The sequence below is a fragment of the Syngnathus typhle genome, linkage group LG8 (assembly GCF_033458585.1).
Source record: "Syngnathus typhle isolate RoL2023-S1 ecotype Sweden linkage group LG8, RoL_Styp_1.0, whole genome shotgun sequence".
Taxonomy (NCBI): Eukaryota; Metazoa; Chordata; class Actinopteri; order Syngnathiformes; family Syngnathidae; genus Syngnathus; species Syngnathus typhle.
This window is the reverse complement of record NC_083745.1, coordinates 14,205,008-14,454,889: the sequence shown is the minus strand read 5'-3', so window position 1 is coordinate 14,454,889 and position 249,882 is coordinate 14,205,008. Positions and strand designations below refer to the sequence as shown.

The 249,882-nt window shown below is 45.6% G+C and overlaps 6 protein-coding genes and 2 long non-coding RNA genes across 26 annotated transcripts; 3 read left to right on the top strand and 5 right to left on the bottom strand.

The window, feature by feature from the left end:
- Window positions 1-7,248: 7,248 nt before the first annotated feature.
- Window positions 7,249-10,547, bottom strand: LOC133158590 (acylphosphatase-2-like). Of its 3 annotated transcripts, XR_009715246.1 has the most exons (5): window positions 10,122-10,203; window positions 9,921-10,030; window positions 8,515-8,719; window positions 8,320-8,416; window positions 7,249-8,250 (listed from the first exon to the last, which is right to left on the bottom strand). XR_009715246.1 is itself a non-coding variant. In XM_061285880.1 (4 exons), exons 2-4 carry the CDS (start codon window positions 10,122-10,124, stop codon window positions 8,605-8,607), a joined length of 228 nt encoding a protein of 75 aa, XP_061141864.1. In that variant the 5' UTR covers window positions 10,125-10,138; window positions 10,415-10,547; the 3' UTR covers window positions 8,447-8,604. The 3 variants fall into 3 exon arrangements, 2 of the variants coding, with proteins under 2 accessions (XP_061141864.1, XP_061141863.1); XM_061285880.1 differs by lacking the exons at window positions 7,249-8,250; window positions 8,320-8,416 and adding an exon at window positions 10,415-10,547 and having other exon boundaries at window positions 8,447-8,719; window positions 10,122-10,138; XM_061285879.1 differs by lacking the exons at window positions 7,249-8,250; window positions 8,320-8,416 and having other exon boundaries at window positions 8,447-8,719.
- Window positions 10,548-23,084: 12,537 nt separating this feature from the next.
- Window positions 23,085-25,340, top strand: LOC133158329 (forkhead box protein G1-like). Its single transcript, XM_061285474.1, has one exon. The coding sequence runs from the start codon at window positions 23,513-23,515 to the stop codon at window positions 24,695-24,697; it is 1,185 nt and encodes a 394-aa protein (XP_061141458.1). The 5' UTR covers window positions 23,085-23,512; the 3' UTR covers window positions 24,698-25,340.
- A 23,376-nt stretch (window positions 25,341-48,716) lies between these two features.
- Window positions 48,717-63,230, bottom strand: slc30a6 (solute carrier family 30 member 6; the record flags this gene model as incomplete). Its single annotated transcript, XM_061285655.1, has 15 exons — window positions 48,717-50,068; window positions 51,689-51,757; window positions 51,836-51,883; window positions 52,091-52,193; window positions 52,287-52,406; window positions 53,902-53,950; window positions 55,071-55,165; window positions 56,204-56,239; window positions 57,814-57,894; window positions 57,991-58,056; window positions 58,292-58,334; window positions 60,926-61,010; window positions 61,454-61,540; window positions 62,690-62,733; window positions 62,984-63,230. Coding segments are annotated over 15 exons (1,671 nt in total), but the record flags the coding sequence as incomplete, so codon positions are not given.
- Window positions 63,231-63,411: 181 nt separating this feature from the next.
- LOC133158448 (multimerin-2-like) lies at window positions 63,412-74,051 on the bottom strand. 4 transcript variants are annotated; one of them, XM_061285665.1, is made up of 11 exons: window positions 73,578-74,051; window positions 73,190-73,355; window positions 71,101-71,223; window positions 70,893-70,999; window positions 70,014-70,082; window positions 68,522-69,058; window positions 67,816-68,171; window positions 67,506-67,706; window positions 66,733-67,173; window positions 65,063-65,420; window positions 63,412-64,301 (listed from the first exon to the last, which is right to left on the bottom strand). In XM_061285665.1, the coding sequence occupies exons 2-11, from the start codon at window positions 73,204-73,206 to the stop codon at window positions 64,024-64,026; spliced, it is 2,487 nt and encodes an 828-aa protein (XP_061141649.1). In that variant the 5' UTR covers window positions 73,207-73,355; window positions 73,578-74,051; the 3' UTR covers window positions 63,412-64,023. The 4 variants fall into 4 exon arrangements, with proteins under 4 accessions (XP_061141649.1, XP_061141648.1, XP_061141647.1 ...); XM_061285664.1 differs by lacking the exons at window positions 73,190-73,355; window positions 73,578-74,051 and adding an exon at window positions 72,519-73,113 and having other exon boundaries at window positions 67,527-67,706; XM_061285663.1 differs by lacking the exons at window positions 73,190-73,355; window positions 73,578-74,051 and adding an exon at window positions 72,519-73,109.
- Window positions 74,052-74,767: 716 nt separating this feature from the next.
- cbr1 (carbonyl reductase 1) lies at window positions 74,768-78,584 on the top strand. Of its 5 annotated transcripts, none has more exons than XM_061285682.1 (7): window positions 74,768-75,099; window positions 76,297-76,409; window positions 76,483-76,652; window positions 77,035-77,142; window positions 77,223-77,431; window positions 78,157-78,210; window positions 78,270-78,584. In XM_061285682.1, the coding sequence occupies exons 2-7, from the start codon at window positions 76,297-76,299 to the stop codon at window positions 78,441-78,443; spliced, it is 828 nt and encodes a 275-aa protein (XP_061141666.1). In that variant the 5' UTR covers window positions 74,768-75,099; the 3' UTR covers window positions 78,444-78,584. The 5 variants fall into 5 exon arrangements, with proteins under 5 accessions (XP_061141666.1, XP_061141663.1, XP_061141664.1 ...); XM_061285679.1 differs by lacking the exon at window positions 74,768-75,099 and adding an exon at window positions 75,174-75,305; XM_061285680.1 differs by lacking the exon at window positions 74,768-75,099 and adding an exon at window positions 75,174-75,305 and having other exon boundaries at window positions 76,294-76,409.
- On the bottom strand, window positions 75,647-229,109 carry LOC133158450 (pro-neuregulin-3, membrane-bound isoform). 10 transcript variants are annotated; one of them, XM_061285673.1, is made up of 12 exons: window positions 227,560-229,109; window positions 227,397-227,472; window positions 227,030-227,089; window positions 131,567-131,696; window positions 92,246-92,319; window positions 87,790-87,813; window positions 87,240-87,342; window positions 86,978-87,104; window positions 85,261-85,346; window positions 84,955-85,107; window positions 78,094-82,221; window positions 77,764-78,022 (listed from the first exon to the last, which is right to left on the bottom strand). In XM_061285673.1, the coding sequence occupies exons 1-11, from the start codon at window positions 228,103-228,105 to the stop codon at window positions 81,780-81,782; spliced, it is 1,821 nt and encodes a 606-aa protein (XP_061141657.1). In that variant the 5' UTR covers window positions 228,106-229,109; the 3' UTR covers window positions 77,764-78,022; window positions 78,094-81,779. The 10 variants fall into 10 exon arrangements, with proteins under 10 accessions (XP_061141654.1, XP_061141657.1, XP_061141651.1 ...); XM_061285670.1 differs by lacking the exon at window positions 77,764-78,022 and adding an exon at window positions 75,647-77,484 and having other exon boundaries at window positions 227,397-229,109; XM_061285667.1 differs by having other exon boundaries at window positions 227,397-229,109.
- LOC133158452 (uncharacterized) lies at window positions 156,694-189,487 on the bottom strand. The gene is made up of 2 exons (XR_009715217.1): window positions 189,241-189,487; window positions 156,694-157,042 (listed from the first exon to the last, which is right to left on the bottom strand). It is a non-coding gene; the product is annotated as an uncharacterized LOC133158452 (long non-coding RNA).
- On the top strand, window positions 217,190-220,785 carry LOC133158453 (uncharacterized). The gene is made up of 3 exons (XR_009715218.1): window positions 217,190-217,330; window positions 220,041-220,285; window positions 220,377-220,785. It is a non-coding gene; the product is annotated as an uncharacterized LOC133158453 (long non-coding RNA).
- Window positions 229,110-249,882: the final 20,773 nt, after the last annotated feature.

Sequence of the window (249,882 nt, the reverse complement as noted above, 5' to 3'; positions counted from 1 at the left end):
ATTGGACCAGACGTACTTGCAGCGACGTATGTGGTGACGAACTGAAGTGACGGAGATCTCCTTCTCGTCGGCTGGAAACAGCGGCGGTTGATAACCCAGTGAAATCTCCAACGGGGAGAGAACTGTGGCAGCGGAGACGGGAGAATTGCGGGCATAGTCCACCCAGGGAAGAAACTTGTTCCACTCGGACGGGTTATCGGAGCTGAGACATCGGAGCGCGTCCTCAAGCTCCTGGTTCAAGCGCTTGGTCTGCCCGTTCGTCTGGGGATGGTAGCCCGACGTCAGGGAGACCTTCGCATCGAGGGCTGAACAGAACTGTTTCCACACTTGGGAAATGAACCGGGGACCTCGGTCGGACAAGATTCCCTGCGGGATGCCATGGAGACGGAAAACGTGTTTGACGAGAAGTTGAGCCGTCTGGAACGCAGAGGGGAGCTTTCTGAGCGGTACAAGGTGACACAACTTGGAGCAGCGGTCGACGATTGTGGTCATTCCCTGTGATGGGGGTAGGCCTATTATAAAGTCCAACGCAATATGGGAACAAGGACGTTTGGGTATGGCGAGAGGCTGTAGAAGTCCAGCGGGGGTCTGTGGGAGGACTTGTTGCGGACGCAGATTGGACAGGCGAGAATGTATTCCCTGACGTCCTTGTGGACGGATGGCCACCAGAAGCGTCTGGTGATCAACGCGATAGTGCGGCTGGTCCCGGGATGGGCTGAGAACTTGGCCGAATGAAACCAGTGAATTAGGCGAGAGCGTACTGAGGGACGTAGGTCTTTCCCCGTGGCCCCGTGCCTGGATCGGGTTCCCGTAGCTGAGCCTGAGCAACGAGGCCCTCGACATCCCAGGAGAGGGAGCCTATGATGCAACTGGGGGGAAGTTTGGGACCTGGTTCCTCCACTGACTCATCGGGAGCGAATTGTCGGGACAAGGCATCTGGTTTCGTGTTCTGGAAGCCTGGGCGATAAGAGATGGACAAATTAAAACGGGAGAAAAATAAGGACCAGCGAGACTGTCGGGAATTCAAGTGTCTTGCGGACTGTAGATAGGATAGATTCTTATGGTCTGTCCAGATCAACACGGGCTATTTGGTGCCCTCTAGCCAATGGCGCCACTCCTCGAGCGCAAGCTTGATGGCCAGAAGTTCTCGGTCCCCTTTGTCGTAGTTCCTCTCTGCTGGCGATAAACGTCGGGAGAAGAATGCACAGGGGTGAAGCTTTCCGTCAGTGTCCGATTGTTGGGACAGAATGGCCCCTGTTCCAGTACTGGACGCGTCCACCTCTAGGGTGAATTGTTTCTTGGGATCCGGATGTACGAGTATAGGCGCCTGAGAGAACTTCTCTTGAAGAGGAATGAACGCGGCTTGGGCTTCAGGGCTCCAGGTAAACGCTGTCTTGGGAGATGTCAGGGCTGTGAGAGGAGCAGCTGTCTGGGTGTAATTGCGAATGAAGCAGCGATAGAAGTTGGCAAACCCAAGAAAGCGTTGGGCTTGGTTTCGGGTCTCTGGAACAGGCCAGTCTAGGACGGCTTTGATCTTTTCGGGGTCTCGTTGAACCTGTCCACTCTGACCATTTGTGAAATTCGCACTTCTCAGATTTGACGAATAAGCGATTCTCCAGGAGACGCTGCAGCACCAGGGGGACATGACAGCGATGTTCGGAGGGGTTCCGTGAATAAATGAAGATGTCATCAAGGTAGACAAAGACAAAGATGTTGAGGAAGTCTCGAAGGACATCGTTTACTAGTGCTTGGAAGACTGCCCGAGCGTTACAAAGTCCAAAGGGCATGGCGAGGTATTCAAAATGGCCAAGCGGGGTCTTGAAAGCGGTCTTCCACTCATCCCCCTGGCATATCCTGACCAGGTGATATGTGATCTGGAGATCAAGCTTGGTGAAGATGGTGGACTCCTGGACGGGTTCAAATGCTGAAGAAATAAGGGGAAGGGGATACCTGTTCTTTACGGCGATGAGGTTGAGGCCACGGTAGTCGATGCAAGGGCGGAGAGTCTTATCCTTCTTGCCCATGAAGAAGAATCCTGCCCCCAGGGGTGAAGAGGAAGGGTGAATGATGCCAGCGGCCAGTGATTCGTTGATGTATGTTTCCATAGCGTGTCTTTCGGTGCGTGAGATGTTGTAGCGCCTGCTGGACGGTAGCGGGGCTCCGAGAAGAAGCTCTACGGCACAGTCGTAGGCGCGATGAAGTAGTAAGGACGAAGCCTTGCTTTTGTTGAAAATCTGTCTTAGGTCATGGTATTCTCCGGGAACATGTGAAAGATCAATCAAATCCGGTTCCTCAGGTGTCACTAGGGGCGGTTGAGACGGCACGGCAGACTGAAGACAAGATGATAAGCACTTCGTGGACCAGGACTCGATATGGCACTCTGACCAGTTGATCTGATTAAAAGCCTTCCCCTGACAAGCCTGATCAGCGACACCTGTGGGTCCTCCGCCACTGCTCACGGCTGCCCCCTGTGGATAAAAGAAAACCCTCCCAGACCCTGACAAAAAACAAAGGTGACAAAATAAAAACAAGAGAAAAGCTCCCAAACACCTCCCAAAAAAGGGAAAGGAATTGAACAAAAAAGAGACAAATAAAAAGATAGAAAAAGAATGTTGATTACGACAAACAAGTGTGAGCATATTTCTTATGGAAACATTTCCTACTTTTTGGTGATGTTAAGAATGTTATCAACATACAAGATGTGAAATCTTCCGTGTAATAAGACTTGTCATGATGACATTTGGGAAAACTTGAGTGTGTAGTTGCTTGAATGTCAACTTGTTGCTGAGCAACCACTGTCAGCACCCACACACACTCAGGTAGGGCGTGCGTGTGTGTGTATGCGCAAGGGTGTGCGTGGGCAGCAAGCGGACATGGAGAAGGCCGCACGGAGGAGTTTCGGTGCCATACATTTGTGATAGAGGCAGGCTGGTTTCCATGGCGATGGTGCCGAGATGCCAAAGTTGTTGCCGGGAGAGGAAGAACAAGAAAAAGAAGAGGTCAAAGCGTGTGGGTTTTTGGCGCGGGGGCGGGAAGCGCTCCCCACTGCGCTGCTGAAAGAGGAGCTTCTTATTGGGTTGGGGGATATATTTGGAGGTGTTGATACCACATGCAGATCTCCGGATCTGAATAAGACTCGAGGACGTGCAAGCCTCACTCTAACATTACGTCACGTGAGTCATACAATGGCAACATTTGCAGCGTACAGGCTGCAAGAAATGTAGAAAGGGGTAAGCAAAATTACAGCGAGGTAAAAGATCTTTTGCCTCGCTGTAATTTTGCTCTTTTGAAACACCACAAACAAGAGACAAAATAGATCCCCTCCCCTAAATAAAAACTATTAAAGAAAAATTCACAAAGTGATGAAAAAAGAAAATAACAGTTAAATTAAAGCAAAAAAACATCAATTAAATGAAACAAAAAGTAATGAGGGCGGAAAAGGAAAAAAGGAACCCCCAAAAGCCTGATATTGTTGTCATGTCAATGTTTTTGAGGAAAAACGGCTTCGACTTGACAAAATGACATCCATCCATCCATTACGTAAATACAATTTGTCAATTTAGCTGCCTTAACCACGAGCAGACATCTCAACTGTGGCACAAACAGAGGATCAAGACGACGTGACTGTGAGCATCCCCATTGTCGGTCTACATGTGTTGCTGTGCTGTTCGTGGTCAACCTGCCGCTGAAGCACCAACGGAGATGCTATGATAACAAAGGCACACTGCTGTTCATCATGCAGCCGCGCACATCTCTCACGTGATCGGATGAAGCTTTCACAGAGGGTTGCCATGCCGATAACGCCCCCCCCCCCCCCCTTTCCCAACTAATAGGAAGCCTTCCCACAACGCGCACGCACACACACAGAGTGCTGCGTCAGGCTTTCTGTTGCCATGGCAGCGACTCTGCTGTGATTTTACAGACAGCGGTCGCAAGTCACGCGAGGTGTTCAGCGAGGACGTGAGAAGCGGTGATGCCATTCCAGGTCACATGACACGCTCGCCGCGTACACTGTACATCAGGGGTCTCAAACTCCAGTCCTCGAGGGCCGCATTCCTAAATGTTTTCCAAGTTTCCCTCGTTAAACACACCTAATTCAAATGATCAGTTCATCCTCACGTTCTGCAGGAGGCTGATAATTGAATCAGGTGTGTTTAACGAGGGAAACTTAGAAAACATGTAGGAATGCGGCCCCCGAGGACTGGAGTTTGAGACCCCTGCTGTACATCAAGGTCCTCGATAAGCAACATTTTGCAATAGAATGACGTGGTAAGAATTTATTTGTGCACGTCTTGGCCACTAGGGGGGCTTATTACACATCCATCCATCAATTTTCTATACTGCTTGTCCCCACAGGGGTCACGGGCGTGCTGTAGCCTATCCCAGCAGTCATTGGGCAGTAGGCAGGGGACACACTGAACTGGCTGCCAGCCACGAACAACCATTCGGACTCACACCTAGGGACAATTTGGAGTGCTCAATCGGCCTAACAGGAATGTTTTTGGTATGTGGGAGGAAACCCGAATGCCCGGAGAAAACACACGCGGGCACAGGGAGAACATGCAAACTCCACACTGGGAGGGCCACAGGTGTCAAACTCAAGGCCCGGGGGCCAGATACGGCCCGCCATATCATTTTATGTGGCCCGCAAAGACAAATTGTGCATCAAATTCGTGTGTCATTAGTAGAATTGCAAATTGTCTTCACTTTTAATAGTATCTTTTTTTTTTAAATATTTGACCAGTTTTTACTCGTCTGATTTGAAAATGAGTTATTTGTCAGTTTGTTTTGTCGCTTTTACTGTATATAATATGAGGTGCTCACACATTTATTTGGGTTGACAGTCATAATGGCCCTCCGAAAGAAGCTATGACTACAATGCGGCCCGCCAAAAAAATTAGTTTGACACCCCTGTAGGGCCTACACCTTCAGCGACTCCCTACACTTAGACATACCGTATTGGCCCGAATATAAGACAATGTTTTTTGCATTGAAATGAGACTGAAAAAGTGGGGGTCGTCTTACATTCGGAGTCTAAACATTATAACCATTCACAACACTAGATGACGCCAGATATCTTTAAAGCGAAGTTACGTCACCGCGCTTTAAGTCTCGCGTGAGTCACCTCAGCTTTTTGGATTGTTGGAGCTTGTGCGCAGCGGTAAGTTAAAGGTTGCAGGTATCGACTGAGTATGTTGATGTGATCGTGTGCGTCCTTGACACAAAGTGAGTATATACATTTCATTGTTACTACTGTCCGCTGTTGTGCCGTTTGTCCGATTGCGGTTTGCTTCGTGTGCGAGCCGTTTGATTGACAGTTTCGGCGCGCTCCTTTAAATTTGCCTCGCATCGTATACGCAGCGGCACGGCGACTAACGGTCGCCAGGAAATGTATTTTGATGTCTCGATTGATAACTTATGTTTGGTGTGTTGCAGAGAGTATTTTATTTATAGTTATTTAGTACAGTCAAACCTCGGTTTTCGACCACAATCCGTTCCAGAAGGCGGTTCGAGAAGTGAATCGGTCGAATTCCGTATCTATTTTTCCCATTACAAATAATGGAAAGAAATTTAATCCGTTCCAAGACTAAAAAGAAAACGCCTTAATTTAGCATTTTTTCCGGTGCGCATTTTTGTCCGATCGCGCAACTGCAGCGCACCGCCAAACGCGCAACCGTAGCGCGCCGCCGACCGCGCAACTGCACCGCGCTGGTCGCATTATTGTGACAGAGCCGACGCTGAAATTTAGAAAATATCTTCAAAGGCCTGATGTACTTTTCAAAAATTAAGTGGACCTCAGTGCGCAGAGAGCTTAATTTGGTCCGATTGCACAACCGCAGCTCACCGGGCGCTCTGTCGCATTGCACTGCAGAGCGTCTTTGTGTTTTAGGACGGCTTTACTGCTCCCACTTGCTTTCTTTGGAGGCATGATTAGGGGTTAATACAATCCTCAAAATAACGAAAATACAATAACGAACGGAATCAGTCGGCTCCCGGGCCGCACAGTCGGCTCATCTCGCGAGGTTCAACCTCCGAATTTTTTTCGACAACCGAAGCAAAACAATCTCAAAATTTTCGTTCGGATTCCGATTTGTTCGAGAACCAGGACGTTTGGAAGCCGGGGTTTGACTGTAGAGCGGAACCGTTACGCGCAGTTGTGTGCCGTCTACGAGTGTTGTGTGACGTCAGAAGTTGAGCGTTGACGTCCGGTATTTCTGTCTGTTGCAGAACCACACACACACACACACAGACCACAAACCACACACACCCTTCACACAATACCCTTTTGCCAGTTTGCCTGTATGCCCCTATGAGCCACAGTGCCTGTTACTTTTTTGCCAATAATTCAGTAAAGCAATCAAAACTGAACCACGTCTCCCCTCCTGTGTTCTGACCGACACCCAGGGGCAAAAAGAGCATATGTCAGGGTCTGGGGTGGCATACTTCTTTTGTCCACAGGGAACAACCGTGAGCAGAGTGGCAGAGTGCAGAGGGCCCAGGTGCAGCTCATCAGGCTCGTTAAAGGAGGGCTCTTAAGGAGCATGCTGTCAACTGCTCGTCGCCTCAGTGTCCCTTCAGTGTGATCACCTCCACGGTTGGGCCTATACCGCCTTGATCTCGCTCATAGCGCTCTTCCAGCTCATTAACGCCATGTTCTTCAGTTCCTCCGGTTCCCTCCACCAATCTCCGCGGAGATCCACCCCGTTCTGGCTGAACTCCTTGTGCTCCGCCACTGCTGCCCACGCTCCGTGCGCCTGGCTCCGATCATCCTGCTCTACCTCCACCGCTCTACCTCCTCCAATAAACACTCACTCATTCCAGACGTCTGAATTGGTTTTTCTGCATGTGGGTCAAATCAATCGCTAAAACGATAACAGCATAACCATCCGAGCCAACCCCCGACATTCCTCAGCCTCCCCAATAATAGCGGTAGCAGTTTGCATTATTTTATTGCAATGTTTTTCCATATTCAGATTTGTTTCAAGGCTACAGATATAGTTAGACTTCACTTTGATGGTTAATGCAGTTATTGCAATTTTGTTGTCTTATCACAGTAGATTGGTTTATGTAATTTCAAAAACCAGAAGCCATTCATTTACAAATGTGATTGCACTCAGTTTACATATTTAAATGTTCAGATATTAGGATGTGATAGACAGTTTTTGCATGATTTGAATGAGGCAAAATAACATGCTTTTTCTCTCGAATATATTATTGTCACGGATCGGATGGAGCAGGGCGACCAAGTGCAGCTTGGACCAGGGTTTATTGAAGCAAACTCAAAAGGCAAACTGACATGACTTAAACAATAACTTGACTGACTGACCGGGACGTGAAACAAGAAAACAGCAAGACAGTACAACAACAATGATCCGACGGGTGGTAAGGGGCAGACAGGACTTAAATACAAAACACGAAACACGAGGCAGGTGACCGGGATTACATTGATTGAGGTGACACAAGAGGGGAGGGGCGACGCAAACAGAAACTATAGCAACCTAGACACATAGCAAAACTGGGGACGAGACGTGACAGTTATAATCATTTGTTTCAGATGTACCGTAATTATTTTCTGTATAAAAAATAAATTTGGTGTCAAAAAGTATTTTTTCAAACTTGAGTTTTGAAAAAGAGGGTGTCAGGGTTTTCCAAACTATCTTGATCTATGATTATGTTGGAATGTATATAACCGGTAATAAATAACTTAGGTGGATTAGTTTTATGCTTACGTTGGTATGTAACCGGTAATAAACCACCTAACTCTGTCCCATCCTAAACAATGTCGTAAAACATCCCCTGCTCTGTTTACCTAGAGGTCAAGAGCTTTAACTTGTTTATTCAGTCTACTGTCACCCCCACCCTTTTCCTCTTAATAAAGATGCTCTTGTGGGAAGGGAGAGTCAGACTTCATTCGACCATCGCTGTAACCACAGCGACGAGTGAACTCTCCACCTGCAGGTGCCCAAAACGACTAACTTGTCTCCGTGTGGTTCTTGCAAAATAAGTTAGAGTGAGCACCACCCTAACAGAGGGGGTCGTCTTACAATCAGGGTCGTCTTATATTCGGGCCAATATGGTATATCAAATAGATTTGACCATGAAACTCCACTGCCATTGTTGTCGAGTCATCTTATCTTCAAATTTAAGTTGTGTCAAGGTTTCGATGTACTGCAGTAGGTTAGCCAGTCTGTCCTTGAGGGGGCGGCGTGTCATCAGGAAGCGACGAACGCCACAGACCCTTCGTTGACCCTTTAAACCAACAATGGTTCAGCTCAATCGTTGCAAGCTCATCTGCACTCACATTGCGGATCTGCTTACCTTTCGACCTTCATCCGGCCTGGCTGTCAAGTCAGTTGAGCTGGTGACGGGGTTCTGTAAATGATCGTGACATCATAGTAGGAAAGAAGGCCATTCGCTGAGACGTTTTCAGAAAGAAGCAAAGAGCCAAAAGCCGGTTATTTTAATGGTTGTCAAGAAGCGTGGAGATCCAGTCCAAACGCGGGAAAGACAAACTTGCGTGATGGAGAAGACAAACGGAGAAACGTGGGCAAACGGGAAGTCAAGCAGTCCATGGCGACCCGTCGGCGGGGTGGCGACTGCCCATTAGTAGCGAGTGCTGAAGCTGCTCATCTCCAAGGCCGACAGCGTCCGCTCATTATTGAACGACGTCCTCGTGATGTGACTGCTCGGGCTGCCCTTCTTGCTCAGCCACTCCTTCCTGAACAAACTCGCGCGCACACACACACACACACACACACGCACGCAGACACGCGCACACGCACACACACACACACACACACACGACTCAAATGCATCATGAACATCAACATAAACGTGCACATTTCAACACACGTGCAAAATTACAATCCCAAACACACAGGCAGGCGCACACACACACAGGACATTAGCACCATGTGGACAACAAAGAATGGTGGGAAATAATCTTCTTCCATGGTAGGAGGTGCCATTTTGTGATGCGTGTGTACATGTACGCTGTGTATGTGATTATAGGAGATTGCAGAGGATCAGGGTCACTTCTGAATAACGGCGTAGCTTCAAGTGCTTTCAGGCCGGCTAGTGGTGGTGGCGCCGGCCTACTTTCTCTTGACCTGCAAGACTGCCCACGCATGCATGCGCGTGTGCGCGTACGCACACACACGAACACGCACGTACGCACGCACGCACGCACGCAAGCACACGCAATCACACACACACGCACAGCTGGCATTAATGCTTTCATCTCATGTGGTTTAGCTCGTCGACGTCTGCAACACCAAAAGCGGGAATCCAAACAGCAGTGTAGTACTCATAACCATTTCATTCAAGTGATGTATGTTAACACTGGAAAGTTGAACTTTGAACTTATCCAGGGGGAAAAATGTAGAAGGGGGAAAAAAAAGTTTTCTTTCCAGCAAGACCACCCCCCTTTCCCCTGCTGTCTCCTGGGCCTGGCAGGAAGTGAGGTCGTCAAAAAGGCTTTTAGACGGACAGGACAGACTTCTTCAACCCTATTTGGAGCGCAAAGTGCAGTTGCCGGTATTGATGTGTGGTATCGGAGCATTTTTCTAGTGCGAGTTCTGACTTCCAGCTTTCGACTGCATCTCCTCTCTGTTGTCCTTTGACATTGTGCCCGCTAGTGTTCAGACTGAGAGGCCACATGAGTGAATGCTTCCTACGTGGTTAAATATCTTGAAGAAATTCACAGCAGTATTCATTCAAAGAAATTAGGAAACCGCGGATGGGCACATCACTGAGAAACATGCAGAAAGGCAGCTGGATGGGTAAGATCGATAGACTGTGATAGACTGATGAGTGTATCTGCTTTCTGGGCATTTTGCCTTGGCCAACACACGAGCGGACAGCTTGGTGGTGGTGGTGAGGTGCGCCACCTGGCGGCGTGTGCGTGGCGTATCGCTCACATGTGCTCGACAGCGTCGGCGGGGCCCTGCAGCTGTCCGACCACGGTCCCGCCACGAGTGTTCTTCACCCAGCCCACCACGCCCGCTTGCGCCGCCTCCTTCTCCGTGTACTGTCAATCGAGCGATGACGTCACCTATGCACGCCGGCTTCTTATCGTGTACAAAGTTGTGCAAGAAGAGCACTAGTAGGACTCAACTCACCATTCTGAAGCAAACGCCTGCAAGCAAAAAGCAGCAGCACGTCAAAATCTCTGCTGAGCGACAAGTCGCAAAACACATGATGCTAAATTAAGAAGCAGATCGTGTTACTCGCGAGCACACACACACACACACACACACGCACGCACAAACGCACGCACACACACACACACACACACACACACACACGCGCGCACACACACACGCGCACACACACACGCACACACACACACACACACCGAATGAAAGCCAGACCGCACAGACAGAATAAGACTTGCGACTAAACGTGGTCGAACCTTGCACATGTCCAAAGACTTCAAAGTCGACAGAGAGCAGCTGACTTCCTATTGACACCTGCACAGCGAAGGGCAAACAGATGAACAAGAAGAGCAAGTCGCGGTCTTACTTGGTGCGCGGGTGGCTTGTGACAGTGCTGGTGGTCTTTGTAGTCCTTTGATACTACAAATATGTCTCTGACACTCAACTGTTTCTTGAAACAATGACATAGACCAGAGGATATCTGATATTTTAATGAATGAATCCTTCATGTACTGCAACATGAATGGTTTTCCGCGTTTTATTATTTCCCGGGCTGCAACAAAACTTGCAGCAGTAGTAGAGTTTGGAGATGCAATCCACTTCTTGAAACTGTTTTTTCGGTCCTCAAATTTCTCCACCAGCACTGCAATTGCACCTTTCCTCTCAGTTGCAACTGGGTGATCAGCAACAAATGTAGCATGCAAATCAAACATGCAGGCAATGCTTCAGCATTGGCAATGAAAGCAAAGAGTTCAGTTCATTCTTTCTTAAAGCCTCTGCTCTCGTCAGCAATCTTTCTCTTTTTGCCTTTTGAATCCATGGCCCATCACTCACACACCTGTTTGTTTACAACTCACCTGTGCTGTGTCGCAGGCTATGACGCAATTTTGCTATTTCGCGTCATTCTTAAATTTGGTATTTTTAATATATTTACAACTTAATACATTTTTACAACATAAGGATGGTTGAGTCATGATTACCATCTTAAAACCGTATTTAAAAAAACACCACCACCAACAACAAAAAACATTTTCACGCATTTTTGCAAAAACTCCAGGGAGCCGCTAGGGGCGTGCTAAAGATCCGAATGCGGCTCTGGAGCCGCGGGTGGCCGACCCCTGACATAGACAGTTCAACTCTGATGCCACGGATATGGAACTTGGCCGTATATATCTACAAACTGGATTCGGTTGAAGTTGGGAAATTGTGTAAAATGTAAATAAAAACAAAATACAATGATTTGAAAATCCTTTTCAACCTATATTCAATTGAATACAACAAAGACAACATATTTAATGCTCAAACTCATAAACTTTATTTTATTTTTCAAATAATAATTAACTTAGAATTTCATGGCTGCAACACGTGCAGTAGGAATTGGGAAAGGGCATGTTTACCACTTCGTTACATCACCTTTCCTTTTAATAACACTCAATAAACGTTTTGGAAAAGAGGAGACTAATTCTCTTAGCTTCTCATGTGGAATCCTTTCCTATTCTTGCTTGATGAACCACTTCAGTTGTTCATCAGTCCAGAGTCTTCCCTGTCATATTTTATGCTTCATAATGCGCCACACATTTTCAGTGGGGGACAGGTCTGGACTGCAAGCGGGCCAGGGGAGAACCTGGACTCTTTTACTTCGAAGCCACGCTGTTGTAGCACGTGCAGAATGTGGCTTGGCATTATCTTACTGAAATAAGCAGCGGCGTCCATGAAAAAGACGTCACTTGGATGGCAGCATATGTTGCTCCAAAATCTGTATGTACTTTTCATCATTGTCATTTGGTCCGGAGGACACGACGTCCAGTGTTTCCAAAAAACAACTTGAAAAGTGGACTCACTAGACCACAAAACACTTTTCCATTGTGTATCAGTCCATTTTACATGAGCTCGGGCCCAGAGAACCCAGCGGTGTTACTGGATGTTCAGAAACGGCTTTTGTTTTGCATAGTAGAGTTTTAACCCGCACTGACTGATGTAGTGAAAAACTGTATTTACTGGTTTTCTGAAGTTTTCCTGAGCCCATTTGGTGATATACACTCATGTCGGTTTTTAAGACAGTGCCGTCTGAGGGATTGAAGGTCACGGTCATTCAGTCTTGGTTTCCGGTCGTGGCACTTACGTGCAGTGACTTCACCAAATTCTCTGAACCTTTTGATGATATTATGGACCGTAGATGTTGAAATCCCTAAATTCCTTGCAATTTTGCTTTGAGAAATGTTGTTCTTAAACTGTTCAACTAGTTTCTCACGCAGTTGTGGACAAAGTGGTGAACCTCACTCCATCCTTGCTTGTGAATAACTGAGCATGATTGGGGAGGCTCCTTTTATACCCAATCATGGTACCCACCTGTTCCCAATTAGGCTGATCACATGTGGGATGTTCCAAATAGGTGTTTAATGAGCTTCTCTCAGCTTTCTCAGTATTTTTTGCCGCCTTTCCCAACTTCTACTGGACGTGTTGCAGCCATGAAATTCTAAGTTAATTATTATTTGGCAAAAAACAATTCAGTTTATCAATTTGAACATTACCCCTCCGTGAGTCGTCACCTTATCGTGGTGGAGGGGTTTGCGTGCCCCTATGATCCTAGGAGCCATGTTGTCTGGGGTTTCATGCCCCTGGTAGGGTCACCCATGGCAAACGGGTCCTAGGTGAGGGGCCAGACAAAGCACGGCTCAAAAAGCCCCTTATGATGAAAAAGATATATGGACACAGATTTCCCTCGCCCGGACGCGGGTCACCGGGGCCCCCTCTGGAGCCAGGCTTGGAGGCGGGGCTCGAAGGCGAGCGTCTGGTGGCCGGGCCTTCGCCCATGGGGCCCGGCCGGGCACAGCCCGAAAAGGAAATGTGGATCCCCCTTCCCATGGGCTCACCACCTGTGGGAGGGGCCAAAGGGGTCGGGTGCAGTGCAAGCTGGGCGGCGGCCAAAGGCAGGGACCTGGCTGCAGAAGCTGGCTCTTGGGACATGGAATGTCACCTCTCTGGCTGGAAAGGAGCCCGTGTGCGAGGCAGAAAAGTTCCGACTAGATATAGTCGGACTTGCCTCCACGCACAGTTTGGGTTCCGGTACAAGCCCTCTCGAGAGGGGCTTAGATACTCTTCCACTCTGGAGTTGCTCACGGTGAGAGGCGTCGAGCAAGTGTGGGTATACTTATTGCCCCCTCCGGCTGGGCGCCTGCAGATTGGGGTTCACCCTGGTGAACGAGAGGGTAGCCTCCCTCCGCCTTCGGGTGGGGGGACGGGTCCTGAATGTTGTTTGTGTCTATGCACCAAACGGCAGCTCAGAGTACCCACCCTTCTTGGAGTCCCTGGAGGAAGTGCTGGAGAGCGCTCCTTCTGGGGACTCCATCGTTCTACTGGGTGACTTCAATACTCACGTGGGCAATGACAGTGAGACCTGGAAGGGCGTGATTGGGAGGAACGGCCTCCCCAATCTGAACCCGAGCGATGTTCTATAATTGGACTTCTGTGCTTGACACGGATTTTCTGTAATGAACACCATGTTCAAACATAAGGGTGTCCATGTGTGCACTTGGCACCAGGACACCCTAGGCCGCAGTTTGATGATCGACTTAGTAGTCGTGTCATTGGATTTGCGGCCGCATGTTTTGGACACTCGGGCGAAGAGAGGGGCGGAGCTGTCAACTGATCACCACCTGGTGGTGGGCTGGCTCCGATGGTGGGGGAAGATGCCGGTCCGACCTGGCAGACCCAAACGCTCTGTGAGGGTCTGCTGGGAACATCTGGCGGAATCCCCTATCAGGAAGAGCTTCAACTCCCACCTCCGGCAGAGCTTTTCCCACGTCCCGGGGGAGGCGGGGGACATTGAGTCCGAGTGGACCTTGTTCCGCGCCTCCATTGTTGAGGCGGCCGACCGGAGCTGTGGCCATAAGGTCATTGGTGCCTGTCGTGGCGCCAATCCCCGAACCCGCTGGTGGACACCGGCGGTAAGGGATGCCGTCAAACTGAAGAAGGAGTCCTATCGGGCCGTTTTGGCCTGCGGGACTCCGGAGGCAGCTTACAGGTACCGGATGGCCAAGCGGAACGCGGCTTCGGCGGTTGCTGAGGCAAAAACCCGGGTGTGGGAGGAGTTTGGCGAGGACATGGAGAATGACTTCCAGACGGCTTCGAGGAAATTCTGGTCCACCATCCGGCGTCTCAGGAGGGGGAAGCAGTTCCATGTCAACACTGTTTACAGTGGAGATGGCGTGCTGCTGACCTCGACTCGGGACGTCATGTGTCGGTGGGGAGAATACTTCGAAGACCTCCTCAATTCCACCGACACGCCTTCCATTGTCGAAGCAGGGCCTGGGGACTCTGAGGCGGACTCTCCAATCTCTGGGGTTGAAGTCACTGAGGTAGTTAAAAAAACTCCTCGGTAGCAAGGCCCCGGGGGTGGATGAGATCCGCCCGGATTTCTTAAGGGCTCTGGATGTTGTGGGGCTGTCATGGCTGACACGTCTCTACAGCATCTCATGGACATCAGGGACAGTGCCTTTGGATTGGCAGACTGGGGTGGTGGTTCCCCCCTTTAAGAAGGGGGACCGGAGGGTATGTTCCAATTACAGGGGAATTACACTCCTCAGCCTCCCTGGTAAGGTCTATTCAGGGGTGCTGGAGAGGAGGGTCCATCGGGAGGTCAGGAGGAACAGTGTGGCTTTCGTCTTGGCCGTGGAACAGTGGACCAGCTCTTCACCCTCAGCAGGATCCTCGAGGGTGCATGGGAGTTTGCCCAACCAGTCCACGTGTTTTGTGGACTTGGAGAAGGCGTTCGACCGTGTCCCTCGGGAGGTTCTGTGGGGGGTGCTTCGGGAGTACGGGGTACCGAGCCAACTGATAAGGGCGGTTCGGTCCCTGTATCACCGATGCCAGAGTTTGGTCCGCATTTCCGGCAGTAAGTCGGATTTGTTCCCAGTGAGGGTTGGACTCCGCCAAGGCTGCCCTTTGTCACCGATTCTGTTAATAATTTTTATGGACAGAATTTCTAGGCGCAGCCGAGGTGTTGAGGGTGTCCGGTTTGGGGACCTCAGCATCGGGTCTCTGCGCTTTTTGCAGACGACGTGGTGCTGTTGGCTTCTTCAGGCCGTGATCTCCAGCTCTCACTGGAGCGGTTCGCAGCCGAGTGTGAACCGGTCGGGATGAGGGTCAGCACCTCCAAATCCGAATCCATGGTCCTCGATCGGAAAAGGGTGGAATGCCCTCTCCGGATCGGGGATGAAATCCTGCCCCAAGTGGAGGAGTTTAAGTATCTTGGGGTCTTGTTCACGAGTAAGGGGAGGATGGAGCGCAAGATCGACAGGCGGATCGGTGCAGCGTCGGCAGTAATGTGGATTCTGTACCGGTCCATCGTGGTAAAGAGAGAGCTGAGCCAAAAGGCAAAGCTCTCAATTTACTGGTCGATTTACGTTCCTACCCTCACCTATGGTCACGAGCTATGAATCGTGACCGAAAGAACGAGATCCTGGATACAAGCAGCCGAAATGAGTTTTTTCCGCAGGATGTCCGGGTTCTCCCTTAGAGATAGGGTGAGAAGTTTGGTCATCCGGGAGAGACTCGGTGTAGAGTCGCTACTCCTCCACGTTGAGAGGAGCCAGATGAGGTGGCTCGGGCATCTCATCAGGATGCCTCTTGGACGCCTCCCTGGGGAGGTGTTCCGGGCATGTCCCACCGGTAGGAGACCCCGGGGACGACCCAGGACGCGCTGGAGAGACTATGTCTCTCAGCTGGTCTGGGAACGCCTTGGGATCCCCCGGGATGAGCTAGATGAAGTGGCTGGGGAGAGGGAAGTCTGGGAGTCCCTCCTGAAGCTGCTGCTCCCGCGACCCGGCCCCGGATAAGCGGAAGAAGATGGATGGATGGATGGATGGATGGATGGATGGATGGATGGATGGATGGATGGATGGATGGATGGATGGATGGATGGATGGATGGATGGATGGATGGAATTTGAACATTAAATATGTTGTCGTTGTAGTGTATTCAATTGAATATGAGTTGAGAACGATTTTCAAATCGTTGTATTTTGTTTTTATTTACGTTTTACACAATTTACCAACTTCAACCGAATCATTTGTACCATCCATCCATCCATCCATCCATCCATCCATCCATCCATCCATCCATCCATCCATCCATCCATCCATCCATCCATCCATCCATCCATCCATTTTCTGTACCACTTTGTCCCCACGGTGGTCGCAGGCTTGCTGGAGCCTATCCCAGCCGTTATCGGGCAGTAGGCGGGGGACACCCTGAACTGGTTGCCAGCCAATCGCAGGGCACACAGAGACAAACAACCATCCGCACTCGCACTCACGCCTAGGGACAATTTGGAGTGCTCAATCGGCCCACCATGGGATGTGGAAGGAAACCGGAGTGCCCGGAGAAAACCCACGCGGACACGGGGAGAACAAGCAAACTCCACACAGGGAGGGCCGGAGGTGGAATCCAACCCGCACCCTCCTAGCTGTGAGGCGGACGTGCTAACCAGTGCCCCACTGAGCCACCCCATGTACCTACCAACTCTATCAAAACAATTAAGCAACAAACAAACAAAAAGATCTGCGGAAATTAGATATCAACTTTCAGGTTTTCTTGCTTTTTTGTTTGTAACTCTACAAACCTGTTACAACGTTGCACGACTCCTCGTCCACATGATGCAGATGATGATGTCATGTACAGTACAACAGTTTTGTCAGATTTGGAAATGTTATTCCGCAAAACTTCAAACTAACGAACGGCCTTACATGCAAGTCAAAATGTTTACTACGCTAAAACAGTCTTCTTCCGTGTATGCTTTTCACCCTCGATTGATTTTAAGTGATCAATTGATAATATGGCGTTATCGAAAGTTTCCTTGTGATTTTAGTCAATCTCGTCAAGAGCGCAAATGCTGTCATATTCTTATCTTGCCTCTAGATAGCAGCACGTCCTTACTCAAACCAGGTCAGCTTCCTGCCGGTCGTCATGGCAACCCATCATCAGTGTGTGTGCGCGCCTGCTTGTTTCTGGATTTTGCGGCCGGCGTAACTAATAGTAAAATAATAATAACTGATAATACATGATCAGATAGATTTTTGTCATCCACAAATGAAATTCACATGAAATTCACACATGGAAAACAGCAAGATTATTATTTAAAAAATATTATTATTTAATGGCATGCAATAAAATAAACATGACAGGAAAGGTCAGCCTAAGTCCAAAGTTTCCTTTTGGGCTTTTTTTTCTTCAACAACGTTTGCAATGTTCATCTTCACATGATGCCTGTGTGCGTACGCGTGTGTGTGTGTGTGTGTGTGCGTGCGCGTATGCGCGTGTTTGTGTGCGTGTACAGCGCGTGCACATGTGTTTGTTGGGGTGACATTACTAAAAGTACTCGACATGTTACGCAGCAGTGGAAGCTTTGAGCCCTGCGGCAACACACAAGCGCGCACACACGCGTGCACACACACACGCACACACACACACACTGCCTCTCAGCTTTGCTTTGCGTCCACATGCATGACTACTTCAACACACGTGCAGAGCAACCCCCACCCCATCCATGCAGCCAAAGTGCCCGCTAGCTGCACACTGCTGCATCTTGGTTCCCCTCACGTTGCTGCGTAAGCGTGCGTGTGTGCGTGCGTGCGCAGCAGAAAGAACACTGCGACCTAAAAACGCAGCTCACTGAGAGCGACTGCGCGCTGACCAAAAGGCTCAACCAAGTGTAAATGTGTGGACACACACACGCACATATGCACACGCACGCACGTGCACAATCACACACGCTGTCTCATTTTGGGTTGTGCTGGCGTGGAAATGAAACTTTTCCGTGTGTGTTATTTTTGTTGAAGCCGGTTGCTCCTGTTGCGTGTTGTTTGAGATGTCCGTCGTTGAGCAAGGAAAACAAAGATGTAGAGTAACAGTTGGTTCTTTATTGGTAACATCTTGGGTTGTTTAATGGCGGCCAGTACACGAGGCACGGCAGCAGATGAAACAACAACCCCCATTCTCCAGGTCAGAAGGTTTTATACAGTCCGGAAAAGCCGGGAAAGGCAGGAAAGCGTCACCTGACCATTTGGTGTCTATGTGTATTGGAGAGTCACCGCCCTGTGTGTGTGTTGTGTCCGCCGTTTGTGCCTATGTGTATTGGAAGGTTACACAGTTCTGTGTGCTATATCCGTGCTCTTGATTGAGCAGTCATGTTTATATAAAATAATAAGATGATTTGCACATATATGAACATGAAAAAGTATACGAGTTTGACTGACTTAACAAAATATGTACACATTGCTGTTTCTCCTACTTCACTCCCACAGATAATTTTTTGTGTTGTCAGGCAGCAGACAAACCCCCGCCAAAGAGCCCGTCCAAGAAATGATGTGTCATGCGGACAATTTTTTTGATGGTTAAGTTGGCGCCGATGTCAGGGGTGGGGGCTGTGGGGTTTTCCTTACGACCTCGACAAGATCAACTAAGCGGCGGGCTCAGCTTCCGCTTCAGAGTCGGGCGGACAAAAACCTCATGGCCCAAAAAAACAAAACAGTCCGACCTCAAAGCGCATGGCTATTTTAACCCTCATGTTCTGTTCCTTTCTCAGGAGTAGCAATTACGCTATGGGGTCAGTTTGAGACGCAAATGTGTCGGAAATGATAATAGAAAATGTGCACTGTAAAAATCGATGTCTTAAATACAAATCTTTTTTCTTTTTATTCAGTGATGAAAATCAACACTTCATCTACTTCAGGTCAAACTGACCCGCTGACTCAGAATCAAGATGAATATGAAGGAGTCGTATTGAAACACTACTTGAATTCAATTACAAAAACTTTTTTATTAACTTTAAGTTTGGGTCAATTTGACCCACCACATAACAGAAGGGTCAAGCGGAAACAGACCGGCCAACAGTCCATTGGCACGCTCAAATGTTCTTCTTGATCAATCAAGTGACTTTTCTTGGGCTCTTTCCACTGTTTGCTTCCATTTGCGCTTCATCATGAGGGAAATTTTGTCGGGTAGTGCCGAAGCTATCGTGCCGCAATCTGTCCTGGGTCAAGAGCAAGACTTTGATACGTGGGCAGGAGACGAGCTCCGGGTCTGGCGTCTCTGCAAAACGTTCAAATCCAAATGTTGATGGCAACAAATTGCCTTTGCACGCTTCCAATTTTGTCTTGCTTAGCCCGCTTTGAATGCCGCGCCTGCTTGTTGGCGCGGGTGTTCCCTTTTCACGTTTTCGGCCCAGTGATTCCGCCTCGCCAGCGTGCTCCATCTGTGTGTGTGTGTGTGTGTGTGTGTGTGTGTGTGTGTGAGAACTGAACTCTGCATGAACCCTCACTTGAACCCTGCGTGAACCTGACTAAACTGACCCATTAATCTACTTTGGATTAGAGCTGGACAGTGGCCCGCGAGGAGCGCGCAGTGTCGCTTCTGCTTCTTGTTCGGCTTCTCTCTCGGCTTCGTGGGCGCGCACATGAGAGACGTGGCGATGTGCGCAAGCGTGGTGTTTGGTGGCGGTCTTGATGGCGATCGAAATTTCCTCCGGCTGACTCAACCTAATTGTGTTGACGTATCGGATTGGGTTGATTGAGCTCAATCTGCCTCAATGAAGCCAATTGATACAAAGAGTGTGGCCAGTGACGACGTGCGACGGCAACCCGGAACCAAAGCATCAGCCGCTGTTGCTGTGGGTTACGGGCAGGGCTGGTCAATGAAGAGCAGTGTCATCGATGACATTGTATGAACGCAACGATTTCTGTGATTTCATCGCGGCGAATGATCAGATTTTGCTTCACGCCAATGGCGACGTTCAGCAACTCGTCCGCCGCCGTTCATCCGATAACATGCAAAGCAAACAAAGAGCAGCTTGATGACAGGCTGCACACAATACGGCTTTCCATCAATCTGCTGCTGTGCAGCAGACATAGAACATGTCATGTGATTTTAGGGGCGCTTCCAGTCAACCTTGAAGTTCGTCTGAGGTCCAATTGAGAGCAAAAACAAATCCTTCAAACAGCACCACGGCCGAGAGCAGAAGAAGTGGAGCAAGTCGACCACACACGCTTGGCCGCTTGGCGTCATCACCAAACATGGCAGGCACATTTCCCACAAAAATCTTTGGAGGCTCAGCTAGTCAAAAGGTTGCTTGCTAAGTCTAGCTCGCCCACTCCATCTTGCCCGGCCGAGCGTCTTTCGCACTCATTCACAAGCAGTACAAGTTGGCGTCAATGTAGGTCAGTGTGTGAGCTGCCCCAACACACGGCTGACGTGTGTGTGTGCGTGCGTGTGTGCGTGTGTGTGTGTGTGTGTGTGTGCGTGTGTGTGGGTGAGTGCGCTAAACATCCCAGAATGAATCAAGCCAATGTTTTGATTTGCAACGGACGCTTACACGCCGGCGGGGCTCGTGGCGACTCAACCTAACGCCCCCCTTCCCCACGGTCAAACACACACACACACACACACGCTGCACAGACACACTGTCGAGGACGCCTCCGTGCAGTGTGTGTGCATGCTGGAAAAGCCTGGCATTTGCATGTTGCACGTGTGTGGCGTGCTATGGGCGGAGCCAAACATGGCACAGGCGCTTGGTCCCAAAACATGCGGTTCTATTATTAGCCCTAAACTCACCATGACCTAAAAGCGGGCGACGAGTCAGTCTGACCTTTATTCATGCAACCGGCGCTGTAATCACAACGTCATCATAGCCCGCCGCCACTTGATGAGACCAGACAGACTTGGGAGGAAAGCCTAGAGTCCGTGAATCATGGGGACAGACCGGGGCACTCAAAGCCTACGATTATGCCCGGTCATCAAAATCTGAAATACACTTTGTAATTTGTAACGAGTGCTCCTACTTCCGATTTGCCAGCAATCAGACAAGATCTTCCCAACGTGTTTGTCTTGAGTATGCAGAGAAATGGCCAAAATATTTGCTTTGAGGGCCGGAATTCATCAAAACTTGCCGCAGAAAATGGTTGACTTGTCTGCAAGCGACTTTTCTGTGGGTCTGCTCATGATACAGGTTTACTGCGAGCGTATTGACGAGAATAAGCGCGCTTGCAAAATAGGTTTGCAGTTTTTTGGGAGTTTGGCAAACCCCCCAAAACATAGTTTTATTTGCACCAGTGAGTTCTTCAACTGGCTTTGACAGATGGCGCCCTCCACGTCCCGCCCTTCCTAGAAGGTACGAGGTAGGGCGTCACATGACCTTCATGCTTGTAACGATGCTGTCATATTTGATAAGAGTTGCTTGCAAACGCAGCACACCACATCACACCACGTCTGCTTCTTACCTGGAGCCCGCCGGTCCTTGTCTGCTTGTGCGTCCGTCGGCCGAGACGACGGTCGGCCGGCGCACGACCTCGGAAGCGAAGAGAGGTCATTCAAGGAAGTGAAAGACAACGCGAGTGGCGGCGTACGCTTGAGAAGACGTGTCACGTGCGCTCATGCAAAGTTCTCCAAAAATTCTTTGAGCTCGGTGTAGAAGATGAAGGCGTGACCTTGCCGACCCGGCAGAGGACACGTTGCTCCTAATCAGTGTCATGGGGCAAAAAATTGCGACCGACCGCATGTCCAAACCTCAAACTCGCTCACAAAGGCTGCAAACAGATGAGACGCTTCCACAAAATTAAGCTGGCGCTTTCGGGGACGCGTCCGACGTGGGTATGGACGCAAAGTAAGACCAGAGCTTGGCTTCCGTCAAAAGTGAAGGCTCTCCTCGGCCGTATGCGACCGTCCACTTTGCTGACTTTTTGTCTCTGCGCTCCAATTTGGAGGACAGAGAACCAACAATGCAGAATGCAAAAGACAAGCGAGATGGATGCTTGTTTTGGCCTTGCCACGAGAGGTGATTCATTGTGCGCGTGTGTTGTCATGCTTGTGAATGGGCTCCAAACGACGCTTTAGTTGGCGGCTCATATCCACTTCAACAGAAACACCATCTGGCACACACACACAGCAAAGATTTAATACAGCACACGGTGACCTGTGTGCATGTGCGTGCGTGATCTGGATTTGAGCACTGTTGTCATACACAATGTGCAGCGAGTGCAAACACACAGCCACGATGACCAAATTGCACAGCTGATGAAGGTGTTAAATGATTTGGCCGCCAATCTTTTGAAAGCTCATTTTGGGTAACCGTGTGAAGATTTGCCGAGCAGTGGAGCGCAAGAATGGACGCTCATCAGAACTGCCGAAACGTGTCTTGTGCTTTTCATTTGGGCTTTTTTCAAACATCTTTTGACTCATGTCTTGCAGGGCAAACTCAATGATGACAAAATACGCCATTTTCTTCACAAATATTCTATTTGCGATGATTTTCTTGTGAAAAAAAAATCATATCAAAGCAGGATTGTGAGAAATACTTTAAATAACAAAGAAAATAACTCCTCCCCCAAAATTTTATAAGTCTGTAAATCCCTAAACGCCAGCCTACGCTCATGCAACGGTCCCGCCATGCACCTGGGAACAAAAACACGTCGTTTGAGTTTAATAAAAATCACTTATTTACATTTCATACTGTATTTACACGTGTGTAACAACACCCAAATGCCATTTCAAAGTCAGTGATTATTATTGATTGTTGTTTATATGCTTTCGGCATTCTCTACTGTACTTGCCAAACGTCTAAATAAAATATAAATCCTCGTCATTTGGTTGACGGTCCAAACTTGCAGAGGAAGATGAGCTGCAGTGACAGCTGCTGCCGAAGGGAGGCGCCAACCTGCCAGGATGGACCTACGTCCGAGTGTGAGCGTGTGAGACGTTGTGCGTCAGCGTCTGTTGCCCCCACCGCAGCCAATCACACGCATGAGCGCACAGGCGTCGTGCACGCGCAGTGTTTGCCCACATGATGATTGTGCTTTAGAAAACAAAGCAGACCGACGCGCACGAGCTTCAGGCGGGAGCGCGGCTCTGTCGACGTCACGCATGATGGACTTTTGGGGGGAGGGGTCACGAGAGGACGGAAAAACTAAGAAAAAGCAAAGAACAAGCGAAGCTCCTCCTTAATTACTCCTTTCTCTCGCTCTCGTGCGCTCTCGTGCGCGCTCTCTCTGTCTCTGTCTCTCTCTCTCTGTCTCTCTCTGTCTCTCTCTCTCTGTCTCTCTCTCTCTGTCTCTCTCTCTCTGTCTCTCTCTCTCTGTCTCTCTCTCTCTGTCTCTCCCCCTCGTTCTCTCTCATCCCGTGGCGCGCCTTTCTCCCGTGGCTGTCACTCAGTCGTTTCCCGCCAGGCCAGCAAAGGAAAGCAAGGGAACGGACGGGACGCCACTTTTGTTGTGGTGGTGCGTAAAAGGGGGCTCGCGCAGCTCGCCACGCCGCTGCAAACTTTTTGTTTGTTTTTGTTTTCTTGTTTTGCTTCGCTCTCGGGCGGCATGGAGGAGGCGAAGGAGCCGGTGCGATGTTCGTCGTCGTTCAGCATCAAAAGCCTCTTGCTGCCGTCCACTAAGTGCGAGGCCCGCGGCGATTCTTGCGGCCCCAGCACGCCGCTGCACGAGCCCCTTTCCCCGGTCTCGGACGCGGACAGGTCCCCGGAGGGGGCGGCGGGCTCTGAGCCAGACAAGACGCTGCAGGAGGGCGGCGAAACGGCCGCGGAGGAGGGCGACGGCGGTGCGGGCGGCACGTCGCCCGCGCCCAAGAACGGCAAGTACGACAAGCCGCCGTTCTCGTACAACGCGCTCATCATGATGGCCATCCGCCAGAGCCCCGAGAAGCGGCTGACGCTCAACGGCATCTACGAGTTCATCATGAAAAACTTCCCCTTCTATCGCGAGCACAAGCAGGGCTGGCAGAACTCCATCCGCCACAACCTGTCGCTCAACAAGTGCTTCGTCAAGGTGCCGCGCCACTACGACGACCCGGGCAAAGGCAACTACTGGATGCTGGACCCCAGCAGCGACGACGTCTTCATCGGCGGCACCACCGGCAAACTGCGTCGGCGCTCGGCCACGTCGCGCGGAAAGTTGGCCATCAAACGTGGCCTGCGCTTTGCCCCCCTTGGCTTGGGCGGCCTGGGTGGAGGCCTGGGCGAGCGGTCGTCCAACCCGCTCTACTGGCAGATATCCCCCTTCCTCTCCCTGCAACCGCATCCACACTCGCACCCGCACTCGCACTACAACGGGGCTTCGTCCGCTGCCGGCTTCCTCGGCCAGGCGGCCGGCTATGGCTCGCTCCTGCCGGGCGTCGAGCAGCTGGCCAACGGGGACCTGGGCCGCTCCGTGCTGCAGGGCAGCCTCACCAACTCTTACGGCGTCGGCCTGCTGTCGGCGCAGGGTCCCGCGGCGGCGGCTGCCGGCTACTTTGTCTCGCCCGGAAGCCAACAAGGCCCACAGGGAGCGTCGCCGCACTTGCAGCAGGGCGCGTCCGGCTTCGGCGCGCTGGCGAGCGGCGGCAGCAGCAGCCCTCCGCCCCCACACTCGCACCCGCACTCGTTGCTGTCGGACCCGCTGAGGAGCAGCAGCTCGGCGGCGGCCTTCTCCCAGTCCGGCGTGGCGGCAGCGGCTTTTCCGAGCGTGCTGGGCCAGCAGAAGAGGCTGGCCTCCAACGCTTTCCTAAACTGAAACGCAAAGCTAAGCCCTCTTTTCCTTTTCCTTCGTTGCCATACGGCGGAGGCAGCGCTACAAAAAAGAAGACGACAAAAAAAAAAATCTATATTTCAAAGTATCTAAGACACGGAACTCGGCTCTGCCCCACAACACGAAAGTATATTTATATCCACGTCTTTCTTATTTATGAGGACTTTTTGTATTTATTTTATTTAAAATGTCTCAATGTGCGTGTGTGTGATGATGCTGATGTGATGTTGCACCCTGAAAGCGCACAAACATTTATTATTTATTCATAAGATTGGCAGCAGACAATCAACGTTTAGGCAGGAATTATTTTTTATCCCCAACATTATTAATAAGAACTATCAGAAACAAGCCTTACATTAGCGAAGACAATCAGGGGTTGAAAGAGCTGAACCATTTTCTTTTGATTTTTCATTCTCAGGTGAACGTGCTTTAAATAATATAATAATAATAACAATAATAATTATACATTTTATTTTACAGAACTCATAAGTTCAAAACAAAACTGATCAAGGATGGGAAATTATGCAAAAGGTTTGAATACGCATTGCGTGCAGTGTGATGTGAGTGTGTGTTTGTCTGTGTGTGTGTGTCCATGCGTACGTGCGCATTTTCATTGAGGGCAGCTGAACTAAAAAAAAAAAAAAATCATATATATATATATATATATATATATATATATATATACACATATAATATATATATATATATATATATATATATATATATATACACATATAATATATATTTATATTTATGTTTTTATGTTGTGTGTATATATCTATATATACATAGATGTTTTTTATGTTATGTTATGTGTTTATAGATACATTCATGTGTATGTATACATATATATATATATATATGTATATATATATATATATACATATATATATACAAACACGTGTGTATATATATGTATATAGATATAGCCATATCATATATAGATATAGATCTATAGATATTATAGACATCACATATATTATATATATATATATATATATATATATATATATATATATATATATATATATATATATATATATATATATATATATATATATATATACACACACATGCACACAAACCCAAACTCGACTTGTGACCCGACGTGGCCCCGTTGCCATGGAAACACTCCTGGTTCGGCACTAGGTTGTGCAGGTTTGAGGAGTTTCATGTTTTGGAAATTATTTGGATTCAATTTGTTAGTTTTCAAATGCGCATTGACAGGAACTTAATTGTTTGCTTTGGTTCTTTTTACACTTGAACTCCTGCTAATGTTTCATTGACTTTGATTTTTGTTTACCCCCCAACTACACTGGAAAAAATGTGTTGAATCTCCTCGATTACTTTTGTCATGTGCTTGCACTCAACCAAATCATGTGGCTTTCGATCCATTTTTGAAGGCGATCCATCTGGATCTAGAGGATTTGGTTTTCTTGTGCCAGCTCCTTGACAAAAGAAAATGGATCGAATTCAACACACCATTTTGCAAAACGATGAGCTGTGGCTTAGTTCTGTCAAATAAAATAATAGGCTGAATTTCTGAAGTGACTTTGTTTGCACAGACTTGTTTGCCAAGCAAAATGTGAAGAAAAAGAAAATCTAAATGTTGAATGCACATGAAATCATTGAGCGACCTTTTTAGTTGAATTTTGTTTTGTGGGGGGGCGGAGGTCACGGGACTAAAATTCCAAATTGGTGAACTGAAGTCAAAAGCACATAGTGATGAGAAATATGTGCGATCTGACAGAAAATCTTTTTATTTTATTTCCTGGGACTTTTGTGGTTGGTTCACTTTTGTATGTGATGCTCCCCCTATCCCCCCCCCAAAGTTTGTTTATAGTTTGGTCCCCCCACTGACAGACTCTTGATTAAAAAGTCACAAGTCCATTTTTTTGTCTGAATTGATAATAATTTTTTTGGGCGTCAAGTTTAGGGATGGTAAATTTGGATTTTTACAATATTTATGAATTGTGAGAAGATAAAATAGCAATGCAAATGATATTTCAAGGAAAACCGTTTTAATCATTTTCGCCAATATTGTTTTGGAAAACAAAACATTATGCCTACTTAAAAACCTTCACGATATTACTTACAATGTGAAAAAAAAAATCAACACTTTCTTTCAAATGAAGATGAATCGAATCGCATTGCTCTCTTGGCTAAGCCAATGCAGAACTGCACACGTGATGACCATGCCACCTTTTTTCCAGTATTTTTTTTGGACTGGTTATAGACCAGCATTTGAGCGGAATCCTACTGTCCTGAAATCCCAATCGCACAATTCTAAAGTCGTACGCAGTGAATTTTTGACAATGTCATCGCTCGCTACATGCCAACTTTTGTATTTAGGAGTCAAACGTGAGTTGCCATGGAAATAACCTCCTATGTATCAATTGCCTCAACCTGCACATGTAGCATAGCCACGTTTTGGACGAGTCCATAAGAAATGATTGGCGCTCTTAAACGAGCAAGCCGAGAGAGAGCCGCGTAAATGAGCCGGCTTCCATAGCGCATATTTGCTATTTTTCGGTCCGATGACACTTTGTGCGTTTTCCACGCGCTGCTGGAGGTCCGTGGGACTTCCGGGAGGCCGTGCACACACGCAAGGTGGCCGAGGAGAGCTCCAGGAGTTCGGCTTGACTCTTTTTAGGCGCCCCGGTGGTTATAATGGAGCTTTTTCCGGACTTCCAGCGGCCCTCGCACGCACGCAGAGTGGTTATCATGGAGCTTTATTAGAAGGAAACGTTGTTGTTGTTGAGTCGTATCCCAAAGAAGAACATTCCACTCCTAAAGTGGTACCTCTACCGACCTCGAACGCCTATACTTATGAACCTTTTGAGATACGAACTGGAGCCTTGCGATTTTCTTGCATTTAACTCTAAATCATAAAGAAGCATGGCGAATGTATGCGTATCGTCGATCTCGGGATGGAGTATGGACGGTGTTGTGCCAAACTAGGTATCCCCTGCTGCAAGAGCGCACACGTTTTGAGTGAAAGGCAAAAGCCGTTGTCGTGCGGCAGACAGTACCAGCTCGTTTCCAATAAAAACACGAAGAACACCAAAAAGTAATGATGAGGACGTGAGTTCGTGGAAGCATACAATAATTTATTAGTCTGACTTTTTGTGTGTCTTCTCTGTGGTATTTTTGAGCAAGTGTAGAAAATTATAACAGGTTCCCCCACTCCCGCTTAAGCAAAGTCAAGAGGTCAAGCATAAATTGACATTTATTTTTTTGTTATAAAGTATTGAAAAAGCACAAAAAAAACTTGTTTTGGTTGTCTGTGTTCTACACATAGCAATAGGTGTGACTTATGGGGTATCCAGCACACATTTATTTGCTTTTACATTGATTCCTATGGAAAACGTTGCTTCTACTTACAAACGTTTCTTCTTAAAAACCCGATCACGGGACTAATTAGGTTCGTAAGTAGAGGTACCACTGTATTTTCAATTTCATTTCCTTGTATGATTGTTACTCAGGCTGCACCGTGTTGGAGAAACATGCCATGTGCCATATGGCTGGTCAATATCGCAATATTGATATTATTGCAATATTATTTTTTTTATGCTGGAAAATAAGCAAGCTGAACGTGTTCCAAGCTAGGTAATTGAAATCTACCTTGATCGTGTTCAACTATTGGATGGTGATGCCCAAATGCAAATTTGCGTCTAACTAGTAAAGTTCCGAAGAAAGCGTACAATTCCATACAAATTATTGCGTGTTTTTCCAATGTGCATATTGCATAGGACATTAGCGCCATATCGATTTGTTTTCCATATGTTGTGCAGCCCTGATTATTACAATAAGTACCAATACATCACGATAACAAGTGGAGGCCGCATGCACACGCACGCACAACCCTAAGCCAAGTGTGTTGGCTGCTCGGGAAGCAGTTTGTGGCACTTGATTGAGAAGATGACAATTGCATATTTCTTATTGACAAAAGAAATGCAATCTTTCCATTGATAAATGTAATGTAATTACTATAATACATTTAATTTCTAATGCACTTTACATTTGAATGAAATCTCAATGCGCTAGGGTAGGTTCAAACAGACAAGAACAAAACAGTCAGTCACCTTTGCAAGAGTCGGGATCAAAGAAAATTGAGAGAAAATTGCTATAAAAGAGTTGAAAAGTAGTCTTTGTGATAGTGGCTCGGAAAGAGGCCTTTGGAAGCTAGATAGCTTTTTAGATAGAATGTCTTGAGGCCTTTTTGAGGACGGCAGTCAGGATCAGGAAGTCGACTTGTGCCATCGTTTATGGCGTTCAACTTTGCTTTCAAGCTGCGCTGCATTTTGAAGGGACACTTGCTAAATTTGGGGCTGGTGCACCGGCCGCTGGTACGAGACCGGGCCGCCTTTTTGTGTCATTTCTTTGTGTGACGGCGACGCAAGTTGGGTTTGGGGAGGGGAGAGAGTTCAGAGTTGAGACGCACCCTGACCTTCTTACAAATTGAGCAGGAAGTTTAAAGGTCATGTGAGCCACACTTGAAAGACTTTTGAGCCCCAAAGGAATCTCACCATCCTCAGCAACACAACTGCAAGCGACGCAACAAAAGCTCAATTTTGGCTTACGTTCCTTCGTCCGGCCAACTGAAATGTGACGCTGATAAAATTTGCGTCCTCGAATAAGATACAATGATGAATGTGGTCTATGAATGCTCCTGCCTTCAGAGAACAGCAGGAAAAAAATATTTTTGCAAATCTTGTGTGTGCATGCGCTTGAGCAACCAGCATTATTTTGGAAAAGGACGCTTTGCGCAACAAAAGGGACGGACGGACAGACGCATCTTTGTGTGGCCAATGACTCCAGCTACAATGACTCCAGCTACAACGACTCACTGGACAAATATTAGATGCAAGAGTGCGTATGTTTCAAAATTCAAGACTGAAGAAACATTTTCCACTTGTGGACTGAGAAAGACGCAGCAAGAACAGACTCAAAAAGCCGTCTAACCAATGAAGACGTCAAGCAACCATGAAAATGCTGGTATACAAAGTAAGCGTTGATGCAAACTATTATGGGACAGCAAAAAGCAGAAAGCCGGCGAAACGGCCAAACAACCACAAAGCAGAAGCTCCCATGAAGGCTCGTGTGCACACTCGGAGGAGGACAACTTTTGCACGTCTTGGTTAAAGAAAATGAGACCGAATGGCACAACATAAAAATTAAGCCTCGCCATATTTAGCATGTCAAAATCCATTCAACAAGACAAAACTGAATTCTAGTATTTTTTTCAAAAAGCACGTGGACATTAGCAAACTGTTTTTTCTTTTGTTCATTTAGCTGAATGCATATTTAATCCACAAAAGATTTTTCATCCTTTATCTGCTGTTTTCTATTTTTCAGTCGATTGCAATTCTCTATCAATTGTAAAAATAAAAAATGCCATTGTGTGTCTGTTCTTGCAACAATTTAATAATACAGCTTTATATAGAAATGATACAGTTAACAAAAAAATCATGAAAATCTTGCATATTTTAATCTAATGATGTGAAAATAAATCGAAATACATTACAAAAATTTGGGTACGAGCAATTAATGAGAAAACACTGGATAAACAACAAAATTCTTATTATGTATTAACATTTACGAATGGGAAATATTTACTCAAGAGGATTATTTAACACATGACTTAAAATTTTACCATTTGCTAAAAATCATCTATATATTTACTTAATTAGAAAAAAATAGATGCGTGCAATAAATGTTTTGAAATGAAATATTTTCGGATTAATATAGCCATAAAACATTGCTTTCAGTCATTTGCAAAAAATGACTGAATCACAGTCGACTTTCACATCAAGTCTTCTCGTTTGGAAAGAAAATTACATTTTAAGATAGATGATAAACGTTATGGGATGGACTCAAAAAGACATGGAACGCGGGTCGAACAAAAAAATGGCAGGGTGAGCGGCACCACTTTGTCGTGTTCCTGTTTGCGCTTTGGACTTTGCGAGTTGATGAGTTTTGTCATGGCCGTCGACCCACAATGCTGGCCGGCGCTAATCAGCGCTTGGCTATTTGCAAACAAACAAGACAGCACGAGAAAAAAAAGACAACGACGACCACGACGACGACAACCCCAATGCAAAGTCTTCCCTCGGTGGGCCGGCTGGCTTGTCGATTGGCCGATCGACGGCATCGGCAGCTCGTAAGATTGCGTGTCTCCCCCCCGCCCGCCACCGAAGATCGCGTGCGAGATCCAGGCAACATGGAGCGTGCGAGCTGGGCGGGAAGACAGGACGCCAGCACGCATGCGTCCCGCCCGCCTGGCCCAGCCCGGCCGGCCGGCCTTCCGTGACAACGCTAATCGTCGTGCACGGATCGCTGCGTCTGCTTCAATTACCCTGAGCGCCGCCATCTTGTTTTTTTTCCACTTTGATTGAGCGCTCACGTCTCATTGGCTCGTCCGCATGGCTCCCCCCGCCGAACGGGAAGTCGTCAGTACACTTGCCTGGCGTTTTTTTCCATCAGCGGTACACAGGAAGTCCTTAAAGGCGTGATTGGCAGCCTCTTGTCTCTCTTCAAAGGAGCCCTCTAAGGTGACCCCCCCCACCCACAGGGAACTGTTTTGCCTTTACGGTCCACAATGTCAAAGGGCAGCATTGCAAAAGGAAACGCTTCACCCCCACAAAAAAAAGCAAAACCCCAAAAACAAACTTTCACTTTGGATGGCAAGGAAAAGGAGGAGAAAAGAGGAAAGACAAACAGGGCTTGCTTGCCCACCCAAGTTCACAAAAACTCATGAATTGACAAAAACATTTTCCCAAAAATACATGAACACTCACTGGCACCTCATGTTAGGTGAACGATACAAGCTCAAAGACAGCAGAAAATGTCCTTCTTTTTCATCATTGTCACCGAATATCATATCAAAGTCAGAAGTCAAGGCGTGTGGTGTGCGAGGAGGCCGCGCCGCACCACAGACACACACGACGTCAAAGACAAAATGAGAAGATGAAGCAACGACAAGAAGACAAAGGGATCGATAAGAAAATGGACAAGGCCAATGAAAGTAGAAGAAGTCAAGAAGAAGGAGCAGCTACAAAAAGGAGGAAACATAAAACGCGCAAGAAAGACAGACAAGAAGACAAATCAGACAGCAGAAGCAAATGAAGACAAGAGAAAAATGAGATGGAAAAGATCAGTTGAAGGAAGACATGAAAAAGACAGACAGACAAGAAGACAGGAGGGAGGTGATACAAGCAGACAAGAAGAAAGACAGGCAGAAGAGAGAGCTTAGGAGAGAACAAGAATTAATTGGAAAAAAATGTGTAGACGAGACGAGACAAGACGAGGCTAGGCTCGGCTAGACGAGGCTAGGCTTGGCTAGAATGCCTTTATTGTCATTTCTACATGTATACAACTAAATTTGGAGCGCCGCTGCGTTGGAGGGAAGGAATAAAAGGGGACAGATGGAAGAAGATGTTCAAAAGAACAGAAAAAAGTGATACACCGAAATACAAGGAGCAAAAGACAAAAGCGGACAGACAGACAGACAGACAAGCAGAAGGACAGATGAGCTGATTACTGATTGTCACAGGACAATCAAACTCAAAAGGAAAATGTGGCCGATGCATACGGCCGCGTGAGCTGTTCCGCCTGGCCCCACCTCCAAGGGGACACAGCCGCCAATCAAAACAAACCGTCCCACAATCAGCCAATCGGCAACCAATCGGCGCCGTCAAGCAGGAAGTGCTTTGCTGGTAGCGTGACTGCTAAGCGCTGATCAGGAAGGTCAAAGGTCAGAGCCTGAATGTGCTTATTAAAAAACAAACAAAAAAAAACTTAATGTGGGGGGGCGCTGACTACATCCTGTTGAAACATTGGGCAACATGACAACGGCGACGGTGCCAGAGTCACAAACGCTCAAATCATTTCCTTTGGTTGACATTTGCGTCGTCGATCTTTGAAATGTGATTTTTGTTTTCTTGACATTGACAACAACGATAAGACTTTCTTCAAAAATCCATCAAAAACGATAGCTTCAAAATTTGATTTGTGATTTTTGTGTGCATTTGATTCCTGTTTTATTTCAAACTGTCTGTGGCTTTGGCCACGCCCCCACGGTTGTGTGCAGCAACTCGACAGTTGCGGTCTCAAAGTGGCCCTTTCTGGAGGAGAATGCACACGTCGGGATTACGTGCGATGGGGGGGTGCGACGTACATCTGGCGCAACAGAAGCGGGCCGGCCCAGATAAATCCCTGGCGTGCTTGATGACGTGTGATGTAATCGAGGTAACGACGCGGCGTGGGAAGCCAGCGCGGGACAAGGGGAGGAGGAAGAGGAGCAAGAGGAAGGAGACGAGGACGCGGCCGTGACCTCTCCTCGGGGGGCGGGTGACGAGGTTAAGCAAACAGGTCGCGCCTTCCGCAAGCACTTGACAATCATCCCGACGCCGACACCCAATGTTGTTCTAACAACACTGGGAGTGGAGCCTCACGCTTGTCCCCTCCACCAGCAGCTATCCCCGAAGCCCCGTAATCCCCCACGTTAGGTATTACACATTTTGTACATTTTGGATTCGTTCATAAACACCACGAATGAGCATTTTCAATGCAATTTGTTTTGATTTGCGACAGAGCCCGAACATTAACAGAAAACAATCCGGATGCCAACACTTTTGGTCAGTTGGGCTGTTCCGACAAATCTCAACGGAGACGTTGATTGGAATGGCCACAGCGCCACCGGTGAGCCGGACTTTGCCTTTCAGGTGCGTGATTTGACCACAAGGCTTTTATGCTGAAGGCAAGCGGATACATTCTTTGCGGACTTTGGCCTTTTGAGCCAAGCGTCTTCAGCTGGCATCATCACCAACCATTCCCATCTTGCAAATAAGCAACTGACGCACACGGGAGCGACTTTGACGTTTCTCATCAGCTACACTAGCGAACAAGCTAACAACCTCCTAAATTGCATTTGATGCGTCGCTTTAGGTCAGCTCAAGCACAAGTAAACGAGATGCGATCAAATAAATCCTGCGAGTTTAGCATTCAAACAAACGCCAGCAAACATGCGGAGAACAACGACTGCCATTTGACGGATGGCGTTAGTGACGCTGGGGCCCGTGCTAAGATGAAATCTATTGGTGGTCAAGTTGTGACAAAGGGAGGAAAAGCGGGAAGAGCATCAGTGTCTCATTGGGCTTTTGTGCCAATGTTTCCATTGGAGCGCAGACCCTCACGTTTTCATGATGGGGGCGGAATGCACTAGGAAGGCCACGTTACGCTACGCTATGCTACACTAACAGGGCCAGCATGACTAATGGCCTTTCTGGCTGCTAGCCAAGGGGCGTCCCATCCATGGGGATGCTCGTTTATTCTAAGGCAGGGGTGTCCAAACTACAGCCCGCGGGCCGCCCAGTTTTTATTGGCCCGCAGCAAAGAAGAAGTTCTGGGCAGGCTAACGAGTTAGCGAAAATATGCTAATTCGCGATCGTGCTAACACGCGCAAACGGCCCTCTAAAGGAAAGTAAACGAACATTTGGAGCAATACTACATTGTCCTAAAGGTTAGACACATGTGATCATTCATTTCTCTTGTTAGGAGACACACTTACATCGCCAATGACTCCTGTACCACTGTAACCGACATATGTACAAGAACGTAAAAAAGGAAGTGGTATCGCCTGAAAACGGCCTTCAAAATAAATCACCCTACCTCAAATCAAAGCATGGCTGAATAACATAAATAACATGGAGAATTCTTAACACAAACTGTAAATGTGTTTTTAGAACAACTTTTATTATTATAATTTTTTTTATAACAAGGTAGAAGTGTACATACTGTAAATATGTTCTTAGAACTCTTATTATTATAACAATTTTCTATAACAAGGTACAACACTGTAAATACGTTTTTAGATCTCTTATTATAATAACTTTTTTTTTTTTAAAGGTACAAGTGTACGCACTGCAATTGTGTGGGCACTCCTTGCCTTCTGCTGGCGTGTGGGCAAGTTTTGTGCCCTAATTCCTCAATTTAGAAGTTTTATTTTGACTTTTAATTCTTTTTTTCAATTTGGGAAAAAAATTCACGATGTAGTGAAACCGCGATAAACAAACCGTAATGTAGCGAGGGATTACTGTACATCCCTGAAAATCAAGGCAATTGTGTTTGTCTAATTTGTAAAGAGACGGTTGCCTTGTTTAAGGATTTCAACGTAAAGAGACACTATCAGACTAAACATGGGAACACAAACGACCAGCTAACAGGGAGTGACCGCGCTGATAAAGTGAAGCAGCTCCAAGCTGAACTGGCATCACAACAGCGATTCTTCACACGGGACTGTGAGTCAAAAATAAATATTACTAAAGCAAGCTACGAAGTGGCCATGTTAAGACTGTTGATGTTATGGACCGCTAGACCTGACACAAACTATTATTTTCTGAAAGATAATGTAAATGACAAGAGCAAAATTCAAAATTTTAAGTTTTAATAATAACAGACAACTTTGCATTACTTATAACTCCCGTTTAAAATGTTCATGAGGCAAAAGTAATTTTAAACTCATGTAAATCTAAGGTATTTCATACAGTTTGTTCAATGTCATCTGACTCTTCAGATATGAATGAAAGGCAGAAATTGTGTTTTTAGAGTTGTTCACATCTGCCTGAGTGACTCATATTTGTTATTTTGTCATTTGAAAAATAAAGACAATTGTGACAATGAAATTTATTTTATAGCAGTGTGTATTTGCATGACATTTTTTAACTCCAAAAATGTCATGCAAATACACACTGTTATAAAACAAATTTCATTGTCACAATTGTCTTTATTTTTCAAATGACAAAAAAACTATTGGCCCCCGGGCCCATTCACTTTATCAAATCTGGCCCTCCTTGCAAAAAGTTTGGACACCCCTATTCTAAGGCATCTGGAATCCCTTTTTTGGTGGTCTAGTTCAACATTTGTTGTAGAAAAGGAAACTTTATTCTTATATGATGACTCATATAAAACAAGATTTGGAGGAGGAGCAAATCAAACCTATTGTAACGCGACGGCAAGTTTTTTTTAATGCAGTACTAAAAATATTGCTTTTTTTTCCCACTTACAAGAATGTTTTTGTTAACAAATGATATCGTTCATTGGTCCGCAGAAGGGATGATCAATGGCAGATATTATGTTTTTATGACGTGACGCCATTTTCTTGAAAAAAGGCTGCCCATGATCTTGCACTGAGGTTTTGCTGTGACTTTCCTGTTGCACGCCAACAACCGCAGATCGCCTGGCGAGACAGTGTTGCGTGGGCCCACTTGCAGCTGTGCTAATCGCCCCCGACGGCCCAACACAATGGTCACACACACACAGAGGTGGTTTAATGAAACAAGATGGCGGCCACTGGAGCATAGACGTCGAGGTCAGTGTGTGTGTGTGTGTGCGTGTGTGTGTGTGTGTGTGAAAGCTATAAAAAAAAACAAGACAAGAACAAAAGACAGCACACACACACACACACACACACACACACAGCAGTCACGTATGCAGCGAGAGGCAAAAAGTGTTTGGTGGAATGAGTGATCGGTCGCAAAGCCCAAAAGGTATTTTGAGCAGACAAAATGGTGGCTGGGAAATGTCATGACGATGGCAGGTGACTTCGCCCCCGCTTTGTTGTCGATGTGTTGAGAAGGTGGTTCTGGTTCTGCTTGTGATTCAGATGCGGATACTGGCTTCTTGTTCAAGGCAAGTCTTTCTTTGCTAATTTTGATGCCGCTTTGGCTTTAGCCTTAGTGTTATCTTAGCTTCAGCCTTAACAGTAGTGTTAGTCTTCAATCCAGCTTCCTGCTATTGGTTTGTTTTAAACGCGTTCGATCAAAATGACAATGTTTACATGATGAAGAATTTAGAAATAAAGAGCAAAAATGAAAAATGAGTTAGCAAGAAAGAATTTTTCTTCCAAAACACTACACAGTCAACTACTTGATCAAACATTTTCAAGCTATTTCATTTTAAAAAAGTGCACTACTACTCGATGTGTATTATTTCATAAGTGAAGTCACACATGAGCCAATTTTTGTTTTTATTTGCGGGATGAATCATAAAATAGTTGACTAGTTTACGGTACAGCAGGATGTGTGAATGGAAAACCAGATGGGCCACCCCGATGCATTATTATTATTGTTACTGCCATTATTATTATTATTATTATTATTATTATTATTATTATTATTACTATTATTATTATTATTACTACTAATATCATCATCACCACCGCGATATTATTATTATTGCTATATTATTATTATTATTATTATTATTATTATTATTATTATTATTATTATTATTATTATTATTATTATTATTATTTTTATCATCATTATCATCGCTGCTATTATTATTATCATCACTATCAGTCATTACTATTATTATTATTATTGTTATCATTATTATTATTATCATCATTATTATCATCATTATTCTTTTTCTTATTATTATCACTACTATTATTATACTGTTAACATTATTAATATTATTAATATGATCAAAATTATCGTTATTATTAGTATAATTGTCGTCAGCAGCATCAATCGTGTGACTCATGATGACAATGAATTTTTGAATCATTTTTCAATTGTTGTGTTCTCAGGGCCACTTAAGGACAGCAAAAAAAAAAAATTGTTGAATGATACAAATTGTACACTTTCTGTATTTATACAAATAATTTTTCTGAGGCTGAATGCGTAAATTTAATTGCAGTTAAAATTAGGCCAAGTCGTAAGAAAGGCTGTAAAATTGCCACACGAGTGTGTGTGTGTGTATGTGTTTTGATTGGCACCATCTGATCCCCGAAAAATAGCAATGGGGCATTGAAATTGAGACATAGAAAGCGTTGTGTGGCCAAATGTTTTCCAACGCGTGCACGTTTCCATTTGGAGCAGTGGGGCGACAAGCGAGAAGCAACCTCTCGCCACTCACGCCACTATGACAAGAACATATGGCATGGCCTCTCCTTTCCCTTTCTTTGGGTACCGTTTTTCCCATGTATAATGCGCAAAATTTAACTAATTCAGTGCTTCTCAAATAGTGGGGCGCATCTACTACAGCAGGGGGCAGTGGCGCTCTCATTGTTACTTCTGTCACGTTTGCGACAGTGCAACATTTTACGACTTACAAGACAAGTTAGGATAGTCACGGTGGGGAGTGGGGGGGGCGCGAATAGTTTTCTTCTTGCTAGGGGGGGGCGTAACAGAAAATAATTGAGAAGCACTGAACTAATTTATTGTCCTAAAATCTGGGGTGCGCATTATACATGAGTACAATTTTCTATTTTATTTTATTTTTTTAAGAAAATTTCCTTCGAACTAAAACTTTAAATCAACTTTCTTCTTGTTTGTTGTCAACCGCGCATCGCATTCAGCCATCCTGCCCAACACACTTAGTCAGTAAAATTCATAATTGCCGACACATCGTTTGATGCGATGATGCAATCCTTGATGGTGTGTTATTGTCAAATAGTGTTTGTTTTTTAATCTCCATCGCAGACCGGATATCTTACGGAGGCCGCCATGACGGTATGCGCAGAACGGATGCGCAAGACACGTCAATCGCGCATCGCATTCAGCCATCCTGCCCAACACACTTAGTCAGTAAAATTCATAATTGATGACTAGGGGTGTAACGATACATCGATACACATCGATTAATCGATATTATGCTCTACGATTTATTGGCATCGATGCTAAAGGTAAACATCGATTTATATCGCCGTGTTTGACCTCGGACATTAGACGCGACTTTATTTTGAAATCCAGTTCATTGTTGCTTGCTTCCTCTTCCGGGAGCAGGGAGCAGTGCGCGGCGTTGTTGTGTTGTGAGCAGAGCAGGCACGTGAAAGGGGAGTCGACAACTAGTACGCGGCTCCTGGGCTGGTGCTATGGCTAGTGTCCAAAAAGACGAGGAAATTTGCTCCCCTTTAGGCTTCAAGTCATTCGTTTGGAAGCACTTTGGATTCCAAAGAAAAGATGGCTCAACGGACAAGACACGTGCAGTTTGTAAATCCTGCCATGCGGTGATCAAATATTCAGGGAGCACACATCTCGCCGCACATTTAAAGAAAAAACACGACATCAAAGTTAAGTGTTAAAGTAAGCAATTTGTATACTACAATACTCTTGTAATTTCCTAAATAAAGAGTTTGCAATACCTTGTGGATTTTGCGTATGAATTGTTATAAATCAGGATATTGTTCTATATCTTTTATTAAAAAAAAAAAAAAATCGATCGTAGAGCACTATATCGCGATATATCGTGATTAAATCGCAGCAGGCTTTAAGATATCGGCAAATATCGTATCGAAGTTCTTTATATCGATATTATATCGTATCGTGACAAAACCCGCGATTTACACCCCTATTGATGACACATCATTTGATGCGATGGTGCAATCCTTGATGGTGTGTTATTGTCAGATATTGTCTGTTTTTTAATCTCCATCGCAAACCGGATATCATATGGAGGCCGCCATTACAGATGCGCAGAACGGATGCGCAAGACACGCCAGCTATATAAAGAGCGAGAGTTCAGTTCTCTACCTAAATGCGTATTACAGGTAGTATTTTATTTCACAACACTTTGCCTTGTTCCTTTCTTCTCTGCTGTTCACTTCAAACACGCTCCATACGAACACAATGTATCAGACGCTTGCTTGATCACCTGCTCGTTTGCTGTCACAATCCGAAACATTTCTTCGCTATCGAGTTTGCTAGCGCATGCGTATTGATACTGACCGGCAGAATAACATCCGGTTGTTCCCAAAGATGATCTTTTTTCTGAAATAATTTTACGTTTACGGACTTAAGTAGGAGTCAAGATTTGGGTGCGTATTATACATGGGTACAGGCTTTTTTCCAGCATCGACATGCCATTTCTAGAGTGCGTATTACACATGGGGGCGCATTATACATGGAAAAAAACGGTAATCGTAGGAGACGGTTTGAATTTGGAGCAACGAGCGAAGATGACGTCAGATCGGCCGTCAAGATGATTTTCAAACGGTACATTCCTCTCGTACAAACGTCACATGTCATAGGCCGTTGTATTAGCACATTGTGCAACATTAGAATCTGAAACATGTTTCAGAAGGTTGGCCAACATTCACACGGTGATACTACGCAACACAACGACATGGCTAGGTTGGTGATGGTTGATTAAGGGGCGCGGGCCTTTCTGGCCTCTTCATCCCAGACAGGGATTGCGAGAGTACTTGGCATGATACGGCTGGACCCTTTAGGGACGGGTCAAGTAGCCGAGGTGCTCAAGTTCCCTGTTGCAAAGAAGCAGAGCTAAAAAGGTGGAAATTTGTCTCAATGTGCACCTTACTTGGCTTGCATAGCGTTCCCTCCATCCCTGAGATTTCATACAAGTAACTTTGTTATTTGGATTTTGGGTCTGTATTTGTTACAATATTGATTAAAAATAGGACCAACGTCTGTGTTCTGGAGATGTTTGTTTTTTTCCCCTTGATTTCCCCAAAATATTGAACAATGACTTTGGCAATGACGCTAGTATGTGGCCGGCGATATGCGAACGTGTGTACAAAAACATACCGTATTAGCCCGAATATAAGACGATGTTTTTTGCATTGAAATAAGACTGAAAAAGTGGGGGTTGTCTTACATTCGGGGTCTAGAGTTTAGACACACACAACGCTAGACGCGCCAGATATCTTTAAAACGAATGCTGAACTTAACTTCCCAGGCCAATGTGAACAGCTGTCACAAAGAAGAAGAAGAAAAATAGCTGTCAGAAAGGTTCCTATATTGATGTTAAAATGTTGGATGGTAAAGTCACCGCGCCTTAAGTCTCGCGTGAGTTACCTCAGCTTATTGCGATTGTTGGAGCTTGTGCGCAGCGGTAAGTTAAAGGTTCCTGGTATTGACTGAGTATGTTGCTGTGAGCTTTTACTCACAAACACCTGGTGACAGAGGTGAGGAAACGGGAAACACTTCCTTAAAGTCGGCCTTAAAACCTTTAAAAGTTAAAATTAGTCGCAAACAAGTGGTGCATCAATGTCCTTGACTATCCTGCATTGTTTGAAAATGAGAATGGTTGCTAGTTTCAATCCCTGCTATTTGTACAAATTATTTTCAAAATGCTTTTTTTTTACAACAAACTAGAGAAACTCCCCTTCATTTTCAGTGGGGACAGTGTTGTTGGTCTCCCTTTTTTTGCTGATGCATCATCGTTTGGAGTAAAATTTGTTGTGGCAATTCTTAGGATAGTGCCGAGGTCTCGGTCCGTTAACCTAGATCTGTGACGGGGCTTTGTTGATGTTCACGTGGCTGAACGTCTGCTCACACGCGTCGGTAGAGCCAAATTGTCCACTCTTTTTTAAACACTCGGCAGTCAGTGTCCGCCTTTCTTTTCCTTGGGCCATTCATTTAAATGGAAGGATTCCAGGGGAAGGTTTGTGGGTGACTTTTGCGTAAAACTGTATCTGAAAGCTCAGCGCGCGAATTACGAGAATGCTGACGTCAGCCCCACACTCGAAATTCGCCGGGTCCATACAACTGAGTACGTACACGCACTTGTGAGTGTGCATAGATCTTTCTGACACGGTTTCTGGGAGTAAATGCGCGGGCGGGTGTTTTCCCCATCTATTGGGGAAACACAGTCATTGCAGGGAAAATGACAATAGAAATGTTTCATAATACAATTTATTCAGGTTTGGCGGGCCGGATTAAACGACCCCGTGGGCCATATGTAGCCCGCGGGCCGTCGTTTGTCCATGCCTGCCTTATACAGTCCTCAGGTTCCCCAACAATAGCGGTAGCAGTTTTCATTATTTTATTGCAATGTTTTTCGTTATTCAGATTTGTTTCAAGACTACAGTTAGTTAGACTTCACTTTGATGGTTAATGCAGTTATTGCAATTTTGTTGTTTTATCACAATAGATTGTTTTATTTACATTTGAAAAACCAGAAGCCATTCATTTACAAATGTGATTGCACTTTAGTTTACATATTTAAATGTTCAGATATTAAGATGCGATATAGACAGTTTTTGCATGATTTGGATGAGGCAAAATAACATGCTTTTTCTCTCGAATATAGTGTTATCATTTGTTTCAGATGTAGTGTAATTATTTTCTGTATAAAAATTAAATTTTGTGTTCAAAAAGTCTTTTTTCAAACGAGTCTTGAAAAAGAGGGGGTCGTCTTATAATCAGGGTCGTCTTATATTCGGGCCAATACGGTATTTGCGTGTAGGCCTACCTTGGGTGTACCGCTGGAATACTGCAACGTTGATCACAATCAACAAACAAACATCATGTTGAGAGACGCGGAGTTGTTTGGAAGCCCCCCGCCCAACTAGCAAGAAATCGGTACAAAGAAAAAGGAAAAGACAGCAGCGAGTAAGAAGGAACAATTTGTGCGTGGACATTTTGCTGCTGTTTCAAGCACACAATTGACAAGAAAACCCTTTGCAGTGTTCTTCCTCCCAGGCAGCGGCCATCTTTGTGTCGTGAGACCTGTGGCTGCACACACATGACCCCACCCCCCAAGCCTTTATGCATGTGTGGAAACATGCATCACCTCTAACGCCCTTTTACTATTCAACAGGACATAAAATATTTGTGTTTCCTATGATGAAACGCCATCAACGAGACTCGTTAATGCCGACGTGACTTGCGGCACACACGCTAAGACAATCACACACGCACTGACGTGCTAAAAAAAACCCACGCACGCACACAAACACACGCACACACACACACGCAGGCACACAAATCACACTCACACAGAAAGAAAGACACACTCGCGCACGCGCATGCACTCTTAGCTGGCTGCTAAGCGAAGAGGCGTGGAGGTGTCAAACAATGTCAATGTCAAGGAGAAGTTCTAACTGAACTCAATGGCGCCATCCTGGTGCAGTGGCATGCATACTGCGCCTGTTCTGACAGCAAACATGAAATATGGAAAACATGCTTCGAGACCGTTGACAAAAAATGGTCAAAGTGAAAATAGAATAGATTTTGATGATTGCTCTTGCAATGAGCCAAAATGCTCATGTTTGTGAGTTTTCACAGTATGAGCTGTGAATGATGAGCACGATTGTAAGCGGATGCACACGCCTGCACGTAGTTGAAATGGACACACAACATGCACACGCATGTGCCCTTTAAATCAGGGGTCAGCAATGTTGTGCCTGTGGCAACAGGTAAACCACAAAGCCCGCTCAAAAAATAGCTCAGCCGTCAAGTTATTGTATGTCAACATTTCCAAAGATTTCTATAAGTGTTGCATGTTGATCTTTATCAGTTCCCTACTAAGTTAAATAAATCCATCCATCCACCCATTTTCTGTACCGCTTAGTCCCCACTGGGGTCGCGGGCGTGCTGGAGCCTATCCCAGCCGTCATCGGGCAGTAGGCGGGGGACACCCTGAACCGGTTGCCAGCCAATCGCAGGGCACACAGAGACAAACAACCATTTGCACTCGCACCCACACACCTAGGGACAATTTGGAGTGTTCAATCGGCCTACCAAGCATGTTTTTGGGATGTGGGAGGAAACCGGAGTGCCCGGAGAAAACCCTCGTTGCTGATAATTGTTGTCAGATGTTATCGTCTTTATGTAAATCAATCTACAAATGAACGTGTCAAAGTCACACAATTAAGCAGCCATACAGTACGAGTGCCATTAATAAAATGCTATTAACAAAGGAAGGAAAAAATATATATTTTTACATCTTTACCATAAAACTATAATACAATCACCAACTGCTTACAGAGAATATTAGAGATTTTATGTCTTTTTAATAGTCATTAAAAAATGCTACCTGATAAATTTATATGTATTGTGCAAAACAAGGAGAAATTTAATTTAGGGCTATAAAATGGTTGTAAGGGAGTGGAGAGTACAGCCAAGTGCGTGACGATAAAGAGGTTTATTGCGGGCGGGGGTGGGGGGTAAGGTCGGCGAAGCTGGACCCGGAGCTGGATCGGCGATCTGCTTCGACGAACAAGCGTTTCTTCTGGTTCCTCGAATTTTTCCCTGTCGTCAGATCGTCGTGGACCGGAGAGCGACACAACATCTCGGGACAGACGGACAATCGGGTCTGCGCTGGCGGCGTTTATATAGCGCTGTCCATGCGGCTGTCGCAGGTGGCGCCAGTACGTGACAATGGTTGCGTGCGTATGGATTTTAAATGCACACGTTCGATACAAGAAAACCATAATGTTTAGGTTCAAAGTCTCGTTTTTGATTCGACATTTGAATTACACGTCTTGTGGACCCATCACATTCAAGATAAAACTTAAAAAGGTTTGATCAATTGTCTTGACTTTTTGTAGTTGAAGTCTGTTCGGTTCGGGAGTTTTGGATTCAATGGCGATTGATGAGCTCAGCAATTAGCCCAACAAGGTCCAATTAAAGGCAAGGTGTCTGCGTCGAAAAAGTACGGCAATCAACGTCAACCTATGTGCTCTAGTCTGCCCACTTCGGCGTGCCAAGCCTCACTCGCAGCCCAATATGCGTTCTCGCACAAGGAAGCAATATCCGTCCAACATTGCCTGCAATTTGCATTTTCTGTAGCACTTCTCCTCCTGACGTGCTGGAGCCTCTCCCGCCTGACTGAGTGAGAGACGGACGCCCTGATAGGGTCGCCCGCGAATCACAGGGTTGACAGACTGCAGTAAAGCAAACATCCCAGCTAACATTCACACCTAAGGGCGAGTTCTCATTTTTGCGACCAAGTCTTGAAAGTAAAGGGAACCCATAGTAGACAGAGAGAGCCCACGCAGGCACAGGGAGCCCAGAGAGAGAGAGCCTGGCTTTGAACCCACTACCCGCGGACATCTGCACTGTGAGGCGGATGTCTTCAGCGGCATGCACCCACAGCAACACAAGAAAAATGACGATGATGGAGGAAGCAAAGGGAATGTGAAAAAACCGCACATTTATACCATTAAATAATGTCAAACTGCAGAATAACGGGCAGTTGTAACGCCACACACACATACACACACGCGATATATATTCAGGGCTGTGGACTCGGTTCGGACTCGGGGACTCGGACTCGGTCGGACTCGGTCATTTTTTGCCGGACTCGGACTCAGTGCTGATTTCGACCGAGTCCACCGAGTCCGACAATAAAAAAAAGAGGCAAGACGCAGCCAGAAAGTGTCAGGTTACTGTCAGCGCGGTAGGAGTTGGAAGATGCAGTAAAAACTCCACCAAACTCGTCGTAATTACCCGTGATATATGTTATATCCTTACTATTTTCCAGGTTCTTAGATGGCAAGAATAGGTCGGACAACAACGTGAATGATAACTGCTTTATTCCTTACTCACAGTGCGTTCACAGGGCGTACCACAACAAGACAGAATGCCCGTCCCACTTCCGGGTTTTTTCTACTACGGAATTTGAGTTAGCCCAGAATACACAACATCTCTTCCCCTCTTACAATGAACGTGCTATATGCATGAATGCGACCAACATAGTCTTATGCACCTATAACTTGACATCTTCAAGATCTATCAATAACTACCATTAAACAATTATCATATATGGTCCAGACAATTATGACAATAATATTCCCATAAAACCTTAACTTTGGGTAAGGGTGGACTATTTCGAATTATACCGAATTATAGCGAAAAACCGATGTCGTACGGCGTCGTACGGCGTCAGCACTATGTTGTTTTCAATAAAACATGAAGAACTCACGTTTGCGTCAGTCAATTTTAATTTTTATAAAGGATTATTCTCAGTTGATGTCTTTAAATTCATCCGCGTTCTGCCATTGAAGCGGGGTGCATTCAAAGACCAGTCGTACAGACGGAAACGTTTTGTGATCAAATCTTTCATAACGAGAATGATTTGAGTGAATTGATTTGAATGAATAACCGAGAAGAAATTTCAGTTCTGAAGGCTCCTTTTGTCCCAAGCAAAGTGACAGATGGGGGGGATAAAAATTTCCCCTCTCACCCTCCGCGAGTGGTCTCCCACTCCAAGCTCGGGTCCTCTACCAGAGGCCTGGGAGCTTGAGGGTTTTGCACAGTATTTTGGCTGTTCCTAGCACTGCACTCTTCTGGACTGAGATGTCTGATGCTGTTCCTGGAATCTGCTGTAGCCACTCCTCCAGTTTTGGGGTCACTGCCCCGAGTGCCCCAATGACCACGGGCACCACCGAGGCCTTCACTTTCCAGGCCTTCTCAAGCTCTTCTTTGAGGCCCTGGTATTTCTCTAGCTTCTCAAGTTCTTTTTTCCTGATGTTGCCATCGCTTGGAATTGCTATATCCACTACAACGGCCTTCTTCTGCTGTTTGTCCACCACCACAATGTCCGGTTGGTTCGCCATCACCATCTTGTCAGTCTGGATATATATATATATATATATATATATATATATATATATATATATATATATATATATATATATATATATATATATATATATATATATATATATATATATATATATATATATATATATATACATATGCATATATATCTGCAGATATATATTATATATACAGGACTGTCTCAGAAAATTTGAATATTGTGATAAAGTTCTGTATTTTCTGTCATCCAATTAAAAAAACAAAAATGCCATACATTCTGGATTCATTACAACCCAACTGAAATATTGCAAGCCTTTTATCATTTTAATATTGCTCATTGCCTTGTCGTTATTCCACAGATCTAGTATATAACTATATTGTAGCGTTGACAAAGTACAAGGAAACACGTGGGTTCGGTAAACGGCTCTTTATTTAACAAAACAAACTCCCAGGCGTGTGGCGGCGTGGCCTTCCAGCCACGGAGGTGGAAGAGAGATCCATAGAATAGGACCGAGCGTGCGTAAAAGCCATGACCGAGCCCCATCCACCGTCCCCGGACAGCCACCCGGCCGAGCGCCGGTCCCCGACTTCTATCCACGGAGGTGAAAGAGAGCTCCGTAGAGTAGGACCGGGCGTGCGCAAAAGCCATTATAGTTTTTCAAACCTTCTGTGTCACTCCAAATCCTTAAATCCTTCAAACTCTTCGTCCTCCGTGTCACTTAGAAACAAAGCTGCTAATGATGCCGGTAGTACGCGGGGCCCTTCGTCATCTTCGTCATCCTGTGATCAATCTTGGTCCTTTTTGTAAACAACTGCCGCGCCACGCCGCGCTGCTGACGTCACTTGAAATTCAAATTACAGTAATCCCTTGCTACATCGCGGTTCCACCTTTTTTATTATTATTTTTTTTAATTTTTGAAAAAATTCACATATAAGTCGCTCCTTGTTATAAGTCGCCCCACCCGAACTAAGAATAAAAACGCAATTATAGCGAAAATATTTATACTATAAGATATAATATAATATATATATATATACATATAATATATAATATATACGAACAATGGATAATGGACAAAGTTTAAAATGGTCCGGGTGCGCGTTAAAGTCAGGAAAATACGGTATATATATATATTTTTTTCCCACGTCTTACTATATACATATATATATATATATATATATATATATATATATATATATATATATTGTAATTAGAATAATGTGATAAAGGTCTTTATTTTCTGTAATGCAATTAAAAAACCAAAAATGTCATACATTCTGGATTCATTACAGATCAACTGAAATATTGCAAGCCTTTTATTATTTTAATATTGCTCATTATGGCATACAGCTTGAGAAAACTCAAATATCCTATCTCAAAATATTGGAATATTATGAATAAGTATCCTTGGAGGGTATTCAACTAATCGCCTGAATCGTCTAATTAACTCGAAACACCTGCAAGGGCTTCCTGAGCCTTGAAAAACACTCAGCTTGAGTAAACTAAATCACAAGTATGGGGAAGACTGCTGATCTGACTGCTGTCCAGAGGAACATCATTGACACCCTCCAACAGGAGGGCCAGACACAAAAAGAAATTTCTCAAAGAGCAAGCTGTTCACAGAGTGCAGTTTCAAAGCACATCCACAAAAGTCCTGTTGGAAGGGGGAAATGTGGCAGGAAACGCTGCCCAACCAAGAGAGATGACCGCAGCCTTAACAGCATTGTGAAGAAGAGTCGCTTCCAGAATTTGGGGGAGCTTCAAAGACAATGGACGGAAGCTGGTGTCCAGGTATCAAAAGCCACTGTTCACAGACGTGTCCGGAAAATGGGCTAAAATAGCCGTATTCCCATGGTCAAGCCACTTCTGAACTCAAGACAACGGAAGAAGCGTCTCACTTGGGCTATGGAAAAGAAGCACTGGACAGTTGCAGAGTGGTCCAAAGTCCTCTTTTCAGACGAAAGCAAGTTTTGTATTTCATTTGGAAGTCAAGGCGCCAGAGTCTGGAGAAAGGCCTGAGAGAAGCAAAATCCAAGTTGCTTGAAATCCAGTGTGAAGTTCCCACAGTCAGCGATGGTTTGGGGAGCCTTGTCAGCTGCTGGTGTTGGTCCACTGTGTTTCATCAAGTCCAGAGTAAATGCAGCTGTGTACCAAGAGATTGTAGAGCACTACAAGCTCTATGGAGATGATGATTTCATTTTCCAGCATCATCTGGCACCTGCCCACAGTTCCAAAGCCACCTGTAAACGGTGTACTGACCATGGCATTACTGTCCTCGATTGGCCTGCCAATTCCCCTGACCTGAACCCCATAGAGAATTTGTGGGGTATTGTGAAGAAGAAGCTGAAAGACACCAGACCCAACTAAGCAAATGAGCATAGCATAGCTGCTATTGAAGCATCCTGGGCATCAATAACACCTCAGCAATGCCACAGGCTGATTGCCTCCATGCTACGCCGCATTGATGCAGTAATCCGTGCAAAAGGATTCCCAACCAAGTACTGAGTGCATTAATGGACATTTTCAAACGTTTGATTTTGTTTAGCTGTTTTAAATTTTTTAAGTTTTTTTACTTGGTCTGGGGAAATATTCACATTTTTTGAGATAGGATTTTTGTATTTTTTTAAGCTGTAAATCCTAGTCTGCAATATTAAAATAATAAAAGGCTTGCAATATATCAGTTGATTTGTAATGAATCCAGAATGTATGACATTTTTGTTTTTTTAATTGCATTACAGAAAATAAAGAACTTCATCACAATATTCTAATTTTCTGAAACATATATGTATACATATGTCAGTCAACTCTTTTGAGTGGACGGACGACTGAAGTGGGTCTTGGCGCCCCCTCCTGACAGAGCGACACATGACCACCGGGGAGAAGCAGGATGAGCAAACGCAACCACTTGAAGATAAAGTGACAAGCACGGCGACACAAAAGCGGATGTCACATGAAAATAGATGGAAACATTGTATTTCATTCCTTGATTAATGGCGAGAAACAACGACAAATAATTCAATTATTAAAATAATTGTGGTACATTGTAAAACACAAATCGAACACAAGTATTTCTGGGATATATTTCTGGCAGCAAAACCACAAACAAGAAGTTTTTGTAACGGTAGTGACTGAAAGTTTCAGTCAGCCCGGCAGTACACCGGCCCTATTTACAAATATAAAACAATCTGTAGGGCACTACACAAGAAAACACAATCATGTCGAAATACAACAACAAAAATACAGTACCACACGGAAATACGAAACCACGCGATGCCATCACAAAAAGCATATCAAGCCGTGTGATGATCAGGCAGCGCGCACCTGAGTATGATGAACCTTACTCAGTTACGATGAACCGCACTCACTGAGGCCGGGCGACGAAGCCTTAAATTATGTTTATTCCTACTTGCGATGAAGGCTTTGTACACAAAATCAAGGGCAGTTTATCGACCGCATTATTTTATAAATGTAAAATAAAAAGGTTTTACAACAAACTCCTGCGCAACATCAGAGTTCCTCAGAGTTCTGATTGGTCCATGGGGACGCATGTCCTCAGCCCAATCATTTGGGGGTGTAATGTCTGTACGGGTGGGCGAAGCTCCCCAGAATTTTGTAGTCCGCCTCCTCGAGTCCATATCCACCGCCCAGTCCTGGCATACGGAGGCCCAGGGTCGGCCCGCCATAGGCCAGGCCCCGGTAGGGCCCGTGAGCACGCTGATGCTGGTGCCGGTGAGCGCTCGCCGGGAGCAGCACGGGCTGAGCGTTCCGGCCTGGCGTGTCAAAGGCAAACTCAGGCGGCGGGCCGCTGGGCTTGGAGGGCGTCGACGTCAGCGGGTCAGAATCCAGTGGCGCCGGCGGCAGAGAGGTAAGGGCGGCATAAGCTTCGGAGGCGGCGCCCGCAGGCGGGCCGCTCAGGGACGCGAGAAGGGGCCGTGTCCAATCGTCTTTGAAGATCTGCACCGTCAGCGTGGGCACGAGTGGCAGCAGACGATTGGTCACGTGCGCCAGGACCAGCTGCTCATTGGCGTCTCGGCGGATGCGCACGTGGGCGGAGCCCGCCTGAAAACACAGCGGCCGGGCAGTGTGAGCACCTCGGACTAACCAACCCACTCGTTCACATTTTGCAACGCTTGTGCTACGTCATGGTGTTACATATTGTTACACGAGGTCATGTGACACGTCACAGGTTACATGTGGTCTAGGGGTGTAACGATACATCGATACACATCGATTAACCGATATAATGCTCTACGATTTATTGGCATCGATGCTAAACGTAAACATCGATTTATATCGCCGTGTTTGACCTCGGACATTAGACGCGACTTTATTTTGAAATCCAGTTCATTGTCGCTTGCTTCCTCTTTCCGGGAGCAGTGCGCGCCGCGGCGTTGTGTTGTGAGCAGAGCAGGCACGTGAAAGGGGAGTCGACAACTAGTACCCTGCTCCTGGGCTGCTGCTATGGCTAGTGTCCAAAAAGACAAGGAAATTTGCTCCCCTTTAGGCTTCAAGTCATTCCTTTGGAAGCACTTTGGATTCCAAAGAAAAGATGGCTCAACCGACAAGACACGTGGAGTTTGTAAATCCTGCCATGCGGTGATCAAATATTCAGGGAGCACAAATCTCGCCGCACATTTAAAGAAAAAACACGCCATCAAAGTTCAGTGTTAAAATAAGCACTTTGTATACTGCAATACTCTTGTAATTTCCTAAATAAAGAGTTTGCAGTACCTTGTTGATTTTGCGTATGAATTGTTATAAATCAGGATATGGTTCTATATTTTTTATTAAAAAAAAAAAAAATCGAGCACTATATCGCGATATATCGTGAATGAATCGCAGCAGGCTTTAAGATATCGGCAAATATCGTATTGTGGATCTTTGTATCGATATTATATCGTATCGTGACAAAACCCGCGATTTACACCCCTAATGTGGTCTTATGCTGAATGAATCGCTCTAGTTTCACTTTTTTTATTTTCAATTTTCTTTGAAGAAAAATATGAATGTCCGTTTTCAAATCAACTGTAAATATCAAGCGTTTGTCTTGCACGCACGCACACACACACACACACACACACACACACACACACACACACACAACAAACACAACTACATACACGATCCCTGGGGGGCATCGGGCACTCAAGGATCAAATGAGTTTGGACAAATGCTCTGTTAGCAGTCGACCAACTAGTTTGTGTACACACACTGAGCGACATCTCACGCACGGACATGCACACACACACCAAGCAGCACAAGCCCTTGCACCAACCACACACAGAAGAGTGCGCCACCTGCAGACCCCACGCGCACACACACACAAAGCAGGACAAGCCCCTTCACCAACCACACACACAAAGAGTGCGTCACCTGTAGGCCCATGGAGGTACTGAGGACTAAGTGATTGTCGAAATATTTGAAATACACAAAGATGTACACACGTGGTGTTGACAAAATGTTTTTCACCCATAAGCAGCTGTTGCCATGAAAACCAGCGACAAGAATGTACACAACTTTACGCTCTTGAAAAATATCACCCCAGAAACTGAAGCGTTAAAGGGAGCGCAACAATTTTTTGGGGGGTCAGAAAAAAAAAAAAGGGGGGGGGGGGGAAGACGGACAAAAAGACTTTGAGACAAAACGACAATCAAAGTCAAGTGAAGAAGCAGAAAGTACCAGAGATCCAAATCCCAGTGTCCAGAAATGTTCGTTGCGAACTTCCAGCACGCCGTCAAGCGTCGATACCTGATTGGACGCAGAGACGAACAGTGAGCCAATTGCATCTTACTGCCGAGTACGCACGGTTGCGCACGTGGGACTGACCTCTCGAAGCAGCTTGTCTAACTGGCCGATGACGTGAGAGGGCGTGGTCTGCGGGGAGACAGTCACATGATCAAGAACTACGCCAAGGAGGACAAATGTCGAACAGAGCCAAAAAGAAAAGGCTCAGCAAGAACGAGAGTCGTAAATGAAAAGAAAAAAAGCTTTTAAAAGCCAGTCAATCTAGTCATCCTGCGTATTAGCATAAATTGTCAAGTAACTTGCAGGCAGAAAGCAAGCCATGCCTGACAGAGTTACCTGAAGCAGCACTTTGCCGCTGTAAACACTCATGGGGTACATGGTGCCAAAGGTCATGAGGGCAATGGCCACCGCCGACGCTGTGTCCACCCCCTTGTAGTCACTGCGAGCACACACGCACATGCACACAGCAGGCGTCGTCAAGGCCCGGAGCGAGCAGTGCGGCAAAGGCTTGCGCTGCCGGTAAAGCTCCTACTTGATCTCGATGAGCATGTAGGTCACACAGAGGGAGAGCGCCCCCGCCAGGTTGATAAGGACGAAGGGGTTCATGCGAGGCAGCAACACGTTGCTCAGGCCTGGAATTACGCCGCACAAACTACACACAAAAGGACAGAGTCAAGTTCAAACCACATAAGAGGGAACAGAGTCTTTAATTTGGGAATGTATCCTTTGGAGACCAAAAAAGTCAAGGAGGCTAATTTAAAGACTTGAAAGAGAAGGAGCGGCCGAGCATCAGCGAGTTTTCCCCGACATCCTCCCTGCAGGACAACTCAGTCATGTGCCAAAGGGGTGCAAAGGTTTGGCGAAATATTGAAGCAAAAGACTGAACCTCGCATTCACCGGGAGCGGGGGGGCTATTGCTGTAGGTCATTCGGCTCGTTTGGACACATTGGTGCATTGTCAAAGCACTGCTGGTGATTGCAAGCTTCACCTCAGCCCAGTCTTGCGCTTCAATATCTTGCCAGACCTTTGCAAGCCCTGCGGCACATAACCCAGTTGCCCCGCAGCCCTGTGGCACGTGACCAATATCGCACTCGCGCTGCAGAAAGTAAGATGGCACATCCTGCTCGCTTGGCCTCACTCAGACAATCGCAGCTCACTTGTGCGTGTGTGTGTGTGAGTGGGGGGGTTGCCTACCGTGTTTTTTCATGCATAATGCGCAAAATATAACTAATTTATTGTCCTAAAATCTGGGGTGCGCATTATGCATGGGTACAACAATTTTTGAAGAAAATCTCCCTCGAAATAAAACTTGAAATCACACCTTTCTTCGCATTCAGCCATCCTGCCCAACACACTTAGTCAGTAAAATTCATAATTGACGACACATCGTTTCATGCGATGGTGCAATCCTTGGTGTGTTATTGTCAAATATTGTTTGTTTTTTTAATCTCCATCGCAAACCGGATATCATACGGAGGCCGCCATTACAGATGCGCAGAATGGATGCGCAAGACACGTCAGCTATATAAAGAGCGAGAGTTCAGTTCTCTACCTAAATGCGTATTACAGGTAATATTTTATTTCACAACACTTTGCCTTGTTCCTTTCTTCTCTGCTGTTCACTTCAAACACGCTCCATACGAACACAATGCTCTCGTATCAGACGCTTGCTCGATCACCTGCTCGTTTGCTGTCACAATGTACCCTACACAAATCCGAAACATTTCTTCGCTATCGAGTGTGCTAGCGCATGCGCAGTGATACTGACCGGCAGAATAACATCCGGTTGTTATTGTCAAAATTTGGGTGCGTATCATACATGGGTACAGTTTTTTTTCCAGCATCGACATGCCATTTTTAGGGTGCCTATTATGCACGGGGGCGCATTATGCATGGAAAAACACGGTAATCCTGTTAGCGACAACAGTGTGATGACGTGGGGAAAAAACACTAGAAGTTGGAGACGACGAACAAGACAAAAGCAATTTGCCTTCGCAATGAAAGAGAGAGACACAGAAAGATCGATAAAGAGAAAGCGATGAGGCCATAGAAAAAGCTTGCCATCAAAAGCAGAGTGATGGAGAGAGAGCTACAGGGCGAGATGTCGAGAGAGAGAGAGCGCGAGTGGGCCTGAGAGGCGTCGTCACCTTCTGCTCAGATCTGCCACGTGCTCCTGAAGCCAACTGCTGCTGGCCGCTGCAAAAAAACACAAGGACCCTTACAATCTTCACCTTTTTACAAAAGATTTGGCCTGGGCTGCTTTCAAGGCATATTGCAATTTTAACACGCCATCAGTGCAAGCTGAGAAGCGAAACATTGGCCACTTTTCATCTTTGGCCATAGGAGCGTTCCCTTCCTGTCCCGTCCTGCTCTGTGCGTGCGTAATACACAATGTTAGTGTGAGGTTGGTGGGGGTGAAAGGGCAAGTGGATGGCTGTTTGTTTTGCCAGGGTGAGTAAGTCTAAACAAACATTTGAATGTAGTGACTTATTTATGATGTGCATGAAGGAGAGGGCTCGCTCGCCCAGCGTGGGTTGGCGCAAGTCCCGCCCGTCAGTTCGTCCGCCCTCGCCCACTCAACCCCACCCCCTACCCATGCGGCTGCCGACGCCCCCCCCCCCGGGCACAAAACAACATCCCTACTGTCTGGAACATGGTTGCATAACACACTTTTAGTCTTGCTCTATCTGAGACGGGGGAGGGGGGGGGGGGGCAGAGAGAGACAGACAGACAGACAAAGAAAGTAAGGTTTTACCATCCCATCCCAAAATGTCAGATGTTAAGTGATGTTGAGACTGCTCGTAACGAAAGAGTAGGCAGCTGAGAGACGCGCGCTGACCTCATTCATAAGTACATGTTCATCCACAGAGAAGGAAGAAGATGGAAAAGGGGCTGAGGGACAGGGAACTAAGAAAGTCTCATGCAGTGAAAATGAAACAGCGCAGAGCAGAACGTTAACATGTATGCCACATTGAACCATTAAAAAAAAATTGCCAAGTGAGCAATTGAGGCACTTTGCGCTCAAGCAGTATCTGCCGAGTGAGCCAAATTTGTTTTAAAAAATGGGCTAATTTTAAGGAAAAAAAACACAATTTGTCAGAAGCTCAGGAACACAGCTCTACTGGGGGGGGCGTCAGTCATTATGGAGGGCACCGTATCTCCCCAATTTAGTACAGTGTAATCATCAGTTGTGGCGCATTTTCAGCCAGGACCTTCAAACATCTCACAATTGACTTTACAGGGTCTGTCAAGAACAAAAGTTAAATTATTGCGCTTCACTTGTGAGGCAGAGGATACACCATGAGTGTGGACGTACCTTGGGACACACAGGCGAAGGGTTTGTTGCGCACAGACATGAATGTCAGCAGGTTGAAGAAGAGCCCCACAAAGGTGCCCACCAGCAGGCGCCCACTACAAACGCATGCGCACGCACGCGCACACACGCGCGCACACACACACAAAACTTTGAGCGCGACAAGCAAAGAACGTGCTGGCGTCGGGGCGGGATGACAAATGGTTTCCTCACAGCCATCAATTTGGCTCGACCGCTTTCCAAGTGCTGGTGCGCTCGTGAGTGCATTTTCACTCACACAAACGGGGAGAGAGGTAGGCTGGCCGTGCAAACTCGAGTGACTCTTGCGCAAAGGCTAGCATTGTCTGCCAAGCGGGCGCTTGCAAGGCTCCTTTCAGGTTTTTACGGATTGCATAATTTGGAGCCAAATATAAAAAGATCTTTTCACACTCTTAGTAAAAGAAGAAAAGATGATTGCGCTCGTTCCCTTGAGTGCCCAATGACTGCGAGGGCTTCACGCCACACAGCATTTTCAGCTTCAGCTCTCGTTCGGCCCAACAACAGCACTGTCTTTTCTCGCCGGTGTTCCGTTTTCTGACACACAAAAACCAGGGACTCACGCCTTTGTGGCTAAACTAAGGCAGGCGCCAACGGTCAAATGGCAAACTTTGTCTTCTGTTCCAAGTTGCCGCCAACACGGCCGCCTCTTCTAACGGTTGTCGTTGCTCGCTGCGCTAGAAAAGATTAGCGACGGCTTTGAGAAGCTAAAACTCGGCGAACCTTAAACCATCTCCTGTGACCAGATTACAAGAGCCAAACACCAAACACGAGGCGCGCACCGCTGTTCTTCCCTCTCTCGCCGAGCCGATGCTATAGGACGGTGCGATTGACGGACAGGTGCTGACGTGGGGCGGAAAACCTTCTCCCTGTTTGTTTGCCCTCTAATCTCGCACGAGCGATTGTTCGGAGCTGAGGTTTTAGGCTCCTAACTGGATTGTGCCGAGTGATTAGTGGAGCCAAGTGGGCCCTTTTATCAGCGTGCGGGCACGGGCGTACAAGACTAATCCTTTCAAGTCACTTTGCAAGCCGCATACAGTATCGAGGCGGTGGATGTCACCCACAGTGCCTGTCCATGAAAAGGAGGAGGAACTACTCACGTGTGGACTTCGGGCTGCTCCATGAAGCGCTCGACACTGACAAAAGACAAAAGAAAAGCTGCATCACAATATAGCCACTCGCATGCCCCTTGAGATGCGTGCTTTCGCTACCTTCCTGACGCCGGTGCCGATTGCGGCACGTCAAATTCTGACCAAATGTTTGCAACGAATGCTTGTCGCCATCGGAGAGCGACGGAAGACATGCTGCCGGCGTTTCGGCCTGGCATCTTGACTCTGAGTTCCTTCCTATTTACTGCGGCACATTGGTGTTTGCATTGTCAGCCCGCAGAGCGGGGAGGCTACCGCTTGACTTTGCTTGATTTTGCGCCTCGATTTTGTCAAATCATTGAAATTTGGGAGGGTTCATACTTCTCTCTGGTGGATCAAAATCCAGGACATTTCACTTTATGGGCATATTAAAGTAAAACAATCTGCTTTTATTCTGAGGCCATCTCACCCTGTGTGACTTTTTGTGTGAGAGAGAGAACGGGAGAGAGGGAGGGTCAATTGGAGCCATTGAAACACAACATAAATCAAAGCAGACAAGGTGAGAACTAACGGGGAGAACATTGACACAAATGCGCATCGACACCACATGGGTGCACTTGTTGACAACACGAACCACGCGCCTATCTCATCTTCACCGGCCATATCAGGGTTGGTTGTAGACATCTGCTCCCTACCAGCAGGAGGCAGCGTATTGAGTACTTGAACATCTTTGGCCCCTGATTGGGAGGGATGGACACACGCGCACATTTCTCTCATCTTTCTCCACTCCGTTAAGCAAACATTTTGCTTTTGACAAAATCCCCACCCCCACCCATGGCAGCCGGACAAAGATCACAACTTTAAAAGAGTCCCAGTGGGGAACAGTACACTGTGTCTGCAGTTAAGATTAGGGAAGGGGGGGGTCACATGAAGGTCAGTTCAACTATTTCACGCCGGGTTCTCACAATGGGAACCAGCAACTCAACCCTGCGTGCTGGAAAGTAGGGAATGTTCGAGTTGATGGACCAACTCATACTCGACGTTATCTTCGTCGGGGTCCTGGGCCACCACGCGTGCACGACAGGACATCCAGGACCGGCCGAAGCCGGTGTGACCAAGTCCTGAGAGGTTGTGACTTGCACATGCACGCATGTGGCCACTCCTTTCCTGGAGCGTGTGCAAACACTGCCCACCCAAAATATCCAATTGCCAGATGGGCCTTGATCCATTTCTCGAACTCGTGGGCCGACTGCGTTCTCATGTTACTAGTGAAGCTGACACCCGCAGAGCAACGTCATTGGTGGTACCTCAGGTGAAAAATTGGAGAACCACTCAAGCCAACCATTACACGGAACAACAGTTGAAGGCCAAAGCAGTGAGGAAAGGGTCCAATTGTTAGACTGACAAAGTGGGATGGGGGGCACCCTGCCCCGTGTGAGGGCAATAATAGAAGACAGTTGGACAAATGTTTGGTGTTGCTTTGGAAATAAAAAATAATTGAAATTTTAATGAAGGAAGACAGAGTGGGGGCAACATGAACAAAGACATGTGAGCGACTTTGAATCATCACAAACGCTTCATCACTCCGTCCGTCTGTGTGCTTGTGAGTGCGGCATACACACCTCTCCTTGAGGATGAACAAGGCTCCCAGCTGGATCAGCACAGTGGAGGCAAAAACGGCCAAAACCTCCAGACGGTCAAACCTGAACACAAGCGTGTGGTGTATTGACATGGTCAATAATGGCAACAAGCCCCGCCCACTGAATGATGCCAAACACACGTATGCTTTTTTGACTCACCCAAAGGAGAAAACCTGGCTGGGCTTCTTCATGCTCACCCAAGAGCTGATCAGACACGTGATCAAACTACAAAACAAAGCAAAACAATGAGATTGGCTATGAAACGGAGGCGAGAAGGGGAAACACAAAGTTGGACATTGAAGCGGAAAAAGGCTGTGGGAAGACGGTCATGAGCCGTGTACCCCTCCTTCCGAAGTTTGTAATTTCTCAAAGACATCAGGGTTAGTGGTGCTTATAATGTCATGGTGCAGATGCTGTCACCATGGCGTCATGGTGCTGATAATGTCACGGTCGGGCTCACCTGAAGAGTTCAAAGATATTCAGGTAGGTGTAGGCTGTCAGAGCTGAAACACAAAACATGTTTGTTGTTGTTACAATAATCTTCTACTAGTCATAGAAAGAAAACTGCAGTGGCGCCTTGAGATGCAAGCGAGTTGACGCACAACTTGTTTCGAGTCCCCGGCAGCTGCTTTCCCTGGCGAGCACTGCATGGTGGCAGGGAGCTCAACTGGCTTGCCAATAAAGATGGGACACTTTGCCAATCTTTCCACAATTGTTCCAACAGGCCTTTCAGTGCGTTTTGAATAATAAAACCCCCAAAACAAAGTACAGAAAGGCTCCACGAAATCAGCCGCAAATTTTAAAGTCAACCTCTTTATTGACCCCTTCATGCTAATCTACTCGCACGACCAGTGAAGCTCAACCTTTGCGAGGCTCTTGGGACTACATACGGGGGATCCTGGCCTAAAATACGCACCAACCTAAAGTGGCTGCGTCAAAATTCTATTGAATGAGGCCAGTGATGTCCAACGTTAGCGCGTGTTAATTTTCCTCATTAAACCACAAGCACGAGCAGACACCTTGTCCTCATCCAGTATACTACTTTTGTCCAGGGATGAGAGGCTCCTTGATTCTTCTTTTTTTTCGTTTTGTTGGTTTTTCAAACAGACCTAACAAGCTCTATGGTGCGTGTGGTCCAATTGTGCCCCTCCCCTAGTAGCACAAAAAAACAACAACAACATAGAAGCCCTTCCTTGATTTAGTTATTCGGAATCCCCCTCCCTGCCTGACTGTCTGTCTGTCTGCGTGTTCTGCCTGACTGTCTGAGCTCACGGGCAGCTTGCAGTAATCGGACGCAGCGTCGTGGGATGAGGAGAGCAGATTAGAGCGGCTTTGTGCCGAGAGGAACATTTTGTTTCCCCAGCGCCGGTGTCCGTGTTGGCCAACCTGACGGTGCGTAATCCTGACAGAACGAGACCCGCCGAGACCCGCTCACGGACAGACGGCTGGACGAGACAGCGCGACAGAGCAACGCGAACAGGAGAGGTAGACAGATGGAGGGAGGCGGCACTGTGACAGAGGCCAGACAGACAGCTAGATCGACAGACAGATAGGCCTGCAGTGACACCGAGAGGTCAGGACAACACCCACGCCCTCCCAAACCCCCCACACACACAAAGAGTGAGGAGATGGATGTGCTAGACTCAGCCAATAAGTGCTTAGTGTGACTAGTTCCGGAAAATGGTAAACTGAGAGCGCACGTGCGCGCACACACACACACGCACACACACACAGGGTGGGGTACTTTGCAGACGTTGAAGCTTTGAGCCAACATCTGATCAAGTGCGCGGCACACCCCAACAACCTGGCCGCCATGAGGGTTTTTCGCACCAATGCTCGTCCAGCTTTTTCATCAAACTACAAACATTCAATCGACGCACATCATCATGCGTGCGCGCACACACACACGCTTGGGCGCTGCACTGCTCGCTCGCGTTGTGATGAGAAGAAAAACAAGAGGTCGCGAGTGCGTCGTCGGCATCAATAAGAAAGCGTCTCATATCTCCGCTGCGGGATTTGAGAGGCAGCCGGTGGAGACACGTTAAACCCGCAATGGTATCAAATCAATGAAACTTGATCACGGCTACAAAAGTGCACACAATCGTTTGTCGGGGGTGGAGCTTATCTGGCACACAGGGATTCATCACCCAAATGCGTTCCTTCAACTATCGAGCAAATACTTATTATTATTCTACGGATGACTTGTGTGTATTTGGCATTAAAGTCGACTGGGCTTTTTTTATTTTATTTTAATGAGCAGCTATTGGGGGCAGTTTTTCTTGTTAGATTTTGTGTCCTTCCTTACATGAAACACAAAGCCACGTCCTGGCAGTGTGGCACAAGAGACGCTCATACGAATATGATGCGGAGACGGAAGACCGCTGCCGCTCTCTCGGACTTGCCTGTTTCTGCTCAGGACAAAAACTTTGTCAAGACTGAGCACCCAATTTCCATTTGATAACAAACCGTCTCCTGAAAAGAGCTTTTCTCTTGACGCAAGTGGGAGTGAGTCCGCACGCTTGTTGAGGGAGACGGCAGTGTCAGGGAAGCTTTGGAGGACAGACAGAGGCGGGAGGGAGACAGCACAATCAGACACCCCTTACACACAACTCAAGTGTGTGTGGCTAACCCACCCGCACGCACACACAAAGTGTAAGTGACACAAAGAGGCGACTGTCGCTGTTTGTCAGCGTGGACTGGACAGACACAAATGTGCCTAAACTGCAAACTTGCTTTGTGTGTGTGTGTGTGTGTGTGTGTGTGCGCAGACAAAAATCTGCTGTCTTCTAAAGGACTCAAAGATGTTGTTGTGACTGCAAAATTTGATACGGGATCTCTGCCCAATACACACATATGCGCACGTGCACACGCACGCACACGTGGCCATGCAGTTTTGTAGGATCATCATCAGCTTGCATTTCAGCAACAATGCAACGACAACAACTTTGCTTGAGCAGCAGTTTAACAAACACACAGCCACACACACGCACAAGCAAACAGGAAATTAGATGAGAGATAGTGAATAGCAGTCGGAGAACGTTCCAACATGTCAATCCACGATGACCCCCGTGTGTGTATGTGTGCGTGTCCGTACCCATGCTGTTGGTGGAACTGCACCAGACGAGCAGGCAGGCGCTGCAGAGCAGGTTGAGGAACCCAAAGAGCATGATCCTCCATGACTGCAAAATACAAAAAAACAAACACGTCACATTGACGTTTTATCACTTCACACGCGACACATGCACATGCACTTAGACTTTTTTTGACTTTTGAGATGCAGGTCAGTGGCCAGGCTACTCAGCACTCTTCCCCGAATATTAGAATTAACCGTAGTTTTGTCGATTAAACACCGATATAGTCTTCGTTTGTAATGCAACAGTAAATGCCGTTCAGTGTGTGAGTCAGCCAAAAGGATGCCCTTGGCCTGTTGCTCCCCAACTTAAACAGTTAACATAAAGCAATAGAACTTGCACCAGGGTACAAGGCAACATGCATTGAAATGAGCTATCAGTCACACTGGTCATGTGACTTTGCCACCGACATCTGACCACACTTACCAGACAAACGCAACATGATTCACTCTTCAGCGTGATCTCATTTTTGCAAGCACGTGCACACATACCCGTCTGTCAGACGTGACCAATCGGAATTCTTGTAACAGTTTTCCAGGAAACGACCTGTGTGTCTTCCTGAAGGGATGAATTGTGCCCTGCGGGAGGAAAACTTTATTAATTCTAACTTTATTATAATATAATATTATATATATATAAAATATAATAACTTTATTACAATATACTAATATTATAACATTATTACACGCATTAGGATGTATTCAGACAAGAAATGTGCTTTAGTCCGCTTGTTTGGTTCGGGCCAAAAGTGGACTAAGGGTGTATTCAGACCGAAAAAGTCCTTTAGTCCGCTTGTTTGTGCCGGGCCAAAAGCAGACTTAATTTTTTTCGTTTGGTGCGGTTCTTATTTAGACTGTACATTTTGCAAGTGAAGTATATTTTTTAAACACATCCACGCTTGCGATGCTCTGTGCTCCCACTGGACAGCAATGACCAGGGCGGCATACAGAGCACAGACCCAGAAATGGAGGAAAACATGCGAGTCCTATGCGCTGCATACCTGCTCTGCATATTTGTGCTGTTGGTTTGGATCTACGCTGTTTGTAATCACACCTGAAGCAAACCGCACTAGAGTTCGTTTGGAAGCGAACCGAGACCGCTTTAAAAAGTGGGTCTTGGTCCAGTTCCTTAATCCACACCGGGATTCTTTTGCGTGTATTCACACCTGCACTAGCATTAGAATCGAACCCTGGTCCTTTTAAAGTGGACCAAACAGTCAGGTCTGAATACACCCTTACATTTGAAATGCCGCAATCTTAAGAGGTGGACGAGCTGAGCAGGGAGCGCGACTTGTCCTACGTCGCCACCCAGAGGTGTGTTTGGAACAGCAGGAAATGATTTGGACTCATCAGACTTGGAAGATTATCTCAAACATCAGCTTCAAGTCATAGACTGAGAGATGCAAGCTGGGTGGAAATGATAAGAGAACGCCAAAGAGGAGCTGACGCTGAAAACAAGTGCCGCAGAATTCATTCGATTCTGAAAAGCTGTCTGAAATTGTGGCAAAAATCTAAGCAATCTTTTTATTTGGTAATTTCGATTTTGCACGAATTCATAAGATTGGCCGATTGGTCCCCAGGTGGGTCTGTTCTTTTGACTAATGTGAATGTTGAAAATGGCTGAAAATATGTGCTAAAGGCGGAACAAAAAATGCATTTTATTGAGGGGGGGGGGGGGGTTCAAAGAAGCCAGGATGGCGAAATGTGAGAAATATGACAAACACTCACCAGGACGTAAGTGTCGTGCTTTTTCTTGTGCATCGGGGGCATTTCTGAAGAGACACACGCAAAAATCAAGATCCATCCTGGGAAATTACCTCTAAAAATAGTCATTTGATCAGCTCGTGAAGTTGATAAAGTAATACATTAAAACAGTGCTAACTTTTAAAGAGTTAGGCCACATAATGCAATGTTAAACATTGCCATTCAGTCCAACGTAACATTAAAAAAAAGTTAAACAACAGAAACAGGCAGCCAGCTGGTGTAGACGCAGTTAGCATATAGCCTGTTAGCATAACAAACCGTGATCGCCGACGTTGATGACATCCACCGCCACCATGTCCGGTTTGTCCAGCGGTCCCACCTTTCGCTCGGTCACGCCGGACGGAACCACATCGGGCTTGGGCCCCAACTTTCTGGGGTAAAAGTCGGCCACATTGTGGTAGGACGGCGCCGCCGCGGACGACGTAGACATTTGCAGCGAGTGCATGGTTGAGCGCTTCCGCTTCTTCTGCTTCGTCAAGTCTCGTGAACACGAGGCGCCGGATTGTTATGCTGCCTCCTGCAGGTCAATAAAGAAAGTACTTCTGCAAACCGGTCCTAAAACCTCAAAGGCTCTCGCAACACAAAAAGAGGTCAGCACGTTCACCCCAAAGGGTTGAACTTTTTTTAGTTCAGTCAAAATTGTCATGTTTGTAAAATCGCTCATGTTGACGATCAATTGAAGACAATTTCAAACATCTGATTTTATTTTAGAACACAATCATTAATTTCTTTGCTAATTTTTTGACATGTGGACCAAACCAGGACCGGAATCGTAATACCGGTCAACACTTTCACTAATTTCACATCTGCCCTTGTTTTGTTCTCTAGCATGGGTTTTAAGTTAAATTTTAATATCTTACCCCCTTCCCCGCATGCGTGTGTGTGTGTATATGTTACGTGTACTGCTGCTAACATAGGAGTTTCCCCATTGAGGGAATAATAAAGGATTATCTTATCTTATCTTATCTTAATAATAATAATAGGCAACACGGTGGTCGACTAGTTAGCATGTCCGCCTCAGAGTTCAGAGGTTGTGGGTTTGATTCAGGGTACTCCGCTTTCCTCTCATATTCCAAAGACATGCACAGTAGGCCAATTGAGCGCTCCAATTTGTCCGTAGGTGCGAATTGTTGTACATTGATGTATGCTCTGCGATTGGCTGGCAACACCTTCAAGGTGTCCCCCACCTAAAGACTGCTGGGATACGCTCCAGTATGCCCTTGAGAGGATGAAGCAATCCAAAAAATGAATGAATGATAATACTAATAATTTATCTACAATTTAATATGTAATAAAGTTCAGTTCTGGTAGGTCCCAAGGTGTTTGTGCGGGCCCCGCTTGAGCCGCGCCACCTCCTTGCCATGGACGCCATCCGGGCAGAAGGGCGCCGCCTCTATTTGGAGAAGCTTTGTCTTCAGCTTCTCCACACTCCTTTCCAGCTTCTGCAGGTTGCCGCTGTCTCCGCCGGACTGCTGCAGATGCTCCCGAGACGTTCTTCGTCTTGCTCTGCTCTTCGCAGCGCCGCGCAGCCACCGGGACGGAGGCTCAACCGCTGAGGCCGCCTCCTCCGCATCTCCTGCAATGACCGGCTCAAAGTCAAGGGCCATGCATGCTTATGGCGCTTACACTTAAATCCACTTCGGCAGCATGGCAAAAGCCAGAGTCAACCGCGAAAAGAGAAAGTCAGTGAAAAGTGAAAATAGTCAAAAAGTAAAAGTTGGAAAGCACGTATTTCCCTTTGAGACCACCCCAATCGCAAGCAAGTGTTGACGCTACTGTTTCATTTTCAAGTTTCAACCACCCTGGTGAGGATCAGCAGCTTGCTCAATGGCCAGAGAGACGCACTTCATATACTAGCACTCTCTGCCTAAACCACCAGTCATGGGTGACAATAGTTTTGGGTTACAACCTTGAAACTATTGGCAGCGGAAAAAAAGGAAAAAATCAGCTCTCCACTGAAGCCGCAACAAGCAACCGCACTTTAGCGATGGGCGCAAGAATACAAGAATTTCCCCTCTAGCGGCGCAATACGAATGCCCCCGGCCGTCCCTCTCAATCATGGCCCCAGTTCAGGAGGGAAAACCTACAAAATAGAACTGGGGTCCTATTCCATCATTCCTAGCTGCGGTATGCAAGGTGGGCATGGCCTGCTTTGAACACTAATTCTTTCAAAACAAACGCTTCGGGCCCCGGGCGGGACACCCACTTAAGGCCATCCCGGGGGCGGACCGAGCGGCAGGGGGAGGGACAGACGGATGCAACCGCACATACTCTTACTACGTTGCATTTTTTGAAGACGTCAAATCACGTCCGAGACTTGTCAGAAGCCAAGCATACCCCGCTCATTGCCTGTGTGGGCGGCCAGGTTGCGACTACCCAGCTTCTGCTCGAGCACCCTCAGGTGCTCTTTGAGTGCCGGGATGGAGTGCGCCTCCTGGTCCAGAACGGGCCACTCCAGGAACTCCAGGACCTCCTCGCCCAGCAGGGTCTCCAGGACCTCGCTGTGGCGGGTGGCGTCCTTCACCAGCGAGTTGAACGACGCTGACAGACGCTTCATCTCGGCCGACGCGCGTTTCATTTCCCCCCACAGCTTCCCGTCGGACGCCTCTGGGGCGCCGTCCCGGGCCTCCGGCGGCCGCGCGCTCGACTCCAGAGCCGTTGTCCGCCTCTGCTCTGACGTCATCCAGTCCTTCACCTGACAATTAGACAATTAGAGTACGTAAACCACAAAGGCCCCCTTGAATGAATGTAGTGTGGTTAAGCCATTGTGAAAGAACTTCCTTTAAGAGGAATCATCAAAAATATACTCAAGTGGAAAGGCAAACAGTAGAAGTCCTCTCATCCCACCAAGTAAAATGTAACACGCTAATCAGTGCAACAAGCAGTCCGGCCCTGATGCGGCCTGAAAACGTTTCACAGCGGCCACAAGATAACAGCAAAGCAAGACAAATGCTCCACACCAGCGGTGGCCAACCCGCGGCTCGCGAGCCGCATGGGGCTCTTTTACGTTCATATCAACATTTGTGTTTATTTTTCGTGCGTATTTGCTTCGCTTGAGTTCAATATGGTATTTTGGTCAAACGCGCATGCGCGTGAAGTAAAATCCCGCATAGGAGGAGGGACAAACAGAGCGATTGGTTTTGCTGGCTTTTTAATGAATGGCGACTGTGACTACGGGGGCCCATTAGGTCCAGAAAAGCTGACAAGACGCTTGCCAAAAAGGCAAGGAAAAAAATGCACAGCTAAACGAATATATGACGATGAACACAGGACGTTTTTAACAGAGTTAAAGTTGTTTTTTGTTGAACGCTATGGCAAGCCATTCTGCCTGATATGTCGGACGTCATTGGCGCACTTAAAAGCTTCAAATAGTCAGCGCCACTTCAGCTCACTTCATGCCAATATCAATAAGGACTTTGCAAAAGGGACTGAATTTCGCAAGAAAAGTTTTGGAGACTTTGAAAAGTCAGGCAGAAAAATAGGTACAGTTTTTCAAAAAAATTACGAAGCACTCAGAGACGGTCACACTTGCATTGTTTCAACTGGCTTGGAACATTGCATGGGCTAAAAAGCCATACAATGAAGTGGAGTTCGTTAAAATATGCCTCAGAGACGTGAAATCTTGTCTCCTGAAAACGACAAACTAAAACGAATGGTCTGTCCCGCCACACATATATAGTCAGTGAAAAAACTTATGTTTTTGTTTGTGGAATTTGTTGAACTGAGAGTTTGTCTGTGTGAGATAATGTGGTCTTTGGTCTGTGGTTTTAGTACTGTAGGAGTCAATTTGTCATTATCATGTTGGTGCGTGACATAATAATGTCACACAATAAATTTGGCTGAGCAGAGGGGTGTGTGTGTGTGTGTGCATGTTTGTGTGTGTGTGTGTGTGTGTGTGTGGGGGGGGGGGGGGTCATGTGTATGATGTGGCTCTTAGTCTCTGACTGGTTGGCCACCCCTGCTCCACACGCACTGGCCACAGCGGAGGTCCGCTGCTTATGCCATACCTGCTGCAAGCTTCTCTGGAGCGCCTCCATGGCTGCCTCCCGGTCCTGCTCCTCCAGAGTCAGACGGTTCTCATTGGCCAGCTCTGTGGCATTGGTCACGCCCACCTCCAGCCGGGCCACCACCTCGTCGAGATGCCCACAGTCACACTGGGACGGCGAAGGTGACACCGTGTTGTTCTTGTAGAGGAAGCTGTAGAGGTAGTCCACGTCCACGTCCATCTCGTGCAGCCGCCGGCCCTGCTGGCTCAGGTTGCCCGCCAGCTGCTCCACGCGCTCCAGCACCGCCACCTTGGCCGCCTCCACTTCCAGGCCTGTCTCCATGAACAGCACCTGGCCGGCGCGCGCCGTGCCCTCCAGGCGCTCGCCCAGCGCCCCGGCGTCACGACGCACCTGCTCGACGCCGCCCCGAGTCGCCGCCAGGTCCTCCGCCAGCTCGTCCACCTGAACGGGCAACACAAACGCCGTACTGCCTTGCGAATAGCAAAGACGAGAAGCCACGCCACGTTTGGAAAACAAATCAGCAAGTCAAACTATGAAAGGAATAGTCAAAGGTCAGCAGCAGAAACAGCCAAAAAGTACATGACAGAGTGAAGAAAAAAGAAGGCATAATGGTAAAAGAAAAGTGACAAAAAAGCAAGAATGGAGTAAAAAAAAAAAAATCGAAAGACTCAACATTAACCACGTTTACAAATTCTAAAAGTCAAAAAGTAGATGAAAAGTGACTAGCTCGGGCTGTAGGTAGCGCCAAACACAGAAAGGAATGGGCGGCTAACCCTGACGGTGGTATTGAGCACCATGTTGTCCAGACGCCCGATGGCCTCCCACACAGCTGACGTCTGCGATATTGCCAGCCGCACTTCCCCCAGGGGTGCCTCCACTTCGGCTTCTTGTTGCTCTCCCTGCTCCTGCTCATGCCCCACCGCCTGGTCCAGCTTGAGCTCTGCCAAGGTGGTGTTCATGGCCTGCAGGCTGACCTGACGGCAACAAGTCCAAAAGTCATCGGTGTGAAAAGTCACAAATTAGGTTTGCAAAAGTTCATGGCTCAAAGAAAGACTCCCAAAAGTTGGAGAAAAGAAACGATACCATGAGGTAGCTCTTGACGTTGCTGATGTTGTGGTGCAGCATCGCCTGCTGGGAGCGCAAGGCGCTCTCCAGCCGCCTGTGCAGCGTCGCCACCTGCTGGACGCTCTGCTCTACCCTGGCGTTCAGTCGTTGCTCGTAGTCGGCACGCTCAGCCCATTCCCGGCGCCGGGCGGCCTCCAGCTGGGCCGCGTCTCGGGTCAGGTCGTCCAGCCGCCGGCCGAGCTGCTCCAGCGAGCGGTTGAAGAGCTGCAGGGAGGGCTGCAACTGCAATGTCAGCAGCGCCACCATGTGGGGGAGAGCCACCTCTGCTGCGGGGACTGTGGAACCAGACCCTGGCTCCGCCTCCTTGTATGCACCTGAAGAGCACACAAAAAGGCCTTGATTTATAATATTTATTATCATTATGATCTTGGGAAACGTTTTCCTCTTTTGGGATTTTTCTTCTTTAAAAAAAAAAAAAAGACAATTTAAACCCCTAGTTAAAAATCTGACAGACGGTGAGTAGTGATGAGAATCGGAAAGCGGTTCTGTTAGAGAGCCGCTTCGCAATAATTTGATTGTCCGCTTCCCTGACGAGCCACTCATTGATCCCTCTCATATTCCCGTGAAGTGCGTAAAAAAGCAACGCGCGCACCGGCACCTGGATTCGTCTATTTGTCAAATGAGAAGAGTACGTCAAGCAAACATTTGGTACATTCGCACTTACCGGGACGAAGGTGCTCTGGCTGCTTGGGTTCTCTAGCAGGTTGTGGCATGTGTTCCTGAGTCCAGACATGAACGGGACGCTGTGTGAGGTTGCCCTCCTCGACACGGACATGGGCAGAATTCTGAGCAGGGTCCCTATCCTGGACCTGGACGGGATACTGTACATGGGAAGGCTGCTGTGTGGGGTCCTGATCTTGAACTTGGACAGGGTGCAAAACTTGGTTTGGATGCTGAGCGTGGTCCTGATGCGCAACATGTGCCTGATGGTCTCCATTTAGTCCGTGGGTGGGATCTTGAGCGCGGTCCTGCCTTGGTCTGTAGGCGAGATCTTGAGCACGGTCCTGGTTTGGTCCGTAGACGGGATCTTGAGCGCTGTCTTGCTTTGCTCCATAGGCAGGATCTTGAGCGCTGTCGTGGTGTTGAGAGTGGACCCGATTGTTTGCACGGACAGGAAGCTGACCGTGACTGATGTTGACCGAGCCCTGGTGGTCGTTCTGCTGTCTGTTTGGGTCGCTGTGCTGTTGCTGGGGAAGTACGCCTGAAAGACAGATCCAGTTTATACGTGTGTAGATTTTCTGTGTACCTATGGTTTACATTCTTCACATGCTATACGTATACTGAGGACATAATATGCTGCAGGCAGGAGTTGACCATAGTTTCGGAAACAGTCCGAGGTTTCATCCTACCCCAGGGTTAGGGTTCAGATTGTAGTACACTTTGTTAGCGGTTGTTCGAATCCCGCTTGTGACATTAGCTTAAGGGAACGTTGATATTGTCGGGCAGTGGCACAGCAAGGGGAGGCTTTGAAGTGGACCTCAAACTGCAAAAGTGTGGACTTGCGGTTTAAGGCTCAAGTCGACTCTTGAAAGCCACTTCCGGCAGCGAATTCTTTGAGCATGGGAGTACGGACAAGCATGTAATCACAAGTTTGAGATGCGAGTAGCCTGGCCTTGAGCAAGGTAAGATATCACCAGATATCTGTTTAGGTCAGAACCAAATGTTCAAGGCTGACTTTTTTTGGGAATGGCGGCGTTCACATTGAGAAAGCACCCGCCTGTAATCGGGGTCTGAAAATAGTGCAGGATCAGACTGGCCTTAATAGTGAGAAGAAGAAAAAAAAAAAGCTAAAGAATTTGCTCATGGAGTCACGCTGGCTGGATTTCATGACTTGGAGTTCCTCTGATTGTCCAGCGTCTCTGCAAAGGTGGATAACTTTGGGTCAGGAAGTGCTTTGAATTAGAGGTGTGGTGGGAGCGAGCGGGTCGCTTCGGGTTACTTCTGCCTTTCCAGCCATTTTCATTATTTCCCAAGCACAAAGCATCTAGCGAGAAGCCTGAACGCGAGAGAATAGCTCGTTTGTCCAAATGTAACGCGACCGCAATGGGCTACCGCCATGGGCAACCGCGATGAACGCCCGCGATGGGCAACCGAAACGAAGGACCGAGATGAACGACCGCGACGGGCGATCGTGATTGGCGACCGCTCATCCATACCAGCAGCATGGGGAAAGGCGGCCGCTCTCCGGACTTCGGAGCTCGTTGAGTCGTTCTGTGCATCAGCCACTGTCAAAGACAAGTCGACATATTCCCATTTAGTTTGTTTCGAAATCTGGTCAACGTGTAAAAGCACAAACGAGACGTCACAATCACATGAGCTAGCGAGCGCCCAAAATAAGTCCTGACAGGAAGTCACATTTTTTGACATCCGGCTCCTTTTCGGGATATCCTTCTCCGGACTCCAAGCAAACATTACTCTTTCCCACAAAAGAAGGCTGTACGAAATTAAACTGCTACCAGATACGGATAGACTCAAGACTCAAGTCGGGGACAAAGAGAAAAGCAATAGAATTTAAAATAGAACCCAATGGATACAAACGCCCTGTTCAGAAAGACTTTTTTTAGCCCCATGTTTTGACTGACCCATGCGTGTGTGCGTGTTTCGTGTCAACGTCACAGGCAGAAAATACATTTCCTTAAAAAATCCATTCTAATCGCCGAAAAAAGTGTACACGAGACGTTTTAGGTGAATACAGTATGGCGGCAAAATAGTATTGGACCAATACTATTGGTCCTCAAAGAGAACCTTGAGGAACCCCAAAGTTCATTTTCAACAATTTGACCGTTCGATTTTAAAACGTAAACGGTTCTCAAATGATGGAAATGGACCCCAATCACCTCTAAAGGACATGAGTCGTACCCGTAATCGTGTTTTCAAACGGGCTCGTGTGATTTGTCTCAGCCAATCAACAGAGCATAAATCACAATAACAGCAGGTAATCGACATTGGACTCGGACAACCGCGACACATTGAAAAGATGTAACGCTTGACAGCTTGTTGCTATGACGATGATGCTACGGAAGACAAGAAGTCACCCGTGTCGTCGCAGTTGTCTCCTCCGTGACCCGGACAACATCTCCACAACAGAGCCGTGGTCACCTTCCGCTCCTGCTTGTAGAGCGGCCGAGTGGACAGCTTGTACCTGCGCACACGCACGCAGAGCGAGAGCGTGGTGGAGCGCGAGTCTCTGCTGCCGAGGTTCGGGGAGCCGAGCCGCGGGCGCCTTGTGGTTGCGAGGCTTACATGACCAGATGACAGTCCGGTGTTCCGCTGGGACACGGACTTTGGGACTTGATAGTGTATTTCTCCGTCCCGCACGCCGCCGCCACTGTGACCATACGCTTCTGCACAAATGCACACCAGTTCCTGCAGAAGGCACACGTGAAAAACAGTTGCGGGGGTTCATTGTGATTACGGCGGCAACACTCGGATCCAAACGCTGCATATAGTTTGAACAGCTTGGCTAAACGTGTCAAAACACGTGACTTCGGACTTTTATTCCTCCATTGTTTCTTGCACTTCCTTTTGGAGGGGCATCACGGGGAGGAACAATCCCACACTCAAACCACTCGACAAAAGTTTTGATGGGTTCGGCAGAGTAGAAGCTGCCGCTTCAGTATTTGAAACGTTGCCATCATTCAAAGTCCGATGACTGAGAAAGCAGAGGAATGTCATTATTGACAATGTTGCTTTCCTGCAGAGATCAAGCGGGAGACAATTTCCTGTCATCTTCTAGTGGCAGAGTGGGTGTCAACCCTTTGGAAGCCAGCAAAAGCCACATGAAGAGTCCTTTGGCGTTTCCGTCTATTCCTCAAGGTTGGCGTGTCCTCCGCGAGGCACCGCCAAAACACGTCAGTCGCGGTGACATCTACTCTTGTTTTTTAGTCCAAACACCTGACGCAGAGTGACGCACACGTCAACACACGAGTGAGCGCCTCCCCTCCCTCCAATGACTGCAAACATCATCAGTGTTTTGAGAAGAATGCGGGGGGCTTGTAGGTTCCATTCTCAATCGCACTTCTGTTGGGGCTGAGCTGGAGACCAATCGAACCTGGACTGCTTCCACTCACATTCACCCCTCCGGATATATTTTGTTTTCAAGAACGCAAACATTCAATTTGCGCAAGGTGGGACGAGGAAAAATGAAAGGCTCTGCAACAGAATCGAACAGGGACTTGATAACTGTGAGGCAGACGTGCTCATCACTAGAGTGTCCAAGTTCAGGATCAAGTTGAGCCGAGGGTGGCGCTGGAGCACGATTTCGACCTGATGAACCCCCACGGCAAGAGCAGCTGCATCAAGTGCTGTGACGGGCGGGCCTGTCTAATACCCGGAGGGAGGCTCGTAAAGCCTCTCTGTGGGTGGCAATCGTGAGCGAGACGCTAGCAGTCAAAACACGCAAGGACTTCCTGCTTCCTCACAGTCGTGGCGCCACACGCTTGGAATGTCAGCAAACAACAACGCTCGAGTTCCAAGTTGCAAATTGGGCATGAAGGATTCATCACTAACAGCATCGTCTCCTGGACAGTGCGAACAAAGGAACATCCTGATCGGATGCTGACAGACATCCCAAAGTCTATTGCGCAATCAACGGGCAGCAGTTCCCGGGGTCTGAAACGCACAAGACCCTGAGGATGCTGTTGTCGACTCGATGGACTCACCCGCTTCGGGCTGGGTAGTTCCCTCCTATTGGGGGGGCCTCCTTGGTGGCACCTATGACGTTTACCGTGCCCCCCCGATCCCCTTGCTCATCCTCCTCCCGCTCCACCTCGGGGTCTCGGGCCCTCACGTCGCCACGAGTGTTCAGCACAAAGGCCAGAAGCACAAGCAGAACCTTCACGGCTCTCATGACTGCTGCTTGAATGAGTGGGGGCTCGTGCGCCTGCCACCTTCTTTTAAAACCAAGGAGGAGGGGCAGCGGGATAGGCAGGAGAGGAGGGGGAGGTCACGCCCCCACAGGAAGTGACATTATAAGAAATCTTATCATGAGCTAACGTTCAAGACGTTCAAGTTTTAGCTTTGGAAGTTGAAGGTGACGAGACAAGATGCTGCTCTTAGCCAGTTGCGTTTGTGCCATCGTTGCAACTCCAGTTCCCATTAACACTTGTTTCATGTTTACAATGTTGAGATGGTGTCAAACTGGGGTCATTACTTTGGTTCATTTGTGACTTGCTGCTCTACTAAAGATGATGCAAAAAATGAAAATGCTGGTCCAAGTCAAGCGAGAACTTCTCCTGGTCTATTATGACCAAGGCAAATGACTCACGTTCTGGTGACGGCGCTCTCTAGAGGTGGGAAAGTTCTCAGAGGTCTTTGTATTCAAAGCTGTCACCTGATATCTGGAGGCATTTCCTCCTCCTGCTGCTCCTCAACCTAACTCCCTTTTCCTTCCTCCTTGGAAACAAATCCATGGTCCTTTTTCTCTCCCTCCATCTTCATCCTCTTCCTGTCTTCCGATAAGGACGCAGGAAATCCAGGAGGCCGCTTCCTGTCACGCTCTTGATCGAGAGAAGACATTGAAAGACAAGTTCAACATCCTTCATGCGATTGAGGAAGAAAAGTAAAACAACAAATTTGCTCACATTTCAACACAAAACATACGAGACAGTTCAAACCGTTTTAATTCTCTGGCCAACATAAGAAAGATAAAGGATTGTTGGCAGCAATTGGAGTCCACAGTTAACGCATTGCTACCATGGCAACCAAAAAGGGTACTGCACCTTTTAAAATAGATCCCGATGTTGCGTTTTCAAACTCTGGCCAGGAGACGGCAGCATGTTCCCATACATTACGTCACACAACGCGCCTGCGACAAAGATTGAAGAACGGCGTAAAAGCAGCCTCGTGTATATTATGCAACAGCGGTATTTATTAATCAGAGCTAAGTCCACATATGAATCCATTCGTCGGGACTTCCCACAGGATCATTCCCTGGTAGTGTAAAAGCTGGGGGAGGGAGTCCTGATGGTGTAGGGGTACACTTGCTTGTCTTGAGTGCAGATGTTGTGCTCGATTTGGTTTCCCCGTGAGATTTCGTTCACCCTGCCGCGGGAGCGCGCACGCCTTGTTTGGAAAGCGAAAAACCCATGCCGTACGGTCGTACGGCGTCAGCACTATTTTGTTTTCAATAAAAACATAAAGAATTCACGTTTGCGTCAGTCAATTTTAATTTTTAGAAAGGATTATTCTCATTTGATGTCTTTAAATTCATCCGCGTTCTGCCATTGAAGGGGGGTGCATTCAAAGACCAGTCGTGCAAACGGAACACTCATTCACTTCACCAAAAAGCAACAATATAATGACGTGAGTTCTTTGCATAAACGTCGATGCAAAGAAACTCCTCTTTTTGGGTACCGTTACATGCTACAAGGAGTATATATTACAAAGGAGACTTTATACTTAATTGTGATCATCATTCATCCATTCATTTTATTACTCAGGTATTTTCAATTTATTCATAAAAAAATATTAATTTGCTTTAAAATGACAGCGCCATATAATTAAAAGCTGACACTATAGCAATGTCAAACGTGTTCATTTAAGAAAAAGCCCCACACGTTTTGTGATCAAATCTTTCATAACGAGAATGATTTGAGTGAATTGATTTGAATGAATAATTGAGAATAAATTTCAGTTCTGAAGGCTCCTTTTGTCCCAAGCGAATTAATAAATGCAACAATATTAATTTGCTTTGAAAATACCTGAGTAATAAAATGTATGGATGAATGGTGATCACAATTAAGTAGAAAGTCTCCCTTGTAATAAACACTCCTTGTAGCCTGTACCCAAAAAGAGGAGTTTCTGTGCATCGAGGTTTATGCAAAGAGCTTACGTAATTATATTGTTGCTTTTTGGTGAAGTGAATGAGTGTTCCGTCTGTACGACTGGTCTTTGAATGCACCCCGCTTCAATGGCAGAACGCGGATGGCATCAAATGAGAATAATCCTTTAGAAAAATTAGAATTGACTGACGTATCTGAGTATCTTAGAAATATTCTTCGCTTCAATGGCAGAACGCGGATGAACTTAAAGAAAACTGATGAGAATAATCCTTATAATTAAAATTGACTGACGCAAACGTGAGTTCTTCATGTTTTTATTGAAAACAACATTAGTGCTGACGCTGTACGACGCCGTACGGCATCGGTTTTTTGCTTTCCAAACAAGGCGTGCGCGCTCCCGCGGCAGGGGGAACAAAATCTCACGGGTGAACCAAATCGAGCACAACACCACACCTACACCGTGAGTTCAATTCCCACATATGAATGTGAATGGTTTGTGTGTGAGTGACGGTGTGAATGTGTGTGTGAATGAAGAAAGAAAAAAAAAAAGCTGGTTGACCGTGTCTGCGCTCTGAGACTGCGCAGAAGTGCATTCAACTTCTGGTCTGCTTCCGCGGTTGGAATCCAGCAGTCTTTCTTCGGTGCACATCATAACAACAATTACAAGTAAGAAAGCAATGCCTAATGATCAATTCTGCAAGTGCACAAAATATGATAGACTAAATGTTTCTATATGCACGTTTTAAAATACCGTCGAATAAGTGAAAGCATAGTTGTGACAAACATGCCGATGACGTTATTTTAGAGGAGGGTAGGGTCCTTTTGGGTAAGCGAAGGTAAGATCAAACGTGCTCGTTGATCGGATGGTGTCATGCGAACAAATTCAAAATGTAAACTGTTTCGTGGCCTCGGTTCTTTTCCTGTTTATTTTGCTGCTTGGCAGGCGTCCAAATGCAAAGAATGCGTTGGGCTCAAAGTTTTCTTAAGTGAACTGGCGATACGCGCACTTAAACACTTTAATTTTATTTCTATATCATTCTGGGGTCAACTACTATTGCATTTATATGCACATTGTTTAGATAAAAAAAGTTCAGATAAAAAAAGACATTAAAAAAATAGATTAAAAAAAAATTGTCAAAACATTTTCGACCTGCAAACAAATAAATTGTGCCATTGTTACAAACAGTTTGTCACTTATTTGACGTTCTAATGCATAATCTGTTAAATTGATCGACAGTCGTCTTTTTCTTATACAAAGAATAGCAGTCACCATGACTCAGCAAATCTGGGCGTTGCTGGAATGGTTCTCTTTGAATGTAACATTTTAATTGTAATCAAGTGCACCTTTCAATATTTTTTCGGAGTTAAGTATATTTCTACAGCCCCATCTATTGTCAAAGTAGTTTTCAATTAATTTGATAAACAATTAGTTTTCAATCAAACCATTCAAACATTTTGCGAGTAGCAAGTTTTGTTGCGCCCACCCAATTAAAGGACAATAAAATGCTGTGCCGCCCATTTTAAACGTGATTGGTTAAAGAGTCACACGAGTGCCGCAATATCTGGGGATTACTTTGGATTTCACCGCAGCCGAACTAAAGAACAGGTGAATTGTTTTCATTCATTTGTCTTTCCTCATATCGACTTGACCAAGAAGATGTCCAGCAAGGTCGCCGTGGTAACGGGGGCCAACAAAGGCATCGGCAAGGCCATCGTGCAGGCGCTGTGCAAGGAATTCCAGGGAGACGTATACCTCACCGCCAGGGACGGGTACGTCTTTTCACACGCCGCACATGTGGCCACCTCAACTTCAAAAATTATTTTGACCACCCCTTCTGGGCAGGGGGCGTGGGGAGGAGGCCACAGCATCCTTGAGAGCAGAGGGTTTGAAAGTCAACTTCCACCAGTTGGACATCAATGAAATCAGCAGCATCGCGAAGGCTGCCGACTTCTTCAAACAAACGTACGGCGGCGTAGATGTGCTCGTCAACAACGCCGGCATCGCTTTTAAAGGTAACTCGTTGCAAAGAAACCTTGAAATTAATTTACTAAATTTGATGGTGACCCAAACCCGTGTGTACACACTTGCAAATATTTGCTGCTTGGTGAGATTCGGCCTTTCAGCACAAGGATTGTGGGTGCCGGTCTGAGCTCCACTCTCCTTGCTCTCTGTTCTAGTTCAAAACATTTCCCTCTAAAATCGGATCGATCTTTTTTTTTTTTTTTCTTTCCTCTCCCATCTTTTTGACTTGTGCGACTTGTAGTGCGAAAAATGCGTCCGTAGTTCGTTATGGGGCAACTCGCTAATTCTCACACAGTTTTGAAATGCTGTTTACCCAGTAAAGTACCAACTCTGTCTTTTTGTTGAGTGTTCCTTTTTGCCATCCACATTCAGTGGCCGACCCGGCGCCGTTTGGCACGCAGGCCGAGGTGACGCTGCGGACCAACTACTTTGCCACACGGGACATGCTGACCCACTTCCTGCCGCTCATCAAATGCGGAGGTACGGAGCCGCACGCTTCTCTGAGCTCACATTGAAGGTCTGAGTTCCTTGAAACTCCACGCTGCTTCTGCCTTTTTCAGGCCGTGTAGTGAACGTGTCGAGCTTTGTGAGCGTGCGCAGCCTGCACAAGTGCAGTGAGGAGCTGCAGAGACGTTTCCGCAGTGACGACATCACTGAAGACGAGTTGACAACTCTCATGACGCACTTCGTCGAGCTCGCCAAGGACGACCGGCACAAGCAGGCGGGATGGCCTGACACGGCCTACGGAGTCTCCAAGATCGGCGTGACGGTACCGTGCCCCGCCATTTGAAAGAGTTTTGGGGATTGGAATTTGGACAAAACCTTTGGGACACACAATAAAAACGGTGGGACACCTACCGGATGTGAATAGTGAAGAAAAGGTGGCGTGATGACAAAACTATTTGGACACGTACAACGTAACAAAGGGCGGAGTAGCGTGGAGTGGAGACAAAAGTACTGGGACACTTGTGGTGAGATGTTAAGACGATGTCAGGGGAGACAGTGCTGGGACAGAAAATGTGTAAAAAAAAAAAAAATGGTGGTAAAAGTATTGGGAATCAAGGGGAACAGAAAATGGGAACCAAAAGAGTTGAGACGCAGTCAATAAAAATGCGTCCTATAATCAAAATTAGTCAGGTGAAGTGAAGAAAAACAAGAAGTTTGGACAAAAGCATGGAGACATGCGCACAAAACGTGTAAGTGGGGTATCGGACATAAGTAATGAGACACCTAATAAAAAGAGGACAAAACGTATTCGGGCTCATTAGAACTCAATGGAAGGGGGAAAACAGGGTTTCTACAAAAGTATTGGGACGTATGCAGGAAGTGAAGGGTGGGTAAGGAGAATAATGACAGAATTCTGGGGAGTAAAGAAAGAAGGCTTTGGTCAAAATTATTTGGACTGTTGTAGGGATACCTCATGTGTAATACCTCAACGGGTTCTTGACTGGTGATGTTTTGTTGTCTTGTTTTTCTGCACGTTTGCTCAATCAGACTCTGTCCATGATCCACGCGAGACGTCTGTCCAAAGAGAGAGCAAACGATCAGGTAACGAGCACGCGTGAGCAAGAATGTCAGAACGCCTCTTGACGAATGCTTCTGTTCAGATCCTGGTAAACGCGTGCTGCCCCGGCTGGGTGCGCACCGACATGGCGGGCTCCAAAGCCCCCAAGTCTCCTGAAGAAGGTGCTGAGACGCCAGTCTTCTTGGCTCTGCTTCCCGTCGGAGCTTTGGAGCCTCACGGCAAGTTTGTGTCGGACAAGACGGTCCAGACCTGGTGAAGTTCTCCGTGTCACCGTCTGGAAAACAAAACGCTACTCTGAACAGTTACAAGGGAATAATCAATAAATGTGAAACAAGAACGTCCAATGTGCGAAACGTGGCAAGCCGTCTTGCATGAATAAAGACAAGAATGATTTGAAGCAACCTTTATGAGTTGATTAAGCATTGCAAACACCGATTTCTTGTTTACAACATTTCACAGTTCAATACAAAATTGCCAGCAATATGGTCAAAAGTCAAATCAGTTACGTTGAGTTCTAGTGACACTCTGTGGTCGTTGGGTGTATTTCATTTAAAATAAGATGCTTTGCCACGGCGGACGTAAGGCGCATCTGCCCATGTGGATAATCCTAATTGGTCAGCATGAGCGACGGAGTAATCCTGCAAAATGCAAAACGACTGCCAGCCAACACAAAGTGACCATTCCAGCAGCACAGCAACACTCAATCACTGCTCCATACCCGCACGCACTCGCTGGCTCACTCAACCGCCCACGTGCCAGTGCGAGGATGTTTGATGTCACTGACACTATCGGACCTCGACGTCATGTGTGGGGCAGAGAATCACATTCCAAAACTACGGACCTAACCCATTGTGCAGAGAAATCAAATCTATTAACATTTGCGCATGTCAGTCAAAGTGAAGGCTCAATCAATGCGAGCGGTCACCCAGACAATTGTATTAACGCCACCTATGATTACATAGACATTTCGATACACGATGTGTTTGTATAATAACAAAAGCACAAAACCTTAAGCGCAAACTTCCAGTCCCTACATGTCTGTCTTTTGCTAAGGAAACAAGTTTTACTAGGCCAGCGTAAAAACAAAGCCTCTAAAGGGAAATGTACTTTCGGCAGTCTGCAAACACATTTGGTTAAGGCAGCGCTAGACTTATAATCATGTCAACATAATTTTCAGTAGTAGTGTACTCGTGTGGTGGAAAGGAATGTGCAGGCCACATTAATTGGTTTTCTTCAAAGTATTGTGGAACAGGATGTCCAGAAAGGGAGGATATCTCAAGGCCGATGAGGAACGCGAATAACAACTCGTCTTTGTGGTCCAGACACCTGTGCTGAGCAGGGGAAAACCCAAACGAGAAGGAGATGACCATCAACCATCGACCAATCACCACACAATATTTTGCATGCTTGAATATTCATATTGTGTTTCTTTAAAACTGGGCAACCCGGAAGAATGTGTTGTCTTTGATGGTCACGAAGGCACACGAGTATTTTGGTGTTAAGGACCCGGGACCCAGGCACCTGTATTAGCTTGCTTTGTCAGGATTAAACAGTTGGTAAATTCGGCCTAATTGATCTACTGGACTGGTCTTCTCTTTGACAGAACAAACTCGCAAAATTGTTAGGTGCGACAGTGTGTGGATTTGGACATAACAATTCTTGTGTTAAGTGTTGATCACAATTTGGAGTCAGATCAATAGCTAAAATCCGTATCCTAACACCTCTTAAAAAAGAACAACGTGAGATAAGTCAAACATTTTGTTGAGCAGCTGCAGTTTGTGGTGCCAGATGTTAGGAGAGCAGCGTTCAAGCACAGCGATGTCACGACCCGCACCCGATGCGGATTTCTCGCTTCGGGAAACCTGTTAGGATTCTCATTCCAAAGAAATGCAGTGGCGTAAAGTCCAAAGACGGTTCCAATGACTAAAACTAAAACAACTTGTTGGGCCGCACTTATTTCATGTCGCCTTAGTAAGCTCAAAAACAAAATTGGCAAAGTTAACTAACTAATTAATTAGAGGGCTTGTGCGTGCAAGTCAAGTCTGTCGGACATCTTGGAAACTCAAAAGTGTCCTTGCTGTGGCGTGCAAATGTGTGTTTTTGGAGACGATGACGCGTCGCGGCGAGTCCTTTCTACCCACGGCAAGCTTCTCATAACCCGAGTCTTGTAATTGGAGCGCCGCGGCGCCACTGAATGTCATCAAATGCCAGCAGCCTATAAATAGCCTTTCATTAGCAAGCCCGACCAAGAGACCACGACGTCGGCGCAAAACGTTCACAAAGTATTCTTGACGCCACGAGATCGTCGCACGGCCTTGGAAGCTAGCAAGGAAGTCACTGGTGACACCTCGAGAAGCTGCTCAATCCTTTTAACCTTCGTCTTGTGAGCAGAAACAGACATGAGCTGCAGCGGCCACATTGTCATGAACAAAATCACTTGGCGGCATCCTGAAAAGTCGAAAAATAAATATCCCCCCAAACCAATTGAGTGTCTCTGCACAAACAGCTTGAAGAATTCAAGAATTGGTCCATTTTAATTCCAGGGCTCTTACCTTGTCAATCTCGCGCAAGGGCTTTCTCTCTGGTTTGCACGGCCGACATGAAACTGCTTCCTCCGCGCCTCATGGAACCTGATAAGAGAAAGTCTTTCGCAGCGCGTCTTGCAGCCAAACAAACAAAACAAGCAACGTGCCACCCTTGGTTCGACACCGAGCGGCTCTCGCAATTCACATTTGCAAAGGAGCAAATTTTCACGTTTGCGTCATTGTCATTTGATGCCATCCCGTGGCCCCAAAAGTTAAATTTGCGCCCGGCGTGAGCACACAATTACAAACGCACAACAAAGTCCCCAAATTGAGCAGCAAGTCAAGGGCTTCTTTTTTTTGGGAAGGGGGGGGGGCTTATCTTGCGAGACGGGGATGCAGCTTGGGGGACGGTCTCTGTTGCGTAGACACACAGAGTGCGCGGCGAGGCACGGTGAGGATACAACATAGAGACATTTATTTCTTGTTTCAACAGCCAGCCCGCGCGGTGGCGCCACTCGTCAAATCAGATGAGAATCAATCAGATGAGCGCTTCCTTCTCTCCTTGTGTCCTTCCCTCCTTGTGTCCTACACTCTTTTTTGGTTCCTTTGCACGCCGTAGTGACCATTGGCAACTTTTGAAAAAACAACGTGGAGCGCGAGAATACACGCACGCACACACGCGCACTCACACACTGTTTTTTGGCTGACAAGTCGTCAACACCGTAGCCATCTTGGCGTTGGCGAGCACAAAGAGAGTGTGACGGCGTTCGTCATACAAAAACAAGGGGAAAAAGAAGAAGAAAAAAGACGTACATCATTTCTGTTCTTCAACTTGGTCACTTTTAGAATTCCATATATTTATATCCATATATCATGTTTATATATTCATATATTCTTTGTACAGTGAAAACCACCATGGAGCGACGGGCTATTTGGTATCTTTTTTGTCGTGTTTAAGAAATAAATGAATTTCCATTTTTTTCGTTTTCATTGTGGCCATTTTGTGCGAGGCTAGAACCGGACAATGATTTTTCTTTTGTCCAACGAGAGCGTCTTTTGAGGTCTGATTATTGGTCTGGCTCTCGTAATAAGTGAGTGTGCGTGGCCTTACCGGCTCCGCCCGCGCCAAGGTTGAGGAAACAAACAGTTTCTCTGGCCTGCGCTACCAGCGGGCCGCCACATGGGACGCCGCAGCCTTCCTCGTGCCGCCTCCGCGCCGAGGCCCGGAGATGCTCCTGCGCTTTGTGCAGCAGCAGCCGCGCCACCTGCTGCTCCTCGCCTTGTCGCCGCCGCTGACACGGCGCCGGGGATTGCTGTCCGGTGTCTTCTCGGCGGGGTGTGGTGCCGTTTGATGACATCGTTGCGGTTTGCATACAGAAAACGTCATCATCGTGGCGACCCTGGAGGGACGGCTCGATGGGGACACGGTCCGAGCGGTGGGTCGGGCTTCGCCGCATGCCGTCGGGAGGCGAGCGCGCAGTGACGGCAGATTGCATATTTAGCGGGCAACTGGAGAGAAAACAAGAAAAGAAGTCAGTTAAACCAAGCGACGCCTCCAAGGAGCCCTTCAACTCCTGGCACTGAGGAACTAGGGCAAAGATCAAAGCTTGAAAAGTGAAAATCAAACATTGAAAGGGTTGAGGAGCCAGGAGTGACGAGCATATATCCAATAGGGTGGAGAAGCAAAGAGAGAGGCAAAAAGACAGAGGGGGAACAAGAAGCCAGGAGCAAATGTTCGGGAACGACTTTTCAGTCGTGACTATCGAGGAGTGCGGCTGGTGCAGCAAAGTCAGGGAAAGGTGACAGGAAATTCAAAAAATAAGAGCAGAAAAAAGGAAACTAAGGAAACTGTGGCTCAAGGATTGAGGCTCAAGGTGCAACGATCCTGTCTGGATCAAAGCGCAAATACGTATCCAGGTGGAAAGCTGGTGGAGCACGGAGCAGTTATTGAGCGCCGAGGAAGACAGACAACAAAGACATCGCTAATAAGGTGCAAGGCTCACGGACTGAAGAAAACTGTGGAGTACAAAGACTGAGGAACAAGGATGGCTGAGAGACTATCCGGTATGGCAATGATCCCTGACCTTTTTAGCACCACGGGCAGGATTTTTGTCAGGCAATATTTTCACGGATAGGGGGTTTAATGACGTCACGATTTCTCAAAACAATTCTAGAAAACACAAATCAAAATTAAATGTTGACAGCATCAATAAATAGAATAATCACCAACTGCACATTCTTTTTAGAAGTATTCTTCGCGAAAGGACAAATTTCATCACACCCAGATGTGTGTGTGACGATCATTGGGACTTTAACTCTGTTGCAATTCTCAGTCTCAACACTAGATGGAGCCCGCCACACAAATGAAATCAAGCGAAGCGTTCGACGTCCCATTAGCCCCCCACCGGAAGAGAAGCGAGCGCGCAGCATTCGACATACCATTAGCACAACCCCCCCGGAAGAGAAGGGAGTGCGCGGCGTTCGACGTCCCATTAGCACGCCCCCCGAAGAGAACCGAAAAAAAATATTGGCGGCCGGGCCCCTTCACGTTACTAAATATGGCCCTCCTTGCAAAAAGTTTGGACACTTGCCTGTCTTACGTGCCGACACTGTGAGTTCGATTCCCGCACACAACTGTGTGAATGTGTGTGACAAAAAAACAAAAACTACCCCATTTTAGCAAAGCAGACCAACCACAATCTTAAATGTCACCGCATTTTCAGCCAATCATACAGCGTGTCATCTTCAGAGGTGTCAGGGAGCCGATCTGAACACCGAGTGAATGTGGTGCCGCCACCCTCTACGCTCCTACGCTCACCTATGGTCACGAGCTATGGGTCGTAACCGAAAGAAAGAGATCCTGGATACAAGCGGTCGAAATGAGTTTCCTCCGCAGGGTGTCCGAGCTCTCCCTTAGAGATAGGGGGAGAAGCTTGGTCATCCGGGAGAGACTCGGCGTAGAGCCGCTGCTCCTCCACGTTGAGAGGAGCCAGATGAGGTGGCTCGGGCATCTCATCAGAATGCCTCCCGGATGCCTCCCTGGGGAGGTGTTTTGGGCATGCCCCACCGGCAGGAAGCCCTGACTATGTCTCTCAGCTGGCCTGGGAACGCCTTGGGATCCCCCAGGATGAGCTGGATGAAGTGGCTGGGGAGTGAGGTGTCTCCCTCCTAAAGCTGTTGCCCCCGCGACCTGACCTCGGATAAGCGGAAGAAGATGTATGGATGGATGGATGAATGGATGACTGGATGAAAATAATGCAAGTTATTTATACTTTCTTGTGGGGCCCCGTACCAAATGATCCACAAATCGGTACCGGTCCGCGGCCCAGGCGTTGGAGACCACTGTGGTATGGGACAGAGGAGTAACAATCCAAGAGCGAGAGTTCAAGATCAAGTAGCGAGAATATTGCTGACGAACAACAGAGGCTTGTGGAAAGACAATCTCATCAAAAAATAAGGAGTATTGATCACACACATGTGCGTCTTGGGAGCAAAGATCCAAAGGCTCGAGTATTAGTGACTGAGGAAAATCAAAATCAAAGCCTTCGTGATTTGAAAATAAGGTTCCATGACACTGCCAGGTCGATTTGAGAGTGATTAGGAAAGATTGCGGCACAAATAAAATCAAATTTTACGCTCTGCCGGTCATGTGACAGGAAATGAGCTCTGCGTCATTTTGATCGTCAGCTTGTCCATCTCGCTGTATTGTCGCTCCTCCATCTCCAAGCGTGTGTGGCGGCGCCGCTCGTTGACGCTCAAAAGAGAACCTCGCAGGCTTTTATCGTCGGCCGCAGCAGAGATTGCGAGGCGTCCCTGCAGAGATGACGCGCGTGATAAGGGAGGACGTTGCGGAGAGGAAAAGGCGAATTCCCGAGATAACATTGGCCGACGAATCCTGTCTGATGCCGGCCAGCGCAATCAGATGGAAAACAGGTGTCAAGTTCACATGTGCTGATTGAAGAGAGGCGATGTTTGATGGACGCCGCATCGAGACAGAGAGGCACCCGGGTCGCAACCGCCATGCCGTTCTTATCTTTCAGCAAGCTCATTTTACAAACACACAAAAACACTCACCCACAAAATCTAAACGCACAGAAAGAGGCACATATTGCAACGAAAATGCCAACAGGGCGTTTTTTTCCCATTAGGCAAGGCTACGATTTAGCTTTATGAAGCTCCTCCCTTCTCCTCCAAATGAGTTGACGGGAAATAAATCAGAAGTGGAATTGGAGGTTTTCTCACCTGCCTGGTGCTCCAGCCTGGCGCTCCTTCTCAGTAGGCTCCGCCTCTTGGAGGTGCTGATACGCCGGACCAAAAGCCTTGGGACGTCCTCCTGGAATGGGCGGGGTTCTGCGAGTGGCTGACCAATGAGCCACCAGACTCTTCTGCTCCGTGCTGGGCCGCAAGAATAAAATCACAATGGGCATGAAAAGCCAATGATCATCTTCATATGTGTGTGTTTGTGTGTCGCGTCTGCGTGCGCAAAAGTGGGTCAATTAAATACTGCATTTGTTTGTACATGTACAGCATGTGTGTGTGTGTACACACGTGAGCTTCAGAGTGCTTCTGGACAGCGTGAAGCCGGAGTCACACATGTTACTGTGGCGACATGCAGAATGACGTTTACAATACTGCTGGGAGAACACAAGAAGAAGGACAAGATTAAGAAGAAAACATCTGATATCATCATCATCATGGAGAGTGAAGGAATGGGTTTGAAATATAAAAAGTCTTGCCTAGCTACAAAAACAGATATGCTCAAACCTCACTGAATACTGTGAATTAAAAAATGAATGTGAAGGAATGGGGTCGAAATACAAAAAGTCCTGCCTAGCTACAAAAATAAATATGCTCAAACCTCATTAAGCATATAATTATACCTACACACCAAATCAATAAAGAAGACATAACTAGACGTATTTGATAGGGGGTAATGACAAAGGTTTTTTTAACTTTATGATCTGATATGTATTTCCGAGCATTTTGAAATCACAAATGTTTTTTGATATATTGCCTGAATGGCTTAAAAGACCCTTAAGGAACTGTTTAATGCATGCCTGATGATTTTCTAAATCACGGACACTGCCAAAGTCGTCTAAAAATGTTCAGTACTTGATTATATCTTATGTTTGACAACATTTTTTTTTCTTGGTATGGCGCTGTGAGTGGCTGCCTCCCAGCAGTGTTCTCTCTTTTCCCCTTTATTTCCTTCTTTTCTCCTTTTTCTTTCTGTCTTTTTGTCCATTCGGCGATGCTGGTGCCTTCTACCGCACCTCGGTACCTCTTTGGATCGGATATTTTATTTTATTTTTTTCTTCCTGGGACCGGGATTATCGGTCGAGATTGGCGTAACTCTACAACGGCTTCCTGCTTATCCGGCCAGTGATGACCGGGTCCCTCGCCTTGGCCGCAACCCCTGTGGGGCGTCCGCTCTCTCGTGCTCGTCGGAACCAACGACTTTCACCATGCTAGCCCCGTGGTGACCATCTGCATGTGCCCCGACTGGGTGCCCGGGACGCTGCTCACACGTTTGCCTGCTTTGTGATCTTTTCACCGATTCCCAAGATAAAAAACAGTAGAGGTGCCAGAGGGAGACAGCCAAGAACCCGGCCAAAGGTGATCGCCAAGGCCGAAAGACAAGATGGAAAACAACAGCCCCCACACACACCGAATCACCCATAATCAGCACCCACCCCCACGGAACCAGCTCTCACCGAACTAGCACCCACTCCCATGGAATCAAACTCTCCTGCGAACTTGCCACACCCCCTGACTCATCACCCATCAAACTCGGCCCACACTGGCATGTGCAACTGCCCAACTAAGCTGACCAACTAAGCTGACCAAAGAACTTTGAACGTTGCCTTTTCTGAATGGAGACTTTCTGCTCTTGAGCATGGTCGCACGAAAGGCCCAGCGCTGTATTGTACTTTCCTGAAAACAGAGCTTTCTTAACAAGAATTGTGATTGAACTCAACCAACCTGTGTAAGTCTAATATCTGCTTCAGTGTCTTAGCATTATCCTAAATCTGAAGAAATCAAACGAGCACGCAGTGAGTAAATTGGATAACAGGTGATTGGCAATGGCTTTTGCCGTGAGGCGCAGATAGTGCGCTCCCTAAATTGTGGACCAAAAATCCAACAAGAGCATGACTTGGAAGATCTGGATGAAGAATACAAAGAGGAAGTTGGGGAGGAACCGAAACCAGAGGCAGATGAACAACAACAAGAATGCTGATGATGATGGTGGTAGTGAGGAGGGGACCTGGTGCATTCTGATGTCGGCTTTGCCGTTCCTGGTCTTGGAGTGTAATACGTTGATGACGTTTGTAGTGTAGTTGTTCACACTTCGATTTTCCTTCATGTGAGCTTGAAGTTTCTCTCGCCGATGCCTCCAAAATCACACACAGAAACACAAATGTTTACATTGCAAAACACACACGCACACACACACACATGCACACACGCACGGGCTCACCCCTCCACACACACAAACTACATTTGACAAACTCGGCCCGTTGACTGACTTGTTTCGGCAGTAGAGGGCGACACAGAGCACTCCCAGGAGGCCAATTGCCATGGCGATGGACGTGATGGACAGCAGCTGTCTCTGGTACACTTCTCTGCTCTCTGCAGAAAGAATAGGGAAAAAAATCCATCATCAACAGCAGTACATAACACTTTTTGCGAACAATAACACAACAAAATGGCATATGGTGGACCTGAGACAAATTCCTTGGGAACACCCAGTTCAGGAATTCATTATTTCATAATTACATCTTTTAAAAATATTCTTTACAAGTCAATCAACCAAGTAACAATGAGATTAACGAATGATGACAAAAACTATTTTAGGAAAAGAAATAAAACATTTGATATGATGCTTAAATTTAAAACACACACACACGCACATGCGCACAAATGGCAATTGCACATGTTGGCAGCACCGCCTCCTCACTGTTCTGGAGGTATCCATGGCGACTGCAGCACATTTGCATTGGAAGGAACATGTCTCTCTCTGTCCACACTTCAAACTTCAACAATGTATAGGGAAGGCCAGACAAAAGGAGATCTTACCCATGAACTCGATGCCCAGGTGGTCTGCGGGCAAAAAGACAGAGCGAGGATGTTAGCATCAGTATGTAGCATCAGCAGTGCACACATATTTGATTTGCAAAGTGAGGACTCAAGACAGAAAGTTGTATCTTCAACTTGTTTTGTGTTGTTTCCATTGCTGTTGGAACTTGGAAGTCAGCCAGAGATTCAAGATGCGTTTCTTAATTTGATTTGAAATGTCTGAACACAGTATTCTATTTAGAAAGTCTCTGCCACAGTTTGTCATGATTTTTTTCTGTCAAGACTTCTGATTTTACTCTTACATGATAATCTTGTGGCTTTAATTTGAAAATGCATGTGTTACCAGAGGAAGTAAATGGCTCATCTGTCAGGTGGCGCTGAAGCGGCCGCCCAACAAAAACAGTAAACAAGGTGCGGAAAAGCGTCTCGTTTCCCGCCAAGCGCCATCTTTCATTTCGCGTGCGACACGTTCATTTAGTCGGCGTCCGGCCAACGCTGACGAACGAGCGCGTTGCTCTTGGGGTTACAAACTCAATTTCCCAGGCAGCTTTAGCCTACAGCCGTCGGCGCTAAAGATGGCACGGCATCAATCGGGGGGGACAAGATGGAGCCCGCGCGAAAGGTCTGTGTTCAAGATGGATGCCCCCACTGGGGGACAATCTTGAGTAACAACAAAAACTAGAAGAAGGACGACACTCGTAGTCATCCACCAGTTGAACAATACCAAAATGCTGAACATGCCTCTTGGAGGTCAGGGATGGGTGGGCGGTTAACTTAACTAAAGAAGGGGCCTCAATTCCGTGTCAGATATCAAACAGCATTTACCAGGATATGCGCAGACGGTCAAAAGGCTTCTTTGTGTTTTTCGGTTTGTGGCGCATTACTTCTTCTCTCAAGTTCTTGGCTTGGGATTCACTTTTTTTGTCCTCTCTCTTGCCTTCTTATCGTTCTGCATTTACCGTGATTTTCCATGCATAATGCGCAAAATCTAACTAATTTATTGTCCTAAAATCTGGGGTGCGCATTATGCATGGGTACAACAATTTTTGAAGAAAATCTTCCTCGAAATAAAACTTGAAATCACCTTTCTTCTTGTTTGTTGTCAATCGCGCATCGCATTCAGCCATCCTGCCCAACACACTTACCGTTTTTTCCATGTATAATGCGTAAAATTTAACTAATTTATTGTCCAAAAATCTGAGGTGCGCATTATACATGGGTACAATTTTATTTATTTTTTGACACGTCAGCTATATAAAGAGCGAGAGTTCAGTTCTCTACCTAAATGCGTATTACAGGTAATATTTTACTTCACAACACTTTGCCTTGTTCCTTTCTTCTCTGCTGTTCACTTCAAACACGCTCCATAGGAACACAATGCTCTCGTGTCAGACGCTTGCTCGATCACCTGCTCGTTTGCTGTCACAATGTACCCTACACAAATCCAAAACATTTATTTGCTATTGAGTTTGCTAGCGCATGCGCAGTGATACTGACCGGCAGAATAACAACCGGTTGTTCCCAAAGATGATCTTTTTTCTGAAATAATTTTACGTTTACGGACTTAAGTAGGAGTCAAAATTTGGGTGCGTATTATACATGGGTGCAGGCTTTTTTCCAGCATCGACATGCCATTTTTAGGGTGCGCATTATACATGGGTACAGGCTTTTTCCAGCATCGACATGCCATTTTTAGGGTGCGTATTATGCATGGGGCGTATTATACATGGAAAATTACAGTATTGGAACACAGTCTTCTCTGAGTTGTTGAGTGCATTCTTCTCCAACTTCTTTTCTTTTCTTTTCTTTTCTTGTCTGACGTCTCTCTTTGTCTCTTGCGAGAAGAGGGAGGTGGAAAGAAAAAGTGCGGTTGACAGGCGCAGCGCGAACAATCGTTCACAGGATCTCGGCTCGTGAAGTCGGAGCGATGGCAATGACAAGGAGCCCGAGATAAAAGGCATTTGCTATCCAAGTCTTTGCATCGATGCCGACTGGCAACTTTGACCTCCGGTGAACCTCAGCCTCCCGCTCATCCCTTACCTTAGGAGAAACGTCGGGTGCTTGGTTGTGTGCTTTTGTGTATTGTGAGAGCCTGGAAGTTGAATGAGAGCTCCTTCTTTACATGTGGCCAACCTTCTGCTCATCTACTATGTAGGTAAATACTTTGCTGGGTTGTCAGCTGGCTAAACCTTCTCACCTTCCAACGTGTTGGCATTTCCGTGACAGGGTGAAATTCCCCTCATCACGTGCTGAGCTCCAATCCAACGTGACGCAGTCAGGGGTTAAGCGTGTCACTCACTCGCTTGCTCTGCAAGCGCTCGGCCTTGTCCTCACTCAGCCCAAATGACCCCCCACTTACTCCCATTTGGCACGAAGCGATGAACTCTTCCAGCTCCCGATAGCATGTCGCTAAGTGTTAGACGACAAGCTGGACAGCAAGCGATTGAGGGAGATCAAGATGCGTTATTGGGAGGAAGACAGAGACCATGCGGTGCTGCACTACAAAAAGCAGGCGTCGTCAAAACAGGAATAAATACTAAAAGGAGGACTGTGTCAAGTCTCAACGGTTTGACAAGAGAACAGGAAAACTGGGGTCTGCAAGATGAAGACAGCCAGCTTCCTTTCAATCGGGTTTATTTAGATCAATGTTTCCCAACCTTTTTTCATTCACGGGACACCTTTTCATTGGAAAAAATCCCGAGGCACACCACCAACAAAAATCTGTTAAGTGTTACACAAGCTTCTATATTAAAATTAGTTATATGACAATGAAAGTCGTAAATTCCTATTCCTATATATGTATGGAGAGTCGAATAATTGAATAAAAATAAATATTAAACATTCTTTAAACTGTATTTCTTTTTTTAAATATAAGTGACGTTTTTTTTTAAAGGATTTAGCCAGTGTAAGGAATAAACTATTAAAAGTGATTGCGATTAAAATCCAAAAGAATCAACATGACTTTGTTTACTGTTTTAGACTACCTCTATAAATATTTCGACAATAAGAACAAAGTCACTTTTAAAGACGCTCTGCTGTTCTGACCGCAGTTGAGTGGCTATCACAGTCGAGGTGTCTCGACTTCACTGTGTATTTTATGTTGGGGAAAAATGAACAATCCAGGTTCTCCGGTTGAACTGCATACTCTGATTTCCATCGGACCACAAATGCACCACAGCCGTCACAGTGTTACTGTTAGCAAAAGCACACAACAACACACACATAAACTGATTATGTGCCGATCCAATACAATCAGACCGACGCAACATGAAATATCAAGATTCTCCGATTTGCAACGCATGCACGATTAGCAAGTGGCTGACCAGGCCTTGCGGTAACTGACTAGTGGTATGGCGATCCGGTTTACAATGCGCTCCGTAATTAATATTGGACAATTCCCAACGGCACACCTGAACATCTCTCACAGCACATCAGTGTGCCGCGGCACAATGGTTGGGAAACACTGATTTATATGACCTACATCTGTAGAATTGGGCTGCTTCTTGTTTCACGGTAAACTTACTCATTACCAAGAATGAAGTTCGAATGCGGCTGTCACCTCATCCTTTTTGTTGATTCTTTTTTAATCTCACTCTTCCTTCCATGCCGTTCTACGCCAGGAGATGACAAATACGCTCTGTAGAATGCATTTAGCAACAGGCCCACTTTTTGCAGAGCGTTCCATTCACACAAAAAGGAAGAGGGTATGTTAGGAGTTTAGATGATAAGAGTCAGGTGGGAAAGGTTGGTGGATAGGGCTAGTGTGTGTGTGTGTGTGTGTGGGGGGGGGGGGGGTTAGGGGGGGCAGGGCTGAGACGGGGGGGGGGGGGGGGTACTCTTCTTCTCCAAGTTTGCACTTACCCACTTTTGTGAGGCAAAAGGCAGTAAAAAAACAAAAACAAACAAAAAACATGAGGAGAGAAAAGCAGAATGTGAGAGAAGGATGAAAACGGTCTTGTCTGCATGCCATTGAGTGTATGAGGCTGACGACCTTTGGATGGGAACACTTGACTTTTTTAAAAGTTTTTTGCTTGTCCCACTCGAGTAGTTTGCTGTTTTTGTTTTGGTTACACCAGGCGTTTGGGGAATTTGCCATTTGACGGCTGAGGCGCAGTTAGCGTTAACAGTCTTTTCACAGCTCCATGCCGAGTACTCATGCTTTTTTAGATTTAAGCATGGACGAGCATATTTTGCAAGCAACCTTGTTAACGGGCTCATTTTTGGTTGAACATTTCCACGGTCCTCAGGCACCGCTGCTTGAAAAGTTTTTGCTTCCAGGAACATGTCTGATTCAAAGCTTTTAGTCGCACCAACGACTTCTCAGGTAGCAAGTGTCAAGGTTTTCTATGCTCACGCAAGAGTCCCCAGTTCTGGGCTGACACAACACAAGGTTCCTGTGCTCAAAAATCATTCTAAGTGTTGGTCTGGTCTCACGTGTAGCCGCAAAGCATCTTACTTGGATCGGACAGGATGGAGTCGGTCTTGGGCAGGAACTGATCACAGCGGATGCCTTGGTAGCCTTCTCGACACCTGCGGGCGAGGGCAGAGGTGATGTCATCACATTGGAGAAACAAACCGCCTTTTGGAAACGGAGCGCTGCTTCTTGGCAACTGATTCATTCAAAAAGTTTGTTAGTCTTTCCATGAGTGCAAGATCCAGTGCTGCCTCTGGTGGCCAAGGTGGGCACCCCAGCAGGAGCGGCACACTGGATGCACCATGAAATCACGCCACACAAACTGTTTCAGGCTTTACAATCCATTTTATGACGTACAACGCCATAGAGTGGTATTTTCCAATCCGTGTTTTTTTTTTTTTTGGGAATGGCAGCATTGTCGTGACAAGTGATTCACAACGCTCCAAAAAAGCGTGAGTGCTCATGTGGCCGTGCCATTTATGCTAACATCGCTAAGCGTTGCGACACAGTGAAAATCATTCAAGAAATTGAAGCATGACTCGTGAGTTATTCAACTTTTGTTCCTATAGACCAGTGGTCCCCAACCACCGGGCCGCGGACCGGTACCGGTCCGCTGGTCACTTGGTACCGGGCCGCAAAGCCGCACAGAAAAAAAAAAAAATTATCGACAATCAATTAATTCAGGTCAAGACACTCGTCCCGGTCACGTGACATGTTTCCCCAGTCGAGCCCGCAAAGCTAATATGTGGCGACAGGCTAACTAACGAGGCAATGAAGCATTCAAAACTGCTTCAACACATGGAGACCAAGCATCCTGCAATAAAAGACAAACCTTAATCACTTTGGGTGTCATTGTCTCCGCTTACGTCTAGATGGGACCGGCTCGTTTCTGAGAAACAAACTCAGTGCTCCCACTAATTCAACGTAATGGTGAGTTTTATTTTTGTCATTTGTACTTGTTTTTATGTCAGTCGTATCATTTTATTTAATCGTATTTATATATTTATTATAAATGTATTATTTATTTATATAAATGTATTATTTATTTATATAAATGCCGGTCCGCGAAAATATTTCTGACATGTAACCGGTCCGTGGCGCAAAAAAGGTTGGGGACCACTGCTATAGACAACCCAAGTCAACACAAATCATGCACCAAACAAAACAGTCCATTAGGTTTGTGCCACGGGAATGATTTGTTGTCCACTCAGATGTTTCTCGACTTGAGTCTCTTTCTTGCCGGCCCGCAACATTGGAAATATTCTCTTGTGCCTCCTTAACAAGCTCATCGTCATGCATAGGCGCTCCCATACGTGCTACGTCTGATGTCTCCGACAAGACGTGCAGCACGCATCCATGCGTGTGAATGGTTCATGGTGATAACCCAAAAATGAAAGGTGGATTGTGTACGCTGACATCAAGCTTTAACACAAAGATTTTATTTTGTTGGTCAGTCATACGTTCACACCTCAATTGAGCGATTCAATACGTTTCATGGACTCTGTTTGCGAACCGACTCAATGTCTCCTATCGAACTTTGTGGAAATGTAACTAAAGCAATTTTTAAATAAAGGCGGTCATGCTAAGATTGTTCAAAAAAGAAAATTATGAAAAGTGAGGGCAGTGTAACACGAGCACAAGCATGACGCGGTTTACGATTTGCTGACTTTGGAGCGGTCAAATTGTTACGAGGGAGTTCTTGGCTGCGGAGTTGAACTGGTGGACTTGATGAATAAAACATTGCGACCGAGGCGGGCGTCTGTCTGGCGGAAAGCCTTCAAGAGAGCAAAGAGCCTCCTCAATTATTCACACATGCTCACAAAATTCAAAATTAATCCCCCCCCCCAAAATAAAAACTTTAAGCACGCAGTGGCCTAAACCATTTGGGTCAAAAACCTGATGTCCCCTTGTCACACTTCACTAGTCTTGTTCCAATTTTCTAAAAACATCTATTTTTACATGTTGCATCATCCTCAATGACATTAGCACTCTTGGGCCACCCGATTAGGTAGACCATCTCATTTTGTCAAATGTGAGTGTGGTATGAAACATATGTCATGTTGCAAATTATGCTCGCAAACAACAACACATGCACAGACAGCAGAAAGAGTGAAAATAACGTTTTCAAAGTATAAAACAAAACTTTTTGGGTGGGAGCAATGTTTCTTTTTTGCCTTTTCCATCCTCGAGTGCTTCTGACATGCCAACAAGCGGCTGAAAGTCTGCATGAAAATATGCTGCGTATGAATTATGAATGATAGCAGGGAAGACTTTTTAGCCTACAAGGAAAAAAGAGACGAGGTCGACGATAAATTGGAGTGAGGGCGACGGCGGCAGCTCCTTTGAGACAAATCAGCTTTTCTTTCATTAATTCATTGCTTCCTTCATTCCATATTAAGGAAAACAACCACAATGACACATTCCGTTCATGATTTTTCCTCATTTAGTTTTTTTCTGTCAACAACTTACTCACCCCCTCATTAGGTTTCATAATCATGTTAAGATTGTGGGCAGGATGCCAATTAGAAGAGATTTACAACAACAAACTAGAAAAGAAGCCAATGTTTAAGAGAGGAAAGGAGTGATGGAAGTTTCTGGTATTAAAGAACAAGTACTTCATACTAAAAAAAATAAATAAAAGTGACGTGCTATCTAACGAGACGCAGGTGTTGTCGACATCTGCTGTGCGATCGCAAGCGCCGTTAAAAAACACGTCCGCTTCGTTGGAAAGGTGAGAGCGGCCCATAATTCGCAGACTCTTCCCCTGCCCTCAATATTGGATGACTGAAAAACACGGCATAATTTTGTAAATGACAATGAATGAAACGGCATTTTCACGCTGCCCCTCAAAGCGACTTTTTCCATTTGATGAGATGAAAGGGTCAGACAAAGCACGGCTCACACGAGCCCCTTATGACGAACAAAATATATGGATCTCGTTTTCCCTCGCCCGGACGCGGGTCACCGGGGCCCCCCTCTGGAGCCAGGCCTGGAGGCGGGGCTCGAAGGCGAGCGTCTGGTGGCCGGGCCTTTGCCCATGGGGCCCGGCCGGGCACAGCCCAAAATGGAAACGTGGGTCCCCCTTCCCATGGGCTCACCACCTGTGGGAGGGGCCAAAGGGGTCGGGTGCAGTGCGAGCTGGGCGGCGGCCAAAAGCAGGGACCTTGGCGGTCTGATCCCCGGCTGCAGAAGCTGGCTCTTGGGACATGGAATGTCACCTCTCTGGCTGGAAAGGAGCCCGAGCTGGTGTGCGAGACAGAAAAGTTCCGACTGGATATAGTCGGACTTGCCTCCACGCACAGTTTGGGTTCCAGTACAAGCCCTCTCAAAAGGGGCTGGACTCTCTTCCACTCTGGAGTTGCCCACTGTGAGAGGCGTCGAGCAGGTGTGGGTATACTTATTGCCCCCCGGCTGGGCGCCTGCACATTGGGGTTCACCCCGGTGAACGAGAGGGTAGCCTCCCTCCGCCTTCGGGTGGGGGGACGGGTCCTGACTGTTGTTTGTGTCTATGGACCAAACGGCAGCTCAGAGTACCCACCCTTCTTGGAGTCCTTGGAGCACAGGTGTCAAACTCAAGGCCCGGGGGCCAGATACGGCCCGCCACAGCATTTTATGTGGCCCGCGAAGACAAATTGTGCATCAAATTCGTGTGTCATTACTAGAATTGCAAATTGTCTTCACTTTTTTTAAAAAAATGTTGACCAGTTTTTACTTGTCTGATTTGAAAATGAGTTATTTGTCAGTTTGTTTTGTAGCTTTTACTGTATATAATACGAGGTGCTCATACATTTATTTGTCATAATGGCTCTCCGAAAGAAGCTATGACTACAATGCGGCCCGCAACAAAAATGAGTTTGACACCCCTGCCCTGGAGGAAGTGCTGGAGAGCGTTCCTTCTGGGGACTCCATCGTTCTACTGGGTGACTTCAATGCTCACGTGGGCAATGACAGTGAGACCTGAAAGGGCGTGATTGGGAGGAACGGCCCCCCCGATCTGAACCCGAGCGGTGTTCTATTGTTGGACTTCTGTGCTCGACACGGATTTTCTATAATGAACACCATGTTCAAACATAAGGGTGTCCATGTGTGCACTTGGCACCAGGACACCCTAGGCCGCAGTTCGATGATCGACTTTGTAGTCGTGTCATCGGATTTGCGGCCGCATGTTTTGGACACTCTGGCGAAGAAAGGGGCGGAGCTGTCAACTGATCACCACCTGGTGGTGGGTTGGCTCAGATGGTGGGGGAAGATGCCGGTCCGACCTGGCAGACCCAAACGTTCTGTGAGGATCTGCTGGGAACGTCTGGCGGAATCCCCTGTCAGAAAGAGCTTCAACTCCCACCTCCGGCAGAGCTTTTCCCATGTCCCGGGGGAGGCGGGGGACATTGAGTCCGAGTGGACCTTGTTCCGTGCCTCCATTGTTGAGGCGGCCGACCGGAGCTGTGGCCGTAAGGTCATTGGTGCCTGTCGTGGCGGCAATCCCCGAACCCGCTGGTGGACACCGGCGGTAAGGGATGCCGTCAAGCTGAAGAAGGAGTCCTATCGGGCCGTTTTGGCCTGCGGGACTCCGGAGGCAGCTGACAGGTACCGGGTGGCCAAGCGGAACGCTGCTCCGGCGGTTGCTGAGGCAAAAACCCGGGCATGGGAGGAGTTTGGCGAGGCCATGGAGAATGACTTCCGGACGGCTTCGAGGAAATTTTGGTCCACCATCCGGCGTCTCAGGAGGGGGAAGCAGTGCAACGTCAACACTGTTTACAGTGGAGATGGCGTGCTGCTGACCTCGACTCGGGACGTCGTGTGTCGATGGGGAGAATACTTCGAAGACCTCCTCAATTCCACCTACACGCCTTCCATTGCGGAAGCAGGGCCTGGGGACTCTGAGGCGGACTCTCCAATCTCTGGGGTCGAAGTCACTGAGGTAGTTAAAAAACTCCTCGGTGGCAAGGCCCCGGGGGTGGATGAGATCCGCCCGGATTTCTTAAGGGCTCTGGATGTTGTGGGGCTGTCATGGCTGACACGTCTCTACAACATCGCGTGGACATCGGGGACAGTGCCTCTGGATTGGCAGATTGGGGTGGTGGTTCCCCTCTTTAAGAAGGGGGACCGGAGAGTGTGTTCCAATTACAGGGGAATTACACTCCTCAGCCTCCTCGGATTCAGGAGGAACAGTGTGGCTTTCGTCCTGGCCGTGTAACAGTGGACCAGCTCTTCACCCTCAGCAGGATCCTCGAGGGTGCATGGGAGTTCGCCCAACCAGTCCACATGTGTTTTGTGGACTTGGAAAAGGCGTTTGACCGTGTCCCTCGGGAGGTTCTGTGGGGCGTGCTTCGGGAGTACGGGGTACCGAGCCAACTGATAAGGGCGGTTCGGTCCCTGTATCACCGATGCCAGTGTTTGGTCCGCATTTCCGGCAGTAAGTCGCATTCGTTCCCAGTGAGGGTTGGGCTCCGCCAAGGCTGCACTTTGTCACCGATTCTGTTCATAATTTTTATGGACAGAATTTCTAGGCGCAGCCGAGGCATTGAGGGTGTCTGGTTTGGGGACCTCAGCATCGCGTCTCTGCTTTTTGCAGACTACGTGGTGCTGTTGGCTTCTTCAGGCCGTAATCTCCAGCTCTCACTGGAGCGGTTTGCAGCCGAGTGTGAAGCGGTCGGGATGAGGGTCAGCACCTCCAAATCCGAGTCCATGATCCTCGATCGGAAAAGGGTGGAATGCCCTCTCCGGATCGGGGATGAGATCCTGCCCCAAGTGGAGGAATTTAAGTATCTTGGGGTCTTGTTCACGAGTGAGGGCAGGATGGAGCGCGAGATCGACAGGCGGATCGGTGCAGCGTCGGCAGTAATGCGGACTCTGTACCGGTCCGTCGTGGTAAAGAGAGAGCTGAGCCAAAAGGCAAAGCTCTCAATTTACCGGTCGATTTACGCTCCTACCCTCACCTATGGTCACGAGCTATGGGTCGTGACCGAAAGAACGAGATCCCGGATACAAGCGGCCAAAATGAGTTTTCTCCGCAGGATGTCCGGGCTCTCCCTTAGAGATAGGGTGAGAAGTTCGGTCATCCGGGAGGGACTCGGAGTAGTCGCTACTCCTTCACGTTGAGAGGAGCCAGATGAGGTGGCTCGGGCATCTCATCAGGAAGCCTCCTGGACGCCTCCCTGGTAGGAGACCCCGGGGACGACCCAGGACGCGCTGGAGAGACTATGTCTCTCAGCTTGCCTGGGAACGCCTTGGGATCTCCCGGGATGAGCTAGATGAAGTGGCTGGGGAGAGGGATGTCTGGGAGTCCCTCCTGAAGCTGCTGCCCCCGCGACCCGACCCTGGATAAGCGGAAGAAGATGGATGGATGGATGGATGGATGGATGGATGGATGGATGGATGGTTGGAGATGAAAGGGGATTGACTGACTGGCAAATTTTTGGAGGGAGCGCAGCGATCCGGAACGTGGCTAATTCCTCTTAAAATCTGAAAAAGTGCCAGTTGATCTATTTGAGCATGTGCAAAAATTTTGAAAAACAGGCAAAGTTCTGTTTGGAAGGCTCTCAACGGAACGGACCGCTGGATGTACAATGGAATCGAATAGAATGCCCTTTATTGTCATTTTACCACTTGTACAATGAAATTTGGAGAGCTACTCTTTTTCTAGTGCAAAACATTACAAACATTTAAAAAGTATAAAGGAAGTCTAAAATAAAAGTGAAAGATTTTATTTACAGTATAAGTATAAGTCTAAGAATAAAAGTGAAAGATCTTATTTACAGTATGTTCAATGTGGGTATTTATATTAACATGAATGAGGTATGTACAGAAAGTAAATAATAATAGTATTGCACATATTTTTAACTATTGCACGTAGTGTTAGCAGCAGTGACAGTGTGTGTATAACGGTGCATTGGTGCTATATTATACGTAGCTGGTGTTGTTTTCTCTCAGAGTTCAGTGTGGTGATGGCTCTTGGGAAGACTGTTTTTCAGTCTGGTAGTCCTTGTACGAATGCCTCTGTAGCGCCTCCCAGAAAGAAGCAGCTCAAACAGCTGGGAGGCGGGATGTGTGTTGTTTTGGATGATGTTTTGAGCTCTGCTGATGCAGCAGGTGTTGTATAAGTCCGTCAGGGAGGGGAGAGGGCAGCCGATGATCCTCTGCGCTGCTTTGACTGTCCTCTGTAGCCTCCCTCTATCTGCAGCAGTGCAGCTCCCGTACCAGGTGATCAGGCGGTACGTCAGCAGGCTCTCAATGGAGGAGCGGTAGAAGGCCAGCAGAAGCTTCCGATCCATACTGTTCTTCCTGAGGACTCTTAGGAAGTGTAGACACTGCTTGGCCTTCTTGATGACAGCTGAGGTATTGCGTGTCCAGGAGAGGTCATCAGACATCTGGACTCCCAGGAATCGGATCTTGTGGACCCTCTCCACAATCTTGCTGTTGATGTAGAGGGGAGGGGGATCTCTGTTTTTCCTTCTGAAGTCCACGATGATCTCCTTTGTTTTCTTGGTGTTCAGAGCCAGGTTATTTGCGGAGCATCAGTTCGTGAGCTTCTGGACCTCCTCCCTATAGGCTGTCTCGTCACCATTCGAGATCAGCCCGACCAGTGTGGTGTCATCAGCAAAAATGACAATTATGTTGTTGCCATAGGCCAGACTGCAGTGATGGGTATAGAGACAGTAGAGGAGGGGGCTCAGCACGCAGCCCTGTCGTGAATCAGTGCTCAGTAGAGGAAAGGTCTCACAGTCTGGGGGCCTGTTGGTCAAGAAGTCTTTAATCCAGGTGCATGTGAGAAGGGGGAGGCCCAGAGTGTCTAGCTTTGTGACCAGAACGTCTGGGATGATCGTATTGAAAGCCGAGCCGACTCAACACAGCATGCAGAGCTATGGTGATGGCGTCCTCCGTGGATCTGTTCGCCCGGTATGCGAACTGATGGGGGTTGAGTGTGTGTGTGTGTGGGAGGGGGGGGTCGCAGTCCTTGATGTGTTGGAGAACCAGTCTCTCGAAGCACTTCATTATTACCGGGGTGAGGGCAACAGGGCGGTTGTCGTTGAGGCTTGTTGGGGGTGATTTTTTTGGTATGGGGATTATTGTGGCTGACTTCAGGCAGGTGGGGATGATTGCTTGTGCCAGCGAGAGGTTAAAGATCCTGCAGAATATCGTGGGCAGCTGGTGGGCGCAGGCTCTGAGCACTTTGGCATCTGGACCAGGAGCCTTCCTGGGGTTTACTGCCTGGAGCACACGGCTCACCTCCTGCTCCTCTACAGTGAGGGGAGTGGTACTGGGATCTGGTATGGATGGGGGTGGGGGGAGGGCTACAGCAGGTGAGTGAGGTTGTGGTGATTCAAAGCGGGAAAAGAAGCAATTGAGCTCCTCTGCCAGCGACTCACTTGGGTCTGACGTCATATCACAGCCCCTGAAGTTGGTGATGGTCTGGATGCCCTGCCACACCTCTTGTGGTCTGTTGCTGACGAGGTGGGACTCCATCTTCCTCATGTAGTCCGCTTTGGCTTTTTTAATCCCTTTCTTCAGGTCAGCCCGAGTTGACCTGTAAAGGGCTCTGTGGCCTGACCTGAAGGCAGAGTCATGGGCCCTGAGGAGTGAGTGAACCTGGCTGGTCATCCAGGGTTTCTGGTTAAGAAAGACCTGAATGCATTTGTCCACACATACAGTTCCCATGCAGAACTTGATGTAGTCCAGAACTGTCTCTGTGAACATAGCCAGGTCTTGGTGGTGAAATAGGTCCCAGTCTTTGTTTTGAAGGCCATCCTGGAGTTGGCCGAGTGCATTTCCAGACCAAGTTGTTACTGTTGTTACAGTCCTTGTGGTGGGCCTGGATCTGCGTCTGAGAGGAGTGTATGCGGGGATGAGTCGCAAGGAAAGATGGTCTGACTCAGAGGCGTAGCCAGGAATTTTTCCAGTAGGGGCGCGCGCCCACAGGAAAAAAAAAATCGAACATCACCCACGCCGTTCGCTGATCGCTAAAACAACATCCGGGTCCGGGAGGCAAACGGTGAATGGATAACATCGCGCACATTGAATAGCGTAAGCACATTCACGCAAGACCGAAAGAAAAAAACGGCATGAAAATGAAGAATCGAAAAAGCTCGATTTTTTTCAACCGGGGCGCAGGGAGTCCTAACCGGGGCGGCGCCCCGGCTCGCCCCGGCTTGGCTACGCCTCTGGTCTGACTGTCCGAGGTGGGGGAGGGGCATGGCTCTGTACCCGTGCTTGATGTTGGCGTACACGTGGTCCAAAGTCCTTTCCTCTCTTGTTGGGCACTTAACGTCCTGGTGAAACGGTGGGAGTACAGTCTTCAGATTGTTTCTATTAAAGTCTCCTGCTATTATGTGAACACCATTGGGGTGGGCCCGCTGCTGTTCATTGATGGTGTTCAGCAGGAGAGAGAGCGCCGCGCTAGCGTTAGCATTTGGCGGGATGTAAACAGCGGAGATGATCACCGTTGTTATCTCTCTCGGTAGAAAATAGGGCCGACATCTAACAGACATGTACTCAATATCGGTGGAGCAGTGCTTCCCTATGATGCTGCTGTTGTTGCACCAGACCTCATGCACGTAGATACAGAGCCCCCCACATCTATTTTTGTCTGAGTCCACAGTCCGATCCCAGCGGTGTAGCGAATGGCCAGCTGTACGCTAGCATCAGGGATCTTCGGGTTCAGCCAGGTCTCCGTCAGAATGAGGGTGCAGCAGTCACGAACATAGCAATTTCCCACAAGCTGTAGTTCCAGATCTTCCATCTTGTGGGTGAGGGATCTGGCGTTGGTGAGATACAGGCTTGGGAGGGGTGGCTTGTGCGGTTGGTTCTTTAGCCTTAGCAGGAGGCCGGACCTGCGGCCTCGCTTCTGCTTCCTCTCCCTCCTCCGCCTGCAGCGTTTCCCAGTCCCGACAACAATCCGCGGAGAGTCTGGCTGTCATTCTCGTTCGTCCGGGATGTTTTGGCTGTGTTGAAATTCCCTCGAGACTGTGGTCTTATGTTGATAGCCGATGTCTACAAGGTCCTGTAGGTCGGCTGTAGTGGTGTACCGCCGAAGCAAAAATATAAAAAGTCCACAAATAGACACAGAAAAAGTAAAAACAAACACTGAAGGGAAGAGCCGTGAGCCGCAGCGTCTGAGCGCGCCGCCATCTTGAGTCAAATTAGAGTCTGCAAATGTCTATCCATCCATCCATCCATCCATCCATCCATCCATCCATCCATCCATCCATCCATCCATCCATCCATCCATCCATATCCATCCATCCATCCATCCATCCATCCATCCATCCATCCATCCATCCATCCATCCATCCATCCATCCATCCATCCATCCATCCACACAGAGACGAACAACCACCCGCACTCACACACCTATGGGTAATTTGGAGTGCTCAATCGGCCTACCAAGCAGGTTTTTGGGATGTGGAAGGAAACTAGAGTGCCCGGAGAAGACCCATGCGGGCACGGGGAGAACATGCAAAATCACACAGAGAGAGGCGGAGGTGGAATCGAATCCCCACCCTCCTAACTGTGAGGCGCACGTGCTAACCAGTGTGCACCATGCCGACCATATGGAACGTTCACTGAGGGATTGCATATCTTCTCAATGTGTGATATGAAAATGTGTGGATTGTCGTATTGGCGTCACTTTGACTGGAGTGCTGCAGCATCCTCCCTGAAGCACGTTCATAATAAAGCAAAGAGTCATCTTGCATACGCGTCTCCGTTTTATGATGGCAATGGGGTAAACACACCGATCTGTCAAAGACTTGTGTCAGCGCAAAACAATACTCTCCACGTTTAATGACCAACGTTATCGACTGCCAGGCATCACAGGGGAAATCATGGGCACACAAAAGCACGCCAACGTGGACGTTGACACGTCGCTTCGCCAAACGCCACTTTGACGCACATTTGCTGTCCAGCACACAGCGGCCCACAGCGCATCTGACCCTTGAGCCCATCTTTGAAATTTCACAATTTAATCTCAAACATTGAACCTATATACATTCAACATACCGTTTTTTTCCGTGTATAGTGCGCCCCCATGTATAATACGCACCCTAAAAATGGCATGCTGATGCTGGAAAAAAGCCTGTACCCATGTATAATACGCACCCAATTTTTATGAATTTTTTTTTATGAATTTTTTTTTTTTTGAAGTCCCAATGATCGTCACACACGCAGGGAGGCAATGGGTCCCATTTTTATAGTCTTTGGTATGGTCTTAACTAGGCTGGATGTAATTTTTTTTGTTGGCGTTGATTTCTCCGACTGCCCATAAACGCACCACCGAGGCGTGCGGACGTGAAAAAGGCGGCTCTGTATGGGAGAGACGTTGAAGAGGAATAAAAACACCCTTGGAAACCAAAACTTGGTGATTTCAAGTTTCATTTCGAGGGACATTTGTCACGTCTCGTCCCCAGTTTTGCTATGTGTCTAGGTTGCCATAGTTTCTGTTCGCGTCGCCCCTCTCTTCCTGTGTCACCTCAATCGATGTAACGTGTTTTGTATTTAAGTCCTGTCTGCCCCTCGCTCACCGTCGGATAATTGCATGTGTTACTGTCATGATGTCTGTTTGCTTTCTGTTCCTGTCTTTGGTAATGTCACCCTGTCTTTTTGTTCCACGACTTTGTCGGTCAGTCCTGTTGTTGGTTTTGTTTTCTAAAAAAAAAAAAAAAATTTAAAAAAAAAAAAATTAAAAAATTTTTGTACCCATGTATAATGCGCACCCCAGATTTTAGGACAATAAATTCGTTAAATTTTGCGCACTATACACGGAAAAAAACGGTATATTGAATACATACCATACATTCCAACACAATCATACGATCAAGATAATCTGTAAACCCTAACAATTTATTTCTTTGATATTGTCTCATATTCTTTTCCTTCTAAGTCCCCCCGGGCAATTAAAGGCGACTGCCACCTCCGTGCCGTTTCCGTAGCCTCCATCGCTACACTTGGCGGTGGAGCATCTGCGACACACGTGTGCGTGAAAAGTATGTGTGGGAGGTATACTGGGAAGCACATGATTGCTGGCTGAGACGCGAGTGGTTGGCATCCGCGCGCAGCTTGTCTGTCAATTTGCAACCAAAAAGTGATTAAAAAGCAGATGAGCCCAAGCTAATATTTGTGAGGCCGATATCAACTTGGCAGCGCGCAAGTGGTTTTGCCGAGGTATTGAAACGAGGCCCACGCACACGGGCGCTCCGGCGTGGTCAGCAATGACATAATCGCTGACGCTCCTGCGAGCCGCTCGGAGCGTCTGTGCTGAAAATCCCACCTACCTTGCATCGCAATAAAGCACCAAACATTTATTTGAGCGTGTGAGAGTAAGTATGTGTCAGTGTCAACTTGTGTGTTATTTGGCAGTGTGTGTCAGCATGTGTGCATGCTCACATGCGTGTTACGTACAGCTTCATGTGTGGTGAGCAGCACGCGAGTGTGTGAACTGGCTCAGTATAGGACACAACCACCCCCCCCCCCCACACACACACACAAAATCGACGTAACCTTCCAAAAAGGACATAAAACGGCTTATGAATTAATCTGCCGGAGTTGTGAGAAGCGTTAAGATGATCGGCAAGAACCTGACGAAGACCCAATCTTCACTTGATTACTGCTGCCAAGGCCAGACAGTGCAGATGGAAACCTGAGCATTTGGCAGTCTGATAAAAAGCTTTGCCCGGCACTGAAGACAAACTGGACAGGCCCTCAGTCGAGCATCCGAGCTCCGCCAAGGCCAAACTGTGGACTCAAGTGCAACAAAATGAAAGCTGAAAGCAGCTGCAATGAATGGGGTCTCGCACACCTTCAGGCCCTCCAAGAAGGACCAATCATGACATGTTCTGCCCACACACACAGCAAAAACCTGTTCAATTTCTTTGTGGTCCATCTGTCTAGTCTAACTGCTTCACATCCAAGTGATCCTCTATGACGTACTCCCAAAAAATGGACAAAATAACCCTAAAATGGCTACTTAAGGCAAAATGGCAGACCTCCAGGGTTTTTTCAGGCTACAGACTTGTTGCGACTTTTTTGTGGGCTAGCAAACTCATCCCAACCGGATCCCTGCCAGGCGGTTGCTCCCGGGTTTCCTTGGGCAAGAAGTGGCGTGCATGGCCCTCACCCCTGCAGTATAGGCACAACCTTGCTTGGAGGCGTCTTTGACACTCCTCCGGCGGGAGGGAGCCGCATCCCATCTCCATGGGCTCAGACCAGCCCTGCTGGGCGGCAGGAGTCTTCGTGAAGGGCTGTCTGGCCGAGAAAGGGGCCCCGTCATGGGCGGACGCCAGGCGTGTGGGGGTGCTAACGGCCCCGACTTGCCCTGTTCTTTCCTTCGACCCTGTATTAGGCAATCAAGGCGCATGGTGAGCTGGATCGCCTCATCTAGCATCAAGGGGAGCTTGTACGGCACCAGCTCATCCTTTACGTAGGCTCTTGTAATAAACGTAAAAGCGATCGAACTCCGGAGTGCCCCAAACGTGAGCCTTTCCGGTCAAGTGCGTTATTGCGTGCCCCACTGTGGCGCTCTCCGAAGCGAAGATGCGTGACTGGAGAGCATATTGAATGTGGGAGCTGGACAAGAACTGCTAGACTTGTCGGGGATCGCGGTTGAATCGCTGGAGAGCAAATTGAATGTGGGAGCTGGACAAGAACTGCCGGACTTGTCGGGGATCGCCAACGTTAGGTTCTGGAACGTCAAGTGCTGGGGTCGGAATAGCTGAGGACAGGGCGCCGGGGTCCAGAGAGTGGCTGGGTAAATGGGACGGTCAGGTCAGGTCCTTGAGAGCCTGGCGGACTTGGGGCAGCACCTTACATTCCTGCTGGACCTGCTGTTGCTAAAAGCTGGAGCTACTGACGTTGCTGTTGTTGTTGTTGAGCAACCGGGGCTGGTTGCGGGGTGGAGTTCCTTCTTCTAGTGATGCTGCTCATTTGTATTGCGTTCTGAGGACCCTGGTTGGGAGACTTCCGGCAGGACTTTGGCTTCTTTCTACTTCTGCCAGATGCCCAGTGTTTTCAGTGGTTTAGTTGCCAATGACTCCGTCCAGTCAGGGTCGGGGGACGTGTGTATTCGAGGGCAGTCTGTCAGCCCATGGATCGCGGTTTCTTCTTCAGTCCACACTTGCGGCAGATGTTGTTGGTCGCTCTGTTGATTTTGAGCAGCCAAATCTTTAGGTGAGGATGGTGCCCACTTCGGATTCTCGAGAGGGCTCCTTGGTCCTCTCGACTGAGGGCACTTTCATCCTTGTGGTTGATACGCTCTCCTTTCTCCCCGAGGACTTGGCAGAGCCTTTCGTGTTGGATTGACTTTCTTCCGGTCGCTCGGCGGATGGCTGGCTTGGCAGTGTCATATTGCTACTCACCCGTTGGTTTATCTTTCCTCCCAGGGTTGCTGCTTTGTGCGCTCTTTTGTTTCCCGGTATATCATGATGTCCCGGGCACCAGACAAGTGTGAGTTCTATTTTCTTGCGGGCCAATGAGTTGAGCAGGAGTAGGATTCTCTGTTCATTCTAATTTTCGAGGGGATTTGAAAGTTGGAATTTTTCAATCCTCTGTAGGAGTGAGAGGCTGTCGGTTACTACCCTCGGTTTGATAGGGCTAGTACAGTGGTGGGCAAACTACGGCCCGCGGGCCACATCCGGCCCACGGGACCGTTTAATCCGGCCCGCCAACCCTGAACAAATTGTATTATTAAACTTTTTTTTTTTGGTCATTTTGCCTGCAATGACTGCGTTTTCCCAGTAGATGGCGAAGCGCTCGCCTGCGCATTTACTACCGGAAGCCGTGTCAGAAAGCTCGGTGCACACTCACAAGTGCGTGTACGTACTCAGTAGTACGGACTTGGCGCACTCTCGCTCTATTCGTATCAGTCCCGAATTTAGAGCGTGGGCTTTGACGACAACATTCTTATAATTCGCGCGCTGAGCTTTCAGATGCAGTTTTGCGCTAAAGCCACCCACAAACCTTCCCCTGGAATCCTTCCATTAAAATGAGTGGCCCGAAAAAAAGAAGTGAGTGCCGAATGTTAAAAAAGAGTGGACAATTTGGCTCGACGTACGCGACGTGACGTTCAGCCACATCAACATCAACCCGTCACAGATCAAGGTAAACGGACCAACACCTCGGATCTCGCCTAAGAATTGCCACAACAAATTTTACTCCAGACTATGACGCACTAGCAAAAAAGGGAGACCAACAACACTGTTCCCACTGAAAATGAACGGGAGGCTCTCAAGTTTATTGTAAAAAAATGCATTTTCAATATGATTTGTACACATAGCAGGGATTGAAACTAGCGACCATTCTCATTTTCAAACAATGCAGGATGCTCAAGGACATTGATGCACCACCTATTTGCGACTAATCTTAACCTGTAAAGTTCTTAAGGCTTACTTTAAGGAGGTGTTTCCCGTTTCCTCACCTCTGTTACCAGGTGTTTGCGAGTTAAAACTCTGCTCTGATTTTCAGATACCCCTCACCGTGTTGCTGTTTTGATTACTTTATTTGGATGTATGCTTTCACCGATTCTTCAAGATGATATATTTGGTCAGAATGTTTGCCGTTTGATGTGATCTCATAAGATAAACATCTTTCATTAATCTGACCTGCAGGCACTGAAGTGATGGAGATTGTTATTCATAATAACAGTGTCGTATTTTATGAGAATCACTGATAGCAGTTTTTTAGTGAATTATTATTTTTTTAATGCTGTTAATAAATGCATTTGTTTTCAAAAAAATTGTTTGGAATATCCATGCTTTACTACCTACTAAAGGCCAAGATCTTTTATGCAATGACCTTTACAGGTCGCTTATATGACTTCACACAACGCCTACGTCCATCTGCTCCTTGTCCGGCCCTCCGGTCCAAATTTAGAACCCAGTTCGGCCCGCGAGTCAAAAAGTTTGCCCACCCCTGGGCTAGTATCTGCATCGATTTCCTGAAGAGCCAGGACAAATGCTCACAGTTCGGCTTGGTAGGAGGAACACCCCCACTAGTTCTCCTACGGTTTTTAGGGCTACAGGGTTTCTTGGGGGCCCTTTCATCACTACCAGTCCTGCACCACCCTTTCTTGTTCCTCCTTCCGCTACAGCAACAGCAGCTCCAGCAGCAACGTCAGTCAAAAAAAGACTGACGTTGCTGCTGGAGCTGCTGTTGCTGTAGCTGGACAAGCTGGGTCAGTGTAACCATCTGCCTAGAGATCCATCTGACGTCCCACTCGGTGTGCACCAGTCGACTCAAGGCAGAGAGGCGCTGTGCGCTGGTTGCATCTTTGGTCAGTTTGTTCTGTCACGATGCAGACAGGACAACCATGTGCGTCACAGTTTGGTTATTGTTCTTAAGGGAAAGGGACGTGGAGATCGGGTGCACTGGGAGATTGACTGGAGGGCGAGGTGAGGGCGTGGTTGGGGACAGGCAGTCGGTCGGGGTTGGCGTTCGGACGTGGTCGGTCAGTTGGACGGAAACAAGGTCGGCAACTGGAAGAAAGTGCAGGGCATACAGGCCCATGGCAAACAGGCGCAGGGCAAACTGGCGCAGGGCAAACTGGCGCAGGGCAAACTGGTGCAGGGCAAACTGGCGCAGGGCGCAAAGGGGTCGCATGCGGGGACAAACTGACAACAACTGGCTGGGATCACGGGGTTTAAGTAGGGCTGAAATAACGAGCAGGGACAGGTGCAGGTGATTTACTTTATTGGGGGGCATGGCTGAGAATGATCGATGAAAAGAGCAGCTGGGTGGCAGGTGATGCAGGTGATGCAGGCACGTGACAAAATGAGACAGTCCAACAAAATGGCAGCCTTCCTGTGTCTTTTCAGGCATGTTGACCAGATTGCTGACACTGCCGGATACATTTTCAAAAGAACTCAGAAGGTCGACAAGAGTCATCAAACTTTGCCTCCATGCTTTGCTACGTGCTTCAGATGTAATTGGAGTCCCATTGAGATCGTTTGCGTCAATTAGCTTAGCCTTGTTACCGCTTTGAAGCGAAAAGTAAACGTAACCCCAGAACGACTTTGACTCTGCTGACAAGATCTTAATTGTTTCGTTAATGGGACATGCAGGATCAACATCATCCACTTCTTCCTTCTGCGCACGCTAACGAGCTAGCTGCCGGAGGCAACAGTGGCAGATAAGTGCACACTAGATGTAAAATTTGGGGAAATGAGGTTGGCGGGAATGCGTGTTAACACTTTAATTAAACAATGGTCTAATCTGGTTAGTCTCGCTCGTCCAACACGACGAAGGAAAACTTTGCCTGATGATTCCAATCGACGCATGCGACATGGCAGATTAAACCCAGATTATTGTGCTCCCTTGTCGGATTAGTGTGAGACCGGAGCTCCCGACATCGATGACTTGAGATCATTGATGTTAAATGGACGTTGAGTGCGTGTTGGCAGATGGCTGTTTTGATTCATGAAGGTCTAAAGCAGGGGTGGGCAAACTACGGCCCGCGGGCCACATACGGCCCGTTGGGCTTTTTAATCCGGCCCGCCGAACTTGTCCAAATTATAGTAAAAACCTCCTTAATTTTCCCCTTTCCCTGCAATACCCACGTTCCCCAAAAGATGGCGCACTTAAAACACATTGACCGTTGTTGGAGTGTCGCGTGTTTCTCTTTATTTCACTTTAATTTTCACTTCGTTTCATGTCACCATTTGAGCCCTTCTGTGAAAATGAGTGGACCAAAGAGAAGGAAAGTGGACAGTGAATGCCGAGTTTTTAATAAGGAGTGGACAACAAAATACTTCTTCACCGAAGTCCGATCAACGGCTGTATGTCTGATATGCCGAGAAGCTGTTGCGGTTTTCAAAGAGTACAATATCAGCCGTCACTTTGCCACGAAGCATACAAACTATGCTAGCAAGCAGTCAACACAAGAACGGGCGGCTACTGCTCAAAGGTTGGCAGCTAATTTACATAGTCAACAGAACTTTTTTCACAGGAAAACTACAATTCAAGAGTCAAGTACCAAGGCTAGTTATTTGCTGGCATTCAAATTAGCAAAGGCTAGCAAGCCTTTCTCCGAAGGCGAGTTTTTGAAAGAGTGCATGGTAGAGACAGCAGGTCTCTTGTGTCCGGAAAGCAAAGCCAAGTTTGAAAAAATCAGTTTAGCACGCAGGACAGTGACTCGCCGCGTGGAACTGATTGACGCAGATATAGTGAGCGAGTTAAACAAAAAGGCAGAGTCCTTTAAGTTATATTCACTAGCACTAGATGATAGTAACGACATAAAAGACACTGCTCAGCTCCTAATTTTTATACGAGGGATTAACGACAGTTTTGAGATAACGGAGGAGCTTTTGAGCATGGAATCACTGAAAGGGAAAACGCGAGGAGAGGACTTATATGAACAGGTGTCAGCTGTCATCGAGAGAATGAAGCTACCTTGGAGTAAACTTGCTAATGTCACTACGGATGGATCGCCAAATTTAACTGGAAAAAACGTCGGGCTGCTGAAAAGAATCCAGGATAAAGTGAAAGAAGAAAACCCTGACCAGGATGTTATTTTTCTTCACTGCATCATTCATCAGGAGTCTCTGTGTAAGTCTGTATTGCAGCTTAATCACGTCGTGGATCCAGTTGTAAAACTTGTTAACTTTATACGAGCAAGGGGACTTAATCATCGTCAGTTCATTACGTTCCTGGAAGAAACTGATGCGGATCACCAGGACCTACTTTACCACTCTCGCGTCCGCTGGTTAAGTTTGGGGAAAGTGTTTCAACGAATCTGGGAGCTCAAAGAGGAGATTCACTCATTTTTGTTGTTAATGGGAAAACCCGACGAATTCCCCGAGCTGAGCGACACAAACTGGCTTTGTGACTTTGCATTTGCTGTGGACATATTTTCACACATGAATGAGCTGAACGTGAAGCTACAGGGGAAAGATCAGTTTGTGCACGACATGTACACAAATGTGAGAGCCTTCAAATCCAAGCTGGGGTTATTCTCCAGGCAAATGTCAAACAAATCTTTCGCACATTTCCCCACACTAGCCGTGCAGAAAGAGGCCGCCCGCAATGCGAAGAAATACTGCAAATCACTGGACGACCTGCACAGAGAATTTTGCCGTCGGTTCTGTGATTTTGAAAAAATTGACAAGTCACTTCAACTGGTGTCCTGTCCCCTGTCACAAGACCCCGAATCAGCACCGCAGGAGCTGCAATTGGAACTGATCGATCTTCAGTCTGACTCCGTCTCAAAGGAGAAGTTCAAGTCTCTTAAACTGGATGACTTTTATGCTTCACTTAACGAGACCATGTTTCCAAACCTTCGAAAGACTGCACAGAAGATGCTGGTGTTGTTTGGCTCGACCTACGTGTGTGAGCAGACGTTTAGCGTCATGAAAATCAACAAAGCTCATCACAGATCCAAGTTAACAGACCAACACCTCAGATCTGTCCTGAAAATTGCCACAACAAAACTAACTCCAGACTTTGATGCACTGGCAAAAAATGGAGACCAACAGCACTGTTCCCACTGAAATTGGTGAGTTTTTCTGCTGTGTTATGAAAAACGAGTTTGCAGAGTTTGATTTTGCGGAGTTTAACACAAGTAGATTTTATTGAGCTTGAGTATATCGTTGTGTAATAATATGTTTTGAATGTTGAAAGTGATAATAAATGTTGATTTATTTAACTTTGCACCTTCGATTGAAACTTATTAAAAACAGATGCAATCTTGATAAATCACAGTGCGTATGCTATTTTAATCTATTTACATTTTCTCCTCCCAGTATCATGCAAAATAGTATGTAAACGCTATGTCTTGCATATTGCTTGAGACAAACTTATTAACTGATAAGGGCTATTTTAATATTTGAAAGATAGTTAATAAATTGGGTTGTAGTGTTCTTACTGTGCTATGAGGTTTGCATACACTACATGTAATGCTTTAGTATATCCGGCCCAAACACTCCATCCAAATGCTCCTGGCCCGGCCCCCCAGTCAAATTTTAGAACCCAATGTGGCCCGCGAGCCAAAAAGTTTGCCCACCCCTGGTCTAAAGTCTTGGTTTTATTTAGATCTTGCAGGCATGTTGGCAGGCAACTTTCTGCTTTGTGGAGGATGCTTACATTTCTGAATGTGTGTGACAATGGCGAGTAGTGTGTGTGTGTGTGTGTGTGTGTGTGTGTGAGGGGGGGGGCTGGCATCAGAGGCTAATTTTCATGCTTTTCAGTTTGACACGCTCGGCCTTCAGCACTTCCTGAAAATATTTAGCGCTTGGCGGAGACCAGGTGAAGGTTCTGGACGGCGAGGTCATGCCTGTCGCGTTCCCCGAACTCTCCGTTCCGACTGGAAGTTGCTCTTTAGTTCTCTTTCTCTCTCTTGCCACAACTGCGGCGGCGATGTCGACCGACGCTGAGGACAGGAGTGACCTCTGATCACGTGATGAATATTTAACCGCAGGCTACAGTCGCATATTAGGGAAAATTGACTTCTGGTACAGCGAGCGCTACCTTTTCAGGTTTAATTAGTTTTGTGACCAAGCGCAAATTTACTTGTATATCAAATCTGTTAGCCCTACTGAAATGAATAGGGAAGCCATTCATTTTGCTTTCTTACCTTTTCAATCAAGGAAAACAGGATAATTGCATCATATATAATGAAATATAATATATATAATAATATATATAATATAATAAAAAGTATAAATAAAAAGACTAAACTCATAATAATAAAACAACATAATTAATTCATCAAAACAATAAAGAAAAAAGCGAGTCTATTGTACCATTTGACTGGTATGAAATCATGGAGCACAATAAGATGTTGGTCTTGAAAAATCTATCAAAAAACAACTCAATCAGCTGCTCTAAACACAGCTGGCAATGAATGATTTAACACACTTTGGAACTTTTTCCTTCACCTTTCGAATTGTAAACACAACACACACACACGTACTCACACGTGTACACACGCACACACACGCACGCACGCACGCACACACACGCACACACACACACACACAAAAGCATTATGATGTCTCTTCTAATTTAAAGTCTCTTGTCTCTTCTTCAACTTCTTTCATTTATAATTCAGCAGAGATTAAGTCTTTATACAAACAATATTTTACGAGAACAAGATCTCTCACATTCAAGTGTTTAAATATTTCATTGGCTAGTTAAAGTACAACAGTTGTCAAATAATTGAAAGTGTTCATGCAAATACAGTGGAGCCTCGGTTTTCGAACGTCCCGGTTCTCGAACAAATCGGTATTCGAACAAAAAATGTGAGATTTTTTTGCTTCGGATGTCGGCCGAAATTTGGTTGTCGAACATTGCGAGATGAGCCGAGAGGACCTGCATGCCAACTGACTCCATTCGTTATTACATTCTCGTTACTCTGAAGATTGCATCAACTCTAATCATGCCTCCAAAGGAAGCAAGTGGGAGCAGTAAAGCCATCCTAAAACACAAAGACGCTCCTAAAGCAATGCGACAGTGAGCGCCCGGCGCGCCGCGGTTGCGCGATCGGACCAAATTAAGCTCCCTGGGCACTGAAATCCACTTAAATTTTGGAAAGACCATTAGGACTTCAAAAATATTTTACTAAATTTTAGCGACCGCTCTGTCACAATAATGCGACCAGCGCGGTACAGTTGCGCGGTCAGCGGCGCGCTATGGTTGCGCGTTCAGCGTTGCGCTGCAGTTCCGCAATCGGACAAAATTAAGCTCCCTGCGCACTGATGTCCACTTAAAGTTTGGTTAAATACATCAGGACTTAAAAATTATTTTCTAAATTTCAGCTATGGCTCTGTCACAATAATGCGACAAGCGCGGTGCAGATGCGCGGTCGGCGACGCGCTACGGTTGCGGGTTCGTCGGTGCGCTGCAGTTGCGCGATCGGACAAAAATACGGAAATGAAAAAATGCTTTAAAAAGTTGTCTTTTATTTTGCTTGGAACGGATTACATTTTTTTCCATTATTTGTAATGGGAAAACATGATGAGGAATTCGAACGATTCACTTTTCGAACAGCCTTCTGGAACGGATTGTGGTCGAAAACCGAGGCTCCACTGTAGTTGGGAATGTGCAACGCCATCACCGACGCCAGAGCTGCTGTACGTTACACTTTATGCGGAAAAAGACTCACATTCTGCTGAGATTCACTCCGATTACGACGCATGTACTTGAAGTACTCGTGCACTACATCAATAAAATTGTGTGTATTGTATTTTGCCATCGTTGTTGTCAAATTTTGTCCGCTCACATCGCGGCTCCATCTGTGACCAATCCGGCCATCTCGCATGGGCGTGCGTGGAAATCGAGCTCCCCGAGAGGCAATCGTGCGAGTCGTCGCCAATTTGCCCCTATGAATATTCAGCACCGCTTTGCATTTCTTCACACAAATCTGTCACGTGGATTTCCCCGGGGGAGCGGAGCGTCCTCGCCGCTCACGCGCTCGCCAATTAAAAAGCGCTCGCCGGGATCCGCGCCATTCCTGCCATCTATCAATCTTGCCGAGATTCCTCATCCGTGGAATAAAGCTGATTAGCGATCGGCAAAGTCGTTCTGCTAAAATAAGCATGCGCATTTGTTCCCTCTCTTCTGGCGTCAGATCGCAGTGCTCACTTTTGATTGACACCGTCCTTGCTTTTGTAACGCGCACATACAGAATGTCAAGTCCTTATATACACAATATAGAGTCAAGCCCGAAATGGTTCATAGCCCTGGGGTATGAATCATTTGGTTTGCACCGGTGTCCACCCTCAGCGGCACACTGCAGTTGTACGCATGTTACTCTGATGACTTGCACCAAATAGAGAAGTACCTCAGTGGCTGCCTTTGCATTTGAAGGCAGCAGGCCAAAAAACATGATGACGGCTGTCCAGACAGCTGTGATTTTAGTTCCTTCACTGTTGTCTTCTTCGGCTGGCTTTTTGAAGGAAAGCTAGTGTCATAATATTGATGAACAGTCCGAAAGGGCCGTTCCACATTTCCCTTCTTTGGAATAGCGAAGGCAGCTTGACGGATCAAGCAAACTCACTTTGAATATGACACTGGGAAAAAAACTGTTCTCCTAGTGGAATTGGTAAGTTTTTGTTTTTTCTTCTTTTCCAACACTCATTTCCTACGCCCTTTGTAGCACAAATAATTCAATAATATATATATATCATAATATATATATAATAATATATATATATATATATATATACATATGTACACCCTCTGACTTGGTTTACTGGAGTAGTAGCACTCCAACAGTGTTAGGTTCTCACATCTCGCCCATTTCCACCTTGTTCCAGTAGCCCACTTTTCATCTAGGCGTTCTGGTACCCCAACGCCTGACGCAGACCTTGTTTGACCGGGCGACGTCTGAGCCGGCATCTCATTTGATTCTTTATCTCTCACCATGTTTATAAGGTAGGCGATATCGTCAAGGGTCTTGCCCACAGACCCACACTGGATGATGGTATGGCTCCGCCCCGACCAGAGGTCAGAGGGGAGTCAACATCAACTGCCCAAGAAATTGTGTACATAGCCCCAAGAGGATATGCAAGACTGAACAAGACAGCAACTGACCTGAAAGATAAAATCATGACTCGAATGAACAGCGGCCAACCCCGACGCCAACTACAAAGGCTAAGTGAAGCACCACCAGAAAGCCTGGTTGAAGATCTGAATGCAGCACTGAGAACAATCCCTACAACCACCATCACTGAAACCAATAAGTTGATATACACTTCAGCAACAGTAATCCTGGAGATGCTTGGTTACAAGAGCAATATCAAGCATGGGTTCCAAGACCCACCATGGAAAAGAAGGTTGGAGGCTAAGATCAAGACAGTCCGGAGAGACGTGAGCCAACTATCAGAGATCCAGAAAGGTGCAATGAAGAAACCAGCACCCAAGAAGTACAGCCAGATGAACGTACCTGAAGCACTGGAGACTGCCAAACAGAGGCTCCTAGCCCTGTCCAGTCACCTAAAGAGATACACAAGAGAAAGTGAAGCCAGGCGAATAAACAGGCTCTTCACAACCCAACCAGGAAAAGTGTACTCTCAATGGCAGGGTAACAACGGCAGAACAGACCCACCAAGGCTGGAGACTGAGCAATACTGGAAGGGCATATGGGAGAAGGACACATCACACAACAGTGAGGCACAATGGCTAGTCTCTCTAAGAGAAGACCACAGCAACCACCCTGAGCAGAACCCAGTTACCATCACTGTGGCAGACATCCAAGAGAGAGTCTCAGGTATGAAGAACTGGACAGCACCCGGGCCAGATATGATCCATGCCTACTGGATTAAGAAGCTCACTGCACTCCATGAGCGCCTAGCAGAACAAATGAACCAGCTACTAAAAGTTGGAACTCACCCCGAATGGTTAACTGAAGGACGCACAGTCCTGATCCTGAAGGATCCCACAAAGGGTACAGTCCCATCTACCGTTTTTTTCCGTGTATAGTGCGCAATATTTTACTAATTTATTGTCCTAAAATCTGGGGTGCGTATACATGGGTACAAAGAAAAAAAAAATTAATTTTTTTTTTTAAATTTTTTTTTTTTTTTAAATAAAGTCATGGTACAACAAAACCAACAACAGGACTGACCGACAAAGTCGTGGAACAAAAAGACAGGGTGACATTACCAAAGACAGGAACAGAATGACAGTAACACATGCAATGATCCAACGGTGAGCGAGGGGCAGACAGGACTTAAATACAAAACACGTTACATCGATTGAGGTGACACAGGAAGAGCGGGGTGACACGAACAGAAACTATGGCAACCTAGACACATAGCAAAACTGGGGACGAGACATGACAAATCTCCCCCGAAATAAAACTCACCTTTCTTCTTGTTTGTTGTCAATCGCGCATCGCATTCAGCCATCCTGCCCAACACACTTAGTAAAATTCATAATTGACGACACATCGTTTGATGCGATGGTGCAATCCTCGATGGTGTGTTATTGTCAAATATTGTTTGTTTTTTAATCTCCATCGCGGACCGGACGTCATACGGAGGCCGCCATTACAGATGCGCAGAACGGTTGCGCAAGACACGTCAGCTATATAAAGAGCGAGAGTTCAGTTCTCCACCTATTAGTTTCAATTCACAGTTTAATTAGCAGTTTCAATCAGCAAATAACAAAATGCGTATTACAGGTAATATTTTATTTCACAACACTTTGCCTTGTTCCTTTCGTCTCTGCTGTTCATTTCAAACACGCTCCATACGACCGCAATGCTCTTGTATCAGACGCTCGCTCGATCACCTGCTAGTTTGCCGTCTGTCACAATGTACCCTACACAAATCCGAAACATTTGTTGCGGCTCCGAGTCACGACGAGGGGCAAGTTTTGGTTTCCAAGGGTGTTTTTATTCCTCTTCAACGTCTCTCCCATACAGAGCCGCCGTGTGCGCACGGAGCGCGGTGGTGCGTTTAGGGGCAGTCGGAGAAATCAACGCCAACAAAAAAAATGACATCCAGCCTAGTTAAGACCATACCAAAGACTTTAAAAATGGGACCCATTGCCTCCCTGCGTGTGTGACGATCTTTGGGACTTAAAAAAAAAAAAAAATATATATTAAACATTTTTTTTTTAAAAATTCATAAAAATTGGGTGCGTATTATACATGGGTACAAGCTTTTTTCCAGCATCAGCATGCCATTGTTAGGGGTGCGTACTATACATGGGGGCGCACTATACACGGAAAAAAACGGTAACTATCGGCCAATAACCTGTCTCCCTACAACATGGAAGATCATGTCAGGCATCATAGCGGCTAAGATAAGTGTACACATGGCTCAATACATGAGCACAACACAGAAAGGCATAGGCAACAATACCAGAGGAGCCAAACACCAGCTGCTGGTTGACGGAACAGTCGCCCGAGACTGCAAGACTCGACACACCAACCTGTGGACTGCCTGGATTGATTACAAGAAAGCCTACGACTCCATGCCACACTCATGGATCACTGAATGCTTGGAACTGTACAACATCAACAGGAACCTGAGAGCCTTCATTGCAAACTCGATGGGACTGTGGAAAACAACCCTTGAGGCCAATTACAAGCCGATTGCACAAGTCTCCATCAAATGTGGCATATACCAAGGAGATGCTCTTTCCCCACTGCTGTTCTGCATAGGTCTGAACCCCCTCAGCCAAATAATCAACAAGACTGGCGACGGATACCGACTCAAAAATGGGGCCACCATCAGTCACCTCCTATACATGGATGACATAAAGTTGTATGCCAAGAGCGAGCGAGACATCGATTCACTGATCCACACAACCAGGATCTACAGCACAGACATTGGAATGTCATTCGGAGTAGAGAAGTGCGGTCGCATGGTGACAAAGAGAGGGAAGGTAGTCCATACAGAAGGGGTCTCACTCCCAGAAGGAACAATAACAGACATTGAGGACAGCTACAAGTACCTTGGTATCCAACAAGCAAATGGCAACCTCGATGAAGCCACAAGGAGAGGAGCCACAGCCAAATACCTACAATGAGTAAGGCAAGTCCTCAGAAGTCAGCTAAATGGCAAGAACAAGATCCGGGCAATAAACAGCTACGCCCTGCCAGTCATCAGATACCCTGCAGGAATAATAAGCTGGCCAAAGGAAGAGACCACAGATGTCAAGACACGGAAGCTCATAACCATGCACGGAGGGTTCCACCCTAAGTCCAGCACCCTGAGACTGTACACTAGCCGTAAAGAAGGAGGCCGAGGACTACTGAGTGTGAGAGCCACTGTTCGGGATGAAACAGCCAAGATCCATGAGTACATCAAGGAAAAGGCCCGAACGGATGACGTGCTCAGTGAATGTCTCAGACAATGGCAAACAGAGGAAGAGTGACTAGAGACACCATCATGGGAGGACAAACCCCTACATGGGATGTACCATCGGCAGATAAGTGAAGTGGCTGACATCAAGAAATCCTACCAATGGCTGGAAAAAGCTGGACTGAAGGACAGCACAGAGGCACTCATCATGGCTGCACAGGAACAGGCTCTGAACACCAGAGCAATAGAGGCCAAGATCTACCACACCAGACAAGACCCAAGGTGTAGGCTGTGCAAAGAGGCCCCTGAGACAGTCCAGCACATAACAGCAGGGTGTAAGATGCTAGCAGGGAAAGCATACATGGAACGTCATAACCAAGTGGCTGGCATAGTGTACAGGAACATCTGTGCAGAGTATGGACTGGAAGCCCCAAGTTCAAAGTGGGAAGCACCCCCTAAGGTGGCAGAGAACGGGCGAGCCAAGATCCTGTGGGACTTTCAGATCCAGACTGACAAGATGGTGATGGCGAACCAACCGGACATTGTGGTGGTGGACAAACAGCAGAAGAAGGCCGTTGTAGTGGATATAGCAATACCAAGCGATGGCAACATCAGGAAAAAAGAACTTGAGAAGCTAGAGAAATACCAGGGCCTCAAAGAAGAGCTTGAGAAGGCCTGGAAAGTGAAGGCCTCGGTGGTGCCCGTGGTCATTGGGGCACTTGGGGCAGTGACCCCCAAACTGGAGGAGTGGCTACAGCAGATTCCAGGAACAACATCAGACATCTCAGTCCAGAAGAGTGCAGTGCTAGGAACAGCCAAAATACTGCGCAGAACCCTCAAGCTCCCAGGCCTCTGGTAGAGGACCCGAGCTTGGAGTGGGAGACCACCCGCTGAGGGTGAGAGGGGAATTTTATATATATATATATATATATATATATTAGGGGTGTAAATCGCGGGTTTTGTCACGATACGATATCATATCGATACAAAGAACCTCAATACGATATTTGGCGATATCTTAAAGCCTGCTGTGATTCATTGACGATACGATATAGTGCTCTACGATCGATATATTTTTTTTAAAATAAAAAATATAGAACAATATCCTGATTTATAACAATTCATACGTAAAATCAACAAGGAACTGCAAAGTCTTTATTTAGGAAATTACAGTATTGTCATATACAAAGTGCTTATTTTAACACTGAACTTTGATGTCTGATGTGTTTTTTCTTTAAATGTGCGGCGAGATTTGTGGTCCCTGAATATTTGATCACCGCATGGCAGGATTTACAAACTGCACGTGTCTTGTCTGTTGGAATCCAGAGTGCTTCCAAACGAATGACTTGAAGCCTAAAGGGGAGCAAATTTCCTCGTCACTTTGGACACTAGCCATAGCACCTGCCCAGGAGCCGCGTACTAGTTGTCGACTCCCCTTTCACGTGTCTGCTCTGCTCACAACAGAAAACGCCGTGCACTGCTCCCGGAAAGAGGAAGCAAGCAACAATGAACTGGATTTCAAAATAAAGTCGCGTCTAATATATATATATATATATCTGAAGCATTACTCTGTCAGCTTCTATATTTAACTGTGGCAAAGTGGTCAGAGAACACTTAATTGTGTTTGTTTACTTGGGTGTCTTTGTCTTTGTGTCTCTGCTAGGTGTGCTAGGTAGTGATGCCGCAGGCCACCATGTGTGACTAATGTCTGCCTGTGAACAGTCTGTGCTACACAGACACAAACGCAAGTATGCAAATGAGGCTAATTACAGTCTAAGTGATGACAGAGGCCGCCCGGTACGCGAGTGAATAGGCGGATGGCTTACCGCTGCTGCCATGTGACAATATGGTGGCGTTTGAACACTTGGTGTTAAACCATGGGGACGGAAAGCTCCCAGCTCGATGGGCTAACATGCTAGCATAGCATTAGCTACGCTCGGGTTTTTCAGTGAAATATTGGTCTCACATCAGCATTGGGATCCCATCGGTAGCTTGACCATTGTTAGGTGGGCCAGCTTGTTAGCCTAGTGTTAGCTTACATTCAAGCACTTTGCCACAATTCTTTTCCATGTGGAAGGACAGGTTCCAAGAATTAGGCTAACCACCGATATGCGGAGGGTTTACTGTCTCCTGAATGTTTTGTGAGTAACGTCTGTCTATGGCTTGACTTCTACAATGGAGGCAAGCATCGAGTACGACCTTGATCTCCTTCCTGCCGTGGCCGCATCGCCGCTCATCATCTTTGCATGCCTCAACGGATTTAATCGGGTGGGCCGCACACGCCCCAGCGAGTCGAAAGGTTGCGGTGGGTCGCCTTGCTGACATTTGATTCATGTGGCACTCGGAAAGCACCGAGCGGCGAGCGCCTCGGGGCCAACGGCGTCGGGCGGCAATTGGACTAATCAGCAAAAGGCAGGAAGGCCGGGACAGGTGAGGTCAGGTGGGGCCAGGTTTGCTTCACATGGGCACAGGAAAAAAATGGCGAAAGCCTTGCAGAGTGAGCCGATAACGATAACGGGAATCAGACAATAACTCAGACCCACGGGGCCCTCTCGACTTGGTGGGCAGACATTTTGTGTTGCAATCAACTTGAAGTTGAACACAACTTGTATGTCAAGGCATCTATGTAATCAGATTCCCAATTTTAATCGGCTCCTCTCCCCAAACTTGCGCTTAGAGAGAAAGGAAATGACCATGATATAATTGTGATTCAAAACAAATTGTCCTTTTTCTTTATCCTCCTGGTGCCAACTGAGTTGAAATAATTTTCCCATCAATTTCTACAGCAAGACCATGAATAATGTTTTTTGGGGTGGCACATAATGTGCGTAATTTATCATTTGTAGTGCCGCAAGCTACGGCCCCTGGCCTCTAGTTTGAGAACCGTGGCTCTGGAATGTTTCCCAAGTGTTGAATAAAACATTCGGCTTCAAGTTGAGCCTCTCTATGGCTCGCGTCCACCTGCGAGTCCGGAAGTTCCTGCCAACGTCAAAAGAGCTTTTTTGGCTTCCTGGCGGCCGCGTTTGGACTGCTAATGTTTGCCGCTATCAAAGACGTCTTTGACGGGAAAGGCGCATGCACTTTAATCGGAGGAGCTTTATTTGCACGCGGGAATGGTTGCCGGCTTTGCTCACGGATGAGACTTTAAACAGCAGAGGGTATGCTGGATGGCGCGAGGGGGTGGGGTAGGGAGAGTTGTTACCATAGCATACCATAATACTTGCAGGCTTCTCTTCTCTCAGCTCCGCGGGGCTGCGCATACAATGTATCGACACAGAATACGTCGACGGTGGATGATAATGCGGTACAAAATAAAAAAGGCGATTGTGTTCCCGTCTTCACTTCCGGTATTGCTTCTCTAAGACTCTCATCACTAATTCATTAGTCATATTTATTGAAGGGCGAGCTTGGAGGTGGATGAGGATGGGAACGGGAACGGGTGGGGGGTGCACCGTTGTGGAGATCAATGTCCTATTTACACATTTGGACGTGGTATGGACTGAGCAGCGATTAACTGGCCAATAAAAGCTTTTGCGATACTGCCTTAAATCTGCCATAGGGGACGCGTGGCGCTAATGTGGCACTCCATCACCACAAGCAGGACCGCGGCGCAGATAAATAAAGACACGCAGCAATGTGAACCACTACATTGTGCGCTGGCACTAACTCGACTGCCTTGAGAGCGACTCGCTTGGCTTTTCCTCATTTCGCAGTCATACGTGTTGTGTCTGGTGAGTGACGTGGGCGTCAGCTAATGAGAGTGTGGAGTCGACTGTCTGTTAAGTGCAGTTTGTGTGTGGAGTTACTCAAAATGAGTTTTGGCCACTGTCAGCCGGTGCGCAAATGTGCTTATTGCATGTGTTTTTGTTTGATGAAGCCATTGAAAGTGTAGCGGCGGCTGCATCTGTCCTCGACGACTTGCCGAGGGGTTATGATTTGTTGCAACTTGCCTATTTTATAAAAGCTAACATGGGTACCTTTGTTTGGTGCAGGTTGCACTTCAGCAAAAGTTGGCATCAACCGTTTAGTGTCATCTGATTATTCCAATACAAGCAACCCGAGTTACATGCTATATTTGTGTACTTTGTTATTAAATTCTTCACGAGTATGTCTGATTAGTACAGTGCTTCTCAATTATTTTCTGTTACGCCCCCCCTAGCAAGAAGAAAACTATTCGCGCCCCCCCTTCCCCACCGTGACTATCCTAACTTGTCTTGTAAGTCGTAAAATGTTGCACTGTCGCAAACGTCACAGAAGTAACAATGAGAGCGCCACTGCCCCCTGCTGTGAAGATTCGCAATTACACTTTATTCTAGTACTGCCAAAAAAAAAGCCTGTTCCCCAGGGTCACACGCGCCCCCCTAGGAATAGTGGGGCGCGCCCCACTATTTGAGAAGCACTGGATTAGTACAACATGGAGCACATCCGATCCGTTCTGCCCCCCACCATTGACCCCTTCCAGTTTGCGTACCGAGCCAAACGGTCCTCTGAGGATGCCATCTGCTCTGCCCTCCACTCAGCCCTAAACCCACCTGGAGAGAAGAGACTCGTATGTGAGATTGCTGTTTGTGGACTTCAGTTCTGCCTTCAACACCATTGTGCCATAACGCCTCATCAGCAAACTTGACACGCTGGGCCTCAGTACCTACCTCTGCAACTGGCTACTGGACTTCCTCTTTCAGAGGCCACAGGTAGTATGTGTTGGCGACAAGATCTCCGCCAGCATCACGCTGAGCATGGGGGCCCCCCAAGGCTGCGTGCTCAGTCCGCTGCTCTTCCCCCTCCTGACGCATGACTGCGCTGCAACCTACAGCGACAACCGTATAGTGAAGTTTGCTGACGACACGACTCTGGTGGGTCTCATCACCAAGGGAGACGAGACTCAATACAGGCTGGAGGTTGACCTTCTGACCACGTGGTGCAGGGACAACAACCTCCTGCTGAACGTCGACAAGACCAAGGAGATTGTTGTGGACTTCCGGAAGGGTCACACCCAACACCTGCCGCTGACCATCGACGGTGCTGTGGTGGACAGACTGAGCAGCGCCAAGTTCCTGGGGGTGCACATCAGTGAGGATCTCTCCTGGTCCACCAACACCGCATCATTGGCAAAGAAAGCCCAGCGCCGCCTGTACTTCCTGCGGAAACTCAGGCGAGCGAGCGCTCCTCCGGCCGTCATGACTACATTTTACCGCGGCACCATTGAGAGCGTCCTCTCCAGCTGTATTGCTGTTTGGGGTGGCGACTGCACTGACTACAACGTGAAGGCCCTGCAGCGCATAGTGAACACGGCTGGTAAGATTATTGGTGCTTCACTCCCCTCCTTGAAGGACATTTACACCTCCCATCTCACCCGCAAGGCGACCACGATTGTGAGTGATGTGAGTCACCCCACTCACTCTTTGTTCGAGCTTCTGCCCTCTGGGAAGAGGTACAGAAGCCTGCGCTCCCGCACCACCAGACTCTCAAACAGTTTCCTACTCCAGGCTGTTAGGATCCTGAACTCGCTTCCCCGTTCTGCGTAGCGTCCTGTACTTTTACTGTCTGTATGCACACTGGCTCTTATTTGTTGTGTTATCTGTTTATTTATTATTTATTATTCCTCTTATTATTTATTGTTTGTGCCTTCTTGTTTTTTATATTGCGTCGTTTACTTGTATGTCTATCGTGTAATATGTCTTGTCACCGTGGGATAGAGAAAACGTAATTTCGATGTCTTTGTGTGTCTCGGCATGTGAAGACGTTGACAATAAAGCAGACTTTGACTTTGACTTTGACACTAATATCAGGGCCCGATCGGCTGATTTGAGTCCTTTTTGACATAATCATAATCCTCTGAACTGATTTCTGGAACAGTAAATGCCGTTGTCACACCGAAGGACATCCTTCCACCGTTTGATGGAGCTCTGACTTTATTGAATCCAATACGCACCCTAACACATCTAATCCTCAAGGACCAAGTCAAGGACCAAGTCTTGTCAAACAGTCACATATTTGGCCCGTCATTCATAATGATCAGATCATTGTTGTTATATGTGGTGAGTGCCACAAAAAAAATCATTCTACAGGTTTCCTAATGAACTGGACCGGTAATTGGATATCAGAAAATGATTCTACGAAATATTGAAATGGGCACGGCGGTGGTGGTACGTGTCGGTGTAACGTTGCGCTTCCTCTGTTATCTGGCCATATAGAATGAGTAGCGGCGAAACGACCGAGTTCTTCTTTGATGTGTGCTGAACATATTGAATCTTTTCACAACGTGTTTGAATACGGGCCACTGAGAAATTCCTTTTTTTATTCCTTGGTCTTCTTCAGAATTCAATTACCCTTCCAGTCGCATATAAACACGCCTCATCCCCCAGGCCTGACACTCCCATCGCTCGGACACAGCCGACTAATTACTCTCTGACCTTCACTAGCGTTACTCTTAGGTGGGCTCTTCTTTTTCACTTTCTCCAGTTCCACTTGCCAAACGTTTGCAAGTGGTATTAAATGACAACCGTGAGTGTGGGACCACAAATGGGTTTGCTATACAGACTGCGTACAGAACCCACCATGGGGCCAAAGTTGGGTATTTTGCTCCTTCGTGAACAAAGTCAGTAAACTCAAGTAAGCCTGACCTTTATCACAAACGTTCACCCTCATTTAAAAGTGTGAGCCCTGTTTGACCTTCAATGTAAACATTCTTTGGAGATTCTGCATGACTTTGCAAATGACACACCAAATGGAAGTCCGCGCTGGAGGAAACAGTGTTGGATTCAAACATGGGAAAATCTTGTAATGGGAGCAGCAGGCCGTGTATACCCTCCTCCTCGACCTCCTCCCCCCTTCATGTTTACTGGTTCTAGAACGCCTTTGTAGTGCGGGCACAATTATCTTCCGGCTGACAAAAATGGAATTCTTCTCCCACCAACATGTAAGTAAGAGCCAACCCGAGATGGAGAGAATATCATTAACACATTTAACGCGTGTGGAATTTAATTAATGATCTGCTCTCGTCCGCTTTACTGATGCCATTTGTGCGTCTTTTGTATACCCACTCTGTGGTATGAATACTGCTGGGGCCTGAATTTCCCCACCCCTGGGGATCAATAAATATTCAATCAATCAATCAATCAATCAACTCTACTTTGAATCCAGAACCCATTTGAACATGAGCTTGAGATCACTTTTTGAAATTGAATTTCTAATTTGGAGAATGCAGTCATTTCATATGAGAGGATTTTTTTTTGTTGGATTCCTCTGCAGCAAAGCATTGTGGGAGGCGTGATTATGGCATTACAATGAACTAGTATCTCTGCTTCCCTCCCGAGCGCCTCGCCGCCTCAGTATGTGCTGCTATTATTGGTTCCCGCGACGTGCTGCCGCATTGGCCTCGCTTCATTATGGCCAAAGAGATTCCCTGCTGCCAATGCAGATGGCGAAAATCAGAAGGAGAGAAATCAAGTGGACAGTTGGCAAAAGAAGAACAGAAAAGAGCTTGATAAAATCATTAGAGCTTCAGTCAAGATCACGAAATGAGACTAGATCAGGGGTGGGCAAACTACGGCCCGCGGGCCACATCCGGCCCACGGGACCGTTTAATCCGGCCCGCCAACCCTGAACAAATTGTATTATTAAACTTTTTTTTTTGGGTCATTTTGCCTGCAATGACTGCGTCTTCCCAGTAGATGGCGAAGCGCTCGCCTGCGCATTTACTACCGGAAGCCGTGTCAGAAAGCTCGGTGCACACTCACAAGTGCGTGTACGTACTCAGTAGTTTGGACTTGGCGCACTCTCGCTCTATGCGTATCAGTCCCGAATTTAGAGCGTGGGCTTTGACGACAGCATTCTTATAATTCGTGCGCTGAGATTTTAGATGCAGTTTTGCGCTAAAGCCACCCACAAACCTTCCCCTGGAATCCTTCCATTAAAATGAGTGGCCCGAAAAAAAGAAGTGAGTTCCGAATGTTAAAAAAGAGTGGCCAATTTGGCTCGACGTACGCGACGTGACGTTCAGCCACATCAACATCAACCCGTCACAGATCAAGGTAAACGGACCAACACCTCGGATCTCGGCTAAGAATTGCCATAACAAATTTTACTCCAGACTATGACGCACTAGCAAAAAAGGGAGACCAACAACACTGTTCCCACTGAAAATGAACGGGGAGGCTCTCAAGTTTATTGTAAAAAAATGCATTTTGAATATGATTTGTACACATAGCAGGGATTGAAACTAGCGACCATTCTCATTTTCAAACAATGCAGGATGCTCAAGGACATTGATGCACCACCTATTTGCGACTAATCTTAACCTGTAAAGTTCTTAAGGCTTACTTTAAGGAAGTGTTTTCCGTTTCCTCATCTCTGTTACCAGGTGTTTGCGAGTTAAAACTCTGCTCTGATTTTCAGATACCCCTCACCGTGTTGCTGTTTTGATTACTTTATTTGGATGTATGCTTTCACCGATTCTTCAAGATGATATATTTGGTCAGAATGTTTGCCGTTTGATGTGATCTCATAAGATAAACATCTTTCATTAATCTGACCTGCAGGCACTGAAGTGATGGAGATTGTTATTCATAATAACAGTGTCGTATTTTACGAGAATAACTGATAGCAGTTTTTTAGTGAATTATTATTTTTTTAATGCTGTTAATAAATGCATTTGTTTTCAAAAAACTTGTTTGGAATATCCATGCTTTACTACCTACTAAAGGCCAAGATCTTTTATGCAATGACCTTTACAGGTCGCTTATATGACTTCACACAACGCCTACGTCCATCTGCTCCTGGTCCGGCCCTCCGGTCCAAATTTAGAACCGAGTTCGGCCCGCGAGTCAAAAAGTTTGCCCACCCCTGGACTAGATGCACGCCTCTTCTGCGCTGAATTTAAAGACAATGAGTGGAGCTACTTTTATTAGCCAGAAAATGAGACAACTGTGTTCTCTCCCAATATGGCGCAAACACCCCTTTCTACTCACAGCCGTCATCCTCCAAATACAAAATTAATGACTGCGCTTTGCACTGGCCACCAACATTGAGCCCTACGTACCCCGTGACTGGCTGGAGACCAGCCCAGGTTGACCACAACCAGTCACCCGCAACCAGAATGACAATCACACAGAAAAAGGATGATGAACAATTGTATTTATTCACATTAAGTCCTGCTTTCAAGGTCCCCTCATTAAGTGAGCTTATTACTTTACATTCAGTCCTCCTGACAACACTCGACATCCCTGTGCATGTCACACGTGTCATATAACACGTCACACACACGTCAAAGGACAACGTGATATTTTCTAATCAACAGAAGTTCCCGGCAAATACTAGGCCAGGGTTTTCCCCCTCCACTTTCCAGGTGGCGCTGCTGAGCAGGCAGCAGAAGAAGAATCAGAAAGACCGCTGCTGCAATTCTCTCAATGACTGTGGAGAGCATGAATAAAATAAAATTCCATTTCAATTTCCACACAAACACACGTGCAACAGCGTGCGTGTGCGGAATGTTCCATCAGAGGTTAACGAGCGGATTCGTTTCAGTAACTTTAACTTGACCTGCTCGGTCACCGTTTCCCTGCAGCGTCATGAAAAGGAAAGAAAAAAAAGGAAACTTATTACGGTGAGAAAGAATGAATAAACAATTCAAGTAAAAAAGAGCAGGGAGAAAAAAAGACAGATTTGTTGGCTCTTTGGCTTAGCGGAAACAATTAGTGACGCACTGAGGAGAGAAATTAGCTTGTTTGGCGAATGTTTACACTTCTAAATATATTTGCTGGTTTGTTTTTATTCAATGATTGATCTAACCTTATTTTTTGCACCATCCGGTACCAAAGCAAAGAGATAAAGCAGTTCCAATGTGCACATTCCAAACACACGGCTGCCACTAAATCAAATACTGATGTTCTCAAAGGCTTTTGTTGACATTCAAGCAGCACAGAAGCTGGGGCAGCTGAACTTTAACAGGTGTTTGACTTTTGTTTAGCCACCGTTTTGCTGAGAAGCCGCCCACCCACTCCACTACTGAAATGTTGCATAAACATTGCATGAGGCTAAACACAAAAGTGCACAAAGAGGCTTGAAAACCACAATGCAAGTTGCACAATTTACTTGCGTCGCCCTTCAATCTCTACACATCCAAGTACACAAATGTTCCCGAGTACTCAATGATATCGTGCTCCCAAAAGGTTACTCGAGTCAAGATCTGCAAACAGAAATCCCACACCGTAGCAATAAAGAGAATCCATGCTGGCTTTGCTCTTAACCTTGGAACCGTGGCCAGAACCTTGTAAGCTTCATTTTGTTTAATGGGAGGATATGGACATTCATAGTAATGGCATTAGACATTTTGCAGTGGAAACATAATACTTTATTAAAAAACGTTTTTTCTCTGAAACAGCTATTGACTTGTGAATAATGTAAAGACTTGTATGAGTAAAACAATTAGATTTTCAAAATGATATTCAGCTGTGTTTGTCTTGGCTGGTATTGATGAAAAGATAAAAATACATACTTGGGTCCTGACAGGTAAGCTTAGCACAAAATAGCAGCTCTGCTAACCCTTGTTTCAGGGCCAGTGAAGAGAGAGCAACAGCAATGTGTACATTTTCTGTTAGGTTAGACAATCTCATGTACGTTTTAATGTTCATATGTGTGCAATTCTTTTTATTAGTTTATATAAACATAACTGCTCAATCAGAACACGTATACAACACACAGAACTGTATAAACACACACACACACACGCACGCACACACACGCACACGCACACGCACACGCACATGCACGCACACGCACACACACACACACACACACACACTAACACACTCACACGCACGCACGCACAGAGGGGGTGACACCCCCTACACTCACAGATATCAAATGGTCATGTGACAAGTTCCCGTCTTTCCGGGCAGTATAATAGAAGCTGACCTGGAGAAGGAAGCTGTTGTTTCATCTGCTGCCGTGCCTCATGTATTGGCTGCCATTAAACAACCCAAGGTCTTGCCAATAAAGAACCAACTCTATACTCCACATCTTTGTTTTTCCTGGCACAACATCGGACATCCCGCACAACACGCTTCACCAGGCAACAGGTTTCCATGGTAACAGAGAAGGCATTCTTTGTTTGCGTTGAATGCCTGTGGACCCACTGCTGCCCCCCGCAAGCTTTTAAAGATAAGCGTGGCGGGCCATGGCGGCAGCCGGCGGGAAATGGCTGCTAAAAAGCTCATTTCTTTCCGTCAAGTCTAAATGATTAATTGCATGCCAAATAAAGCCACAAACTGCATTTATCCCCATTAAACCTTTGCATTGATCTCACGGTTGCGACACAATTTGTCTCAATTTGTCTCTGACTCTGCGCCATTATGTATCGATCCGCGTAAGCAGCCGTGTTATTTTTCGTTGTTGTTTCTCTTCTCGCTCACTCTTCTGCCAGACTTCAAAAGTCACTTAATTCCAAAAGTGAGTTTGGCCTCCGACAAAATCGGACGAAAATACGGTAAGAGCACAACCGATGACAAACTGACAGATCGTTAGCAACTCTTTTGGATCTGTTATTGGACGATTGACACTGACAATGGGTGACCAGTCATTTTTTTGTTTGGATGTTTGGACCCTGACAATGGCGAGTAAGCAGCAAGGCTATTGTAATTCACCAAAAGAAGCTAAGCAGAAAAGTCTTTTTGGAAAGCAAATCAAATAAAAACGAGTGTTATATAACCAACTGAAACTCCCTTTTACTTTTACCAAAGTGACAAAAATGCTATTTGACCTTTTGGTGTCAATTTGAAATGTATTCATTTCGATATTAAAGCATTCTCACCGTAACCGGCCGGTCATACCAAAGACTATAAAAATGGGACCCATTGCCTCCCTGCTTGGCACTCAGCATTAAGGGTTGGAATTGGGGGTGTTAGATCACCAAATGGTTCCCGAGCGCGGCATCGCTGCTGCTCACTGCTCCCCTCTTCCCCAGGGAGTGGATCAAAATCACATGGGGATGGGTTAAATGCAGAGGATAAATTTCACCCTACCCAGATGTGTGTGTGACGATCATTGGGACTTTAACTTTAACTTAACTTAATGTAAACGGCCTCAATTCAAAGCCCACAGTCCGTATTACTGAACAAGCAGTTTTGTTACTGAAAAGGCGATCAAGCCATGTGACACAAGAGGGATTTAACCTTTTTAAAAGCTGTTCAGTTTCTGGTTTAGAAAAGTAAATATTTGCAAGTGTGAACAATTTGAAACAAACAATATCAGTTGATTTTCATCTTTAAAACTTAAACACCTCCCAACAAGATGGCAATTTTGGAAAAAAACAATTGTCACGGGCCTTTCAAAATTGCAATAAGTTTTTTTTTCCTCTACATCCAAAGACCCTCAAGACACTTGAGAGCAGGGGACAAAAACAGCCGGTGTCTCCATGTGCACACCCGGCGGCCTTCCATTCTTACATAGACACTCTCTTCATCTTACACACGAGATGCACTCTCAAGCTTTTCTCGAGAAAAGACAATTTCATATTCCATCTTATATCACAAGCAAAGTCGCCGACAGACCTTACAGAGGTGCAAGTTCCGTTTCCGTCCGCTTTGCATTTTTGTCTTGCGCGAGGAGCGTGAGCGAGCGGGCGGAGGCTTACTTGCAGTGCTTGTGAGGTCCGCCGAGGGTCTCGATGACGAAGCATTCGCCACCGTTCAGGCAGTAGGCCAGGTCCTTGTCGTGACACGGCTTGAAATGCTCCGAGCGCAACGGCGGCACGGTCGGAGACGCTGAAATCAAAGCAGACAAACGTCAACTTCAGTCTGCACACCCCACCGCGTGTAGCCCCTCGGCTTACTTCGCTTGCGTTTTCCTTCAAAATGCAACATTTTGTCTTTGAAACACTCAAAAGATTCAAGATTCAAGAGTTTTATTCGCCATGTTTGAGCGTGCTGTTAGAATAATTAGTTTTGCTGAAGCGCTGGTCGGCCTGGAACCGAAGGTCACATATCTTCGCTCAAGTCAACATATGTGCCGGCTAGCCTTGGGGAGTCCTTATACTCCCTACCTTGTCTTATCTTTGAGAGGCCCTCACAAGTTAGAAACAGAACATGTTTGTTCTTTGTTCTTTGTTAGTTCAAGAGAAGTCCTTTCTCTGTTAATTGCTTTTGTCCGAGACAGTTTTTAGTTATCCCATATTTACTCAATGTTTGTTTAAGTAGACTTCATGCAAGTTATCTCACATCTACTTAACGTTTCTTGGAGTGTATGCACGAGAGGTATCTGATTATTTACTCATTATTATTATTGTATGAAATGTAGCAAGAAAGTCTAGAGCATTGTTTTACAGAGACACGGCATCCAGTTTTGGAGATTGCAGCCGGGAACGAGGATGCCAACCATCTAAGAACAGACTCTGCATTCCTGGGGTCACAAATCGGCCAAGGCCATGCGGCCTCGCACCACACAACATTATTAGCTAGCTGAAACAGCGTTGCTACAGACACACTCTCCCCTCCCTTTAGTGTAGCAACGCCTCTTGTAACCAGGGCAACCCAATATAAAAAGAGGAGATGACGGTAGGGCAGGTCAGAATTGGTGAACTGGGCCTTCTACCTAATTCTCCTCGCGAGCAAAAGAATACTGGTTGTCTTCTCCTCTTTGTTTCCAGTGTGTAAATAAATGTCTGATGGTATTTAGACCTGACACGTGCCAAACAAGGAATTTGACTTCGGTAAATCACACCCTCTGTTCAACATTTAGGTGACTAACAACCAGAGGCGTAGCCAAGCCGGGGCGGCGCCCTGGTTAGGACTTCCTGCGCCTCGGTTTAAAAAAATCGAGCTTTTTCGATTCTTCATCTTCATGCCGTTTTTTTCTTTCGGTCTTGCGCGAATGTGCTTGCGCTATTCTATGTGCGCGATGTTATCCATTCACCGTTTGCCTCCCGGACCCGGATGTTGTTTTAGCGATCAGCGAACGGCGTGGGTGATGTTCGTTTTTTTTTCCTGTGGGCGCGCGCCCCTACTGGAAGAATTTCTGGCCACGCCTCTGCTAACAACACTCAGGACATGTGAAAAATAGCACATATTCTCAAACATCCCCTGATCTTAAACTCCCAAAAGGGCAAGGAAAAACTCAAAACTCCAGCTAGGGGAAATGAGAAACCTAGAGAAGCAACCACAGATGGGAAGGTCCCTCTTCCAGGATGACCAGGCTGCAATGGATGCAGAGAGGACACATAGTACAAACAGTGTAGATCAGGGGTGGGCAAACTTTTTGACTCGCGGGCCGAACTCGGTTCTAAATTTGGACCGGAGGGCCGGACCAGGAGCAGATGGACGTAGGCGTTGTGTGAAGTCATATAAGCGACCTGTAAAGGTCATTGCATAAAAGATCTTGGCCTTTAGTAGGTAGTAAAGCATGGATATTCCAAACAAGTTTTTTGAAAACAAATGCATTTATTAACAGCATTAAAAAAATAATAATTCACTAAAAAACTGCTATCAGTTATTCTCGTAAAATACGACACTGTTATTATGAATAACAATCTCCATCACTTCAGTGCCTGCAGGTCAGATTAATGAAAGATGTTTATCTTATGAGATCACATCAAACGGCAAACATTCTGACCAAATATATCATCTTGAAGAATCGGTGAAAGCATACATCCAAATAAAGTAATCAAAACAGCAACACGGTGAGGGGTATCTGAAAATCAGAGCAGAGTTTTAACTCGCAAACACCTGGTAACAGAGATGAGGAAACGGAAAACACTTCCTTAAAGTAAGCCTTAAGAACTTTACAGGTTAAGATTAGTCGCAAATAGGTGGTGCATCAATGTCCTTGAGCATCCTGCATTGTTTGAAAATGAGAATGGTCGCTAGTTTCAATCCCTGCTATGTGTACAAATCATATTCAAAATGCATTTTTTTACAATAAACTTGAGAGCCTCCCCGTTCATTTTCAGTGGGAACAGTGTTGTTGGTCTCCCTTTTTTGCTAGTGCGTCATAGTCTGGAGTAAAATTTGTTGTGGCAATTCTTAGCCGAGATCCGAGGTGTTGGTCCGTTTACCTTGATCTGTGACGGGTTGATGTTGATGTGGCTGAACGTCGCGTACGTCGAGCCAAATTGGCCACTCTTTTTTAACATTCGGAACTCACTTCTTTTTTTCGGGCCACTCATTTTAATGGAAGGATTCCAGGGGAAGGTTTGTGGGTGGCTTTAGCGCAAAACTGCATCTAAAATCTCAGCGCACGAATTATAAGAATGCTGTCGTCAAAGCCCACGCTCTAAATTCGGGACTGATACGCATAGAGCGAGAGTGCGCCAAGTCCAAACTACTGAGTACGTACACGCACTTGTGAGTGTGCACCGAGCTTTCTGACACGGCTTCCGGTAGTAAATGCGCAGGCGAGCGCTTCGCCATCTACTGGGAAGACGCAGTCATTGCAGGCAAAATGACCAAAAAAAAAAAGTTTAATAATACAATTTGTTCAGGGTTGGCGGGCCGGATTAAACGGTCCCGTGGGCCGGATGTGGCCCGCGGGCCGTAGTTTGCCCACCCCTGGTGTAGATAAATCCAAAAAAGGAGTGGAGAGCAGGATGTTATTGCACAGTAATGACTCTGAGACTCTAAGAGTGGTGTGAGTTCATCAGAGCAACAGCCTGGGGGAAGAAGCTGTCTCTGTGTCTGCTGGTTTTGGCGTACGGAGCTTTATAACGCCGTCCTCTATAAAAGCTGACAAAACATCATACTTGCATAAGATAGGCAACATTTTGAAGACTTTTTTGTTGTCTTAATCTGGCTAATTGCCGAAACATATTCAGCATTTGCGACACACTGCTTGAAATGAACACACCAGACTCACCACCGTAAATCCACCAAAAACGTTGCTCTCTTGGCATGCTCAAATACACGAGGCCTGCAGTAGTGTGTGTGCGTGTGTGTGTAAGATGCGACGAGCGTGGGTATTTGAGTGCGGTGGTCTCTAAGGGGCAGCGCACTTTGAAAATCCACAGCAGCCTCTGCAATGCAGAAGCCTGGCAATGACATGCACGCACGCGAGCGAGCCCGTCCACACGCTCTTCTGGACCCATAAAGCGATCGCGACACACTCGGGTGAACACCCTCGGCCCAGTAAAGGGGGCCAAGCAGGTGTGAGCCTGCGTTGCCTTGTAGCTCCAAAGACGATAACGTCATCATGCTGCAGGCGCCGTCCTCCCACATCGTGACACACACACGGACGGATGGACACGCCCACCGGCGCCCCTCGTGAGAAAAAGCGCTAAGTGAGCAGACAGCCGTGAGTGAGCGCGGTGGAGTTAGCAGGGGGAATCCAAAGTCGACTGCGGCGGGGCGGGAACAGGTGTAGCCTCCAGCTGCATGTAAACATCTCCTTCATAAACGTCTCTTCGAAATACATCTCGTGGATAAAAAGTGGCAGGGAGGGGAATCGGCTTGGCTGCCTTTGATTGTTAATGCTGGTCTCTGTCAGAGGTTAATGCGGCGACGCCGAGGAGGGAAAACCAAGCAAATCAAAACAACAATAAAAAAGGAAAAGTTTCTTCAGGTGAAGGGAAATTGTCGATTTTTCTTTTTTGCAATTCAGTTGTAGGTGACATTAATGGTGGAACAAGTTTGTATTAGTCTGTAATACAGACTCTATCTCTTTTTTTTTAATCGAACAAAAAACTGGTTTTCCAACAGAGGTGTTTGGACTTTTTTGAATCCCTGCTTTACGGCGCTGTTCACTTTGTGCATTTGTCTTTGATTTCTTCTTTCTTTTTTGTCCAATGGCGGATTTGCTTCACGGACAAATCCTTGCTAATCCCAACAGGAGGATGTCATCCAAAGTTGAAAGTCGGAGGTGTATAATACTTCAATTAGCTCATTGACTCAGTCGGCGCAAATACAAAAAAATTTTTTGCTTTAAAGTTTAAGTACCGTGATTTCCCATGCATAATGCGCAAAATGTAACTAATTTATTGTCCTAAAATCTGGGGTGCGCATTATGCATGGGTACAACAATTTTTGAAGAAAATCTCCCTCGAAATAAAACTTGAAATCACACCTTTCTTCTTGTTTGTTGTCAATTGCACATCGCATTCAGCCATCCTGCCCAACACACTTAGTCTGTAAAATTCATAATTGATGACACATCGTATGAGGCGATGGTGCAATCCTTGATGATGTGTTAATGTCAAATATTGTTTGTTTTTTAATCTCCATCGCAGACCGGATATCATACGGAGGCCGCCATGACAGTATGCGCAGAACGGATGCGCAAGACACGTCAGCGAAAAGAGCCAGAGTTCAGTTCTCTACCTATTAGTTTGAATTAACAGTTTAATTAGCAGTTTCAATCAGCAAATAACAAAATGCGTATTACAGGTAATATTTTATTTCACAACACTTTGCCTTGTTCCTTTCTTCTCTGCTGTTCACTTCAAACACGCTCCATACGAACACAATGCTCTCGTATCAGACGCTTGCTCGATCACCTGCTCGTTTGCTGTCACAATGTACCCTACACAAATCCGAAACATTTCTTTGCTATCGAGTTTGCTAGCGCAGTGATACTGACCGGCAGAATAACATCCGGTTGTTCCCAAAGATGATCTTTTTTCTGAAATAATTTTACGTTTACGGACTTAAGTAAGAGTCAAAATTTGGGTGCGTATTATACATGGGTACAGGCTTTTTTCCAGCATCGACATGCCATTTTTAGGGTGCGTATTATGCACGGGGCCGCATTTTGCATGGAAAAACACGGTAGTACGTTTATAAATTCTTCCGTTTTAAGTTTTACTCATTCAGGTGTGGTTTATATTAGGTGGAACAGCAATGCTTTTGTCTGAATTCCTCGTTTTGATAGCATCACAGGTCCCTCTTTTCTACTTGTTCTGAGGTGCTCAGAGCAAGCCGTTTTGTCTCTTTAAATGCAAATGAGATACTTCACACCCCTCAGGCCGCAAGATGTGCACCACGCTTTCCCGTTGACATATTTGTAGTTTTTTAGCCTAGGTAGCGTTTACCTGCACCGCAAACGTTTTGATTGATCAAAAGATATCAACGGAAGAAGACTTTTCCATACATAACGCGTAATAAAATAAATCCCCTCACAATATTTCTGAACATCTTGTAAACAAGCACTGCAGTCAAGCAACGAAGTAAGCTAATGCTAGCGTTAGCGGGAAGCTAACGAATGCATTAAAGACATTGTGTTATCCAAGAATAAAACAGCACCTTCGATGCATTTCATCTGATACAACTGTTCAAAATACACCCACAAGAAGTGAAAACATAGAACGTACAGCATCTAAAATCAGCAGAAAGACAGACGATAGTGCTATGAAAATGAATGCATCATACACACACAATAATATGAAAGTGAAATACAGTTTATTATTTTTGTGTTATCTCAAGCTTACCGCTTTACTGTGTCCGTCATTTCCATAGATTGAAGGAATTGAACCAACGAAATAAAGTCTCTCGGTGAATCTTTCTATATACTGACAAAAGATTTCTAAAACACTTGTCCTTGAACAAGCAGGACTTGAGCCAGAGATGTAGGAACACTGCTTGAAAAACGAAACTTGACCAGGCACCGGTTTGAGGATCTGATGCTGGGGGACGGTGCAATGAGTTGTGTGGATTGATGGATCCAACAACGGAACATTTTGATCTTGTTGTGAATTTTTATTCTGGTATCATGCAATGTATATCTTAGTAGTAAGCCTAAGTGTGACCGGGTCATGTTCGGTTCAGGTTCGTGTGGGATTGTTTGGGGCTTGGTCCAGGAATGTAGGCTCATTGGCGCCAGACACATCCGGTTTCCATTAACAACTGCTAAGATACGCACCGTGTAGAGTTAGGGAGGCGGACTGCGGGGTCATAAGTCAGCCAACAGCCCCATGTGCGCGCTCCCGCGTAAAGCGAAGCGCAAGAGTATAAGTTTTAGGGCGAGAGTAGACAAAGGGACTCGACATCTTGGCTAGGGCGCGAGACACTTCTCTCTGACATCGGTTGAATAAAATCTTTCCCCAATCAGCCATGTGTGACTGAAGTTTTCCTTCCCCAAGCCAGCCACTTTTTCACCGTTTTGTTTGGAAGACCAGCTGACCATCGAAGAGAATTCACCACAATCTCTCTACTTCAGCACATCCTACTTGGACTACAAAAGTATGTCAGATTAATAAAGATGGCAGATTTGCAAAACCGTTTGGCCACACACATTGCCTTGTTTGGTAGTCCCGCCCCAAAGGATGTGACGTAATAGATATACGTAATAGAAAACAGAGAAAACTGAACGGAGTAAAAAATAGCCCCCAAACAGATCATAACAGTAGCTCTGCAGCAGCTGAAAGGATAGATTACAGTATTTTCTGCACTATAAAGTGCACTGGATTAAAAGGCGCACCTTCATTGAATATTTTATTTGAGAAACTATTTCATATATAGGGCGCACCGGATTAAAAGGCGCATAGAATAGAAACTACTGCATCAAACTAGGGCGGCTCGGTGCCGCACTGGGTAGCACGTTCGCCTCACAGTTAGGAGGGTGTGGGTTTGATTCCACCTCTGGCCCTCCCTGTGTGGAGTTTGCATGTTCTCCCTGGGCCCGCGTGGGTTTTCTCCAATGCACTCCGGTTTCCTCCCACATCCCAAAAACATGCTTGGTAGGCCGATTGAAGACTCCAAATTGTCCCTAGGTGTGAGTGCGAGTGCAAATGGTTGTTTGTCTCTGTGTGCCCTGTGATTGGCTGGCAACCGGTTCGAGGTGTCCCCCGCCTACTGCCCGATGACGGGTGGGATAGGCTCCAGCACACCCGCGACCCCCGTGGGGACTAAGTGGTTCAGAAAATGGATGGATGGATGCATCAAACTGGGGTTGACTAATCCACTAGATAGAGCTGTGCTAAAGGGAATGTCAACCCAGTCAATGAGGTAAAAAAAGTCCAACTCCCATTCCGTATGAGTGATACGGTTTGGCTTCTTACTTGCGGTTCACTTTGATTGCCTCCCTAAAAGATTACCTGTATGACAATCAAGCGATGGGATGAAAGTGATACCGTTTGGCTTATTACTTGGTCCAGCAACCCCACTCATTTTTGATGGTCATAAACTTTCTTTAGTTTAATAGAAAAAAACGAGTGTGTGCGTTGATGCGTAATGCGTAGATTAGCTTGTTAGCTTTGGTGCCGGGCTTGTGTATGCGCAGCCAAACATGTTGCGGTGGGGGGGTGCAGTTCGCTGTGATTGCCTCCCGATAGGCTTACCTGTATGTCAATCAAGCGATGGGCTGGATTCTAGCCTATAGAATTTTTTTATTTTTTATTTCATATGATCGACCAGTAATAGCTTTCTTCAGTGGACCCCCCTGACCACGGTTGCCGTAATGCTGAAAGCGATGCGACCTTGTAATTTACTAGTCGTACTGAAACGGATAAGAGATGATTTGTTAAGAGTTGTCCAAATCTGCAAAATTTCTGCCTCCCAACCGCAAATATTTTCATTTTTGTCATCGTCCACAAAAGCAGACGGAAGAGATTGACTTTGTGCTGACTCAGACATTTGCAAACATTTGCGTTTAGATAACAATCATCGAGTTCAACCTAGGGCCCCAGCAATTGACAACTTGGCACTCGAACAAAACTGGAAGTGGAACGCCATCGCAAACTCAGTCTCGCAAGTTTGTTGACAAGTTTTCATCGTTCGCAGTCCCAGTGATGTCAAAATCCGGTGACGACCGAGTGTGTTGAGTCTCCTTTCTCCGTTCGGGATTTATAAAAGGAGAAAAATCTGCCTCCGATTTATTAAAAGAGCAAACAGTGCTTAGCAAAGGCCAGAGCATCCGTCAGCCCTCAGGACATGTGACAGCTTATGGGTCCATAATGGCGCCGGCGCGAGGGAATGAGAAGCAGCCGAGGACGCATTGCCGATGTTCCATTTCCTGCTCGTTCGTGTGCGTCGGCCCCATGGGGAGACGCTACCGAAAGAGGACGCACACTCGTCTCATTCGACGCAAAAGCTCCCGGCCGGCCCCCACCACTACACCCTCCCAACTCAAATCTCCTCCATTTTTAATAAGACAGCCTGGATGAACTCTGACTTAATACGTTGAATGATTCATAACACGCAAACACAATACAGATGCCGTGAGCACTAAAGAAGAGCGGAAGAGCATCTCGCTGTCGCCTAAAACAATTGACAGATTGATTTCAATTTCATTTGACTGAACATTTGTTACAAATTCCAATTCCAATTCAATGTTCACGAACATTCCGATCTTAAGCCGGCGGTACTGTTTTAGGACCGGTAAAACCATGCAACGGTTGCAAGCTTCTCTTGGCCGGCCGCAAAAACGTACTAAAGTAAAGTTAAAGTCCCAATGATCGTCACACACACATTTGGGCGTGGTGAAATTTGTCCTCTGCATTAAACGCATCCCCATGTGATTTTAATCCATCACCTGGGGGAGAGGGGAGCAGTGAGCAGCAGCGGTGCCGCGCTCGGGAACCATTTGGTGATCTAACCCCCCAATTCCAACCCTTAATGCTGAGTGCCAAGCACGGAGGCAATGGGTCCCATTTTTATAGTCTTTGGTATGACCCGGCCGGGGTTTGAACCCACAACCTTCCAGTCTCAGGGCGGACACTCTACCACTAGGCCACTGAGCTGAAGTATGGTGGACATGCACATTCAACGCTTACAGAAGCTCAAACAAAGTTCAGCCATAAGATGAAGTATTTGAAGTTCCTTGAGAAATGTCACCCTAGTGCCTGTTGTCTCTTGCAATGTGATGGGAGTGCGAGTGTCAATTCATTAGAGGGCTAGCTGGAAGCAGAGGAAACGCGCAGACAGCAACAAGAACAAGTCAATGTGTGTGTGCGTGTGTGTGGGTGCGTGTGTGCGTGTGTGTGTGTGTGTGCGTGTGTGTGTTTGCGTGTGTGCTTGTGTGTGTGCGTGTGTGTGTGTGTGTGAATTAGTCACAGCGCCTTCCTCATCATGGAGGATTAGTGCGCGTGCGCTTTCTTGGAGTTGTTTAATTGTGTCCAGCCGCCGTCACCGAGGTCCCGTCTCCTGCGCGCGCAGTACAAGCCACGCGTTACCACCCAGCCTGGAACTTCCTCGTAAAAGTGATTTGCAGATGTGGAGAAAGTACGTGTCCTCTTTAGACATGTCGTCATGGCGGAAGATTACTTTGTGTCATGATTGTGCGTACACGTGATGAGGCCTGTATGCTGAGCTGACGGAGCGCAGTTCAGTCGGTGAGTCCAAATGGGAGATGTGCAACTATTTTCACTTGCCGCGCGTTGCTTCGGGCAGATTCCCTTTGGTTTGATGGGTTCAATGAGTGAAATGCACGCTCGATGGGATTCGGGTGGGGTGACTGACTTGCATAACATTGCAGGAGAACTCATTGATCGCTTCAGTGCTCTGCCTCAGGTCCCTCTGCACAGGGAAGTGCCATCCCATGACTTCTGAAGCCTTTGGCGGCATACGAGCAGACTGTCAACACTTCAAATTCACCCCGTTGCATATTGTCAATGATCACATCATCAAGAAATCCAAACTGGCAGGTAGACATGTCCGCTTGGCCATGAAATCGCTGAGCGGCCGACGGCCCCGTGACTTTGGCTGCTGCAAAAGTGACAAGCACATTGGCAAACCTTTTCCTCCTTCATTTGTTCACCTGATGTGGAGGCAATTCAATCTTATGTTGTTTTCTTTGGATTCCAAAAATAACAATATTCTTCAATTTGTGGATCCGTCACCTGACAGTATTTGTACTCGAAGACTTCCCTGACTATTTGTTTTATATATGCTCATTTGTAAGTGCCCTAATGAATGCATCTTCACTTTTGCGCCCAAAGTACACTTGAGCCCCATTGTTCGGGAAACGTAGCGCACCGGGCCAGACTTTCCTATTCAAGACTTATTCAAGACGCATCTATTCAGCGGCAAGGACGGCAGGAAAGAAAAGAAGCGGATCGCCCCCGTGGCGCAGAACGATGAAAAGGTTTGAGCCGACGTTCTTTTTCTTCAGTTGCATCGCTCGTTAACGATGTCGGCGGCGGGTAAGCGAGCGGAGGGGGCAGCAGCCGTGAAAGACGGGGTCGTCGGCGGGAATAATGTGCCGTGCCTGATTGGCTAAGATCACGCATTGGCTGAGCTGCCTTTCATTAACCACCAAGTAGCTGCATGCTCACCAAAAGGGGATGCAAATGTCTGCCATCCGAGTGACTTTGCATCCATGTCATCTCAAAGCGTGTAGGTGTATACCCATGAAGCACGACTTTTTTTTTGTCTTAACAGTAAGCCAACTGTCACGACTCGTCCCCGATCATGTCTGTGTGCTCGTCCCTCCCCTCCTGTGTGCTCATGTCCATAGTTTCTGTCTGTGTGCTCGCCCCTCCCCTCCTGTGTGCCCATGATTAGTGTAATCATTCTCACCTGCCTCTTGTTACCTGTCTTGTATTTAAGTCCTGTCTGTGTGTCACTCCCTGTCGGATCATTGTGTGTGCGTGTGTCTGTTGTCGTGTGCGTGTGCGTGTGCGTGTGCGTGTGCGTGTGCGTGTGCGTGTGCGTGTGCGTGTGCGTGTGCGTGTGCGTGTGCGTGTGCGTGTCAGTGTCACGATGTGTTTTTGGTTCCTGTTGCTGTCGTCATGTCCTGGTGTCTTCTTGTTTCACGTCCCGGTCAGTCACTCAAGTTATTGTTTCGTTAAGTCGTGTCAGTTTGCCTTTTGAGTTCTCCAATAAACCCTGGTCCAAGCTGCATTTGGTCGCCCTGCTCCGTTTCCACTCCCAAACCGTGACACCAACTCTCTTTTGGTCTCCTCCACTTGAAAGAAATTGGAATGTTTTCTACCGGTAGCTTCAAGTGTTTGCTGGAGTTCAGCTTTGACTGGCATGTAAAAGTTTCCCCAAAGAAGTTGAGAGTAGTAAGAAGTTGTTTTGTCAAACTTTGCATTGATGTCCTTAAAAACGTCTGACGTCAGCAGAGGGATGGAGGGGTGGGGGCATTTACAGGCTGCCGAGAGCGGCAGAAAGTCTCTTTTATGGTTAAAGTTTTCATTTTACCAAATAAAAATGCTCCTGTAAAAAAATATATTTTCTTTGACTCTCTGCAGGGTCACTTTGTCCGGTAAAAGCCTTCTTTAGCCTGCATGCGGCACATACTGGTTTGGGCCCGAGGAAACCCAGTATCAGGCAAAAATACGATTTGCGAAAACCAAACCAAACTGTCACCGTCTAATTACGAGGGGAGAACAGCGACCACATTTGTAATTAAAATGCAGTTGAGTTACGCTAATAATACAGTGCTTTCCAGTGCCTTGGTCCAATACATTGATATGGCAGTTATAGGAACATTTCACAACGAGGTGTTTAATTACGGCTACAGCTGCAAACTAGTAAATTAGCACAACTAATGGCATGAGTTCCATAGTTAACTTTATTGTTCTAAAATAGGATAGGTCATACAATAGGATATTTTTCAAGTTTGGTAATACTCTTGTAAAGTGGACTAAACACATGAGAAAAAGAATGACACAATGTCCTTTAAATACAACACATGCTTCATTTTACAAAGAAATAGTAGCTTTCTTCTTAAATGCTTAATGCTAAGACACAATGTAAAATACCATCGCCGGGCTAACAAATAGGCATCAAATTCCCAGTAGGTGCATAGCTTCACAAAATGAATATTCAGGCTCTATTCAGGCTGAAGGAATACAGAAAATCTATGGCAAAAATGCTCATGGGCATAAATCCTACCTACTTTTGTGAAAAATGAATTATGCAGGTGTGTCATCTGCATACGTGCACCAAGAGGCCAAGGCACGCACAGCAGGAACACAACGACTGCACAATGACGTACAAATGAGCGCGGCAGAGCAAGGCCAATCCACTAGGGGTGTAACAATTCATCGATACACATCGATTAATTGATATAATGCTCTACGATTTGTTGGCATCGATGCTAAACGTAAACATCAATCTATATCGCTCGTTTTGGACCTCGGACATTAGACGCGACTTTATTTTGAAATCCAGTTCATTGTTACTTGCTTCCTCTTTCCGGTAGCAGTGCGCGGCGTGTTGTGAGCAGAGAAGGCACGTAAAAGGGGAGCCGACAACTACGCGGCTCCTGGGCTGGTGCTATGGCTAGTGTCCAAGAAGACGAGGAAATTCGCTCCCCTTTGGGCTTCAAATCATTCGTTTGGAAGCACTTTGTAATTTCCTAAATAAAGAGTTTGCAGTACATTGTTGATTTTGCGTATGAATTGTTATAAATCAGGATATTGTTCTCGATCGATCGTAGAGCACTATATCGTGATGTATCGTGAATGAATCACAGCAGGCTTTAAGATATCGGCAAATATCGTATCGTTTTTTTTATATCGATATGATATCGTATCGTGACGAAACCCGCTATTTACACCCCTACAATCCACGGACACGCCTTGATCACGTGTTAAAAACATTTGTGGCGTTTAAGGGCCCTAATTTTACCCCAATTAATAGATCATTTTACTTACTTTTTCTTGTCGCACCTCCGCCCCACCTTCGTAGCTTTGATGTAGCTTGATTACAGTTCCCATTTTATTGTCGAGCTTAGCTTATTTTACTATAGCTAGCTACCATACTCCGCTGAAATGCAGTTGAGCTACATTTACTGTAATATACCTTATAACTTAGCTCACTCCAACTAGCTTGCCCACTGTGTGTGTGTGTGTGTGTGTGTGTGCATGTGTGTGCGTGTATGTGCGTGCGTGTCAAAAGTCAAAGTCAAAGTCTGCTTTGTCAATGTCTTCACATGCCAAAACACACAAAGAAATCGAAATAACGTTCCCACTATCCCACGGTGACAAGACATAGTACACAATATACATACAACACCAAAAAATAAAATCAAGAAGGCACAAACAATGAATAAATGATTGTGTTGAATAAATAATAAATAAACAAATAACACAATAAATAAGAGGAGCAAAATGGAGCAAGTGTGCAGACAGGCAGAATACAGTGCAAAAGGACAGGATGCTACGCAGAAGGGGGGAGAGAGTTCAGGATCCTAACAGCCTGGAGAATGAAGCTGTTGGTGAGTCTGGTGGTGCGGGAGCGTAGGCTCCTGTACCTCTTCCCAGAGGGCAGAAGATCGAACAAAGAGTGAGTGTGCGTGTGTGTAGGTGTGTGTGTATGTGTATGCGCATGCAAGCACACATTCATGCTGTGGGAATAAAATACAATTTTCCTCTCCTCGCACTCGTCAAGTGTATCCCTGCAGAGCTCACAGATGTTCGTTCTGACTAAAAATGACGACTCACCTCAAACTACTCTTTGGAACTTCTGCTTTTTTGCCACCTTCGGTCTTTAAAAAAGCCCCACAAAGTGGGCCGCCTCTACCTCCCCACCGCCGCAGTCCTTCAATGTGATTGACGTGCGTAAAATAATGGCTAACCGCTATTCATGCCACATCATTTTCTTTTAATTGCCTCTCATAAAATATGCATGGGCCATAAAAATCACAAGCTGAATAGTTTGCACGCGCAAGCGACAGTTGTTGGCACTCTAGCGTCAATAAGACATTATTAGCGAAGATAAGCGGACACTTATGCCCAGCGTTAGCGTCTGTGCTAGCACAAATGCTAATGATCTGTTAGCCCGCCCATTTTGATTAGTCAATAACAATCTGATTACACTACATCACGGTACTTAGCGGCCAACTCGGACTTTGCGTTGATGCCGGTTCGCCAGGCAGAGATGCTGACAGCTAACAGCTAGTGATTGCTTTCGTGGCTCAAAACAATTCGCCATAAATCGTTCTTTGAGTACTCAAACATAGCACATTCACTCAAGAATTTTAAAAGATTTCCTTCGTGCTGGTATTTTATATGACTTTAGGAAGATTCGCCACATTTCAGCAAGAAATATTGACTTTTAGTTTCTTTTGATTACTGTCACATGCCTTAGCGGACCAAATATGACTTTAACAGCATATCGTGGGAACAAAATATTTGTTGTTCATTACTTTCCGGCACTGGCTTTAGATTGTTTCAGAAGAAAATAGCATGCATTAGCATGATGTCACCAATCAGCCTCCATTTTGTCAGCGCACAATGAACTTGCGGCGAAGCTGCTGATAAAATATGAAAATCCTCCGAGTGTGAAGCGGTAATGAGAAGATGAAATGATTGAAGATGAAACTCGATCCATCATGCCCAACCATGTTAAGCGTTTATTTGTGTGAATGCTGAGAGAGTGAAACGCAAAGCACGGAAACGGCGCGTAATAGCGTCGCCATTATTCAAGCGAGTCAAACTCAATCAAAGGCTGACTTGCCCGCGACGGCTGGAATATTGTTTTTATGCCGCTGAAACGCTAATCACTTGTGAAATATGACAAATACTTGGGCTAAGTCAAAGGCAAACATAAGGCAGTCGGATCCCACAACCACTGACACAGTGAGCCTTCTTTATCGCGTGGAATAGGTTCACTATGTCACTCCGCGTTGGAATTTAATGTAAGACACCTGACGCAAAAGGGAATCATACATTGTATCTTAAAAAAACTGATGTGCAATCAAAACATGTAATTTTGTGTACTGAGCACCCATTAGCCTAATGCTAACATATAATATAAAATACCATCACCAGGTAACGGATATTGGCATAAATCCCAGTGACTTTAAACCTTCAAATGTTTTATAATACTGGACATAAATGATTCATTTATTTGTTTTACTACTTGTTTTGTAGTTTGAGGTGTCACAAAAGAAAGCAAAGGCAAGTAAAAAATAAGCTTTTTTTGTCTCCACTTACTTTAAAGCAAACCACGCTCCAACGTTTTTTAAAAAAAAAAGCTAAGAGTACATCTTGTCACTAAATGACAATGTGCTGAATCAAAATCTGTTGCAGCGGTTTTTGTGGGCTGGACTGGATGGGTGGAATTTCAATTACTTTTGTTGGGGAAAATTGGTTTGATATAGCAGTCACATAACAAATTCAACTCGCAAGACAAGACAGCATTAACGTTCGGTTTCTGGGTAATAACGGCTTCATGATTGGATTGCACTTATCTGACTGGAGGAAGTACAAGTACTGAGAATGACAATTAGTTTCCTGGAAGTACATATGGGTACCAGAGAAACGTCTGCCAGGACCACTTTACACCTCCAGGACCAATGTGGACTCCATTTGCATGAAGATTCATTGTCAATCAGTCGTCACTTGCGGCCTTGGCGGGGAGAGATCTCCATTTCTTCGCCCTCCTCCTCCCGTGGCGCATTCTTCTCCCCCCGGATTGACGAGAGTCGGTCGTCTGTCTTGATTATGGGCGCTGCTGATGTTTGTGTTCTCCAGCTCAACAAGTGAAACGTCACCTGTCAAAACCCGGCGTCTGATTCCTCCAGCGGGCAAATTCTGACAGGGATGTTTGTTGCGCTCTATTCTGTCCAGTGTGTTGACGTGGCTGCAGGATAAATGAGCCTCAAACTGTTGGCGTGTGGCTCTGTGTGTGTGTGCGCTTGAACCCCACATGTTGAATGATGTCACGGGGCTGACACTGACACTGGCAAGACCTGACTCAAGCCACCTCGGAACAGCAAGGCTAACACACCGCAACCGGGGGAATCCACAGTACAATCTGTTAGGGTTTGCAGAGTATCTTCATCGTATGATTATGTTGGAATGTAACCTGTAATAATTTAACTAGCTTGTCCTGTCTAGACAACAGTAGTTGACCAAAGTGCTAAGATCTTTTCAACTGATTGACTAGACGCAGAGGAAGCAATCAAAGTTGCTTTGTTTACAGAACGTTGTAAAAGGCCCCCTGCTATGCTTTGATCAGCAGGGGAGCGGCTTCACCCCATCCTGTGTGTTCCCACACCCCCACTTTCAACCCCACTCTGTTTCTCTCAATAAATATGCACCTGAAAAGGCCTGAGTCAGACCTCCATTCGACCATCGCTGTAAGCACAGCTATGAATGGACTCTCCGCCTGCAGGTGTTTAAAATGACTTGCTTGACTCCTGTGTGGTTCTTGCAGAATAAGTTAGAGTGAGCACCACCCTAACACGATCCAAGGGGACAAAACAACACACAACTTGCTCTGAAGTAGTTTAGCATCAATATATACCCAATAACCCGCCAGACGTGTCATACTCAGCAGAAATGGCAATTATGAAATTCAATCGACGGATGGGTTTTGCCAGTCCAATGGGGTTGTGACGAGTTCTGCTCAGACCAACTTCAGTGGATGGAAAATTATGTTGTGGGCCAGCTGTGGGTCTAATGTATTTGCCCCCGAGCCCATAAATGGGGGTCGGCTGTAATTCAAAGGATCACCACCAGGAGAGTGTGAGACGGCTTTTCTGTTCTGCGTGGGTTCAGACATCAACGCACATCAGAGCAAAAAGTATCCCAGCAAAAGCACGCAAATCTGTCCCCGATGGTCTGTAAGCAGTGCGGACATCACCGCAACGGGATTAGACACTTAAAAGCGCACCGAGAGAAGTGTTTGGACGACAGTAATAACGCAGCCGTCCGTGACCGGACAGCTATTTTGTACTTCCTTTAAAAAAGCTCCCCTAAGGTCCAAGAGCCATTTTGACACTTTTGTTCCACCATTCACCTTCTGCTGCTTGACGTCTTGAGACCACGAGGACTTATCGGTCCAGTAGTTTGCAAGGAATTGCACTGTGATGAGCCACAAAGCCTCCAGCTGCTCGCGTGCACGTCTGACGTATCCAGATTGTAGCCGCTCCAAGTCAAAGAATTATTTTTATGGTGGATCTAGCCATAAATCTTGTGTGCGTGCATGATATCATCCGATTGAAGCTCCGAGCGGTGCTGCTAAGATGCATGTTGTCGAGCCCTAACACATGCTACGTTCCGACTTAACTTTGACCCGGGCCATGAATATCCTCACGATAATAGTGTAGGGATACTGATTACCAATAACGGTGCCTATGGAATCCTGACATATCATGGAAAATACTCTTTTTGAATTGATTTTCTTGTGTATTTGGAGCCCTCAAGCGTGTAGAAAAGTGTAATACCCTCCAGGTGCTGCAGAGATACTTTTATGATCTGTTGGGGGGCTATTTTCTACTCTGTTAAGTTTTCTCCATTTTCTATTACGTATTACGTGTTCTATTACATCACATCTGTTGGGGTGCGACAAACCAAACAAGGTAATGGGTGTTGACAAATGGTTTTGCAAATCCACCAGCTTCATTACTCAGAGAGATCTTTGTATTAGTAGTTGATGGTTCAGTTCCTTCAATCTATGGAAACAACGGACACAGTAAAGGGGGGTAAGCTTTGTGCTCTATGTTTTGACTTCTTATGGGTGTATTTTGAGTACCATTTTTTCCATGTATAATGCGCAAAATTTAACTAATTTATTGTCCTAAAATCTGGGGTGCGCATTATACATGTGTACAATTGTTTTTTTTTTTTTTTTTGAAGAAAATCATGGTACAACAATTTTTGAAGAAAATCTTGTCACAGATGGAGTGTGGAAAGGAGTGGGGCGACCAAGTGCAGCTTGGACCAGGGTTTATTGGAGGAACTCAAAACACAGACTTGGTAAACTAATTGTGATAAATAACTGGAACATCACTCAAATATTGGTGATCCCGTTGAGAGCCGTCCAAAGTCATCTCGGTCTACTGGCCCTCGTTCCTTGGTCATAGGTGACTCCTTTACCCGAAATATCACGCTTAAAAATCCAGCCATGGTAATGTGTATTTTTGGGGGCAGACCACCCGACATAGAAGCTAACCTTGGGGAGCTGACTCGCAATAGGCCTGGTCAACAGCGTAGTTCCAACAACACTAGGACAACACTACTACTCGGACATAGTGATACACGTCGGCGCCAATGATGTTAGCATGAGGCAATCAGAGATCACAAAGAAAAACATAGCGAGGACTTGTGATCTCGCCAGAAAGATGAGTCGGCATCGAGTATTTGTCTCTGGCCCCCTGCCTGGGAGAGGCACTGATGAGAGGTTTAGTAGATTAGTCTCCCTTAATCGATGGATGACTGGGTTCTGTAAAAAGCAGGGACTGTATTTTATAGATAACTGGTCCTCCTTCTGGGGCCGCCCCGACCTGCTGAGGAAGGACAGCCTTCATCCTAACCGTGAAGGTGCCTGTTTGAGCCACTCATGACAGGTCACTTTAGAGCAGGCCGGGGCACAGGTGACTAGACCACCTGTTAGGATGGGTTAGGAGTCTGTCAAGTTAAAGTTAACTAGCGCTAGGCTAGACTTTCAGCATGCACATAGCTCCTTGTGTAGACTAGAGCGTGGCAGTTTGAATAGTGCTACAGTACACATGAACACATTTCTACTGACGTAGTAGACAAATCCATTCACTCCACCCCGACCGGTATTGCTGATGAAACGGTGCCTGTTTCAGATAATATTACATGTGTACCAAATATTTACTATCAAATTCCTACGGTCGTATCGTACCACCGAGCTAATAAACATTTGAGAGGTTGATGTTAGGCCTAGAAAACACAATCTTACTCGCATTTCGTTTAAAAATCCTTCGATAGATACGAACCCTGATCGACCGATTACATTTAAACTCGGTTTTATGAATATTAGATCGCTTCATACGAAAGCAGTTCTCGTTAATGACCTCATCACGGAACATACCGTTTTTTTCCATGTATAATGCGCAAAATGTAACTAATTTATTGTCCTAAAATCTAGGGTGCGCATTATACATGGGTACAATTTATTTATTTATTTTTATTTTATTTATTTTTTTGAAGAAAATCATGGTACAACAATTTTTGAAGAAAATCTTGTCACGGATGGAGTGTGGAAAGGAGCGGGGCGACCAAGTGCAGCTTGGACCAGGGTTTATTGGAGGAACTCAAATAAACGAAAGGTCTCGGTCTACTGATGAGGGTGTCGCCCTCATCTCAAATTCCGATTTTAGATTTAGGCTTCGTTCGATTAACGTATTTAAAACATTTGAAGTTCTCACTATCCAATCCACCGCTTTACCGTCATTTTATCTTGCTGTTATTTACCGTCCACCCGGGGTTTACTCTGGCTTCCTGCATGAATTTTCAGAATTCGTGGTCGATCTAGTGACAAATGCAAATAATAGAATAATCATGGGCAATTTCAATATCCACATGAATTTACCGTCAGAGCCACTTACTTCGGCGTTTCAGACTTTAACTGATATGTATGGTCTTACGCAAGCCATACAGGCAGCAACGCATAAGAATGGAAGTACTTTAGGTCTGGTATTATCCCAAGGACTGGCAACCTCAAATATAATAGAACTGCCATACACGACTGTTTTCTCTGATCATTACTTAATAAAATTTGAAATTTTAGTTCTTTGTCAAAGACAAGAGAGCCATCCGAATTATAGCAGCCGTAATATTAACTCCATGACTGCAACTTATCTGAGTTACTGCCATATTTCCTGCATATATCGGTTCTATTGATAATCTAACAAACGAATTCAATGTGACGTTGTTAAACGTCTACGTCTGAAAACTCGCCGTAGATTGCCTACTCCGTGGTTCACAGATGAAACGCGTAGCTTAAGCAATTACCGTTTTTTTCCGTGTATAGTGCGCAAAATTTAACGAATTTATTGTCCTAAAATCTGGGGTGCGCATTATACATGGGTACAAAATATTTTACATTTATTTTTTTTTATTTTTTTTATCTTTTATTTTATTTTTTTTTAGAAAACAAAACCAACAACAGGACTGACCGACAAAGTCGTGGAACAAAAAGACAGGGTGACATTACCAAAGACAGGAACAGAAAGCAAACAGACATCATGACAGTAACACATGCAATGATCCGACGGTGAGCGAGGGGCAGACAGGACTTAAATACAAAACACGTTACATCGATTGAGGTGACACAGGAAGAGAGGGGCGACGCGAACAGAAACTATGGCAACTTAGACACATAGCAAAACTGGGGACGAGACGTGACAAATGTCCCTCGAAATGAAACTTGAAATCACCAAGTTTTGGTTTCCAAGGGTGTTTTTATTCCTCTTCAACGTCTCTCCCATACAGAGTCGCCTTTTTCACGGCCGCATGCCTCTTTCCCGTGCGCGCACGGAGCGCAGTGGTGCGTTTATGGGCAGACGGAGAAATCAACGCCAACAAAAAAATTTACATCCAGCCTAGTTAAGACCATACCAAAGACTATAAAAATGGGACCCATTGCCTCCCTGCGTGTGTGACGATCATTGGGACTTAAAGAAAAAAAAAAAATTCATAAAAATTGGGTGCGTATTATACATGGGTACAGGCTTTTTTCCAGCATCAGCATGCCATTTTTAGGGTGCGTATTATACATGGAGGCGCACTATACACGGAAAAAAACGGTATGTAGAAAGCATGAGCGCAAATAGCGTTTAACCAAACTTGAGGTTTTCCATCAGGCATGGCGTGACAGCCTTCTCAAATATAAAGATGCGCTTATAACTCGTTAATTTTTCGCAAGTCATTAATCTCAATAAAAACAATCCTAAATACTAGGGGTGTAAATCGCGGGTTTTGTCACGATACGATATAATATCGATACAAAGAACTACGATACAATATTTGCCGATATCTTAAAGCCTGCTGCGATTCATTCACGATATATCGCGATATAGTGCTCTACGATCGATATTTTTTTTTTTAATAAAAAATATAGAACAATAACCTGATTTATAACAATTCATACGCAAAATCAACAAGGTACTGCAAACTCTTTATTTAGGAAATTACAAGAGCATTGTAGTATACAAAGTGCTTATTTTAACACTGAACTTTGATGTCGTGTTTTTTCTTTAAATGTGCGGCGAGATTTGTGCTCCCTGAATATTTGATCACCGCATGGCAGGATTTACAAACTGCACGTGTCTTGTCCGTTGAGCCATCTTTTCTTTGGAATCCAAAGTGCTTCCAAACGAATGACTTGAAGCCTAAAGGGGAGCAAATTTCCTCTTCTTTTTGGACACTAGCCATAGCACCGGCCCAGGAGCCGCGTACTAGTTGTCGACTCCCCTTTCACGTGCCTGCTCTGCTCACAACACAACAACGCCGCGGCGCGCACTGCTCCCGGAAAGAGGAAGCAAGCAACAATGAACTGGATTTCAAAATAAAGTCGCGTCTAATGTCCGAGGTCAAACACTGCGATATAAATCGATGTTTACGTTTAGCATCGATGCCAATAAATCGTAGAGCATTATATCGATTAATCGATGTGTATCGATGTATTGTTACATCCCTACTAAATACCTATTTGAGACAGTGGCAAAGCTACGTCAGCCGACCCCCGATAGCTCCTTCCACTCAGCTGACGAGTTCATGAAATGTTTCGCTCGAAAGATTGAATCCATTAGGGATGAGATCAAGATGACCATTCCAATCGCTCAGTTGAGACCGCCGATTACCGGCGCTGACGGTCATGCAATAACCCTCTCAAATTTTAAAAGCGTGTCCCTTGAAATGCTTACACATTTTGTTAGTGCGGCTAAACAAACAACATGTTTACTCTACCCGCTTCCAGCCTACTATTTAAAGAATTATTTCAAATTTTAGGACCGTCCGTCTTAAATATAATTAATCTGTCTGTCTTCTCTGGGATAGTGCCAACAGCCTTTAAAACTGCTATCATCAAACTGCTACTTAAGCCAGTGGTCCCCAACCACCGGGCCGCGGACCGGTACCGGTCCGTGGGTCACTTGGTACCGGGCCGCCAAGCCGCACAGAAAAAAAAAAATTATCGACGATCAATTAATTCAGGTCAAGACACTCGTCCCGGTCACGTGACATGTTTCCCCAGTCGAGCCCGCAAAGCTAATATGTGGCGACAGGCTAACTAACCAGGCAATGAAGCATTCAAAACTGCTTCAACACATGGAGACCAAGCAACCTGCAATAAAAGACAAACCTTAATCACTTCGGGTGTCATTGTCTCCGATTACGTCTAGATGGGACCGGCTCGTTTCTGAGAAACAAACTCAGTGCTCCCACTAATTCAACGTAATGGTGAGTTTTATTTTTGTCATTTGTACTTGTTTTTATGTCAGTCGTATCATTTTATTTCATCGTATTTCTATATTTATTATAAATGTATTATTTATTTATTTATATAAATGTATTATTTATTTATATAAATGCCGGTCCGCAAAAATATTTCTGACATGTAACCGGTTTTCAATGTTACGCGGATGACACCCAATTATAGTATATGCCGTTATCGATGACTGTTCCGCGGGACTGTTGTAATCTTGAGGCGTGCCTTGCAGAGATCAAGCAATGGATGTTCTTCCTTCGTCTTAACCCAGATAAAACTAAGATGTTGATGTCCAGCTCATTATCAACACTTATGTAAGGAAACCACTATAACTATAGATAACCGTACTATCACGATACTGTAACTAATCTCGGGGTAATATTTGACCAAACGCTCTCCTTTCAAAAGCACATTAAGAATATAACCAGAACTGCATTTTCTCACCTTTGTAATATTGCTAAGATTCGTCCAATCCTCTCACCTAGTGATGCGGAAACTATTATACATGCGTTTATCACGTCGCGCCTGGACTACTGTAACGCATTATTCTCTGGTCTTCCTAAGCCCAGCATCAAAAGTCTACAGTTAGTACAAAATGCTGCTGCAAGGCTGCTCTCATGGACAAGAAAATTTGATCACATTATCCCAATATTAGCCAATTTACATTGGCTCCCGGTTCATTTAAGATTTGACTTCAAGGTTCTTCTATTAACCTATAAATCATTGCATGGCCGAGCACCTTCATATCTCGTCGACCTAGTTGTTCCTTATGTTTCGTCTCGTAACCTTAGTTCGCAAATCGCTAGTCTTTTAGTGACACCGAGGGCCAAGAAAATGTCTGCAGGGTCTAGAGCATTTTCCATTCGGGCTCCAGAGCTTTGGAATGCCCTAACAATGGATATTAGGACTGCTACCTCAGTAGAAACATTTAAGACACGTTTAAAGACACATTTCTATGATATGGCCTTTAATTAACCTGTAGTGGCCGTTTCGGCTGGAGTTTGTTTTCGCTCCCTCTACCTCCCCCCCTCCCCCCACTCCTCCCCGGCTGGGGACGTGGTTAGGTGACACCCAAGCTGACAGCGGCTATCTGGATTCTCGTGGACCAATTCAGGATGAGGGAACTGCAGCGGATTACCCTCCTCGAAGACACAGCCAGGACAATCGAGGGCACCTCCGGCAGCTCTTCGCTTTGATTTGGGCATCCACTTTTTCATTGAGTTTCATATTACGTATTTTATGTGCCCTCTCTGCATCCATTGCAGCCTGGTGATCCTGAAAGGGGGTTCCTTCCATCTGTGGTCCCTTCTCAAGGTTTCTCATTTTTCCCCTGGTAGGTTTTTTTTGAGTTTTTCCTTGCCCTTTTGGGAGCTTGAGATCAGGGGATGCTTTGAGAATAATTGTCAATTGTTTGTCTATGTGAAGCCCTTTGAGACTGCTTGTGATTTAGGGCTATACAAATAAACTTGACTTGACTTGATAAACTTGACTTCGTTCCATTTCACTCCATTCCAGGTTTCTTTGTAATGGTTTGCAAATAAGTCACGCCCTTCTCCTCATATCTAGCCACCTTGCTAATTGTGTGTGTGTGTGTGCATGAGGAGGAAGTAGGCTGGTGCTTGCCAGCGAGTGGAGACAATTCCGAAACAAAAATGCATCTTTACGGAAGAATTAAAAAAAAAATTGCCTGCTTTCGCCAGGGTCGTATTGCATATGAAGCTGAGTGCCTAACGTGTAAGGCAGGCATCCCCCCCACCCCGCTTCCTCCGCCCCAAAAAATAAGAATCATCTCTCAGCCCCCCCCCCCCCCCGCCCAGGTCTCCTCGAAACGTCCTCGAAAATATGAGAAGGTGTCCTCTTTTTCAGTAACCCAAATCTGGTCACCCTAAATAAACCAAAATGTTATGTTTGCAGCGGAAGTAAACGCTACCTCGGCTAAAAAACAACAAATATGTCGATCGGAAACGGTGGCGCCCTTTTTGCGGCCTGGAGGGTGTGAAGTATCTCGTTTGCATTTATAGACACCGCACCAAAACGGCTTGCTCTGAGCCGCACCTCAGAACAAGTAGAAAAGAGGGACCTGTGATGGTATTAAAATGAGGATTGCTGTTCCACTTTATATAGACCACAACTGAATGTGTAAAACGTAAAACAGTAGAATTTATTACCATGATACGTGGGGTTTAAAGTATCAGTACTCACAGCAACTGTCACGAATCGTCCCCGGTCACGTCTGTGATGTCATAGTTTTGTCCGTGTGTCTGTGTGCTCGCCCCTCCCCTCCTGTGTGCCCATGATCAGTGCGGTCATTCTCACCTGCCTCTTGTTACCTGTCGTGTATTTAAGTCCTGTTTGTGTGTCACTCCCTGTCGGAGCATTGATGTTGGTTGTTACTGTCATGAGGTTTTGTTTGTTGCTGTCATGGTAATCTCACCCTGTCTTTTTGTTTGACGTCTTTGTCGGTCAGTCCTGTTGTTGGTTTGTTAGAAAGTCATGTCAGTTTGCCGAGTTTTCTGAGTTTCCCTTCAATAAACCCTGGTCCAAGCTGCACTTGGTCGCCCTGCTCCATTTCCACCCCGTATTCGTGACAGCAACAGCCAATACCAGGTTTGGCCACCCATTTTGTGGACGTTTTACGATCAGGAGCCAGAAATTTTAAAGGAGAATTATAGATAAATGCAATTAAAAAAGAAAAAAAACCTTAACATTTGTGTCTGCCTTTTATACTTTTATTTCAGTAGAGCCATCATACTACTTGTTTTTCTTAAGTACAGCGTGTGAGTACTTTCTCCACCTCTACTTAAAGCCAAGCTGTGACGGGATGCCATTTACGGTAACGCTGCCACCTGGACTCATCTTGTCTGGTCTCATTCCGTCTCTCTGAGTACAAAAACAACTCTTAGCCATGCATCTCGGCGTAAAAAAAGCTGCAAATCAAGGATTAGTCGCTTAGCTCAGTGGCTGGAGGTGCGATCAAAACGCTAAAGTTGCGTCTTCGCACAGACGTCAGACAAATTAGGTCGCTCCGATTCAGCGTCCCCCGAGCCTCTTTAGCTCTGGATCGGTAAAGCGAAAATGTCAGCTGTGCAATCGGAACCTTCTCACCCGAGACTTCCCGCAAAAATCGGGCCCATCCTTATTGAAACATACTGTAGATGGACCCGTAGCAGTCGTCCCCATAACGGTTCTATCATATTCATAGAGGAATCAACAAGGCAACAACTTACCTGTTGGCGGTCAAGTAGTCCAGGCAGTCGCGGTCCAGCGGAGCGCACAAGAAAGAGAAGAGAAGAGAAAAGGGGAGATGACTGGTCAGTCAAACATCTGGAAGTAAATAACTTCACATTTGAGCAATCGGGCATTAAATGGCACAGGAGCACAACATCAACATAACAAAACATCTGTGTGCAAAACATTGAGACTGGTGTGTGTGTGTGTGGGGGGTGGGGGTGGGGGGTGTTCGCAGCCTCCCTCACTCCAACGCCTCATTGCCTCAACATGTGCGGGAGGAGCTGTCAGAAAATATTGCTTCATAGACGTGCTGACGGGATGCATACAAAGCAGCCGCAGCAGCAGTGTGACATGCATCCAATTGAGCAGTCATTCATTCATACAGTCATTTGGTCATTATGCATGCAGCCCAGGCAGCTGCAATCACCTTAACATTCCGCACACACTCACACTACATTTGCCCTTCCAACATATTTGACGGCTCACATCCTCATTTCCCAAATGTGCATGTTGTATTTCGATCTTTTTTATTTACAATTTCCAGCTACCACTAAAGCGCTCATGGATATTTCATGGAGAGCAAATTAGAACATCTGCAATATTCTATATTAAAAATATCAACTGAAGTGGGAGAAAATGAGCCGTGTCAAAGTTGTCACACAATTGTCCCGTGTGCCTTAAGCGCGTCATTCATTTCAGAAAAGGGGATGATGGACTACATCAAGGACGCGAAACGTAAACCTCTTTGAAGCGCTCAAGCGCAGAACGTTCCAAATGTGCTCTGGTAGCTAACAGCTAAGTTAACTCTGGCCACAGGGCCAACAAGCACTTCTCTGCTACTCAATCATACTTGAACAAAAAAAATAAATGCTCCGGGAAAGCAACGTCACCGTATGGCTCACCCACTCAGGAATAAAATGCTCAGTAAACTTTACGGTATACAGATTTAAATGTTGTTGTTTCATGTGAGAAAGTTCAAAAAGGAAGAAAAAACGGACCAAAATCATTTTCATTGTTGACTTTGACTATCCTTATCATCAATTTATCAAATGATCATTAAAATTGCCAATAGAAATCCAATACAGCATATGTGTCAAACTCAAGGCCCGCGGGCCAGATATGGCCCACCACATCATTTTCTGTGGCCTGTATCAGGGAAGGAATGGAGCTGGGTGACCAAATACAGCTTGGACCAGGGTTTATCAAAGAACTCAACAGACAGACTAGAGCGGGTGGCCAACCCGCGGCTCGCGAGCCGCATGCGGCTCTTTGGCTGGTTTCATGCGGCTCTTTTACATTTATATAATTCATTTGTGTTTATTTTTCCTGCGTATTTGCTTCGCTTGAGTTCAATATGGTATTTTGGTCAAACGCGCATGCGCGTGATGTGAAATCAAGCAAAGGAGGAGGGACAAACCCATTTGAGGAGTGTCAATTTCGCTCTCAAAATGGCAAGGAAAAAATGCACAGCTAAACGAATATATGACAATGAACACAGGGAAGAGCGATTGGTTTTGCTGGCTTTATAATGAATAGGTCCAGAAAAGCTGACAAGACGCTAAGCCAGGGGTGGCCTACCCGGCCAAAATGGCAAGGAAAAAATGCACAGCTAAACGAATATATGACGATGAACACAGGACGTTTTTAACAGAGTTAAAGTTGTTTTTTGTTGAACGCAATGGCAAGCCATTCTGCCTGATATGTCGGACGTCATTAGCGCATTTAAAAGCTTCAAATGTTCAGCGCCACTTCAGCTCACTTCATGCCAATATCGATAAGGACTTTGCAAAAGGGACTGAATTTCGCAAGCACAAGTTTGAACACTTTGAAAAGTCAGGCAGAAAAATAGGTACAGTTTTTCCAAAAAATTACGAAGCACTCAGAGACTGTCACGCTTGCATTGTTTCAACTGGCTTGGAACATTGCACAGCAATACAATGAAGTGGAGTTCGTTAAAAAATGCCTCAGTGACGTTATTGAAATCTTGTCTCCTGAAAACGACAAACGAAAATGAATGGTCTGTCCCGCCACACATAGTAAGTGAAAAAACTTATGTTTTTGTTTGTGGAATTTATTGAACTGAGAGTTTGTCTGTGTGAGACAATGCACACAATGTTCATTGTTGAAAATGTGGTCTTTGGTCTGTGGTTTTAGTACTGTAGGAGTCAATTTGTCATTATCATGTTGGTGCGTGACATACCGTTTTTTTCCGTGTATAATGCGCAAAATTTAACTAATTTATTGTCCTAAAATCTGGGGTGTGCATTATACATGGGTACAATTTTTTATTATTATTTTTTTTTTTAAGAAAATCATGGTACAACAAAACCAACAACAGGACTGACCGACAAAGACGTGGAAAAAAAGACAGGGTGACATTACCAAAGACAGGAACAGAAACCAAACAGACATCATGACAGTAACACATGCAATGATCCGACGGTGAGCGAGGGGCAGACAGGACTTAAATACAAAACACGTTACATTGATTGAGGTGACACAGGAAGGGAGGGGCGACGAAACTATGGCAACCTAGACATATAGCAAAACTGGGGACGAGACATGACAAATCTCCCTCGAAATAAAACTTGAAATCACCTTTCTTCTTGTTTGTTGTCAATCGCGCATCGCATTCAGCCATTCTGCCCAACACACTTAGTCAGTAAAATTCATAATTGACGACACATCGTTTGATGCGATGGTGCAATCCTTGATGGTGTGTTATTGTCAAATACCGTTTTTTTCCGTGTATAGTGCGCAAAATGTAACGAATTTATTGTCCTAAAATCTGGGGTGCGCATTATACATGGGTACAAATTTTTTTTAATTTTCTTTTTTTTTTTTATTTTCTTTTTTTTTTTTTTTTAGAAAACAAAACCAACAGGACTGACCGACAAAGTCGTGGAACAAAAAGACAGGGGGACATTACCAAAGACAGGAACAGAAAGCAAACAGACATCATGACAGTAACACATGCAATGATCCGACGGTGAGCGAGGGGCAGACAGGACTTAAATACAAAACACGTTATATCGATTGAGGTGACACAGGAAGAGAGGAGCGACGCGAACAGAAACTATGGCAACCTAGACACATAGCAAAACTGGGGACGAGACGTGACAAATGTCCCTCGAAATGAAACTTGAAATCACCAATTTTTGGTTTCCAAGGGTGTTTTTATTCCTCTTCAACGTCTCTCCCATACAGAGCCGCCTTTTTCACGTCCGCACGCCTCTTTCCCGTGCGCGCACGGAGCGCGGTGGTGCGTTTATGAGCAGTCGGAGAAATCAACGCCAACAAAAAAAATTACATCCAGCCTAGTTAAGACCATACCAAAGACTATAAAAATGGGACCCATTGCCTCCCTGCGTGTGTGACGATCATTGGGACTTAAAGAAAAAAAAAATCATAAAAATTGGGTGCGTATTATACATGGGTACAGGCTTTTTTCCAGCATCAGCATGCCATTTTTAGGGTGCGTATTATACATGGGGGCGCATTATACACGGAAAAAAACGGTAATAATGTCTCACAATAAATTTGGCTGAGCAGAGGGGTGTGTGTGTGTGTGTGTGTGCGTGTGTGTGTGCGTGTGTGTGTGTGCGTGTGCGTGCGCGTGTTTGTGTGTGTGTGTGGGAGGGTGTTCATGTGTATGATGTGGCTCATTGCGATGACACAGTAAAAAATGTGGCTCTTAGTCTCTGACTGGTTGGCCACCCCTGGACTAGAGACAAGACTAAAACAGAACGACAAAACAAGACTGGAACAGAACAGACTGCAGACTAGAAACAAGGAGATGATAGACAAGAGACGAGAACAATCCGACAGGGGTGTGACACGCAGACAGAACTTATATATGTGACAGGTAACGAGAGGCAGATGACTCTGATTAGTACATAGATTCAAGATTCAAGATACATATGTAGATTGGGAGTAGACACAGGAAGGGAGGGGCGAGCACACAGACACTGACAGCCCGCGGAGAAAAAATTGTGCATCAACTAAATGTGTCAATACTAAAATTGCAAATTGTCTTCACTTTTAAAAAAAAGTACAGTGGAGCCTCGGTTTTCGACCGCAATCCGTTCCAGAAGGCTTCGAGAAGTGAATCGTTCGAATTCCGATTCATGTTTTCCCATTACAAAAAATGGCAAAAACTTCGTTCCAAACAAAAAAAAAAACCCGCCTTTTTAAAGCAATTTTTCATTTGCGCATTTTTGTCCGATCGCGCAACTGCAGCGCACGCCAAACGTATCCCGTCGCCGACCGCGCAACTGCAACGCTTTGGTCGCATTATTGTGAGTTGTCGCTGAAATTTGGAAAATATTTTTAAAGTTCTGATGTACTTTCCAAAATTTAAGTGGACATCAGTGCGCAGGGAGCTTCATTTTGTCCGATCGCGCAACTGCAGCGCACCGCCGATCGGAACCGTAGCGCGCCGCCGACCGCGCAACTGCACCGCGCTGGTCGCATTATTGTGACAGAGCGGTCGCTAAAATTTTGAAAATATTTTTAAAGTCCTAATTGACTTTCCAAAATTTAAGTGGACCTAAGTGCGCAAGGAGCTTAGTTTGGTCCGATCGCGTAACCGCAGCGTGCCGGGCGCTCACTGTCGCATTGCTTTAGGCGCGTCTTTGTGTTTTAGGATGGTTTTACTGCTCCCACTTGCTTCCTTTGGAGGCATGATTAGAGTTGATGCAATCCTCAGAGTAACGAGAACGTAGTAACGAACGGAGTCAGTTGGCATGCGTGTCCTCTCGGCTCATTTCGCGAGGTTCGACAACCAAATTTTGTCCGACATCCGAAGCAAAAATATCTTGAATTTTTTGTTCGAATGCTGATTTGTTCGAGAACCGGGATGTTCGAAAACCGAGGCTCCACTGCATTGCTCAATTTTTATTACCATGCATCTTTTTAAAATATCTGAAAAGTTTTTACTTGTCTCTGATTTCCAAACTTGTTATTCATCAGTCTGTTGTGTTGCCTATTGTATATCACTCATGGCGTTGACAGTCATAATGGCCCTCCGAAGGAAACTATGGGCCCGCGACAAAAATGAGTTTGACACCTCTGCAATACAGGTTGTTAGCTTCCATGCTATCCACAAAAAAGCAACAGTTCAACTGACAGTGGAAAACACAGACTCACGCACGCACACACACGCACGCACGCACGCACACACGCACGCACACACGCACGCACACACACACACACACACACACACACACACACACACACACACACGAGATGATTAGATTTTATGAGTATTTTGTCGTCTTTGTTGATTTGGGTTCATATTTCTGCTGGGAATGAGTGCGACTTGCTGCACTTGTGAAAGGCGTTAATTGGATTTTCATGGCGCTGCATTAATATGCATGCAACGACGTGGTCTGGCGATACGAGATGCTTGTTTCTGATGCAAGCCTCTGTTCCTTTTGACTGTGCTACCGCACAGAATGGCAGAAGAGGTTGCTCAAGTGCGGTAGGATGCCATCACGCGTTAGAAATATAAAAGTCGACAGAAAGTGTGTGGCAATCATGCCCCTCCTTTCAAAATCTGAGAGGGGAAAGTGTGCACTAAGAGGAGGTTTATAGTTTCTGTCCTCCTCCTCCTCCATCTGCCCAGGCTGCTGTTGCTTCTTCTTCCTCTCTTTTGTCTTCTTGCTGCAGCCGTGTCATTACCACTGATGTGCCGTAATAGCTACTTTTGTCTACCGTGACGACTTTTACAGAAATATCAAACCACTCAGACTCACACTTTACGTGTATAGATCCACAAGACCGAAATGAGAAAAAATATCGATTGGCGTGTGTCGCTTTCTTTTGAAACGGGACCAACTTTGATGAGGGGGGAAGGAACATGCCGGAGGTTTGTTTGGTTTAAAGCTCAGCGTCCGCTGCCACGGCCGGAAAACTGCTGCCTGTGGAGCACAAACGGCCGCAGATAATTAGAGCTTACTTCAGAGTATGCACACGGAACAGCAAAACTGTTTACGCTGCAAGTCCTGCGGTGTTATTTAAGATGAATGGGATCTCCTCTTTGTCCAAAACACGGGTGGGGCGGTGCACATTTCCTACCGTCATTAGTGAATGCGGCGCAGGCATACGCGCTGCAGTCACTAATCGTCTCATGTCGGCCTGCCTGCAGCTTAGTCTTCCACCTCTCATCTGTCGCAGACGCGGGCAGCAATGGATCCCTGATTAGTTGTCTGGGGGTGTGATGGTGTTACTAATCTCTTTTGTTTTTCACATGCGCAAAGCATTCGACTCCTGAGAGAGCAGATAAACCGGTGAGAAAATTGATGCACGCGACGCTGGCGTGCATGTGCGGTGTATGTCAGGATATTCCAGGATGTCGTTCCGATACTTTACAGTCGGGCATTTTGAGTCAAGAGGCAGATTGCTGCATCTGTGTGCACGTCGCCGTGAAGCAAGGATTGTGCTGTCGTATGGAGGCGCTCGGCATAAATACTATTAATTATCCGCCCATTTTGACCTATTGAAAACTTAATTCGGCAATTGCTACTTTTGAGTTTTTAGTGACATGGACAAGAGTAACCTTGGAATTTTTTCAATGAAATCACCTGCTTTCCCCGTTGTGCCGTGACATGAATTGTTCACCTATGTTTGTCAACAAGGAGCTTGAGGCCTTTTGTGTTCCGACAAGCTAACGTGATGTCTCAACAAGTTGTTGCTTCAAAAGAAGCCGATGCCGTTGTTTACAAACGAGTCCTCAAGTTCTGTGCAATACAAAAAAATCACAATACAAAGGTTTGGTTTCACGGCCAAACCGATGCCGCGTGATTATTTAGCGAGCATAAATAATTGCAAGAACGAGTGTAGTGCTGAAGATGAGCTTTGAGGGGGTGCAGATCCGGAAAACAGTTGGTGGCATTTCATCCTCCTGCTGAGTGAGTCACATCCAAACAAAATGTTTGTCCCCAATGCACACACAAGCATGCCTAGCATCTGTCCATGATCAGTCACAATCTCAGACCAAAATTGGTTACTCGCTTCACTTTTCCATAGTGAAGGATCCGTGATGTTTACCAATAATGTATTCATGTGAAACCCATCCATCCATCCATCCATTTTCTGTACCACTTAGTCCCCACGGGGGTCGCGGGCGTGCTGGAGCCTATCCCACCCGTCATCGGGCAGTAGGCGGGGGACACGGAATCGCAGCCAATTTGCCAGCCAATCGCAGGGCACACATACAACCATAGGCACTCGCACTCACACCTAGGGACAATTTGGAGTGCTCAATCGGCCTACCAAGCATGTCTTTGGGATGTGGGAGGAAACCGGAGTGCCCGGAGAAAACCCACGCGGGCCCGGGGAGAACATGCAAACTCCACACAGGGAGGGCCGGAGGTGGAATCGAACCCGCACCCTCCTAACTGTGAGGCGGACGTGCTACCCAGTGCCCCACCGAGCCGCCTCATGTGAAACCATCGTTTGAAAATGGTAAATATATCTGAAGGGATGCTCAGAAGCTCAACTTTTCCAGAGCAGATAAAGTGGCGTCAGACGGAGAAATAAAACACATTAGAGAAACTGTGACACCTTCGAATTTCACCAGGCTACTGGCACTTGCAAAAATTGGTGGCTCTTCCGGCATCTCAATTCTCATCAGAACACTCAGCTGGAAAAACAACCCCCCCACAAAATATCAATAACATGCAGTTAAATAATAATTTTAAAACCATCTCCGGCAGTGCTAACTGAACATACTTGACTGTATTGTTCTGAATGTGTGATTTATCAGTAAAGGAGCAGGACTGCCAATCTTCACAATCATTCCGCCCTTCACATTTTCCCCCTAACGAGCTATCCGTCATTCCTGATTGAATTTCTTAATTTGGATCTCAAAAGTACTTTTCTTTTTGGTGGGAGTCAAAACCCTCAGCGGGGGGCTTTGAGTGCTCCACTGACAGCAATGAGCCACCAGGGAGAAACACTCTCTGACTGGCCCCTCGGTGCTTAATTGACCTTTCAGCTCCCCTAACAGCCACATGGCTGTGTGTGTACTTGATGTCACAAAGATCGGTTTTACACTGCAGCCTCTATCATGTTTTAGATGAGCGGTAGTTTTTTCTTGCCACACCAACAGCAACTCTGCGTACGACTCTGAGGTCTACATGAATTTGAATTGTGTCCTGTGACTGTGTCTCCTGTGACTTGCTGCTGTGGATTCACTGGAAATACCTTAGACCAGGGGTGTCAAACTCATTTTTGTTACATAGTTAATATTTCCCTCATGGGGCCATTATTGACTTTGTATCTCATACTACTAATATATAATACAATATAAGACATACATAATAAAAATAATACTTATTATCACATACACACAACAGAATTTCGTGAAAAAAAAAAATCGACAATTTTTAAAATTATTTTGAAATTTTTGCAATATCTCACTGTTATTAAAAGGGAACACAATTTAGTTTTGGTATTTTAACAAGAAACTTTGAGTTGACACACATGATTTGACATTGCAGGCCACATCTATCACGTGTCCACTCCTCGGTAGCGCCGATCGCCACACGGAGTGGAGCTTATCGTCGCCTTCTCCTTGCTAGCCACGTGTCACATTGCGTGTTTTGTTGTCATGGTGTCCGTTTGCATCCCTGTCCCGCGTCTGTGCTCTCGGCCGATCCCATAATCATTGTAATCACCATCACCTGCCCCTCCCCTGCCCAGGGAGAATGGGATAAAAAGGACGATCTGACAAGGAGTGACACGCGGACAGGGCTTAAATACAAGACACCTGGAGTCAGATCATTTGGTTTGTTAAGCTGAAGCAGTGGGATCACCGGCAAGACCGAAGACTGTGATGATTCAGTTGAATCAGCTGACTGTCCCGTGCAAGCAGAATCACTGCAGACGCTGTAGGCAGAGAAGATTTGTTTCGCTCACACGAGTTAACCAACTCATGGCCGAAATGAAACAACACTTGACTTGCTGGCAAGCTTTTGTTATCAGGAGACATTTTTTCTTCTGCAATATGTTCTTCACGCAAGGTTCTGCTACGTCAAATTCATTTTGTTTTTACGTACCGTATTTTCCAGACTATAATCAAAGTTTTTTTCATAGTTGGGCCGGGGGTGGGATTTATACTCTGGAGCGATTTATGCGTGAAATTATTAACACATCATTATATAATTTCACGTTATTTTCACACTGAACCACAAGACGGCACTCTAGGCCTGTGTGTCAGGATTCAGAAAGGCTGGATTAATTGGAACTGCAACTGACGATGAGTCTGAAGTAAACGACGTAGAAAAGGAAGCGCCACATCTTCTAAAAAGTGACACAGAGGATGAAGATTTCATTGGATTTAGTGATTTGGAGTGACAATGATGGTTTGGTAAACTTGTTAGCATGTTATTTATGCTGTAGTTATCTGAATAACTCTTAAAATGTTACGTTAGGCAAATTCTCAGTTCGTGTTTATGTGTCATGTAACGTTGGCATACCACATTATTTAGCCTGTTGCCTCTATTCTATTCTATTTTAAATTGCCATTGAAGATGACATGTCTGTTCTTGGTGTTGGATTTTATCAAATAAACATTGTAGTTGACCCAGTTTGCTGGTTCTTCCACACTAGTAATTACCGGGTTGATTAGCAGTGCTTTTCCCCCTAGTAGTCAGCATGTGGGAGGTCAGCGAATACAGACGCACATACACACGCACGAGCGCACACACACGTAGCGCAAAATGCTTCCTCACAGAGAGCTGTGAGCATATTGAGCAGGAAGAACAAGTTTCTCTTGAGCAATTTTAGTGGTGTTTTTCTTTTGCCTCTTTTGAATGAATAAATGATCCAAAGCCCGACCAAAGCGCTTCTGCTGCCGGTTGTTGCTGTTTGTGGGCCGGCTCGCAGCCCCCTTGGGCCAAAAACACCCTCCAAGCGCACTGAACCCAGCGACGCACTCGGCTCCCACCACGACGCGCATTGCATCGGCCCTCACCATAACTCCCAAGGACATCTGGAGTTTGCAAGCATGGGACACCTTGAAAACCATTTCCATACCGTGAAACTCTCCCTATATGCGTTGTCTCATCACTAATTTACCATTTTATCCCCCAGTGGACTTCATCGGCAAAATACCATTTGAAGCAGAAAGAAGATTGCTTTGTTTGTTTGTTTGTTTGTTTACCCATCCATCCATCCATCCATCCTTCCTTCCTTCCTTCCTTCCTTCCTTCCTTCCTTCCTTCCTTCCTTCCTTCCTTCCTTCCTTCCTTCCTTCCTTCCTTCCTTCCTTCCTTCCTTCCTTCCTTCCTTCCTTCCTTCCTTCCTTCCTTCCTTCCTTCCTTCCTTCCTTCCTTCCTTCCTTCCTTCCTTCCTTCCTTCCATCCATCTCCCCCCACAGTGTATACGTATCTCTCTTCCTCAGGGCATTTCAATTCAATGACTTGAGAAAGAAATGACCGGGATGAATGAGAAGATCCACAACCAATTTTGGGGCCACAGTTTGGTACACGTTCAGTGCATTTTTTTTTTTTTCATGAAGAAAATCTTTGTTTTTCTCTTTCAACATTGTCATGTTTGGCTTGTCACCCAAAAATTATTTTGATGTGTATTTCCAATTAACCATTATTTAAACAATTATTTCGAATTCTTCTAATCAGAGGAGGAAAATAGAAGCATGAAACAAATGAGAAGTAAGTACACATATTTTGACTTCAATCTTGCATGCCGGTGACTCTAAATTGTTTCTGTCTGCAGTGTTTGCCATATTCGCACCTCCGCCGCCTCCGCGCTCGGCAGGCGTCGTGCTACAGTTTGACGGGAAAATGCGAGACGGCAATTTATAATTATTGTTCCGAGAAGCCTCCAGCAGACGTAGGAAATGATAAGACCATAAACTCTGCCACTGTCTGGATCTGCAGTTTCCATGACATTTTCCATCACGTGTCCCCGTAGAGGCGGACACGGTTTTCAGTCGTGTTTCAACAATCATGAGCGCTCATCAAAGCCCGGACCAATCTGCTGTTGTTAACCTTCACTAATGTGTAGCACTTGCTAAAAGAACATATACCTTCGACTACCCCGAACGAGGACGGCCCGGCGCAATGTCTGCTAACTCATTTGTAAGCTCTGCCAAGGGCGGGGCTCCTTTGTATGAATAACGCTTCAAAATGTTGCTGTTTCTTGACACTGGCAGCTTTTTTTGCCAGAAGTTCAGAATTGTCGTTTGGCACCGGGGTCAGTCAAGCCTTTTCTGTTGCTAGTCCGAAGCAGTTAAGATGCACCTCTGCTTCCACACATTCATCCTAGCGAGTGGCCTTGCAGCCGATCGTTGGCTTGGCCTTTAAAAGCAACATCAACCCGTGGCGGATGGAATTGGCTGGCCAATTAGCATGCGGCACGGGTAGCGCTGCACCTGTGCGGACCTCCGGCTCGGACAGCCCCCCTCCTCCCACGTTAACGCGCCAGTGTTTTTAATGCGGCCTGCTTTTTATGAGTCATTGTGGAGTAGCTAAGGCCGCTGTTATTTCAATAAAAAGAAGCAATTTCACACGAGCAATGGCGACTTCTTCAGTGTAATCGGCTTAAGCGACGCCTGAAAGGAGCCGGTTGACATCTGCCGTCGATGGCGGCTGATGTCAGCCGCTGATTAAACTGAGGAGCTTTTGAAGAAAAACAAATTCAATCGAGTCAACCCTCCCCGGTTGCAATTCACACGTATGTGACATACGACAGTGCCTTGATTCAGGAGCGGCCAATTTCGGACTATTTTGGAAGACGTATCATGACTTAGTTCCAGCATTCTGGGATGAGAAGTCAATCGTCTAAGGCAGGGATGCAAAACTCCAGGCCTCGGGGGCCGCAGTCCTACTTGTTTTCCAAGTTTCCCTAGTCCAGGATCATTATCACGCTCCTGCAGAACGTGAGGATGAATTGATTATTTGAATCAGGTGTGTTTAACAAGGGAAATTTGGAAAACATGTTGGAACGCGCCCCCCAAAGACTGGAGTCTGATACCCCTGGTCTAAAATAATCAGTCCAGTTGTGATCAGCTCAAATCCCTGAGAATGATTAGTGCATATTTACCGTCTTTAAAATGTGCAGCGCACAACAAATTGGCTTGATTGAAAATGCCTCAATTTAAGAGAATAAAATTCCCAGTACTTGTGGTGTACTGGTTGGGCACTTCTTCCCTGAAAGGTGTTCCCCTGGACCAAAAAAGTTTAAGAAGGTCGTGTTCCACGGGATATATAAGCCACTGCTTATATATTCCTGACTATTTCCTGGAGTCTATTAGAGGGACATGAGTTATTCAGGTGGACCTTTTGATTGAAGCTGCTTCTGTCTTCCCTCGGCCGCTTACTCTTTCACCTCCTCGACCCGGACGGCGCCTCACAGTTTCTGATTGGACGTGACAGATTAGATCCAATTCAGCTTGGCCGGCTGCTGACGAGAGAAAGGTTCTGACCCGGCGCAAACCGCTGATGAGAGAAGCTTTGGGTCGCAACTTCTCATCCGTTATGGATCGTGGGGGTCGAGGGAGGGGAGTGGTCAGGATGGGCCGGCAGGCACCAGGTGCACGTGCTTCATGACGTTCAAGATCTTCAAGATGGCGTACTACGGCAAAGGCACCTTTTCCAAGCTAGTCAACAAGTTGGGTGTATCGAGTGCCTGCCCCCCACATTTGGCTGGAGACTATCGCAACTGAACATGTTTTTTTTCTATCATTCACCCTCTGAATTGTCTATTGTCATCTTCTGTCCAACCAAACATCCATCTGCTTGATACATCGTTCAGTATCACTTCTACATTCATTCTCATCTGTCGTCCACCGGCTCAATTCATCCATCCATTCCCGATGCAGCCAAATGAGAACCTTTCTTCTATCCACAAAAAGGCGGCCGACGTGCGGCGCCGCTCAGCGATTTCCGTCTTACTATTCCGCTCACGTCCACGCAGCTGTTTTCCGCACGGCGAAAGGCGTTTAGAGCAGCGCCAACGCTGCGTAACGAGACGCTTTAAGTGCTATCAGGTCCGTGTCAAGCTCGGGCGTCCGGGGGATGTTCCACTTTATAGCGGCAAAGTCTGCTGCCAAGTGGCCAACAAGGAGCGTGAATGATGGAGCATGGAGCTGGGCCAGCGACAAGCCAAAAGTATCTACATTCACCCCTCCTTATTACAACTTAAGCAAAAGTTACAAGCTACAACGCAGCTACAAGCTACGCTACAAGCTACGCCGAAAACTGCAAGCTACAAGCCACAAAGCTACAGAACAGAAAACAACATCATGCCTGGAGATAGACACACAGGTCGACCTTGGAAACGAGTAACCTCCTCACGACCAGCATTGACGGTCCTACAGAAATGTGTTCAGCTGTGGCTGAACCACATCTAGCCAAGCCTGTAACTAACTGCCTTGTAGCCACGATAATAAGAAGAAGATTACAGTGTGAACTGCTTTGCAAATGGCCACCTTCTGTTGTTGGCGCTCTTGGCCGTGGAGTAACCCCAAAAAGGTTGACGTCTGAAATACTCTCGATTGATCGTCAGCAATTAGTCTGTCTCGTTTTAATCTGAGTGCGGAGTCAACCAGGGAGCGGAGGAGCAAGTGTACCTTTTCAGCAGATTCCTCGTTCAGCATTGCCATGTCCTTTATGGCAGTGGTCCCCAACCACCGGACCGCGGACCGGTCCGTGGATCACTTGGTACCGGGCCGCCAAGCCGCACAGAAAAAAAAAAAATTATCGACGATCAATTAATTCAGGTCAAGACACTCGTCCCGGTCATGTGACATGTTTCCCCAGTCGAGCCCGCAAAGCTAATATGTGGCGACAGGCTAACTAACCAGGCAATGAAGCATTCAAAACTGCTTCAACACATGGAGACCAAGCATCCTCCAATAAAAGACAAACCTTAATCACTTCGGGTGTCATTGTTGCCGATTACGTCTAGATGGGACCGGCTCGTTTCTGAGAAACAAACTCAGTGCTCCCACTAATTCAACGTAATGGTGAGTTTTATTTTTGTCATTTGTACTTGTACTTGATGGATAAAATATTAAAAACACACACAATTTGTTAACAAAATGAAGTAAAAATGAAAAATACCTGAAACTACATCTTAATATCATATTTGGATTAAATGTTCCTACATTTCTTAAATTTGCCCATATTTCTTAAATTTATTTGTATCTGATTATGGGATGTCCTGTGGCGGCAATATTCTGTGTCACCAACTGTGTGTGTGTGTGCGTGCGTGTGTGTGCGTGTGTGAAAGACACTGGCAAATTAGATGTCTGCTCAATGCCACTTTGGCAAAATATCTTTGTGAAACAGGCCAGTGAGAATCCTGGTTTGCCCAGTCCATCACATCTTTTGACTTTTGAAAGTCTGCGGCACCGTGGCCATAAAACACCACCCCAGCCTCTTATAGGAAAAGGAGTGAAAGTTGCAAAAAAGCATCACTTGAGCCGTGCATGCAAACTTGTCACCTTAATGCTAACTAAAGCTTGCGCTAGTAGATAAGACGTGGCCCTTAATGATCCAATTCCAAATGTGAAGCCAGAAAGCACTCAAGCGTGGAATTCTCTTCAGCCTCCACAATGAAGCGTGTCTTTTGTGCACAAAGATGGAGGTGCAACTTCATTTCGATGCAGGTTCAGCCTACACGCTTTACTTGCTAGCTCTTTTTATGGCGCATATCTTGCTCGTCACACTGACCACAGGCAGCTGTCCGGAAACACAATCCATTTGGATCAGCCTTCCCACTGCGGCCCTCCTGGGGAACAAAGATTGGACCCTTTAAAAGCTTATAGCTTTTCTTTTTCTCTTCAACGCCAACAAATACTGCCGTTAATAAAAGCAAACACACAGAAATTGCTCAAAAGCTTTTCTATTAAGCCCATTATTTTGGCTGTTTGACATGTGGAATCATTCTCTCTGTTTGGTTTTCTTGATGCCAGTCTTGTCTCTACTGTGATAAAGTGTTGCATTTTAAGGGTTAGGAAGGCACAATGGTTGTATTGGCTTCACATTTGTGTATATTTGTTTGTCCAAGTTGGAGAGACGAGCGAGGTCTGCTCTGAGCCACGAGAGCAAGGCGGTTCAGCTGAGGATAAACACGCTATCTTTAATCTTTAATTTAATTTGTAGCAACTTTTTCAGATGACTCACCCCCACATCATTTCACTCCAAGAACCTGAACTTATTCTGGCATACAACACCTCCTGTGGCGAATCTTTATTTACACAACTTTTTTTAGAATAGCTGGAATTCTTCCCCGAGCAAAACTAACTTTGCAGGGAGTACCAGACATTATATTAGCATCCGTCAGTTAGTGACGTTAGCCTCACAGCTTTGCTTTTGTTGTGGCACTGTTTTAATTGAAAGATGAAGCCAATTCCAGTCTATGTTACTAGTGAAGCAATGAAAAATGAAGCCCTAAGTAAATCATCTTGTACATTATGTTGCGTTTACGATTGTTACGAAGTTAACAGTTCAGCGTTGCTTCGGTTGCATGTTCACAACCGTCAGTTTTCACAAAGAACAATATTACTACTGTCAACAAAGATTGCTAAAGGTACTAACGATGCAGAATTGTATTCGTTTTCATTATTTCAGCTAGTTTTCTTTTCATTTATTGTCAGTGGTCTATGATCCATCCAATTTACTCTCAGTTCCAACCTTTGAGAAACACTTTTAGATTTACTGACAACCGAGGCTCCACGCCGGGGATGCAGTGGGCCATCAGATCCACTTTTGATTGACTCCTGGCCATGCGACTGTTTTTCCTCACCACAACTTTCACTTTGCCGGCAGCGCAACGCAGAGGATTAGTTTCACTGCATGTTGCACAGACTGGTAATAATACATGAGTGTGTGCGTGCGTGTGTGCGTGCACTGACTGCACTCACAGGTTTTTGTTTCCTGCGCAATGCTGGAGTCATTCATTATGTAGCGTGCCTGTTAGCGTCGCCGCGGATGCGAACGCTGAGAAGACGGCCGGCGTAGGTTCCGCCGGGGCGGTAACGTAATGCGGCACGGAATCACACTAAACTTTGACAACCAAAAAGACAGAAAACTGGGTTGGAATAACAAAAGGTAACAGAGCAGGCAGACACAATTTGCTAACCCACAGATTGGATGAAGAATTTGTCACGTCCTCTACTACCACAGAGGAAGAGGTGTGTGTGTGTGTTTGTTGGTTGACGAAGCAGCCTGTGCTGGCCTGAGGTCCAATTAAGCGTAGACACGGTGACACTTCGCTAAAGTCTCAAGTTAATGGAAGCATGCTGACACCTTCGATTGGGGAAAGAGAGTTGGTCCAGATAAAGACTTCCTCTAGCCCGCTCAGAGATAGGATGGATAAAGCCAAGCCTGAGAGCGCCAAACAGGCATTAAAGGGGCGATGTCATGTCTTTCATGTCTTTGTAGTCTGTGATCAGTGTTAAGATAGAGTAAGTCACGTGACTAGAATCAGGAAGTAAGCGAATGTTTCGCCACAGTGTTGAAAGAGAACACTGCTTGCTCTATTCTCTCCTTCAGTTCGGCAAAACTACTACCTACATTTTGCGTTATACAAGGCATCGTTGGTATGTATGTATCTTTGTTTAAGTTATTATGGATCGAAATAGATCTTTTGAGTTTTGAAATGATAGTTTTCTGTGATATTACGCGAGAGGATAAAAGCATGATTGAGATTTCATATCGATTTAATTCATTTTGTTCGTATGACTGATTATACAATGTGGTTTGTATTCTTCCAGTTTCACCCTTTCCCTTGATATTAAACCTGGAGTCAACCTTCAACCTGGCCTTCAGAGTCTTGATGAGTGAAAGTGGTTGAGCTTACTGTCTTCGGATATTCAACGTATTTGGAGGGCAGGATAGTGAAACAACGTCTTCATCGCAGAAGATAACAAAGTTAAACGCCAAACTCAGACTATGGATGGACAAAAAGAACAGTCACTGAAGTCTAGATCTTACAAATCATGTTCTACAAAAGCGTCCTCTGGCAATGTTGCTGCCATGGCCCGCGCCAAAGCCCAGGCAGCTAAAGTAGTCCTTTCCTTCACAGATAAAGAAATGATTCTGAAAATGCAAAATGCACAATTAGAGGCACGCATGGAGATGGAAAAGGCACAATTAGTGGCACGCATGGAGAAGCTATCATTAGAGAAAAACGTGGCTGCGGCTGAGGCCAAAGCAGAGGCTCTAGAAGCAGCGGCTAGCATCAACGGTAGTGAGCGAGGTAACAGGAAGATTCAACTCGATGAGAACCATCATCATCATCGTCGGTTTAAAGTCCGCTTTCCAGGCTCCGCTGGGTTGGACTGGGTTCTCGATATGGCTGTCTTCCACCGGGAACGGTCCATGGCCATCTCGTGGTTGATGCCGAGTGCCTTCATGTCGCCTGCCACGGTCATCTGCCAGGTCTTTTTAGGTCGGCCACTGGGTCTTGTTCCCTCTACGTTATACGACATAACTTTCTTCACCCAGTCGTTCTCGTCCTTCCTCCCTACATGTCCGTACCATCGCAGTCTGCCTCTCCTCACCACATCCACTATGGCCTCCACTCCCATCTTCTTTCTCAGCTCTGACTGGTCTTTTCCTCCCTCATTGACACACCACACATCCAGAACGGACCAGAGAATATCTCGCTCAGCAGTCCAAGGAGCATTCAACCGCTGCGCGGGAAGAATACGCTCCTACTGAAACTGACCCGCTAAACATATTATCCAACCCGCCTCCGCACCTTCTCACTCAGAACGACACTAACCAGCTATACACAGACCCCCCAGTGCCGCCACCCGACTCTCCCAGGATGAACCTGTTCAGCTATGTACTCAGCTAACCTTGGCATCACAACCATTTTCTCAAGACAAGCCTGGACAGCGATTCACAGAGCCAACAATGGCACCACATCTACACTCTCTCGACGAGGCAAGATGGCTAGACGTAGAGTCTGCATCAGCACCTTATCTTCCCCCGCAAGGTGACGATTCATATCTAAGTGCAAATATTGTGCCAGGGAACTCCATTACAGTTCCACGGCCCATATCAGAGTATGGTCCGATGCCAACCTCTCCTATACACCAGCAAACAGACTACCAGCTCATTGGGCACCACAACATGCCCCTATCACATCTCTTATTACAAGAGATACACAGGGCCATCAGGGTACATATACAGCTACACCCAGATACCGGGGTCCATCACGTCCTACTGCGCCCAACTACACACCCCAAAGCAACCAGCACGACCAATCAGGTATCAACAACGTTGTCAGATATTTCGTCCGTTGCGAGCTGGTCACTACAAGTATGACTCAATTCAACGACGAGCCTGCAAGCTACAAGCCTCTCACATGGGCGGTTTGTGGGAGAGGATAATTGGAGTAGCACAAAAGATCCTGGACTCAATGTTCCTCCAGCTTGGAACTTCGAGACTCAGACACAAAGCACTCTCTACACTGATGGCGGAGATCGTTGCGATCATCAACACCAGACCTCTGATTCCAGTGTCTACTGACCCAGACGATCCTTTCATTCTTACTCCAACAACCCTCCTCACCCAGAAGGTGAGTGTACCTTCAGCCCCAGTCGGTGACTGGATCAAAGACCACAAGTCCCAGTGGCGCCAAGTCCAACATCTGGCCCAAACGTTCTGGGATAGATGGAAGAAGCATACCTCACATCACTTCAGCCGCGACAGAAGTGGCAGGTTCCCACCCCAGACATCCAGCCTGGGAGCATTGTCCTTCTCAAAGACGATCAGCTAGTGAGAATCGAGTGGCCTCTGGGACTGATTACTCAGGTCTTCCCTAGCAACGATGGCATGGTATGTAAAGTCGAGGTCAAGGTCTCCAAGACGGGCGGGACAAAACTGTACCAGCGTCCGGTCTCCGAGACGGTCCTCCTACTTGCCCCTGATAAGAAACAGTAAGAACTGTATAATGGACCTTTAAGGTTGTGGCAAAATGCCAGACGGGGAGTGTTAAGATAGGGTAGGTCATGTGACTAGAATCAGGAAGTATGCGCATGTTTCAGCACAGTGTTGAAAGAGAACGCTGCTTGTTCTATTCTCTCCTGCAGTTCGGCAAAACTACTACCTACATTTTGTGTTATACAAGGCATCGTCGGTATGTATCTTTGTTTAAGTTATTATGGATCGAAATAGATCTTTTGAGTTTTGAAATGATAGTTTTCTGTGATGTTCGACGATAGGATAAAAGCATGATTGAGGAGATTTCATATCGATTTAATCCATTTAGTTTGTATGACAGATTATACAATGTGGTTTGTATTCTGCCAGTTTCACCCTTTCTCTTGTTATTAAACCTGGAGTCAACCTTCAACCTGGCCTTCAGAGTCTTGATGAGTGAAAGTGGTTAAGCTTACTGTCTTCGGATATTCAACACATTTGGAGGGCTTTAAAGGGGCGATATTATGGAAAAGTCACGTTTGTACTGAGTTGTGCAGTGAAACGTGTGATTCCAGGTCTGCATCAGCTTTTTATGAGCTGATAGCGTTGAGGCAACCAAGGAGCTTCATCAGCTCACAGCAGGGCCAAAGAAGCAGACAGGATATTTTCCCTCTTGCAATTTTTTATCTTCTCACATCTTCTATTTGTGGATTCTGCGAAGAACTATTATGGTTCTCTCACTTGTCTCACTTCTTCTCACTTCCCGGCCTTCTACTTGGGGGGGGGGGGGGGGGTTCCTGTGGCGCTCTCCTCCAGGCCCTCGCTCACCTCGTTCCCCGCGATGCACTCCCTCTTTGTCAACTCGCCAAATTACTGGGCGAACCGTGGGGAATTGTCCTTGAGGACGACTCCCAACCTTTGTCGCCGCGTAACCTCTACGCTGACGGTTTGCAAGGGCCGCCTGCCACTGTTTGTGCGTGTGGGATTTTTTTGCCTCCGAGAATGGATGCAAAATAATTCATTTTGGCTGCTGAGTGTGAGAGTGCATCCCTTCCTGTTCTTCCTTCTTTTTTTACTCCATCGTCATCCCTCGCCAGTGCAAAAACCAAAACAACAAAACAAAACAGAGCAGTCCAGTTGCAATGAATTCTTGTCCTGAGATTGAATTAAGCAAGGATGGATGAGAATATTATTTATGCCATGATTTCAAGTCTTGCTTGGTTACATTTGAGTGAGGCCATCCTTGCTCCTTTTTCCACGTGGCTCCACAAATTTGACTTGGGTTGAAGTAAAGCGCAGGGGCGAGGCCTGGTTGGACGAATGACAGGCTTTGATACACGCACACGCGTGTGCTGCGACATGCGAATGAGCCGGACAAATCAGTGTAGCCACACACACGCTTCAGTAGCGACACCGGCCGAGCAACATCATCGCCACCATCATCTTCGTCACACTGGCTGAACACACTACAAGAGCAAATATTGCTCAGAGGAGGGAGGCCAGCGTAGTGCAAAATCAAGCTCGCACACACACCCACGAACACACGCGTGCAGACTAACCGACAAGGCGAGAAGCACCTCATTGGACACGCTCAGAAATTGTGACAAAAAGGAGAAGAGAATCAGGCAGTAAGAAACTTTGGAAAATACATTTGCATAATCTCTTCCTTTCAAGAGTGCGGCAATAATAAGCTGCACCGCTATCTGCCGCTAAAGCCTCGATGTGTGCGCGTGTGTGCGTGCGCGAGGCTCAGTGCTGCTAAGTTTCATGTTCAAGCTGTTTACTTGACCAGCAGATGCAGGATAACGACAACGCTGCAGCAACACTGCTAGACACCGTTTCATCTTTGTGATGCGGACTCTGCACCAGTCTGTCATAGTAAAGAAGAAGCTGAGTCCAAAGACAAGACTAAGCTGTCTAATTACTGGCCGGCCAACCTACGTTCCCCGCCTACTGTCACAAGCTACGGGTGGCGACCTAAAGAACGCATATGAGCGGCCTAAATGAGATTCCTCCGCAGGGTGTCTGGGAGGGTGAGAAGCTTGCTCATCTGCGAGGGATTCAGAGTCTGGAGCCAGATGAGGTGGCTGGGGCATGTGATAAGGTTGCGTCCGAGAATCCCCTCCCTGGTGAGGTATTCTGGGCACGTCTTGCTGGACGGAGGCCCCGGGGACAACTCCGGACACACTGGAGAGACTATGTGCCTCGGCTGGCCTGAGAACGCCTCGCGGCTGGGGAGAGCCAAGTCTGGGCTTCTCCGGTGCAGCTGCTGCACCCGTGACCCAACTCCAGTAATAACTCCGGAAGAGAATGGATGGATGGATGTTCAAAAAATAAGTTAGCGCTGATCTAATCCGCAAGGAGTGAACATGATAACGAGTGATAACTGTACATTCTAAAAACTCGAAAACCTGGAACTAATTACATTTAGTGTTAATAACACTTGGTTAAATAATATACAGGGTCCGGCAAAATGATTTGACACATTTGTAGGTTTAATAAAATGCAAATAAATTAAAGCAAGAAAATTCTTTTTTTATTGTTTTGTTTTGTTTCGTTTCATTTTCGTTTTGAATAATGTTATTTTGGTCTTATCGCTGCCACATTTTCTGGAGTTCTGGCGGTGCGAGGTCGGCCTGTCAATGCTGATCTGAAGTTAGTAACCCATAACAAGATTGTGTTTCGAGCAGGTACGGGATCATGTCTACCAAGTCTGAAGCGCAAACGTAACGCTTGTTGTATTGCAGTTACAGATTCGTTCTTGATAATCGTTTCCACAATAAAAGCGGGATGCTCACTGGTCCACTTCATGTTAGCAACTGAAACGAAATAAAATAACATTATTCGAAAACGAAACAAAAATAAAATGAAACAAAACAAAATAAAACGGCATGATATGTACTTTCGAAAATTAAAAAAACTTTTTTTTTCTTTATTTGCATTTTATTAAACCTACAAATGTGTCAGATAACTTTGCTGGACGCTGTATGTGTCAAATAATATGAGACGTGGTCGCAGAATAGTAGCTGTGGCTAATGCAGGGATGGGCAAACTACGGCCCACGGGCCACATCCGGCCCACGGGACCGTTTAATCCGGCCCGCCAACCCTGAATAAATTGTATTATTAAACATTTTCTTTTGGTCATTTTTCCTGCAATGACTGCGTTTCCCCAGTAGATGGGGAACCGCTTGCCTGTGCATTTACTACCGGAAGCCGTGTCAGAAAGCTCGGTGCACACTCACAAGTGCGTGTACGTACTCAGTAGTACGGACATGGCGCACTCGCGCTCTATTTGTAGCAGTGCCGAATTTAGAGCGTGGGCTGTGACGACAGCATTCTTGTAATTCGCGCGCTGAGCTTTCAGATACAGTTTTACGCTAAAGCCACCCGCAAACCTTCCCCTGGAATCCTTCCATTAAAATGAGTCGCCCAAGGAAAAGCAAGGTGGACACTGAGTGCCGAGTGTTTAAAAAAGAGTGACCAATTTGGCTCGACGTGACGTTCAACCACATGAACATCAACATCAACCCGTCACAGATCTAGGTAAACGGACCAACACCTCGGATCTCTCCTAAGAATTGCCACAACAAATTTTACTCCAGACTATGACGCACTAGCAAAAAAAAGGGAGACCAACATCAGTGTTCCCACTGAAAATGAAGGGGAGGCTCTCAAGTTTGTTGTATAAAAATGCATTTTGAATATGATTTGTACAAATCATGTACAAATGATTTGTTTGCCGTTTGATGTGATCTCATAAGATAAACATCTTTCATTAATCCAGTGCTTCTCAATTATTTCCTGTGACGCCCCCCCCTAGGAAGAAGAAAACATTTTGCGCCCCCCCCCATGTTATTAACATTAAAGGAAAAACAAAAAATAAATAAAAAAGAAAGATCAACTTACAATAAAGAATAACTTTATTAATAACAGTGTTTTTTAGTCTGTAACAGAACAGATTCAAAGTGCTGCTGTAGAGCAAATACTCTTCCAGTGATCCCGCCACCCCCACCTACTGCAGTGGATGTGTAATTACCCTTTAATCTAATACAGCCAAAAGAAAAACATGTTCCCGCGCCCCCCTTGGTATCGCACTACGCCCCCCCAGGGGGGCCCGCCCCACTATTTGAGAAGCACTGCATTAATCTGACCTGCAGGCACTGAAGTGATGTAGACTGTTATTCATAATAACAGTGTCGTATTTTATGAGAATCACTGATAGCAGTTTTTTAGTGATTTTTTTTTTTTAATGCTGTTAATAAATGCATTTGTTTTCAAAAAACATTTTTTGAATATCCATGCTTTACTACCTACTAAAGGCCAAAACCTTTTATGCAATGACCTTTACAGGTCGTTTATATTACTTCAAACAAACACGACATCCATCTGCTCCTGGTTCGGCCCTCCGGTCCAAATTTAGAACCAAGTTCGGCCCGCAAGTCAAAAGGTTTACCCACCCCTGGGCTAATGGCTGCTTGTTCACGTTGTTAATTTTGATTAGGAAGAATTTTGTGTGCAATTCTCAAATTAACTTTGTTTACTGCTTTGTAACACGCACGCAGCACGCACACACGCACACACACACATCCACTCACACACACTGTGTACGATGAAAATACATGTCCTCGCCATCTGTGACACTGATTCTCTAAGTGCAGCCATTACTCTACCTTGCCATATTGCTTTGTGTGTGTGTGTGCGTGTGCACGTGCGCGCGCGCGTGTGTGTGTATGAAGGTCTTGTCAAACGCTTGGAGGAGAAACCATCTTTCTTGTGTATCAATCACACCCGGACTGACTATAGGGAGAACCGAGAGAATTCCCGAAGCGCCGGCCTAGGAATGGCCTGCTGGCCTGCGTCTCTCTTTTTTTCTTTTTTTTTTCTGCCGGTGCAGCGGCGCGCCTATCAGAGAGACAGGCCAGGCCACTTAGGCCACTCAGGCCAGGAGCATGTGAGGAAGGAAAGACGATTGGTTTATATCAATTAACACCCGCCCCCACAGTCCGTATCAACCACACAGAGCGCGAGTGGAGGAAGCGGTGTGTTACATATGTCAGGTTACGGCTGCTGTGGCGTGCGTAGCTAGCGAGGGGTGCATGTGAGAATAATGGACTTCGAACGTGATAAAAAGAAGAGGAAAGGTGGTGCAGAAAGGGACATAAAAGAAAGGCGCAGGAGGAGGACGCGGCCAAATCCAGAAAGCCCCACACACACATACGCACGGTGCCATTAAAAACCGTGTGTGTGCCCGCGCGTGTATGCATGCCAGTTTGCATGTGCTGTGTGCATATGTGCCGCTCCCATGCAATAGCAGGGGTGTCAAACTCATTTTTTTCCCGGGCCGCATTGTAGTCATAGCTTCTTTCGGAGGGCCATTATGACTGTCAACCCAAATAAATGTACGAGCGCTTCATATTATATACAGTAAAACCTACGAAACAAACTGACAAATAACTCGTTTTCAAATCAAACGAGTAAAAACTGGTCAAATATATAAAAAAAACGATTTTATTAAAAGTGAAGACAATTTGCAATTGTAGTAATGACACACGAATTTGATGCACAATTAGTCTTCGTGGGCCAAATAAAATGATGTGGCGGGCCGTATCTGGCCCCCGGGCCTTGAGTTTGACACCTGTGCAATAAGGTGTCCCTCTGCTGATTTATTGTTAGATTTAGTTCTAGTTGATTTTGTAAGTTGAAGAGTCATTTGTTATTCTGTTTTACGTGCACATTTCTCTAAACTTTGTAACTGGCCCTGGCTAAATTAATATTAAAGTATATGTCTATGTTGCCGATGCAAAGGTGGATATATTGCCAGTTTTGGTGCCTCAGACAGTAGGCCCAGTACTAGCTCAGAGCAGCTGACAGGTAAAGAACAGACAGTCATCTATCAATGCATGGGATTGAACAGGCTATGACTATGCATGAAACATTTGGGAAAATAAGCATATAGTATGTATTTAACCATATCATTCTTTTGATATTGATTAAATGTGTTATTGTCGATAATATAATTATTATGCTGGTAGTTCTGACACTTCCAGCAGATGAAGAGTATACTGGCAAGACAAGTCCAGGGAGCAGTGCAAGGGGAAGCCCAACTCAGGACAGACAGACAGTCAGACTCAGAGAGACCTTTTGATTATTTTGCTCACTTTCATTCTAGAGATTTTGATTTGTTTTTCCGGTACCACCCACAACAAAACCCAAAGAATGATTGTGTGCATGTGTGTGCGCAAAAATGCGTTTTGCTTGTGCCCATGCATTTAAGTGTGGGTGTGAACATGCACGTGTGGGCAAGGCCAGGGTGGCCTGGTTACATAACTGACTCCTGGCCTGAAAAAATCTCCCAGTCCGGCCCTGGTGTCAATTGTGCGCTTTGGTGCCACATACACGCACGCAAACACACACACACGCACACCCACGCACACACACACACAGACTGAGCTTAGTGTATTTGGCTGTTCATGCCAAATTGAGAAACTCTTTGATCACACATCAAACAGATAAACAACACAAACGCGTTTCCAAACACACACACACACACACACGCACACACGCACACACGCACACACACACACACACACACACACACACACACACACACACACACACACACACACACACACACACACACACACACTGGGGACGCAGGACTCGGCGTTACGGGGAATGCGGCGAGAGAGTATGTGGGAGTGGGGAGGAAAGATGCGACAGCAGATGGGACGAGAACATGACAAGTGTGTGCGCACTTGTGACTCGAGCGTTTGCGACGTCATCAGTGCAAAGCCAAGCCGTCTCTTTGCCGACTTTGCGCAAAACCAATGCGCTTTCCCGGCCGTGCTTTTGTCTTGGTTGTCATGGGAACACTTGAGATGCTCTCTGTGGCAAGCCGCAAAATCTTCTTTCGGCGATATCACACAAAAACGCGCCCTAAAATGGCATTTTTTTTTCCCAACACAAAAAACGTTATTTCTCCTGAAGCCATTGTCCGAGTTTTAAAGTTCTTGGGGCGAAATGGCCACATTCTGTATTTTTCCACACTGTCGTTTTAGGGAAATCTTGTCCTGTTTTCAAGATGTGCACTGACATTTATTGGCAGCTTTGAACCTGTTCACTTTGGGGCTCGGGTCCTTTAGAGTCTAAAGTTTAGACTTCTTTTGCGTCTCCTACCACAATAGATATGAACATTGAATTTTCTGTAGATTTTTTTTTCATTTAATTTCCAGGGGTGCTACTCAGTGACTTTCAAGGATTTATGTTCAAGCCCGTCAAAGTCCCAAAATGTTCACCAGGATACATGGCTTTGCCAAACTGGTGATTTTTGGGCTATATGGAGTCCCCCGAAAAGGCAAACGAAACTGGCTGGCCGTGTTTGTTCCTCCCGAGTCAGACTGCAGCATGATTGCCATTCTTCCATTCAGACGAGATTTGCATAATCAGCACATTTTCCCCTGCTGGGAACAAACGCGTGTGGACTCCTTGACATAATATAGGTATGAATGCACCCACACGCAAACACTCGGCAAAGCTCCCGCTATAGCGTCTTTAAGCGGGATAATATAGGCACCGGCGGCTGCTTTTTGAAAATGTCATCCCACCCGGTCTCTGGTGCGCACCCCTTTTACCCCACCAATCAAAATCCCTTTCTTCTGCCTCCTCTTCCTGATCCTCTGGCGAGTGGTGGCGATTGGCTTTTTAATTGCTTTCTGAGTCACCTTCTTTCTCCCGAGGTGCGCGAGAAGGCCACAAGGGGGAAGGGTAAAAAAAAAAAAAAAAAAAAGATACCGGAAAACTAGACAGGAAGCATGAAGTCCCTGAGGTGGTGCGATGGGGTTTACGGTAATCCCCGGTGAAGTCAACAAGTGCAAATGATAAGACCTTACCGCAAAATCCAATCTTTTTGTGGTACAATCTAACCTTCCTGAGAACAAATAAGGTTTAAATTGAGGAATACAGAATAAAATTATTTTTGAGTCAAAACACCTTCATTCTCAGCTAATATCGCCCTTTTGTCAGCCACTGTGTTTTGACAACAACATATTTACATGGGAAACGAGCCCGTCTAAGCAAAACACAGCACATGAAAATAAAATCCAATGTGTTTGATCATGTTTTTGCGTACAAATAAAACAAATACTGCGGGCGTCCGATGGAATCCTGCCATCTGTAAAAACCACAAGCTCAATTCAGAGCTCCATTCAGAGCAATAAAGCTCGCTGAGCATCAAAAAGTGTTTAGTAGGGATGGGTGATACCAATGATTTTGGAATCGATCCGATACCAAGTATTTCCTACCCAAAATACCGGATATTCGATCCGATATCGATACCGGAAGTGTAATTTCCCGCCAAAAAAGCAATTTAAATGCAGTGGCATTCTTGCTCTTGGAGAGTCATCTATTGAATTTTGTAGAAAAAAGTATTACGTCATGTACATGAATTATTAACCTTTTTAGACATTAGTGCATTAGTGGAAGATGCATATTAATAGTATAACTTTAATAAAAAGGAGCTATTCTTTACTTTTCTCTCTCTCTCTCTCTCTGTTGTTGGGAAAAAAATTTGTCTTTTAGTATAATCTAAAAAGAGACATGGTACCAACAGAGATGCAGGGCTTACCGTTTTTTTCCGTGTATAGTGCGCCCCCATGTATAGTACGCACCCCTAAAAATGGCATGCTGATGCTGGAAAAAAGCTTGTACCCATGTATAATACGCACCCAATTTTTATGAATTTTCTTTAAAAAAAAATTAAATTTTTTTTTTTTGTTTTTAAGTCCCAATGATCGTCACACACGCAGGGAGGCAATGGGTCCCATTTTTATAGTCTTTGGTATGGTCTTAACTAGGCTGGATGTAATTTTTTTTGTTGGCGTTGATTTCTCCGACTGCCCATAAACGCACCACCGCGCTCCGTGCGCGCACGGGACAGCAAACGAGCAGGTGATCGAGCAAGCGTCTGATACGAGAGCATTGCGGTCGCATGGAGCGTGTTTGAAGTGAACAGCAGAGACGAAAGGAACAAGGCAAAGTGTTGTGAAATAAAATATTACCTGTAATACGGATTTAGGTAGAGAACTGAACTCTCACTCTTTATATAGCTGACGTGTCTTGCGCATCCGTTCTGCGCATCTGTAATGGCGGCCTCCGTATGATATCCGGTTTGCGTGTGTGCGCGTGTGTGCGCGTGTGTGCGAGAGAGAGCGAAAGAGAGCGCAAGAGAGAACTCTCAACCGTAGCACGCCGCCGACCGCCCAACTGCACCGCGCTGGTAGCATTATTGTGACAGAGCCGTCGCTGAAATTTAGAAGATATTTTTAAAGTCCTGATGTACTTTCTAAAATTTAAGTGGACCTCAGTGCGCACTGCGCAGGGAGCTTAATTTGGTGCGGTCGCGCAACCGCAGCGCGCCGGGCGCTCACTGTCGCATTGCTTAAAGAGCGCCTTTGTGTTTTAGGATGAACAGCAGAGACCAAAGGAACAAGGCAAAGTGTTGTGAAATAAAATTTTACCTGTAATACGCATTTTGTTATTTGCTGATTGAAACTGCTAATTAAACTGTGAATTGAAACTAATAGGAAGAAAACAACTCTCGCTCTTAATATAGCTGACGTGTCTTGCGCATCTGTTCTGCGCATCTGTAATGGCGGCCTCCGTATGACGTCCGGTCCGCGATGGAGATTAAAAACAAACAATATTTGACAATAACACACCCTCAAGGATTGCACCATCGCATCAAACGATGTGTCGTCAATTATGTATTTTACTGACTAAGTGTGTTGGCCAGGATGGCTGAATGCGATGCGCGATTGACAACAAACAAGAAGAAAGGTGAGTTTTATTTCGGGGGAGATTTGTCATGTCTCGTCCCCAGTTTTGCTATGTGTCTAGGTTGCCATAGTTTCTGTTCGCGTCGCCCCTCTCTTCCTGTGTCACCTCAATCGATGTAACGTGTTTTGTATCTAAGTCCTGTCTGCCCCTCGCTCACCGTTGGATCATTGCATGTGTTACTGTCATTCTGTTCCTGTCTTTGGTAATGTCACCCTGTCTTTTTGTTCCACGACTTTGTCGGTCAGTCCTGTTGTTGGTTTTGTTGTACCATGACTTTCTTTAAAAAAGAAAAAAAAAAAAAAAAAAAAAATTAAATTTTTTTTTTCTTTGTACCCATGTATAATACGCACCCCAGATTTTAGGACAATAAATTAGGTAAATTTCGCGCACTATACACGGAAAAAAACGGTAATCGTCATGAGCAGCAAAACTATCAATTTGTAAAGCCACTGGAGACTTACATTTAATATTGTAATACTTTAGTGTTGTTTATAGGAAGTGGAGTTACAAATAAAACGTATGGCGTTCGACCACAAATTGAAAAGGGGAAAACTTTATTTATAAATGACTGACTAAAGCGTAGTAATTATTGCTTCAAATAGCACATCAACCACAAATGCTTACGATTTTTGGTTAGCACCTGATACCTGGATATGTCTTGCCTTTCTGAAACGCTGCTTCTAGGGTACTTTGGTACCTTAGCCTCGGTGTGGCTGCAGGGTTTTCCGTCGCTGCCTTCAACTGCAGCTCTTCATGAACCGTGGGGTGAATTTTGCTTAAATGTTTTGTCAAGTTTGTGGCGTTGCCACAATATTTAATTGTTTTGTGACATATTTCACATTTTGCCTCGTTGTTATTAAGTAAAATATAATATCCCCAAACCAGACTTCTCTTGCGTTCGGACTGCGCCGCCGCCGTGGCCATGCTTGTTTGTTTGGATTGGAACGGGGGGCGGAGGAGGAGGGCTTGGCTTGTGAGAAAAAGGGGCGGGAGCAGAGCAGAGCAGGACACGGCGGTGCAGCAGGCGGAAGGAAAAGTAGTGCTAGCATGAGTGCAAGTCGTCAAATTGGAGCAGAAAAAAATGAGGAAAAATATAATTAAATAATTGTAAGTATCGATATTTTAGCTAGGGAGATCGATACTCAAAAATGAGCAGCCTGGATCGATATATCGATATTTTGGTATCGATCCGCCCATCCCTAGTGTTTAGTGCAGTGGTCACCAAACTACCGCCCGCGGGCCGGATACGGCCCACGGGACCGTTTAATCCGGCCCGCCAACCCTGAACAAATTGTATTTCCGTGTATAGTGCGCAAATTTAATGAATTTATTGTCCTAAAATCTGGGGTGCGCATTATACATGGGTACAAAAAAAAAATAATTTTTTTTTTTTTAGAAAACAAAACCAACAACAGGACTGACCGACAAAGTCGTGGAACAAAAAGACAGGGTGACATTACCAAAGACAGGAACAGAAAGCAAACAGACATCATGACAGTAACACATGCAATGATCCGACAGTGAGCGAGGGGCAGACAGGACTTAAATACAAAACACGTTACATCGATTGAGGTGACACAGGAAGAGAGGGGCGACGCGAACAGAAACTATGGCAACCTAGACACATAGCAATACTGGGGACGAGACGTGACAAATGTCCCTCGAAATGAAACTTGAAATCACCAAGTTTTGGTTTCCAAGGGTGTTTTTATTCCTCTTCAACGTCTCTCCCATACAGAGCCGCCTTTTTCACGTCCGCACGCCTCTTTCCCGTGCGCGCACGGAGCGCGGTGGTGCGTTTATGGGCAGTCGGAGAAATCAACGCCAACAAAAAAAATTACATCCAGCCTAGTTAAGACCATACCAAAGACTATAAAAATGGGACCCATTGCCTCCCTATGATCATTGCGACTTAAAAAAAAAAAAAAAAAATGAAAAAATTCATAAAAAAAAATTCATAAAAATTGGGTGCGTATTATACATGGGTACAGGCTTTTTTCCAGCATCAGCATGCCATTTTTAGGGTGCGTATTATACATGGGGGCGCACTATACACGGAAAAAAACAGTATTAAACTTTTTTTTGGGGTCATTTTGCCTGCAATGACTGCGTTTCCCCAGTAGATGGGGAAGCGCTCGCCTGCGCATTTATTACCGGAATCCGTGTCAGAAAGCTCAGTGCACACTCACAAGTGGGTGTACGTACTCAGTAGTACGTACATGGCGCACTCGCGCTCTATTTGTATCAGTCCCGAATTTAGAGCGTGGGCTGTGACGACAGCATTCTTGTAATTCGCGCGCTGAGCTTTCAGATGCAGTTTTGCGCTAAAGCCCCCCACAAACCTTCCCCAGACTATGACGCACTAACAAACTTTAACAAAAAAGACAGTGGTGTCTACAAGACTACTGGAACCTACAAAAGGATTATAAGTAAGGAACACAAGAACTTTAAGAGACTGCTCATATGTGTCAGAGAGATTCTGCTCTGACAACTGAGCTGAACTTTAATCTGTTAAGATTGTCCATGGCACAACAGAAAGTTAATGTTCCATGGCTTTTTTTTCTATGAAGAACCCAGAGAGAGTTATTTAGTTATTATTTATTTCCTGTTTTTTCTGTGAAGAACTCAGAAAGGGTTATTTAGTTATTATTTATTTCATTAATAGTGTTATTATTTGTTTCCTGACTTTTTTTCTGTAAAGAACCTGGAAAGGGTTATTAAATAACCGTTATTTGTTTATGTGTGGCTTTCTGGAAAACAATAATTTTTTTAAGCTCCCCTACGATCGTCACACTTTTTCTGTTACAAACTGACACCGGCCCCCCATCAGAGAAGGGAAAAGTTACGTGGCCCTCACAGGAAAAAGTTTGGGGACCCCTGGTTTAGTGCATGAGTACCTTGGGTTTGGAACCATTTGAAAAAGAGAGCTAGAAAGTACAACAACACAAAAGCAGATGAAGCAAAAACGTGGAGGAAGTCAGACGGCTGCCCGTTCGCACATGACTCTTGAGAAAGCCTTTTGTTTAAATATCACGTGGCGCATGCAAAGCGATAAACACATTTCAGTGAGTCTCAGACACAAGACGCTCAAATCAACTCAACCGTATTTATGGAGCACTTATAAAACAACCACAGTGCTCCACATGAGATTGAACATAAATCCGAAAACTCAATGAGAAGAAGGAAATCATGCCGCCAGCTGCTACCACTACAACTTTCCTTTTCCAAGAGCCATTACATAGTTTTCAACGCACATCGAGAAGGAGCGCTTCCCATTTATACCTTTCTTTCTCGCTTAACTTGACTTCATTTCGCCGCCAGCTCTCGTCTGGGATGCGTTCTTGCCGAAGGGACGCTGATCGGTTCCTTTCCATGTTGAGCCGGCTCTCTTTGAGCTTGGCGCATTCGCGCTAATTTTTGCCTCTAAATAATAGATCACAGCTAAAGCAGGGTAAATGTGCAGACCGCTTAGTGTGACACTAAAAGAACAACAGGTGAAAATTGCATAAGACGGGCTTTTGTCAACGGAATGTCGATCGACAGGCGCGCATTGATATTTGTAAACGTCACGGCTGACATGCGGTAGATAGGTGAAAATGCGCTAACGCAACAGAAAATGGTACAAAAGAAGAAAGTTGTAAAATGTTCTTGACTGAGGTCAGCATCTCAGCTTCTATTGCCTCTTTCATTTTCATACAATCTTACAGGCAAAGGAGGCGTCACACATTGGATTGGTTAAATCCAACTCAGTAATAACCACTCGTTCATTATTCAACAGTAAAAAATTGAAACGGTTAATTTCACTGATATTTTTGAAGCTAACGAGAAGTAGTTTACAATTCATGCTCATTTTTTAAAAGTGCCATCATTTCTAATTAAATACAATGCAATATTCAGGTTTGTTCCTCCTCTGTGATGCACCAAGTAAACATACGCACACTGCTCATTAGCCGAGTAACGAGCTCAAAGGTGTAAAGTTTTAGCTGTTAATAAGAAAGCAACGCTCTCAAATGTTTCAACATGGCCTGCTGCCAGACAAACTTGAAATCTTGAATTTATGATGTCATTACTTAATAAAGAGTGTGAGTGGCAGGTGCAGCCCCAAAACGAGCCATTCAGAAAGTTCGGGAGCCAGCCGCAAAGATTCAGATGGACATTCTGAAGCATGATGAACATCACAGAGAATTTGGCATCATCCAGGAACATCCGGAATCATCCAGAAAGACCTCCAAACAACCCAGAAGGATCAAGAGCCATCCAAGGCCATCTACAATTATTAAAAGTTATTCTGCAGGATTCTGAAGGCTCATTCCGTGTCCCAAATAATGTTGCGGGGAAGGAAAGAATGTTCTGGAAGGAAGCAATGGCGACCACACACGCTGGTTGCCAGCAAATAAACTGAACCTTATCTCCTCTCCTCCATGTGACGCCTTTCAGCCTTCGCCAAAGACGCGCACGCACACATAAGGGTCCATGTTTGAAGCGCAATCAAACAAACAGGAAGTAAGATTGATCCTCTGCAATTATTGTTGACTACACTTGAACATGCTTTAGTGCACACGTTATTCCATTGAGCTTCGCTTTTGTTTCTCACCTTAGACCGCTTCTGATCTGCCCGCCGGTTTCAATGCACAATGATGGCAGCATTTCGGCTTCTGGAGATAACGTGGAGCAAATCCCCCTCTGCCTCGTCACTCTTTCTTCTAACATCACTTGCTTCATTCATGCCGCGTTTTTTCCCGATATAGACCTCCACAGAAAGACGAGTAATGACATATTTCAGTGCCAAGGGGATACGCCGAGCCAGCACAACACAACACAACGCTTTGCAGATGAGGTGTTTGCCTTCGTGCAAGTGCCAAAAGTTGGCGTGAAAAGCATGGCCCAAAAGCACATAGTCCACATCCATATTTGGAGAACTGACATATTGCTTGTGTGTCCATAGTGCTGCCCACCTGTCAAGAGTGAAATTAAACACACACACTACAAAGAATCGAATTGAAGCAAGATTAAAATATCTCAAATCAAGGCAAAATCTGCTTGTTGTTCTTGTGTCCAAATATTTCATTTTAGCAGTCGGTTTTTGCATAATTGTGTTTCACTTGCTTGAAGCATTGCCTCACTCACTTTGCTATCGAGAGTTTGATTACTGCTACAACTGTACGTAGACTGCTGGCTTGGCTTCTCATGGTAGTCACAAGCTAATATTTGTTAGGTTGCTGTTTTGTGTCTTTTTCTGCTCCACAGCTTCTTTGGACTCAGCCTGTATACCGAGTTGTTTTTAACTTTGATTTTGGATCTTGTTCGTCTTCTGTGTGTTTCAGTCCATCTGGTTGTGTTGTTTGACAAAAGCACCGAGTAGGGATGGAGACTGCTACGTTAGATTTCCACACAGTATGGTTTGATAGCTTGTGTGTGTGTGCATGTGTCCGTGTATGTGTGTGTGAGTGCGTAGTAGAATGCTGCTGAAGTATGCAAATATCGCTAAATCTTCCAAGGCAAGACAGAGGCAAGCTCTGAAAAGGTTTCATTTTACACCTGTCTGGCGGGCAGAGCAGATGGTTGCCTCCAAATACATCGCCACAGGCGGCGAAGAAAATGGGAGGGTGTGTGTACCTGTGTGTGTGTGTGTGTGTGTGTGTGTGTGTAGGTGTGTATATACGCATGAGCTCCGTGGTGGAGGTCAGCCAGAAGACCAGCGGTGGACATCTGGCAGGCATCCTGAGGTGGCCACTGATGACCTCAATGCATGCGATGCATTTTTGACTTCAGGGTTCCAGAGGGCCCTTTAAGGAATTGTCTTTGAAGTATTTTATGGGAGAAAGAAATGGGGGGGGGGAGGGGGCTACCTGTAAAGTGAACACGCTTCTGAGATTTTGTTGTCAAGGTCTGACCTTGTTGACTTAATTCATGAGTTTTCTGTTTTGTGGCGAGTCATCAAACATGGCCATCAAAATTCAAAGTACAAGCGCTTCTGGAAGCCAGAAAGTGGAGTCGGAATGACGTGCTGGATGGAAAACAATAAACGAAGACAAGCGAAATGTCGAAGCTTTTATCTTTTTTTGTCCTTAAAAGCAGAGTGAGACCTACTCTTTCCTCTGCACTTCCCGTCTACGCTACTCTGCTAAATGTAGCGACTCGCTTTCTCGGTCGCGTGACCTGGGAATTCTCCACTGTCGGAACGTCTCGTCGGACGCGACGTTTGACGAGACGACAGATGAACCTAAATAAATGAACACGCATCGTCAAATTGATGAGATAAACATCACACTTGTCTTTGACAAACACTCGCTTCTCGTTAGCAAAACGATGAGCGTGTGTGTGTGTTTGTGTGTACGTGTGTGCGTGTGTTTGTATGAGTGTGTCAATCACAATGACTTTGATGAGTTTCCAAAATGTGACTCAATTCTTTTTAAGGTCAGTTCATTGAACATGATCATCATCCTTTTTGTCTACTATATATTTCTTATGTATACTCATTTTCATGTGTGTATGTGGTAAAAAGCATATCCAGAGGCTATTTGTTTTATAGACTGCAGATGCTGTAAGCATACAGTATATTAGAGGGAGGCCTTTACTTGTATACTTTTGGAATTACATTAACTGTTATGTTGGGGGTGATATTTTCTGAATACAAAAATGGGTGTAACAAGAAAATGTTTGTGTCTCGGCAGTCCTAATGTGCATGAATAATCAAATAATCGATTTAAGACGTGAGTAAATTGACTTATGAGTTTGGTGACGTGATGAGTGAAAGTCAAGGTATAACATGAGATCAGCCATGGGCAGAATACGGCTCGCGGATCACATCCAGCCCACGGGGCCCGCCAAACCTGAATAAATTGTATTATTAAACATTTTTTTGGGTCATTTTCCCTGCAATGACTGCGTTTCCCCAGTAGATGGGGAAACGTCTACCCGCGCATTTACTCCCAGAAGCCGTGTCAGAAAGCTCGGTGCACACTCACAAGTGCTTGTACGTACTCAGTAGTACGGACCCGGCGCACTCCACGCTCTATTTCTATCGGTGCCAAATTTCGAGTGTGGGCTGTAACGTCAGCATTCTCGTAATTCGCGCGCTGAGCTTTCAGATACAGTTTTACGCTAAAGCCACCCACAAACCTTCCCCTGGAATCATTCCATTAAAATGAGTGGCCCAAGGAAAAGAAAGGTGGACACTGAGTGCCGAGTGTTTAAAAAAGAGTGGACAATTTGGCTCGACCTACGTATGTGAGCAGACGTTCAGCCACATGAACATCAACGAAGCCCTTCACAGATAACAGACCTACACCTCCGCTCTATCCTAAGAATTGCCACAATAAATTTTATTCCAGACTATGATGCACTAGCAAAAAAAGGGAGACCAACAACACTGTTCCCACTGAAAATGAAGGGGAGTTTCTCTAGTATGTTGTAAAAAAAAAGCCTTTTGAAAATAATTCGTACAAATAGTAGGGATTAAAACTAGTAACCATTCTCACTTTCAAGCAATGCAGGATGCTCAAGGACATTGATGCACCACCTGTTTGCGACTAATCTTAACTTTTAAAGTTCTTAAGTCCGACTTTAAGGAAGTGTTTCCCGTTTCCTCACCTCTGTCACCAGGTGTTTGTGAATTGAAACTTTGCTCTGATTTGCAGATAACTGTCACCGTGTTGCCGTTTTGATTTCTTTATTACTTTATTTAGATGTATTATTTCAGTGATTCTTCAAGATAATTTATTTGGTCAGAATGTTTGCAGTTTGATGTGATTTTGGCTCATAAAATAAACATCTTTGATAAATCTGGCCTGCAGGCGCTTAAGTGATGGAAACTGTTATTCATAATAACAGTGTCGTATTTAATGAGAATCACTGATTTTAATACTGTTAATAAATGCATTTGTTTTCAAAAAGCGTTTTTCGAATATCCATGCTTCACTACCTACTAAGGTCCAAAACCTTTTATGCAATGACCTTTACATGTCGTTTATATTACTTCACACAAACACTACATCCATCTGCCCATGGTTCGTCCCCCCGGTCAAAATTTAGAACCCAAGTCAAAAGGTTTGCCCACCCCTGCATTAGATTGTACTTTTCAAGGATATTCCATGACTGTCGTATAGCACGTGAGAGTGTGTGTTTGTCGAAGTGTGCCAAGCTGTCCCCTTGGGTGGGCCAGGTGGCATTCAGATCACATGACCACATGTACGTATGCATGTGAGCTGAAGAGAGGGGCCATCTGCTTATCATAACTGCACACGTGTGTGGGTGTGTGGGTGTTGTGTGTGTGTGTGTGTGGTTTCAAAAGCATGGAAACCTTCAGTTGAAATTTCCATTGAATGTTAAACTCGTGGATTTTGGAACTATTCCCAAATGGTAAAAGTAATTTTTCACGTTGGCCTTGTGCAGTCGGCATCCTCCCACATTCCAACTAAAACAAACGCCTGCTAGTGTCTGCTATCGAGAGATTAGATCGTCGTCCGTGTTGATCACCGCCATTGAGCGTCTTTGATTTACATATGACTGCAGGAACTTTACTTATCTCCAACACATCTTTGTAATTATGACACGCTTATTGTCGGCCGACGTCTTGCTAGCGCTAATTACGGGATGACGCGACACACCCGGCAAACAGATACAACACTGCATATTTGCGATCGTTTGTTTTTCCGACGATGACCACGGTGGTGTGATACAGCCATCGATGGGATCACAATACTTTGGTCAGATTGTGATAAAGTGATCAATATCGTGACATTATATTTTGTCAACGGTAACGATGCTATATTTCTTACGATGACGAAAGTATCAGGGCTGTCAAACTCATTTTTGTCGCGGGCCGCATCGTAGTCATAGTGTCCTTCGGAGGGCCATTATGACCGTCAACGCCTTTTATTATACACAGTATAGGCTACACAACAAACTGATGAATAACTCGGTTTGAAATCAGAGACGAGTAAAACTGTTCAAATAGTTTAAAAAGATGAATAGTAATAAAAATTGCTAGCAATATCTGTATTTCTTTAAAATGGAAGATAATTGTTATTTTAGTATTGACACATGAAGTCAATGCACTATTTGTCTTCGGGGGCCACTTAAAATGATGTGGCAGGCCGCACGTGGCCCACGGGCCTTGTGTTTGACACCTATGCCATACAGCAATAATGAAGTTAAGTAACGTACGATGCACAGAGGAGAAAACCATATGAAGCATACTCAGCATTGAACTCATTTATTATGTTGATGTGGGTCATATCATTTGATAATTAATGCTACTTAAAAAGTCTACTTTGAATCCACAACCCAACCCCGTGACTTTTAAAAAAAAACAAAAAAAAACATTTTTTATGATTATTACTTTGAAGTTAAAATGTACAACAGTGCTTAAAATACCAGTTTGCAACCCAACAAATGTCTTGAAATTCCCAGTTAAAAACATTGGGGTGATCCTTTCGTTGAACCCACAACCCGGGCTAAAAACCTCACTTTTGAAAGCCTTAGCCTGCCGCAGACTCATTCCTCAGAAAGACTTTTAATTCCTTGTGTTAGCCGTACAATCTAAAAGACAAATGTAAGTTCTGACAGACTTGTTGTCAGAGTCCATAAAACAAGCAGTAGTGAAAAAGATAAGGAAGAAGAAGGAACGAACGAGTGAGCTCTGACTGAACTACCGTTTTTTTTCCGTGTATAATGCGCAAAATTTAACTAATTTATTGTCCTAAAATCTGGGGTGTGCATTATACATGGGTACAATTTTTTATTTTATTTTTTTATTCTTTTATTTTTATTTTTTTAAGAAAATCATGGTACAACAAAACCAACAACAGGACTGACCGACAAAGACGTGGAACAAAAAGACAGGGTGACATTACCAAAGACAGGAACAGAAACCAAACAGACATCATGACAGTAACACATGCAATGATCCGACGGTGAGCGAGGGGCAGACAGGACTTAAATACAAAACACGTTACATTGATTGAGGTGACACAGGAAGGGAGGGGCGCCACGAACAGAAACTATGGCAACCTAGACACATAGCAAAACTGGGGACGAGACATGACAAATCTCCCTCGAAATAAAACTTGAAATCACTTTTCTTCTTGTTTGTTGTCAATCGCGCATCGCATTCAGCCATCCTGCCCAACACACTTAGTCAGTAAAATCCATAATTGACAACACATCGTTTGATGCGATGGTGCAATCCTTGATGGTGTGTTATTGTCAAATATTGTTTGGTTTTTAATCTCCATCGCAAACCGGATATCATTCGGAGGCCGCCATTACAGATGCGCAGAACAGATGCGCAAGACACGTCAGCTATATAAAGAGTGAGAAATCAGTTTTCTTCCCATTAGTTTCAATTCACAGTTTAATTAGCAGTTTCAATCAGCAAATAACAAAATGCGTATTACAGGTACCGTATTTTCCGCCCTATAAGGCGCACCTAATAACCTACATTTTTATCAAAAGTCGACAGTGCGCCTTATAGTCCGGTGCGCCTTATATATGGATCAAGTGATGCATTTGTTGATCCATACTGGTTGTACACAGTGCTCTGCCAAAATGTTGTAGTACGTTTTAGTACGACTAGTAAATTACAAGGTCGCATCGCTTCCCAACATTACGGTAACTGTAGTCAGGGGGCGTCACCGAATAGCTGTTGTACCCGCGAGGCTATTTAATTTCAAAATAGGCTGCTCCGTTAATGTTTCGAGTAAATCTACGGATCGATATGGAAGGGAAACATAGGTAAGTAGTACCAATGCGTTAGATCGAACTTTAGTCAGTTCTGATCATTCTATAGGAGATCGTTTGAGAAACGCGATTGTTTACACTTTACTGAGGCTCATGGGAGATTGCAGATGGCTAATGCTATAACGATAGCTGCTCTACGTGTGAGGCTATTTCATGTCAAAATAGGCTGCTCTGTTCATGTTTCGAGTAAATCTACGGATCGATATGGAAGGGAAACATAGGTAAGTAGTACCAATGCGTTAGATCGAACTTTAGTCAGTTCTGATCATTTTATAGGAGATTGTTTGAGAAACGCGATTGTTTACACTTTGCTGAGGCTCATGGGAGATTGCGAGCTGAGGCTCATAGGAAATTGTGGATGGCTAATGCTATAATGATAGCTGCTATACGCGCGAAGCTATTTCATGTCAAAATAGGCTGCTCTGTTAATGTTTCGAGTAAATCTACGGATCGATATGGAAGGGAAACATAGGTAAGTAGTACCAATGCGTTAGATCGAACTTTAGTCAGTTCTGATCATTTTATAGGAGATCGTTTGAGAAACGCGATTGTTTACACTTTGCTGAGGCTCATGGGAGATTGCGAGCTGAGGCTCATGGGAATTTGCGGATGGCTAATGCTATAACGATAGCTGCTATACGCACCAGGCTATTTCATGTCAAAATAGGCTGCTCTGTTCATGTTTCGAGTAAATCTACGGATCGATATGGAAGGGAAACATCGGTAAGTAGTACCAATGCGTTAGATCGAACTTTAGTCAGTTCCGATCATTTTATAGGAGATCGTTTGAGAAACGCGATTGTTTACAGAGCGGTCGTTGGTTATTGGCTAGTGGGTGCATACCGCAACCCTAGTCAATCTCAGTTTATTGCAGTAAAGCTTCTATTTTATGCGCCTTATAGTCCGGTGCGCCTCATATATGGACAAAGTTTTAAAATGGGCCGTTCATTGAAGGTGCGCCTTATACCCCGGTCCGCCTAATAGGGCGCAAAATACGGTAATATTTTATTTCACAACACTTTGCCTTGTTCCTTTCTTCTCTGCTGTTCACTTCAAACACGCTCCATACGAACGCAATGCTCTCGTATCAGACGCTTGCTCGATCACCTGCTCGTTTGCTGTCACAATGTACCCTACACAAATCCGAAACATTTGTTGCGGCTCCGAGTCACGACGAGGGGCAAGTTTTGGTTTCCAAGGGTGTTTTTATTCCTCTTCAACGTCTCTCCCAAAGATGTCTCACATGTCCGCACGTCACTTTCCTCTCTTTTCATCTGATCGCGGTGGTGCCTTTACAGGCAGTCGGAGAAATCAACGGCAACAAAAAAAATACATCCAGCCTAGTTAAGACCATACCAAAGACTATAAAGATGGGACCCATTGCCTCCCTGCGTGTGGGACTTTTAAAAAAAAAAAAAAAAAAAATTGGGTGCGTATTATACATGGGTACAGGCTTTTTTCCAGCATCAGCATGGCATTTTTAGGGTGCGTATTATACATGGGGGCGCATTATACACGGAAAAAAACGGATTTAGTTCAGTCAGAGCGGAAAGTTCCACCGTCATCCAAATGCTGTCAGGCTGTTTGGACTTGATGGTCCGAGGACGTATGGTGGTGCAGTTCTCTCCCCGCGCCAAACAAATGGCAGGTGGGGGAAAAAAACGAGAGCAAGGCGGTTTTTTTTGGCACCGCGGTTCCCCGAGTAGGAGCAAAATACGTTTGTAGTCCATTCCCTTCTACCTTTGGCCAACATGGCTGGGAGCTCGTTAGAGACTCGGCGTGCGTCGTTATCTGTTCTATTTGATTTTGCAGAGTTGGCTGACGAATGTCTCAATTGAAATCAGTTCTGCTTTATCCCAGAATCCTCTTCGCCCGAAACATCCTGACCAATTCCAAAGGCCGTCAAGGTGTCCGATCGTATCGCGCAGCTTCCCTGTAACATCACATCACGCCACACGATAATTGGTCATCACCAATTGGGACGCGGCGGAATGTCACAATGCGTTTTTTCACCCTTCCTTAATAAAACGGGAGCTGTGCCTCCGGCAACGAGAGTTTGCTGTGCCGGCCGGGTCCGGAAGCCCAAATGGGCCCTGCACGACCGCGAGACACGTGTCGGCAAGACGAGGACCCGCCTTTCGCTCGGAAATTGTGTGCAAATACGCCCAGTAGCTATCAAACGCTTGAACCTTGCCCAGAGAAAGAAGCGGAGGAAAACAAGCATCCATACTCGAGAGCGCTTTTCCCTATTCAGGTCAAGAGTGAGCTGGGCTCTATCCCAGCTGAATTTGGACGCTGGACTGGTCACCAGCGATTCTTTTTAGAATACATACATGACTTGAGTGGTTGCTAGTCAAGTAAAAGCACGTAAAGACAACCAATGGCCTGGTGCTCAGCCCATGTCAAACCGACATTGCGCAATGGCCGGACCCTGAAATCGACTCCATCCACATTTGCCTAATAACGCTCTTGCTATGAATGCGTTCCAAGCTCGCGGTAAATGTTTCGAACTTTTTGGAATGTGTTTTCATTCCGCAACGTCATGTCCCATTAGATGGGGCATCCAATAAATGTAACTTAAAGCCAACACGTTCATTTCCTGTAAGCGTCACGTGGCAATGCGGCGACGCTTAAAGGCAACACCGCAATCTCGCATGCTATACATATTACACACGACACAAATCGTCGCATCAATATTTCAGCAGACAACCTGCATGCCTACTTTGCTCAAATTTGTATTAATATTGGACCGATGGCACTTGACTGTATTACACTGCGTCAAACGCAATCATGCCAAAGACAAAAGTGAACCAGAGCACGAGCGGCTGTTAAATAGCAAATGACTGACAATGTGATACTAAGCAAACGAGTGCCACCTCCGGCAGGGAAAACACAAGGCCAACTTTATTGGAAGAAGTCTCTCATTGTCCAACACCTAATATTAATATCACAAAATTCACTCGACGTGTGCACGTTTCCCGTGGCGATGATGACCGTGCACAAAAGAGGAGAAGGAATGCCATTTCCCACAGAAACGTGCTTTGGATGATGAATGAATGAATGGTTGCTGACTAATGCACGCGTGTGATACTCCGCGGCCACCTTATCAATTGATCCTCAAGCGGCGCCGGCGGCGCTTATCTGGGCTCCTCCTTATCTCGCCATCTCCCCAGTGCATCCCAAGCTCTCCGCCATGCGGGCCTGCCGCATTATTATTGCAGGGAAGCACTCGGGCTGCGACCGCAGACACATCCACGCTGCCGCCAAAGGCCAATTTGGAGGGGCCCTCCCGTACCGTACTGGGCGGCTTGGATGCCGTTTGACACTGTCATTGCGGTTTGTGGCAGAGGGCAGACCAAAAAGAGGAATGGAAAGACGAGGGTGGACAAGGTAATAAACCTTGGTAATAGGCATGCTAACTACTACATAATGGAGAAAGGCACAATCAGACTTTTATTTCTGGTCAGAGAAGAGAGTCTACTCTTACATTTGGTGGATTCTATGTCAGGATAATCCTCGGACACATCGTGTAGGTCTTGACAAAAAAAAAAAAAAAAATGTCAAGAGGCTCTAATATGGGTTTCAGGCAAGGGTTGCGATGGGCGCAAACGGCTGTCATTGAATGAGTTAAGGAAGCTAACTTGCAAACATGTTTTGGCAGTGTGAGATTCATGAGATTGTTGTCACTCTGAGGCGGACGCGCCCGCCGCCACGTTGCCGCAGCGTGTAAGGAAAAGAAATGCTACCAGTGTATGGCCCACGATCGGGGTGGGATCGATACATTCCTTTCTTGTCCAAATGACTTGTTCACGTTTGCGGCTCCGACTCATTTTGTGATGCTACTCGGCCGCCATTCATCAAGAGCGTTTATTACAAATGTGAGCACTTTGCTGGCGCGGGAGTTCATTTGTCAAGAGACATTTTAATTGTGGCACTCCATCTTGTCTTGGACCTGCCGCCGAGAGCCGATCCATCACGACAAACGCCGGTGCCTCCCCGCCGCCCGACTCGTTGCGTTTGTCGCGTGAAGCCCGGAATGTCGTCCCAGCGTCCATTCATCTTTGTCATCGGCAAAACTTATCTGGCAAACTGTTGCTTTGTTCTGGAACTCATTCCATCCAATGAGGCCATTAAGTTTGATGAGGAAAGTCAACTTTTCGAATCAGCGAGGCGATCGTGACAAAGATTTCCCACAAGGCTTTGGAATTGAGTGTTTGTGATTGGGGTTTCGAGCCAGGTTCAAAAAAGTTCTTTTGATTCAGAAAAGCCATTAACGGACCATGCAGAGTAGGCGTGTTGAACGCGACAAGCACATGTGTGCAAGTCTGTCACCGGGGCGGCGTTTGAAAGCGTCTAGTAGGTGTTAACGACGTGAATCGACATGCCAATGTCTTGTGGCTTTGTGCTGGTTGTGTTGGTTTTGTTTATGTGGGGCACTAAAATGGGTTTGCAGCCATTTGGGGTCCACTAAGTCCCCCCGCCGCCCATCTTCCCCCTCCCTCGTCCATGTTGCCTTCAAGCTGGTAAGCAAAGCTGCTTCATTCTTTCTTGACGCACTCTCACTTCACTTTCCTTTTTTTTAACCGCAGCCTAGCGTAGGCTAACATTGAGTTATACGAGCAACAATATGATGTCGTCATCACCATATACCGACACAAGATAAAACACATAATTGCTGACTTTAAGTATTCATGACAAGAGTTGTAATATGAAAAAGTAAAGCGGCAGACGAGAGAAACATCAAAGCGAGGCCATGAAAACTTTATGATGGCAAGCTTGAACTGATGTACTTTGGCATTCAAGGAAAAGAAAAAAAGCCACGTTTGAATGTGCGTCACGTGGCGCGGTCGGACAAAGGAATGGGCCCGTTAGCTACGTCGACTCCGCCAGACAGAGCATCTTCGCCACAGCGTTCGGCCAAGTAGGAATCATGTTGCAAAAAACAACAACCCCAAGACTGCCACAAAAGTTGGGAGCCTTTTTTGGCCATGCGTTGTGTTGTACGAATACACAATGGAACCTTGACTTGTGCGTTTCATTGATTGCAGCCATACAATTGCTGGCGAACATTTGGGCAATATCCCACATGCTGCTTCACAAAAGTGGTGCCATGGAATGAGTTTAATTTGTTCACTCACAGCCAAATGGAAATGCCATTCATCACGACATTCCCCCAATCTATTACCGTACTTTTCGGACTATAAATCGCGTTTTTTTTTCTTGATAATTTGGGTGGGGGAGCGACTTATACTCAGGAGCAATTTATATGGGAATTTTTTCACAAATCTATACTTGATCATTAACACTTTACCTACTTACTAGTATAGTTGATCACTTCAGATGTTATTTTCACTTTAAACCGCATGAGGGCGTACTATGGCTGTGGAATAATTGGAGCCTCACTGACAATGAGTTCCATTCAATGACTTCCGAAGTCGGGAGATTTAATGATTTGGAGTGACAGAGATTATTCAATAAACTTGTTATTCATGTTATAGTTATTTGACATATAGTTTATTTAGAGTAGCAACGTGTATGTTGTTAGACTTTTCCGATTTTCTTGGGAGGCCGGGAAGAGCGATCCAGGGCGCTTGCGTGTATTGGCTCACATGTTGAACTCTTGATTTGTGAAATAATGAGCCGGTTACCAAACCCACGTCTTGCCTGGTACTTTGGTAACGCTACAATATAGTTATAGACGTAGATCTGTGGAATAATTGGAGCTGCCAACTGACAACGAGGCTGACATCAGCGGCGCACGTAGGTCCGGAATCGACAGCTGTTTCTTCTTATTATTATTTTATTTATTTTTTTGACACAGAGGATGAATATTCCGGTGGATTTAATGATTTGGAGTGACACGGATGGTTCGTTAAAATTGTTTATATTACATTTATTTGATATATCTAGTCTGACGTCAGCAGCACACATAGTTCCAGTGTCAACAGCTGTGGTGTTGTTGTTGTTTATTTAAGTGACACGGAAGACGAAGATTCTGATGAATTTATTGATTTGGAGTGACATGGATGGTTCAATAAAATTGTTGTTTATATTATATATGATATATCTAGTCTGACGTCAGCGGCGCACGTAGTCTTTCCGGCGTCAACAGCTGTGTTTTTTTTTTTTTTTCAAGTGACATGGAAGACGAAGATTCTGATGGATTTATTGATATGGAGTGACACGGATGGTTAGATAAAATTGTTGTTTATATTATTGTTATTTCATACATAGTTTATATATGGGCCTGTAGAAAATTTTTAACTGCAACGTGCCGCTGACGTCGGACTTGTTTACATAAAGGAGGTCAAACTCGATCGATGGCTTTAATGATTTGGAGTGACACAGATGGTTTGATAAAGGTGTTATTTATGATATAGTTATTTGAATAACTGTTATTGTTACATGAGGCCCATTCTCAGCTTCTCGTTTGTGTTTATGTCACGTTAGCATACCGTATCGTTTAGCCTGTTGTTGCTCATTCATGTTTGTTCTTGGTGTTGGATTTTGTCGAATAAATTTCGATAAATTAAATAAATGCGACTTGTACTCCGGAGCGACTTTTATCTCTTTTTTTTCACTTTATTGTGCATTTTATGGCTGAAGTGACGTATATTCCGGAGCGACTTTTAGTCCGAAAAATACGGTATATACAATCTATTAAATTCCAATGTGTATTTTAATGAGGAATAATAGCGAGGAATACGTGCAGAAAAGTCGTGCCTGGAAAGGCACAACATCCATCCATCCCTTTGTTTTATTTTCATGAGGGTGTGCTGGAATCCCAGCTGACTTCTGCCAGCAGATGGGAACACCCTCAACTAGTTGCCAGCCAACAGTGAGGCACACTCTCACAAACATCCACACGTGACACATTGTTGACCTGAGCAGGTGAAATTGTTGATGTTAGGAATAAATATAAAAGTGCTGAAACGGCAACACACTTGTGATAAGAATAACGGCAACAACCCGAAAAGTGGGTCAGATGACACACAGGCACACGCAACACACATTGTGCGCCATGTCTTCCTGAAGATCCCGCCTTTGCACTGGCAAGGAAAACAAGAGCGAAGCTATTGAGCGCTTGGGCCACTGGGTTTCTTTCGATGTGCAACTCGGGTCGGCCCAATGACCTGATGTCACAGTGGCGCACAAGTGCAGCATGGGTCGCTCGTGGGCATATTGTTCCAGATATTGTCCAATAAAAAAAGATGGACTCGGTTGTTTAATTTCCCACTTGACGGGCGAAAGAAAACTCCATTTTCCTTAACGACACTCGTTAAAGGGCAGATGGGCTCCGCCCGGACCCGCACGGACTTGACAAATGCCCCCCCCGTGCCACTTCCGTGGCGTCGGTGTTATGGCCCCGTGGCCGCCGTTCGTGAGATGGATGAGCACGTTGAGGATGAGAGAAGCGGGGCGCAGGGAAAACAGGAAAACGCAAGGCAGTAAGTCGGCATCCGCACTCACAACCGCTTATGCGAGAGGAAATGCCGCTGCACCTTGACTTACAAGTGGCCCTATTCATGGCTGCCCACATAAAAAAAAAACAGGATGGCCAAAAAAAGACATTTGATTTTCTATTTGAGTGTCAAGTGTGGGCAGTGAAGCAACGAGCGCGCTGGATCCAGCTGGCACGCCCGGTCGTCCCTCCCGTAAAGAGTTGGGCTGTTGAAGCAGCTGGAGGACGCGCATGCAGAGCACCACAAGAGCTGCGCTGCCGCACAAGGAGCGCTACACGGCACACTGCGCCGTCAGCACTTGGGTGGAGGAGCCTTCGTTGGCGTCAACCGTCCCAAAGCGCGTCACGCCAAGGGACAGAAAACAGATGTTGAGACGCCGGGTGCTCGTTAGTAAATAAAACAGGACCGCACGCCCCCAGGAAGGACAGCCACCCTCCACTTCACGGAAAATCACAAGCACACTTTTCCTACAGCAAGACATCTTGCTGCTCAATTTGAAGAGCTTGATAAGTGCTAGAGCGCTGAATGCAAAAATAAGAACAACATAAATATTCAGATGGAATCTTCAGCAACAGCCGTCCATCTTGACAACATGTTATAATGAACACGCAAGGCAGACTTTGAACCTCTACAAGTATCTCGGGTCCTTCAAAATCAAGAAGACGCGTGTGCCCTGCTGAAGGCTGCTGATATGCAATCGGAAAGCGAGTCGGACAATTAGTCGTGAGTACGCTACGTTACCGTTGCGCTAACATATTGTAGTCGTTAAGCCCGCGAGGCGAAGGCTTAGCGGCCAGCTTAGTGTGCTGATTGATAATGAGAAGAGGGAGGCTGTGAACTTTGACCTCTAGATGCTGTTGAAAAGATAAAGACAATGTAAAAAAAAAAAAGAAATTCAACAACTTGAAGGAGTTCGTGACATCACGCCTCTTAAATAAGCCAACAACAAAAGAATACAGGCGTGTAACGACCGACCTGCTAGCAGCATGTACTCTTGCTCTTAAATCGCAAATGTGGTATCTATACCCTCGTCTGAATAATTGATGGGGAGGTGGGGCACGTGTCGCATAAACAAAGAAGATGGCCGCCAAGCGATGGCATTGGCTCAGCGTTTGTTTGCAGCTTAAACCGGTGACGATTTTACAGCAGCAGCTGTAGCAGCTGCAGCAGCATGCAGTATTCCTTTTCCCAGAACAACGGAGCTGGCCGTGGTGCTGCTGGGAGCTCTCCCGTGCTTAAGGAGATGAAAATGCTTCTTGACAATAATGATGAAATGTCATTATAATTATGACTAGTAACAACAATAATAGCAATGTTGTTCTTCATATTCTTATCATCTTTCCTGCTCATCTATCTACGTTTGCCACTGAACGCACACACGCTGCCACTGCTTGCCTATCAAGTCCGACATTTGGTGACTGCTTTTGCAATTTGTGAAGCATTTGTATCATGATGATGGAAGCGAATCTCATATAGTGAAAGTCGAGCGAGCATAGCGCTGATTTCTTTTTAAGGCGTACAGATGGTGACAAACGATCGGTCGTCAAAGCAGATGGACGGTTGGAACATTGTTTTGCTTGCCGCCAAGAGCGCCGTGCCATGGTGGTCCTGCCAATGAGGGGTGTGGGGGGCTCTCAGTTGGCCGTGGAGGCGGTCCGTGTGGACGGGCCCCGACCCGAGCGGACATCTGCAGCAGAGCGTCGCCGTTGGGCTAAATAAAAGCCATTGCAAACATTGGCCACTTTTACGCTGCTTCCTTGCTAAAGCAGCGCATCACAAGCTAGCCCATGCAAACCACCACCAAATTGACCAAAACCTCACAATTTGAAGAACAGCAAAAAATGGCCGTCATGAGCCTAGGATGGCTGCTTCAAAAGAAAATGGCAGACTTCCTCTTTAAGGCTTCTAGCTTTTTGGTGAGTCTCCCGTAATAAACGTGTAACATTTTTTTTTTTGTAGATGCAACTTTTTTATGGGAGGAGTGTAATACTTTTTTGAAAATCCAAAACATACTACTGGACTTCAATCTTGTGCAATTTTGACTATAATCTCGATCTGAAACTAAAGATTACTTTGAGAATCAATTAATTTGATTAATTATTTTTTTCAATTAACCGTATTAAAAATAAAACAAGTCCCCTTTTTAAATGAAGAAAAAATTCCATCCTTTCTTTTTAAGCCCATTTTTTTTATTTTTTACAGCTATTTTCTGCCCTCAAATAATTTATTTGATTGTTCAAGTATGCAACTTTATTTTTGAAATATTATGACTCAAATCTTAAAAATGTACAACTTTTCTCCCTTGTTTGTATATGCGTGGCATCATTTCACTTGGGGAGCCGGAATCCCATCACAGGTGCAACCAATTAAAGAGGATAGAGGCTTTTTATCCGCCATTCCCCTGAGAAACAAAACTAAATCCCGTCGCCAGCGACCAAGGAGGGAGAAGGGAAGGAAGAAGGACTTTAGGGGGGAGGGTGTCAGTATCCCAGGCTGAGCGGAACATTTGGATTTGGAGGTGACTTGGCTCAATGTGCGTGTGTGTGTGTCTGTAAACTGAAGGAATTGTTGAGATACAAGCTGTGCCCAAATTCACAGGCTGTGTCTTCCAAAGGCTGCTTTTTGGCTGCATGATGTCACATGACCCAACCACACACGGTATCCAAATTCACGCCAAACACAAGTGGCCTTTTGTTCTGGCCTTGACTCTGGCCTTTGTTTCCATGGCGACGGGCCCTGAACGAAGAATGCATTTTTAGAAAACTGAATTTTATTTTTCAACTTTTCTAGGAACTCTAGGAACATATAAACACACCAGCCGGTAGGTGGAAATCATAAAGGCACTTAAACATAAAGTTCTGTGTGCATTGGAATTTGTGGCTTGACCAATAGTTACATATATATAAATTAGGTTTCATTAATTGTGAATGAGTTGAGTGCAGATGGGTAAAAAAGAGAGCACACAGAGCAGGGAGCGAGTGAGGGAGGGCGCAGAACAGATGCGTAGTGCGTCTGGGTGGGCTTGGCCGAGGCAAGTGGCTGCGCTGGTTAAGCCTCTTATGTCCTATTCACATGACTCTGAGGGCATATCAACACTGCGTGTGTGTGCCTCTCAGTAGTGACATGCTAAAGACACACACACGCACGCACACACACACGCACGCACGCACACACACACACACACGCACGCACGCACGCACGCACACACACACACACACACACACACACACACACACGCCACTAGGCTTCATGTGACGCATTAGCGTTGCCGTGGACGAGGCAGCATCCATCCTCGTTCTCCCATGTCGCAAACAATCTGCTGCCCAACACATGCTGCTCATCAAGCACGTTGAAACACTTTGACGCAAAGGCAGATTAACACAACATAAGACTTCACTGGGTACACCAACCAATCACAAGATAATAATGGTGACTTTGGATTGACAGATATGTTTATTGCTCTACTTGTGCTCTTCCTTATATTTTGACGATCATTCAGTGAAATAAGGCGGTGAAATATAGACTGCTAGTTATCTGATATCTACATGCGAGTTACTCTATCTACAAGCTAGCTTTGTCCGCGTTAACTACAATATACTTGCTTGTTAATTGTTGCTCGTTATAGAACATAGATAACCACAATCTACTGTGTCTATGAGCTATTCAATAACGACATTTTGGTGATTCGTTTATTATCTGATGGTTATCTCCTAACTCTGTCCCATAGCTGAAATATCTATTATCAGTTATTGGCGAGCTATCTGCTAGCAAGGTCTAGTTAGCTGAAAGTTAGTCATATCTCCCATATGTCTAACTGTGTGAGTGCGTAAAGTTTATCTGAAACTATTCGTATTTTTTTCCATCCAACACATCACATCAAAGCGAGAGAGAAAGACAAGATGTCTTCTCATCCTTCTGGCTTCGGAGGAGGATCAGGTTTTTGGGCTTCCTGTGCAAGAGGAAGTGGAGGCTAACACAGACTCAGGTTTCAGGCCATTAGCTCGCCTAAGATGAGCGAGGGAGAGAGCCCCGGGCCTGACCATCCGGCTATTACTCTACCCATCCATCCGTCCATCTATCCATCACTCCATCCACCCACACGTTCTAGGAGGATGGAGGCGGGATGCTAAGTCACACCCTGATGGTGGCAACAGGTGCGGGGGAAGGTGGAGGATGATTATGGGATGTGTGGTTGGTTGTGGACAGTGGGGCGGCTGTCAATCCAGTTGTGTTAATGATAGTTATCGATGAGCCACCTGCAAATTAAACACTCAATATCCACACACTGAATGTTCGTCATCTCGTCAAGATATATGCTTCTGATCAGGTAGCATGCAATGCAATATGTAAAGATGCTATTTGCTAGCTATCAATTAGCAATGGATGGTCATCTACAAACTATGTTAGGTGTCATTTAAAAACAGGTTAATAAACCGACAAAGAATCTGCAAGCGAGTTAGTCGCTACTTATTGAGAAGACATATGCAAACAATGAGCTAGTAACCTGGAGAATATCTGTCTTTTTCATATAATTTGATTTATAACCATAAAGGTGCATGTAATTTTTTTTTATTCCACCTTGGTGGTGCATGTAATTTTTTTTATTCCACCTTGGTTTTTAAACGTCTCCTATCCTACAACAGCGATGCTTGAAACTATTTTCTCCCAAAAATATTGATTGAAAATTTTAGGCCATAACAATAAAGATGTGCATGAGTTTTTATGGGAAAAGAAACAAAAAGCAATATGAGGAAAATTATCCATCCATCCATCCATCCATCCATCCATCCATCCATCCATCCATCCATCCATCCATCCATCCATCCATCCATCCATCCATCCATCCATCCATCCATCCATCCATCCATCCATCCATACCAGTGGTCCCCAACCACCGGGCCACTTGGTACCGGGCCGCCAAGCAGCACAGAATTTTTTTTTTTTAGCGACGATCAATTAATTCAGGTCAAGACACTCGTCCCAGTCACGTGACATGTTTCCCCAGTCGAGCCCGCAAAGCTAATATGTGGCGACAGGCTAACTAACCAGGCAATGAAGCATTCAAAACTGCTTCAACACATGGAGACCAAGCATCCTGCAATAAAAGACAAACCTTAATCACTTCGGGTGTCATTGTCTCCGATTACGTCTAGATGGGACCGGCTCGTTTCTGAGAAACAAACTCAGTGCTCCCACTAATTCAACGTAATGGTGAGTTTTATTTTTGTCATTTGTACTTGTTTTTATGTCAGTCGTATCATTTTATTTCATCGTATTTATATATTTATTATAAATGTATTATTTATTTATATAAATGTATTATTTATTTATATAAATGCCGGTCTGCGAAAATATTTCTGACATGTAACCGTTCCGTGGCGCAAAAAAGGTTGGGGACCACTGCTCTATACCACATGTCCCCACGGGGGTCACGGGCGTTCTGGAGCCTATCCCAGCAGTCATCGGGCAGTAGGCGGGGGACACCTTGAACTGGTTGCCAGCCAATCGCAGGGCACACAGAAACAACCAACCATTCGCACATGCACTCACACACCTATGGGCAATTTGGAGTGCTCAATCAGTCTACCATGCATGTTTTCGGGATGCGGGAGGAAACCGGAGTTCCCGGGGAAAACCCACACAGGCAGGAGCGGAGGTGGGATCGAACCCGCAATGTCTGAACTGTGAGGTGCATACGCTAACCAGTGCGGCATTGTGCCACCCTAGGAGGAAAATTATACGTACAAATCTAAAATTGCAATTAGCAGCTGAAGAAAATATGTTTTGAATCATGAAACGTCATTTGGGAAACAATGGCAAACACATGTTGACATTAAAAGTGTGAAATACATTACAGTGGAGCCTCAGTTTTCGACCACAATCCGTTCCAGAACGCTGTTCGAGAAGTGAATCGTTTGAATTCCGAATCATGTTTTCCTATTATAAAAAATGGAAAAAAATGTAATCCCTTCCAAGCCAAAAAACGCTTTTTTAAAGCATTTTTTCATTATTTTACACCATAAACTGCATAAATAAGTGAGTAGGTAATGTATAAATAAATAATATAAATAATAAACTGAGTTAATAGAGTAGGCTAGGCTGGGGAATGTATTGCCGTATCTGTAGCAACTCGCTTGTGTGTTTCATTCTAATAGTAAAAGATATCTTTTTAAATTGTGAGGGAAAAAAATCACATAAATTTTCTTTCTTTTTTTACCAATGAAAGACAGTATTTCAAAGATCATGTGAAAGAAAACAGCAAAAACGTTTTCTTAAAGGGTACCTGTAGTCATAAGCAATATTAACTTTTTTTCTATTCTACGAATATGGCTTAATCAAATCCCTGAAGTTTATTAAAAAAAAAGCAACTCATGTAGGAATTAAATGGCTTTTAGTAAGTGTGACATGGAAATACTGGGAGCATCCATGTTGCTTAGTTTCTGGCCCGGATCAGGCAGCTGCGTGAGTGACATCAGCAAGTTGATAGTATTTTGGCTGGCTCCAATCTCGTCCCCAGCATTGGTGGAGGCCAGAGAGGTGTGACGCAATGAACCCCGGGAGAATCTGGGCTGGGTCACGGAGCACGGATTCAGTGAGTGTCAGTAGTATTGTGGATCACGCAACATGGCGCAGCGTAAAGCATTCGGATGTTATAATAACAAACCGAAAAACAAAGACAAACACTTCTTCCGTGTGTCAATGCCAAGCAATTATGATCGTATAAGGATCTGTAAACAATTGTTGCACAATCTAGGAACAGGTCACACGATGAAAACTTTCCCTTTTGGCAATAATTCCGTGGTTTGTGAGGAACATTTTGAAGAGAATTGCTTCGCAGCCGATTTGATTGATTGATCAAATTGCCCTTGGTTTGAAAGAGAAAAAACGTCTGCATCCCTGGGCAGTGCGAACAATTTTTGGCCATAAACAGAGGAAAACAGATGTGAAAAGGAAGCAGCGTCATGAAAAGAGATCCCAGAGACAAAACATTGCCGTTCTGAGACAGGTCTGTATCTGTGATAAGCAGTTTTTGTCCCCGATTTTGATAAATTACTGGGCAATTATTTTGGTTCGTTTACATTAGTTTCCCGTCATGGCGGGCAAGTGCATTTTGCCAGGGAAGTCAGTTTCCTGTTAAGTGATTTTTGTAACGGCTATGATCAATTGGTCTTTTAAGTAAATGTTTGGAAGCTGATTTGTACAAAACGGAATCAACTTGGTGACGTCATATCCGTTATACTCCGGAGCGACTTATATGTTTTTTTTCACATTTCTTGGCATTTTATGGCTAATGCGACTTGTACTCCGGAGTGACTTATAGAGGCTTTGCAGTCACGTGATTTTATCACGTGATTTTGTGTTATGCCGCCATCTTGGCGGTCAACCGGTCAGCTCGTTCCTACGTGTTCGTACAGATTCAGTTTGATTTCTGCGCTACATTTTCACCGCAACAGCCGACCTGCCTGATCTCTCATATCCAGATATTTATAATTACCTCGTCGATTCACCATCTCCGTACACTGGAAAGGACCTTAAGGCATACAAGAGTCTGGATGCCTACAAGTATTTTACAGCAGGTTTTGTGCATGATGGGCTGATATGGCAGATTCTAAACAAGAATCGATTTCTTCTCATGACCAAGGTAAGAAAAAAGCACACACAGAAGAGCCAGGAGAGGAGGGCACACGCCTACTGTCTGTTTACAAATCCGCGTGGCAGTAACAGTGTGATTGTGAAAAAACTACTGAAGTGATTCTAATGAAAACTCACATTGTTAAGCTTTTTTTATTACAAAAGGCCTCTTCTTCAAAAAGGCTTTTAATTAAACACTGTTTTACAAACTTCATATTGAAATTTTACAATTTTTTTTGCATTACATAATTTCAAAAAACCACAATAGACTTAGTGAAACAGTTTTTTAATTAAGCATTTTTGAACAGGAGGCTTTTTGTAATAAAAGATTAGCGTGAAAATTTATTGACCAAACAATATCAAAAATTGCTTTGTAAAAAACTGTTTCCACGAGCTTCATATTGAAATCAAAGAAATTAATTCCTACAATAAAACATTACATACTTTCCAACGATTCAGTATAGAGCTTATGCAACAATTTCTAGGTTTCCATTGTTCACGACGAATCGCCGCAATCCATTTATCGCGTTTTTTGATGTTTGCCGGAAATCTATAGAAGCTAAGATTTGGTTTATCGCCTCGTCTATTGCTACATCCAACAGCACAGCAGGTTTCCGGCATTTTCAAGCTCAAATAGCAGCAGATGTAACAAGAAAGCGTGTGTGAGTCGTTGACCGGCACTGAACTGGTGACCGGCAAGATGACCGCCAAGGTAATGGGCGTGGCTGATGACGTCAGTTGCAAAGCCTTTATAGTCCGAAAATTACGGTATTACCTTTTGAATGATAACGGCCCATAATTCAACGACTCATGATCAGTAAAATTAATTGATTTTCAAACCTTAGTGGTCAGTCTTTAATGTTCACCACTGGGTTGTAACTGACCTATCTGTCAGCTGTGCGCTTATCTACACTTGTAATCCGCCATCTTGACTATCAACAATCTTTCTTCTATGCTATCTCCTACCTTTCTGCTAGCCAGTGTGTCGTTTGAAAACAAAATTTGGACACAAACACAATTAAAACAAGTAAAAAGAGATTAAATGAAATGCGCCGAGGGAGTGCGTTTAAGTGGGAACAGGCGACCACGATGCCACCTGATGATTCCGAGCAAACACCGGGAAGCGGAATTAGCTGGAAAGATGCCACCGTCTCGCCTTTGCTTCAGAGTCGCTTGACGGCGTACAAGCTTCCGTAATTAAATCATCGTTCCTTCCGGCATGTTGACAATTCACTGGAAGTAGGTCGTGCGTGGGCTGCTCGGGCATGAGGTTCCTTGCCGAGACGACGAACGGACACATGTTGGCGAGGGCGCGTTTTATTTTGCATCATTAACGACAATGGGATAATGTGACGCTTCGCAGATGCAACAGCGCGGCGGCGGAGCGTTCACCTCATCATCACAGAAAAAGGACTTTGAGTCGGCAACGGCGTGATGACAACAGAGAGCTCATCCGTAATCCTCACTCAGATTAAATTAGAGTAGAGTTCTATTGCAGCAACGTCACTGAGGATTTAGAAGTTCGGGTTAGGAGGGTTCAGGTTTGGGATAGGATTAGGCCTTAAGGGATATGCTTACAGGGATGAGAACGGCAAATGAAAAAAACACTGAAAAGTAGCCGGGGTCTGGAGGCCGCATGCCCCACTGAGGGGGCCGAAGGCCCCTCATTGAGGGGGACTATGCCCCCTCCCACTTGCCGCAGTGGGCCAGGGGCCACAGGCCCCCATTGGGGACTGCAGGGTCCACAGGTCCCTGTTGGGGGCCATTGGGGGCCGCAGGGGGCCAGGGGCAATCCCCTGGAGGGGGCTCAGGGGGCAAAGCTCCCTGGAAACTCCTGGATTTTCGCAGTATAGCAACCCCAAAACCATTAATTTCATCACTCAATTTCAACAGTTTTGTTAAAAAATATTCCTGCTTGGTGGGCTACCAAGGTGAATATAATACAGTCAAGCCTCCGTTTTCGACCACAATCTGTTCCAGAAGGCGGTTTGAGAACCGAATCGGACGAATTCCGAATCTATTTTACCCATTACGAATAATGGAAAAAAATGTAATCCGTTCCAAGACTTTTTTAAGCATTTTTTCATTTGCACATTTTTGTCCGATCGCGCAACTGCAGCGCACCGCCGAACGCGCAACCGTAGCGCGTCGTCGACCGCCCAACAGCACTGTGCTGGTTGCATTATTGCACACGTGTCAAACTCAAGGCCCGGGGGCCAGATACGGCCCGCCACATCATTTTATGTGGCCCGTGAAGACAAATTGTGCATCAAATTCATGTGTCATTACTAGAATCGCAAATTGTCTTCACTTTTAATAATATATATATTTTTTTAAATATTTGACCAGTTTTTACTCGTCTGATTTGAAAACGAGTTATTTGTCAGTTTGTTTTGTAATTTTTATTGTATATAATATGAGGTCCTCCTACATTTATTTGGGTTGACAGTCATAATGGCCCTCCGAAAGAAGCTAGGACTACAATGCGGCCCGCGAACAAAAATGAGTTTGACACCCCTGCATTATTGTGACAAAGCCGTCGCTGAAATTTAGGAAATATTTTTAAACTCCTTATGTACTTTCCAAAATTCAAGTGGACCTCAGTGCGCAGGGATCCTAACTTAGTCCGATCGCGCAACCGCAGCGCACTGTCGCGTTGCTTTAAGAGTGTCTTTGTGTTCCGAGTTGTAAGATGACGCTGCTCTCGAGCCATGCCCATTTGAAGCAGTTCCTGATCCCGTTCGACTTCTCTATTTCCCTGGCACGATCCTCGTTTTTTTCCTCTAAAACCTTCGCCATGCTGGCTAAAACTTTTGCTAATTAGGCAAATGAGTAGGCAAAGGATGTGACGAAAGTAGCGCCAAAATGCTGCCGAAAAAAAGGCGGCTGTTGTCGCAATACTGCTGCCAGCTGCCCCCCCCCATATAAAAACTGTTTTCTCAACGGATTTACACGATTCACGAAAAGGATACTCCCGATGGATCCGCGGAAGATTCTCCTCCCTGTGGTTATCCGTATGGGTAGCGGTTAGGGTTGGAATTAAGGGTGTTGACTGGGGTAGTCACGATAAAGGGGTTGGGTAGGGGGATGGTTTGGGTGTGCGAGCGCTTCGGGTTAGGATCAGGCAATGGAATCATCAGGCATGTTATGCTTAAGGTTCCAAGATGCTCTTGAGGATAAAGGTTTGGATTGCTGGATGGTTAAAGTTACACTTGCGAGTTTAGGTTTATGTTCGTGCAAAGCTAAAATTAGGGGCACCGGTTCAATTATGGGTAACACTTTGGTCCAGATTTTGTGGTTGCGTACATGCAGATAATAAGCCTGTTTCTGGGATGCTGTCTCCATTCTCAATTTTTACATTTCACTTCCCAATCAATTGGGAACAATCATGCTAAGCGGTAGCCTCTAAGCGGCCTTAGCTCCCTTAGGTCAAGGGCCGCCAGACATGCCGCCAAGAGTTTACGCGGCCAACGCCCTGAGCACATGGCGGCGGCGGCAGCGGTGGCAGCTCTTCTTCATCATCCATCACCTCGCTGCCAAATCAAGTCGGACACAGTGTAATGTAAATGTAAATGAAGTGAATGGGCACAGAGGAGGGAGAATTGTTGGGGGGGCATTGAGGGGAGCTGGTGAGTGCGTGTGAGGGGGGACACAGATGGATGAGAGGCTGCTTTTTCTCCATCTCGCACAGTGGACACATTTCCTCGTCCCGCCTCCTTCTCGCCGTTATTCGCACTCCCACCATCACTTATTACATCATATCAGACTCTCGTGCCTTCCACTTTCAAGATATAGGCATGTACCCACGTGTACCACACACGTGATGGCTCACATGTTCTGGAAAGACCACGCCACAGGGGGTGCTGTTGTGCTAACTGGCTAGAAATAAAGTTACTGAAGCTGTGCATGAAAAGACACTTCTGTCACGAGGAGACCCACAAATGAGTCTCAAGAAGTCGTGCCTGAGAACACACAGAAAGTCAGCCATTTTGGTTTCACGTCGGTTAAGTGACTAATCCCTTTCTGAAATCAACTTTCTATGAATTTTAGAAAAGCCACCTCCACTCAGCAACATGACATTTGGGAGGATTGATTTTCTGTAATGTAATTAATTTAATTACCGTATTTTCAGCACTATTAGGCGCACCTAAAAACTTACATTTTACTAAAAAAAAACACAGCGCCTTATAATGCAGAGCGCCTTATATATGGATCAATTGATGAATTTGTTGATCCATACTGGTTGTACACAGTGCTCTGCCAAAATGTTTCAGTACGTTTTAGTACGACTAGTAAATTACAAGGTCGCATCGCTTCCCAACATTACGGCAACTGTAGTCAGGGGGCGTCACCGAATAGCTGTTGTACCCGCGAGGCTATTTCATGTCAAAATAGGCTGCTCTGTTAATGTTTCGAGTAAATCTACGGATCGATATGGAAGGGAAACATAGGTAAGTAGTACCAATGCGTTAAATCGAACTTTAGTCAGTTCCGATCATTTTATAGATCGTTTGAGAAACGCGATTGTTTACACTTTGCTGAGGCTCATGGGAGATTGCGAGCTGAGGCTCATGGGAATTTGCGGATGGCTAATGCTATAACGATAGCTGCTATACGCACCAGGCTATTTCATGTCAAAATAGGCTGCTCCGTTAATGTTTTGAGTAAATCTACGGATCGATATGGAAGGGAAACATAGGTAAGTAGTACCAATGCGTTAGATCGAACTTTAGTCAGTTCCGATCATTTCATAGGAGATCGTTTGAGAAACGCGATTGTTTACAGAGGGCTTGTTGGTTATTGGCTAGTGGATGCATACCGCAACCCTAGTCAACCTCAGTTTGTTGCAGTATAGCTTCTATTTTATGCGCCTTATAATCCGGTGCGCCTTATATATGGACAAAGTTTTAAAATGGGCCGTTCATTGAAGGTGCGCCTTATAATCCGGTGCGCCTAATAGTGCGGAAAATACGGTCCAAAGATTTTCAGAAGGACAAGAAATCTGCAATTTTTCTTCCAAACTGTTGAGTCATTTTAGCCATTTCCAGCCGTCCTAACACAAGCTCGGTTTATTAAGCTTGCTTTGATTGATATTTATTCTTTTGAAATGACAGACACTGCTCTCACGTTTTCAAGTCACTTGGTCTTCATGAAGGTTGTTGCTGTGTGCACATTTTGAAATAGAGTTCAAATACTTGGCCTTCCTGACAACAAAAACAAACAGTCATCTGTGTAACGGTGCTATTCCAAAATAAAGTCGCGCGCCATACCGCGTCTTTGTTGTTGTGTTCCCGCCGCCGCTGCTGTCGGCCGGGAAAAACAAGCCGCCTCCCACAGAGAAGCTGGCAACCATCTTTGAAGCTAAAAATAGCTCACAGAGCAGAGCAAGAGAGTGAGCCGCCGCCGCCATCACAGGCCGACCGGCTCACACGCTCGAGAAAAACGCTCCCGCTGGGATTCATCGACGGCGGTGGGCGCCACACCCACCTCGCGACAGTCCTGGCCAACGGCTCAGTTCATTAAGAACGCCTCAGGTTCTTTTCACTATGATCAGTTCTTCCGCAAACACCTTTTTTAATGAGCTGTGACGAGTTTAGCTCTCGGCAAACATTTTTTTTGCTTTCAAATTATCTTGAACTTTACTCTGTCAAATCGAATCAGAATTTATTTTGCATTCATTTATGACTTTTGACAGCCAGGGATCGATTTTAAGAACAATTTCTTGTCCTCTTTTACAACTGTTTTAAGACAAACTTGAAATTAAATTAAAAAACCACAATATTTTGAACATGAGTTAAACTTCATGGAGTGCAGAATTTGGTCCCTTGAGGCCACCATCCTTCTACCCATACTGACAACCCATTTTTGCCACCTTTAAGGAACCACACATTCCCCAAACCTGACAATCAATTGGAACCCCTCAATCAAATGCCCATTTTTTTAGGTTTACTGGAATTCCACAAGAACAACGACAAAACATTCCTAAAGTAACAAGGAAATCCTCCAGTGTGCAGATGACAGGAATGAATTGGCATTGCACGGGAATAACATTTGGTTCTTCCGCTAAGTGTGTGTCTACATAAATGCAGCGTCAGCATTTTGGTCTCTGAGCTAATTACTCTGTTTACTGCGGCATTGCGCACAGACGGCAGGTCGACCCAAGTCCTAATGATGCCAGCAGTACCTTAGCGATCCGAGTGACTATGATACCATTACTACAGAACTATGTGCACTGTCAAAAGCCGCTTCTACCGGTAACTACTTTTGGCCCCAACAGTGCTATGCAGATACGCTACATGTAAGCTGATGTTATACTAATGTTAGCTTAATGTTAAGTACCGTAGTTAGTAGTTACTTGATGCTGTACAAAGTATTGGGCACAAAGAGTTGATTACTAAATATATAATTTACATTTACAATGTTTGTACGAGGCGGCTCGGTGGCGCACTGGGTAGCACGTCCGCCTCACAGTTAAGAGGGTGCGGGTTCGATTCCATCTCCGGCCCTCCCTGTGCGGAGTTTGCATGTTCTCCCCGGGCCCGCGTGGGTTTTCTCCGGGCACTCCGGTTTCCTCCCAAATCCCCCAAACATGCTTGGTACGCCGATTGAGGACTCTAAATTGTCCCTAGGTGCGAGTGCGGATGGTTGTTCGTCTCTGCGTGCCCTGCGATTGGCTGGCAACCGGTTCAGGGTGTCCCCCGCCTACTGCCCGATGATGACTAGGATAGGTTCCAGCACGCCCACGACCCCTGTGGGGACAAAGTGGTTCAGAAAATGGATGAATGGCTGTATGTACTAAATTTAATTAATAAAAAAGTTGACGATTATCATTAGTAATAAAATAAAAATAATCACATTAGTTCAACCATTTTGCAGACATTTTAATCAAATGGAGGAATAAAATGTAAGTTTTAATTACATATCTTGTATTATTAAATATTTTCCATTAAATGCACTTTTAATTAAAAATAAACTTTCATGCATAATAAATTTGCTGAAATGTGTTTAAGTATTTGCTTAAATGATTATAATTAAAGTAACTTTACAACTTCACAATAAAAGTAAATGTATGATTTTATTACAACTTAAAATTTCACATATTTAATACTGATTTTAAATAGTTTGAATAATTACAAGGAGATAATTGTAAACACAATAAATTAATGTATATATATATATATATATATCCATCCATCCATTTTCTATACCACTTAGTCCCCACTGGGGTCGCGGGCGTGCTGGAGCCTATCCCAGCCGTCATCGGGCAGTAGGCGGGGGACACCCTGAACCGGTTGCCAGCCAATCGCAGGGCACACAGAGACAAACAACCATTTGCACTCGCACTCACACCTAGGGACAATTTGGAGTGCTCAATCGGCCTACCAAGCATGTTTTTGTGATGTGGGAGGAAACCGGAGTGCCCGGGGAAAACCCACGCGGGCCCGGGGAGAACATGCAAACTCCACACAGGGAGGGCCGGAGGTGGAATCGAACCCGCACCCTCCTAACTGTGAGGCGGACGTGCTACCCAAGTGCTCCACCGAGCCGCTTATGTGTATATATATATATATATATATATATATATATATATATATATATATATATATATATATATATATATATATATATATATATATTTTAACCTTATCTCGTAATAATCAAGAGAATACCATTACCGTTTTTTTCCATGTATAATGCGCCCCCATGTATAATACGCACCCTAAAAATGGCATGTTGATGCTGGAAAAAAGCCTGTATCCATGTCTAATACGCACCCAAATTTACTCCTACTTAAGTCTGTAAACGTAAAATTTCAGAAAAAAGATCATCTTTGTGAACAACCGGATGTTATTCTGCCGGTCAGTATCACTGCTCGTGCGGTAGCAAACTCGATAGCGAAGAAATGTTTCGGATTTGTGTAGGGTACATTGTGACAGCAAACGAGCAGGTGATCAAGCAAGCGTCTGATACGAGAGCATTGTGTTCGTATGGAGCGTGTTTGAAGTGAACAGCAGAGAAGAAAGCGCATCTGTAATGGCGGCCTCCGTATCATATCCGGAATAAAATAAATAAATACATGTATCCATGTATAATGCGCACCCCAGATTTTAGGACAATAAATTAGTTAAATTTTGCCCATTATACATGGAAAAAAACGGTAAATACAATGTCATAGTCATGCTGTGAAGTTAGCATGTACCGTTCCTGAACGCGGGGGCTTCTTCTTCTGTTGTATGACCTCAGACTTGCAGCTCCGTTGAAGCGAGCCAGGTCAACATGTCATCGTCCAGATCAATCAGGCCTTGTTCGCCATTCGGTTGCCGGTGTTTGGGGCAACTCCTGATGATGTGCTGTACTGTCTGGACTGGGTCCCCACACTCGCGGGAGGCACTGTCTGCGAGTACCCACCTCTTCATTGCAGCTCCATAGCGTCCAACGCCCGTCCTCAAGCGGTTGAGGGTTGTCCACTGTTTCCGGGGCAAGTCCTGGTCAGAGACGTCTGTGGGGTCATTGATGTAGTGGTGCAGTCTAGATGGTTCTGCTGACTTCCACTGTTCTCTCCATCTCGTCTTGACCCAGGTGGCCTTGGAAGTGTCAGCTGCTGTTGTGCTGAACAGCTCATGGGCTTGGATGGCAAAGGGGCGTCGTGACTCTAAAGTGGGCAAATAGAAAACTGCCAGCCAACAAAGCAAGTTGGTTGAACAGCATCTTCAAGGGCTACGCCGGTGACGTGAGCGCCTCGTCGTCTCTGCGCTTGCAAGGCATTGTGGGACGATTTGTCAGAGGGCCGCCTTGAATAATTCAGCCTCTTCTCTGGATATTGACCGCGTTTCTCTTCCTCATTCTTAATATTTCATTTCAGCACTCCTCCTCTGACCGACCTTCCAGGGCCGTGAATCAAAGTGATATACGCCTTCTTCCGAAGCCTTAGCTTACCAAAGCGCATCGAAACTAGGATATTGTAGTGGAGTAAATAAATGTATTTTAGAGTGGAGTAGTATTTAGAAGCGTCTGATTTTTTTTAAAATTGATACCCGTACGCAGCTTAATGGTGCGTAAGCTCCACCAACTGATAGCGTTCTTCCACCGCAAGCAAAAACAATAGCTATGTCCAGGCTGGAACCTTCAAAGGCTCATTCTCACATAGCGTCCGCAGACAAAATACACAGTGGTGAATTTGGACCGGTACATTTGAGCTCTTGCACACGCATCACTAACTTGACAACGAATCGGCACCCGGCGTCAGGAAGGTGAGGGATTGACATGCTATTCGCCTTTGCCAATTGAGTCAGTGTAGAAGAAGAGTGAGGTGGAAACAAGAGGAGCAACGCAGGCTAGGAAAGTGTGCTTCGAACCAGCCTTTGCCCGTGGCCCATCTCCATGGAAACAAAGGACAGTTTGGAAACTGAGATTCGAAGGCCGCGTGAGTTCGGACACCGACGCGTGGTCAAGGCACACTGGAGGTCCCGTTGCGATGGCCGCCAAATTTGACCTTTGCGGGACACATCCCAAGTGTTTGGATGTTGACACTGTTTCAGACATAGAGTAGTGTTAAAGCGTCGCTCCAAGATCCAATTTCAAGGCCAGCACATGAAAGGTCCTTGTACTCCTACAAAATTAGACTCAAATACTCTTGAAGTATAATCCTCTACCATCGCACGAAAGGCGACACTGATTCCAATAAGAGTGCTAAAAGAAGAGGAAGAAAACGACTACCGTATTTTCCGCACTATTAGGCGCACCTGAAAACTTACATTTTACTCAAAAAAACACAGTGCGCCTTATAATGCAGAGCGCCTTAAATATGGATCAATTGATGAATTTGTTGATCCATACTGGTTGTACACAGTGCTCTGCCAAATATTTCAGTATGTTTTAGTACGACTAGTAAATTACAAGGTCGCATCGCTTCCCAACATTACGGCAACTGTAGTCAGGGGGCGTCACCGAATAGCTGTTGTACCCGCGAGGCTATTTCATTTCAAAATAGGCTGCTCCGTTAATGTTTTGAATAAATCTACGGATCGATATGGAAGGGAAACATAGGTAAGCAGTACCAATGTGTTAGATCGAACTTTAGTCAGTTCCAATCATTTTATAGGAGATCGTTTGAGAAACGCGATTGTTTACAGAGGGCTCGTTGGTTATTGGCTAGTGCATGCATGCCGCAACCCTAGTCAACCTCAGTTTGTTGCAGTATAGCTTCTATTTTATGTGCCTTATAATCCGGTGCGCCTTATATATGGACAAAGTTTTAAAATGGGTCGTTCATTGAAGGTGCGCCTTATAATCCGGTGCGCCTAATAGTGCGGAAAATACGGTACATCACATATTCACTTTTATCATGTCATCACTGAGCGTTTGTTTTCCTGCATTAAAATTCAATTTGATTTTGTGTGCACATGCCGAGAAGTTGGTTATGGAGAGCAAGAACACGTGTGCAGGGCACTAGCTAAACAAAGCCTCTTCCAATGTGACACATGCAAAATCATCTATTTTGCATCAGGATGATGGATAAAGCAGCACGACTTAAACACGCGTATATGCACTTAAATCAACAAACACTTACAAGCTTTGACCCGGAACACATACGAGGCATTTCAAATCACAGCCCAGATCCACATGCAGCCTTTCACGATCTGGAGGAAGCGGTGACATCGTGCATTGATGCAACTATTCCGGGAACTAGCCTAACGCTGGCAAAACTACAGATTTTTCGCGATACAAGCCGACAAACATCGCTAGAGGCCTTTTCTGGACACGGCCATTTTCACACATTTTCAAGCCTAAAACGGTAAACATTAATCGGAATTAGCCGATCGTTTGAGTCATTCTTAATAAACAAAGGCACGGAAATGACAATAAGTGTGACAAATCGACAGAGACAGCAAATAATTCCCCGGATCCGCTTCAGTGGCTGTAAATTCCAAAATGAAATGCTGCTTCCCACCTCGGCTTTCATGTGCCGTCAATAAGAACCAGAAACCAAAGGTTCATATTGTCTCAGAAAGAGGCACGAAACGGCAAACTGGTTCAGTTTACCCGGACACCGGCATGTCTTCGGTGGGCCACCCGAGCCACAGATGGTCTCTTATTTGGCACTTAATGAAAGCAGGCGGCCAAGCCGACGCAGCCGTTCGGCACTGCCGCATACAATCCCTGTTTAATGGGTATTAATGTGAAAATGATGGCCTTGGCGAATCAAATAGGCATGTGGGTGGTAGCGCAAGGTACAAGCCAGCAACAGCATTTCAAAGCACTACTTTACTTTTCTTCCTCACCAAGAGGAGGGGTGACATTTTCCCAAGGATATCTATCAAGCCGCCTTTATGGTTTTCATGTGCACTCACCACAAGTGGCACTCTCTTTTTTTCAAAAAGGATTAATTAATAACTGAAAGGATCTTGATGAATGGCTCCCATTTCTCCACCCGCTAATAAAAAAGATACCATTTGTTCCCATCTTTCTAATCATCTGGCGGGGGGTGGAAAATGTTCCGTGGAGGAATCTATGGAATTTCTCATTATCGGCTCCACAAAAAGAGCACCTTGCCGCTGCAACTTTAGAACACGCAACAGCACTTTTAAATGGCATTTTTGGTTCAGCATTTTTTCCAATTAGTGGCCGGCGAGTGTCCTGCGACTGTCAGCTAATTAGTAATTATGACTAACTTGTAGCACACGCCCTGGAATTCTTATCAAGGGAAAATATACACATTTGTATGCACAAAAACAAGCCTCACACGTACTACAGATTCAGAAAAAGATTGATTAGTGCTCCTTCCAACATCATGTCCCTTATATTGCAGTGGTGGCAAGTATCCAAGTAGAGCTACAGTAGAGATTCAACATTTAATCCTCAACTAATGAGTTAATTCCTATGATAATCGATTTTTGGATAACTTGTTTAAGGAAAAACTACATTTTGATGAGTGCTGGTCACTGACAGTATATTGACAGTTTATTTACTGCTACACGCCGCCAATGAAGGTCACACGTGAAACGCTATGACACGACCTCGTGAATCGAATCAGCCTTCCTTTCCGCCTCTGACCACAAGACCTGCCATTATGCAACTGGCTGTTGGGGATTGTGCTACAGGCAACCATGTCGGCGTTCCTTCTCCTGCTCTCTGTGGATTGTGGGTTAGGACACCATTTACGTTTAATTCCTGACTTTGGCCCGGGATAAATTCCCAATCACCCCTTCGACTGTGACGTGAACTGATTTGTGCCCTGGTTTTGTCACACTCGATAGTGAAATTAATATTAGTCATTTCCTACTAACTACATGCGCTGCGCTGGCCTAGCACGTCAGCTTCCGGACAATAAAAAAAAAGATTTTGATCAGCCCAGCCCTGGTTAAGATGTTTTATGTCTGTTTATCTGTTTTATTGAGCCGGTTTGAAGGCGTGCAAAATGAAGGTATTTAAATGAAGTCCATGGTGAGAAACAACTCTCCCCTGCATGGAGAGAATTAACAATGTCCACTGTGTGTCCGATCAGGAAGAGTCGTCAAGTTGTAATGATCAAATAAAGGTCAGCATGTGTGACCTTATACAGATCCTTTACCAACTGGGGGAAAACCCAGAAAACTTGCGTTGAGGAGATGTTCTCAACATGCGGCGCTGAAAGAGGGAGACATTTATCACGGAGGAGGAATCGTTTGTGGCGTCAGCGCGTCATCGATTGCTGCGGCAATGCCGATCAATAGCTAGTGTACATAACAGGATTTGAAACCAAGACGAAACAAGGCAAAGAGGAGGCGGCAACGTAGGCAGAAAATACAGTCATTAATTAAAACACCAAAAGATGCTTCTTCCTCGTTGCGCTAATTTTTTCTTGAAATCAATGAAACATTTGATGATGTGCTCCACGCATGTGCAATGAAGAACTGATTAACAGGCTGTCAAGCTCATGTGTGCTTCAACAAGTATTTGGGGGGAACTTGCATGGCTCAAATCGAACATTTACGTTGACTCCATGAATTGAAGTCTTTACTATAATGGCGACACGTTCTGCCACCGACAGCAACACATACTCTTTTTATTCCAAACATAAGCATTCACTGTTCCAAAGATCAATGTTATGTAGAGATATAACATGCTTTAATTTTCAATTACATTTACAATTACAATTTTGATGAAAATTTGCCAATTATTTTGTGGATACATATTTGTTACATGATAAATTGGTTTGTATTAAAATTATCTTCCAATTGAATAACACACAATCACATTATGTTTTTTGATGTAGGACAAAATAAGATAACCTTTGTTAATCCCTTGAAGGGAAATATGGATGTTACAATAAATAAATAAATAAATAAATAAATAAATAAATAAATAAATAAATAAATAAATAAATAAATAAATAAGTAAGTAAGTAAGTAAGTAAGTAAGTAAGTAAGTAAGTAAGTATCAACACACATACCTCTAAAAAGCATACCTCTAAAAAGCATAAAACTGGTCCGTGGCATGTAAATGCTTCTGCATCACCTCAACTGTGTCTTCACACCAAACCCTCACTGGTGTCAGCTGCTTGCGTTTCCAAAGGTTTCCTGATGGGGTGTCAAGTGCATCAAGTTGCAGTCAGATTCCCCAGCGGAGACAAAGAAGAAGAGCTGTATAATCCCTTCACATTCCACATGACACCTATTTTTTTTCACTTAGGCACAAATTTGCCCTGATTGCAGTGGTGCGTGATTCTCGACCCCCAACAATACCAAAGGTTGCAATCCTTTAAAACAATCGACAGCAGACTCATGTCATATTTGCTTGATGGAGGCGAGAGCCTTGTATACTTTGAGAACATGGCTAGGCGCTCAAAGGACAAAAAGGTAACCAAAGCCGAGCCACTTCCTGCTGCACCCAGCCGCGTGCCCCAGTCAACCACCCTCACATCGTCTCGGCTAATGTGAGCCGAGTTTGTGATGCTCTCCATCACAGACAGCCGTGGTGGAATTAGCGTTAATGAGCAGAAAAGTTAATTTCGTTAAGAGACCATCAACAACGCCGACCCCAAATTTATCAGAGCAATAAAGCACATCAAAAAGCAGCACTTTGGCAGGGGGGGATTCTGAGGTGTCCCCCCCACCCAAGCTTTCAGGACTCGGGGAACTAAGGCCTGACTTTCTAAAGGTTGGCACACTTCAAAATGGGCACAAACTTAACTGCACTCTCAAACTGTCCATGGTGAAAACAGCATAGCTACCACCAATAATCTCATACAAGGTGAAATTCTGAGGGGTTCTCTAAATTGATACATCAAATTATATTTAATTAAACTGATTGGTGTCAAACGCCCTTGAAGCTTGATGTAAATTGCATGAAGCAAGACATTTGCCCCACTCTGCTTCCGTGATGTCATTGGTTAGCACACAATGCTAAGCCTCCAGTGTCCAGTGTAAACATCCGCAACATCCAGATAGATTTGGGAGTGTTCATGCTGGTCCAGGTGGCCTCGCGGCGCTTGTCGATGTTATTGCTCGCGACTGGCCGGGTCGCCGTCTTTAGGAATGGCACATTTTCAAAGCAGGGATTGTAAATAAATGTTAGCTCATCATCAGATCAACAACCACGTTGCATAATAATCAACTCGATCAATAAAGGCAATTGCATCAACAATGTCGTTCCTCACTGTGGAGTAGTCAAAGGTTCAAGCAACCTCTCATTAATATTCAGAGAGGCATTTAAGATATCATTCAATCATTTGACTTCTGTCAGGTGATAGACAATCCTAGGACGGCACCCAGGAAGTTTCAAGCAAATCATAGGAAGTATTTCAGACTGCTGCTTTTTGAAATGTGAAAAAGTATACCTCTTACATCACTTTTGTTAGGTACTATATAATCCCAGAAGGGTACCCAAGAAGCGTCCCTATAGCGGAATGTAGTTTACCAGAACAAAACCCCTGAAATCTGCCAACGTGAGTGTCATTTCACTGCAAATTGACAACGATGTAAAACACAACCCCCCCTGGTATTGCTCGACTACTCCACTTGTGACAGGTAAGAGATCCCGGGATGGCATCCGGTAAGTTTCATGCAAATCGTATGCAGCATTTCAGATGAACAGCCTTCAATAACTTGTCAATCTGAACATTATTAATTTATGGAAAGAAGCCTGATATCACACACTTTTTTTTACTTGAGTCAGGTACCAAAGAATCTCACAATGACATTCATGATGTTTGATTCAACGCTGTTAAAATGGAACCGTAAACGTGTCATTACCTCTTTTTTCAGAGTGAAAACAACAGTCAATTGTTAACCTGCTGTCAGCTGCAAAGCTCTCTGAGGATGACACACAGGATGTTTCATTAAGATCTAAATAAACAATACATTGTGACATTGAAAACAATCCTCAAGTTATCACTCTGACCTTCCACTCCTGTCATGCGCTTGAAAATATACCGCCAGGCACTTTCGTTGAAGTCTGATGTAACCTTTTCGTATAAAAGTGAAATCTACATAATTGAAGGTCAATCACTGTAAATTCAGAGGGGCATTCATTCAACAAGTCAACTCGGCCAAGATGGCACTCAGGGCCTTTCATGATGAGCAGTGTTTTTGGAGTTCTTGCTGAACCAGCGAGACTTACGTGTTTTGTGGTGGCCGTGCCTGTGGGCTGCTGTGGTGGTGGTGGCCCCTGTGGTTGTATGTTCCGAAGTCCACATCTGTGTGGAGTCGTGTAGCACGGTAGGATTAGATGGAGACGAACTGGACGTTCTCAGGGTGGTCCAAGGCGGTGTGGTGAAACCCACCGGAACGCGTCCGTTACGATTTCCGTGATTGCGAGGGGTCGCCAGGCTACCCGAGGCCCCGCTTGTTCTTGGGTTAGCCGTGGAGGTCTCGGTGGATCGAGTTCTTCCTCTTCCAACAGTTACAGTTTTAGGCTTGTAGTCAGCCATAGGAGTGTTTGTGGCCGTGGTGGTGGTGGTAGTAGTCTCGGGCCCTTTGGGAATCCCGCTGGGCTTTGAGAGGAAGATGGGGTCCTGTCCTATCCGGTTGGCATCGACCAGGTCTGTCGGTACATAATCCCGCACAGTCCCGACCACAATCCACTTGAGGAGCATCAGACTCAAACCCAACCCGATGAATCCAATGAGGAGCGGAACCACGCAGAGCCATGTCTGCTGGCGGGGCCACAGGGCACACCCCAAAGGGCCCCGGTTTCGCGCCGGGCCCTCGCCACGGGCCCCTGAGGCACCCGAGGTCCCTGACGGCTCCGGTTCCTCCAGGATCACTGCACCCGTTGCGGTGGCCCTGGAACACTCGCTCATCCTTCCGGGCCTTTCTTTATGGCTCATTAGGGGTTAATCCTGTGCTCGGCATGTGTCATAAACGTTCCGGACCAAGGTGGAGATGACGGAATACACAAATAATCCACACACACAGAAGGCCAATAGGACTAGAGGGACATGCATGGAGAGTAGGTGTAGTCAGACAATCGGACGATTAGTCTGCCTTCGAGTCCCAACCGACTCTCAACTTGAAGTGGAAGGAAAGAAAGGAGAGAAGACGACAGAGGGAAGGGTGGAAAGGCTCTGTATCCGTGCATGAGAGTGCGGCGCTGCAGCAAAAAAAAAAAAAAAAAAAAAAAAAAACATCCAAACCTAATTCCTACTTAGCATGCACGCGTACGCCTCACCATGTCCTAGCGTGAGTGCAGGAAAATATGAAATTCCCAGATGCAGGATGATCCAGCAGCTTTTGCCCTGGCAGAGTCCCACCGCACCTAAATTCTGTCTCCCTTGGGATGTCGACTGTCCCAGAATTCCTGCTTCTGCTTTGATTCCCTCTCTATATATTCTATCTTTTGTTTTAAGCCCTCGTGACAGTTGATTTCGGCGTTTGTCCTGACACACAACAGCAACAATTCAGAGTGCAGAAGCGGCGGCAGGAGGAGGAAGAGAAGGGCAGCGGGATGGAGGGGGGGGTGTTGTCACGCAGCGCTATCACAGGGCGGATTAATCCGCTAAAGCAACGCATGATCCCGCTTCCTTTACGCAGCCGGCTTTGGATCACATTTCCCTCCCGTATGCCGAGTGATCCAGTGGAAACATTCCGGCACAGACGAAATTCCAAAGCCAAAATAACCCCAAAGAAAGAGAAATCCAGTCTCGAGATTACCAGACCCTCTGTCTCTTCACACCACCCGAGCGGCCCTCGGCGTCACCCCGGGGAGGCTAGCGACATCTGTAGATGGGTCCGATGGCCGAGATGCTGGCGAGCACGCGCGCAGCTGCTGCCCGGAGAGGCAGAGGACAAATGAGAAGAGGGAGGACGGCGGAAGGGAGGAGGGAGGATTGAGAGAGTGGTTGAGAGAGCGAGAGAGAGGGTGTCCGCGAGAGGGAGGCTGCACCTGCTGGATGGAGCTTTTGAAATGTGCCTGCCTCTGTCAGCAGACAAGAAAACGCCCCGTGGATGAAAATAATAAACAAATAGAGCGTGAGGATGGATTGGAATAATTGAGAAGGACCGATGGTTTAAATCGGTGTTTGGCATTTTGGATGAAAAGCTGGTTGAAACCTCTCGTTAACCGTGACTTTAAAAATAATGCACTTTATAACACTAAGTAATTTCACATCCCAGCTGACAGGAGAGAGCCTATCCCCGGATGGCATCCAGGAAGTTTAATTATACTCTGCAGTATCATTTCAGCCTGCGATCCTCGTGAGGATAAGCGGTTTGGATAATGGATGGATGGTATCATTTCAAAATAAAAGCTAAATCTGCAAATGCGACTGTAGTGAGTGCAGGCTGTGTTTAGCATTTCAGATGACCAGCTATGTGAAAGATGACATCATGACTCTTGTTAACTGTGACTTTAAAAAAACAGCCCTAATAACGCTGAGTCATTTCTCATCTGAGAGGTGCTAGACCAGGGGTGGGCAAACTTTTTGACACGCGGGCCGAACTGGGTTCTAAATTTGGACCGGAGAGCCGAACCAGGAGCAGATGGACGTAGTGTTTGTGTGAAGTAATATAAGCGACCTGTAAAGGTCATTGCATAAAAGATTTTGGCCTTTAGTAGGTAGTAAAGCATGTATATTCCAAACAAGTTTTTTGAAAACAAATGCATTTATTAACAGCATTAAAAAAAAAAAATTCACTAAAAAACTGCTATCAGTGATTCTCATAAAATACGAGACTGTTATAACAGTCTCCATCACTTCAGTGCCTGCAGGTCAGAACAATGAAAGATCTTATGAGGTCACATCAAACGGCAAACATTCGGACCAAATATATCATCTTGAAGAATCGGTGAACGCATACATCCAAATAAAGTAATCAAAACGGCAACACGGTGAGGGGTATCTGAAAATCAGAGCAGAGTTTTAACCCACAAACTCCTGGTAACAGAGGTGAGGAAACGAGAAACACTTCCTTAAAGTAAGTAACTTTACAGGTTAAGATTAGTCGCAAACAGGTGGTGCATCAATGTCCTTGAGCATCCTGCATTATTTGAAAATGAGAATGGTCGCTAGTTTCAATCCCTGCTGTGTACAAATCATATTCAAAATGCCTCCCCTTCATTTTCAGTGGGAACACTGTTGTTGGTCTCCCTTTTTTGCTAGTGCGTCATAGTCTGGAGTAAAATTTGTTGTGGCAATTCTTAGGCGAGATCCGAGGTGTTGATCCGTTTACCTCGATCTGTGACGGGTTGATGTTGACGTTCATGTGGCTGAAATTGGCCACTCTCTTTTAAACGCTCGGCACTGTGTCCCCTTGCTTTTCCTTGGGCGACTCATTTTAATGGAAGGATTCCAGGGGAAGGTTTGTGGGTGGCTTTAGCTCAAAACTGCATCTGAAAGCTCAGCGGGCGAATTAGAAGAATGCTGTCGTCACAGCCCACGCTCTAAATTCGGGACTGATACAAATAGAGCGCGAGTGCGCCATGTCCGTACTACTGAGTACATACACGCACTTGTGAGTGTGCACCGAGCTTTCTGACACGGCTTCCGGTAGTAAATGCGCAGGCGAGCGCTTCCCCATCTACTGGGGAAACGCAGTCATTGCAGGCAATATGACCAAAAAAACGTTTTAATAATACAATTTATTCAGGGTTGGCGGGCCGGATTAAACGGTCCCGTGGGCCGGATGTGGCCCGCGGGACGTAGTTTGCCCACCCCTGTGCTAGACTATCCCAGGGTGACACCCAGGCAGTTTCATTCTATCTGGGGTACCGTGCCGGAATGAAAGTGAAAGCTGCATATGGAGTTACAGTAATATTAAACATGTCCAATTTATATGACTCAACCATCCCACTTCTGTCAGTTACTTGCTATGGTGTGCCACAATGGCACCTGGGAAGTTCCGCTCCACAGTGAGGTTGTGTTTCAGAATAAAAGCTACACCTGCATAGTATGTGACTATCAATAACCATGCAGGAGGAAAGACATTAAAACAATGCTTTGAGCTGCTTGGCCATCGCAAACATACAATTGATGACTTGGAATGGAATGTCCGATATACACTGGGGTGAAAAAACAGATACTTGAGCAGACAGAACACAGCATGTAGTACAAGGTCGTCTGACTAAAAGGGCAGCTGCTGTCACGCTCGTGACAATCAATCTTAAACAAACAAATTACCAACATAAACAAAATTCTTTTACTGGTTATTTTATCGCAAACAAGATGTTTACGTCATTCAATCATCATTCAACTCTGATGAAGGTGGGAGTACAAGCCGAAACATGTCAGGTAATGCAACCTAAATATCTTGTTTGTGATAAAAGAACCAGTAAAATAATTGACAAGCGAAAACAAAATGAACATAGTACAACTATAAACAAAATTCCCTAGAGCAGGATGCTCGAAATGCATCATTTTGAACTGAGACATATTCTGTCAATCCATGTAAATATGTATGCTATCCGTGTCAGCTGATGGAGGCTAAGATCAGGTCATGTCATCCTAATGCAGCCTGAACAATGCCGGATAATGGAGTGGATGAGCGCTGAGGGTGAGGGGTTATCACGTTTGTGCTTTCCCATTCTAGATGCGACGGAGGCAGGATTATCTTGTTAGACTGCTTTTCGTCCCAGGACGTGTCATTTTGCGAGTCGTATGTCGATATCTGTTCGCGTGTCATCTGTTTGATGGGTTTTAAAGTCAGGTCGGGCCATCATTTGAAACTCATTTTCCATCATTAGTGTTAAAAATAAATGTTTTACAAATTATTTGATTAGGAAAAAAATGCACTGGTGAAAAACAGTAAAATTGAAGTCCCAGCTACTCAAACACATTAATGCTATGTAATACTGTTATTTCTGGGCGTAAAAGAAAATAAATGTTTTACAAATTAATTGATTAGGAAAAAAATGCACTGATGAAAAACAGTAAAATTGAAGTCCCAGCTACTCAAACACATTAATGCTATGTAATACTGTTATTTCTGGGCGTAAAAGAAAAAAAAAAAACGGGACCGCATCTGAGTGACTGTTGAGGATCCAATCTTTTTTACCAGAACACACGGGCTTCCAAAGATCGGTACAGAAAGCCTTCAGGTCTGTTGAGGAAAACATTTAATCAGAAAAATAATACACAGTGATTCCGAGAGGGCCTTCACATTGAGCTCTAAATATAAAACATGAACTCGTAAAAACTATCCTTTACTTTGTTGTGGCCCAGCGGAATTTTTCTAAAAAGCAAACTAATGAAAGTGGTTTTCTTGTCGGCCCGAGGCATATTCATAAACAATACGATAACAATAATAAGACAATTAAAATAATAACATTAAAATGATAAAGATTAAAACATTAAAGAGGCTTATGAGCAGAAAAGCACAAGAAAAGAAAACACTAACGCTGACATGTCGGCTGTTTAGTATTTCAATGTATTTGACTCCTTGACAGAAAATGCTGGGGGCCAGACGTCCAACAATGTTCATTATATCTAGTATTTACACTCTTTTATTCCATTCTTGAGGGCAAACGCTTCAGAGATAGGATGGACAGACATGTAGTAAGAGAGATTTTCATGTTCCAAAAGAGCGTCTCCAGGTAAGTGTTTCATCCGAGGTTGAGGCTTTCAAAGTGATCTTTCAAGAAATCAAGTGGCTTTCAAGCCAGGCGTAGCCTTTCAATTTGAGCTTTCTTGCCAACGGTTTTAAACAAGCTTAGCTTTCAAATTAGAGTTTCAATTCTCTTTGTCGTCTGTGTGTGTATGTTAATAACCTTCCTTCCTTCCTTCCTTCCTTCCTTCCTTCCTTCCTTCCTTCCTTCCTTCCTTCCTTCCTTCCTTCCTTCCTTCCTTCCTTCCTTCCTTCCTTCCTTCCTTCCTTCCTTCCTTCCTTCCTTCCTTCCTTCCTTCCTTCCTTCCTTCCTTCCTTCCTTCCTTCCTTCCTTCCTTCCTTCCTTCCTTCCTTCCTTCCTTCCTTCCTTCCTTCCTTCCTTCCTTGTGTGTCATTTACATGGTTGCTGCGGCTCCCCAGATCCTCAACAGGAATTCATGGTCACAGAATGACGCCATTCAGAGGAATATATGAACGCTGCCGGCATGCGATTTCCTGACAGACGTTTATTTAGTGGTGGCCATTTCCTTACCAGCTGCATCACCGGCAGTCCTGTGGCTTACCACAACACTGCCGTTTGGCGGGCCTTCTGTACGGCACCTGGGCCTTTGGTGGGAACTTAAACTTCTTTATGCAGCAACGCAGTTTAACAGCACATAACTTTGCCATGTACATCGCCCGGAACCGTACACAACGAACAGTTAAATCACATGACAAAAAGATCAAACATTGACATTAAATACGTGACAATGAACAGTGATGGAGATTATGGCAAGATACACAGGCGGGCTTTGCAAGGTGAGTTTGGCCACATGTAATTTTGCTCTTAGCAAGCAATCCGAGGATTTACCCTAACCTGGGTTTGTGACACATGCCAAGCGCAGGATGAATCCCCTATGAGCTGACTGCTTCAAGAACATTGCTGTTACTAATACGATTTAGTTACTTCTGTTTGTGTTTGCTTTCATTGTGTTTGTTTCATTTAGTCATGAGCAGAAGAAAAGAATAGACTACTGAGAACAAAACATTACGATGCCGTGTAAAAAAATTAAGACTTAAGCTCGTAAACGCAGTTTGGTGCATCTGACAACATGTCTGCTGTGCAGTTGTTGCCAATGGACACGTTCCTGATGCTCGCTACCCAAAACCCACTCGAGCCCCTGGGTGAGGGCGAGCTATTTTCATCAGTCGCGCCACGGTGCCGCCACTTGACTGACAGGCCACTTTGAGGGTGGCAGACAGGCTTAGGGGTGCCTCTGGAGGCTGTGCCAATCACAGGAGGGGAATTTGACACCAATCCTTATTCCACACCCTCACGTGACATGTACATGTAACACGTATGCTCAGGCGGCGACATGCTCAGGCACGCTTAGCATGCATCAGGTTTGATGTACTGAAATAATTGTATCAATCAGAGATGAACAGAAGAGATGTTTTTGACAATGCTGTGCTTTCTCCCAATTTTGTGAGAACAGCTTGGAGGGAAACATTTGCCGGTATGAACATCATCTGTTTTTACATTTTGTAGGACAAAAGAAAAAGACTTATGAGTCATATTTTTGAATGACAAACAGTCTTGGCACGGACGAGTGGACAGATCGATGTTGTGTTGCTGTGTATCATTGGCAATCATTGGCAACGTGCATACTGCATTACCGTAAAAGTGAAAAGTACTCGGATCCCTCTGTGGTGGAAGGCAGAAAGCTGTTGCCTAAGTAGGCGGATGCTCCGTCTCTGCTTCCTCCATTGTCAAATCACAAATGATTAATGTGCTAGCAGTCTGAAAATAATTTTATTTTCCTCATAAAATACCATCTACGATATGAATATGGTTTCTTCAAGTGTGGTGTCTGTAATCAAGCAGAAGTGGTTTTACTCAAGGTTAAGTTACAAGTGCATTACAAGGATTCTCTGTCAGGTTACAAACGGGTTCACAGAATTAAGCAAATTTGTCGCTGAGTTTTGTGTTGAACGCCATTGAAAGAGTTTGCCAAAGAACAAGTTCTGTAATTGGACTTGTCGAGATGCACGCAAGCTGACGCCTGCCTACATGGCAGCACTCCAAACACCTTTGGACCGCTGCCTCGTACAGCTAATCTGATGTGGTGAAACAAGGAAACGCACAACATCGCGTGGATGATCAAAGTGGAGAAAATCAAGATGGACACGTTCACTTTGGCTATAAACTCAGGGGGCCTCGCTGTCTATTTTTTTGAACATACACATTCAAGACTTTCTCTTTGGTCTGGGCTTTTCCTTATGGGCATCGTCTTTTTGTTTTCAGTCCCCTTTTTTGTTTTCCCCTGACAGTTTGAGCTAGTCATGGATGTCAGCCGAGTGGGCGAGCAACCCATGTCCATGAACAGACACTGACTGTTTTCCACCTTCATTAGTAAGAGGCTGACACTGAGGGTAACCATGGCAACTGACATAGAACCAGTCACGAGATAAACACACAAATGTGAGGTGGCAGACAAATTGTGTATTGTGTATTGTGTGTCTCTGTATGTATGTATGTATATATATATATATATATATATATACATATATATATATATATATATATATATATATATATATATATATATATATATATATATATATATATATATATATATATACACACCGTAATTTTCGGACTATAAGTTGCGGTTTTTTTCTAAGTTTAGGTGGGGGATCTTTGTCCTTTATGTAAACAACCGCCGCGCTGCTGACGCGCAACCGCGACGTCGCATCGCGCGTGACTCGACGGAGCTCTCTTTCACTTCCGTGGATTGAAGTCGGGCGCCGGCGCTCGGCCGGGTGGCTGTCCAGGGACGGTGGATGGGGCTCGGACAATGCTTTTACGCACGCCCAGTCCTATTCTATGGAGCTCTCTTCCACTTCCGTGGCTGGAAGTCCACGCCGCCACAGGCCTGTAAGTTTGTTTTGTTAAATAAAGAGCCGTTTACCAAACCCACGTCTTTCCTTGAACTTTGTTAACGCTACAATATAGTTATATAGTAGATCTGTGGAATAACGATGAGGCAGCGCGACGTTGGGTCAGCAGCGCGGCGGTTGTTTACATAAAGGACAAAGATTGTTAATTAATTGTTAGAATGTGTTGATTATCAAGCTGCCGCACAATATCTAGCTAATTTGAATCATGCCTCTTTGTGCTGTAACCCAGTGGTCCCCAACCACCGGGCTGCGGACCGGTACCGGTCCGTGGGTCACTTGGTACCGGGCCGCCAAGCCGCACAGAAAAAAAAAGAATTATCGACGATCAATTAATTCAGGTCAAGACACTCGTCCCGGTCACGTGACATGTTTCCCCAGTCGAGCCCGCAAAGCTAATATGTGGCGACAGGCTAACTAACCAGGCGATGAAGCATTCAAAACTGCTTCAACACATGGAGACCAAGCATCCTGCAATAAAAGACAAACCTTAATCACTTCGGGTGTCATTGTCTCCGATTACGTCTAGATAATAATAATAATAATAATAATAATTCATTCAATTTATATAGCGCTTTTCAATGACCCAAAGACGCTTTACAGAGAATAAAAAGGGGGGGGATGTATGTTTGGACAATAGGATATAGTTAATAACAGGACATCGGTCAGCAGTGCGAAGGAGATGGATGGAGGAGCAGGAGGGGCAGGAGCGGAGGTTGTTGAAGTTGGCAGTACGGGAGGTGGGGGTGATGGGGGGTTGGTAGTCCAAAAAGAGGAGATGGGTGAGCCATCGGGGAAGTGCCGGTCCAGATGTAGCGACGACGGCGAAGGATCCCAGCCTCGTGTGGAAGCAGCAGTGGACCAGGCTCGTTTCTGAGAAACAAACTCAGTGCTCCCACTAATTCAACGTAATGGTGAGTTTTATTTTTGTCATTTGTACTTGTTTTTATGTCAGTCGTATCATTTTATTTCATCGTATTTATATATTTATTATAAATCCATCCCTTTTCTGAACCGCTTAGTCCCCACGGGGGTCGCGGGAGTGCCGGAGCCTACCGTCATCGGGCAGTAGGCGGGGGACACCCTGAACCGGTTGCCAGCCAATCGCAGGGCACACGGAGACAAACAACCATTCGCACTCGCACTCACACCTAGGGACAATTTGGAGTCTTCAATCGGCCTACCAAGCATGTTTTTGGGATGTGGGAGGAAACCGGAGTGCCCGGAGAAAACCAACGCGGGCCCGGGGAGAACATGCAAACTCCACACAGGGAGGGCCGGAGGTGGAATCGAACCCGCACCCTCCTAACTGTGAGGTGGACGTGCTACCCAGTGCGCCACCGAGCCGCTATTTATTATAAATGTATTATTTATTTATTTATTTATTTATTTATTTATTTATTTATTTATTTATTTATTTATTTATTTATTTATTTATTTATTTATTTATTTATTTATTTATTTATTTATTTATTTATATAAATGCATTATTTATTTATATAAATGCCTGTCCGCGAAAATAATTCTGACATGTAACCGGTCCGTGGCGCAAAAAAGGTTGGGGACCACTGCTGTAACCGTCCGTTGACGAGCATATCATCAAGCACGTGCCAAGTTTGATGCATCGTTAGTAACTGATTTTTCCTCCGTCATTTATAATAGAGATTATAATAGAGCCACAACCGTGGGCCGGCAGAATCTTGGGATTGCTATAATCCTCCTTAAAGTAGAACGACAGTACTCTGAAATACTGCACATTTGACGAGTTCCCAGGTGTCTTAATAAACGCTCTCTGCTATTCTTATGTTGGAATCCGAAAAGCATCTTGAGTTACCAAATATCTAACATCCACCCTGCTGAAAAACCTTCAGGGGGTGGCTTCGTCTTCCACACATGCCGAGGACGGCTTTCGTTACCGGGACAACCGAACGGGGGCGGCGCTAACGCACTGATATGTCGCGAAGGCTACCAAGTGTGGCCAATTTGGTTTCTAGCTTTCTATATTTAAACATGGGTTTGACATCTGAAGCTACAACTGTTCGACAAAACTAATTGCCAATCCATTAACTGTTACACTTCTAAAGCACTTTTTTTTTCTTATCCCACCATCTCCCCTATTTAGTACAATAGCGTGGTTGCATTGCGGAGCCTGACGGCAAATAAAATGGCTGCCAGAAGTCCTGACGCTCAAGGATAAAAAGTTTCCTACCAAGCGAGTGTAATGGTGGAGAGCGTTGAAGCTGGGCCGGGTGACACATGGATGCTGCAAATAAGGAGCAAGCTGTTGCTAGCCTTGTCGTCTCTGCACACGCAACAAAAAGTCATTGCACAAGGTACAAAGACACTTCGAGTGACGTGACAGAGTTCCTCTTTTAATCATGACTTTATAGTAAGTTAGAACATAAGGCACGTGCGGCTGTTTTCAATACAAATGCTAATCATCATCGTAAGCTGGAGGCCATCCCTTCTGACTGGACCAGACGTGAGGTGCACCATGAAAATGTATGCGTGTCATTAGATTCTGAATTTACATTCAAATATCATGTCAAAATTCAGCTGCAGGTGACGAGGAAAAGCCAGGCCAACGTCACCGATGTAGCAATTACCCGCCCTCAGTTAAGCGAGGGCGCTTAAAAGGCAGTTGGATGCTGCTGCCTCCGGTTCTTTGGTGCCTTTCAAAGTCACATACCATCATTGCAAATTTGTACGTATGTGTGTAGAACAACAAAGTGACGTCAAAGTGACGTGAAGTTGATTGGTTTACAGAGACGCAAAGTTGATTGGTTTACAGTGACGTGAAGTTGATTAATTTACAGCAGGGGGGTGTCAAACTCTTTTTTTTCGCGGGCCGCATTGTAGTCATAGCTTCTTTCGGAGGGTTGTTATGACTGTCAACCCAAATAAATGTATGAGCACCTCATATTATATACAGTAAAAGCTACAAAACAAACTGACAAATAACTCGTTTTCAAATCAGACGAGTAAAAACTGGTCAAATATTAAAAAAAAAAAAGAATGATATTATTAAAAGTGAAGACAATTTGCAATTCTAGTAATGACACACGAATTTGATGCACAAGTTGTCTTTGCGGGCCACATAAAATGATGTGCCGGGCCAAATCTGCCCCCCGGGCCTTGAGTTTGACACTTGTGGTTTACAGTGTAAACCAATCAACTTTGAGAACTCAAATGTGGCTGAGAGGAGTCTTGTGGGAGGCCCACTTTTCCTGGGACATTTGTCGTTTGTCGCCTGCTGCCTTTGGATGCTCGACCAACCTTTGGCTCTTGGGCCATCCGCCGCGACACGTTTACAGAGAAGAGATTGACCCTTTGAGCTCACTTGTCAAAGAGATGAGTAAGTGTGCACGTGTGTGTGCTTTTGTTTGTGTCTATGGGCGGTGACCTCATGGGGACTCAGACTGTGTCTTGCTCTCTCTCTCTCAGCTACTATATCTTTAACTTCTGGTTTTTGAAGGAGTCCACATGGACATGGACTGTGCATGTCAAAAATACAATAGCAAATGTTTTATCAAATGACTAGCTGCTTCTGTCTCACCTTTTCGCTATTTTGGCTCTGATTTTGAGGTGTTGAGAGTTGAGAAAAAGTCTTTGCACCATGAATAAGTTTCAGAACACCCGTTAGTCAATATCCGAGGCACATGTTGACAAGGCAGTGCTTGCCAGTCAGTGTCAGAGCACATTTAGAGACACAGTTGACTGGTCAAGTGCTAAACGGCATTTCTAGTAGAAGTGCTTCAAACGTAGATTCTGCATCTTATGTAATCACATACTAATTAGCGTGCAAGCAAAAATCAATACAGAGAATTGCCACTTTTTCTTAGTTGATGTGTTAGTCGGAACGCTAACATTGGACACATGGAACAAGGAGATCATTCTGCACAACTTGACAGTCTTCGCGGTTTTATGAAACAGGAAGAATATATCAGCGTTTACTCCTGCATGCTTATTTTGAAAACAGCTAATAAAATCAGACGACCGATAAATTGGTCAGGCATGAGTGGGGTGGGGGGCCGAATAAATGAATACAAATGATGAACTGCGATAAAGCAGGGTTCGCACCTCATTGTTTTGCTTCTATATAGTAACTGTAGATACTTTTTTTATCCTGCCTCATGAGCTCACTGGTGTGTCAGAAGGGAAAATGGAAATGTTATCACGGGGCATTAAAAGTGTTTAAAGCCCTGGCAGAATGTCATCTTTGCTGCGGGCGGATGGGCTGATAACCTTTCGGGGTCGCAGCCTGATAGCAGTCGCTTCTCTCTTCTCTTCTCTTCTCTTCTCTTCTCTTCTCAGCACTTAAAGACTTGCAGGCAAATGTTCAATCTCCTACTTAAAGACCCACAAAAGGCAGCAAAAGGAGGCAAGCCGAAAGGACACTCCCAACTGGGCGGACGGCTGAGGGGGGAATGTTGTTTTCATCAAATGTGAGCGGAATGTCAGCGGTTATTTACATACCTGTAGACTCCGTCAAGCTGAACAGAGTATGTCTGATTTGTCCCTTTGGCACAACAAGAAATCGTCCCCTTCAACTGCTGGATTGGTATTTTGATACTTTGTGGAATCAATTTGTGTTTGTTTCCCAAAGGCACCAGAATAACTTTAGAACTAGGTGACTGTGTCTCAAACCAAGAGACCATGATCTATGTATCACATCTCTGCTCCTCGTTGGCGTCGATCGCCACGCAGAGTGGAACTCATCCACGCAGAGTGGAACTCATCCACGCCTCCTCTCGTAGCCGTGTGTCACATTGTTGTCATGGTGTCCATTCGCGCGTCTGTGCACTCACCCCTCTCTGCCTGTGTCCTACCTATAATCATCACCTGCTCCTCATTACCCATCTTGTATTTAAGTCCTGTCTGCGTGTCACTCCATGTCAGACCGTCCTGTTGTCCTCCCTGTTCGTCCGTCCTGGTTTCTTGTTTGCCCCTGTTAGTTCCTGTTTTCCTGTTTGCCTTCCTGTTTGTTCCTGCCTGTTAATCCTACTATGTTCTCCTGCCTGCTTGTTCCCCTCATCCTCTCCATCACCCTTTTCCTTTCAACAAACCCTGGTCCAAGCTGCATTTGGGCACCCTGCTCCATTCCGTACGTGACACTATGAGGTTCGTCAGGGGTCAGTCCTGGGACCTCTGCTGTTCAATCCGCGCATGCTAGCCCGCAGCTCGTAAATTACCCACCGCAACCATGCAGATGACATTCAGAGATAGGCATTTTCTTCAGCTAAACTTAGATCATTGTCTGCCGCTCATAGAAGTAAAGCGAATGTGTTACCAGTTACCTTGAGACTCTTTTTTTTGAAAACTTCATCATTAAGTTAGAAACGTAAGAGTAATATTGAATTACTCAGACCAGAATTTTAACAGCCACATTAAAGCAACACCAGCAGCAGTCTTTTATGGTCAGTTCCGTATTATTCCTTAGTAGGGGTGTAACGATACATCGATACACATCGATTAATCGATATAATGCTCTACGATTTATTGGCATCGATGCTAAACGTAAACATCGATTTATATCGCCGTGTTTGACTTCGGACATTAGACGCGACTTTATTTTGAAATCCAGTTCATTGTTGCTTGCTTCCTCTTTCCGGGAGCAGTGCGCGGCATTGTGTTGTGAGCAGAGCAGGCACGTGAAAGGGGAGTCGACAACTAGTACGCGGCTCCTGGGCTGGTGCTATGGCTAGTGTCCAAAAAGACGAGGAAATTTGCTCCCCTTTAGGCTTCAAGTCATTCGTTTGGAAGCACTTTGGATTCCAAAGAAAAGATGGCTCAACCGACAAGACACGTGCTGTTTGCAAATCCTGCCATGCGGTGATCAAATATTCAGGGAGCAAAAATCTCGCCGCACATTTAACCTTGCTAGCTTGTTAGGGTCATTACTGCACGTTTTGAGTTTTTAACATGCATACATTTGTTTTTTGCGTTGAAACTTTTTGACTGTCAGGGACTTCCATTTAAACAAACTATATATAATTTTTTTTTTTTTTACTAAATTATAAAGTGATCTGGTGAAAAAAGTTACTTTTGTGGTGTTCGGGTCATTTTTGCTCCTCCTGATGTGCATGGAAGGACAGCTGCTGCAAACATCATCAAAATGACCCCAGGGGTCACGAGGTTTTCTGTGACAAGCGTAAGTGACATCAAGACGAGCTTTGATCTTTTTTTGCCATTCTCACTAAAAAAAGTCATAATTGCGATGACAAACCTTGAGGGGAAAAAAAGTGAGGGCCTGGATGCTCTCACCATTTGTCTGTATGCGGGCAAAAGCATAACAGGGATATGGTCAGAAAGGCCAAGATGGGGGAGGGGAGCGGCTTTGAAAGCTCCTTTATGCGAAGAGTAGACCAGGTCAAGGAAGCTGCACGCGTAGGAAGATTAACATGCTGGTGAAGCCTCGGAAAAACAGACTTCAGATTAGCATGATTAAAATCCTCAGCGAAGATGGTGAAACCGTCAGGGTGCGTTGTCTGTTGTTCACTGACAGCCTGGTACAGTTCACTAAGAGCCGCGATCCTGTCGCCTTCGCTTCTTTGCCCGCTTCGACGCTCAGAACAGCACTTGCCCGCTGAAGGCCACTCCCCTTTCACACGAGCTGCCCCTGTGCCTCTCCACCGACAGCGTGAGGAGGGCGCTTGCCGCTATCAACATCCGTAAGGCGGCGGGCCCTGACAACATCCCGGGTCGTGCGCTGAAGGACTGCGCTGGTGAGCTGACGGATGTCTTCACGGACATCTTTAACACTTCCCTGCAGCAGGCTATCGTCCCGTCGTGTTTCAAAGCTGCCACTATCGTACCTGTGCCGAAGAAACCCGCTCCGTCCTGCTTCAATGACTACCGCCCCGTGGCACTTACGCCCATCATCATGAAGTGCTTTGAGCGGCTTAACTTGGAGCACATCCGATCCGTTCTCCCCCCCACCATTGACCCCTTCCAGTTTGCGTACCGAGCCAAACGGTCCTCTGACGATGCCATCTGCTCTGCCCTCCACTCAGCCCTCACCCACCTGGAGAAAAGGGACTCGTATGTGAGATTGCTGTTTGTGGACTTCAGTTCTGCCTTCAACACCATTGTGCCACAACGCCTCATCAGCAAACTTGACATGCTGGGCCTCAGTACCTACCTCTGCAACTGGCTACTGGACTTCCTCTGTCAGAGGCCACAGGTGGTACGTGTTGGCAACAAAATATCCGCCAGCATCACGCTGAGCACGGGGGCCCCCCAAGGGTGCGTGCTCAGTCCGCTGCTCTTCACCCTCTTGACGCACGACTGCACTGCAACCTACAGCGACAACCGCATAGTGAAGTTTGCTGACGACACGACTCTGGTGGGTCTCATCACCAAGGGAGACGAGACTCAATACAGGCTGGAGGTTGACCTTCTGACCACGTGGTGCAGGGACAACAACCTCCTGCTGAACGTAGGACAAGACCAAGGAGATTGTTGTGGACTTCCGGAAGGGTCACACCCAACACCTGCCGCTGACCATCGACGGTGCTGTGGTGGAGAGAGTGAGCAGCGCCAAGTTCCTGGGGGTGCACATCAGTGAGGATCTCTCCTGGTCCACCAACACCGCATCACTGGCAAAGAAAGCCCAGCGCCGCCTATACTTCCTGCGGAAACTCAAGCGAGCGAGCGCTCCTCCGGCCGTCATGACTACATTTTATCGCAGCACCATTGAGAGCGTCCTCTCCAGCTGTATTGCTGTTTGGGGTGGCGGCTGCACTGACTACAACTTGAAGGCCCTGCAGCGCATAGTGAACACGGCTGGTAAGATTATTGGTGCTTCGCTCCCCTCCTTGAAGGACATTTACACCTACCATCTCACCCGCAAGGCGACCACGATTGTGAGTGATGTGAGTCACCCCGCTCACTCTTTGTTTGAGTTTCTGCCCTCTGGGAAGAGGTACAGGAGCCTGCGCTCCCGCACCACCAGAATCTCCAACAGCTTCATACTCCAGGCTGTTAGGATTCTGAACTCGCCCCCCCTTTCTGCGTAGCGTCCTGTACTTTGCGTTATGCTTACTGTCTGCTGTACGCACACTGGCTCAGTTTTGCTCCTCTTATTTATTGGGTTATTTGTTTATTATTTATTCATCACTCATTTTATTTATTTATTATTTATTAGTTATTGTTTGTGCCTTCTTGTTTTTATTTTGTGTCGTCTACTTGTATGTTTATCGTGTACTGTGTCTCGTCACCGTGGGATGGAGGAAACGGAATTTCGGTTTCTTTATGTGGCTGACATATGAAGGGATTGACAATAAAGCTGACTTTGACTTTGTGTCATTTTTAATCTACTGGGTGATTTCTTGAACTCACCACAGGACAGAACCATAAAATTGAACAATGTTGTGGGCAAAGTGTGTTAGCAAGTTCGAGTGGAACGCCATCATGTTTGATAGGGTAGATCATAATGCACTGGTGAGAAACTTGCAAACTCAACAGAAAAGTCTTAACATTGATCAGGTCCTACCTGGAGCTGTTTTAAGTCAGATCAAGTGGCCGTGTTGTAGGATCTCTCAAGGGTCATTCCTTGGATCCTTTTGACTCCGTTTGTCGGTGACGGTAAACACAGCCCTGAAGCCACAAATGAGAAGAGTCACAATGCTGCAATCATATTCGTCCTTTTTTCATACTGTCTGGCTACATGTCTTGGTTTGCTGTTTATGTTGGTTTTAAGGGTTAGAACACCACAACTATTGATGCTATCATTTAGCCAATGGTGTTTTTCATTTTGTGTTAGCTAAGGGACATTCTTAAGGCAAGTTTTTTTTTTTTTATATGCAGGGGAGTGCTTTCAATCCATCCATCCATCCATTTTCTGAACCGCTTAGTCCCCACGGGGGTCGCGGGAGGGGTAGAGCCTATCCCAGCCGTCATCGGGCAGTAGGCGGGGGACACCCTGAACCGGTTGCCAGCCGATCGCAGGGCACACGGAGACAAACAACCATTCGCACTCGCACTCACACCTAGGGACAGTTTGGAGTCTTCAATCAGCCTACCAAGCATGTTTTGGGGATGTGGGAGGAAACCGGAGCGCCAGGAGAAAACCCACGCGGGCCCGGGGAGAACATGCAAACTCCACACAGGGAGGGCCGGAGGTGGAATCGAACCCGCACCCTCCTAACTGCGAGGCGGACGTGCTACCCAGTGCGTCACCGAGCCGCCTGCTTTCAATCCGCGACATGAAATTCTCTTCGTTTTCTGTTTCATTTGAATGTAAACATAGATTGGAAGTGACATTTAACAGCTTGAAGGCACTTTTTGAAAAGTTGTCTGCTATTAGCTACTCATTGTGAAGCAATCTGGGTTGGGTTCACTGCCACAATACAACACTCATTCTCAAGATTGGCCAAAGAAAATAGAAATGGCCGGATGACAGCTCGCACCACAAACAAATTATAAGTTGGGTAACTTGAGGTGCCTTCGTTGTAATAAACTAGCAAGTCCAAAAACACCCAAGTCCATCCCCTACATCAGTGCTTCTCAATTATTTTCTGTTACGCCCCCCCCTAGCAAGAAGAAAACTATTCGCGCCCCCCACTCCCCACCGTGACTATCCATCTCTGCATAACATTTTATCCTTATTAACATTAAAGAAAAAAAGAAAGACATATGGTCAAACTTACAAAGAATAACTTTATCAAATCGTGTTTTAAGTCTGCAACAGAAAAGATTTTAAGTGCATCAATGCCTGAAATTAAAAGAAAAAAAAAATCCTTGTTTAAACTGTAAACATGTTTGACCAACTAATTGCACCATTGCAAAATTAAATCAAATCAATAAATAATATTCTCCAACTGTACTCACAGTGAAGCCAAGTGCTAAATACGCTTCGTCGTATTTCCTCGTCTTAGCTTTCGGCTGACTTTCTTTTGTTTCATTATCTTTGTTTCTCTCCGCTTTTCTTTTCATCCCTGTTAAAAACTTTTTCATGTTGGTGGTTGTTATGTTGAATAACGGAGGCTATAGACGGGACGCAGTCGGAGCTTTCTGTTGACTCAACACTGCTAACCAAGGCAAACCTGTCACAAGTAGACTTGTGATATTCAGATGGAAAGATGGAAAACGGAAAGTTTTAAAGGATCAAGTCTTGCTGAGTGAAGGCTGAGGAAGGCCATGTCACCATGGCAACAAGATATAAGGGTGTGCGTACGTGTTTGTGCGTGTAGATAACCTTTGCTGTGTTTGCGAAGGTAACGGATGAGTGTGTTAGTTGACTTTTTTTAATGATTGGGCCCAGCTAGACTATTTTTTTTTCAACATAAAATATAAATGAACATCGTTTAAGAAACTCATTAGGTATTTACCCGGTGGCTAATTGGCTCAAAGCCACTGGCCATTGGTCCAAGCTTTTTAAAACTGACTACCGTATTTTTTGGACTGTAAGGCGCAACTAAAAACCTAAAATTTTCTCAAAAGCCGACAGTGCACCTTATAGTACCTTATAGTATAGTAAATGATCAGTTCATCCTCACGTTCTGCAGGAGCCTGATAATTGAATCAGGTGTGTTTAACGAGGGAAACTTGGAAAACATGTAGGAATGCGGCCCCCGAGGACTGGAGTTTGAGACCCCCGTTGTACACAGTGCTCTGCCAAAATGTTTCAGTACGTTTTAATACTAGTAAATTACAAGGTCGCATCGCTTCCCAGCATTACGGCAACCGTCGTCAGGGGGCGTCACTGAATAGCTGCTGTACCCGTGAGGCTATTTCATTTCAAAATGGATTGCTCCGTTAATGTTTCGAGTAAATTTATGGATCGATATGGAAGGGGAACATAGGTAAGCAGTACCAATGTGTTAGATCATACTTTAGTCAGTTCCGATCATTTTATTGGAGATCGTTTGAGAAACGCAATTATTTACACTTTGCTGAGGCTCATGGGAGATTTGCAGTGAGAAAAAGTGGGACGTCCAACGCTGCACGTTCCCTTCTCTTTCCTGTCCAGTGGGACGTCCAACGCTGCGCGTTCCCTTCTCTTCCGGGGGTGCTAATAGGACGTCAAGCGCAGCGCGTTCGCTTCTCTGCGAAAACATGCGTATTTTAAATACTGCATGTTTTCGCATGCAGACCAAATGGGGGCATTTTCCCCCATTTGGTCTGCAGTGATACTGCCTCCGTATGACGTCCGGTCCGCGATGGAGATTAAAAAACAAACAATATTTGACAATAACACACCTTCAAGGATTGCACCATCGCATCAAACGATGTGTCGTCAATTATGAATTTTACTGACCAAGTGTGTTGGGCAGGATGGCTGAATGCGGTGCGCGATTGACAACAAACAAGAAGAAAGGTGATTTCAAGTTTTGTTTCGAGGGAGATTTGTCATGTCTCGTCCCCAGTTTTGCAATGTGTCTAGGTTGCCATAGTTTCTGTTCGCGTCGCCCCTCCCTTCCTGTGTCACCTCAATCAATGTAACGTGTTTTGTATTTAAGTCCTGTCTGCCCCTCGCTCACCGTCGGATCATTGCATGTGTTACTGTCATGATGTCTGTTTGGTTTCTGTTCCTGTCTTTGGTAATGTCACCTTGTCTTCTTGTTCCACGACTTTGTCGGTCAGTCCTGTTGTTGGGTTTGTTGTACCATGATTTTCTTTAAAAAAAAAATTTGTACCCATGTATAATGCGCACCCCAGATTTTAGGACAATAAATTCGTTAAGTTTTGCACATTATACACGGAAAAAAACGGTAATCGGACGTCAAGCGCTTTGCGTGGCGGTCCCCATCTAGTGTGGAAACTGAGAAGTTTCTCAAGCTGTTGTGCGGGCCACATTCAATTATGTTTTCAGAATTTGCTGCGAGCCAATAAAAACTGCGGCCCGCGGGCCGTAGTTTGGACACCCCTATTTTAGAGCATCCCAACTTTATTTGCACCAAAACAATGGAAACGCTCGAGAATAGTCGGTACTTAGACCACAAATATATGTTGGTCTGACCGACCCTCATGAAATCTAAATGGGCTGAATGTGGCCGCTCAACTCAACTTCCACAACTGAAACATTTTTTGCTCCTCCTTACCTTTTTCATGCTGAAAATCTGTCCATACCAAGCCATCATTAATCAACATCTCATTTGACATTGACAAAGTTCAACTGGCCTCAAACACCAACTTGAATCTGTTGACATGGAAACTAACTAACCAACTGCGAGAACCATATTAAAGTAATTAATTATGCACACACACACTAATAACGTCCTGTGTGAATGGAGGGTATTAGCGTTCGCTCAGTCGGGAGGGTCACCCTTCCTGAAGCCGGCAGATAAAGGTGGCAGTGGGCCGCTAATTCCACGCTAACAAACAGCAGGCCATGAGGGAGGAGGTATTAAAAAACACATTGGCAATTAGACGCCACAGACAATGCACAGGTGGGAGGCTTTGAATTTACCCACAAGTCCATTGCCATGCAAAATGACTCTTTTCCCACTTGTTCTTTTATGATAGCACATTGACCTTTTGACGATATTAACTTTTCTTAGCATCATCTAGTTGTGTCAAACCAAAGTGAAGAATGATAATGATGTTAATAATGTGGACTTTGGCACCATTTACATGCCTATGCCCGCGCTGTGAAACAAGTGATGCTTTTCATGACTTCTATGACAACTCAAGTGGTCAAAGAAGAGACCCTTGTGGGACTGCACAATGAACCGTGATCCAACAAAATCATTCATTAGGGCACACATTATACAAAAATAAAAATACATTTATTTGAGAAAAATATTACCGTAATTTCTGGACTATAAAGCCGCTACTTTTTGCTCAAGTTTTGAACCCCGCGGCTTGTTGTCCGGTGCGGCGTATCTATGGATTTCTTGTGATTTTTGTGATGACTTGATCACTTATACACTCGTAAAAAGGCTGTGGACTGCTGTTGTGCGGCACCGCTTTGCTGGGCGGAGGGATATGTGACACGTAGGGGTGTAACAATACATCGATACACATCGATTAATCGATATAATGCTCTACGATTTATTGGCATCGATGCTAAACGTAAACATCGATTTATATCGCCGTGTTTGACCTCGGACATTAGACGCGACTTTATTTTGAAATCCAGTTCATTGTTGCTTGCTTCCTCTTTCCGGGAGCAGTGCGCGGCGTTGTGTTGTGAGCAGAGCAGGCACGTGAAAGGGGAGTCGACAACTAGTACGCGGCTCCTGGGCTGGTGCTATGGCTAGTGTCCAAAAAGATGAAGAAATTTGCTCCCCTTTAGGCTTCAAGTCATTCGTTTGGAAGCACTTTGGATTCCAAAGAAAAGATGGCTCAACGGACAAGACACGTGCAGTTTGTAAATCCTGCCATGCGGCGATCAAATATTCAGGGGCACGAATCTCGCCGCACATTTAAAGAAAAAACACGACATCAAAGTTCAGTGTTAAAATAAGCACTTTGTATACTATAATACTCTTGTAATTTCCTAAATAAAGAGTTTGCAGTACCTTGTTGATTTTGCGTATGAATTGTTATAAATCAGGATATTGTTCTATATTTTTTATTAAAAAAATATATATATCGATCGTAGAGCACTATATCGCGATATATCGTGAATGAATCGCAGCAGGCTTTAAGATATCGGCAAATATCGTATCGTAGTTCTTCGTATCGATATTATATCGTATCGTGACAAAACCCGCGATTTACACCCCTAGTGACACGGTCACTGGGGAGAAGAGTGGTGGTCTTTTATACACAAACCCTCATTATGGAGGACAAAAGGCTTTCTGTGTATCGTCTTTCTTTGTAAATAACTCGCATGCTTTTAGCTTGCGGCTTTTAGTACACAAGCTAGTAACTTGCGGTTTTTAGTATGCATCTTACTTGTGAACAAAACCCTAATTTTTGCTTTTGCAGTTTATAGTCCGGAAATTACGGTACTTGTTTTACAAAATAAATGAATGCAATGGATCCCTGCATAGTTGGGTTTTGGCATTTGTTGCCTACTTGTGGATTTTATTTGTAATGTATAATCTGAATTTGGCAAAATGGTTACATTGGTAACAACCCAGGCAAATGTTCCAAATGTTTCCCATTCTGTTGCACAGCACGTGTTTTTTCAAAGGCGTTTTCAGCAAATGAAACATTCACCAATTGGATATACGCGG

Bases quoted from the DNA above. Each gene is read 5' to 3' on its own strand.
- LOC133158590 (XM_061285879.1), bottom strand. From the start codon at position 10,199: ATGTGTTTTGCGACTTGTCGCTCAGCAGAGATTTTGACGTGCTGCTGC. The intron at 10,031-10,121 runs GTGAGTTGAGTC...CTCGATTGACAG, and splicing joins CAGGCGTTTGCTTCAGAATG to TACACGGAGAAGGAGGCGGC. The intron at 8,720-9,920 runs GTGAGCGATACG...GAGTTTGTTCAG, and splicing joins GCCGACGCTGTCGAGCACAT to GAAGGAGTGGCTGAGCAAGA.
- LOC133158329 (XM_061285474.1), top strand. From the start codon at position 23,513: ATGGAGGAGGCGAAGGAGCCGGTGCGATGTTCGTCGTCGTTCAGCATC.
- LOC133158448 (XM_061285663.1), bottom strand. From the start codon at position 72,706: ATGAGAGCCGTGAAGGTTCTGCTTGTGCTTCTGGCCTTTGTGCTGAAC. The intron at 69,059-70,013 runs GTATGGATGAGC...TCTGTCTTTCAG, and splicing joins CGCCTTTCCCCATGCTGCTG to GCGTACTTCCCCAGCAACAG. The intron at 68,172-68,521 runs GTAAGTGCGAAT...TGTGCTCTTCAG, and splicing joins GCCAGAGCACCTTCGTCCCG to GTGCATACAAGGAGGCGGAG.
- cbr1 (XM_061285682.1), top strand. From the start codon at position 76,297: ATGTCCAGCAAGGTCGCCGTGGTAACGGGGGCCAACAAAGGCATCGGC. The intron at 76,410-76,482 runs GTACGTCTTTTC...CCTTCTGGGCAG, and splicing joins TACCTCACCGCCAGGGACGG to GGGGCGTGGGGAGGAGGCCA. The intron at 77,432-78,156 runs GTACCGTGCCCC...TTGCTCAATCAG, and splicing joins TCTCCAAGATCGGCGTGACG to ACTCTGTCCATGATCCACGC.
- LOC133158450 (XM_061285670.1), bottom strand. From the start codon at position 228,105: ATGAGCCATAAAGAAAGGCCCGGAAGGATGAGCGAGTGTTCCAGGGCC. The intron at 92,320-131,566 runs GTAAGCCTCCGC...CCTCGCCCGCAG, and splicing joins GGACCTCACAAGCACTGCAA to GTGTCGAGAAGGCTACCAAG. The intron at 87,343-87,789 runs GTAAGATCTCCT...TTCTTTCTGCAG, and splicing joins CCTGGGCATCGAGTTCATGG to AGAGCAGAGAAGTGTACCAG.